The 237,541-nt window shown below is 40.7% G+C and overlaps 4 protein-coding genes across 10 annotated transcripts; 1 reads left to right on the top strand and 3 right to left on the bottom strand.

Moving 5' to 3' along the window:
• Window positions 1–12,798: 12,798 nt before the first annotated feature.
• CER1 (cerberus 1, DAN family BMP antagonist) lies at window positions 12,799–15,284 on the bottom strand. The gene is made up of 2 exons (XM_006208300.3): window positions 14,778–15,284; window positions 12,799–13,083 (listed from the first exon to the last, which is right to left on the bottom strand). The coding sequence occupies exons 1-2, from the start codon at window positions 15,282–15,284 to the stop codon at window positions 12,799–12,801; spliced, it is 792 nt and encodes a 263-aa protein (XP_006208362.1).
• Window positions 15,285–29,251: 13,967 nt separating this feature from the next.
• On the bottom strand, window positions 29,252–205,206 carry FREM1 (FRAS1 related extracellular matrix 1). Of its 7 annotated transcripts, none has more exons than XM_072959410.1 (37): window positions 205,108–205,206; window positions 157,908–158,414; window positions 152,893–152,987; window positions 150,313–150,614; window positions 148,772–148,968; window positions 144,521–144,844; window positions 141,233–141,341; window positions 132,522–132,653; window positions 130,067–130,411; window positions 126,594–126,736; window positions 121,914–122,110; window positions 121,093–121,183; window positions 119,474–119,641; window positions 115,631–115,839; window positions 113,336–113,429; window positions 110,070–110,322; window positions 105,528–105,722; window positions 104,255–104,440; window positions 98,256–98,452; window positions 93,940–94,162; window positions 89,674–89,818; window positions 85,911–86,052; window positions 83,056–83,251; window positions 78,710–78,974; window positions 70,862–71,276; window positions 65,966–66,167; window positions 65,423–65,567; window positions 55,518–55,647; window positions 52,379–52,451; window positions 46,520–46,669; window positions 44,596–44,831; window positions 43,861–43,908; window positions 43,426–43,590; window positions 43,113–43,241; window positions 42,306–42,421; window positions 34,299–34,384; window positions 29,252–32,232 (listed from the first exon to the last, which is right to left on the bottom strand). In XM_072959410.1, the coding sequence occupies exons 2-37, from the start codon at window positions 158,145–158,147 to the stop codon at window positions 32,033–32,035; spliced, it is 6,543 nt and encodes a 2,180-aa protein (XP_072815511.1). In that variant the 5' UTR covers window positions 158,148–158,414; window positions 205,108–205,206; the 3' UTR covers window positions 29,252–32,032. The 7 variants fall into 7 exon arrangements, with proteins under 7 accessions (XP_072815511.1, XP_072815510.1, XP_072815515.1 ...); XM_072959409.1 differs by lacking the exon at window positions 205,108–205,206 and adding an exon at window positions 177,033–177,275; XM_072959411.1 differs by lacking the exons at window positions 29,252–32,232; window positions 34,299–34,384; window positions 42,306–42,421; ... (8 more) ...; window positions 65,966–66,167; window positions 205,108–205,206 and adding an exon at window positions 177,033–177,275 and having other exon boundaries at window positions 71,194–71,329.
• On the bottom strand, window positions 170,297–173,907 carry LOC140696230 (uncharacterized). The gene is made up of 4 exons (XM_072960648.1): window positions 173,504–173,907; window positions 171,757–171,873; window positions 170,837–171,029; window positions 170,297–170,377 (listed from the first exon to the last, which is right to left on the bottom strand). The coding sequence occupies exons 1-4, from the start codon at window positions 173,905–173,907 to the stop codon at window positions 170,297–170,299; spliced, it is 795 nt and encodes a 264-aa protein (XP_072816749.1).
• On the top strand, window positions 183,120–183,395 carry LOC102524806 (large ribosomal subunit protein eL43-like). The gene has a single exon (XM_015242676.3). The coding sequence runs from the start codon at window positions 183,120–183,122 to the stop codon at window positions 183,393–183,395; it is 276 nt and encodes a 91-aa protein (XP_015098162.1).
• Window positions 205,207–237,541: the final 32,335 nt, after the last annotated feature.

Raw genomic sequence — 237,541 nt, 5'->3', positions numbered from 1 at the left:
AGTCCATATTCTCCAGCTCCACTCCAGACCTACTGATATAGAAATTCTGGGGATGGTGCTAGCAATCTGTGTTTTAAGAAGCCTTTTAGGTGATTCTAATGCATGCTCAAGTTTTTAAATTACTGACCTAGAATATTGTCTGTTAATTCCAAAGGAACTCAAGGATCGGGGTTGATTTGACTATATGCAAGTTTTATTGCTTGTCAGATTAAGAAATAAGCTCATATATTCACAAATGGCTAGGTTTGAAGATTGTCACACTTGCTTTTGGAAGAATTAATTTTCATAGTGCCTTTGATGTAATAGGATTTTTGTAACCGGGTTTGCTTGAAAAGAAAGAAATAATACTGATAACTAGTCACTTTGTGGGGAAGAAGAAACACGTGGAGTTTTGCCCCTAAACCCAGGTGCCTGAATGGCATGTTATTTTGCTCTCTCTTAGCATACCCTTGTGAGAGAGACTAATTCGTGGCAAATGATCTCAATAGGTTCTAAAATGAGAATTAGTTGGTGGGCAGGTGAAGACACATAACAATTGGAAGTGTAAATATTTTTCATGCCTTTTTAAAAATGAGTTAACCGGTCTCTTATTAGCCAAATCAGTTCCATAGAGAATTTTCTAAGGCATGGAAGGAGAGAAGTGGCAGGAAAAACATTCCCAAAATCATGAGCCTTTTTAGCATGAGCAGTTAAGGTGTAGAGTCAAGGGTCTGTCTATCCCTTGGGCTGAAGGTCAAGTCATAGTTCGTTTGTTCATGCTCCACGTTGACTATATTGTATTGCAACCCACAGACTTAGACATCTGTGCTATAGTGAGAGAATAGGAAGCTATGGCATCATGCAATCTTTTTGAGGAAACTTTCTATTTATTCTCACGATGGAGAAAAGATATGTGTCACACACTTTTTTTTTTCCCTCCAGAATTTTAGTCTTCATGGGGCCTGTGACTGACTGAAACATGATTATTAATCAAACTAATATTTATCTGGGAATAGAAAAAGTAGACAAGGACAAGTAGCATTGCTGCCACTGCCAATTTGGCTTCTCAACAAAGGCACAGTCAGGGCGTTTATGTGGATAAACTCAGCCAACTACTGTGCTTCTGTGCCGTGACTGGGGAGGGCAGGATTTTACTGCAATTTCCAAAAGTCAGTGCAAGTGCAGTCCAGAGTTTAATCAGTACTGGCTAATAGCCCTTGGCAGCTTTGGGTGGATAGCGTTCTCCACCTGCCCAGCTGGGTACCATGCCCTAAGCACCCACATTTGATGCACATTCATGATTTCTTAGTTGCTTATAGTCATCTCCCCCATCTGTTTGAGTGGCAGGGTGCCCATTCCACCACAGTCTGATAGTCTAATAGTTGTTCTTAACCTCTTTTGGGTTAGACATCTCTTTGAGCAGCTGATGAAAGTTGTGGACCCTCTTCCAACAAATTACGCATACACACATACACAATTATATAAATATGTACATATATGCTTATCCATGAAGTTTCACAAAATGCTTCACCTTCCCACACCCCCCAGAGAGCCGCAATGAAGTCATGAACTTCAGGTTAAGAACTTTCCCTAGGACATAGAGAGTAGGTAAAATAAACGTTTTTTCCCCCAAATATCAAGGATAGTTCTTTAAAAATGCTGCATTCTTAAGAGACAGGACAAAAGCCATACTAAACAGAGGTATAAGCAAATTGCCACGGGGGTGCTAGAGAAGCAGCTGGTAGTATCAACAGGATGATTTGGGACTGGCTTCATGGACAAAAGTTCTTGCATCAGACAAGAGAAAATAGGAATTTGACTGGGACAGAGGATCCCTCCAGGATGAAGGAAAGTGTAAGCAGAGGCATGGAGACATGAAAGTACAAGGTTCATGTGTGGATCTAATGTAAAATATATGGAAGACAGACAGGAGAACGGAAAGGCAGAACAGAGCCAAATCATAGTGAGTTTCTAACACAATGAGATTTCTGATGAGAAGCCATCAAGCTTTTGGAGGAGGGTAACAGACCTGCTCTAATCTGGAAAGACTTTTTGTGATAGCACTGGCATCATCAAAAAGCAGAGTGGTGGGGCATTTAGAAAAGTTCTAAATATCCTAAACTGGAACCTCTTAGTGAAGGCATATGGCTTTGCCTCAACTCTTTAGGGCTGCTTGATGTTTGCTCTAGAAGTTTCTATCAAGTTAAATCAAGATGAAGCCAAATTCCTACAATTGGTTAAGTGCCCGTGGGGAAATGTATCCTAGTGAATGATCGGGTGAGTGTAGAGTCCAGGATGCTGAAAGAATTAAAATCTATTTGGAACTGAAAGAATGAAAATCAACCTGGACTGAAAAGAGAAAAAGAGCCCCTGTCACAAATCAGGCTGGGAGGAGAGACACAGATAAAGGCAGCTGCAAAGTTAATAGAAAACACTGTTTCTGCCAAGTTCATGCAGCAGTTAGAAATTACCATAATGACCCTCTCTTTGGGTGATTACTGACCAGTGATGCCCTAGACCACTTGCTATTTTCATTTCTCACTAGGGATGCCCAATTGCTCAGCCACCCTGGCACCTTCACTTCCTGGCAACACCCAATTCCTAGTTCATTCCCTCTTTTTCTAATCCCACTCAAAACAACCAATCCAAACTGATCATTGCTTCTCTTAGACCATCTTCAAAGTCCTTCAGTAAAAGGCCAATTCACAAAAGATGCCTCATTCTGCCTCCTTGTCTAGCGGCACGCCCCTGAAGTGCCCTCCTCCCTCCTTCCTAAACCCGCTTTTATCGTGCTACAGACTTGTTCCTGGTAGCCTTTGGCTGATCAAGTTTTAACAACTTGATAAGAGGGAAGCTAAGAGTTAAAACTCAGTGACTTCCATTCTTGTATAGATACAAGAGCAGGAGGGGCTGGGTTCTCCAAAAGGGAAAGACAATCGGAACATGTTCCGCACCAGGAAAGGAGATGACGAGGCCGGAAGAGACAGCCCACAAGGCTCGGGTGGAGCTAATGCTGACTAGGGAAATAAAACAGTGAGTCCTTCAAGGAAAACCCAAGTGCCAGAGATAATGCAAATAGTACATCCTACTATCCTTTATGGCTCTAAAACACTTTGGAGAATTAACTCTTTTTTTTTTTTTTTTTTTTTTTTTGGTTTCCAGATATACTAACTGGATTCATGCAGGCTCAGAGCGTCACGATGGAGAAGAGCAGGGGGCAAACAAATGCATAACTGAGGAATCCAGTGCCAGCGATGGTGAAAGACTGGTGAACTGCTTAGCATGCACTACCACACTGTGGGTTTAGGAAACACCTGGGCTGCTTCGGATAGAAGTACCTGCCAAAATCATAGACATGTGCACACACCACACACGTCATTTCGGGTGGTATCTTTGTCCCTTGCCCTCTCAGTCAAGGAGTAACTTTCACTGTAACTGCATTACAAAAGCAAAAAGTCCATCTCAAGTTCATACGTATTCTAGCAAGCAGCCCGCTGGTTCACCCCACCTCTTCCTATTCCAGCTTTGCTGCTTGGGAAGAACCTGGAGATATGACCTTATGCAACCATGGAGGCAATAATGAAATAGGGTCAACCTTATGTTTAGAAAACCCTGCACCCAGGAATCCTCCTCGGGTCTAGGTTTGTAAAAACCTGCATTCTGGGAGACTCTTTCCTGAGGCCATCTGATCACGGTTGCAGGCTCATTCATTAATTGCTACAGGAATCACCAACTGTCATTACTGAAGTCTTTTATGGGCATGCTGTCAATATGAAAAGGTCATGTTAAAATTACACTGTGTGCAGCAGCAGCTGATGCTGTTTTATGGAGACGAGATTAGAGAGCATGCAGAAGTATCACACTACAGCTCCCAGCATCCCTGCTCCTCACAGCTCCGCTGAAGCAAGACGCTGGGCCACAACAGTAACTCTTTAATCACAGCAGAGAATCATTCAACTGGTCCTTTCCACTGAAGCAAATCCTATCCCTTTAACTAGGTGTGTAGTTAATGATTGTAGATGCCTTTTGTACACTCACCAGTCCACTTTCTATTGTAAACATGAGGGCAGAAGGATCTTGTTGAAGTTTCCTGGGGCAGGAAAGAACAGTTCACCTTTCTTACAGTTCAAGCCAGTGTGTGGGAGTGCATCCTAGGAGCTGTATGACCTGTCTGGCTTCTCTTACGCTTTGTGTCACGTAGCATGGACCTTCTGGGACCAATGAGACATTAGTCTCTCCTGATTTGTGAAATGCGCTCAGAGCTAACTCAAGACTTATTTATGTTGTCTCATAAGTCCTGCTTGCTCCCATAAGTTGGCCTCCATTAGCCCACCATAATGCCTGGAATCTCCACCTCTGTACTTGAAAGCGAGCAAGCTAGATCTAGGAAGTGTCTATTACAATGCATATAACTGGATGATATTTTGGAGATGTTGCTAATTTCCTTAGGGGTGATAATATTATCCTTATTATGTGGGAGAGTATCCTCATTCTTAGACGATGCGTGCTGGAGTAATAAGGATGAAATGTGATGATACCTGCAGCTTATCTTCAAATGGTTCGACAATATAAAAACATGTGGTAAATACACATACACACATTCATACAAACAGAGAGATAAAGAAAACATGGCAAAACGTTAACAACTGTGGAGTCAAGGTGCTGCTATGGGGGGATTCTTGAATCCGTATTTTTCAACTTTGTTGTATGTTTGAAAAATCTTCATAATGAAAAACGTGGGAAAATGCAAGTTCCTGAACATATCTCAAACCCAGTGAATCAGATTCCCTGGGTGTGGAACCCAAAAAGCCTTACTCATAAGCACCTGAAGTAAGTTTTAACTACACTAAAATGAGAGTCACTGAATTATAGTGGTAATGGAGGAATCAAAGCAATCAGTATATGATAAAAAGAGGAAATTATTTGGGAGAGAAAAATCAACTCAGTTAAGCACCTCTATTTCCTCTTGGCAAAGAAATGCACAATTTCATTAACTGGGTAAGAGTAATATTACTCATAAATTGCATGAAAATGAAATGTGAAGAACTTGGAAGAGAGTCGTGGTGGAGAACAACAGGAGGCTCAAGAATGGCTGAAAGCAGCATGATGTTCTTGTCCTAGAAGAAAACTGAGCGAGTGATCAGAATTCCTGAGGCCAGAATTCTGCAGTGATTCTCACCTCCTCATCATCTGGCCTGGTGGCAAAATCACCTGCAGAGATTTAAAAATACACCGTCTATTGCCTGCTGTCCCCAGCCCCTATTCCCAACTATTGGAACAGAATTTCTATATTTTAAAAGCTCGTGGATAATTCCAATATACAGCCAAGGTTAAGGAATAGTTGTCTGTGCAATAAAACCCAAACTCTCTAGCTGGTAAATGCTGTCGCCTCAAGGGCAGGAAGCCATATTGGTACCCCAGTGGGTCTGCTCAGTGCCTCACGCTTAATCCATTCTAAATAGATATTAATGGATGAACACACCAATGAGCTAGACATGAATTAGGAGCTCTGGGTAACTGTAGGTAATTTGAATATCCTGAAATCAAGGACAGAGGGAGGGGAGCTCAAAGGTGAGATCACAGGCAGAAAGGGGGAACACTAGACATCAAAGAAAATTTCACTTGCTTTGCAATTTTCCTTAGAACTATGCCAGAACTCATAATCTCCTTTGCAGACAAGCAGGTGAATGGCAGGCAGAAAGTCTCTTTTTTTAATAGCTGCACATGTGGGAACCACTTCAATTGTAGATTCATACTGTTTTCTGATGGTCCTGCAAAGCTACAGGACATTATTTTTTAATATTCAAAGACTACTAAATCCCACAGGTCCCAGGACCCTTGTGGGGTTCTCCTTTGAGTGTCTGGCTTGAGCTAGTGTGTAATCTGTGTATCCATTTATATTTGTACCTATTTCTCGCCTAAGGTTTGGGCAGGAGGCATGTTTCCTTTAGTAATGGAATTGTGACTTATAAAGAAGTGTGTACTGGAAACTCTTGTTCTTTGGATATTGAACACAAATAGGTATGTTTCCCTTCGCTGGTAAACAAGAGGAAGTTGTGCTCATTTCCTTGAGAAACTTTAAGCCAAGTCCCCACCCACAAATGGGTCACTGGTGATTGTTTCTTTTGGAAGGAAGGAGGAGAACAAAACGAAAAGGGAGGGAGGGAGGCAGTACAGTGAAAAGCTGAGCTCCCTCCCGGAGACGTGGGTGGGTCCGTGGGGCCTGGCTTTGGAAAACTCGTCTTGCAGGAAAGTCCATTCCTTTGCTCAAGGGTGTATTACTCACCCACTTCACCACCACCAGCTCCTGAATGTGCACATTTCATGAAACGAGGTGAAGTAGACCCCCCTGATGTGGATCTAAAATTCGTCCTCTGTTCCTGAAATGGAAACCTGACTTGCGTTTCAGTCAGAAGAGGTTGGGGCACACGGTTTCCAAGCTTTCTTCCAGCTCTTCTGGCCTCCATGCGTTCTCTCCACTCCAATTTACCAGCCCCGCTCTTCAGATTTTTGGCTTGTGGAAATCTTCGAGAAGCTCACGAAAATTCTGGACACTCTCCCCTGAAGTACGTCCATATCCACAACATTTGTGCACATTTCTGAGGGGTCTTGAGCCCTTCTGAAGCTACTGTTGTAAACTTGTACCATCCAATCTACTCAAATACTTCAAAAACTCCCTGTGACCTACAGAGAACATTCTTAAGACCTGTTGGCTGTCACTCACAGCTCCCCACACTACATACGCTACCCGTCCTTTCAAGAGCAGCTCCTAAAATTCATTCAGTCTTACAGGTCCTGAACATTAGTTCTTTACAAAACATTAAAATTATACATTTTAGACATATATGTATATTCATGTACATATGCAAATATATATATCTAAAAGTATATAAATACACAATATTATAAAATATAAAGAAATATATTTTATGTATGTAATAATATATTAACATAATGTAAATAAATATAAATATTATAATATGCTACAAAATATATATTATATTATATATTATTTCTACAATTATATAATTATTATTATATATTATATATTATGTATATAATATATAATTATTATTATGTATTATTTATAATTGTATAATAATACAAATATATAATTTATAGAATATATAAATAATGCATAATATATAAAACATATTAGAAACAGACAAATAACAAAGATGTGTAATATACAGGACCTGCCGGTAAGGAAATTCTAATCTAGAAAGAAAGACAAGATAGGTAAATAAACAATGATAACGTAAGTTAAACACTGGCAAGGGCCCTGGCAGACACTGGTGCTGTCCTGCTCAACAGCCATTTCTCTTTATTTCTTGCTGTCAGAGCAAAGATTTTGTCCCATCGTTTAATTACCCTCAGCTTAACTAATTTTATTCAGCTTTTTAAAAGGGACACAGTGGGAAGGAATCCCTTTTTTCTACTATGGACATTGGTGTGTGAATGGTGAAACATAATGTCTGGAACTGCAGCAGCCATGTTGTGATTGAGGGGAGTTTTCCCTTGTGGAGGACCCACCAAGAGTGACAGAGAAGATGGAAGAAACCCAAATCCATGATAAAATGGTAGAACTTCTGACTTGACCAACCAGGGAACTAGCTGCCTCCCAGACTTCTTGTTAGTAAAATAACAATTATTATAAGTTAATATATTCTGAGTTGTGTTTTCTGGTATTTGAATTGAAAGCATCCTTACTGACATAATGGTCTTAAGACAGGCATGGGTAATGAGTTCTGGGAATCAGAGAAGGGATAGACGAGTGAATGAATCATGTGTTCAACTCATATTATATATGTATATGTATGTATATGTGTCTACATATGCATTTATATGTATGTATATGTACATATATGCATATTTCTATGTGTATAAATATACATATTTATATATATTTCTAACTTTGCTCTCTTGAGACAATGTGACATAGTAAGAAAGATCTGGAACTTTGGACTCATTTAGCTTATGCTACTTTATAGCAGTGATATTCTGGGAAGACTGTTTAATTTATATGACCCTAAGCGTCCTCACCTATAAAATAATACAGCTCTTCCTACCTCATAGGGCTTCTTAAGAGTTAACTGAAATGATGCATGTAAAGTGCTTGGCACAGTGCCTAACTCATGATACACCTTCAACACATGGTCTCTAGTGATACTATTTCTTTTATGATGACAGAAGATGTACATTGAGTACCTAACTATGTTCTGGGCATTTTCTGAGGTATTAGTTACAATGGTGAAAGAAACCCAATATGACCCCTGTTGTCATGGAGCTTCTGATTTGACTGATGATGACACAAAGGTACAATGATACACTGAGATGAGTGCTATGAAGTGAAGGCATATAGCGCCATGAAATCATGTGACAAGTAAACCTGACCTTGCCTGGGAGTTAAAGAAGGGTTCACTGAAAAAGTTGTGTTTGACTTGGGGTGGGGGGTGTGGTGGGGGGGGAATAATCATTCTAGCTTTGGAAGCAAGTATATTTAGCTACTTGTTCTTATACTATAAATTAATTTAAACTGGGAATTATATCCAGATAATCATTTATTCATTTATTTACATTTTTTGTATCCAGCACAATGACCAGACCCATCACAGATACTCATAAATATCTGTGGACTGAATAAATGAACCCCTCTGACTCTTAACTCTGCTTATCAAAAATGGATGTAAGAAACAGACTCATAGACATAGAATACAAACTTGTAGTTGCCAAGGGGTGGGGGGGGAGGTGGTGGGAAGGGACAGACTGGGATTTTAAAATGTAGAATAGATAAACAAGATTATACTGTATAGCACAGGGAAATATATACAAGATCTTGTGGTAGCTCACAACGAAAAAAAATGTGACAGTGAATATATGTATGTTCAGTTATACATACATATCTGAAAATTGTGCTCTACACTGGAATTTGACACAACATTGTAAAATGATTATTACTCAATAAAAAAAGTTTTAAAAAAATGGATTTAAAATGTCTACTTCTAGGAGATAAGGAATGTAAAAATGCTTGAACACATAGTAACGGTTCAATAATTGGTAGCTTATTACATTTCTATGATTATTGTTTTATAATTTGCATATATTGTCTCTGCTATTGTAAGCTCCAAGGTGGGGGAAAATGTGTTTTATCTATCTTTAGTTATCCAAGGGTTCTCAGAATAGTATCTTGCATAGAATAAATTATCAGTAAAAATTCAAAGAATACATGACATTCTTAATTAGGAATTAAATTGACAGGTTAATGAGACAATGTATACTGAAGAAATAAATTATCAAAGGGAAGTTAACCATTCTCTGTAGGGCATACTTAATGCCAAGTTCCTAGAGAAGAGAAAAAAAAATATATATAAAAAGATCTGAAAACTATTGTAAAAACAAGCAGGAATCCTGTGTGGAGAAAAAAAGTAACCATAGGGCAATTCATACACAACATCATGCTTGTAATGAAAAAACTCAAAGCTTTATTGTCACCCTTTCAAGAGGCTACTCAATCTGAGTAACTAATCTCTAGCACATTCCTCTATTTTAATTCTTTGCTTGTCACTTACAGCCATCTGATATTTTTCCTTTTCGGTTGATTAATTGATGCATTGATTAATTTTCAAACTGCTTATCTCCCCCCACTAAGATGTAAGCTCTATGGGTCCAGGGACCTTGTCTGACGGGTTTCCTCACTAGAGACACAGCTGTATACCCAGAGCTGTATCTAGCACAAAGCTGGTGGACAAGTACCTCCTGAGTAGAGGAACACATACACGAAAACAATACTATGTATAATTTAGGCATGTGTATGTGCCTTTGCAAAAACATAAAATGGTATTGGAAGTATAGACAAGAATCTTTGGGGATGGGGTAAGTATTGAGGGGTCAGGGGCTTGGGGGATGGGACTCAGCATGGTAATTAGAGGCAACTTTACTTATGTGTGAAATGGTTTATTTCTTAAAAAAAAAAAACAGACAAGAAGCACAAGATGACACAGCATTACACATTCTGGTGCTGAGAATCCGCATGCTTGTTATACTGCCTTATGCACTTTCCTATCTTTTAAATTTCTCAAAACCAATTTTAAAAAAAAGGCTGAATGGAGAAGAGTGAATTTATCTTCTGTAACTTTACAGGATCTAAAGCTCTCTGATGTGCTGTTACATATGCTTGATCATCACAGTAATTGTGAAGTAATTACACCAGCCCTGTTTTATACAGGAGGAAGAATGAGACCAAGATGGATAAGGGGGCTTGCCATGACCACCTCACAAGTCTGGGCAATGCTTGGCTGAGAACCTGACCTAGGAATGATTTCTTTTCCAAGAGATAAAATAACATCAGTGTCCTTCAAACATGAGGGCTAGACCAGAGGTAAAAAGAAATTAGCTTTGAAGCCTATTGGCAAGAGACCTAGAAGAGTTAAATCTAAATTGACAACAACAACAACCAAAGGGCAATTATTTTAATACAAATGGAAAACATGCCTCACATGATCTTAGGCAAGTTGCTTAAAGTGTTAAGCCTTATATTCCTCACCCAGGAAATAGAGTATTACACACCTCATCTGATTCTTGTGAGGATGGTGTCAATTATCTATGTATGTCTGACATAAATTTCACAATTTATGTTAAAGTCCCAGCACAGCATCTGGCCCTTAATAGATTGTTCAATATTTGTGTGTTTCTACTCTGTTTCTTATTCTGCCATGTATTGTGTTGAATCTTTGGAAATCACCTTTTTTATAAGGGAAAGTCATTGAGTAGGGGCAATTTGGTGAGGTTCATGCTGTTCCTCTAGGACTATATAACCTCTGACACCACACCCTCATCTATCTCATCTTGAAGTTCCCTGTGAGGGAAGGGCGGAGCAGGGTTTAAAGAAGACTGATGATTGGGGCTTGGGCTTGAGAATCTATTCACAAGGATAGATAAAAGGGATTTGCAAGTGTGTGAGGAGAAGGATAGTCCAATTGGCGGAGATGGGTTTATAAAATCAGGGTTAGGCGATTGCAAACTGGACAGCTGCTCAATAGCTTTTGGCACCAAAATATATTGACCAGCTGGGATAGCATTAATGCTTAACAGTTTTATCCTTATGACCATATCTTGGCCAATTAAGTTGTCTTTGGCCACCAGAGGGTATAATATATTCTGATGTAAGTGCCACATGTGTATCTGTGTAGCACATACTCTACTGTGTTGATGTGTTGCAGAATATACACTAAATATAAACGCATTCACTTCTTCAGGACAGCAGGTTAGATGATGTGATAAAAGCAGACCAGAATTAAAATAGGCATTAATTTCTTTGTTTTTAAAATTATTATTCTGGGAAATCCTTTTGTGTGTGTGTGTACTGAGAGTAAAGGGATCCAAATAATTAAAATCATTTTTAAGATAAATTTTTAAAGAAAGATTTTAGAAAAAGAAATATGGCCAAAGAAAGCCAATACTGCATATTTTTCATACAAATAAATACAGACAGGAGAAATGTAATGACTAAAAGACAGTGATTGAAGGACCTTGACAGAAAGCTGCTTGCAATGTTAGAAGGAGCACTGGGACTAGTGTCATTAGCCTATGAAGCCATTGCAGAAAGGCTCTTAGCTAGGTAATCTCCCGACAGTGCCTTTAAATTGTGGAACAGACGAAACAAATAAGGACAACATATACGACAATTGAATGCCACAACACCTCCCAGAGTGCTTCATACACTAAAATTTAATACATTAAAATATTCGGAATATTTCTGAATTTGCAACTGTGGCATTTGCAGAATAAAATTTGTAGCACGAAGTTTTGATACAGTAGCAAAAAACACAGTCATGCAAACACAGAACCCTTACTAAACTACCTAATCCAAAATGCATGTGGATAAAGGATTTCATCTGTAAATTGTTTTTAAGTTTTTAAATCATTCGCAGTTTATTTAACTTGATCTACTGGAATTCCTTCATCAATTTCATTCACCTCTGGATTAACGTTTGAACCTGGTACTGGTCATAGAATTTTTCCTTCCCCATAATACAGGTACTAGTTTGGCTACCAATGATTATTCCTGACCCCTATGTAAAGTGTTAAAAGTAACATCAGTGACCCTTCTTCAACGCTAGAGACCCGACATTCAGAATTTTATGTGAGGAGTAACACAAATAAGGAGGCAACCAAACAGCTTACTCCTTCTATCTATGCCACTAGCTAATCATCTGATAGGAGTCAAAGAAAACATGGCCTCAGAAGCAAAAGCAGCTACAAGTATGAGGAATCCTTTCTAAAAATACCATAAATATATATGTATGTATGTATATGTGTAAATATGTATATATATAGGTGTGTATATATAAATATATACACACACACACACACACACACTTTTTTGTGAATGCTTTGACAAGCTATCAAAGAAACCCATTTTTATGGTTTAGTTTGTTTCTATTCCTTCCGCAGTTGGAGGACTTTTACCAAAACTTGGAGCCAATGGTCCATATAATATTAGTAGTGGAAAGGACCTTAGCAATCATCTAATTCAAGTCCCTCACTTACAGATGAAAAACTTAAGGTGAAATAAGCTTCTATAACTTGCTAACATTCTACAGCCAGTTAGTGGCAGAGCCAAGACTAGATCCCAAATGTGTACAGACAGCTAGATGAATAAATACTATGACCTCTAAATCGTTCTCACAGCGACATTGTAAACAACCTTTCCCTTAAAATATTATGTACCCACCCAACATTTCAGACTGAATAATCTGCAACTTTGCTGACAGTAGTGGAATGGCTTTTTTAAGTTGAAAGTCCTGGGATAAAGGGATCCTAGACATGGAAGTCTGCCTGAAAGCCAGCCTGTTCGGGGTGTCCATGCTGGTGCTCTGTCTGCACCTTGCACTGACACTCCTCCACCAGCATCACAACCTTGACCGCGGGGGCAAGGCCAGTGCAGTTCAGCTGCAAGTGCATCGTGGTGAACTTGGCAGGCAAGCAGTGGGAGCAGAAGGTGTGGGGCTGCTGCGCAGCTCCAGGATAACGAACAGTCCCGCATTTTCCGAAGCAAAGGTTGTTCTGTACGACCACTTTCTCACAGTCTTCGTGAGTGATAGTCTAAAAGGCAAACATATCCCCATTAAATTTTCTTGAGTCATTTCTTTAACACATGTGATGCAGAAGCTAACATGTAAGTCTGAAGATAACTTAGACTAAAATTTTTAAAATCTTTCCAATTTTGGATACATTTTTGCAATATCCAGGTATTTATATCTTAAGGGCATGGAGCTATCTCAACTAAATTTATTTTATTGGGTAAATTAATAAATTAGGATATCCCTAAGTTAATGTGAAAACGTTTAACTCTACTTTTAAATGCCAGACCTTAAGAAATCTTGTCTAATTGGACATTACCTGCCTGAAAAATTCTAATGGCTAGCTTCTTATAAGTAATGTGCCTCACCCTTCTACTTTTCACAGTGCATTTTGCAGAGTAAATTCTTAATACATGTTTGTTCAACTGTTCATAGAATAGATCAGAACATCAAGAATTTAATTCTTAGTTTGCAGGTGCATTCAAAACTATTAAGTCGTGTAGAACAAAGCTGCAACCCAGATGCCTCCAAATCACCAGGCACAACACCACCTGTGCCTCTCCCATAGCCCCAGACGTCTAGCTTTCTGTGCCCTTCAAAATATAAAAGAGCCAAACACCTTAATTTTAGTTTAATTAGCAACAGAATTCAAAATAAGAGTTCAAAAGAAATTTGATTGCCCAATTCTTAGGAGCAATTTTCTAATTATACATAGACCAACAAAGCAGTCATTATTACTTGATAATTGACTTGTTGCTACATATCCTTGCCTTTTCAGGCAGAACACTTAACTGCCTTGCATAGTCAATTACCTTATAATTCTGCCTGCTTAATTGGGTAGCATTACTGGACTGTAAAATTTTACTCAATCCTGCAACGCTTTTGGTTCAGTATCTTCATGTTTAAGGACCGCATGCAATTTCTCAGTTTTAACGTAACATTTGGAGTGTAGGCTTTGCCAGGATTGACTGCAGGAAGTAGATAGTAGAATGCTCCCTTGTCTTACTAGCGCAGAATCAACCCTAATAACCGCAAATCAGCCAACGCAACACGAATTGGAAGAAAGGCATTTCTAAGGGGAGGAAATGTGATTTCACATCAAGATTATTTTTTGAAAGCATATTAGAAAATAAGTTATATTAAAAAAAATTTTCTTTTTGCTGTAGCAATGCTAGAAACAATATGGCAACTTCTGCCTGACATCCTTAACATGTTTCACAGACCTACAGGAATCAAGACCATCATACATATGTATTTGGGGAGGAGTCCAATGTATCTCATCTTATCTACCGATGGACTTGACCTGCTCATCCATATCCCAATAGAGTGTAAAGATGTAGCTAGAGAGAAGTTCTGGTGATTGATCTAAATTCCCCGTTTCCTAACTGAGGGTACAGTCTTAATTACCCCTCCAGAGAGATCAGTTGACCAACAGAAAAATAAATAAATACAGTTCCATAAAACAAAGCTTTGTGCCAACAAGATGCATAATTACTAATCATACCATCATAATACCATCATACCATTCTTGCTGCATTTCCAGAATACCAAGAAACAATGGAAAATCTAGAAGGAAATTTAGAGAGTATGGAGGTACTTTGCCAAACCTTATGATGAAGGTCCAAGGACCATATCAGGCTCCTGGCACATTCTTCCCCTACTCTCCACCCACCCCTCCTGAGAAGCCTGAGCCCCTCCCCGACCCAGGACCAATACCTGGCTGAAGGGCACTGTCCTACAGGTCTCCCGATGCACTTCATGGCTTTTGATGGGCAAGATGATCCCCTGAGAAGCTGGACTCATTCTGAACATGAAGTGGTGCCAGAATTTCTTGGCTTCTTCCCGAAGAGGAGATTTCTCCACTGGCATCCCATCCTTTGGCTGAGCGAGGCCCTGGGACCCAGGCGGGAACTGCTCACTGACCGGGTCCTGGGTTGGGCGCTGCTCTCTCTCGGGTTTCTTCCAGAATCTGCCAAACCTGGATAGCATCTTCTCTCTCTGCCTCTGGCCTTCCCCCGCCGCGCTGGCCCCTATCAGGTGCGGCACCGCCACGAACAGATCTGGTTTCTCCTCACCTTCCTCGTGGTTGCCCGTGGAGAGCTCTCTGCGGTGCCTTTCCAGGAGCACAAGGGATACAGAACTCTGGCTCTGGCGGCCGACCCAGGGCCTAGCAGCCCTCCCCAGAGGCAGGAGCACCAGCAGCTGAAGGAAGAGGAGATGCATGCTGTCAGGGCCTAAAGAGAGGGTCAGGCTCTGCAGGACTGTGAACAAGGAGATGCTATATATAGATACTTGCTGTGGGATGGGGAGGCGGGCGGTCAGTAGCCAGGCAGAGTAAACACTTTTATTGTTTGCTTGAATTACGTAGTGCTAATGGTGTCCTGCCTTCACTTCGGTTTTGTGTATTTTAGAGGGGCCCAGTGAAAGCCGGGGACCCAGGGGGTCATTAGCTGACACTTTATCGTCTGAGATTTAAAGAGCAGTACTAATGAAAACAACACATTTTTCCCTGGGATTTCCCATCACTGTTATTAGAAGGGCCAGCGTCAGCTAACATTTGCGGTGCATCTGCTTTGTCCTGGGATAGAAGAGACAAGACGAGTTTTTAAGACGGAAGCATATCAGATAAAAATTAAAGGCAGACGTTTAGCAAAAGCTCAGGCTGTTAGGTTCTTCACACACACACACACACACACACACAAACACACACACATATGAGCAGCCAAACAAGTATACGAAAGTTGCAAGGAAGGGAAAGGAAGGAATAGAAGGATCTTAACTTGGTTGAGCAGCAGACTCTCCAGTTTCTTAGACCTGGCTGGGGCTCCTGACTTTTGCACGGTAACGGCTGAGGGGGTATGTTCTCCTTTTCCACCCACGGAAACTCACAATTCCCAAGCAATCCCCTCACCTTCAGGATCAAATATTTGGTGCTAAATTTCACAACTGCTCAATCATCAGATAAACTTTTGCAATTGTTCACAAATTTCTCAACAGGATCCTAAGTAATAGACTGGCAGCTCATTAGCCCTCAGTGAGGATGGGGAAATGGCTTTGCCATAAGCCACTCTACTTGACTTTTTTTCCTCTTCTTTCTCTAAACAAAGAGCCAGACTTGAGAACGTGGATTCTAAGCACCAGGTTTGATAGCTCTGGGCATGGAGCTGGTTGATCAGTTCCTTCCCTTACGGAATCCACATCATCTTCCTTCTTCCACAGTAATTAACGGCCAGGTTAAATACAGATGGAGGCAAACACGAGTTTCCAAGGATCAATGGGAAATTTGTTGGAAGACTATCGTACAACGTTATAAATCAGGCAAGGATATGAGAAAGAAACATATCCCAAAACTGAAACCCAGAATCGAGTCCAGTCAACCCTCTATACCATTTGAACAGCGTCTCCACCGGGAATTGATCCAATGCTGGCTTGTATCTCTCCCTTTCTCATTTAATCACCATATTCCTCACTTTCAGTGACACACATAATCCTGGAACATGTCCCCCTCTTCCCTTTTTTCATTGCTGATTAATCTTTCTTTCCAAGAAGTGACCCCTTGGAATCTTTTTTCCAGACACTTGTGTTCTTCTTAATAGTCCTGCTGGATTTCTGTGAGACGAGTTAAGTCCCTTGTAAGTCCCTTTACCTCAAGTTAGTCCCTTTACGTACAATAATGAACTATTTTTAAGTGAACCATCATTTTTCCAGAGATCTATCAGAAGAGTTGTATTTCACTTGTACCAAATACCCACAGAATCTGTGCTAGGATTAATTAAGGCACAGTTGCTCCGCACTAAATTAGCATTAGCATTTGCCATTTCTTTTAAAGTAATTTTTAAAAATTGCTTGCTGTTCATATTTCTTAATTTCCCTCAGCCACCCAATGCAATAGGCCTTGGGAACTGGCCACTCTAACTATAAATTACATAATCTATATTAGCTGGCCACTTAATTATTAAATAAAGACAAGTATGTTTCCGGAATCCTTTTAAGCTTTACTTTTCTGTGCCTGAAGTTCCTTTGCCGTCAGTCCCAGTATCTGACATGTCCCCAGACTGAAGACTATTCCAGAGACTCCCCTCGGCTCTCAGGTTGCTTGGCTCCAAACATGGAAAACAATTTAAATAATATCTTTTGAATTAAAATTTGCAGCAGACTTACTTTGTGGGCCAAGCATCATATTAGATATTAGAAGATGCTAGAGAGTGCTGACAGCTCGGTTCCTGCCCTCCAGCAGACTAGTGCTATCACACACTTCTATCTTCATTTTATGAGCTGTAGGGATGTCAGTTGTCCACACTGACCCTTTCTTTAGTCCTAAACTCCTCTTCTGCTGATGCTGATTTTGGTGTTTATAAATGGCGTTTGAAATTCACTCATGGAGAATTTCTCTTTGCTGTTCTGTCATTCCTGTTGAGAAAACGTGCAGATATTTTGAAGGGTCAGTCTAGCAAAGCGAAGCCTTCTGGGATGAGCACTGAGGTATGTAAGTCTGTCTTCAGCCCCCGTCTTTCCCGGCTAAGGCGGCATGTACCTTTCACCACCATGTCCTTCCATCACTTCTAAAGCTGTGTATGTGGTACGTTATAGTTTACTCTTAAAAATATAAACATTCTGTAGCTTTCAGCAAAAATATGCTGCCTCTGTGTGTTTTCAGTGATACAAGCATACAGTTACCTTCCAAGTTGGATGAAGCCAAATGGAGGTAGGTATGGAGGGGGCCTCCAGACACAGCAGGGAGCTGCCGTGCAGAGAGAGCCCCCCACACTGTTGGTGTACTTAGTACCAAATGTCACAGCGAAAGGCAGGCCTGAGCTTTCATGAGCCCAAGCCTGTCTAAGTCCACTTCCTGGGACCACCTCAGGCCTGTCTTGGAGCCAGAGAATTATTCATCCTTTCTAATTTACAGCGCCTGGTCAGCATGATCTGAACGCTCTGCGTTCAACTTGACCTGGTTTCCCAGACACTAGGATGTCTTCAGGACTGAGCTGAGCTCCCAGTGCGCCTGTGAGAGGACAGCAGCAGCTGTGGTTTCTGTCCCTCTTACAGACTCTCAGAGAGGAGCTGAGAAGTAGTCTAGGGCTCGCTGGGGAGAAACCGAGAGACTCAGTGCTTTCCTGAAAACCCCAGACCTAAATCAACAAAAGGTGAGAAGCAGCGATGGGGGAGGAAGTAGGCATTAGAGTTAAACTGAGAGACAAGAGGGGAAATTGGGGTTGATGGATTTGTGGAAGAAATCTGTTTAGGGTACATGCCACTGCCTCATAACTACCTCTCTTCAAAATATAGAAAAGCAACAGGGTCACAGAGTTTAGATTATTTAAAAGGAATTCAAAAGAAGGCAGAATCTTTCTCTTCTTTTCCAAAGGACAAGGAAGACAGCAAATTAGGGTAAGTGATTTCCCCTTAAACTCTTTACCATGATTTACTTATTAATTTTTCTAAAGCACAGAACTCTCCCCCTCTGTGCTCCCCTGTCTAACACTTTCTACGGAAAGAACACTTCAGGGTGGGCCTGCTTCCACAAAGCCCGACTCATGGATGCATTCACTCCTACAGCGGATATCTGAGTGCCGGCTCAGCGCTAGGTCCTGGGGATACAATGCTGAGGGTGTCCTTGCCCACGCCTGGTGGAATTTGCAGTCTAGAGGGAGAGGCTGGTTTATTCAAAGTGAGTTAGGCAAGGAAAGCCTCGGCAGACCCCACTCCTGCGCTAACTGGGGGCTTTCAGGTACACTGAGACCCTCAAGGCGCGGTGGACTGTCACGCTGTGTTTCTGCTAACTTCACTCAACACATATTTGTCGAGCACAGGGAAGTTCAATAGATGTCATACAAATTAAAAAAATTTTTTTGGAATGTAGTTGATTTACAATGTTAGTTTCAGGTGTATAGCAAAGTGATTCAGCTACATATAAACATACACATTATTTTTCCTTTCAGAAACAAGGACCTACTGTATAGCACAGGGAACTACATTCAAATTCTTAATTTCTTGCAATAACATGTTTTTCTTTTTGATTAGGTAATAAATAGATGTAGTAACAAAAGTGAGATTATACAAAAAGAAAAAAACGGTATGATAACAGGTAAACCCTCCTCTGACCGCCCCCCACCCCCACCCCAGTCTTCCTGTCCCGCCATGGGGGTAATCACTGTTATCAACTTACTTAGATTCAATCTTTTAACCTTGTTACCTGCTATGGGCTGAATTGTGCACCCATCTCTCCTCCACCAAATTCATATGTTGAAGTCATAACCCCCCAGGGCCTCAGAATATGACCATATTTATAGAGCCTCTAAAGAGGTAACCAAATTAAAATGAGGCTGTTATGGTGGGCGCTAATCCCATAAGACTGGTGTCCTCGAAAGAAAAAGAGATGAAGACAAAGACACACACAGAGGAGAGACCCGTGAAGACGTATGGGAAGACTTCAGTCCACAAGCCGAGGAGAGAGCCCTCAGAGGGAAACAATCTTGCCAACCCTTTGACCTTGGACTTGCAGCTTCTAAAACTGCAAAAACAAATGTTCTATTGTTTAAGCCACCCAGTCTGTGGTACTTTGTTATGGTAATATATCCCTCAAAGAGAACAAAATATGTAGCCAGAAGAAAAGGACAAATATCAAACAGGGCATCATATCATAAAAATTCCCCATTTCCACTTTTAGGCACTGATCCCTGCATTACCTTTTAAGATCCAATAATTCCTTTTGCAGTTTCAATGATCTTATTCCTCTCTGTCCAAAACACTCCCACTCTATAAATAATCATTTTCAATTTTAGTAACTGGGGATGCACCTATTACCATGCACAAATCATGAACGATATCTAAATGTGACTAATCAGCTACTTACCAAGATTGCAGAGAGGGCTCCCTGAGGGAGCTTCATCATCTGCTCCACCATCCGGCACCCATCCATTCCCCACCACCCACAGTCTAGGATGCCTTCACCTCTGTCATGCCCCTTCCTTCTTACCCTTAAAATTTGCCTTGATCATTTTCATTCTTCAGAAAGCTACTCTCAGAGAGAGTAAGTGTAACTAATTCTTGACCTGAAGCCAGAAAAACTTTATCGGATTCCTGGCTCTGCATTTCACTTTGTAAGCTACATGATCTCAGGTACTTAACTTCATGTCCCTAAGCCTTGCCAGAAACAGTACCACCTGCCCTGCCTTCCTCATCTGGCTCATTGCTTTTCTTTTCACCCCCAATCCTCCTAGTACCCTGAGTAAGTTCACTGTCCACATGGATAGGTCTGACCTATAGCATGACATCAGTATTCCGTGATGTCCTATTCAATACCCTGGCTGAAATCTGATCACTTCCTTGCCAACTGAGCTCGCCACCCCCTTTACATTCTGAGCCCTGTGATTACCAGGAATTGCTTCACCTCTAAACTGTGAATTTCACGTTCTGCTCTCTCATGACAACATTCTGTTGTTTCTGTTCTCTCAGTTGTTTCCGCAGCATCTGTTTTCTGCTTTATCCTCATGATAGTACTATGACAATTGCAGTTAAATAATCATTTGTGTGAACATTGGTTTAACATTTGTCTCTCCTTGAGATTTTACAGTCCATGAAAGTAGGGGCTCTACCTTTCTTAGTCACCATCTCAGGCCCTAGAACAGCTCCTGCCATGCAGTAGATGCTCAAAATATTGGTTTAAAATGAATGAATGGAGAGAGTGTAGAGAAAAAGGAACCCTCTACACTTCTGGTGAGAATGTAAGTTGCTGTAGCCACTATGGAGAACAGTATGGAGTTTCCTTAAAGAACTAAAAGTAGACTTACCATATGATCCAGCAATCCCACTCCTAAGTATATACCTGGAGAAAACTCACTCTAACTTGAAAAGATACAGGCACCCCAATGTTCATAGCAGCACTATTAACAACAGCCAAGACATGGAAACAACCTAAATGTCCATCAACAGAGGATTGTATAAAGAAGATGTTGTATATATGCAATGGAATATTACTCAGCCATAAAAAAGAATGAAATAATGCCATTTTGCAGCAACAGGGATGGACCTAGCAATATCATATTAAGCGAAGCAAGTCAGAGAAAGACAAATATCATATGATATCACTTACATATGGAATCTAAAAAAAAAGATACAAATTTTACTTACAAACCAGAAACAGACTCTCAGACATAGGAAAAAATTATGGTTACCAAAGGGAAAGTGGGAGGGATAAATTAGGAGTCTTGGATTAATGGATACACATCACTATACATAAAATAGATAAACAACAAAGACCTACTGTATAGCACAGGGAACTATATTCAGTTTCTTGTAATAAGCTATACTGGAAAAGAATCTGAAAATATATGCATATATATATGTATAACTGAATCACTTTGCTATACACCTGAAACTAACATGGTAAATCAACTGCACTTCAACAACAACAAAAAAATGTTTTAAAGAAAGGAAAATAAATAAAATGAATGAATGACTGAATATCTATAAATTCTCTGGTCTTCACTTCCTTCCCAGCTTCGATTCATTGCTCATCACTTCAGATTTTTGCAGTATTCCCAACTTCCTAGCCCTTTTTCCTCTCTCTTACACTGGTCTAGTAACATTCCAACCCTGTAACACCCAGCTGTCCGTCTCCCCTGGGCCACTCCCGGGCTATGGAATGTTGGCAGAGACAACGACAAAATGGCAGAAATCGATTCTATATAAATTAACTATCTCCCATTTTAACTGACCCTTCAATTCTGCCCAGCATTCTTTCATATTACTCCAGTCAACTCTCTCTTCATGTTTCATTTAGATTATTCAAAAATCTTCTCTAATTATCTTAAACTTTTAATCGCTCTCCTCTTTCAACTTTTTTGCAGTCCCTAACCTCTTCCCTTCTTCCACAGAGAAAGACGGAAGCCACCAGATGGGACACTTTCCTTCAGCTTGACCAACAAACCACAATTAATTTCTCCTTTTCACTCTGCTCTTGGAATTCCACCCTTTTCAACCTGCTTATTTAATAGTCTCTCCCCCATAATGTCAAACTCCCTTCACTCCACTGGCTGCCTCCTATCAGCATTTCTATAATTTTTGCTTGTTTTGAATCTTTTAAACATGTCTCTTGGATTTCACAAGTTTTCAGTGTTGTCTTCTCATTTCCTAGGCAAATTTTGTAGAGAATTGTCCAAATCTCCACTTTCTCACCTACATGGACCTATCAGCCCACTCACGTTTAGCTTTTTGCTTCAGCACTCCTTTAAATCTTTCTTCCTAGGGTCAACCATGCCTCTTGTAGCTACTGGAACCCTCTGAAATATTTAACTCATTTCTCATTAATTTGATCCTAAATAAATCAGAGAAAGAAAGGGAGGATACAGCAGGCAAAAGAGCTTTGAGAAACCTGAGATTTTAACCTCCAAGAGCAGACCTACCATCCAGCCGGCTTTCTGGGTAGCAGAGGATGTACAGGGAATCATCTCGCTCATAACACTGGGTTTATTTTGGACTCAGGAAGCTGGATCCTTTCTTTACTCCACCGTTTAGTGATTCCTCAGCCTTGGCTTAATTTGGGTGCATGTGCGTCTTCCTAGCCAAGGAGCAAAGAGAAGGCTCCTCGAAGGCAAGGTCTGTGTTTGCTGGAGCCTGCATTGTCAGCACTTCTGAGAACAGGGATTTTGTTTAATATATTTGTCTGTTTCTTTCCTGTTCCTGGCCCCTCACTCTACACTTAGACTAATGAATGTTTGCTTTAACATACCAAATCCAATAAAAATGTGGACACAAACTTCTGACATGGGTCCTTGTTGTGCTTTACTTTCTAAGAGGTATCTCTTTGTCCTGGTAGAACTTACCCTTAATTCTCTGTGTTTAGACCTTATTTTAAAATCGAATTTCCACTAAATCTGGGAAGACTCAGAAGAAAACTTATTTCCCAATCTGGCCACAGTCTCAGAGTAGGTCTTTGAACTTTGCCATACCAGCCACAGTTTCCAGGCAAATCTCTCCTGAAGGATAATTATACTCCTAGAAAAGGCAGCTCAGGCCAGTGGACTCCATGTTAGGTAACTTTATGCAGCTTTGTAAATTGTTTTCCTCCAGTTGGAAGATGGAGGTGGTGCATTACCGATAGAAATGAGCGTAGAGGGCATCTGTCCGAAAGCTGTTCCCCTACTGGCCGACTTGCCAGTTTCTGCTCGTACAATGCAGGCAGATTGGGGGAACCATATTGTCCCTATAAGCCCATAACACATGGACAAATGATTAAAAACACATGGAAAACAGTTCCACAGCTAAGCTAAAATTCAGATGGGAATGGAAAATCAACTCGCAAAGCTTTCAATTGTCTCGGGGCCAAATGTAGGACAGAATGTGAGGAGAAGTTGCCAAAGAGAGGGAAGTTGGGGAAAAAAGCAAGCCGTGGATAGGAGACCTCAAACAATGGCACCTTGTATTGACAACGCTTCTCTGAGACTCTCCAAGAGCACGCACCAAAATCAGCTCTGGAATTATTAAGACTTCATTTCATGAGCGATCTTAGACAGATTTATATTTTCTACCCGCTATAAATAAAGGTTGGCTTTGCTGTCTTGGCAACACCTATGCAGAAACATAATGTTAAGTATCTGTAACATAAATATTAAAATATTACACATTTTCCCCTCTAAGGTGTGGGAATTAAGCAACAAGGTGGCATAAGGCAAACTGAAAAATCACAATAAAATGTAAAAGCAAAGCAGAACTTTCCAGGAAGGCTTTTGCCTTCCGTTGTGTATCTGACCCTGGGCCCATGTTTGCCATAAATTTGGGCAGGCCTTAGTCACATTTGCAAAAGTTCAACTCTTGATTCAAATCTGAAGCTCTTAGAAGCCTGTTATTCGTGGCTAGTCGCGAAAATGACCCACGGGTTCTGCCGAGTTGGAAATCCGTAAGCAAGAAGGCCTGCATCCTTTCCTGACTCCCGTACACCCTAAACCACCTTTTTCTCCATTTAGCACCATTTATGTGTTCATTCAGGGACCTGATGGATCCTCAAGAGATGCCACAGGTTACTCACTGAAGGCAAAAGGAAATTTTGAAAAAAAATGCTCCACTGAGGAGCCATTCTTAGAAAATAACTATCACCCAAGTCCTCAGCAACAAACAATCCTTTAGGAAAACAATCCTTTCTGTCAAGGGAAAGCCATCCCTTAACTGGTCTCTCTTTACAACAAGATTTGGGTATCGTAGGTCATGTCTGAAAGCAAGGCATACTGGGGCTTTATAAAGAAAGAAATCGGTCTTCTGGATTTCTCCAAAAACTGTAAACATTTCCACATTCAACAGAATGCCTTGATACATGGGGAGTTCCCACTGCTAATCTGGAACTTTCAAACCTCAACTGGTCCACCCCCAAGTCCTCCTTCCCTGCTTACTGATAAGGACAACACTGTCTGAAGTGGTGACCCTTTTCCAAGCACTGTGCATCACACACACACACACGCACGCACACGTGTGCGCGGGCGCACACACACACACACTCTCTCTCTCTCTCTCCAGCTTGCCAGTTTTTAAAAAGGTATCTTTTATTGAGTGCCTACTATATCCCAGAAATATACTTCATAAGTTCACATTTAATTTTCACAACAATTTTTAGGAAGTTATCATTTTCTCCACTTTCCAGATGAGAAAACTAAGTTCAGGATACACAGCTAGTAAGTAGAAGGACTGAGATATGAACCGATCTCATGTTTTTCTCCCCCATCAGATTGCCTGTTGCAATACAGCTATTAACCTTGTGTAGACATTACTTTTAAAGTCTGCTATATTAAATTAACATTATGGGATAGAATTATCACCCTAATGGAGGTACTATAATATTTCATTAAGCATTCTTCTATCATTGGACATTTAAATCATATAATTTTGCTCCAATTTTTTATTGCCCTGGATTCAAGAAATCTTCACATGGCTTTTATTTTCTCTGGAAAATTTTCCGCTGTTGTAGAGGTTATTTCATTATTTCTCCTTTTTTAAAACAGCTTTACTGAAGTACAAGTGACATACAATAAACCAGATGTAGTTAAAGTGTACACTTGAATAGGCCTTGATGTAAATATGCATATACGTGCATATGTGTATATCTGTGAAACTTTCACCACAGTCAAGATAGAACATGTTCGTCGCTCCCAAAAGTTTCCTTGTGTCCCTTGGCAATCCTTCCTCTGCCCTGTCCTGTCCTCCTCTGCCATTCCCAGGTAATACCCGATTTGTTTTTTGTCAACATAGGTTAGTTTGCATATTCTAGAATTTTCTATAAATAGAGTTTATATACACTATGTGTTTTGTCAGGCTTCTTTCACTTAGGGTAAGTGATTTGAGATTCATCCATGTTGTTGTAGTGATGTCTCATTTGTTTTTATTCCTGAATAGTATTTCACTGCAGGGATATGCTATAATTTATTTATCCACTCATGTGATAATGGAGTTTGTTGTTTACAGTTTTGGCTGTTACAAATAAAGCTGCTGTGAACATTTATGTATGTCTTTGAATGGAGATACACCTTCTTTTCTCTTGGGTAAATACCTAGGAATGCAATGGCTGGATCATATGGTAGATATATGCTGAACTTTTTCAAGAGACCACCAAATTATTTTCCAAAGTGGCTGGGCTATATTTCCACCAGCAGTGTATAAGAGCTCCAGTTTCTTCACATTCTCACCAACACTTGGTACAATCAATCTTTTGAATTTTTGCAATTCTAATATGAGTACAATAGCATCTTACTGTGGCTTTAGTTTACAATTCCCTAATGACTGACTAATGGGATAATGTATTTTCCTGTACTTATTTCCCATCGATATTCCTCTTTAGCGAAGTATTTGTTCAAATCTTCTGTCCATTTAAAAAATGTATTATTGATATCTTAATCATACAATGTAATATATTATTATATTTACATATACCTATATATTGGGACTTTAAAAATATATATATGTAGTCAGGATACAAGCCCTTTGTTAGATATATGCATAGTAAATATTTTCTCCCAGGCTGCAGCTTGTCATTCTCTCAACAGTGTCTTGGTCAAGACATATGATCCTTTTACACACATTGTTGAATTTTAATTGGTAAAATTGTGTTTAGAATTTTTTCATCTATATTCATGAGGGATGTTGGCCCATAGTTTTCTTTCCTTATAATATTTTTGTATGGTTTGCTATCAGAATAATACTGGCCTCACAGAATGAGTTAGGAAGCACTCCTTTCTCTGTGGTTTTCTGAGTTTTGTAGAGTTGGTAACACTTCCTTCTTAAATGTTTGTAGAATTCAATAGTGAAGCTATCCGAGCCTGGAATGTGCTTTGTCAGAAAGTCTTAAACTACAAAATCAGTGTCTGTAATAGCTTTACAGAAGTTACTTTTTTTTTTCTTGATTGAGCTTTGACAATTTGTGTCTTTCAAGGAAAAACCATTTAAGTGGTATATTGATACAAGTTGTTTATATTCCCTTATTCTTCTCGCAGTAGCTATAGAATATATAGTGCTGTCACCTGATGTCACTTCTCACTCCTGATACTAGCAATCTGTTTCCTCTTCTCTTCTTTTCCTGACCAGTCTGGTTAAACATTTATCACTTTTATGGATACTCTCAAAGAACCAGCTTTTGGTTTCACTGACTTTTCCCTATTGATTTTCTTTCTATTTCATTGGCTTCTGTTCCGATATTTTTAATTTCTTACTTATGTTTTTTTCTTTCTCTAGTCTCTTAAGGTGGAAGCTGAGGTCGATGCCTTTCTTCCTGTCTAATATAAGCATTCAGTGCTATCAAATTCCCCATAAGTACTGCTTTAATGGTATCCTACAAGCTTTGATGTGTTTTCACTTCTATTCAGTTCACCATACCCTTTAATTTCCCCTTCAGCCTCTTCTTTAATCCATAAGTTAAATGAGTCTATAATTTAGTCTCCAAACACTTGAGGACTGTCCTGCAATGTTTCTGATCCTTATTTCTAACCTAATTCCATTGTGATCAGTGAACATATTTTGTATGACTTTAACTTTTTAAAATTTACTGAGATTTATTTCATGCCCCAGAATATGATCTACCCTGGTAAATGTTTCATATGCACTTGAAAAGAATGTATATTCTGCTTTATGGGGGGTTCTGTAAATGTCTATTAGGTTAATGCGGCTCACAGTGCCCAGACTTCAGTACCTTACTGGTGTTCTCCCTACTTGTCCTATCAATCACTGAGAAAAGTGTATTAACATTTCTGACTATAATTATAGATTTGTCCATTTCTCCTTGCAGCTCTATCAGTTTTTGCTTCATGTATTTTTAAATTTTGTTGTTAGATGCATAGTTAGGATTATTATGTCTTCTTGATGTATTGACGTCTTCAAGTGATAAACTAACCACCTTCATCCTTGGTAATATTCTTTGCTCTAAAATTTACTCTGATATCAGCATAGCTACTCCAGCTCTCTTTTGAGTAGTTTTAGGACAGTGTATCTTTTTCCATTTTTCTTCTGGGATTGATTGCCTTTGGGAAGCAAAAATACAGATGGGGATAGAAGCAAAAGGTGAACTCATACTTCATTGCTTGGAAGAAGTTTTGCAGGTTACCATAAGGCCTTTAATGGAAGTGTCAGTTGATTTTTGGTCCTTTCTGTCTTAAGATAAACTGAATTTTATTGGCTAGCAGACTACAAGACCTATAAAAACTGTTCAAAATGAAGAACAGTTATATGTGTAAGTTATGACGATAGTATATTCATTTCCTGCACGATCCTGTTCTAAAGACATAAAATTAACTTTAAGAAAATCATGGCATTCTGGATATTACAGACATCCAGACACATTTTGCCATCAGTAACAGTTCTCCCGTGATTAATGGGGGAAAGAGGAGGAAGATCAATAAAGCATGGCCATAAATTTAAATATGTGCCTCATCAGCATTTTCTTTCGCTTAACCAACTATTATTAACAAATAAACAAAAACCCAAAAGAGACTTGGGGCAAAGACTGGAAAAAGTATCTTGGATGAATCACATAAACACACAGCTAATACATCAACACATTTATAGCTTTCTAAAATACATTTTTATATGGTGCTTTTTAACAGCATTTTTATTGCGATATACTTCCTATAACATAAAATTCCCCATCTTAAAGTGTGCAATTCGGTGGTTTTTGGTATACTCACTGTGTTGTGCAACCTTCACCACCCTCTAATTCCAGAACATTTCCATTCCCTTGAAAAGGAACCCCATACCTCTAAACAGTTAGTTCCAATTTCCCCTTCTACTGTTCGATCCCCTGGCAACCACTAATCTACTTTCTGACTTAATAGATTTGCCCAATCTGGATATTTCATATAAACAGAGCCACTCATATGCCTCAATATGTGGCTTTTTATGTCCATCTTCTTTCATTTACAGTAACGTTTTCAAGTATACAGTGAACTTCATCATACTCACCATTGAAAGGTATTTTACTTGAAATGTAATGAAACCATTTGCTTGGAATGGTAAAAAATAATTTGGAATAACAGGAAGAGATCCAGCCTATAATTTGGAAGACCTTAGTTCTACTGCTGCTTCCTTTCCACTTTAACTTCTGAGGATTTCAGTCTCCTCTGCTGGACAATAGGGCTATGAGATGATATCAAAGGTCTCTCTTTCTTATTCCTGTCATTCCAGGAATCTCAAAGACACAGAGACGCCCACAGCTTGGAAAAAATAATTGTTGCAAAATTAATTAGCTAGACTTGAAAACTTCAGTTCCTAACTCAATCTGGAGACAGGAAATGGGAGACAGCTGCTATCAATAGCACTTTGATCTGATTATAAATTCAGGAAGTTAACACCAGTTTCTTCATCAGGAGAGAAACAAAACAGAAGACAGCCTGAGCTGTTTGTATCAGTGCAGGTTCCCCTCCAGTTCTGAAAGGGGATAATGGAATTAATGATTGCTACTGTGACTTCCTCCTTAATTAAAAAAAAAAAAAGCTCTATGCTTAAAAAAACTATTTCAAATTTGCTTATGATTTTATACTTTTATTTTCCTATCTCATTCACTACATATCTCCAGTACTCAGAACACTGTCAGGTGCAGAGTTGGCACTTCATATTCAATATCTGTTGAATGGATGGTAGACGGCTGGGTGGACAGTAAGACTGAAGGCTGATCTAGACAGTAAGGATGAAAAAGACATGTTGAGTTTTCTTCTTCCAGGTCTTCTTCCAGTGGGTACAATAAATAGAAATTGTTAAAAACTAAAGAAACAGTGATTCAGAACTAGAAATAAATTTATTAATTTTTATGCAACACTAGATACAGTACATTTACTACGCTGCTTTGTTGCAGAAATTAATCAGCACCAGTTTATGGTTTAAACTACACAGCACCATAGTGTCACTGAAAATACGTGCATATTCTCTTTGGCTGTCTTAAAAATAAACAAAAACAGAAGTGTAAATAAATGTCACCTAGTTCATTTTTAGCACTCCTTGGAAGGAGACGAAATAACTGTTTCATGTTTTTTAAGTTTATGTTTGGCAAATACATGCTCTATATACATTTATATACATGCATATATTTTGTTAAAGACCACTGGTCACAAGATTCTGAAAAGCTACACACTGTGAAGCCGGGTTGATGCTCCTGGGCTAAACGGGACTTTTCCTGAGTCGGTATTCAAGTTTGGGGAGAAGAGCTGGGCGCATTCACGTCCTTCTTTCTGACACTCTCTTTCTTAGCTTCCAATGAACCCATCTCTTTCTGCTCAACCCTTCTCTCCACTCTCCCTTTTCTCTCCTTTCCTATAACCTCCCATTCCCATCCTACTGGGACTCCCTTTCCTGACTTCCCACTCCTACCACAACCTAAAGGATGACAGTGACCACTCCAGGTGGAGAGAACTGTGACAATCATTTATTTCTGTTCCCCCCTCGGTCAAAGCCTAATCATGAGATGGAGATGAAGGTCATGAATACTGCTCAGCACCCAAACTTGCCTGAATTTTTATTTCTTCTTTCAATCACTTGAATTTTACAACTTGATTAATGTTTTCATGATCAGGAATACCTTAAATACTCTTCTCGTGCTTCCAGTTGCTATAAAAAATCAAAGCATTCCCTCTGTGCTCACATTTGCAATTACATTTAAATATCACTGTCCTTGCAGAAACGTATAATAAAATCTACCAGGCAGACCACGTTCTGTATTGTTGCTGTGGTTCTGGATTTCCAGTTTGAAATAGTAAAGTTTTAGGAATCCCTCATTTCTTAAACTTTTACTTTCCCCCCTAGGATATAACCCTTTAGGTCAACAATTCTTTATCCAGCATTGTACCTTTCCACACTGCAGAGTCCAGTGGATCAGAAGGGACTTGAGCTGATACAGAGAATGGGTTTTACATCTTTCGGTTAAACCCCGGGGGCTGCTGGTGTCATACAGAAGACCTGTGTATCGCAGCAGTCCAGACCTACTTGTGATATCTAAGCAAGGAGCCCCCTGACTCCACAGTGATGTCACAGTTTAATAAGGGGCGGCATGTCTGAATCTTATCCCAGCCTCTCTTCGTAAATATTTCTATTAACCAAAATCTTGATAAGTGAGTACCAATTCAAACAAGCTCGTCATGCTTTATGTTCAAAACGGGACCAAGTTTCTTTAGTCCTTTTTAGTTTCATTCAAGGCATTAATATAGTAAAACCTGCACCAAAACACTGGTCTGCTTGGGTAACTCTATTTTGATTCTGAAGTTACACTGGCGCTCGTATAGCAAGTTACATTTGGCACAACCATATTTTTCAGTGATTATGAAAAGAGGAAAATGTTGAGTAAATGTTTCAGAAATAAATTTCTAATTTCCTGTAATTAAACCCTAATTTCAGAAGGGAGTTCTCATAAGGCTGCAATGTGCTTCACTGCTACAAAAATGTCTCACTCAGCTTTCATTATAAATTAATAAGGTAACTTTACATTAGAGAATCAGGTTGACATGGCATTTCTGCAAATATTAAATATTTAAGGGCTCAAAAATGTATCAGAATCCTTTCTGAGAATATAAGATTTCAAAGGTTCTGTTTTCAGTATTACTTTTCTTTGTTCATCAGGACATAGTTCATTGGGACACTTTTGAGGAAGCCGTATTTTTCTTCCATATGTTAACCATCATTCATATACACTTTTTGTCCCAAATGCCCTTGAAAAATGCTAGTGAGCACCATAAATGCAAATGAAAAGAGTGGCTCATGTCACCTGAAACTTCTCATGCCTCTGGAAAGCTGGGGAAACCCACTCACTCGCTTTGGAAGGGTGTAGTGCCAACATCCTTATTGGAAAAGGAGCTCTGGCTCATGAGTAGTGATGGGTGGGGCTCTGAAGGCCAGGTGGCCCCTGCATTCTTACCTGAACCAGAGCTTTGCAGACGAGCTTCCATCTGCAAGCTTCTTCCATCTACAGCCTTCCTTTGTCACCACAGAGAACTCTCCTTTTTATCCACAGTCTTTTATCTCAGGATTCACATTTGAAAGGGCTTCAAAGGCACAAAGCAACCCTTTGCAGTTCAACCTTGCTTTAATGAACTGGCAGGGTTAGTTTCATTCAGACGGACGTGGCAGAAGCACCTGAAATAAGATTTCAGAATGGACTCATTTGAGGTATTAGGAGCAAAAAGAAATATAAGGACCATGAAATCGGCGCTGACTGCAACAGGGAGTGAGGTCTCTGGACTAATCAAATCTTGAACCGTATGATACTTCAGGGATTTATTTTGAAAGGTATTGAGATGTAAAACTTGTGTCTCTTCCTATAAGAAATACTCATTTGTCAATCTTTTGGGAACTATTTATCTATTTTTTTAAATAGACAGACTCACTCACACACTCTGATTAAAAAAATGGACCAAGTCAGTCATGACACCTTGTTTTCTCTTGAGTAAGATGCACAAATCCTGGAAATAAATAGGTGAGAAATTCCAAGTGGGCACCTGTAGGGCCAGTTTCATTTAGAGTTTCCTGGAACACACATAATTGTGAGACTTGCCCTTCCTACAGTCCTTGGTTTGCCATTTTCCTTTTCTCTGAACCAGAACACAGTTCTTGCCAGGCTTTAAACGTTGAGGGGGCCCTTTCCTCCAGTTGGTGAAGGTCACAGGTTCACCACCGATCCACTCCCAGTGGCCAGCACGCACTTGGTCATTCAAACCTAATGCAAACCAGAAAAAGTGTGCCAAACGATTTTATTACATTTATAATTGGATATCATATCAGCCTAACCTCCTAAGCTCAGTAATCACAGGCAAACGTGGGCTTACATTCTAGAACACAGAACAGGACCTGGGCATTCTGTAGGACACAACTGAGAACAGAAAGCTTGGGGGACAGGCCGATCGGAATCCGAATCCGAGCTCCACCATTTGCTAGTTGAACATCTTTGGGCTGGTTATTTAACCTCTCTGAGGTCTCTTAGTTTTTTCATCTAAGAAATATCTAAGTATATCTAGGCCTGTTTTGAGGATTAAATAAGATAATGCACACAAAGCTCCGGACATATGAGTGTTTAGTAAATGGCGATTACTATTCGTATTATCCTACAGGCAGAGTTCCTATCACGGGGAGAGATACACTCTTGTCTACTGTTCTTCCTCATGATGCTAAATGTCTTGGTTTTCATATTTGAAAGTAGCTTACTAAGCATGATTTTTAGTCTGGAGCTTAAGGTTTTTTTTTTCAATCTGCTACAATTACAATAAAAAGCAGCTTTTCTCGTGTGGTTCTCTCCTCCTGCTAGTAATTTTGGAAAATTACACTTCAGCGTTGTAAAGCTCTTGTAATGTTTCTCGGAGAAGCATTCCTCCTCCTCACTCTCTTCCATAACAGAAATAAAAATCACAGGATGAGAAAACAATCCCCTGCAACACAGTGACTTGGCACCTCTCAAGCCAAACGTGACCATGAAAACAGTCTTAGTTCCACAGCATGTAACCTTCCCCCCTTCAGTGTGCAGTTGACAATCTGGGGTAGAAGAAAATGAAGGACTTTGGTTGGGAATAACCTGTCTTCTCCTGGACTGTCTCCTTGAACTACTGACCAGGTGATGCTATGCGGAAGTGCTTTGTGAGGACAGAGCCTTGACATCAGTCATTGTGGGCACAGAAAAGACTCATCTTCCAGCCTTAATTTAATACTCATAAAAGTTTAGAATTAGAGACTCCTTCAGTATCACAGAGATTTTGAGAAACCAAGAGTGAATTTATTCCCTGAAAGACAATACCTTTAAGGAGAGACAGAGAGAATGCTGACTTTAATGCACCCTGAGAATCCTATTTCTAAAGTGGCTTGAAAAGGTTTGCAGGATTGTTAAAATTGTCAAAAACATTAAAAACTTCAGAAAACAAGGGGTAAAATTAAGATCACCTATAGTTCTCAACTGGAGATAAAAACCACACCGAACTCTTTGGCATACTTATTTTTATGCATATATTTACGTATATATGGAACACACGTATATACATTTCTTTTAAAAATTATTCAAAGATAATTATATTTAATTATAATTAAATAAATGAACCAAATTACCTCCTCCACAAAAAAATTTTTTTGCTTTAAAAATTTTTTGTAGGGGAGGTAATTTGGTTTGATTTATTTATTTTAATGGAGGTACTGGGGATTGAACCCAGGACTTCGTGCATGCCAGACAACACTCTACCCCTGAACTACAACCTCCCCCTTTACATTCCTTTTTTATTCTATTATTGCATGCTTCATATGGACATTTCTTTTTTATTCTAAATTACTTCATGGTTCATGTGGCTGCGGACTCCGCATTTTTACTTAGCACCTTGCCACAAATGCTACCACACTTACGTATTTTATATATAACATGTATCTAACATTAAATGGATTCATAAACATAAGGCATGCTGTCATGTCTTTAATATGTAACGCCTTATTCAATATTAAATATCCTTTCATATGGCTATACCGTAATTTATTTAACCATCTCCTATTTATGGCTGTTTCACTTTTTTTTTTACTTTCAGAAATAAGTTTTAAAATTCTCTTACTTATCAATTCAACCATATTCCACATTATTTCTCTGAGAAAATGTCTGAAGATGAAAGTATTGAGTAATGAATTGAATTTTAAGAGTTAGGCTGCCGAAGCATCTAACCATTGCTTATTCTTAGAAACCACCATGATTCGGCCCATGGGTGGGGGCATTCTCCTCGGCGTTCTCGCCCTCCTCCGCGGTGCGGCGCAGATACTTGCCTATCCAAAAGGGCTTTCTTCCGCTGATGTCCCAGAGCCACCGCATGTGCTGCCTGGAGAGCACAGCCACAAGGCTGCCCAGGTGACTAAGGGCAAACACATGGAAACGCGAGTGTCAGTAACAAGGAGGTCAGCATTTCTGCTGAGAGGGAATGCATAATGGAAATTAAAATCAATTCAAAACAGAAAAAAAGGTTTCTAATTAGAAAGAACTTTCCAAGACTTTAACAATCTATTGTTTTACACGAATGAGTATCTCCAGGGTGGGGTAGGTGACAACAAAGAAAGTGATCATTTTATTATAATATCTATTCTTTTAAGCACAAATTCAATGGGTTTTAATGAGTTTTAGAAAATCAGCAACTGCTTTCTTATATAAATTACTTAATGCCAAAAACTTACACCTCTCATAGGAGAGGCAACTTGGCAATTACTCAGTTAATTTGATCAGTAAGTTAACCCAAACTATTCAGACAAATTTACTTGGGGCCTACACTTCGAGCTTGGTGTGTTTAGTCAAAGACCGCAACACTTGTGACTCTTTCACCACACTAGAGAAATGAGCATTGCCTGACTGTCAAACCTTTGCATGTTGTGTAGAAGTTAAAGCACCCATTCTTACAAGTATATATAAACATTTTCCCCCAAATATTTGATTATCACAGTAAGTTTAGTTAACACCCATCCTACCATTAGCAAAAGAAAAAAAGAGAGAGAAAAAAATGTTTTTCTCTTTGTGATGAGAACCCTTAGGAGTTACTCTTGACAACTTTCAAATACACCACACAGGAGTGTTAACTACAGTCGTCACGTTGTACATTACCTCCCCAGAATTGATTTATCTTACAACTGGAAGTTTATGACTTTTGACTACCTTCATCGAACTTCCCCACCCCACATCCCTTGTCTCTGGTAAACACAAATCTGTTCTCTTTTTCTGTAAGTTTCCGGTTTGGTTTTAGATTCCACATATAAGTGAAATCATACAGTATCTGTCATTCTCTGACTGATTTCACTTAGCGTAATGCCCTCCAGGTTCACTCATGTTGTCCCAAATGGCAGGATTTCCTTCTTTTATGGCTGAACAATATTCCAGTGTGTGTGTGTGTGTGTGTGTGTGTATCACAACTTCTTTATTCATCTGTCAGTGGGCACTCAGGTTGTTTCCATGTCTTGACTGTTGTAAATAAAGCTGTTAGAAGCATGGGGGTGCAGATACCTCTTCGATATAATGTTTCTGTTTTCTTCAGATATATTTCCAGAAGTGGGATTGCTAGATCATGTGATGGTTCTATTTTTAATTTTTGAGGGGCCTCAATACTGTTTTCCATAATAGTTGTACCTTGTTAGAATCCCACCAACGGTGCGCAAGGGTTGCCTTTTCTCCACATACTCACCAGAATATGTTATCTTTGGTCCTTCTGATGATGGACACTCTCTAACAGAGCTAAGAATTCTTTAGGAATTATTCCTGCAGCTAGCTGAATTATTCCTATAAGCAATATTTGATTGTATCTAATTCCCCAGCAGTGTTGTTTAAAAGCTCTTTAAAATGCTTTAAAGAAAAAGCCAATAGATATATTTTTTTCACTTCCTCTTCTTTTTTTAATACAGAAAGCTTCAAAAAAGAAACAAAGGTACCATGATCTTCTTGTCTGGTTAATATCTACTGTTATTTTAAAAAGCAGGAACCATAATTAGCAATAGGCACTTGTTTAAGAGTTTAGATGATTGTTGATTTTTTAAAAAATTTTACCTATATCTTTCCAAGCTTTACATCCACAATCTAATAAACATAATCTAATCTGTCTCTTAATGAATTTTTTCCCACCGATGTAGTACTTTGGAGTTGTTTAAGGCAGTGGCGACGTGCAGGCCTTCTGAGCTATGCAGGCTCTCCACCACTTCTCTGAGTGCCCTCAGGCTGCAGGATTGGGGTTGCGTGACTTGGTCCTGACATTACTATTTACTATCAGCTCCTGTCTGACAGTTACAGCAAGTAGGAGGGTGAATCTTCTCCCCTGCCCCCTCATGTCTGATACGATAATTCTGATGTGCCGAGGGGAGAGAGCACAGAACAGCAAGTGTGTATTAAATACAGGCCGCGGGAAGGCTTGGGGGTGGCTGCAGTCACTGTGGAAGGTTGGAGAGAGTGTAGGAGACCTGGCTCTCCTTCCAGCTCTGCCCCCACCTTCCTTCGGGACATAACTTCAGTCTCTACTTCACCAGGAAGGAACAGATTTTATGCAATCTCCTGCTTTAAGATCCTTGAAACTGGCTTTGAAACAGAATTTGTGAATTCATTTTAGCTCATCAAGTAAAGTTTGATTTCCTTTTTGACTCTCTGAGCAGCAAAAAGTCCCAAAGAGCAAGAGGGGAAAACAGCTGTGTGGTAAGTGGAATGTTAGACCACAGCTATTTATAAAAAAGTATTTGTGAGTTGATTATTTCATAAAAATATCATTCCTTTTCTTTTATACCCACATACAAATGAAATACAGAGGGCTTTATCTATATAGATATGTGTATACTATAGAGAGCTAGAAATAAAATATAGAGCCACACACATACACATCTTTTGACAGCACTGAAATGCGAAGGCATTCAAAGTATAGTAATAAAAACAGAAACCTTAATTTTTCTAGTTACAAAAATAAACATCTACTTCTTCGAAACTTTTTGATTAAATATAGATGTATTTCAGAGTAACTCTTTCACGATAGGTCAGCAGGGGTTCCAGACACTCCTGTGGAAAAACAAAATGGTCCCAGAGATAATGATCTATAATAATAGAATTACCCGATGTACAGTGACTGCCTAAGGAAATGAGCAGATGAGATTACAATATGTAAATTCAAGAAATACCTAATCTAGGAGTCTGGCTCCTCTGGGCTAGAAAAATAACAAAACACCAATGGGGAGGCAAGGAGACTGGAGATAAAGATTGGGTTGAGTTAGCAATCTGATTAGGGACAAAGGATAAGTAAAATCTGCTGTTCTTCTTGAAATATGGGTACCGTAAATAACTGTCTGTGAAGGACCTTCAGGCAGCAAGGGACCCTGAGGAAATGTAGCCCAGAACTGAATAATGGTCCCTGAGGTGGAACAAAAACATGCTAGACGCATATTGACTCTAACTATAGAGTCTAAAACCATGTCCCCAAAAATATTCAAGAGAAGTTAAATAGCCAGGTTATAAAATGTTGAAACTACGAATTTTACATCACAGAAGGAATCGCTAATTCCCAGAGGAATATTCATTTTTCAAGGCAAAGGGGTGGGAGAAGAAAAGGACTAAACGAATCTGAAAAGTAACGGGTGAAGGGAAGCACGGAGGCGCACAGGATGAATGGAAACACGCTGAATGGGGTTCAGAGAAAAATTACACTGAGGAGACGGCGTTGCCATCCAAAAATGTTCCTTTTAGAATGACTGATCCAAAGGCATGAGGAGGTCTTTCTACTTCTATGTTAGTTTGCTTTTATTCTGCTGCTCGACACTTCCGGAAATGTCTGTAACTAGTATTAACTGTTCTTGGGACAATCACTCTTGTTGTCCTTTTGAAATAAACTCACATTGAAGTGTCACACAAAAGCCATCAGATCAAATATTCACACCCATTCTTCAATTAAAATTTTAACATTAAAAGCTTTTTATGACATTTTTATTTCTTTCCTTATTCCTTTATTTTGATTTTTTAAGGGGGAGGTAATTAGGTTTATTTTATTCACTTTTAGAGGAGGTACTGGGGACTGAACCCAGGACCTCATGCATGTTAAGCATGTGCTCTACCACTTGGGCTATACCCTCCCCCAGTTCATAATATTTTAAAATCTCACACCACATCCTCTTACACATCCTGGAATACCATCAGAAATGGTATTTGATAAATGCTTTAATTTCTGGACCAATATGGTGAATAGATAACATGCAATTTGAAATAGATGTATTTCTGATAGATACATAATTAGTCACTTTATAAAAATGATGGAAAAACTCCAGTTGCCCCCCTCAAAACTTTTTCTTGTTCAGAAAGCTTTCTCAGTTTTACATGTAAAAAATGGGCATAGTTCTACCACTTCAAACAATTCCCTGAAACCAGAGTTTATAAAGCTAACTTTGAAATAATTTGAACAAATTAGTTCTGAAACTGCTCATAACATGTTTGATCTGCTAGATATGCTCACTAATCCCCTTGAATTAATAGAGGAGATGGAAGTTTTCCATCACTATTATACTAGATTTTATAATAGTTTATTCCAGAACAAAATAATCTGTCTATACTATTTCTTAATATCATTTGTGTTCTTATATATGCTACCAACAAATATTGTAACTCGTATTGTTACATTTAGGTCCAGAGAGCTTCTTAATTGGACCTATAGTAAGAGATCAACTCAAAGAAGGCTCAATTCTGTAATTTACATTCAGTGACTCTCACATTCTTGATAGAGCTTTGTAGAAAGGAGATGTGGGAAGGAATGATCAGAATTATATTATAACCTTGCTGATGTTAAATGCGGGGTTTAAGGGTTTGAGCTGTTGTACAGGACAGCTGAATCTGCAGAGTTATGGTGTCTACTCTTCTGAAGCTCTCTGATAAATGAGGAATAATTTAGTTCCTGGGAAGAGTGGCCAATACTGGGGGATAATACTTAAAAGTGTGATCTGGTCTCATCTAGACATTCCTAGTACAATAAGTACCAAAAAAATTTTTAAATTGTTGAATGAATGAATCTACAAATTCAGAACCTGATTATATCTTAGGTTTGCCCTTCAAGGTTACTTTGATTCCAATTCAAAAAAAAAAAAACCACTTTGGATCCATAACTTAATAAAAACCTATTGTCTCTTTGCTGTCACAGATACACAATTATTAACACATAGTTTTAGAAACCTACTTTAGGTTAGCTAACACAAAGTTACAATAGGTGTGCTTGTCAAAACACCTGAGATGAGACAGCCCCTATGCTTCTGGAGGTTTTGGGGGGAGTATAATAGAAAATTAAATCCTGTCTTTTCCATTTATTTGCTTTATTCACCATGAGTAAGAGATTGTGCTTCACTGAATCTCTGTGCTCTCTGTAGATAACAATACTTGCTTCCCTCACAGAAGCGACAGGAGGAGCAAATAAGCTAACGAACGTTAAAGGATTCTGTAAACTATGAAGCGTCATATAAAGTAAGGCTTTATTGGCAAGGAGGCATGTAGAGCTGGGTCAGGCCAGTGTAGAAGGGTCATGGTGTGAACATACTTAAAACCAAGTCGCAGATAAAATTTTAGGCCAAGTGCATGACAAAGTAGCTAGGCTTTTAAATTAATTTGGGCCTTAAATTAACCCTGAGATGAGTGAAGGGTATAATATTAATGGATATATAAAGACTCCTTTATGACTAGTCTTACTACTCTTTGCATTCACCATTTAAACTCCAGCTGCAATTAAATGGATCAATAAAGTTAAAAAAAAAAGATATTGGGGCACTAATGTAGGGTTGTCAACAATGAAGACATCAACAACATTACCTTAAGTTGCCATGATTTCATAAGACATGATTTTTGACACCAAAAAGCTAGAAGATCATAGTCTCAGAATAACAAACAGCTCTTCTAAAAAATGACAATCTTCCATCGATGAATGGACGGAAAGACACCACTCCATATGCGTTGTCCCTACTTTTCTCATAACACTAAGAACCAGTTAACGCTTCATTGTGAGCCTGCCAAGTCACCTGCACTGCCACGGAGCACCTCTGGAAGATGAACAATAAGGCTGCTTCCCAGCCTGAGGTCTGGGGGTCCTGTTGCTCTGTTCAGCTACCTCTTAACAACAAGTCCCAGCAGGAGTAACCTTGGCTACAGTATAATGGCACTTCCACACCTGCCCTTATTTTTGTCGGTAGCAAAACCATCTTCCCACTTGTAGCACATTGCAATCTTCTCCCTTCTAGGTCAGAGAGCTTTGGATTCCACGTCAAAGCTCTTTCCTCAAGGAGGAAAAAAGACCTACGCTGCTATTCTTACCTGCGCTTTCAATGCCTGAAGATAAACTCTAAATAAAAGAAGATCTGGTTATTTTGGTGAGAGAATGTCTTAATTTTCCTCTAGTGTATGGCATTATGGGAGTATAAATATTTAGACAATGATTATAAGATTTTCAGAAATATTTTAACTTACTTCATAGAACAAACTCATCAACAAAAATGTGAAAACCACTGACTAACCTCTATGGTACCTTTTCTTATATTTAGTACATGATCTACAACAGTGGAGGAAAGGGTGTTTGCTTTGACCAGTTTTTAAATACACTTTTAAAATATTGTATTAGCTTTTTAAAAATCTAAGTATGATTTCCATACAATAAAATGTATAATTTTTAAAGTATTTAATTCAATGAACTTTGACAAGTCTATGTATCCATGAAAGACGCACCCAGCAAGATGGAATACAGTTCCATCACTCCAGAGCCTTACCTCGTGCTATTTTCCAGTCATAATCTCTGCCAGAGATAAGTGGGGTTTTTTTTTTTCTATCACCAACTAATAGATCAGTTTTTCCTGTTCATATAAACGAAGCCATAAAATCTGTATTCTTTTATGTTAGGCTCTTCTCTCTACATAACGTTTTTGAGATATATCCACATTATTGGAGGTCTCAGTAGTTCATTCCATTTTATTGTTTGCAAATTGATTTATCAAAAAGGAAAATTTGTCTATTCCCTTTTTGATAGAACACATATAAAGAGCTGCTATAAATCAATAACAAAAGACAAATGATCCCAACTCCTATTATCTAAAAGATTGCTAATGAAATTCTTACCAACGTCTTTTTTTTTTAACATATATTATTATTTCTCTTGAGTAAATATCTAGGAGTGACATCACCAAGTCACAGGGCAAATGCATGTGACTTTATAAGAAATGGCAAGATAGTTTTACAAAGCAGTTGTACCATTTTACCATTCCACCAACAGTAAGTGAGAATTCCACTTTCTCTACAACATTGTCAGTCTTTGTGATTTTTAACTACTTTCGTGGGTGTGGAGTGGTAGCTCACTGTGGTTTTAACTTGCATTTCATTGATGTCTAATGGGGGTGAGCCCCTTTTCATGTTCTTCTTGACTAACTGTATATCCTTACTGTGAAGGTTCTAAGTCATCTGCTTCTTTAAAATCTAGTTGTCTTTTTATGATTGATTGGTAAGAGCTGTTTGTATTTTACGGATTTGTACTTATCTTTATCAGATAAATGATCCGCGGATAGCTTTTCCCCAACGTGGTTTGCCCTTTCATTTTCTTAATAGTGTCTTTAGAATGAACTTAATTTTTTAAATTTTAACTTTTTAAAATGAAGTGTAAGATCTGACCAATATCCACCAGGGATATATCTGGTCTCAACTTCCAGCCGTGCAGCGTATTAGTCTAATCGCATTGTGTTGGATAATATCCAGGTAGGCAAAAAGCAAGGCTAGTTATACATGCATTTTTAAAGTCCGTCTGGACTAGATAAATCTTGTTGTCATTATTTGACCACAAGTCATTCTTCATCGAGTGTTCCATTATCCAATCACCCTTTGTGCAACTTGTCTGGTTTTCGTAATCATCAATGCATCTTACACTGTCAAAGGTCTGATGCTGTAAGACCTTTCACTGCTATATATTTTCAAACAGTGGGCAGGAATTCCTGTTTAATAAATAAATAACAGAATCTGCAATGCTGCTGACTCAGAGAATCTCCTTCTGACTTTCTCCAAAAGTTTAAGATAGGGAGGCTAAAAAACAGAACTGTGGCAATGCCACAGCTTTATCAGAAAAAAACTAAGTCAAAATATATTGTTAAGGTCAGCCCAAACCCATCCTCAACTACAGAACTCCCTCCAAGCTCTTAAAACAAAGCCAGGTAGATACTACATACTCAACACTCAGATCAATGAAGCAGCCCTACAGTTTCATGAGAAAATAGAAAAATTAGACAAGAAACACCAATCAAATGTGAAACAGGGTTTCTTACCGTTCCCTGCAAGCTCGGGCAGCTGTGTTCCAGGTGACTTTCTGTTCTGTGATCACAAAGTGACAGTAGCCTGAATGATGGTGCCACCCAGCTGGGCAGGATTTTTCTTCCACCTCCTGAAAAACAGGTGGCCGTGTTCACAACACAATGGTCTTACAATCTAGGGTCTGTTGTCAGCATATAGAGTCCTTCCTATGAGTCTTCTAACGTGAGTAATTTTGTCACCAGAAAGGAGGTCAGCCCTAATCCCAATTCTCCACTTTGAGAAATGCAATGGCTTCCTACAGAACAGACTGCTAAAGTCAGCAATGATTTAGTTTTATAAAAGTATGGGCATTATGATATTTGGTTTTTTTATTAGTAAAATTTTCTTTCTTCTTGGTGGTTCATAAAATAATGGTGAGTCTTACGACTGATAGGAGCTTAGATTTCATGAAATAATGTAGCAAGTGCTTAATGAATATTAGTAATCAAGATGCTCTTGATTGTAGAGTTTTCTTAATTCACCTAAATCAAAGCTTGTATCACAGAAGCTCAGTGCTAAAGAGAAGTTTCAAATTCTCCAAGAATAATAGTGGATTCATCTATTTGAATAAAATAAGTAAACACCTTCTTAAATTGTACTGTGTAACTAATGTGTGTTGTGATTTTCAGAACACTAACTGGCCATTTTCTCCTCTCCGCCTTCCAAGTGTAACAGGGCGGGCAGGACGTCGCAGGAGTGCACGGAGCACGCCCCTGTCTTAGCTAACCACAGGGCCTGCTGCGGGCAGTGCTTGGCACGTGGCTGCTCAGCCTGTGTCCCACCTTGGTGTGGGGGCTCCAAGACTTCCAGGCAATCCCATCACACGTATACAGCTTTCGGAGGCGTTCTTCGAAGTGGAAGAGTCCCTTTAATTCCAGCGTGCAGTTTTTTGGAAATGAGGGCAGCCGGTTCTGTGGGAGGGAAAGGAGACTGAGGTTTGACTTAACGTAACTTGATCACACTCTTACCTCTTTGAGCTCATCGTCTGTTGGGGAGCGTTTGTGTTGAGTAAACTCTCCCCGAGCTGGAAGGCTGTTTTCTGGCCCAGAAAACAGCTTGCTTAGAGGTGAATAGGAAGTGAAGAGATTTTCATACCTGTCTGGGGAAGTGTGAGCCGGCTGTGGATTCCTCCTTATCTGCCTGAGGCCGTTCCCACACTTTGATTGTCTTCTGTGGCTGACTAATAATGGATACTTTGGCCTTCCTTTTGTGAGTTGGGGAACTGTCATCCTCCAGTTTCAGGGAAACCATTCCATGATACTTGAGGAAATCAACAAACAACAATAAAGAAAAAAACGAACATCAAGAGAGCAAATAACAACATTTGTTGTAAAAATGAGCAATCCAAAAAATTGGATCAGAGCAAAAAAGATGAGTTTTATTTTTTCTGACCACCCAAGCCTCTAAAACAAATTTCAAAACAGGTTTTTAAGAGAAGTATATAAACATAAAATATACAAAAGATAGTTTCACTAGATATTTTGCATCCATAAATAAAGAAATTTAGCAATTCTCTCAGACTAAGCTTACATTATAGATGATGTCTGTTCCATTTCTATAAACATAGGATGGATGAACCTGAAATCAACAGAGAACAAAATATGAACAAAATTGGCTTGAATAATAATTAGAAGCAAGGTAAAATCCTTCCAGTAAGGTCATTTTAATGTCTGAAAAATTTTAATACTTTTCTTTTTTTAAGATTTTTCATGCCCAAATTGTTGGAATTTTAAAAAATCATTGGACTTAATTACAACTGATCAATGTTGACTCATCTATTCTGAGTCCTAGTTAGGGAAAAAAAAGACATTCTTATTTTTTTTGGCACATCTATAGTATAGAGAGGTCCAAGAAAACACACACACTTACACACATTCATGAGTATGCACCTGGTTAGAATGCTGTGCTAATAAGGTCAAAGCCATGGTTTCCACACCAAGTAGATCACTTAATCTCATTCTATTTTAGGGTCACTTGTCATTCTCTACCTTCCGTGATCACAAAAGGAACCAAAGCAGAAATCACATGGGATGAGTCAGAATATCGATCACCTCAGTTGGTACAATTAATAGAGTGGGGCAGCATTATGATAGTTGTGTACAAAAGGCACTTCATGATGGTCCAGAGAACCATGAGAATCACTGTGGCCCACACTCACTGTGAGAATCAGAACAGCTTCCTCAGTGTTTCAGAACACTTATAAGATCTTCTGATTCTTTTAATACGCACTCCACCCATCAAATCCGAGAAGGTCCCCGTCCTTACTGTTCTGCCATTCCCTCGGGTTCTAAGCTTCATTGGAGAAAGATGTGTAGAATCAGAGCCCCGCAGGGTGTCTCCCCTGGTGACTGCTGGCCTCTTGGAAGATGGAAGGGGTCTTCCTTCCAGATGAAAGGAACCAGAAGCAGGTGAGGAAGCCCCCGGGGTAAGCGGACGCCAAATGCCCTTCTCCCGAGCGTGGGGCATGTTTGGGTTGAAGGCATACGAAGGATGGCACTGTCCTGGGGGCATGCAAAATGGCAGGTCAGCTCATTTTACACAAACAGATAAGCGATCACATCCACACAGCCTCCGAAGCGGCTCGTCATTAAACCCAGATGGATGGTTTTCCCACCAGATGTTGCCTTTCTGCCATTTGCCAGAAACTCCTTTCCTCTTCATCAGTTTCCATCCAGGAAAGCTGTGCCCTTCTGTACAGCTACAGGGTGATTATAAGTCATGAAGTTGATTTCACCAACCGCAAATGAAAATCACTGTTGTGATTTTATAATCATCCCGTCTACTTGGGAACCAGCCCCACGTCATAGTATAGAACTCCTCCATGTGTAAGGTTTATTCACTGTTCAAGTATCATTCCACAAACACCTTAAAGTGTTCATCCTTTCCCCAATCTCCTAGAGGTAGAAACTGGAATTGTTTGAAGGTGTCAGTGAAATCAAACAGTAGTTATAAAAAAGAGCATTCAGCTGTTGAACAAAGACCCAGTAAATCTTAAGGGAGTTACTTTAATTAGAAATACTGCCAATTAGCATGAAAAAAAGTCTCAACCCAGAAGCCTTGTCTGGATATTTTATACTTCACGTGTAAAGCGTGTATTCCGTGTTATCTATGTACTTCAGGCAACCGGAAAATTCAACTGAAAAAGAAATGAGTTTGGTGAGGAAAGGAGGTGGGGAGAGATTGTGGAAATCTAACTATGGTAAAGGAAGGAGGAGACTGGCTATTTTTATTACAGGGTGAGAAAGAGAAGAAAAGATAATAACTTTCAGGTAAGAAAAACACACGGCCCACAGGGCAAGGCAGGTGTAAAGCGGGGCTGTAAGACCGGGCATGGTTACCAGAGACTCGCCAAATGCAAAAAGACAAATACATAGAAGGTATCTGGCAGGAAGAAAACTCAGAGTACCAAAGCCTTCAGCTGGTCCTTGGATTATTTTTTAAATGTTTTACTTATTTATTATTGTATTATTTAATTACTTTATTTTGTGTGGGGGGAGGTAATTGGGTTTGCTTATTTTTGGAGTAGGTACTGGGGATTGAACCCAGGACCATTGTGTAGGCTAAGCATGTGCTCTACTACTTGAGCTATACCCTCCCCCCACCGGGTGGTCCTTATTTTACTTGGTTCACAGGCTGCTCTCCAGCACGTACTACCCAGGACCTCCCTGGCTGTGCAACCCAAGCTTACTCATTAATATTCTCCAGCTGCTCCTGAAACCCCAGGCCAGCTGCATCTTTCACACCTATTTTTCTCTGATTCCTTCCTCTCTCCGAATTTTCCTGGTCACACTACAGTGGGGGCTCAAATTTTAGGCATTAAGAGCTCTCTTTAACAGAGGAAGATAATTACAGCCCTACAAACTCTGAGGTGGGGGGATAATTGTCGATAGATTCTCACCGACGTTGTTTCCCCCTTGGTGAGAACAACAAACGGGTAGGAGGAAAAAAAAAAAAACAGCAACAACCAGGCACTGACTTGTTGCTTTTCTCAAATGATCGCTCTTAGCGGGAGGAAAACCACATGAAGCAGAAACCAGAATAAAGGGCCCACATCACGACTGAGGTTGCTTTCTTGACAAGAAATTAAGCATTTTGATTTGAAGGCGTTATCAAGCACATTGGCTGTTGAAAGCAAGCAGCTACAGCGCCAGGACCGCTCCTGATTTCAAGATGAGGATCAAAAGAATACCTCCTTTTGAGTCCAAAATTTTCACTGCAGCTTTTGTCTTTGTGCCAAGAACGGCATTCACAGGGGAGTTCAGAATTACTTCAAAGACCTCATCATCTTCCTCTAATCCGTCACAGGTAATTGCTATATTCCACATCTTAGTTGACATTCCTACAAGAAGTAAACATTTTAATTACTCTTTAATTGCTATTTCAATCACCTAGGTGTCAGAGAAATATATTAATTAACATGTCTGCAGCTAGGCTGCAGTAGCCCGAGTGAGCTATTGTACTGCTCCCAACCAACTCACTGAAGGCGTGCTGTTCTCCCAAATAATATTAAAAGACCACATTGTTCCTGGACAATGATGATTCCGTTTAAATGCAAACACTGTAACAAAAAAGTAAGCTGCGTTAGGCAAGGGCTGAACAAAAACTGGTTTAGGAGTTGCGATCCAAGACTTCATTTTTTCCTGGCCTGCCCCTTCTCTTCTTAAGAATAAACAAGCACTGCCATCTTAAAATATTAATAGTTTCAAAACCCTTAAGATGTTGATGCAGGCAGTCAGAAGTGATTACTGGATGGTGCTTCAAGCCACGCACGGAACCCTTGAAATGACTGATTTCTAACGACAGCTGCTTCCATCGGCTGCCCTGCTTCCCGAGGGCCGTGCGGCCTGCAAATGCTCTTTCTGTGGATGTAATACTCAGCAGTTTGATACCCTCCTACAGAGAATTTATGGGCTGGGGGGTTCTAGAAATAGAATGAGCCAATTTTTTTTTTCTCTCTCTGTCTACTTCTGTTCATGGAGTTACAATCAAGCCTGGTTCACAGCAACTTTGTGAACTTAACACACAATGGCTCTGATGTTACAAACGTATCCCCAGCCATCCTGTCACCATGGAGATGGGACTCAAAGCAATCCCAGAAACACGAACTATTAAAGCTGGAAGGAACTTCTGAGACTGTCGAATCCTGACCAGTTTCCATGATGTGGGTAACGGGACACCCCCCGTGAGTTTATTTAGAAGAAAAAGAGTTGGCAGGAAGAAAAGAAAGTACTGTTTAGTGGAAAAGATGGCTCAATTTTAAGGGGGTAAAATAAGCCTATGGTTTAACTTTCTAGGACCAAGTTTTGAAAACTTGACTCTGTCATTTACTTGTTAGCTATCTGAGTGCTTTTACTCCCATAAACCCATCTGTATAAGCAGTTACACATTTTTCCCCCGGTCCTCTCTTCTGAAAATCTGAGTTCTTTTCTTCTCGCAGGTCATTTTCTACTGATTCACGCCTCTCAATTGAGCCATCTAAGTGATAACCTCCTTCTCGAAGCTGCATTGCGTACAGATTTCACGATGGAATCAAAGTCTCACCCATCTCCAACAGAATCTAATGGAAAGAGAAAACTGATCACTTATCCTACTTTTTGCTGCACTTAAAGGGAAAATTTAAGTGTATTTGAAATAATGTTATTTAAAAAAATAGGCTAACGTCATCTCTGCAAAGACAGGATTTAAAGCGTTTACTACAAACCATGTAATTCCCACTTCACGAATGGGTGAATCAGTCCATCAACATATATATTTTGTATTGACTAGGTACTTACTTCTGGTGGATTCTGCAGAGAATATCAGAGGTGTGATAACATAAGCAAGCCCTGACACAAAGGAATTTAAAAAACCTTCTTGAAGAGACAAGATGTAAATCCCAGAAGTGTCTATCACTCCAAGCTATGTAGAATTAGCTACCAAAAGATACAGAATCAATGGTAAATTCTACATGTATGTGGGCTCCAGGGTCAGAAGGATCTGGAGGGAGGAAACAGGAAAACAACGCAGGCAACTTCAGACAGTGCAAGCAGAGGCCTTTATCAGGAAGGCTGAGCGGACGAGCAGGCGGGAGGAGGGAAGGCCCGGCAGGGAACAGAGGGGATAAGGCTGCCTTCGCGGTTTGTAGCCAGACTGCAGGGAGCCCTGGACGCTAGGGGGTCAGATTCAGACCTGAAACCCCAGGTAACAGGGAAGGCTCTTGAAAATGGATGTCTTAGAAAAGTGAAACTGATAAGTGTTACGTCAGAAGACAGGGGCCCAAGGAAGACACGCGGAGAGGCTAGAAGTTGGGAGACCGTGGAGGTAGCTGTTGTAATAAAACTGGCAGGGAGAGACAAGAGGCTAGACAAAAAGAAAGGATACAAACACTAGGATTTTTAATATCCAGAGAACTGTTTTGACTCTCAAAGCCCATCAAGTTAAGTATTATTTAAATAAAAATCCAATACAAAAAAAGTATTTCCAAGCCCCAACCAAGTGCCTTCTTATTTTGAGAAATATTATGTTTTAATTGTAGTACCCCTTCCCCACTCCACAACCCCTCTAAAAAAAGAAAAAAAAACCTTAAAGTTTTTGTAAAAGCTTATGCAGTAGAACCAGATGGTTAGAGAAAATCTATTCCAAGTTCCACTGAAGTCCTTCTGATTTGTTTGCCTGCATTTCAACTTTGTTATGTCTACCAGGTGTGCACCTAGGACCAACTTTTTTTAGGCTAATGTGATTAGACGTAAGAACTTTCTAGTTTTTCTTTTTCCTTCCTCTCCCACCTTCAAGGTGCAAAGTATTTGTGAAATCACTGAGATTATAAACAATTTCGGAAGGCTTGAACTGACCCCCTGTTCCCATAAAACAAAAGGTGCTGAAGAGGAGAGAGAGGTGTCAGGTTATGCAGACATAGCCTTCTTTACAGAGTGAGTTAATTCCTGGATATTTTCCTGCAAAACAGATTTTGCTATTGAAAGACATTTTCTCAATGTTTTTTAGCAAATGCCACATCAGAGAGCTGTTCCTTTGGAAAACATTTTGACTCTCAGTCACGAGGAAGTCTCAATTAAGAATGCAGCAAAGCTTTCAAGAACACATATTTCAAAGGAAAACAATCATTTGCTTAAGAATATCTGCACTTCAACTCGAGGTTAGTCACAATGGCTGAATGCAAAGTAGGCAGGGTTCATTTTTGGTTTGGTACGAAGTTGTGAGGCAAGCTTACTTGAGAATAGGTCACAAGACTGAGAAGTCCCTCCGTGTCTCTTCAGTTTATAAGAGATCTCAAACACCTCCAAGAGATCTCAAACCTTATAGTGTCCCACTGCCTTTGCTTTCTCACTCCCTGTCTCTTCATCAGTCATGGAAGCTGCTGTTTTTAACAAAATGAACCGAAGGCTCTGGGTAAAAGGGGTGGGGGTGGGATGAAGACACCAGATCTGAAAGAGGCAAGGACTTTAGAGAGCAAAAAAGTATTCACAGGCCCTGTGGATGGGGGAACTTGAACATTCTCAGAAACATTCTAAGCTGAGGAGGTCAGCTTATAAAACGGTTTCTGGCTAATAAGCAACAGCAAAATCTGTTTTGCAGGAAAATAACCAGAAATTAACTCACACTGTAAAGTGGGCTATGTCTGCATAACCTGACACCTCTCTCTCCTCTTCAGCACCTTCTTTTTTTAACATTTTTTATTGATTTATAATCATTTTACAATATTGTGTCAAATTCCAGTGTAGAGCACAATTTTTCAATTATACATGAACATATATATATATATATATATATATATATATATATATATATATATATATATATATACATTGTCACATTCCTTTCTCTGTGAGCTACCATAAGATCTTGTGTATATTTCCCTGGAGCACCTTTTGTTTTATGGGAACAGGGGGTCAGTTCAAGCCTTCCGAAATTGTTTATAACCTCAGTGATTTCACAAATGCTTCGCACCTTGTTCACAAACCATGAACAACCAAGAGTTTCTTTCTAATTTATAAGCTCTATTTATTTATTTTCTTAACATGTCTAAGTAATCTCTAGAATCATGACTATTTAGAGCCCCCGGAAGTCTTCTCAAAACAGCATGTATCTGCTCAAAACAGCATGTAAACTGTTCTAGACAAATGGGTACTTCTCTCAACCTGCGGAACCTCCAAGAGGTAGCTTTCAGACTCCTCCAGTGTGATGGGTTCTAGGTCTTACCAATCCAAACAGAGCACCCAATGGACTGCTCAAAATCGACCGAAAGCCAGAATCACTCCCAATCTTGTGACAAACAGACTTCAAATAATCAAGATGACAAACAATAAAGACCCTTGCCTCTCAAAAGGTGGAAAGGTTGGAACTGCCTTAATCAGGAGTACATAAAAGGCACAGTGCAAATGCATTCAAATTTCATCTTGGGGTCGACCAGAACAAGAGCCTGCAGCCGCCCGAGGGTAAATTTCAACTACATCGTGAGAATGGCTCTCCTCACCAAGGGTGGTCAGGGTGAGGAACAAATGTATGCAAGTCAGAAACTTAAATATCACAGGAAGGAGGCCAATAACAATATCTGGGTTGTTGCACGTCAAATGCAAGGCTCTCTGCTGTACGTTGAGTTGCATCACTCAAAAATCCGTATGTTGAAGTCCTAACTCTGAGGACCTCAGAATGCGGCCTTATTGGAAAAAAGGTCATTGCAGACGTAACTAAGATGAAGTCATATTAGAGTGGAGTGGCTCCTGAATCTATTATGACTGGTGTCTTCATAGGAGGGGGAAATTTGGACACAGATATACACACACCCGAGGAGAACACTCTGCGGAGATGAAGCCAGAGATCAGGAGATGAGGCAGAAGCCAAGGAAGGCCAGAGATGCCAGCAGAGCGCCAGAGCATGGAAGGGAGGCCTGGAACTGATTCTCCCACACGGCTCTCAGAGGGACTCATCCCTGCTGACACCTTGACCTTGAACTTCTAGCCTCCACGACTGTGAGAAAATAAAGTTCTGCCTTTAAGCCGCCTGGTTTGCCATACTTTGTTAGGGCAGCCCCAGCAAACTAACCCAGTCATCAAACATCACACAAGTTGCGGTGAGCAGCAGAAAAGCCTCTCTTTTCTAGGTGTAACAGTAAGGTTGTCAGTTTTGGAGTGGTGATGGTATTCAGGCCATTTTGTTTCGCTCTTGCCCAAAACATCACGTGTTAGTGGCAGGCAGTGGGCAAAACTCTGACTTGGTGGTGTGTCCTCAGAGTGCAGAACACCTCCTCAGAAGGACAGTACAAAGTCACAAGCCCTGGCTGCTTCTCAAGGCCTCTTCCGTTTGCCCTTGGACAGGTGACACAGGCCCATCCCACACTCGAGGGAAAGAGAGCGAACCAGGCAGTGCAGTGAGGGAAAGCCACTGGCCCCATCTGCAGGAGCCAGGGAAAGAGGGCGTGGCTCCAGTTTGTCTGTCCTTCAGTCTGAAGTCCCCTTCTTCTGTCAGCTGCTCAGAATACCACCTCCTCTAGGAAGTCTTCCAGGATTTTTCTTAGCCAGACAATGGCGCATCTTTGGGGTCTCAACATACCATGAGTGAGTGGTTTTCATGTCTGTGCTTCCCACAGGAGAGACCGTCCTTGGGAGCAGGCCCCAGGCTTCTGTATTCCCTTTTGCACCCAGCAGACTTTTTTCCGGAGGCTTAAAACTAAATATGTGCTATTTAACTAAACAGTAATTTCCCCCAAAATCTGCTCATATCAACCAAGAGAGGTAATTTAGAAATGCCCTATGAGTATAACATTCTGAAATTTTCCATCAAAGTATGAAGCAATTACACAATTTCAGCTTTGTGTCAGACGTTTAATAACATTTTAAATTGCTTTTTTTTTAAATTACTTTTTTTTCACTTTAATATTTTATATCTTTTGTTTGTGATGATCTTACTTCTCACTTTAAATAAGCATTTGGCGCCAGTGATTCTGTTACCTGAGGAGTTTCTCCTTGGCTAACGTTCCATAAGATTCTCTTTTCCACAATCTCCAGACTTTCTTACAAAAACATGAAACACACTGCAGACAAAAAGAACGTACCTGGGTCAAACTGAATCAGCTTAGATGGAGTCGTGGTGAAATCTTTTCCAACTGCAGCTGACACTTGGTTGACCTGAAGAGGAAAACAAATGTCTTTTTTTAAATAAAAATAAATATTCTGTAATGGAGGCATATCTAGTCTAATCTCCTACTAGACTAAACTCAGGCTTTTAAATCTGTTTTTAACATAAAGTGTTTTTTATTCTAATAAATCACTTTCGATCCATCTTTCTTAACGTGAAGTTTTTCAATACTAATTTCTATGGCAGTAAAAGCAAAACATTTTATTTTTATTTTTCTGCTTCTCCTTTAGAAATGCTTCAGTTATTGGAGAAACATGAGTTTTAAACAGCATCTTTGTCTTTGTTATAAAAATGCTTTTATTTCATCGCCTTCTCTCTCTCCCAACCTGGTTCTAAAATAGTGCCTGGGCAGTGAGGGAGGGGGCCCTGAAGAGAAGCGGAAGCAGGGACTCCTGACAGCCTGAGTGCTGATCTGTCACCAGCCTGGAGGTGTCCTGCGAGCTCCAGGACACTGAAAGCCTTTACACCAGATGGCTTCCTGTCTGGATGAAGCCATTCCCCTTCACAGGCACGAAAGAGGGCTCCGTGGGGATGACGGCCCCGGTGAGCAGCCCCACAAAGGCCATCGGCACCCAGAACCGAGGGCTTGAGAAGCTTCGTCAGGGAAGTTGTTAAAAAAAAAAATCTCTCTAAGTAAGTTCATTTGGGTCATTTTTTTACATTCCACCTTTAAGTGATACCTTATGAGGTTTGTCTTTCTCTGTCTGGCTTAAAAACAGAAAGACTCACAAACATAGAAAACAAACTTATAGTTACCAAAGGCGAAAGGGCAGAGGGGGATAAATTAGGCATTTGGGATTAGCAGATTCACGCTACTACATATAAAATAGATGAACAGCAAGGTCCTCCTGTATAGCACAGGGAACTATATTCAAAAGCTTGTAATGACCTATAAGGAAAAAGAATATATATAAATATCTGTATCTGAATCACTTTGCTGTACACCTGAAACTAACACAATACTGTAAATCAACTGTACTTCAATTTTTTTAAAAAATTGCTCTAATTTGAAGAGACTGTTGACTGATCCCCTGCTCGCCACCCCCAGGGCTGAAAAACAGGTGATTTAAGGCTCTGAAGGCACGACCTCAATTCCCCACCAAGGGAGCCTAGTATGTGAGAAGAATAGTGTCCTTGGCTGGCTTGGAAACGAGGTGGTCGAATGAGATGTTCAGGAAAGGGGTTAATCGGCTTTTTCACTTTCTCACACAGGACTGAAGTGCACAATTAAAAACTTACAAACTCCGGGGGGAGGGTACAGCTCAGCGGTAGAGCGTGTGCTGAGCATGCACGAGGTCCTGGTAATCTGGATGTGGTAGAATTTACGTGCACAAGGTTCTGAGGGTGATTTGAATTTATTCTTGTAATTGAGACTTAATCGAGATGCCACTTTCCCCCCCTAGGGGCCAGTATCAGTGCTTTTTTCCTTAGATGGAAGAGTACGTCCCTAGTACCTCCATTAAATAAAAGTATAAATTAAGTATAAATTCCCATTGCTATGGCCTCAGACATCATCTCCACTTCTCACCACAGGCCCTAACTCCTGCCAGTGGTCTGCAGCGGGAACATTTTGCTCGAGAAGGGTATTAACTCCCAAGCTCCCATTTAACTCCTTCCTTCCAGCACCAAACTCCTCCTGAACAACCTTCCACTGCAAAGGCCGCCCGCTGCACACCTGTCCCCGCCACGCGCTGCGGCTTCCTTTCCCCGCACGGCTCCTGCACGTGCAGTTCCCCAGCATTTACCGCCGCGGAGTCTACAGGGGCCTCCGCGGGGAAAGGGTCGGTCTGGGGCAAGGTGCGCGGAGAAGTCGGTGCACTGAAGGTGCGTGATTCAAACCAGGGCGAAGAGCAGAGGGTAAAAGCGCTTTCCTCTCGCCTCTCGCCGAGCAGCCGACGAGCTGCGGTACAAAGCGGCAGGCGGCGCCGCGGCAGGCTGGTCCCCGACGGCCCCGGCGGCGCGAGGAGGGCCTGCACCCTCCTCGGCGCGCTCAGCTTAAGCAGACAAAGGGTTCCCTGCCACACCGCGCGTGTTCCTTCTACCGGGCACGCTGAAGGGGCACGCGGCCCCAAACTCCAGACTACAGCATATGGTGCTTTCTATGGAGGACCGGGAGGGGGTCAGAAGACCATCCAGGCAGATTCTTTCTTTTTCCATGAACAATGTGCTGGGAAATTACAGGGGACACCAAGTTATCTGATGCCTTAACGACAATAAAGCACCGTAGTTCTGGGGGAAAGAGCCCATGTCCAACGGAAAGAGAAATACTGAGCCTGGAGATGGTAGAATTTACGTGCACAGGGCTCTGAGGGTGATCTGAATTTATTCTTGTAATTGAGACTTAAGTGAGATGCCACTCCCCCCACTTCCCAGAGGCCAGTACCAGTGCTTTTTCCCTTAGATGGAAGAGGGGACTCTTTAAGGCTCATTCACCATCACTAGTATGTACAAGCATTTCATGCTCTCATCCTCGTGAAGTGCAATTTTTACAGTGACTCCTAAAAAGTCCTTCAATTCTAGAAGCCTCGGATGGTCCATGTCAGTGGAAAGAAATAGCAAGGTGTCTGGTCCAAAAGTGGCTCCTGAAGATTCCTTCCATATCAGGGTGCCTGTATTGAAATACGGTCTCTTAGTTTTGCACAGCTTGGGTAACCCTTAAGATGGGTTTGTTTCCTGATTTTTCTCATCTGCTGAGACCACAGGAAATAATTCTGCTGTGATAAAGCCACCTGGGGACTGAAACTTCCATACAATTTTCCTTTCTAAAGCAGAGTTTGGCCCAAGTTCACTAGGTTGGACATATCTCCAACTTCAAGAGTTAAAGGCCGCCGCATTTGGAAACTAAAAATGGGTTAAAAATATCCTATCTAGGAGGTAATGAACCCAGAGAAAGGGTGGAGGGACGTGGGATCTTGTACTTGGAGCCTCTGTGGCAGAGCCACACTCCTGCAGCTTGACATTTCCTTGGCTACTCTGAACTTTTCTAAGGAAATAATCAAAGGCATCAACCAGCAACCTAAGTTTTAGCTTGAAAGTGCACAGTTTAGAGTTGTTACCTTTACACTCACAAAGGCCGAGTCCATGGAATCTCCCCTTCTGGTAATTTCCAGGGACAACATGCCCACGTTCTCACAGACCTCATATTCGGTCCGCGACCACTCGATATGGGACCACTTCAGTTCCAAACTACGCAGGTAAGGAAAAGAAAAAAGAGAATCATGAGATGTTAAACACTATACATACATTAGATAAACAACAAGGTCCTACTGTGCAGCACAGGGAAATTTATTCAACACCTTTTAATGGCCTATAATGAAAAAGAATATGAAAAGGAATATAGATATAAATACATAGCTGAATCACTATGCTGTACACCAGAAACGAACAATATTGTAAACACACTGTACTTCAATAAAAAATAAAAAATCATGAGACATGCATAATAGATGGTGGTGGGGACCATCTGCTGGGCACCAGACTAAACCGTGGTCCATATCAGGTGGTAGAGGTGGTTCATCAACCTGCACTGATGCTACAAGTTCCTTCCACTTGTTCGGTACATATTAGTTCACAAAGAAATTTATTAACATTATCTCACTTGATGCTCTCAACAACGCTGCGAGGTAGACACAGCAAGTGTTAAAATTCCATTTCACAAATGTAGAAATAAGGTTAAAAGTCTATCAGAGGCCACAGGTATTAATGATTTAAAAAAAAAGGTGGGGGGGGGACTTGAATTTGAGTGTTCGGAAGGGAAAGGAGCAGGTGTTAAGCTCAAGGAGATGTTCGTTTGTGGAAAGGACATTGACATGAAGTCTTCTCCCCTATTTTTCACTTCCTTCATCAGAACAACAAGACCTCTTTCCAGGCACAGATCTTCTCCAAACTTGGGTTTAGTTTAATAGCAAGATATCTTTGAGGATGTGCCTAGGAATTAAGACGTGTGAGAGCCGTTCTCTGTCCCTTCCCCTGTGCAGATAAAAGGGCTACACTAATATAACTTGGAGGCAGCTATACAACTGAATAAACCCGATAAAGAGAGGGTGGTCTTTTTTCCCCGCACCACATTTAGTGATCCCAACATCTGATGATGAAAATTGACTTCTTTAATCCTCATAGTATGGAAGGTACTTTCCTTCTTTTTCTTTTCTTCAGAAAAGAAAACCAAGTTTAGAAAGGTTAAGTAACTAGCTCAAAGGCAAAAAGCTCTGACAAAGCTAACCGATAGCAGAGAGGGAATTCCCAGCACAGATCTGAAGGCAAATGTCCTATTCCTTCTCTGCATCCTTCTTCCCAGCTGTAGGGCCTCACGATCTTGCCGGAGCTCAAGCAGAGGGCTATAATTTTATCCTTACCCTGGCGTAGTTCCCCTTTTGAGGTGCGAAAACTTGAACTATTTCACCCAAACATTTCTCTCCAATTATGTTCTTACATTTTTTTTTTACCCCCTGCAACCTGCAGCCATAGAAAAGACAGGAGCAATCTTCACTAGGGCCATTTAACACACTTCCACTGCTTTTGTTTTATTTGTTCCCCTTTCATTCTCCATCTACAAAACCCTCAGGGTTTGCCTTCCTGCATTCACAGACTTCCACCTGGATGCAGGCTCTTTCCTCTAGACTTTTAAATTTACTTTTTACCGTTTTGTTTCCCTTGCAGAACTAGGAAGTCTGGGTGCTACTGTGTTCGTGTGGGGTTCACAGACTTCCCAGGAGATCATTCATATTAGAGAGTAAGTTTATCCTCTAATAATCACTTTATGTCCTTGCACTAATCATGTGTCACAGTCACACCCTGTACAAATAATTGGCCTTTACTAGGGCTTACAAGTTAATAACAGGACAAAAAAAAATATACATTGCACTGACACAAAAAGTCAGCTGTGTCAACTGTCATGCAACAAGTAACCAAACTTGCTGAAATTAAAAATACTCTCTAAAAACAGTTTTAACGGCATAAATATTTTATACACAGTTCACTTACCAACACAAAATGTATTTAAATGATACAAAGCAAAAATACGTTTCTACCAACTTTATACATAAGAAAGTGCAAAATAACGTATCTAGAGTGTTTTGCTATTATCCAGGCGGATGGCTGCTAGGGGCAGCTATTCTCCTCCTCAAAAGCATGACGTGACAGTTGCATACCAGACACGAGTGTCAGAACACATGAATGAATAAATGGACAGATGGATGGATGGAAGGACAAACGAACTGCAAAGATCAGGCAGAAGCCCTGTGAGGTACTCTCAGAGAAAGAACACGGACCACACAAAGGTGGAGGCACATGCTGAGAATATATGTTGGTGAACAAGTTTACATGGAACACAGAAAGACAGCCGGAGAAACAATCAGTTGACGCATGTGAGTGTACTTGTATGTGTGAGTGATTTGTGATTTCTGCATTAGAAGCAAAAAGAAAAGAAACCCCACTGAACAAAACAGTCGCCCACAGCACCAGCTGCCAGAGGAAATGCCAACACGAGGGTTTTGGTTTCCACCTTCTAGTTATGGAAGTTGTGTTGGAAAGTTTCAAAGTGTTCATCTCATATAACTTCATATTACACAGAGGAATAACCTTTAAGTAACTACATACAGACATTCATATATTCAAGTCTTTAAAGAACACCTCTGCCGTTGGGTTTGGGGTAGACATGGGTCATGGACACAAGGAGGACACGTCTTTTAAAAAGTGTAGAATAACACTGCTACCGCTCACCTACACGGCCGGACAGGGGCAGAGCCCGCAGCAACGCCAGGGCACGACTCCTGCAACTGCTGAACATCCAGCATCATTTACGAGAATTGAAGTAAGGAGGTGGGGGGCGGGGAGGGGTAAGACACAGAAAGGAAAACAGAACACAACTTCTCTTCAAGTTAAAGTATTAATGCCAATAATCCTTTTATTAACAAGTATATTTGAACTTTTAGAAATGGAAGTTTTGTAATCATAAATAGACTGTAGGCTCAAACCTAGGTATATAAAGGTTTCAATTTAGTAAGCGTAAGGCACTAAAGCAGCCTTTATATTTTCTCTTGGAGACCTAGTTATCAGGAAGAACAAATTTGTTCTTAAGCTGGTTTCAGCCCATTAGGTACAAGACTACTGTTGCACCAATGCCTATTTTGAATGCATGTGCATATATGTGCATTTTAGTGCATAAGTGTGCCTGTCACCAGGCCCTAAAGATGAAACGTCGGGAAAGCCAAAGCCGCTGTCCTTCGTATGGAACCCCATGAGGTGTGAAGGCCTGTGACTGTCCTTCCTTTCTTGGGCCATGACTGCGTCTACATTTTTCAGATCACAGGGCTTTTTAGAATTGTTCATAATATTATCACTAAATATCTGAAAATGTTAAAATCTAGATTAATTGTTTCATTTGTTTTTTGTATATATATATATACATAACACACATTTAAAAAAATCCCACCACCAAAGCCTTTTTCTGTAAACTAATCTCTTAGCCCCTACCAGCTTTAGTCTCCCTGGATTTGTGTGTTCTGCATCCAACTAGTAGAACAAATTAAATCCCCCTATAGATTAAGTTCACTAGCAAAACAAACTCAGTTTGGGCCATGGGCCAGTGGGACGAGAGTATTGGGGGAGCGTGGAATTATTACAGAGGTTCGCGAATCTGTATGAACATATATGTTTATTCAATCAATAGATATGAAATTCATTGTTATCGGCATGTTGGACCTCATAAAATTTTGACATGAAAACAGAATCCTTATATAATATTGTGACCCTCAAGGGTCTTTGATGCAACTAATTTCAAATCTCACATGAAACAGATCAGGAAATAAGTAAATAACTATGCTTAAAGAATCAAAGATAACAAGCAATAAGGATATTATAACTGCCAATAGAAATAACGTGTTGCAAAAAATCCCTGAAGGAGCCAGCTAAACGAGGGAGGAAAATAATCAGCAAGAAGGACCGGCAGAAAAGACAGAAAGACGGAGCAGGAAGGAAAGAGGGGCTGTGGGAGCGAGTCAAATAGATAAACATGGACGGATTTCAGCCAAGTCTCAGTAAGGCTCAAATGAGTCTCAACGTCCAATCTTCTAAGAATCCACTCGTTGCTAACGCTGACCATGACGGGGGAAAATCCTCAGTGTCACTATGCAGGTCCAGGTGACCCTGAGGCCCGGGGTGAAATGTGACTGGATTGCTGGTCTATGCCCTGAAGTGGGTCGTGCAGAGAGCGGTTCAGCTTCAAAGCATTAAGGGTCTTGGTGTTCGGGAAAGCTTACGCATACCCCTGATACATGCCATTAGAGGGCTGCAGAATGCTTAGAGGGCAAGGTTGTTGTGACACAAGGCTCTGTTTTATTTGCTTAAGACTACTTCCTATAAATAATAAAGATCGATTGAAAAGCCATGAAATTTAAGCCAGGCTACATATTTGCCAGAAAAATAACGTCAATCACGAAGCGCTTGCATTCCTACAGGGTATGTGTGACACACGGTTTGAACGTGCTTTTTGTTTTCTGCAGTATTATATCTGAGGGGATCTCTCGACCCTATGACTGTGGTTGCTTCAACCCTACACAAACACCTGGAAGAAAAGTAAGCAACGTAGTCAACCCCTTGGGACTTCTCCCTGCAAGAAGCCACACAGCTGCACCCCTGGCATCATGTAGGTAACCAGAGGCAGGAGCCCGGGAGAGACGTTTGGAGAGCTCTGGATGTGGAGGTGACATGGAGACAAGAGTTGGTTCAAATCACATTTTAATGATCCTCGCATGTTTTTTTTTTCCTAGCCCTGATTTACCCTGGATTCGTTACCCATTATTGGACATTTTTAGCTAGAGAGAAAGATGGCATTGATAAAAGAGCATTCTACCAGAAATCATGATTTCTTAACACACTTACATGCTATTTTCTGAGGCATATGTGTGCTTCTCAACACCGGGCAGTGTCTAGAGACAGCTCTGATTGTCACAACTGAGAGGAGGGGGGTGCTACTGGCATTTAGTGGGTAGAGCCCAGGGAAGCTGCTTCACATCCTGCAGCGTCCCGACCCCCAACTCATCCTCCACCCCTGGACCACATAAAGAATTGTCTGGCCCAAAATATCAATAGTGCTGAAGAATAAAAAATATACACTTTCTCTCATTTTGGTTCATTTATATGAAGGGACAATGAACCAAAAGAAACATCTGGGATTAAAACTCTGGTTTGGGATTTGGGACATTAATCTAGGTTAACAAGAGTATGTGAAAAAGGTGCCTAGCTGCTGGATGCCTCAGTTTCTTCACTTCCCAGAGTATAATAATAATGAGTCTGTACTTCAAAGGGGTTAAATGAACTTTAATGAACACTCATTAAGCACTTTGAGCTTCTCAGTGAAAGGTTTTATGAAGCTAAAATTGTGATTAAATTAGTCCTATAACTAGATCTTCACTTAAAATCAAGCAGCACATGACTTAAGAAAACTGAACTGTTAAAAAACATTTTTCCAAGTATTCAATCTAAGACTTAATCAATTCAAAGAGGATGCTATTAAGCTCCATAATTTGATGCTATGAACACCTGTGTTCTCATTTTTGTCTTTCTCTCATGATAATGGGGAAACAGCGCTTAGCCCAGGAAGCAGCAAAATGAGTACCCAAAACAAGTGCTTTGGAGTCCGACACGTCTCGCAACCACATATTAGTGTGTCATTATGGTCAGTTACTCAGTGTCCCTGGACCTCAGTTTTCATTATCTTTAAAATGAGGTGAATTACACTCACATCAAATGATGAAGATTAAAATCTGTTAATCTGTATAAAGCACCTGTACACAGTGGGTGCTTAATAAGTGCTATTTCTCTTCCCTTCCACTGTGGTTTCATAGATCTAGTCTGGAGACAAATATTTTAAGTTCTGGCTTGCAGCTAACGTGAAAGCTTTACCCAGCCAATGGTTTCAACCTTTTCCCCTCCAATGTGTTTCATAAAAGTTGCTAACACATTGCCAAGTTCGCCTGCTAAATATTCCTTTTCTTTTTGATTTTTTTTTTTTGTTCCTTCTCTTTTAAGGCCAAGGATGAAAAGTAGAATAGGTAGATGAGGGTAGCCAAAGGGAGAAGACGATTCCGAGTACCTGGGATCACGCAGCAGCCGGAGAGGCAGCCACTGAGTCATGAGGACCTGCAGCCTCGGTCAACTTTTATTTGAACGTCACCTTTTTCCCCAGTGGGCACAAGAAAGAGGTCAACATGGAGCATGTGTTAAGAAAGTGCCTTGGTCAGAAGCTGGCTCCATTCTGCAGTCTGCAGAAGTGATTTTGGTGAATGATGTGGCTCCTATAACTTAGTTTGCAGACCATCTTGAGATTCAAACTGCTGCTGGAGCACAGACGTGAGCGTGTGAACGAGTCACGCCAAGGCACGAGCCCACGGGACGAGCACTCACTGTGCGGTCAGGTGGTCAGGGTGTGCTGTGGGCTCTGCCACTCGTTCACTTAGTGACTTCTGGCCAATTACTTAAATGCTTTGAGCCTGATCCCTTATCACCCACAGAGGACCGTGTTTTGGAGATTAAATTAGGCAACATATGTGAAAGCACCTAGCACAGTGCCTGAAATTTAGGCACTGAGCCAAATCGGAACCTTTATGCAAATTTCCATGGATTTCAGTTATACAATAATTTCTATTTACATTAAAATGTCTCCCAAATGTATCCCATGAAAAACTTGTTGCATGAGCTATTGAACGGCAGGGCTCTACAGTTAAATCAGGTTGCAATACATTGCATATTATATCTCTCTCTGGAAGAGTCCCAGTGCATGCGAGCATCTTCATGATTCTGGGACGTGATGCAGTTAAACAGCATGCCAGCTAGCAGGCAATAACTTGATTACATCAAGATGTCCTAACAGCATTTCTCATGGGATATCTATTGACCCTTCGGGACTGATATTCTATAGGAATTCTACAAGTACAAAAACTCACTAGCAATCAAGATTCTGGGACAATCCCCACTGAGTACAGGTCCTTCTTGTTCTTTAAAGAGCCTCCTTTCTGCTCCAGATTGTACCTCGTCCCTTCAGCTTTATTATAGAAGGTTTTCATTTTTCAAAAACGTGGAACATTTATCTATTAATCTATTCTAAGCCAAACAAGCATACAAAGTCCCATAGCATTTAGTTTACTGACTAATAAGCATATTAAATGTTCACTTTGTGAGTCATCCCAGAGTCAACTTTTAGAGATAGCCCTGAACTGGCCACCAAATGTCTCTGCAATACTTTTTTTCAAATAGTCAATTGTTGTACCCGCATGAATGGACAATAGTAATCACCCCCACAGGCTAAGTTTGCTAAGGACTTTAAACATACAAGATGCTTTCACACATTTTATCTCATTTGTTCCTCTGAACAAACCATGGTACTGTCTCCACTTTACAGATGGGGTAACTAAGGCCCAACCTAGGTCAATGGCAGAGTCAAAGCTCAAACTCCGCTGTTTGGCTCTAAGTCCAGTGCTTTTTTGTGTGTATTAATTATTCCATAATCCCCAGCGTGTTAGACCTGGACCACACACTGATATTGATACCCATAATTTCTATTTAAGGTCCTTGAGGAGTAAGTATCCCCCCTTTCTTGCTCCTTGGTGGCCAATGACTGGAGAGAAAGAAGGGAGGTATGTCAGCTTAGCACGTTCACTGAGAGCAGGCAAGAAGTCCTTTAGAGCAGTGAGGAAAACCACGCACTCAAAAGCCATATACCCTGGGCCTAAATAGTCCTGGCTCCTTCACGAACCAGCTGTATGAGCTTGGAAAAGTTGCTCCTATCTGTGTGCCTCACTCCCCTCACCTGTAAGTTCTGGATTATGGCGGCACCTAGCTTATAGCTGGTTGTGATGATTAAATGAAGAACAATGAAATAGAGCAGAAAACTATGTCGTAAACGCCTGTGATTTATACTATATATGTAACTATAGTCTTGCTAACTGTCCTGGGAAGACAGATCACTATTTATAACATTGTTTCCTACTGGGAAAAAAAAAAAAGCATTTCTTGTTCCAAAAAACATGTACTTACAAATGAGGTTAGGGAAAATTATACCCTTCAAAATTTATAATATCAGTACTGAGTAATTTCGCTTTCTCTTGCCCTCCCTTAACATCTGTCAGAATCAAATCAAAGTTACTTTGGCATTGATGATCAGTAGGCATACTGTGCACTGTGTTCCCCTGGTTTCAATCACTGCACGCTGAGTTAGAAATATCCTCAGCAGAGGTACCTGGAAATACGTATCCACTATAAGCAGGAGCCAATTTTAAAAGCTTCAATTAAGATTATAGATTCTGTAACTCTCCAATAAACTAGGGGATTATTTAAAATCATAAATCATCTTCAAAAGCAATGTCCTTAATAGCAATGAGGAATAAAAAGGGAATGCAGGTGAAGCAGTATCAACTTAGCTCTTTCAGGGGAAAAACAAATCTCTGGCCGCTATACTGTATTCAAGTGTGGAAGACCAGTGGTCAGCATTCGGTCAGGAGCAAGTCTGATTAATACTCTTATGTGTTTAGTTGAACTATTAAAAAGCAAGTAAAATCAATTTATTAGTATTTTTGGAGTAGGATTAAAAAAATTTTCTTGAGAATTGAGAGATATTTGTCTGAAACAAAGTAGGTAATATATTTCCTATAAAGACTGTAATCTCAAGGGATCCCTTGTCTTAGGCAAGAGCATTTTAATGGGAGGTGGGCGTCTGTTTTAGTTTTATAGCATCATGATCGTATTTTAATGTCAGGGACCAGGTCTTCCTTGCTCATACCTACTTCCCAGCTTCTTGTACCAGGCATATAGTAGCCACTCGATGAAAAAGATCCATGGCAGTTATAAATCTAGGCCATGTACTAGAGGCAACAGAGGTGGGACCCTGGGAACGTGTTTTGTTAAGGATGCGGGTTTTTTTTTTCTAACAATGACTACAGAGACCTCTGCTGGCGAGTACTGGGACTACAACTCAGGATCAGATTAAAAAGCAAGAATGAAGAGGGCAGAGGCGAATTTCTCAATTTTCTTTTCTCCCTTTGCCCGTGTTCTGCGGTAAGAGCCCCATAAAGGAGCCGTCCTCACAACGTGTAGTTGGACTAGGATAGGGTGAATACTAAAATGAGGGTAAATAAACAACTTTTCTTCAAGGTGACTAGGAAGGATATCAAACTTAAAAAGAAAAAAAAAAAAACAAAACACAGCACATGAAGAAGCGGGCTATGACTAAACTTTCTGTGATCATCTGACAGCTGGTAAGTTATTCAAGGTATACCTTCCAGAAAAGTCCAGAACGGGGACCCAGTGAATGAAATCACTGTGGTCTGTTAATCTTGTTAATTTTGAGGATTTGTTACTCTTGTTATTCTGAGGGTCATACACTTTACACAACTTCTCCGTCACTTAATTCCTCCCCAGGTCCATTCTCCTCTTCACACTGTCCTCATCTTACCTATGAGAGGTTTATTAACTTACAAGGGCAGTGCTAGTGATCATTTGGGTATTTGGGGGTTTTTGGAAGAGAAGATGTTTTGCTAAACCTCCCTGACAATCTCATTCTTCCCAGCTCTAAATATTTTAGGAGACTGTGGTTACTAACGTGGTCCTAGAGTGACCTCTTGCTGCACAATTTGTACATGAGCCCACAAGCTCAGTCCTAGATGCCGGTGAATTGTCAAGACAGAAACCTCTGTGCGTATGAAAGTGTATATGCATTTACATGCATAGAATGAATGACTTAGCCCTACACAAGTGAGCTTTTTAATGTTTCCATGTTCTGTAAAGATACTGACCTTCCCATTATCAAGTAGTAATAGAAGTCTCCCTCTTCAAAATGAACTCTATGAGCTTGTGGAATGTTCTGTTTGTCCTCTCAGACTGTGCTTAAAAAAGAACATTTCACTTTCCTAATCAGATACATTCTGGACATTACATGCAGGACTATTGAATAAGCAAAAGCACTTACATTTGAGGAGTGGCAGAGTTTCCTGTGGGGTCCATGACTTGGAATTCCACGGTATCTGAATTCACTTCCAAAGATGGGTTTATGATGTAAAGAATGGTCTTACTGTTTAAGTCCTTTTGGCGAAATTTCTCATGGATAAATTCACCTACAAAAAAGAAGTACACGATTTTCATGGGTAATCATATGTTTTTAATGAGCTGGCATTGTTCAGAAGTCATGATAGGAAAAAATGAGTGACAAGTATGAATTTCGTCCTGACAATGTGTTTTCCTGTGAATATATCACAGCTTTTTTTTTTCAATAGCCAGTTGTAAACAATCAACAGCTGTGTATCAGTATTGGCTTCTCCCACTCCAAGATGAATTTAGGAAAACTCAGCTTCAAACCCTCTTTAGCACCAACATTGATTTATAAACTGCATCTATCAGTAAGCCCTGGGGAGTGTGCACCAAATGGGCCTGCATTTAATTAAATTACCCCCTAGCCCTGCCAGCCCCTGGGTGGCCTAACGTGAGTGATTACAGGGATTCAGGAAGGCAGTACCTGTTGTGGTGTTCTCCAGATGTCCGTGTTGGGGGCCACGTAAAATCTTAAAGATGATCTGATCGTCATTGGTGTCAGGGTCCGATGCCTTCAACACGCGGGACGTGATGTAAATCCCGTAACAGCCGTTTTTCAGGAGCCCCACTTGAGAAGGGGAATGCAAGTGTGTGATGGAGGGGGCTGCTGTGTCCAACTGGTCCACCTGAATTGTCAGTAATGACGCACAGCGTTACACAAAGGCTTCTCATCTGCGTAGGGCTTTAGTGGTTCAACAATGACAAACTCTCATCAATTTCAGATTCCTTATCCTCCTCCTATGTTAAAATTTCTGCTAAAGACTATCTTTTTTTGCAATATCCTCAACAAGTATCATAGTGCCTGGGACGGAGGCCAGCTTTCTATTGTAAATTTTGACCCAGCTTTATTTGCCCACCGTCTGACTCCACCATTAGGATATCAGCCCCTTGAGGGCAGATACCATGTCTTCTTCCCCCCAAGTACTCCCTGCACCTGGCCCAGTGCCCCAACATAAAGGAAGCTCAAGACACACCTGTTGAATGCATGCATTAAAACTGACCCAAGGATTGTATTGCAAACTTAATGTTAGTTCCACAGAAGGACAGCTCCGTTTTCCCAGGGTTTGGTGATTGACAGAAATAGTTACAATGGTTTACAAATGCACTGAACATTTTTTTTTCTTGTCATGTCTTTGTTCAAACGGGAAAATGTTGAATGAAAATAAACATACCTCAGTTTAAAAAAAAAAGTGAAAGTTGCTTACCTATAGGTATTTGCATTTTTGTTTCATTGACCATGAGAACCAGGTAACTAAACAGATCACTAAGGTGGGTTCAAGTTGTGAAGACTGTGGTGAGCGATTACTCATGAGGGGGAGAGGGACATAGGTTCAGACACCACAAAGGGCCTCATTCAAGGGCAGTATGGAGCTCAGTCCAGCGTACAAAAGACTCCTGCAGATTAGGGATGGGGCATTTTTGGATGCATTAGCACAATTCATCACTGATACCAGGAAACAGGGATAAGGACACTATCTTTGCTCCCCTCATGCCTACTCATTCAAATTTTAACTTTCTTTACCCCCAAAATAATACTATTGTAAATGTAGCAAAATAAAACCTGAGTGTCAACGATAAGACAACATATATACATATTTGGGGGGAGTATGATGACATAATAAACTACTATCCAGCTAGTAAAAAGAAAAAGAGGTCAGGTAAACTGATAATGAAAAATCTCCACAACTCAGTGTTAACCCCTAAAAAGCAAACAAACAAGTTGCAGAACAGGAGACTACATCACCATTTTTGTTCAAAGCAAACATATATATACATGTTCATACAGGCACAGACAAAATTCTGGGAGCACTTATGCAAACCTGTTCATCTGTCGTGGGATGGGGAAAAATTACCAATTCTCCTTTGAGTAACTCTAGATGGAATTTTGTCATCACCAAATTTCCTTTCAAGTTGGCAAGCAGCTTTTTATTTTAAAAACTAATCATACCTCGTGTTGGTAAATGTTTGGAGAAATAGGCATTTTTGTATTTTGCTGGTAAGAATGCAAAGAAATGAAAATTTTCAGGAGACAAATTTGAGATATATGTAGATTAAAAATGTGCATATGTAGTGATCCAAAATTTTCACTTTTTGAGTATATTCTACAGAAACGGATATATACAAAGTGTATATATGTGGAGGTTGACTCAAATATAATTTATAATAGCAATTAACAAAAAATTCCACAAAACATCAAAAATCATTTCTGCCTGTGACTGAGGGCCATGCAGCCTTTAAAAATTATGTTTTCAAGGAAGATTTAATGACATGAGGAAATTTTTATAACATGAGTGGCAACAGGTACTATGCATAATAGTACATATAATGTCATCCCATTTTTTTTATCGCACAGAATAAAAGACTGGAAGGAAGCCATGAATGACCATGGGATGATTGTGAAGGACTTTGTTTTTTACCTGTCCTTTTCTGTAGCTTATGAATTCTTTACCACAAACAATGATTTCATAAGCTGAAACAGCAACTAACATTTTTATAAGTTACAGTCATTCTTCTCTCCTAAAGAAGTGTGGCTGGCGAGCTCAGAGCTGAGAGGGTGGCTGGGAGGTGGGGAGTCAAACAGGTATCATAGCCTTTGGGGTAGGAGCTCTAGGGGAGCCAAGAGGAAGGATGGTCAATGACAAGGGAGGAAAACTGAAAACACTTCAAGCCTTATGAGTAATCCTTGAAGTTGGTAGATAGTTGAGGGTAGTTTTTTCAATATTATATTTTTCTTATCAATAAAAGTATTTAAACAGGAGTAAATACCTGTTGTGATCATTTGTTTTAAAAAGTGTTAATATCCACACTCTGGTTACAGGGTCCCTGGGTGTGTCTTCCTTGGTCATGCTTTGTGTTAAAATCTAGCCTAAATCTACTAACTTTCTAGTCTCTTCAAAAGCAGGTCTTTTGACTCAGAATGCAGGAAGTACTGGAGTACAAGACTTTTTTTTTTTTTTTAAAGGCTACATCCTGATGAACAGTTGTGTTGAATGCACTGAAAATCAGCTCACACTTGCCTAAACCGTGGGAAGCAATGACACTGGTCCTTTCCCCCTCACCTCCAGCCCTGTCCCCTGTCAAAGAAAGATTACAGGAGTCATTGTAGCAAGACTGAAGGATCTCGGTCAGAAAGACATGACTTCCGACCAAACAAATGTCAGGCTGGTGCCTGCTGCTGTCAGTAAAATACACCTGTGTCTTGTGCTTCAGTCCAGTAGCTTTGCCCTCAGTTACCCAGGTTAGGACCCTAAGAGTGGATGAGCTTGCTTTGTTTGTTTGTTTACATATAGGCAAGGAAAACCTTGCACTTTTATAAAGAAAAAAACTTTGCAACATGTATTCAACAATTTCCCATCAGTAAATGCTACAACTTCCAAGGGAGAACTCCCTTACGATAACCATGCTCTTTAAGATCACTTTGGTGTTGGGAGAAACCTGATTTAAGTTCTGGTACTTTCTTCAGTCACCACCCTCTCTGTTCTGGAGTGGAGGAAGGAACCCTTACGCCAGCACTCAGAATGAATAACTCCTACAAGTTTGCAAGCATACAGACCAGGAAACTATTCCTGTTGGACAGTACAGTGGCATTTCTCCGTAGAGCCTGGGGAGCCAGGAGCTGAGAAAAAGACATTAACAGACTGAAGCATGGGATGCAGCTAACAACAATGAAAACATGGAAGAAAAAAGAAACAGTGATTCTGCTATGTACAGAGTACTTCTCACATACTGTGCCAATAACATCAACACCTGCTCTCTTCTCCCAGTGCCTCCTAATTTCATTGCGTTTTCTGGACCTCCCTACTCACTCTGTGTTATCATAACTCCCCACATTTCGACTCAAATCCCACCTCAGGTGGAGACTGTGACAGGTAAATGTATGTCATCTTAGCTGGGTTGTGATGCCCAGGGTTTGGCCAAACACCAGCGGAGATGTTCCTGTGAAGGCCTTTTTTCAGATGTGATTAGTATTTCAACCAGCAGACTTGGAGTCCAGCAGATTACCCTCCACACTGTGGGTGAGCCTCATCCCATCACGTAAAGGCCTTCAGGGAGAAGACGCAAGTCTCTTGCAGAGGAAGGAGTTCTGCCTTCACACTGCCTTTGGACTCAAGACTGGAACATCAACTCCTGCTGGAATTTTCAGGCTGCTGGCCTGCCGTGCAGACTTTGGATGTGTCAGACCCCACAGTTGCATGAGCCAATTCCTGAACATAAATCAGTCTCTCTCCCGCACTCATACTGATACATGTATAAATTATGTACATCCTATTGATTCTGTTTCTCTGCAGAACCCTAAGACAAAGACTAACGAGCAAGGGAAAATTATTATTTTATATAATCAGAATATATCCTGTAATTAAGAGACAGACTTATATCTTTTTTTGCTGCTGGTGGAAGTGTGTAAAACAGGGTGAACCATATCCAAGGAGAGTGGATTCAGGGCTTTGGGAGCCAGAACGTACTTGATGTGTTTTGACTGAAAAACGGAAAACACATTACGCCCTCCAAGAATCATCAAATAGTCAACACAACGGTGGCAGGTGTGGTGCCACGGAAAGGACACAGCATTCGGGATCAGAAAGACGTGAGAGCTCTACATGTGTCTGACCAAATTACTTCTGCACGTCTATACAATAGAGATGGTGAAACCAAGTTCACAGGATTTTTATGAACATTAAATGAGATTTATGTAAAGTGGGTTCGACCTGCAGTTAACACTCCAAAAACTGGAGCTGCTCCAGTGACTTCCCTCATCATTAATGCGTGTGTAACACTGATGCTGTGTTGTAGGTTTTCATGTGTTTAATTGAAAAGTATTAAAATGCCAGTAGATGACATGGACCCATAAGCATCAACATAACAGCGCAGTCAGCTACTAAAACCGTAGTTACAGGAGACTGAATACCTAACGCACTTCAGGCAACGGGCTAGGGCCTTGCGTACCTCATCTTACTTAATTCTCACTGCAGGGCTGTAAAGCGCGTTTTTTAAAGAAGGAAAAGTAGAATCAGAAGAATTGAAGAATTCCTTTAAGCTCACACAGATATTAAAATGTTTAAAGCAGAAATTCCAGCCTAGGTGTGTCTAAGTCTAAAGCCCCTGTGTTTCGGTCCTTTCTGTCCTGCCACTGAGGCCGGGCGTCAGTGCGGGCACAGGGACCCCATCTGCTTTGTTCATACAATATGGTCCCTCGCTCAGTGCCTGGCGTGCTGTACACGCACACTACGTATGTGGATGAGAGGAGGAAGGAAATAAGGAACTACTTCTTGAAGTCATTTCCTCCACTTCTCTGGCCATGAGCTGGACTGGTCATACTTGCCTGGATGGCGAATGAAACAGCTTCTTGCTGAACTCTCCCATCTACAAGAAAGCCTCGGTTTGTCCCATCTGTGGCCACAAAAGTAAAGCAGTCGGTCTGAGCATCCCCTCCTGAGTGCCTGTAGGCCACCCGGCTGCTGTCCACGTCGCGCTGAGTGAAGCTGTGCTGAAGCAGCAGCGCCCCCTGCAGGTGGAGCTGGCCGTGCCGAGGGGGCTGGGCCACGACGAAGGCGAGGCTCTCCACGGGGGAGTCAGGGTCGCTCAGCTGAAGGAGGTCGGGGGAGAGCAGGCCGGTGGCCCCTTTGGCCAGCCTCAGCCCCTCGTTCCTGGTCAGCACGGGTAAGGCTCTGTCCACGGCCTCCAGGGTGATCTCAAAGGCCCCGGGCCTGGTCTGCAGTCCGTTGCTGACGATGAATCTGGCAAAGAGAGGCAAGGCAGCCTTCAACATGGGTTCTCGTGTCACCATCTACTGGAATGAAATGATAACAACACACACCTTTACTACAGGACACGTCGTGGTGGGGCGCGAGCGAAAACCCAAGGGCAGAGCTTTCAGAAGAACACCATTCTATGGGTTAAACTAGTCAGTACATAACACCAAAAAGACCATTCTAACCCCCAAACTACTTCTTCCCAGCACTGACTGTAGACTCACGTGACAGCAGACGAACTGTGTCAAGATTTCTCAGGCTCCCCTGCTGGGTGTGATTAGACCCACTGCGTGAGTCCGAAGAATACACTCATTTCTAGGTATTTAGACTTTCACGGTTGTATTTTCTTTGTGAGAATTTAACAAGCTAAACTCTCAAGACTGATCAATGGAAGCCCATCCAATAAAGTGCTGACTAGGCCAAATGTGGCTAACTCGCTCAATTCAGGTATTTTCCCTTGTGCCTCCACAATGGCCCCTGGCAAGAGATGGGGCAGTTACATTGCACAGAGATTACTCCCCAGCTTTAAGGAAAAGAACATTTGACAGAAAGGTTCAGAAACAATCAGGGAGATCATAAGGCAGGGAGGAGACAGAGCTGGGATGAGAACCCAGGGCTCCTGACCCCACACTTTCTGCTCTTGCAGAGTTTTTAATATAAATACTGGTTTAGCAGGCCATTAAGGAAGAATTACGGCGCCTGAGTACCACTGCAGACCTATAAAGAAAAAAATGGAAATGATACAAATCCAAGGTAAGCAAAATCTTTCTCGCAGTTGCAGGTCTGTGATACCATCATGTGCTCCTGGTTATACTGATCACTCAGTCACATTCCACCCACCACTGCTGATCTCAAAATTACACTAACTGAAATGATCTTTAGAATATTTCAATGTGTAATTTCTATTTGAAAGGACAATTGAGACTGTCGTGGAAGTAAGCCAACAAAATGGACGATTAAAACTCCCAGAAGTTAGGAAATCACTCCTCGTGAGTGAAACTGACAAACCAGAGGCCAAGAGAAACCTTGAAATCATCACAGACTTGCGTCTATTCATTTTTCTCCATGTACCAGTTGCTTACAGTATTCACGGAGGACAGAGATACTCATATTCCATGGACGTAAAACTCTAAAAATGTAGTGGCATACACCAGTAAATTATATAAGAATTTCCTTTGGAGGTTTTTTTTTTTTAAAGACTAGAGAAGACATGGGTTTGTGTTTATTTTCCTAATCTGACAAATCTGACTACCAAGTTTTTTATTCTTTACAAAATGTATCTTATCCTCCAAGGTATGAGGGTTGATGCTTTGCTTTTGAACATGAAGGAACGTGAAACCAGACTGTGTGAGCAGATGAGTCAGTCAGCCTGCCTGAGGCAAAGGGCTCCAGGAGAAGAGCAGCTGGACAAAAAGTGAAGGGAGATGAGCTTGGTTGATACAGATGGTGCTTTGAAGGCGAGGCTAAAATTTTTGAGCTTTCTAATTAGCGAGTTGGTAAGACTGCCTTCAAGGAGAATAGGATGTGATGCATGGGCAAAGGAATCTCCATTCAAAAAGTTAAAAGTGCTAAGTGACACACGACAAATAAAGCACAGTTTCAACATTTTGCACACCTTGACTCCTAAAGAAGACAACCCATTTTTTCCCCCACGGCATTATTTTTACAGTTGGAATAAGAATACTGAATTAATTCTAGAATTGTAGATTCAGCAAAATCACAGAGTTCCCCTAAAACAAAACCATCAGTTCTCTTTTTGTAAAGCTGATGTTTTGATAAATAAATTCCAATCAAATAGGGCAATTTCATTGCTGGATCATGAAGTGTTTGCAAAACTCAGTAATTTTTTTTTTTAAAAAAAGAAAAAAAAGCACACTCACAAAAATATTTGTGTGTGTTCTTCAACTTTTTACTTAGTCACCTTGGCAGTTTCAAAGGTCTAGTAATATACATTTTTAGGTATAAAAATCATGGTTGGTTTCTCAGGGAGAGCTCTTCATGGAATTATACCTTTATTCTATTGTTTTCCTGTTTCCTCCCCAGGGCCTATCATTTGAGCCGAGGTAAGGTAAGGAGACTAGCCATTCCCCCAGGGGCTCTAATTTCTCCCTTCTTCCACTTCACCCCCCCAGAAACACAGCTCACTCCTCCCACTTTGCCGTCTTTCACATTAAAGTGGTATCTAATCCCCACCAGATCCCTACGTCAAAATGTGCTCTCGTGGAGAGTTTTAAACTAGCCATTTACAGTTTAGCACAGATTTAAGCCAAAGGATATGTATTTTCAGTATCAGCATTAATTGTGGAATTAAAGACTTTGTGCCCCATTAAAATCATGTCAAATTCTGGCAAAGAAGGAAGGAGAAAGATGGAGAGAGACAGAGACAGAGAGCAAGGAGGTGAAGTGGGAGCTCCAGAGATGGCTGGAGCCTCGGTGGGGGCTGCCGTTTGAGTATCTGATTCTAACCTTCCTGTCTGAATTCCAGCAATGCCCCACCGGGTCCTCGGAGCTCAGTCTCAAGGCGGCCGCATTTCTCTATGTGTGCGTGACCCGTGTGATCTAGGCAGTACATCTCCAACTCCTCCCTGCCTAAGAGGGGCATCTGACCACGTCAGTAATCGGCAGCCTGCCATGAGACAGATGGAAATGAGGGCAAGCAGCCCAGGGACCATGTAAAGGTGAGAAATACGTCTCCTGAGGCCAGCGTTCCCAGCTGGGACAGCTGTCTGCACTGACCGAAAGCTCACAAGCCAGTGGCGAAAGGATGCAATGTCTAAACATGACTGGAACTAACACATCATTCCACTTTCACAAAGAACAATGCAAAGTACTCACAGGCAGAGAACATGTCAGAGAGACAGAGACAGAGTGAACGGTCATGGTTGGCGTCCCAGTCAAAATAAGCCTGGCAGCACCAGTGTGACAAGGTCGGCGCTTCACATCTACAAAGGTTGACCAGATGATCTTCCAAATGCTCCACTACCACACACCCCCAAAGGAACTTTGTTTTATATAATTTCAAATTGCATTTTCAGGTTTTAGAACAAGAGTGCCATTGCTGTAATGGCACCCATTCTGAGGTTAAGAAGCTGGTGGTATCGAGGCAGCAGCTCTTTCTGTGTGTCCATGCTGTTTAATTTCCTTTATCATGCCTCCTCTCCCCCCTTCCACCCCACCGAGAAGAGACAGCCAAGATGACCACTGTCTCATGAAATCTAGGGAATGACTCTTAGATTTGTATGGGGTGCCTGCCTGGTCTGATTTCACCATTACCATGGTGCTTTCAAGCTTTCTGCATTTCCTGGCAATAGAGTTGGCTGAAGAATCTGCCATCTGTCATGGCATTTAAAAGATAAAAATGGAATCATAAGTAGAGCCAGTTCTTCAGGAAAAAAAAAAGTCCAGCCGGCATGTCAAAACGGAGGACATTAGCATGTTCTTTTAGTCCCCGGCTGCCAGCAGCTGAAGTCAGCTTGCTAATCACTTGGTGTCATCTGTCCTAGAATGTGCTGCCAAATCTTTCTTCCAGGCCAGCAGCACCAAACAATACAGGGGAAATTTATGATTCACAAAATATTTTTGCAGAAGGTAAAATCTGACCATTAAATTCCTCCATTTAATTAATGTTACCATCTCTTACATTAAAACGGGAAGGGGGGAAATTCTCTGCCACAGAATTTATCTCTTCTACTCAGCCAAATTTCTTGCCAGATTTAACAGCAAGCAACATAAATTGAGGTGATTAGATTGGTTGCATATATTTAATTTTTAAAAAGCACCACGATCACACTTTCATTAAAACAGGCTTTCAGCCTTGGTTTAGCGCCACCTGACAAACAACTCAGCGGTCCGTGATTGGGTTAGTGAAATGAAGAGATTAAAAAGAGGGTCCTGGGCAGATGCTAGGCTCTTCTATTATAAACATGCAGAACTGCTGGTCAAACATTAGAAGGACACGGTAAGGCGGCTCCTTCCCACAAGTACATATTCTCCACAAATTTTGGGTACAGTCAGGTGTAATGGAAAGTACTCTCCAAAACGAAATCCCAGCCCAAATTCAGCTCTGATACTTAGTTACGTCAATTTAGGTGACGTAAACTGTCGGAACCTCAGTTTTCTCATCCACAAAAAGGGAACAAGCCATCCTCCTCAAGGCGGTGGTGGAAGGCTTAAGGGAAATGACACACACCGAAAAAGGGTCTGGTCCTCCGCCTGATGCTCTGCAGCTGTTCAAGCAATGCTAGCTTCCCGACACGTAAGGAAGGAACTGGAGCAAATCCATTTTCCAGCCTTTGCGGTTAGTATATTTTATCCCTACACACATGTTTCCTAATCTTGAGTCATTCAAACGCCGTCCTTGCAATTTCTGCCATTTTCTAGTGCGACCTGCACTCTGATTACTTACTACTTTGCTTTGTATCAACTCACTTTTATGCTTAAATAAATTCTACTTGAAACTTTTTCACTACTAAAAGCTGCAAGTTTTAACCCATAAAAACTTAATCACCATAAATAATACACAAATAAATACAAGAAAACAAACTGTTTTTCATTCTCGCTAGATATTGTTGGCCAGTGGCTTGGAGCCTGAGGCCTGTTCGCTCTTTGCTAAAAAGGGAAAACAGCTAATACTGAGGAACTGTCAAAGACCTCAGAGCACCAGCCTGAGACTTCCTTCTTGAAACAGAAGGACTGAGAGAACTAAAGGGAGTGGTTGTTCAGGCTTGAATCCCTATTATTTCTTGCCTCTTCCTAACCAGCACATATCACTTTGCATCTTTGTATCATTGGTGGTACTGATCGCCACAGGCTCTTCGCTAAAAGAAAACCTTGCCCAGAAGCCCAGTGTGCAGTACAAACTAAAAACCACCAGAAGACTAAACCAAAGGACGTTCTCTCGGCAGACCGAGCTGCAGAACCCCACCAATTGCGCCCCTTCGTTTTCTGTCTCTGGGAGGCCCCCAGAGAGCTTTTGGAAATCCTCAAACTCCTCAGAACATACTCAAAACGATGGACCGGACCAGACCTTAGATGGCTGGTCCCAACAGCAACAGAATCACCTGGAGAGCTTTTAAAAATACATATTCCTGGGCCCCAAACTGGACTTACCAAAGTTGCCTCTCCACGGTGAGGCACCAAGAATTTATATTTTCATAAATGTCTCAGGTAAACTCTCTTGAGGATCTAGAAATTTAGAAACTCCTGGGAGAAATGCTTTCTAAAATGACATCTAGTGTGGCTTTCTATGGATGTGAACCAGGAAACTGTTACGGTATCACCAATCCTCATATCAGGGATTGTGTTTTTCATTCTCAGCTCATCACTATCATCTGATTAATACCTCGTCTTTATTTCTGAACATCTTTACACCTTCATTCTTTGGCTTCATCAGCAGGATCTCTGGTTTCTCCAGTACAGTCATTAATGTCTTCAGCAGACAATCCGTGGGCATTGATGGGGAAAAGCAGGAATGGACAGGAGCAGGAAGTTCCAGAAATGTGTGTAGAAGTAAAAGCTCCAGCAGGGGGAGGGTACAGCTCAAGTGGTGGAGCCCATGCTTAGCACGCACGAGGTCCTGGGTTCAATGCCCAGTACCTCTTCTAAAAATAAATAAACCTACTTATCCCCTCAATAGACCAATTAAATAATACAATAATAAATAAATAAATATAATATTAAAAGAAGAAAAAGCTCTGAATCTGATATAGGTGGTTAAGCCAAGAAGCCTTCCACCCTCCAATAACAAACAGGAAGAAAAGAATCATCATTGCTTTTTGTAACTTGCAAGACTAGTCTCGGTGTTGTACAGATTGGAGAGAAAAAAGGGGGCCAAGGAAAGAATATAAAAAGGATGATAACAATAAGAATGACAACAACAACAGTTATAGTAATGACAGAAGCTAACACTTGTCTTGTCTTTCCTATGAGCCATGTAGTAAGAACTTTACATTCAGAAGCTCGTCTAAACTCAACAACTCTGTGAGGCAATTACTGTGAGCATTGCTCCTTTTCACGGAAGACTTCATGGGAGCACAGGAGAACATGTGGCTTGAGGAAGGCCAGAGATGTGAGTATTGGAGGCAGTAACTGACCCCAAGCCTGTGGCCCTGGACCACTTCCAGCACCACAGAATTGATGTGAAAAGTCATCCCCGCTTCTCATGTTCTAGCAACTACTAGCAACACTCAGCCCCTGAATTGGTTATGAAGAAAGTGACCAACCGGATGATTACCAGCTGATGATCTGCTTGTTCAGAACATTTGTCAAGAGAGAAAAAAGGAAGATATTAGTCCAAACTTCTCTGGATTTTTTTGTTTAACAACTGAAGTATCCAAATCATCTTTCCAAGCCGTCATTCCAAATGCCAAAAAGGCAAGCAAAATCATCTTTACTGACATTTTACAAGTGTTTATTGTAGCAGACATATTGAGTTTAGACAGATAAGATATACGATAGAGGAGAGTGGTATTTGAACATGAGTACAGCAGTGTACTTGCTGGTTTCTGGGAGACCCTCAAGTAACACAGGAGGATGCTACATTGATGCTGTTTTATAGCATTCTTCTAAAAGCTGTAGTCCGATATGGTAACAATTTTTCTGGAGGCCACAAGCCCTGTGTGTATCCAAGATGAAACAACACTCTCAGGGCTTCCTTCTTAATTGGTAAAACTCAGGGATAGATACGTACCATGGTCCCCCAGAGGCTAGTCTAAGATTTCCAGGTTCTCATCCCAGCCCTGCGGATCTATATTTCTATCTACGACCTCAAGTTCAGCCAGCTTTGAGAACTGCTAAGTGATAGACTCTCTAGAGTTTTTCTTGCTTTCTGTAACTGGAAACAGATTTCAATATTTAAAACGAATGCCGGCTTTCATTAATGTTGTATCTTTGTCTTTTCAACAGATTGTTATTCATTCCTGTGACTTATCTGATACAGAATCCTTGCACAGGTGCACAGCCCCCAATTATAACATTGTTTCTATGGCGAAATACGATCCACTTTATGACAACATGATTTATGATAACAGTTACCGGAACACAATGTGTCAAAAGGCACTGTCTGCTTCTGCCAAATGTTTACTAGCAAATTCCTTTTCCTCATATAGAAAAACATACTCAGAAAAGAGGTAAATTGCTTTTCTGCATCTCTCATTAGCTGGGATCCTTAGGTCTTTGCATTCCTCTTCATGGAACAGCTTGCATTTAGATCTGCTTATGTGTTTATTTTTAAACAACAAGCCCTAATTTCTTGCCTGGCTGCTGTCATTTTAATTGTGCATCCTTTCCTTTCATCCATCTAGGCAGTGGAAGAAGAGCGTATTTATACCAGAGCTGGGAAAGAACTCACTGTTTCCCCTCCTTTTGTTTTTCTAAGCTTTAATCCAGGGAAGGGGTTCTGAAGTTGCCTTGCGGCTCACCTGAATGTATCCCTGTGGACAGCGGCTGTGCTCTTATGTACGTAGCAGACTGTCTGTCCTGCGATGTCCATTTGGCTGAAGCTTGTGATGGGGACTCCAGGATAGCGAACATATTCGACCTGGCCGTGTCGCGGGGGTGAGGTGATGACATAGAGCAGTTCCTCAGGCTTGTGTGTTCCATCCGAAGCAAGGAGAGTGGAGGTTGTCAGGAAACCTCTGTCACCTTTAGACACCACAAGTGGTTTTGCAAGGATGACAATATCACCTGGGTGGCAGAAGAAGTTGTGGTCAAGAACCAAATTGTAAAAAAAGAAAATATCCAAGGTAAAGGCAAAAAACAAAGGCCAAACTGAGCAGAAATCCAAACTAATATGACACAGCAGGGTTTCTATATCTAGAATCAGTAAAAGAATTCAGCAAAAGACATGAGCAGATATTACAGAGAAGGGGAAACATACATGGCCAATAAAGACGCAGACATATGCTCAATCTCATTAATTATCTTGGAATACCAAATCAAGAACATAATAAGCTGCCATCTCGTAACCCTTCAACTGGCAAAGATGTAGAAGTCATATGACACCAAATATTGAAGAAGATGTAGACTCTTGCACCTGATTCTGGTAGGAGTGTGAATGGTACACAATTTGGTGTGATTTTGTAAAGCATTGAATCCTCATATATGCCTTGACCCAGTGGCTCCCCTCCAGCTGTGTGCTGGAGAGAAACACGCACACTTGTACCCAGAAGATCTGTGCTAGAAAGGTCACAGCAGCACTGTTTGTAACTGAAACACTGGAAACCACCCAAATGCCTTCTCAAAAGGCGGACGGATAAACAAACCCTGGTCCACTCATACAACTGATTTGTGTACAGTAGCAAAATGAATAAACTAGAGTCAGATGCAACAACACACATGTAGCTTATTAACATTTGTTAGGTGAGCAAGTCCCAGAAAACTATAAACAAAAGTAAGAAAATCAGTACAAAATTCAGGATGATGGTTGTCTCTGGAGGATGGAAAGAGCACACAGGGAGATGTCTGGTGCTGTTAATATTCTAGTCCTGGTAGGTACGATGGCTGCACAGGTGCTAATATGTGTTTTTAAAAGAATGTATGAATGAGTGTCTGAGTGAGCAAAGTACAGGTGGATCACACATAGACTAAGGACACAGTGTCACAAACAAGGATTAGCATCCAATTTCACGCATCTGAGGTTCATTTAAAAAATGATCATAACTGAAACACTACGTGTTTCTACTGTGTGCCAGGCACAGGGCTAAAGGCTCTTACCTCTTCATTCCAACCCTATGAGATAGGGTGTTGTCATATTTCTCAGGCTATAAATGAGGTGTAGGAATGTTAACTAACTTGTTAATGACTACACAATTATGAAAGGTGGAGCTAGAATTTGTATTCAAACCACCTGATCCAAGAGCACAAACTCAAACACTGTAATATTTTGCTTCCTCTCTTTAATATAGAAAGAATTCTTATAAATCAACACTCAAAGGGTGAATATCCAAAAGGAAATATGTGTGAAACAGATGTCCAGTCATTTCTAAGTTAAAAATACAAATAGTCAATTAAATTTTGAAAAGACGTTCAGTCCCGTGAGGAAACGAAAAATGAAGATAAAACATCAAGGAGGCATAATTTTAGCCCAGTGGTTCTCAACAAGGGACAATTTTGCCTCCCCCGGGGACATTTCACAGTGTCTGGAGATATTTTGGTTGTCCTATCTGGGGGAGGGGCGGTGCTACTGGCTTCTAGTGGGCAGAGACCACAGATGCTGCTAAAAACTCTACAATGCACAAGAAAGGCCATTACAACAAAGACTTACCCAGCCCCAAATGCCAGTATTGCCAAGATCAGGAAACCCTGTTTTAGATGATCAAATTGGTCTCTTTGGTAGACTATACTTTTAACTTAAAATGCTATGCAACTTAAGTCCAACATACAATCAATGACCAACCTAATTTTAAATCAAAACCTGAGCCCCAGATGCTTCAGAGGGAGTCAAGAGGAATATACCAAGAAAGTACAAAGAACGAACAAGGCTGGGGAATGAAAATCATCCACAAGAGGTTTCACCAGGAGCAGAAGATAGATCTGAAAGGAGGAAGAGCATGTAGGTTTTGCCTGAAGGTAATTTTTCAGCACTGTCATGGCAGTATATGGATCGGGGCCAACTACACACAATGTCATTCTAAACTTCTCTCAAAGGTGTCCACATCATGTTTGCCACTGTGCATATCAGAAGACACAGCACAATGGGAAGGTACAGTGTTATTTATAATAGCTCCCAGGTGGAAACAACCCAAGTGTTCAATGTGCTAATATAGAGTATGCTTTAGTCTAACAATTCAGTATAGCTTCATTTAGAGAAGAACAATTATGGTTATAAAGTTATACTGCAAGCTGAGAAAACTGATGCTAAGTAAAGAAAGAAGAAAGGAAGGAAGGAAGAAAAAAAGGAAGATGAAACAGCAGCAGTGAAGGAGGAGGGGGAGGACTGAGGAAGGACAGAACACCGTGCAGAAGATAAAACACCATTACATAAAAAATTTTTTTTTGAATTACTGAAAATGATAACAGGTTAATGTATCTACTTGACGTAAGTTTTCACAAATCATTTTAGAAAATAATCACATGTCAGTTGTAGGAGAGACTGGGCAGGCACTCACCAGCCTCAATTCCTTTTCTTCCGAGATGCACTACTACATACAGTTTCTACTGCCCAGACTCCCTTAATGCGGTGCGTGCCAGCAATTCAGCCACCGGGATGTGGAGAAGACAAGCACTCCACCTCCAAGCCTATTCCATGAAATCCTCTCATTTTCCTCCATATTCCATTCCCAAAGTGACTCCATGGCCTTCAGAGACAAAGGATCCTCTAGCTGGAAAGAGTCTCCAGGTGGCTGTGTGGAACAGAAATTTCCTCCACGGGAATGCATCGAGCTAAGGCAATGAGAAGACTGCCTGCCCTAATAGATGTGTTGTCTGCCCTGATATTTTACTCATATTATGTTTTGCCTGGACAGATAGTTACGATGAACATAGCCTTACTTTTGCAGAGAGAAATATATGTGTACACTAACACATAGCTTATCTGGGAGTCATTTATTAGACATCTTCAAGGAAACAAGCAAATGAAGTATATATATATACACATAAAAACAGGCCAAAATAAACATCTTAAAATCAATCATGCTGGCTTAACATTTGTTTAAAAATAATCATGATAACTGGGGCATTGTGCTGTACACCAGAGACTGACACATTGTAATTGACTGTACTTCAATTATAAATAAATAAATAAATAATAAAAAAACCTCAGGATAACTGTCATTTAACCATGTACATGAAGTAAGATTTTTACTGCATTTAAGCATCCAACTTAATTTAGCTCTGAGCTTCCTGGCAGCCAAGGCAAAAAAGGAAGCATATTTGTCAATCAAGCATATACTGAGGATCTAAGACGATGCTTGGTCCTGGGAATATACAGATCCTGAACTGTATAGATTAATGAAATATAATCTTTACCCTCCTCATACAAGCTCTAAGCACAAGTATGGGGGAGTGACAGTTGGAAATCAATGGCTTACACTCCCCTTTGCTGAGCTTTCTTTCCAGTATTTTTTTCACTCTCCTCTTACAACTATTTACATGCTGCTAGTCATATCATGCAAATAGTCTGCTTAATTAATTCAAGAGAAGCTTATTACCTTACTACAGGTCTCCCCTGTCCCTAAAGAGTATGTGTTAACACTTCCAAAGTGAAAAGAGCAACAACTTACAACCTTTTTGACAGCAAACTTCTTTTTTATTATTTTTTAAAATTTAAAATTTCCTTTATTATTATTATATTATAGTGTATAATTTCCTTTATTATAATTGTATTGGAAATATTTTTCCTTTCAAACTCCATTTTCAAGTGATAATTCAATTCCTGAAGATTAAAACTAGAGGTATCACGTGGATTTGGTAAAATTTTACTTAAAGCATAAAACTCTGATGGTTAAAGTAGCCTATGCAGCCATATTGTGCGCAAAGCTGGATTTCTAATAGGTTTTTTGAAACAATGAAAGTAACAAATGAGCTGGTTACTCCCATAACTCTCATGGATGCCAGGCAAAGCAAGTGAAGAGCTAAAGGATCAAATCATAAACGATGGAATTTCAAGTATAAAGAATGGAAGGAAGAAAGGAAAGGAGGGAAGGAGGAAAGGAAAGAGAAAGAGAAGAGAAAAGGGTGGGAGCGAGGGGAAAACTTCGAGTGCTTACATTTATTGTTGTAAAGTTGTAAACGTTGGTCCCAATAAAACTTGATAAAAATGCTTTACCTTTTCCCATATCCTTGATGGTGATGTGACAGTCAAACGCAGGTGACCTGTTGTCACCATCCCAGAGGTAGAAGGTGAAGCTGTCTTGGTTCTGGGAATCCCCTGCCTTGGTGTGTGTGTATCTCAGCAAGTTCAGATCCACATCCTCCTGAGTGCATTTCATGCCAGGGGCCAGAGGGACCCAGCTCCTCCCTGTCTGAAAGGGGCCAGAATTAGTCAGCTGCCCATGGTTTTTTTTTCCCTGCAAGCTGCGTTAGTGGACTTTTTCCATATCCTTGAAAACTTCTAATAGAAAGGATATTTCAGGAAAACTCCAGATGCAATGTTTTGCCATTCTACCTTATATTTTTCCATTGGAAGAAATATATTAAAACAATTTTGGACCTTGGAAAAAAATTAGCTTTAACCAAAGGAATTTTGACCAAGTCGTGTGGCAATTCAACAGCAGTGCTACTGCCAAGGTATCTATCATAAGCAATCATAGCTGATTAAATATTCCAATTAATGAGAGCAGGTGGGTAATCGAGCTGTTGGAATCGATTATTTAAAATTTAAACGTGCTTCATTTGGGATTTCCTTTTTTCCCTTAGTTCGTATTATTGTACAATTAATTAAACCGATTTTTTGACACTGGATTGTCACTAGGCTTAACTGAAATAAATAAAACACAAGCAGAATGGGTGTATTTACCCTCCATATATTTTCTAGGCTTACTAAAGTCCAAAGAGAATTATCAAAGTCCCTAACACTCTCTACACTTATATCTTGAGTCGGCACAAAAGCAACTGCAAATATACATTATGTATCATACTCTTCTAAAAACAAGCTAGCATCAGCTAAGCATATATTCTGTACAGAACTCAGTGCAGAAATTGTGGCACTTTCAATAAAAAGAAGTCCTTGCGCTGAGGGAGAGCTGACAATGGAGAGCATCAGAAAATACAATAATAATCAATCTGTATCTGATTAATAATTCTATTGTTATTCTCTTAAGATGCATAGCTTTTGCTAAAAGGGGCTTGTAAAAGTCATTTAACATAATTCAAGAAAAATGTCACCTTAAAAATTTACTATATGGTATTACCTTGTGCTTTTCCTGTCTGATTTAAGAAGCTAAACCAGAAATTTAAATCATCCATTTTTATTTCCCTTCACACATTATTATTTCACAGACTCCCAGTTCCTGAAAAAAAAAGCTTTGCCTTCCTCTCCCCTCACAGTGTTATCACTTCCCTTTACGTCACTCTATCTGATAAAGTTCCCTCCTCTTTAATGTTTGTGCCTCTCTAACGTTTGTACACAGGTATGTTCTGCCCCAGTGCTCACTGAGGAAAAAAGTTAATTATATTGTAATAATTAAGCTCATTGTTTTCATCGTAAGATCTCTTTGTAAATTTAATTTTTAAGACAGACTCTCTTCCTGGTTTTAAACTGGACAGCCTGCAATTCTGTTTAACCTTTCTCTTTATAATCTTGTTCCAGGAAGTAAATAAAGAAAAAAGATGTCTTTTGCTTTTCCTCATCTCCATCCAAGTTCCCACATGCACTTCCACATGTGAGCTGTGACTCGACGAAATCATTTGCAAGCCCCCAAGGAGGAAGAAATTAAGAGTCAGGCTGAAGGTAAGGAAAAGGAAGAAACGTCAACAAGGAAACAAAGGCACTTGAGAAAGTCCAGGAAACTCAGTCCCTGGTCTTGGAGAGACATGGAGAATCCCGTGAGAGCCGGGAGAGAACTCTGTGGCACCATACTGGGAACCTGGACCCATCTGGATTTTCACATAACCAAAGCCCTTCGGTTCCCATGCCACCCAAATGTGTGAGCTCCCACTGCATTTCTGCTTCATTACTCTTTGAAATGAAATAAGGACACAGCTGCACCTCAATTTAAATCAGTGATTGCTCTTCACTTTGATTCTCTGTGGTGCTCATAATTTAAGACTATCAAGCTGCTCCATGCTAAGTGAATCTTTCCTGCTTTTCTAGGGCTGCATGTACATGACATGAAGAGTTAAAGGTTCAGTAGAACAATCACACTGGGGATGGCTGGTGGTGGTTGTTGCTAGCCTTAATCCACCGTTCAAATGAACGTTCTGACGGATTACTCAAGTGATGGATTTCTGATTTGTATTGGGCTCGTGCTTGGGCATCATACACAAAGTCTAAACCAGGATAGTTAGCACCATTTGTTAAAAGACTATCTCTTCTCTATCGTATTATCTCTGCTCCTTTGTCAAAGATCTTTTGACCACACTTGGGTGGATCAATTCCTGGACCCCCTATTCTGTTTCATTAATCTACTTGTTTATTCTTTTACCAGACGCACACTGTCCGGATCACCACAGTTGAATGGTAAATGCTGAAGTCAGATAGTATCAGTCCTTCAATTTTGTTCTCCTTCAATATTGTATTGGCTGTTCTGGGTATTTTGCCTTTCCAGATAAAATTTAGAATCAGTTTGTTGATACTGACAATAACTGCTCTAAATAAATGGTTTTTTTTTTTTTAAGAAAAAGTCTGGTGGCATTAAAGCTCTCTCAAAAGATGCCTGATTCTCATCAGAAACTAGGCAACTTGCTTTACCCCAGTAACTTTGTCCTCCCAATTTAGGTACAATCCAAAGGGGGAAGGAGGAATGAAAATCCTTGCTTTTGGCTGAATTTACCTTGAGTTGAAAAAGTAAATTTAGAATAGTGAGAGTTAACCCCCAAATCGGAAAATTATTATTATTTTTTTTTACTTCTGGGCAAAATCTGGCTATTACAGAATAAATTCAGTTGCAGAAATCTGTGCATTGAGAAAATTTATACTTGTCCCATTCATTTACAGATAATAAAAGTAAAAAGGCCACTAACCTTAAGCTGAAGTTGCCCACTTTGGGGAAGCCTTTCAAATAAATAGTAAATCTTCTCCCTGGGTGTGTCTTCATCCATGGCTGAAAGAACAGCGCTAGAAATAATACGAGTTTCGCCCGTGTTCACTGTAATTTCAGCCTTCCTGTAAAAAAGGAAGATGTCTGGTTTGATACAATAAAGCCATTTCTTTAGCAGGGGACAGCCATAATAACTATTACGGTGCTCAACCTTCAAAAATTAGGGAATGATATTCAATATCGAAAGTACTGAAAATGATGAGTCAGGCTCGTGAAATAAGCTCTCATTTCACCCTCCGTTAAAGTCCTAAACAGAATTAGCAACAATGAGTGTGGAATGAAGTAATTACATACTTCTAATTGTTTACGGGGACAGGACATTACAATTTTATGTCCTCATTTATTTTATACACTGGCTTTGCGTCCAATATTTTATTTGACACAGCAACAGCACTGTGAAGGCAGCCAGCGAGGTGTCATTGTTCTAATATTACAGACAGAAACTGAAAGAGATGAAGTGACTTATTCCCAGGTGTGCTGGTACCTTCATGATAGACCATGAAGAGTTTGGTGCTACTCGGGTAATCCGGAGCCCTCCGCATCACTCTCCCTCTCCCTGGTAACATTCTGGGGAGCTAGTGTTCCCTTCACAGCAATTCTTCTTTTCCAAGGGCTCCAGCTGCCAAGCCCGCTCCCTCTTGAAGCAAAGGCTGGGACAGCAAGCAACCGCTCCTCCTACCACAGACACTCCTGCTGTGGTTTTCACATGTCGCATCAAGGGCTGCTGCTTTCACAGCCAGTGTGGCCATTTCCCCTGGTCTCACCGAAGTGAGGAAGGGATTTCTTTCCACCTGTGTTTCTAGCTCGCGGTTTTGATCATCACACGTAGCCTGATTCTGTCTAACTTAACACCTTGTTTCTGAGAAGAGCTGGCAAGTGTCCTGGGGATTCAGATCGAGGACATCTGAGTAGCATCAGCTGGCATTCTCAACAGCCTTGCACCCCCCTGCTGAGAAGCCCACGCCCGAACACCTCAGTCTCTAACCTCTCTTCCTAGGCAGGTGAATTGAAACAGGGAGTCAATATAATAAGGATGATACAGAGTCTGGTAGAAAGAAAGTATCAGAATTAAATACCAGAGAATCCAAGAGAGAACAAAATATTTCACAGTCTGAGTTACTTTGAAAGGGACCCCGGGGCAGGACTTTGGTGGAGTCCTGTCATCTGGGAAGTGACCTCAGGAACAGGCGAGAAGTGAAGAGCAAGAGAGGGAAGGAGGAAAGGGCAACAGGGTGCTTCTACTGCCATGGGGCCCAATCCCCTGGGGCTCCTTTGAAGAGCCATGTAGAACATGCCTCACATTGTGCTTTTGAAGGACGGGAGGCTGGGACACTCACCCAGCAGCTCTCACAGGTTGAGAGCTGCCCTCCGAGTGTTTTCACTGTGCCTGCACACGGGTTGAATGAGCCACTGCTGCTTCAGAGAAAGCCCGGAGGCAGAAAAGCAGAGCACGATGTGCACTTAGGTGCAGCACTGACAGCATGCAGGGTAGGTTCCAACGCAACCGCAATGAGAATCAGAGGTGAGATAAGGGGATGTAACCCCAGAAGCCAAAAAGCAGCTATTACAGCATCTAAAAGGAATATCAAAGAAATGGCGGCAAATGCTCTAACAAGGTCCAGCAAGATGAGAAGAGCCATTAGATTTGGTGAGAAAGCCAAGGGGAACTCTTAAGGGAGGTTGGAGACGGTGGGTAGGAATGGAGGAGGTAAGCACAACCGTCCCTCCAAATCGTCTGGCACTGAAATGAATGAGGGACGGGTCATGATGGTAGTTTTAGAACGAGGATACCTGCTTGCAATGGTGATAATCACTAAGACTTGGGAGAACTTACTATGGACCAGCCAGTCTTCCAAGTACTTTTACATAATTTAATTCATTTAATCCTTTCAACAACCATATGAAGGGGATACTGCTATGATCCCCATTTACAAACAGGTTGACAAAGAAGAAGAGAGAGGTTAAGTAGCAGGTTCAAGGTCACACCACCGGTAAGTAGCTGAACCAAGGCAGTCAGGCTCCAGAATTTGCTCTCTTAACCATTAACCCATGTCTTGTTAGCAGAAGGAATGAGAAGGGAGAAATTGAAGATGCAGCAGGGAAGAAATAATGGAGCATGCTCTGGGAGAAGGCAAGAGGTGAGAGACTCAAGGATACACATGGAAGGGAAGAGAAGAGAAAGAAAAAAGAAAAGAAAGAAGGAGGAGGGATTTTTGAAATAGGGTTGAAGGAGATTTGGTGATTCTGTAGGTGAAGATGTCCCAGGAAGCTTAACAGCAAGAACATAGCAAGAAATAATAAGTCACACAGAGTTGAATGGGTAGCTTGTTAAGTTATTTTACCTTTCTGATTTGAGTTTTCTCAGTGAGGATAATACCTACTTTACACAATTTTGGTGAGGATTTAAGAAATAAATACACGTGAAAGGCTCTGATACAGAGTCTGTCACATGGTAAGCGCTTCATAAACACCCAGTTTTCACCTCTCTCCCCTCCGTCTTAGATAAAGTGAGGTCATCAGGAAGGAGGTTCCACACCACAAGAGCCTTCATCTTTTCATTTTTATAATCGAGATAATACTAATCCAACATTCCAGCTGGAGAACAGGAAACAGACGTTTCTGTTGAATACCCTTAGTCAAACTGACGTCTCAGATGCAGCCCTCCAAAACACTCCCTCCAGTATTTCCCATAATGCTTTCCAAGGGCCTTACTCGTGGTCCACAGGGAACAGCAGAGGAATCAACAGAAAAAATGAAGGGACTTCTATGAGGTCTTCCTTTCCGCAACGTTGGGGAGACTTTGGAAGTTAACACACTTGCAGGAAATTGTTCACTTCCTGATAAGAACTTGGGCTGTCTACTCAGTGCCTCTCACTGCTGCACCACTGAGGTGGTCAAAGAGGTGCCAAGAAGCAGACATTTCTCTCGATACAAAACCTGAAGAGTTGGGCTTCCTAAAGTTCTAAGCTGGAACAGCTCTGTACAGTATCTAATAATAAGAGAAATGGTTGGAGCTATAGAAATACAAGGGATGAAGACTCTGTACCCTCTATCAAAGTCTGATCAGTTACAGAGGAGATACTGACAAAGTCTGCAACTAATAATATCAGTATTGAATTTTTAAAAAGTGATCATCTTGACCCCAGGCAGCAAGGGATCACCTATGATCCATATGGAACATAGTAGAGAACTGGTGGACGATGGAATACCGAGATGACGAAAGAAGCAACATTGCCATATTTCCCTCAGCCACACTTAATTAAAAGTTTGACCAAACCCACAGTGAGGGCTGCCTGCAGTTACTACTATCACACTTTAGTTCAATCTATATATTAATTACACTCTGGTGTGTGCACGTGCGCACACACATGTGTTTCAATATTTAGTACACTCTTCATTTCATATTGTATGTTCAGTCATTTTGAATTATTTACAAGTAATTATTTACAATTATTTACAATTTTTAGAAGAAAATCAAATAATAAAAAGGCTAATTTGAGAATTATTAAGGAGGGGTAACATTAACATTTGCACTGAAGGTTCCAGGTGCCTGAGTAGGTGGGGCAAGTTGTGACAGGCAGGAACTGTCAAAGACTTGTTTCACACACATCACATTTGCACCTAGTCTTCCAGACCTCGGAATTTTATAAAGAATCCAAAAGGGAAACTCTTTTCAGGTGGCCTACCTGTGCAGCATTGGTTTCTCATCATTAACTGGGGTGACCTCTACAGAAATGGTTTTAAGTATCCTATGTTTCCCATCTGACAGCTGGATTGTAAAGTCATCAGTGAGACTCTCTGAGTCGTCATGCACATACACCAACCTCATTCCTGGAAGAAGAGAAAAAAAGAGAGAAAGTCAATCTTATGACTGAACCATTTCAAAGTATGTCACATAAAATTTGTTTCAATTTCCAAGGCACTGGTATCATCAGGAGCTCATTAATCAGTGCAATAAGGTAAAATTGAACTGTTATATGAAGTAAGAGTGCCCTCTTAGTTCATTAAAAATTCCAATTAAGTATGTGAGTCATTTACAAGGGACTTATTTAAAATTAGTGAGAAAAGGAAATATTATTTTACAAACTACATGAAGACAATGGTGTCAGGGTGTTTAAAGGAATCAGGCAATTAGTTCCTTACTTAGGAAAAATTATAGTTTGATCTCTACCTCAAGTCAATAACCAAAATTAATTCCAGATGAATGAAAACTTAAATGTAAACTATTTTGAAAACCCACATAGCATTCATGTGGAAACGTAAGAGACCCAGAATAGCTAAAATAGTCTTGGAAAAGAAGAGCAAAGTTGGAGGACGCACATTTCCCATTTTCAGAACTTACTGCAAAGCTACAGGAATCAAGACAGTGTAGTACTGGCAGAGAACAGAGATAGATTAACCTAACAGAAGAGAGTCCAGAAATAAACTCACACATTTATGATCAACTGATTTTCATCAAGGGCACCGAGACCCATTCAGTGGGGAAAGACTAGTCTTTCAGTAAACAGTGCTGGGACAACTGGATACCCACAGGCAAAAAAAAAAAAAAAAAAAAAAAAAGTTGGATCCCTACCTCACACTACATACGAAAATTAACTCAAAATGGATCATAGACCTAAATACCAAGAGCTAAACTAGAAAAACTGTTAGAAGAAAATATTTGTGACTCTAGGTTGGGTAATGATTTCTCAGATAAAACACCAAAAGCACAAGTCACCAAAATAAAGTAAAACAACAACAACAACAACAGATAATTTGGACTCCAAATGACACCACTGAAGGAGAAAAAGATGACAACCCACAGAACTGGAGAAAATATTTAGAAATCACATATCTGATAATGAAGGGTCTAGCATCCAGAATGTATTAAGAACTCTAACAACTCAATAACAAAAGAAAATCCAGTTACAAAATGAGCAAAGGACCTAAATAGATACCTTTTATAAAGAATATATAAGAAGATACACAGATGGCCAATAAACCTATGAAAAAATGCTCACCACCATAAGCTATTAGGAAAATGGAAATCAAAACCACAATGAGACAGTGCTTCATACACACTAGGATGACTACAATAAAAAAGACAGACAATAACAAATGTTGGTGAGGATATGGAGAAATTGGAACTCTCACATGTTGCTGAGAAAAAATGTAAAATGATGCAGCTACTTTGGAAAACAAAGTTTGGAAGTTCCTCAAGATGTTAAACGTAGAATTACATATGACCCAGCAATTCCACTCCTAGATATATATCCAACATAAACGAAAATATATATCCATACAAAAACTCGTACTTGAATGTTCATAACAGCATTATTCATAATAGTCAAAAAGTGGAAGCAACCCAAATGTCCATTAACTGATGAATGGATACATAAATCGTGTTATGTTCACACCATGGAATATTATTTGGCAATAAAAAAGAATGGAGTATCAACTCATGTTACAATATGGATGCATCTTGAAAACATTATGCTAAACAAAAGAAATCAGTTTAAGAAGATGACCTATTCCATTTATATGATTTTATTTATATGAAATATTCAGAAAAAAATCTATAGAGACAAAAAGTAGGTTAGTGGTTGCCAGGGTTTTCGGGGAGAAAGGGTAAGAGTGACTGCTAATGGGTGTGGTATTACTTTTTTGGGGTAATGAAAATGTTCTAAAATTGATCGTAATGATGAATATACTAAAAACCACTGCACTGAATACTTTAAATTGGTGAATGTTATGGCACATGAATTGTATCTCAATCAAGCTGTTATAAAAGATTTGGAAGAAAACACAAGTAAGTATCTTATTCCTAGATGTAGAAGGTCTTCCTAACACAAAAACAAAAGAAAAGTGTGTAAAGAAAAATAAATAAATTTTACTACGTACAATTTTGATTTCTGTATTTAAAAACATGAATTAAAAGGCAGATAAAAATGGAAAAAGTTATTTGTAACATGTGACAAAAATATAAAACATCAATGAACCTCTATTAATCAATATGAATCGATGAATAATGGGCAAAGGACATAATAAAGCAATTGACAAAATATGGTCAAAAAACATGCAAATATGTTCAATCTCATTCATAATCTAAGAATTTCAAATCAAGGTAACGAGAGACTATTAACTGACTACCAAATTTGCAAAGGTTTTTAAAAATAATATCCACTATTGATTAGGAAAATAGGCATGTCCAAGCACATGGCGGCAATGACAATTTTTTCCCCAAAAGTATAATACTCACTTACTTTTTTATAACATGCATTTTCTTTATAAAAATTTATATGAAAGAAATATGAGATGGGCACCAAGATTTATGTTACACAAATATATGTAAAATATGTTTAGTGATATGCAATTTTTAATATCAAAATATGAAAAGATATCTGCATATTTAAAAATGGGAGATAGTTGTATAAAATTACAGTATGTCCATGTAATGAAACACTAATATACAAATCATGTTTTCAATTAATATTTTAAAAGTAAAAAGATGTTTATAATAAGTGATAAGAAAATACAGATTATATAATATAGTAGCACTTTTTAATTTCCATATGATGGGGCAGGAGTGAGAATATACTAAAGCTCAAAAAAAAAAAAAAAAGTAGCCATAAATGAACCAAAAACAAAATAGAGGAAAAATCTTTTCTTTGAGAATGTCACCAAAATATAATTTAGATGAAAGTTTAAATTTTTTTCTTCAAAATGATTGTGTAGTGCAAACTTCACACAGTATGCATATAATATTTATTTAACCTCAAAATAACCAATAAATGTTATTTTTTTAAAACTGACTTTTTTGAGAGTAAGATTTGAATTATTCTTTCATTTTCCTTTGTCTTGAATTTGAAAAAAAAATAGTGTAAGAATATAGTGTATTATTTGCTACACGTGGTTGTTTGGTGATATCATCATTTTAGCTCCAGGAATTTTTTCTTGGCAAGTGATAAAGTGAGAAATACATGAATTAGCTTTTCCAATTCAAACGTGAGATGATATTGTACAACTATTGCAAAATAAACTTTGGGGCAGAGAGCTTACATTCTAGTTGGGGAACAGAGAAATTAAAAGACAGTAGGGAAACTGTGGAAGAAGAGCTAGATGCAGCAAGCAGAGGGTGGGTTTGGAGTGTGTGGGTGAGATCCTCGGAGAGGTCCATAGAGACTGGATTCTGAGCTGGTACTGGCTGGACCAATGCAGGAGGGGGCAGGACCCCTCAGATGGGGGAAACAGACTACATGAAGGCAGGGCAGGAAGGAGAGTGAGAATAGGCAGTGATTCTAGAACCAACACATTTTTCTCAAATATCTAAAAGCATTTATATGTATATATGTACATGCACATATGTTAAATGGGTAAGATCAATTTTTCAAAAAGAGTAATTAAACAATTCAGGCTACTATTCCAATGTATCATTTCCTTAAAGAGCAAATTATCTCCTCAAGGAATCATGAGTTATTATATATAATTCTATACTTGTTTCAAATGTGGTAGTTTTGGCAGACAAATCTCTTCAAATTTAGCTACATGATCTCAATAGTTTCAAAAAGGAACTTTTTATTATGTCACTAAAAGCTTCAGGTAAAATACTCCAAATCACAAATATCATTTTTATTGATGCTCTAAAAGTGAAACAAAGCATATTTCCTTTACAACTACCCACTATTTCTAGCCGAGTTTTTTATGCCCTGCGTTAATCCAGAGCCCAGAGAAAACCCTTGAGAGATAAATAAAGTAGGTGGTCGCTCTTTCTTCACTTCTTATTTCTGTGATTTATTATTATCTTTTCTGGGTTAAATTATTTTTTTTAGTTATTACTTTTTTAATGAGGTGTTGGGGATTGAACCCAGGACCTTGTGCATGCTAAGCACATGCTCTACCACTGAGCTACACTCACTCACCCTGGGTTAAATTATTAAATCAACAATAACAAACTGAAAGGAAACAGGATATACCATTCTTCAGAAGTTCCATGGAAAAGTTGTAAACAAGTTGATGCTTCTGACCGGGGCTGGCTGGCTGCTTATACTGAGGGAAGTCTTTGCTGAAGCCCCCATTGATGAGGAGGCCATGGCGTGGTCTCTGAGTGATGCTGAACAGCAAGGGGTCCTTGGGAGTGTCCAGGTCAGTGGCACTGATGATGGAAGAATCCAGCTCTCTCATCTGACCTTCACGCACCTAAACAAAACAGGTCAGAAAAATTAGCTGTGTGCAAAGTTAAGACCTGTCTTGCTTTTGGCAAGTTTCTCAAAAAATAATTTTAAAATATCCTATAATAATTTTAATATATCCTTGCAGATTTTCCAGGAGATCTATGTGTAATGAGTCCTGAAAAGAAATTGCTGGTTTAACACGACCTTAGAAGACGAGAACAAATTTATTCATCTTTCTCACATTTTTCTCCTGAAGATTTCAAAGCACTTCATTCATTTCCATGAAGGACTAAGGAGATACACACACACACACACGCGCATACATATATACATACATACATATACATACATACAATCTCATAAATATATTTCATAATTCAAAAGTTGGGATCAAAAGCGTCCAAAAGGATGCTTGCTTTCTGGAAGGCACAGAGGTCAGTTGTAAAACTGGATGTATTGTGGAGGGTGGGAAGGGATAGACTGGGATTTCAAAACTGTAGAATAGATAAACAAAATTATACTGTATAGCACAGGGAAATATACACAAAATCTTATGGTAGCTCACAGAGAAAAAATGTGACAAATGAGTGTGTATATGTCCATGTATGACTGAAAAATTGTGCTGAACACTGGAATTTGACACAACATTGTAAAATGATTATAAATCAATAAAAAATGTTAAAAAAAAACTGGATGTAGACCCTGCCTTCAGATCCTACTCTGTGATTTTAACTATCTGAACCTTGTTGCTTTCACAGTTCCTACATTTCTATTGTAGAAATGACACAAATATCTGCTATACACACTGGGGCTATTAGGCATTTTTAATTTTTGTCATTGTAGTAAAAAAATCTGTATTTCAATTACAATCAACAATTGAGAGAATGCTTCTGGATGCACAATAGTGTATATTTTAACTTTGGTTCCCTCGTCTCTTCCCAATCCTCACACCCCTAATTTTCCTGAATGACCCTGTACCCCACTTCAGGTTTCAAAATCCTTTCAGCACAAAGAGAACTGAATGCTTTTCATTTCATGTAGGATCTAAAATTATTTAGAACTATCAGTACCAGTGACGTGGTACTTAGTCATCTTTATCTTCTTTTTCTCATAGCAAGGGAACAAAGAAATATTTCTGTTTCCTACTTTGAAATATAGCCAGATCTAAATGAGCGTATAAATTTGACATGTGCTTATTGGGTAACTGCAGCGTCACTGTACGCTGTGTGCTACAGTGGGAAGATCTAAAGAATCAAAGTCAGATGAGACTGTGACAGTCTGTCCATCGATAATCATGGTGCAAGGAAAAAGTATCTAGTTCTGCTAAACATGGATAAAAAAGAAGTGCAAAGGGAAGGGCAGCCCTGGAACATTTTTTGTGGCTGAGTGGACACTTCGGCTTTGAAGAAGACATATGGTTTAGATTTATGAAAACACCCTTTCTCTTTAGCCTCTCTTAAAGATTTTGAAGACAGCTACCTGCAACCACTCTTCACTGAACTTGCATAAAGAAAAATCATAAAATCTGATATTTGGGCTAACATTATGCTGGTTTTCTTTTATCTGGCCCCATTTTTTAGAAACTAAGATGGCATCATAATTTAACACACACTGATATAATTGCGAAATCATCTTTGATGGTAACCTGCCTTTTTCTCCAAAAACTTTAATTAAGCAACCTAAAAAGATGTTCTAATTATCTTTCTTTATAAAGCTGGGACTCCTGGACTCACTGTATGGCAATCTTTCTCATTTACAAAATGGTAAATTCGTTCACAAGATGATGAATTTAATTGGAAAAAAATGTGGGCTGCTTTTTTGCACATTTAATTGTTTATTGAGATTATAAATAAAAGGTTTAGATCGATACACGCAAGATGTAGGAACTCACTGGTAGACAGCTTTGAAATGGATCATAATAACTTAAACCAAAAGCTCAATTTTTTTTTCAAGTTGCAGCATAACTTGATGGAAGCCCAGTCATCTACAAAATAAATACACTTTTTCACAAGAAAGCAAAATAAATATGACTATTTTAAAAAATCACTGGAAGCTTAAAGCCAGCTCTGCCAATAACACATGGGGCTCCATATTTGTTAGTCTTCAACAGCTCCTCTAAGGAATGCACAGGAAAAAAAAAAAAAACACGATTACTTTCAGAGAAGAGCAAGAGACAAATTCCCAGTGGCCTAATTATTTCAGAAACCCCCACCCCAGGCAGACACAAGACAATAGAGGTAGGTATGGAAGGAATCATCTGTAACGTTTTCTCTCCCTCATAATTACTGACGTGCCCTCCAGAGAAACCCATGTGCCCACAGAGGAGGAAAGGCAGGAGCTGGCTCTTCAATCCCATCCTGAGGTGGCTCTTATATACCATTAAGACTCGGTGGAAAATCAAAGTCAAATAAAGACTTTTGCATTTAGGATTTGACGGTTTTTAATCAAAAACAAGGCAAGATAATGGTTTCAAAATAGACATTATTTGCTTTGGTCAATGTCTGAAAAAAGATAACATAACAATGACAGTCATATGAAGGGCACCTATTTGCTAGGAGTTTCTACGTGCCTGACCATCATGATCGTCATGGCGACCCCTGAAGGAAGATCTGATGCATATTTTTCAGATGAGGAAACAGAAACATAGAGAGAAACAGCTTACCCAGGACCCTACAACTAGTGAACAGCAACACCACATTCCTCTTACTCCAAAGCCTGAGCTTATTCAGCTAGTAAGGATTTGCTATACACACGCCTGGATTAAATAATTATATAAAAATTAGCATTGTTTATAAAGGATTATATAGTGATATGAAAAGATTCACAATACACATAATTAAGTTTTTTTTAAAGTAGACAGTAGAAAACAAACGTGTGGTTATCAGCGGGGGAAAGGGGGGGGTTGAGATAAACTGGGAGTTCAGGATTTGCAGATACTAACTACCACACATAAAACAGACGAACAGCAAGGTCCTACTGTATAGCACAGGGAACTGTATTCAACACCTTGTAATAGCCTATAATGTAAAAGAAAATGAAAAGGAATATATATATATATATTTGTTTGTATAACTAAATCACTATGCTGTACACCAGAAATTAACACATTATAAATCATACTTCAATAAAAAAATTTTTAAATTGTAACAAACCACCGAAAAATAAATAAATAGAGAGTACGGTATAATACGATTCCTGAGTTGTAGGTTAAAAACATACAGAAAGATCACATATACACATAAACATCACTGGCATGTGCACAAATTATTTCTGTGGGGATTAATTACTAGAAACTGATGGACAGTGACTACGGGTAGGGCTGGTGAAAAGGGAGAATTTCCTACTTCACTGTGTACGTTTCTCAACATTCTAATTTGTTTAACTTTATGTATTTATTATTATCCTTTAAAAGATAATATGTATTGTCCCAGAAGTGATATGCTGAGCCATTTTAACTATGTCTAATTTTAAAATAAAACTAACAAAAATTATTAAATAATAGCATTTTTAAGCTGCATAAAATATTGGTTCAGATTGTGTTCTTTTATTTCATATATCTTTATAAGTAGCTATATTAAAATGATGCCTATAATTTGTGAATTAAGAGTCCTTGCTATTAGAGCACCAGTTAAGAAGATATGCTCTGAAATCAGACTGCCTGGGTGCAAATCCTTCATGGACCGCTTAGTTCCAAGCTCTGTGGTCTTGGGCCACTAACTTAACCTCCTATGCCTCATTTTTGCAGTTATTAAATGGCAATAATAATGCCCTCACCTTAAAAGCCTATTGTGAGGATTCAATGTGAATATAAGCAAAGGGTTTGGAATAGTACCTACAACATAGTAAGTACTCCATGACAGACACACACACACACACACACACATATGTGCCATTATAATTGCAGCTATGCAATTGCTAGGTGTTAGCAGTTATTATCATTCCCACCATCATTATTACTAGAAAAATATTTTTCAAGTGATTGCACTGCATCACATAGGTCCTTACTCCTCATCAACGTAATGTGTGAAGTGCACCTAGAGTAGTGTCAATGGGCTAGGTAAAAAATAAAAATTAGAAAATGATAAAAGAGAAATGGAAAATTCTGATGTGCTTCTTACAGTAATATTCTGCACTACGAAGTCAGGAGCTTCGTCATTTGTGGGGTTGATCGTGATGTAGAACGGTATTTCAGAGGAGCGCTGCTTCCCATCCGTGACGTAAACCGTGAACTGGTCGGCTGTTGGTTCCATCCTCAGATGCCTGGACTGCACATAGTTAATGTGCAAAGTCTTCATGTCTTTCCACTGAAACGAAGCTGGAGCACAGCAAGAGTGGTCAGGTAAACAAGAAAAACACTTTCTTTCAAACCACTGGTCCTTAATGTTTAACCCAATAACCTATTTCTCAGCAAAGCAAATGAGACATCATAGCAGTTGACCTAAGAATCAGCTATCAGGGGCTGCTGTAATGACTGTCGGCCATCAACCGTCAGGTGTACGATGTGTTGATCTGATACATGCATATATCACAAAGTGTTTATCACAATAAGATTAGTTACCATATCATTCACTTCATATGATTACCATTTTGCTATTGTTATGATATCATCAAAGCTCTACTCTCAAAGCAACGTTCAAGTATATAATACAGTATTGTTAATTATAGTCATGATGCTGCACCTTAGATCCTCAGAAATTATTCATTTTATAACTAAAAGTTTGTAGCCTTCAACCAACATCTTCCCCACCACCCTCCCGCCGCCAGCACAGTGGTACACCTTAAACTTACACAATGTTATGTGAATTATATCTCAATAAAGTTGGGAGAAAGAAAGACTAATTGCATTAAAGTTTATGCCATTTCTCCTGTGACTTAATACACAACATAAAGCATTTTTCTCTTTTGATTTAAGGCAATATCATAACCTCAAAATAGCAGATCATTATTCTACTGTTTCTATGAGTTCAATATTTTTAGGTTCCACAGGTGAGATCATATAATATTGGTCTTTCTCTGTCTGATGAATTTCACTTAGAATAATGCTCTCAAGGTCCATTCATGTTATTGCAAATGACAGTATTTCTTTCTTCCTCATGGCTGAATAATATGCTGTTGTGTATTTATACCATATTTTCTTTGTCCATTCAGCCATCAATGCACACTTAGGTTGTTTCCATATGTTACCTACTGTGAATAATGCTGTAATAAACATGGGGAGTGCAGATCTCTCTTCCATATCCTGTTTTCCTTTCCTTTGGATATATACCCAGAAGTGGAATTGCTGGATCATATGGAAGTCCTAATTTTGGGGGAGCCTCCATAGTGACTAAACCAATTTACATTCCCAACCAGCAGCATACCAGGGTTCCCTTTTCCCCACATGCTCACCAGCATTTGTTATCTTTTGTCATTTTCATAATAGCCATTCTAACAGGTGGGAGGTGATATATCACTGTGGTTTTAATTGGTATTTTCCTGATGATTAGTGATGCTGAACACCTTTTCATGCACCTATTCTATCATTTGTATGTCTTCTCTGGAAAAATATCTATTCAAGTCCTATGCCCATTTTTTAATCAGATTGTTTGGGCTTTTTGTATTGAGTTGTACAAGTAACTTATATATTTTAGATGTTAATCTCTTATCAGATACACAATTTGCAAATATTTCTCCCATTCTATAGGTTGCCTTTTCATTTTGTTGACTGTTTCTTTTCCTGTGCAGAAGCATTTTAGTTTAATGTAGTCCCACTGGTTGAGTTTTGCTTTTATGTCTTTGCTTTTAGTGTTAAATCCAAAAACTCATCAACAAGACCCATGTCAAGGAGCTTACTGCCTATGTTATCTTTTAGGAATTTTATGGTTTCAGGTCTTGTGTTCAAGTCTTCAATGCATCTTGAGTTAATTTTCGTTGTATTATGTAAGATAATGGTCAGTTTCACTCTTTTGCACGTGGCTGTCCAGTTTTCCCAACACCACTTCTTCGAGAGACTGTGCTTTGTCCATTGTATATTCTTGGCTGCTTTGTTAAAAATTAATTGACCATATATGCATGGCTTTATTTCTGGGCTCTCTATTCTGTTCTATTGATCTATGTGCTTATTTTTATGCTGATACAATACTGCTTTGATGACTAAAGCTTTGTAATACAGCTTGAAATCAGGAGGTGTGATGCCTCGACTTCGTTCTTCTTTATCAAGATTGCTTTGGCTATCCAAGGTTGTCTCTGTTTCCATACAATTTTAGGATTGTTTGTTGTATTTCTGTAAAAAATACCATCAGAATTTTGATAGGGATTGCATTGAATCTATAGATAGCTTTGGATAGTATAGACATTTTAACAGTATTAACTCTTTCAATTTATGAACATGGATTTTTTCCATCTGTTGGTGTCTTCTTCAATTTCTTTAATCAAGACATCAATTTATTATGTCTTATGGTTCCTGGTTTATAAATCTTTTACTTCCTTGGTTAAATTTACTCCTAAGTATTTTATTGTTTTTCATGCTATTATAAACAAGACTGTTTTTCTCTATTTCTTTTTCAGATACTTTATTGTTCATACAACTGATTTTTCTATGTTGATTTTGTACCCTGAAGCTTTATTGAATTTGTCTATTAATTCTAACAGTTGAATTTGTCTATTAATTCTAACAGTTTTTGATGAAGTCTTTAGGAATTTATATATATATATATAATATCATGTCATTGGCAAATAGAAACATTTTACTTCTTCCCTTCTGATTTGGGTGCCTTTTATTATTTTTCCTTGCCTAACTACTCTGGCTATGATTTTCAGTATGATGTTGAACAGAAGTGATCAAAGTGCACACCCTTGTCTTGTTCCTGATCTTAGAGGGACAGCTTTCAACCTTTCACTGTCGAGTATGATGCCAGCTGTGGGTTCATTATAATACGGCTTTTATTATGTTGAGTTATGTTCCTTCCAGACCCAATCTGTTAAGAGTTTTTATCATAAAAGGATGTTGAATTTTGTCAGACGTGTTTTCTGTACTTACAGAGATTATCATAGGATTTTTGTCTTTCATTCTATCAATGAGCTGCATCGCATTTATTGATTTGCATATATTGAATTATCCTTGCATCACAGGTATAAACCCCACTTGATCACGGTGTATGAGCCTTTCAATGTGCTGTTGAACTCAGTTTGTTAATATTTTGTGGGGAATTTTTGCATTTATATTTATCAAATATACTGGTCCATAGTTTTCTTGTTTTTCTAGTTTCTTGAGGTATAAAGTTAGGTCACTTACTTTTTTAATGTAGCCTTAAAACTTTTTTCTTAGCACTGTTTTTGCTGCATCCTGTATGTTTTGGCGTGTCGTGTTTCCATAGTTAACTTGCTTTAAGATTTTAAAATTTCTTTTTTTAAATTTAATCTTTGATCCATTGGTTATTCAGGAGTGCGTTCTTTAATTTTCACATAATTGTGAATTATCTAGTTACCTCCTATTATTGGTCTGAATTTCATACCATACTTTTCTGACAGCAGCTTTTAAAAATGCTAAAAAAAAAAAATTGAGAATGAGACGAGTGAGCGCCACTGGATTTATTCTGTCACAGTATTCTGTGTTGCTATGTGGTCAGAAAAGATACTTGATACTATTTCACTCCTTTTCAACTTGCTAAGACTTGTTTTAGGACTCATTATATGATCTACCCTGGAGACTGTTTCCCGTGCACTTGAGAAAAATGTGTATTCTGCTCTTGTTGGATGAAAGGTATGTACATGTCTGTTAGGTTCATGTGGTCTAAGATACAGATCGAGTCTCATGGTTCCTGATTGATTTTCCAGCTGGATGATCTATCCGTTGTTGAAAATGGAGTACTGATGTCCCTGGAATTACTGTATCCTGTGTATTACCCTCTGCAGATCTGTTAGTATTTGCTTAGTACATTTAGATACTCCGATGTTGTGTGCATATATATTTACAACTATTATATTCTTTTGATGAACTAACCCCTTGATTATTATACAATGACCTTATTTGGCTCTTGTTACAGTTTTGACTTCAAGCCTATTTTATCTATTATGAGTAAATGTACCCTTGCTCTCTTTTGGTTCCCATTTGCATGGAATATCTTTTTCCACCTCTTCATTTTGAGTCTATGTGTGTCCCTGAAGCTGAAGAGAGTTTCTTTAAGGCAGCGTATAGTTGGGTTTTGTTTTTTCTCTCCATTCAGTCACTCTATTACTGCAACTAACCTTAAACCCAGCTTCCCTCATATTTAAGATGGATATGCCTCAAAGTGTATTTAGAGAATAATTTATCTCATTTACTTTTAAAGTGCTGGTTTTGGACAATTTTGGTTTTGGTGTCTGTTTTTGTTTTGGTTGGTTGGCTTTTGTCTGAAATACCAGAGCTATTTTAGAATCTGAGACACACTTTAATATCAATACTAATATCATTACCTTCAACACTTCCATGGTATAATTCCTAATATTTTCTACCAGTAGCTTTTAAAAGTGCTAAAAAGACAACAGTGAGAATGAGATCAGTGAGCACCACCAGATTTATTCTATCACTATGTTGTTTTGAGGGACTTTTAAAACATTATTTCTTCCATATTTATTCTATATTTTTCATAAGTGAAGCTTCCATTCATTTTGAAATAAACTCTCATAAATGGGGAGATATAAAATAAAATGATAAAACTCCTAGAAGAGAACACAGGCAAAACAGTTTCTGACATAAATCATAGGAAGGTTTCCTTAGCTCAGTCTCCCAAGGCAATAGAAATAAAAGCAAAAATGAACAAATGGGATCTAATTAAACTTATAAGCTTTGCACAGCAAAGGAAACCATAAGCAAAATGAAAGGACAACTTTTGGACTGGGAGAAAATAGTTGCAAATGATGTGACCAACAAGGGCTTAATTTCTAAAATATACAAACAGCTCACACAACTCAGTAACAACAACAAAAAATAAACAACCCAATCAAAAACTGAGCAGAAGACCTAAACAGACATATCTCCAAAGAAGACATGCAGATGTCCAATAGGCACATGAAGAGATGCTCAATATCACTAATTATTAGAAAAATGCAAATCAAAACTACAGTGAGGTAGCACCTCACACCAGTCATAATGCTCATCATCAAAAAGTCTACAAATAATAAATGCTGGAGTGGGTGTAGAGAAAAGGGAACCCTCCTGCACTACTGGCAGGAATTTAATTTGGTGCAGCCATTATGGGAAACAGTATGGAGATTCTTCAAAAAAAAAAAACTAAAAATAGAGTTACTGTATGATCCAGCAATCTCACTCCTGGGCATGAACCCAGAGAAAATTCTAATTCAAAAAGATACACACACCTCAATGTTCACAGCAGCACTATTTACAATAGCCAAGACATGGAAGCAACCTAAATGTCCCTTGATAGGCGATTGGATAAAGAAGATGTGAGGGGTGTGTGCGTGCATATGTGTACACATAGATACAGATATAGATATCTCAACAATGGAACACTACTCAGCCATAAAAAAGAATGAAATAATACCATCGGCACCAGAATGGATGGACCTAGGGATTATCATACTAAATGAAGTAAGTCAGACAGAGAAAGACAGAGATCATCTGATAGCACTTATATGTGGCAACTAAAATATGATACAAGTGAACTTATTTACAAAGTAGAAACAGAATCACATACATAGAAAACAAACTCATGGTTACCAAAGAGGAAAGGTTTAGGGGGAGGGATAAATTAGGAGTCTGGGATAAGTAGATACAAACTACTATAAACAAAATAGATAAACAACAAGGACCTATTGTATAGCACAGGGAACTATATTCAATATCTTATAATAACCTATAATGGAAAAGAAGGTGAAAAAGAATATACGTATAGATCTGAATCACTTTGCTGTAGACCAGAAACTAACACAACACTGTGAATCAGCTATACTTTAATTAAAAAAAAATTAAAATGAAAAACAGTAATATTCAAAAGCATCAGCAATAATAGTAATTCCTTGAATGTATATAGTGCTTTGAACATTTCTGAACTCCTAACCCAGTTACCAAACATGACCTGACCAATCAGATTCACACACACATAGGCAAATTACTGCCGGACACGAACTGATGACTTACCTATGCTGATGCCTGAATTGCTTTTTTCAAAACCTGCAGAAGGGAGTGTATTTTCAAGGTAGCCAAACTGGGGAGGAGAAACCAAAACAAACTCCAAGTCATCTGCTGCAGTGTCGGGGTCAGTGGCAGACAAATGGTTAATGGTAAGGGCTGCTGAGAGAGCCTCATCTACGGTGAACATGGTGCCTGCATCCAAAAAATGACACAATTATGACTTAGCATGAAATCCTCTAATCAGAAGAGTGAGGACAAAAGGGAGTGATTGAAATTCCAATTCAGGGAAGCCTCCTATATGCAAATATACTTCCACGGGAGATGTTCATTTTCTTTGGCGTAATTCCCCTTACAGTGAAAATATTCAGGGGTAACGGGTGGAATTTAATTTGACTTATGGGATGATATTTTTTTCTTGTATAAGCAAGCCAGACAATAATGGAAAGACAGCAGAAATACTAAATGCTGCAGTACAGCCCTTCAGTCATTCTCAAGGAACTCTGATTTCCCCTGTGTCTCTATAGAAGTGACAAATGAAAATAAGAATTGCCAAACTGTTTTAATGATAAGCCACTAAATGTGGTTTATGTTCTCTTCAAGATCAGTTGTTACCTCTGTTTGTCAGAGCGTTAATTGCCTGAGAACTATTATGAATTGCTCATAACGAACATTTTTTCATGGCTTGGTGCTTAATTATTCTGCAGGGAGAATGCTTCCTTTCCAGAACACTGCTTGGGAGATAGTTTGCAAATTATAATAACATTCATACATATGCTTGCATTTTTTTTCTGAGAGACAGAACATATACATAATGCCTATGAAGAGATGACTTTCTAAAAAGCAAATAAGGTTAAATATATATAAATGATCTCTCTGGTATACTCACTCTGTTCTAATAGAACTTATTATGGATGAAATAAATTACACTTTCTCCAGCAGGCAAATTATATTTTCCCATGTGAAATAAACCCAGAATATTTGAGGATTACAATGTTTTCCTCATTCTAACACATGCACAGACACACACACACTTGCATTTTCTCTCCATACAGGATTATCTAAGTTTTTAAACAAGTCAATTCTTTGCCCTATAATCTTTTCAAGATTGGGGCAGAGGGAGGGTGCGGTTTCCAGAAATTTATGTTGAGGCAATTATTGGAGGCAACTCTGTATGGTGGTTTTCTATTTTGACTATAAGGAAAGTGCATCATTATTTCCCTGGACCATAGGTATGACACTAGTTGAGATAATAGAACTTTAAGAGAAAAAACACTGTCACCTCTTGCAATTGAAGGTGACTGGTTGTCCACTGGAAGCACTGTGATGTTGAGATCATACACTGGAAAGGACTCATGAAGAGGGACAGGTGGGTGAGGTCCACCGTAGCAACAGCCATTCACAAAAGGGCCAGCTTCTCTGTCCGAAACCACCAATGTAATGGTGTCAAAACAAGGCACCAGGCCAATCTCTCCACCTGGAAGACACAACTCTAGCTGAAGCCTGACTTTTACAAAATGTGGAATACCAAGATGAAATCTACTCACACCTCTTCCACAAGCATAGAATATCGAGGAAAGGAATTTACGTGGGGAAAATGTCACACTCAGTTTCTTCACTATGAAATTAAATAGAGTCACGAAAATGACGCAAGAACGCTTGCCCGTCTGTTGCCTCTGGTGAAATCTGTGCCAGCCAGCCATCACCACATGGAGGGGCAAAACGGGGCTAACAAGGGTCTGGCAGTTCACAAATGAACAAGGGAGAGACACGAAGCTTGACTCGTGATGGTTTCACTCCTCCCTCATAGTTGTTGGTGTGAGGACCTGCCTCGGGGAAACAGAAAGCACCGTTGTTCCTCTGGTAACTGTCTTCCCATTTGCATTTACCACCTTCAATGAACAACCGTCAACTACAGAAGAAGCGGGATAGGTGAGATACAAAGATAATCCACGCTTCATCATTCGTTTCATGGCCACGATGTTAGCAAAACAGCAACAGCACCTGGAAAAGAAGTGGCATTCACTTTCACTTTCATTTTCTTTCCACTCTTTAGAGCTTTTATCTATGGATTCAGAATGGCCTGAAATTAGGCAGGGAGAGGAGGAAGGGAGAAAACATCAGGACTATATAGTTGGTCAGTAAACAGGAGCATCTGCTCTTGGGTTCTGACTAGCGGCACAGAGGTCGGCGTGCCTGCTAAGGGGACAGAAAGGTTCTGCAGGTGTGCTTTCAGGAATGCTCAGGCATCACTCTGAAAGTGCCAAGAGGGAAGCAATTATGTTTGAAATTTTGATGAGACTGGGGCGCAAAAGATCAGGGGCGTCAATCCTTTCCACAAGACGCACCGGTCAAGTCTGCAGAGCACTGTGCTTGGCGTTGTCCTACGTGCTTGAAAAAAATGACAAGGAAAAGCTAGAGATGATATTATTGAGAAAGCGAATGATTAAAGGATAAGAAAATGGGGCTTATAAAAAAAACAGAAGTGAAGTTGAGAGAGTCAGAATTAATCAACCTGCAACTTTGGGAAAAGTGAAAAAATAAGACGTCTCTTATCTATTCATATTTATAAAAAACAAATTGGCATAAAGCTTATTTATCCATCATTCACTTGATAAATATGTATTTAATGCCTATTATGAGACAACTAGTGCCCTGCATGCTCCCGGAGAGAAAAAGGCAGACATGATGAAAATGTCCAAAGACCTACTACGTGCCAGGAGCTGACAAAGTCTAATAGCAGAGAAAGAAATGCAGCTGGATTTGAATAGCACGGACGTGTGTATACATTAAGTAGAACCATATGCAATTGCTCCTATTAAGTCAATTTTTACCTATTAAATGGAAAATTCATATATCTCAGCCTGATTATGTACCAGGTGCTGAGGGTGGAGAAGGAAGAGAGTGCCGGCTGACAGTGCCATGGGGGCAGGGCACACTTGCCAGAGAAAGTCAGGGAAGTCTTTCCAGATGGCTTTGCCGGCTTTGCACTGACCGTTAAACGATGTGTACTGTGCAAGGCAGATAAGGCAAAGAATTGGGAGACGGGAGAGAGGACCTGTAGGGAGAGGGAGTTGGGAAGAGAAGTGGAAAAATCATTCTAGGAAAAGAAAACAGCTTTTTAAAAAAAGCAAACACAGTACTTTCAGTAACTGTAATTTCAATTTAATAGAAGCATAGGATATATTTACAGAAAGAGCTGGAAAATTTGGCTGAGGGTTAAGCCATGAAAAATGCTACAACACAGGTGGAAGAATTCTCTACCTTGAAATGAAATACCGTCTAAAGATACAATTTACACTTAAAACCGTTAACTGTAGTGTTATTTAACAGAAAATTTGAACTTCATATTTAATGTTTGGAGAATAGCAAATTAATCACGTATTTTTACAACATAAAAGATACTCAGTCATCAAAACATGTTTACAATAACCTGATAACATTTAATAAATATTTTGATAAACATTTTAGGTAATAATCTAAATGAAAAAAGTAATCTATAAAGCTGCACAGACACCATGATTACAACTATATTAAAAATCATGGTTAGAAAAAAGAAAAGAAAATACTGAAATGCTGAAATGTTAAGAGCAATTATGTCTAAGAGGTAAATATAGTGAGTTTTCAAACTTCGCTATACTTTTCCAAGTTTTCTGCAGTGAGCAAGTATTATTCTCGTAATCAGAGAAAGCAAACAAAATAACGATCACGTGATTATTCTCTGGTGATCTTCATAACCAGAGAATAGAGGCTCAAGAATAAGGCCACTGAAATTCTAGATCCTCCAGTACCATGGTCCTCTTTACTCAGCTAGCTGCTGAGAAGCAACTGGTTGATAATCGGGAAACTTTTACTATTAACAACATAATTGTCTTAGGGAGTCTACTTCAGCACTAAATAACTGCCAACTGAATAACAGAGTGAACATTACAAGGAAATGTAACATTCAAATAACAAAACACCTTGTGAATACAGTATTTCTGCTAATTTAGTAGCAAAACAGAAAACTGTCTAACTGAAGTAATTTGCCCTCATGTCCTACCAGGTCTTATGAAAAAAAAATGTGTTCACACTCCCTTACAAGGGCATCACTGCAGAATAGAGTTATAAATATGTATATGCACTGTTTAGCACCTGAACAAGCCACAGGAAGAGAAGACAGATTCACCTCTCCCCTAATTTATCCCTGCCACGCGAGCCTGCCAAAGATGCTAAAATTATGGAACAAACAACAACCATTGGTCTTTGGATCGCTTTTCTGCTAATTCCTTTGAAATCTTTTGGGGAAATCAAAAAGCAGCACCAAGCTGTGAACTCTTGAGAGACACTGAGAGACATCCGGCAAGTAGAATAAGCTCCTCAGGACAAGGAAAGAGCCAATGAAATCTTTCGTAGGACTTAACATAGAGAAGAAGATACGCAGATGCCATGCAAAGAAAAAAGATGTCTAGCGGAGTGATTAAAATGTGCCCCACTAGTTGGCCATGAGACAACTGGTACTAAAAAATCACTGTTTTCAGAAGTAAAGATGAAAATATTATTTCAAAATGTTTTCTCTTGTGTCCCAATTGATCCCTAGCTATCTCAGTCCCCCTCCTTGAGTTCCCTCCCCACCTCACTGCTTGTATCCCCTCTCTGCCTCTTCAAACAAGAAATGATTTGAATTCTGATTCTTCATTTCTGGTATCACTCACCTGGCCTCACAGCCCCAATCATGCTTCTCCCATGGAATTTACAGGTTAGAGAGGCATGTGGATGAGTAAGCATGAAATCGTAACGGAGAGCTATAAAAGTTAGTTAGAGGACGTATGTGGTGCTGTTGCTGACGAAGTGCCCACAACCCAGAGATCAGAGATGTGTGAGAGGTGAGGATGTGATGATGTACCCATGTGTCACCGTGTTATCTTAACATGCGAATGGGTTTGTCTACTTCTTTAATCAAAAATCCTTCATGTCAGGGTCTGGATTATATTCCTTTGCAGCCCACAGTGCCTAGCCCTGTGCCTTGCAGATATCAGATGCTGAATTAACATTTTCTTTATGTGCACATTCTACATAAGGCACACATGTCACCTGGGTAACAATACAAGGCAGCACTAGAAATGTAACTACAATGCAAATAAACAGGCATGTACTATATCTCCGATCTGTGTCCACCACTGTCACCTGCTGTGGGCAAGTTACACAAAGTCTAAGACATCATCTTGACTTTTCAAGACCTCAAAGTGGGGAGGGGATAGCTCAGTGGTAGAGTGCCTGCTTAGCATGCACGAGGTTCTGGGTTCAATCCCCAGTACTTCAAATAAGTAAGTAAGAAAGTAAATAAATAAATAAATAAACCTAAATATCCACCCCCCTGCAAAAAATAGGGGGCAGACCAGTTACTTCTTAGGAGCTGGTTGAAAATCAGGAAACTTTAAATATTAACAACATAATTATCTTAGGGAGTCTACTTCAGGCATTTCTGTTATGATTTATGGAGCCAGAAGCTGTGATGGTCAAATAGCCTTCTTCAAACTGACCAAAAGAGGGATAAGGACAACCCAGGCTGAACAGAAGGTCTGTGTAGAAGCATGGGGAACAGAACAGCAATGACACTTGCTCTTTCTCCACTCTCTAAAATTCATTGTATTACTGAGGTCAAGAAATATTTCTGACCATGGTGATCATATTTGAAAAGTGGGATACAGATGGCTGCTGCTGCTGTTTTAATGGAAGCAAGCGTTTAGACTGCTAGATTGTCAGACCCACAGCAAGCAGCGGGCTAAGACCGCCGTGTTGCTGCGTCCTTGCACTCGGATTAGCGCTAAGTGCTGTCGCTTACCTGTGTGTTTGTACGTCACGTCCCCTGCGACAACATCTCCCTGCAAGAACTGATGCACCGTGACTCCACCTTTCCTCACGGTCCCGTGCTGAGGCTCTCGAACAATCATGAACATCAGTTTCAAATCATCACTGTCCACGTCAGTAGCAAAAATGTACTCAGAGGTGATAACCACCTCTTCGCCCTCTGAACAACGCATCGTGGGGGTGAGGTCCGCCTTTAGGACCGGTGGCTCATCGTTTACAGGGAACACCTAGGCAGGAAATAATAATGCATGTTTTCAAGAAAAAAGGAAGCAATGACAAATTGCCCACCTGGTAACCCACAGCTCTTAGTAATAATGGCAGGCATTTTCGATCTTCCAGACACGTGAGACAATAGCCGTGGAATTTGGCCAAGCAGTCTGCATCTTTTAACTTTCCCCATATGAAGCATCCTGTAAGAAATGATCCACATGAGAGACATTTTGGGTAGGAATGGGAGAGGATGGTTATGGTTTGAGACTCAAAGCTGTCATTTGTTTCTAGACAGACAAAATATAAAAGTAATATAAAGCATCCTTCCCCAAAGCCCCTCTCCTCCTTCGTTAAATCCACACATGTTCCAGAGGAAATCTGGGCCTGGTGCTCTGACGCACATACATTTACAACATTGGAGTTATTTCTATTTCAAATTACTGGGTGATTACAAAGCTTTCCTCCACCCTCATCTTCCTGCCGCCCAAGAAGTTTCTCTGGACTTAAAATAAGCAGCAGTTGTATTTCAAACATTTTGAGTTAAATCTGAAACTCCATAACCATTAAATCAAGGCCTGCTTTTGACTTAATAAAACATTTTTCTCTCACTGTCATGAAAATAAAACTCCAAGTAGAAAGGAAAGGAAAGCCACATGGGATCACACTGGCTCTCTGAATTTAAAAAGATTTTGTAAAAAAAAATTGAGATGTCTTCTAAGACATCTGAGTTCACAGTCACAACTTGATGCACGTTTATCTATCAAGTCTGGCCTGTGAATACTCTCACACCTACGCTTCTTCCTTCCCCCATGCTTCAGCCACTGTGATCTTTTTAAAATGCAGCTTTCATCAAGTCACTGCCCTGAGGGAATCTTCGATGGTTTCCCAGTGTTTCTCCTGTGGTGTCTTGGCCTCATCTCACACAATAGGGTGCCTTTGCCACTCCTTTCCACTTGTACCCCAAGACACAGTGCTCCTCGCACGTCAGCTCTCTGCACCATCTCTGCATCCTCTCCCTGCCCCTTGCCGGGGATGCTCCCCACAGCTCTTGGCTTGGCTACCTCCTCCTCCCGGTTACATGTGGATGCCTCCAGGAAAACTTCCTTGAAACTCAGACTTGCTTAGAAACTTCTATTGTTTACTGCCTTTTGGTGTCCCATTTATTGGTAAGAACACATCCACATTTTAACTAATTAATTAATTAATTATTTCAATGACAACCTGCTTAAAGCCTGCCCTCATCCCATGCCTGTAAAGCCCTGAAAGAACAGGGACTTTAATTTGTCTTGCTCACCATCACACCCCAAGCATTTAGCTTAGGACCTGGCATATAGAAGACATTTATTATGAATTTATGGAATAAATGAATAAACAAGTGAACGTAACTACGCATATCTACCCTGGTTTCTTACCCCGCTATTTCAACAGGCGAACAACTCTACAACAAACATATATGAAATTATGTTGACACTTTCCTTTAACAGGTAGAGTGATGGGGTGATAGAAACCCAGGCTTATTTATTTAATTAAAGGTAGAAAAAGTATGCAATACTCTATTCTATTTTTTATTAACTTATTAGGAAACAGTATCTTTGTTCAAGTCCTCTGAGTAGGTTCATTAAAGATCCCCTTTATTATTGTGCTTGATTCCCCCCCTCCGGTTCGATCTCTCCAGTACATTCATGATAACCATCGTGCAGCAATTCACAAAACAGCCTCGGCTTTCAAATGCACGGAAGCAAGAGAGATAAAAGCATTCCTCCTGGATTTAAAAAAAAATCACACATAATTGTCCAAATTTTGACTGTACCTCCAACTGGCTTTCAAAGGCCTTGCACTTTTGTCTAAAAAGTTAACAATAATAACAGATTTTTCCTTAAATTCACTGCTTATCCTTAATAAAATGGTCATGGATAGGAGATAGGGTTAGATTTTTTACCTAAAATTTGCTTTTCGAGAAAAAACATAACTCATAAAAGCTTCTTCTATATGTACAAGTCTGCCAGTGAAGGAAAGTCTCCTTTTTGAAGCTGAAATAATATAACTGCTTTTCATGTAGATATAAGGCTGTCATAAGAATTAAGTGGAAAAACGGAAGGAAGGGTCTCCAAGTTGTGACTGGCGTGAATAAACATGCAGAAATGTTAGCAAGAGTGATAATTACAGTCACCTGGTAGTTTAGAACAGTGGCCATGGTGAGGAGGACGGAACGCTGGCCTAGGTACCAGAGCGGAGATGCCAGCCAGGTCCACACAGTCAAGCTAATGGTTTCAGACAAGTTATTGAGGCTTCTTGGACCTAAGTTTCCTTTGCTATAAAGTGGTGACCATTCCCTCTCTGTTTACTTCTTAAAACACTATATGGATGTGATCGTTTTTAATTATTATTATTAATTTAAAAATACTAATTATCAATAATTCTTATTAATTATAAAATATCTTACAAACACATTATTATTACTACTACTAATAATTTTACATCAGAAAGATCTGATACAATTCAAACAGAAATAGAATTTGTTACTGTTAAAATAATTAGTGGGTCTCAAGAAGCATGATAATTCTTCTGCGGACATTCCTACATTACCAACAAAAAAAAAATACCTGTAAATCCTATGAGTTACGCTTGTGGACTCGGTGGTCACTCAACAAAGAAACTCGAGGTTCCCACCTGGACTTTGAGCACGTACTCAGCCTTTATGTGCAGATTTTCCTTCATTTGTCAAAACGGGAAAAATGATCATCTCAGGGCAACGGCATACAGTACAGGAATTCACAGCCTTAAATTAAGGCTCTGGGCTTGAGGTCAGAGTAGGTCTACCTTTAAATGGACTGGAGTGAGAAACCAGTATGCCCATTTCACCAGTATAACTTTGCTCTCTCCTGCCTGTCCCGACACACTCAAAGACATAAGCAGGCATCTTCTTGCTTTGGAGTCTGTGTGTTTCAATTTCTATCAGAGAGACCCTAAGGGGCTTCCAAACCAGAAAGCCCATTTCTGTATGAACCAGGGAGGAACCTTTCTACGTACCTCTACGTACAGCACACATTCTGCTGGGTTTGTGCCATCTGTGACCTCCAAGAGCATGTCATCCTGCAGTACCTCAGATCCATCGTGCTGATACCTGTGGGGACGACGGTTGTCACTAGCCTCTCAAGGCCACTGTGAGGCTGCACTGAGATTCCCGTCACAAGAGCTTTTCCATGGTTTGGGCCATATGTTCAATAAGTAATAGTAACCAAAAAACCCCCAGCATAATCATGAAGTCACATATTTAACTGCTGAATTATCTCTGAATGTGAAACTGCTCCACCCTGGAAAAATGTGTCCTGTGCACTCATAATTTGTCCCCAGATCAAAAAGTAGCCCTTTGAGCTGTCATTGTAACAATGGGAACCAACTGGTGTAGCTTTACATACGTAGAGAAAACACTGCCTGGGGCCAAGGGGACACCGAGACTGAGCGATAGGCAGGTGAAAATGGGACGCTGCGTGGATTTCGGTGAGTCCCTCCCCCCCTTTGAAGGCTAATCCTCCTGCCTGTGCTCTGGACCTATTCAGCTCTTCCCTAAAACTTTATGTACAGATTGTTCATTGCCTCTCTCCCGCCATTTTCCCTTTTCCATTTACCAGCTCTTTTCCTCTCAATGTATAAAGATTCATGAATCTCCCCAGTCCTAAAAATATTTTTTCTTGATCTAGCCTAGGCCCTATTTTCTTTTCATTCTTGGTCAAGTTCCTTAAAGGAATTGTCTAATTCCAGACTTTCCATTTACTCTCCAGCCCACTGTAGTGATACGCAGTAAGTTCTAAACAGCTGTTGAGTTGAGCCAGAGTTTTAGCTTATCAATGATGTGTTCAAGGTACTCGGTTACGGAAGTAAGTTCTAGCAAATGAAATTAAAACTTGTATTAAAAATAGTGTAGCCCACCTCCTACTCCCTTTCCCTCCCAACACTGCCCCCTGTACTTTATTTTATCATGCTCCCTGATATTTTCATCAAAAATAGATGTCGTAATGTGATCACTCTATTTCACCGTGTTAATATCCCTAGAGGGGCCAAGTAGGTCTAGGAGCACACATCAAAAGGCATGGCTGTAGAGTTAGAAATTCTTCCAAAACCAGGCTCCTCCATATACCAGCTGAGTGACCTCAACCTCTTGGCACCTTAGTTAATTCAACTCTAATATGAGAATAGAGCCATCTACCTTGTCAGGCTGGTTGCTGTGAAGTTTAAATGAAAAAAAAAATTGCAAGCCTCTAGAAGAATGCTTGACCTATACGTGCTGTAAAATACTGACACTTTTTTTTTCTATCCATCATTCACTCCCTAGTAAGAATTACCTAAACAGAGCTTTCTTTCTAACATGAAGGTAAGAGCTGAGATCTTGAAAAAAAGGGAACTTTTAATGAGGATAAGAGTAGTGAAAAGAGGTTCAGATATTGGAGGCTGTAAGTAAAGCAGTGTAACTAGTCTGTTGGATGAAAATAACCTTCCTGTACACAAATTCCTCTTCCTAGTCAACTTCCCAATGTGGAGTAAAGCATTTAATGCCTAATACCTTCTACTATATTTTATCAAAAAGCCCAAAATTTCTATTTATAATTTGAACTTGTATAAGTGAGAAGTTAACCAGTATGTTTTTCTACCTGAGTACCTTACATTATTTCACAGAGAAGGTGTTTTACTAAATCTTATAGAAAGGTTTCTTACATAGCTCCGTTAAGGAGAAGAAATGAACGTCTTCACGGTGAGAGGAACTACTGTAGGACCATGAGGCAGGGGTTACTCCATCCCTGACTGTAAGAGACCCAAGGACAAGTCCATGTCCTAGCTTCCCAAATTAACCTACTTGTTTGCCCACAAATCCCCCTCCGAGTAGAATGGAATAAAAATTTATACTAAAGACATCGATCAACAGAATTCTATTCCAGAATTTCCAGGGTTATAAAATTGGCTTTTCTTAAAGACAAGTTCAATTATGCATATTAGCCTTATTGATTATTTCAGACTGTATTCGTCTAGGTTGACTGCTACCTCCTGTGATATGTGCAGATGCAGCAAATTTTATATTCGTGGTAATTAAATTTTTGTTGTTTAAATTTTCATAAAGTCATTCCCACTGGTACAGCAAGCCAGAGGGAAAGAAAATGTCTGGAGGGAAAATGAAAGGTTTGTCATTTCTAGTTTTCAACTGACCCTTGAAAATACTAAGTGGCATGTTGGTATCCCTGAAAGAATCAGACAAACTTCTTACAGTGCCTCACAATTAATTCAGATGGGAGCCAGAGCATGGAAGACAAAGAAGCCAGGAAATATTCTGACCTAACTTTTAAGGCATGGAGATCTCCCCAGGAAAATGTGGCCCCTATGTTTAGAGGAAATCCATTCAGTTCCACCCTTCCATGCCGAGGCTGTCTCTGCAGGGAGAGGCGAATGTTGTCCAGTTTGGTGTCCACGTCGGAAACCAGGACATGCTCTGTGCTGATGACACACTGACCTCCCTCAGCCACTCTTAGAGGGTTGGTAAATACCTAGAAAGAAGGAAGGAAACATTTAACATGTCGTGCTATGAAGCATACCTGAAGACAGAGCTCATTAAATCAATAGAAAACTTGTAGTATTGTCTTCACATGTCAATCAATTTTTCAAGAAAATGCTAAAGGGGACAAGTCCATTGCTGAACATCTTGGCTGGAAAATATTTTTAACTAAATGCTTCCAATTCTAAGCACCAATGTACACAAAGAACAAGGCAGATCTAGAAACCTGAAAGTATCTACACTTCACTGATCTCAGACCCAGTGCAGCAGAAGCAGCAATCAAATTTACCGTCAGTGGTGCTAAACCGAGAAAGTAGTAACATTCACCATCATGTCCACACCTACTATTGCCTGACATATTCTTACCTTAATCTACAAAATGAATGAAACCTGTATCAAATTCCCCTAAAGACTCCATCTCTTTTTTCACCCTAAAAATTCTTCAAGACTTGGGAGACTGATTGGAGCTTTCAAGTGTCAGGGTAGTGAGACAGAAGCAGAAGAGGGAAATTGAAGGTTGGAAATTGAAGACCCCATAGGAAACAGATTTATTCAAACATGAGACTGAAATATTAAAGCCATAAAGATAATTTTCTACAATAGGAAAACCCACTGCTCCAACGACTAAAGATTCGTTTGAAAGTAAAAAGTAAGCATGAAGGGTTTGGGATGTTTTACCACACGTTGGGAGTTGGCAAGAAGTGTCCCATGGTCAAACACATCTAGAAAATAGTCACATACATCACAGTAAAGAATCTTATGGTTACCGGTGGGAAAGGGGGTGGGGTGGGAATGGATAAACTGGGAGCTCGAGATTCGCAAATACTAATTACTATACATAAAACAGATAAACAGGTTTCTTCTGTACAGCACAGGGAACTATATTCAATATCCTGTAGTAACCTGTAATAAAAAAGAATATGGAAATGAATATATGTGTGTGTGTGTGTGCATATATATATATGACTGAAACATTATGCTGTATCTGGAAACTGACACAGTATACACTGACTATACCTCAATTAAAAAAAAGAAAAAAGAAAATAGTCACATACAATGTGGCACTTTGGAGATTTTATAAGACTCATGAGCGTATTTAGTGCTCTGAAACCCTACAGTAAGAAAATCTGCTCTCTTTGTTTAATATATCACTTTCCCCACTTTTTATTACTACACAGAAGCAAAAACAAGCAGAGACAGTTGAGGAACCAAATCATAAGCTGTGAAGGCCCGCACGGATGGTCTGCAGTGAGTGTCCTGCCAGTGTGAGGACACAGTGCTGTCCAAGGAAGCAGCAACTCCTTCCAGAGCAGCTGCTGCTCCCAGAAAGAAAAGCGTGTCCTGAGGAAAGAGCTGGTAAAGAGGGAGGGCCGAGAAACAGGCATAGAAAAGGAAGTGAACCAGAAATCACAGCCTCCACTCTGAGCCCAGCTCCATCTCCCCACCCAGCAGAGCACACCCAGCCCAGGGCAGCCCTTTGAATCATGAAAATGATGAAGCCAACCTCACTGGGACAGCTGCCTCGTATTCTTTAATAAACTACTTCCACCAGCAAAGGAAAACATAAAGAGCCTTTTCTCCCCACACCACTCACTCTCATCCTTCCCAGGTACCAAACTCTCATTTTACCAAACCTACCTTTTCACTGTTTGTAGGAGAAAGAAAGGGAGCTCTTACTTAGAGAGGAGCACTATCACTGAGACATGGTGCACGTCTGCTGGCCTCATGTTGTCCTGAGTGACATCAGTGGTAGCCCACGAGGCTAAGATCCAAGAAATACACTTTGCCCCTAGATGATTTTTTAAATACATGTGTATTTTAGGACAACTTTCAAAAACTAAAAGCATAAGGCTAATTTGCTCCCACCCATTAATCATTCACTTCCCAGTCCCGTTTCTGGAACTTGAGGTTAGCGTGGCGCCCGGATCGCCTAGTGGTTATCGCTCAGCCCAGCTCTCTGTGAAAATTTCACTCCAGGCAACCACTCTCCTGACTGGTTTCACTGAAGCAATTTATTTAATTTTATTTCGACTGTTCTCAGTTCTCTAAGGCACTGTTTCATTTGTCCCACACACTGCAGAAGAAAGACAGAAACCACTAGGCCACTTGAGCCTCAGGTCCTAACTATTCCATCTACCTTCAAGCGACGGAGGAAACAGTTCACTTCACCCTGTCTGGCTTTTTCCACAGATCATCTCTTTCTAGCAAGAGGCTGAGACAAGTCTGCACTAAAAACACCACCTCCACCACCAAAAACTCTTTCTCTGTGATTGTTCTAGAAGACACGTTAGCTTTTTCCGATGCTGGTCTATTTCAGGGCATGCAGCTCATATACAGAGAAGGAAGGTCTGAATAAAATCTAACCAAATTAACAGACATTCTGAACTATTTTTTCAACAGAGAATGCGATCTGGTCCCTGACAGGGAAGGAGGCCGAGAACAGAGCTTAGATTCTTTTGTGTGAGTTCTTGGGCCCCTCCTTTACCCAAAATTGTAAGCTCAGAGGCCTGAGGGGTCAGGCCAGTGAGGTAAATGAGTGTTATGAGTTGGGGGCGGGGGGACTTTGGTGACTGGAGAACGTGCCCTGTCCAACTGCTGCAGGGGGTTGGGGGGCAGGAGTATATCGGCTCGGTGTTGCCAGAGCTTCCCAATTTTCAAGGGAAGCCAGAAATCCAGACGGGATCCGAAACCTCCCGATGTTCTAGTGTTGGCCACTCATCATTTTAAAATACTGGTTAGATACATCAGAACAGCTCCGTGGGTTGGGTAAGCCCCTTCCTTGGCCCCTCGGGGTGAGACCCCTGCCCCACGACTCTCAGTAAGTGCAGAGATGGTGAGGAGGGAGCAGGAACAGGAACATCGCTGCTCTCCGGGCTGTGTTCCAGGCGGGGACCTGGGAAGGTGGCTCATTCCTTAGGGATGAGACGTGTGCTGGTTCTAGTCCCCTCCGGGTCCTAATGAATGGGTAATCACACTTTGTCTTTCCGCTGTGGAGGGGAAAAGGCAAGCTTAGGAACAGCCACGTTAGTTACCTGTAGCACTCTCATGGGGAGCCGGCGGGGGCGGGGGCGGAACAAATTCTTGCGATGAATCCCAGCCTCGCAGATAAGATACACAAGGTAGCACCGCCTTTGTAGTTTGGTTTTAATGAGAGACTCGAAGGCTTTCAAGCTTATACAAACATTGAGGAGGGGAACAGGATAGGATGCAAGGGCCTGGCTTAACTCATTTTGGAAAATTAAAGAGCTTATTTAGATTACAGAGCAGCATAGCTGGCCTGCGGGGAGAGCAAAGGAGCCCAGCTGGTTGCTAAGAGACTCCTAACTTAATCCCCTTCCCCTGATCAACACGTGAAACTCAGCAGAAAGGAAAGGAAATGAAAGAGATTTTGATAAAGCTTTGAAAATAATGCCAAATCTAGCAACTGGAAAATACCACCTTTTAGACAGAAAGTCCCATGGGAGGTGAAGGACGCCCCACCCCCCTTTTTTCCCTACACTGTAGCTGGAAAATAAAGTTCTTGGAAACAGTCTAAAGAAAAGGTAGCATTTCGAATAAGTCTTAAAAATCTTTCTTTCCTTAGGTCTTCCCTCCTTTCCATGTCTCATACCAACTTTCATACGTACCTCAGGGGCCTGATTGTCCACCGGGAGAATCGTGATGTTAAAGCAGATGCCGTACAAAGTGCCGCCGCGCTGGTTACTGACAGAAAAGGCAACCTGGGCGTGTCGGGGACGGGGGCCTATGTCTTGCGTGGGAGGCATGTAGGCCACCTTCATATAGTTCACAGCGTGCTGCAGAGCAAATCAAGAGGGCCGTGTGGGCACCGGTGTGCAAGGACCAGGGACTTCTAGAGACCGAGGTCTAACGGGACCCGCCGTGTTAATGCATATGGAACGCTGTCAATGCCACCATCATCCCTCTGAAGATTCTAAAAAGCTCTGTCTTACAAATGGCATTTTCTAAAGTCCGGCGGGAAAGGAACAAGAGAAATTAGGTAACTATGTCAAGGGCTTGACACCAGGCAACTCTGTAAAAGATAGGAGACCTGAATTTCAAACCAGCTCCACCATAAAGTAGTGGTATGATATTGGGCACTCTACTCAAACTTGAGGCTCCTCTGTGTCCTTACCTACGTAAAATGAAAAAAATAATAAAATAATAGTACTTAGCACATGGGTTGACATACTCATTTAAACCTCCAACTACAGTGAGATTCAGCACAATTCACCCTAAACCACAGGGGTAGCTATTGCGTAAGCACTCCGCACCATTACTGTGACCCCAGTGGGGTCTTCGGAGTGGAGGCCACAGGAGTAGGAAGAGGGCTAGTGAAGGATCTTGGAAGGCAGTAGATACTGTGGGTTGAATTGTGTCCCCCACAAAAAAGGATGTGTTGAAGTCCTAACCCCCAGCACCCCTGCACGTGACCTCACTTGGAAATAGAGCTATTGCAGATGTGATTAGTAACGTCAAGGTGAGGCCACACTGGAGTGGGGTGGGGGGCCTTAATCCAGTTCGACTTGTGTCCTTATAAGAAGAGAGAGACACAGGGTGAACACAGACATGGGGTGACAGAGGCAGAGAGCGGAGTGGTGGTCTACCAGGCAAGGAATGTCAGAGTGCTGGCAAACCACTACACGCTGGTAAGAGGTAAGACTCCCCAACAGGGTTTTGGAGGATGGTGTCCCTGCTAACACCTTGAGTTCAGACTTCAAGCCTCCAGAACTGTGATACAATACGTCTTGGTCCTTTTAAACTACCTAGTGTATGGTACTTTGCTATGGCAGCCCTAGGAAGGTAGCACAGTAGGATACTGGGTAAATCGAATTTGGTGGAATAAAAATATATGCACCAGGTCCCTAAATCAGAGCCCTAAACCAGATCATCTTTCTCTAGCAAGAGGCTTAGACAAGTTTGCTTTAAAAAAAAACATACAAAAAACTCTTTCTCTGTGATTGTTCTAGAAAACAGATTACCTTTTTCAGATGCTGGGCTACCTAAATCAATGCAAAAGACTGTGTTGACCTTTAACAACATTTTGCAATCATATCCAGTTTAAGCATTTTCAAATAGATGTCATGTGTTTAATGGAAATGTGGAAGCGGAAAGAATACAGACATCAAGTATTTGCTGCCTGTGACAGGTGTCAAAGGCCAATGTTCTTGACAGCAACGCTAGGGTGCCATACCTTCTCAGAGAACACTTCCATCGTGTTTCTCAACATTTGAGTATAGCATCCTACCTGACTGAATGACTTCAACCCAGGAGCTGCAGGATTTTTGATTAGCTTTGGTATGCTGTCCGCCATAAATAATTTTCCAGCATCCAGATGTCTAAAGAAAAACACAAGAGAACACATCAGCTTATTTTCCAGGTAAGAAAAATTAAATCAAACAGCCCACAACCAAATTTTCTAAAGCTAAAAGAGTTCAATGTAGGAAGAACTCAAATGTTCCATCTTTATATTCTCTTTTTATATCAGGGAGGAGGTGGTGGGGTGGTTCTAACTTTAAGTCTAGGATCGTCAGTGCTATTCTCATCGTGACCACAAAAAGTACATACAACATTTCTGCGCTGACATCATGGAAGGGAATCTAACTACAGTGAGATGTAGTTAGACACCCCCCCTAAAAATGTTTCCCCATTATCATATAGTACACGATACAAGCCTCAGGTATATTCATGCCATCTTCTGGATTGGAATCATAGAATATGACCATTTTGTGGCCTGCAATATCTAAAAATGTTATGAAGACTCAATAAGTTTCACTAAAATTAAAAAAAAAACACACACTCGGTTTAGAAAAGGGGATTAAAGACTGTTTAAAGCCTTCCTGAGCTGAAGACACTACAAGCTGCTTGTCACTTAGCAATTAATACAGCTTCTGAAGTGATGTATGAGATAAGTTTGAGATTAGAATAAATGCTGAGTTGACTATCAGTTCGTGTCTGACCAAGAAAGCAACCAAGCCACAGTACAGTATTATATATTGACACTTTTGATTCAATCCTGGATCCCAGCCCTCAACTAATAGCCCAGGTGATGACTTTTCATAGAGGTACCTGTGGCTGAAGGGGAAAAATGGAGGCGTTGTAATTGTGTAGAGCAGCTCCCTGTCATGTGATTCCACATCTACAAAATGTAGATGCTTCTTAGTTATGTAGGCCACCTCGGTTTCCTTGACAACCAAATGCCGAGAAACTCCAGGAGCCTCTTTTGGAAGCTGGTCATCCACCGGAGTGATATGGATTGTTACTACCTGGAAAGAAATTATCTGTGCCATTAATTTGAAATACCAAAAACAAAACAAAACAAAACCAAACCACCAAGAAAAAGCACCCCCACTGTCATCCAGTCACAGTTAAGATGATTTTCAAAAACTGCCATTTAAAACATACTTCTACTGAAATAATTCAGGAGCTATCAAGACCATAAGCCAAAAATGGAACATTCTCCACCCATTTTTCATTTTAGTTTAAGAACAAAATTGTCACAGTTGTAGTTCATGCAGTCAGAGTGCTACTGAAGGGGGATGTGATACACGAAGTATGTTCCTGGTTTTATTTCTGCATCTCCCCTTCTCCAACAACCTGTGCTTCCTCTACCGCCCTCTCCTCAGTCAAAGATCCTGGAAACCCTGACAGAACTTTCGGTTCCTCTATCTCTACCCACGTACAACACCTCGCCAAGTCCCAGAGTTTGTACTTAGAAAATTTTCTAAACAGTGACTGCACTCCACTCCCTCCCCAGCTGTCACTCCCCCTGCTCCTGGCCTCACTCCAGCTCTCGTAATTTCTTCCCTACATTGTCTCAACAGCTTTTCATCAGCCCTAACTCCACTAACTAATTTGACTTTTCATACCTCTAGTGTTATTTTTTTTTTAAATGGGGGTACTGGAATTGAACCCAGGGCCTGGTGCACGCTGAGCATGCCCTCTATCACTGAGCGACACCCTGCCCCTTCTGGTGTTATTTTCTAAGAAATGCAAGTCAAATCAAGTTACTTTCTCTTAAACCATCACCCAGGAGGGATAGAATTATTCAAATTTCTTAGCATGGTATTCAAGACCCTTCACTGTACAGACACACTCTACTTTTCAACTTTATCTCTTACTTCCTTTCAACACACGCCCAGCACCCTGGCTGCCCTCCACGGACCCAGTCCCAGACCCCAAACATGCCTCCGTGCTTTGGATCCCACTGCTCCTTCAGTCTGGAGTGCTTTCCTCCTGCTTTTTGCCACAACCTGAGTCTTTCTTACCCTTGAAGGCTGCTCTTGATATGTTCTTCAGTTTCTCAGTTGGAATTAATTGCTCCTGAATTTTGCTTATCCCTAGGCAAACAGCACTATTTCATGGTCTTGTGTTATTAGTTAGTAGTTTATATGTCAGTTTCTCCTCGATCGAAAGTTCCGTATGTCAGGAGGGTCAGAGTGTGGTGCAAACCACAGGGAATTTGGCAGTGGACAGACAGTTCAAGTCCTGAGTCTACCACCAAGTAGTTATTGATCTTCAACAAGTCACTCCACTTTTTTGAACTTTAATTTTCTTATTTGTAAATTAAGCATAATATCAACGACCTAACAGAATTTTCTAAGGATCGAAATATCACCATGTATATAAAATGTCTGGCACATAGTACATGCTCAATAAATATTTTGTTCATTTCTGTAGCTCCACCATACCTGGCATAGTATTTTGTAGGTAGGAGGCACTTTGTCGGCATTTGGTAACTGAATGAGTCAACATGCCCTATTTGTGATTCTAAGAATTTTCTCAAACATTCACAGGTTTGGATCTTGCAAGGGGACACAGACGCTTTACCAAACAGGTTTTACCATCACATTTATTTCTTTTTACAATAATCCACAAATGATTGTGAGAAAACAATTCCTCTCTCTTGAAACAGTACACTGGCTTGGCATCGTGAGTCTCTGCACACCTGATGCGTGAAAGTATTCTTACTCTGGCTTTGATTTATTTTCATATTGTCACTGAAGCACAGATCAGCAATGCCAGTTTTTCTAAGATAATGATGTTCCCAATACCCAATTTGAAAATGAAGAGAATTTCTTTTTAAATTAACACACGGCAGAAACTCAAACATGGTTAAGCTCTGGCTATGATACAGGAAAGACTGGAACATCAGCTCGGCCGCCTACAAGCTCTGCTGCCTGGGGCAAATCATTGACCCCTCTGGGGCTCCATTTTTCTCTCTGTACATTGGGAATGGTAATGACAGCTATTATAGTGAAGTGTTGTCAGGATCAAATGAGATAGCTAATAGCACAATGAGTACCCGGTAGTAGGTGCTCAATAAATTAATTCCCTGTCTTCATTCTTCATTACTTTTACAAAAGCATACAGCATATATACAACTCCATTATGAAGCATTTCAATAATTAAAAACTAAAGCCAGTTATCAAAATAAGGAACACAATGGCAGTCATTTCTCTAGTCTCCTGGAATCTGTGTCAGGATTTTTTTTTCCAATTACAGTTTTTTGCTAATCTACAAAGTTCAGAAATTCTCTCTGGGACCTACCAGGCATGGTGTGAATCAGCGAGGCTCCCCTTAATTGCAAAACTGGATTTAATAAGGAAACAATAGTTATTGTGCCTTCAAAGAGACCATTTTCTATGCTAATTTATTCTCCAATGTGTTCTTTGTATAAGAAGAATGTACAAGCAGGCTTTTTCATACCCCAGTAGTAATTCTTGGTGGGCACATTTTTCAACATGCGTTATGATCGCCTAAGTTGATGTGTCTTTACATATTTATGCATGTTCCAATAATTACTATGTGTGTGTTCTGTGGGTGAAAAAAAATCCTATTTTAACAAACTCCATCGAGAAATAAAGTATTCTCATTTTACTGAAATGTGGTTGTTAAAAAAAAACAACCTAATTAAATACCCATCCCAGGCAGAGGAAAAGTAGCGCCCGTCCCACTCCCTGGGCTCTTGCTCGCTGGCTTCCCCTGCATGCCTCCAGTCTACTTACGGCCACAAGCACTCACAGACGGATTTGTAGGGAGTCAGAACATAAAGTGACAAATCAGCCTGTGAAGTAACAATGACTATGAGCATCTGGCTCACCCTGTGATATTCCACTGGCTGGAGGAAGCCTTTCTTGTAGACCTGGGTTCTGGACCTCTTCTCTGCCCTGAGCTTTGATTCCTGCCTGATTCCTTCTTTTGCATCTTCCTTTGAGATTATCCAGTGCTGTTTCTCACCCCCAGGAATGATACCCGATGCTAGTTTTGCCCACTCCACCTTCTGTTCGGATATTCTGTAGAATATAGTCTGACTTCTGTGCCAAGATTTTAAAATAATTCTGTTTCAATAAAGTTTTCATTACTGTGGTCTTTATTATAGAGGGAACGGACATCTGTATTTCTGGGTATGAAAAATATGAACCATAAAGCATACAATAGCAGAAAAGTAAAAAGATGTCCTAAGTTTTCTGTTTTTAAAAAGACCCAGAGTTTGCTAAAAGTGATATGGTATTCTAGTCAGAAATACAGCTCAGTTTGAATGCATACAACAGAAGATTTAGAAATAAATCCTATTACTAGTATCCATTTTGGGTTATCAAGTCAACTAAGGTCTCAAGCAAAAATCTAATCTAGAAATGGCATAATTATATACACTGATGAAAAGAGGAGGCTGCTATTTGTAAAGGAATTGATTTTTTTTTTGTCAAACAGATGATTTGAGAATTTTCTCATTCATTTTCCATTCCTTCTCAACAGGGATCACCTAATTCCTCAGTTTCTGGGCTCTCAACATCATTCTTCCTGATCACCCCCTTTTGCTACCTTTGTCTTGGCAAACAGATGAATAGCTCACCATCTATGCATTGGCTAACGTCAGTGACCACGACAATATGAGATTATATTATATAGCCAACAGGGACACATGCTTTAGTCATTCTAAAACAGGTTCAAAATTTGCTTTGATCCCCAAACATGCTAACTTCCAAGATAATAGGTTTTAAATGCCTAGTAGAAAGAACGATATATGGTGGGTGACATTGATTTTCAGATGTCTTTTTTCCATCCCTACCACCAACCATCCTCTCCTTGCAAGGAATCTACCCCTTTACGGTTGCTCAGACTCTTCCTTTTCTGTCATTTTTACAGGATGGTGGTTCCTTGCCTATTTTTGTATTCTGTATGTTTAAATAATATCCTTGAGTGGTAGTAAAACTGTGTTCTTCAAAAGCAATAATAAATAGTAGTTATATTTATGAGGACTTACTATGCGCTAGAAAGTTCTCAGTACTTTTTATGTATTAAGTCACTCACCCTCACAATCACTCTTTAAGGAAGTTGTTTTACCTGTTTTACAGGAGAAGAAACTGAGGTACAAGTCAGTTAATGTCAAGGACAAGAGAAAAACATGGGCAGTCTAACTGCAGAGCCTGTAATTTTAATCACTAAATGTAAAAAAGTCAGTGTTTCTTCCTAAGTGTTATGATGTGAGCAAATTTTCAGAAATGCTCTGTATAAAAGGGTCCCCGGGTTAAACAATCTTGGAAACATGGCACACATGGAAATGTACATAACTCTTTGGAAAAGTAAATGATGGAGCAGTTACGTTGCAAAGAAACTGACTCAATTTTGCTTAATCCATTGCTCCTCAAACTTTGAAATCTGTTCTCATGTAGTTTCTAATAACATCTTCCAGAACTGATATCTGTGCACAAGACTTTGGGAAATTGTTCAGAGGTAGACTCTTACCTGTGGCACTGAGAGATTTGGAGGTTCATGGCTGTCCCCCAGGACAAATTCAAATGAATCTTCAAAGATCTCTCCACCAAAGTGACGATAGTAAATGATGCCATTGAACAGGTCCCTCTGAAGGAAGCCAGGGACAGGATAGCCTATGGGGTCCACAAAACACCACATACTTTTATTAACAGCCTGCCAGGTACTGCGGTATATTAATATTGGATTTATCTTCAAAAGTACTCCCTGCTTAGTACATTGTATATACCCAAGGAATCTTTTTTTTTTTTAATTTAAGTACAGCTGATTTACAATATTGTGTTACTTTCAGGCATACAGCAGAGTTACTCAGTTATACATATATTTCCAAATTATTTTCCATTATAGATTATTACAAGATATTGAATATAGTTCCCTGTGCTGTACAGTAAATCTTGTTGCTTATCTATTTTATCTATAGTAGTTTGTTCAAGGAATCTATATTAAATGCTTTATATCAAAGCTTTTAAGTAATTAAAAAATCTGTCTTGATATATAGAAAATTGGCATTAGAAAAATATTTTCAAGAAACATTGATCAGCCAAGATGTGGAACACAAAGACCCAGAGCTCACCTCCTCTCACAGACATGTCAAAAGTACAACTATTTGCAGAACAACCAACGAACAAGACCAGGACCTACGAGAAAAGATCTACAACTAAAGACATAAGAAGGAAATAAGACGGGGGTAGGAAGGTTTGGGTTGCGATGTATTCAGTCCCATACCCCCAGTGTGCGATGCACGAATGGGAGAATAATTGCAGCTGCAGAGGCTCTCCCACAGGAGCGACAGGTCCAAGTCCCATGCTGGGCTCCCCAGCTTGGGGGTCCTGCACCGGGAAGAAGAGCCCCCAGAGCATTTGGCTTTGAAGGCCAGTGAGGCCATTTTTGGGAGTCCCAGAGGCCTGGGGGAAACAGAGACTTCACTCTTAAAGGGCACACAAAAAAATCTCACGTATTCCAGGACCCAGGGAAGAAGCAGTTATTTGACAGAAGCCTAGATCAGACCTGCCTGCTAATCTTGGAGAGTCTCCTGGAGACACAGAAGACAACCGCAGCTCACCCTGAGGACACAGACACTGGTGGCATCCATTCTGGGGCGTTCATTCTACCATGTGGACACTGGCTGTGGCAAGCACCATAGCGAAATCTTCCTTCCACCTGACTAGGGCCAGGACCCAGCCCTGCCCCAGCCAGCAGGCCTGTAAGCACCAGCGCTGAGATGCCTGAGGCCAGCTAACGCACTGGGTGGGGGCACAGCCTCACAATCAGCACACAGGCTGCCTTAAGGCCTGCAGAGCCAGCAGCCCCTTCTGGGCATGGCCCTACCCACCAGAGATCCCAGGAACCACTGGGGGGCCCCAGCCCCCTCCAGGGAGCCTTCTATAGCCTCCAGACAAGCCTCACCCACCAGGGGGCAGATACGAACCACAAGAAAACCACCACGCTCCATAGCCTGTGGACCCCGCCTGCCCACCAGTAGGCCCGACCCTGTGTTGGGACCAGCTGGGCCACGCCCCTCCTCTCCCACTAGCAAGGCAACACGGGCTTCAGGACACCCTGGACCCTGCACCCACCTGTGTCAGGAACTGGTCTTACCCACCAGTGATCCAGCACCAGCTCTGCGACCCCTGGGTACTGCTACCAGACTCCAGGACCCAGCTTTGTGTGCCACTGGCTTCGCCTACCAGGGAGCAGGGAATTGGAGCCCCTGGACCTTGACTTTGCCCACCAGGGAGCAAGCACTAATCCCAAGGGTCCCTGGAGTTCCTCAGTCAGCTGCCTCGTAACCCGGTCACAACAGCCAGCAACGAGCAGCCTCTGCATCAGGCAGGGCCTGGCAACCAGCTGGATGAGGGGCCCACCAAGCCTACCAAGACTGCCCACATGGTCAGCCTGGAACAAAGGAAAGACTCACAGAGCCCTCAAAGGGAGAGCCGCGAGCATGTTGTTCTGGTGCCGAAAGGGGAGTGCACTTCTGGGACACATACGGCATCTACAAAAGGCCACTTCTGAGTGTACATGGAACATTTTCCAGGAAAGATCACATGCTAGGCCACAAAACAAGCATCAGTAAACTTTAGAAAACTGAAATCACATCAAGCATCTTTTTTGACCACAATGGTATGAGACCAGAACTTAATTACAAGAAAAAACTGCAAAAAAAAAAAAATGTGGAGGCTAAACAACATGCTACTAAACAACCAGTGGATCACTGAAGAAATCTAAGAGGAAATTTTTAAACTCCTGGAAACAAATGGAAACGAAAACACAATGATACAAAATCTAGGATACAGCAAAAGCAACTCTGAGAGGGAAGTTTATAGAGTTATAAGCTTACTTGAGCAAACAAGAAAAATCTCAAATAAACGATCTAACCTTACACTTAAAGGAACTAGAGAAAGAAGAAACAAAACCCGAAGTTAGCAGAAGGAAAGAAATCATAAAGATCAGAGCAGAAATAAATCAAATAGACTAAAAAAAATTAGAAAAAAATCAATGAAACAAAGAGCTGCTTCTTAGGAAAATAATAACAAAATTGATAAACTTCTAGACAAACTCATCAAGAAAAAAAGAGAGGGCTCAAATCAATAAAATTGAAATGAAAAAGACGTTACAGCCAACACCAAGAAATACGAAGGACCAGAAGAGACTACTATGAACTATATGCAAATAAAATGGGAAACCTAGAGGAAATGGGCAAATTCCTAGAAATGTACAATCTCACAAGAATGAAGCAGGAAGAAACAGAAAATGTGAATAGCTCAACTACTAGTAATGAAATTGAATCAGTAATTTTAAAAACTCCCCAAAAAACAAAAGTACAGGACGAGATGGCTTCACAGGTGAATTCTACCAAACATTTAGAGAAGAGTTAACACCTATCCTTCTCAAACTATTCCAAAAAAAATGCAAAGGAAGGAACAATTCCAAACTCATTTTATGAGACTATCCTCACCCTGATACTAAAACCAGGTAGAAATATCATAAAAACAAAATTATAGGCCAATATCACTGATGAACATGATGTAGAAATCCTCAATAAAATATTAGCAAACTGAATCCAACCATACATTAAAAGGATCCTACACCATGATCAAGTGAGATTTACCCTAGGGATGCAAGAATGGCTCAATATATGCAAATCAACCAATGTGAACATCACATTAACAAAAGGAAGGATAAAAATCACATGATCATCTCAAAGACGCAGAAAAGGTATCTGATAAACTTCCAACATCTAAACAGATAAAACTCTCCAGAAAGTGGACATAGAGGGAACATACCTCAACCTGATAAAGACCATACATGACAAACCCACAGCTAACATCTTACTCAATGTGAAAAACTAAAAGCATTTCCTCTAAGATCAGAAACAAGACAAAGATACCCACTCTCACCACTTCTATTCAACACAGGATGGATCTTGGCTGTCTGGGACTTACCTATCTGTCCTGGCCCTGGCTTCTTCATGATCTCTCCAGCCTGTGGGGGTTTTGTGACATTAAAGAAGATGTAGTCATCACTGGAGTCCATGTCTGAAGCTCTCAGCATGGAACCCTGGATCAGCAGGGTCTGCCCCTCCTCCAGTTCAATCACAACGTTGGTTACGAGGAACGGGGGACTGTCGTCTTTGGGCAAGATGTTGATGGGAAACTTATGTCGGATGCTGTGCTGGCCATCGAATATCCTGAAGACCACAAAGTCTTTGGTGGAATCGCTGTCGTCATGGTGATATCGAACAACTCCAGCCTGAAGATCAGCCACAGTGAAGAGAAACCCCTTGCCCCCTGATGGAAAGAGCAGAGGTGGAGCTGAATGAAAAAGGGGGTGTGGAGGCAGCAGGTTAATGAGAGCAGCACTGGAGGAGAGGGCATTAAGGAAAGTGGTTCAGCCAATACTTCCCTTCCCTGGAAAAATCGGAGATTGTTTCGTGGGCTCTGGGGCCCCACAGACATGGATTTGGATACTGACTGGAAAACTTATTAGCTGGTTGGACTTGGACAAGGTATTTAATTTACTGGAGACTCATCTATAAAAAAAGGAATAATAACACCTACTTCATACTCCCTTGTAAGGATGGGAGAACTCAAACAATACTATACCTATTATAAGTTTCAATTACTCTTCAACCCATTGCTATCACCCTACATGGCAGCACATCTTAGACGAGTGGTCCTGAAAGAGCAACATTACAAATGCAAGTTCTCAGGCCCTACCCCAGACCTAGTGAATCAGAAATTCTGGAGGCGGGGCCCGGCAACCTGTATTTTACCAAGCTCTCCAGGAGTCTAATGCATGCTAAGTTTGAGAATCACTGGCTTAACGACCAAGAGCTAGAGCTCTGGTATCAAATGGCCTGGGTTCAACTCCCAGCTTGGCCACGTTCTAGAATTCAGACAAGTCAACTTCTCTAAGTCTCAGGTTCCCATGTGCAAAGTGAGAATAATAATAGCACCCTGCTTCATAAATCGGACATGAGATGAAGTATGTAGAATGCTTTGCACAATATCTGGCATAAAGTAAATGCTTAATAAATGTATGCACTCTTTCCCACCTCCTCTGAGCCAGACCATGATGGCATTTTGGGCTATGACTCTCCACCTCATTTCTGCTGTATTGATAAGCACTGCTTCCCTCTTCACAAACTATTGCAGTTCCTGATGGCAGGTGCCCAAATGCTCTCCCCACACCACTTCAGTTTTATGGATTAAACATTAGTACAATGGACACTATAAGTTACTTGCCCAACAGCCACTCTCTGCTTCTTTCTCACTACTAGAAGTCTGGTTTTATTTGGAATGGCAATATGACCATTTAAAATACTCAGTTCCCAGACTCTGCTGCACTTAGGGAATATTATTTAACTTCCTAAGAAATATAATTGAACTTCATTATCAGGCTCCGGGGACAAGTTGTTAAATAGAGCACAATTAGATGGCATAACTTTTTTTTTATTGTTCTCTCTCTTTCTTCCTTCCGCTCTCTAGTGCTGATTAGAAGCCTGGAGGTGTAGGTACCATCCTGTGACCAACAGCAGAGCAGAAAAGAATCACTGGTATCATGGATACAGAATACCTACCTCTAGGCAACTTGTCATAAGCAGAAAATAACTCTTGAATTTTTAAGCTGCTGTAGTTGGGTTTTCCTTACACGCAGCTGAACACCCATCCTAACTGATCCATCCGGCTTAAGCTAAACTCCCACTGTCCTGGGATTAGGTAAGAGAATTTATCATTTTATTTTTGATTTCGGAATTCCCTAATCACAAATAATGATAAATAAGAGGTCTCTTACTACTTTATAGTTAGGCAAACTAAGAGGATAATTGAATTAAATCCTCTGAGCTCACTACAAGGAATGGACTATATTATCATTAAGTATGGATATGTTTATTAGGACCATTACCTTATTGACTATCATCCTTACAATTATAATTAAAACTATAAATTCATTTCTTTTAAACTATGGTAGCTGCTACTAATAACACAATAGCATAATTATTACTAAAGAGTTCTTTTTTAAAAAAATGTAAGTTTTGTATTTTTCAGTACATTTCTCTGAAGCAGAGAAATGAAAAGGCTATGATTTATCTTTGAACTGGGATCAGATAATCAGTTAAGGAGTATATTTAGAAGGAGCCCTATGTGGCTCCAGGAAGAAAAACTGAGATTTAAATGATGACTCAAGTACAAAATACCACTCGTAAATGGACATCCATTGATTTGAGCATCCAAATACAAAGGCCAATGGCTCCCAGATTTCCAGATTTTAAGAATATGATAATTCATTTAGAAATGGAGCACAAGAGATGCTATATATACATCCTGTTAAGTATGATTTGCTTTTGGAGAAAATACTTCTTGGGTTCTTCTCTAGGTTAGAAAGCTGATCCTCCACCTCTTAGGGTAAGCTGCCCGTGGTGCAGGCCACCCACAGTAACCAGCTGGACGTCATTAATGCCATCATTGTCGACAATCTGAAACTGCTCCCAGGTGATGGCCCGAGACTGTCCCTCCAGGAGATTCAGACCTGCAAGAGAAAGCAGAAAAGTGTCCTGGGAAGTTCTATGATATGCCAACATACCCACTTTAACACAAGATGAATGAATTTTCACTCACAAAACTAGCTAAAAATTGTATCTTCAAAAGTTTCTTAAGAAACTAGAATTTAGCTTTTGAGTAATATTTTTACTATTAGTACTACTAACCTCCGTCTGACAACTGGTTCCTTATGATATATCGTTTAGAGGTAAGATGATGCCAAAAATAAATAGTAGGAGGAAATAACAGATGTTACATTCACAGTGGCCTCCAGTTCAGAAATGTCCACAAGGAGTTTTTCAAAGGCAGCATTCATATATTTTAAGTGGGCAAAAGAGCCAGAAGTGCTTTTACTTATAAATTATAAGAGCGTAAGTATCCCACAGGACAGAAAATTAAAGTGGCTAAAGATACAAATACAGAGCTACTGAGCTAGGGGACTGTTTAATGGTGTTAGGCAGGAAGTGTCTGACACTCTGTAATAGGGGCTGTATTTCAATCTAGACCCTAATAAGAAGGGACCTTTGTAACTAGAGAAATTAAAGATAAAACTTCTCCTTGGACCCAGCATGCTGGAGAGACTCTGGGGAGAGAGAGCGAATGCTACCCAGAGCAGGAACACAGATTCCAGCCTGAACACTCCAGGCAGAGCCAGAGAGCTGTAGCATCACCAGCCATTCCCATTACCCAGCAGAGCTGGGAGTCAGCAGGTTGCAGAGACTCTCGAAAAGGAGCGAAGCCTTTTAAAGAAACAAACTGATAAAATTTAAAGACAGTGCAGTGGAGGACCCACTTTTAATGCTTCCTCTCTAGTGTGCTCAGTTTTCCCTGCCTCCTAACATTGACCATTTGCCTACTTTTCAGCTGAGGCAGTCCCAAGGGGGTACCCACAGTTCCCACACAGTTGTAAAGCTCGGGCTGCCACCATTGGCTCATTGTCTGATACTGCTGCCCTCAAGTGCCCGCACGGGTGAAGACCAGGTTGTGGTGTGACCTTCCTTGTGACCATGGCCAGGTCCCACACCATGGGACTCAAGGAGTTTGTGCAGTGGCTGCTGAGAAGAGTCAGGTAACACAACCTGGGCATGTGGGAAGTTAACATCCAATGAGGCAAACTGACCAACGTGAGACAAGAGATGGAAGGAGCTGACAGGCAGATTGTGCACCCTTTCCCAACTCCATCCCTGACTCTTCCCTCACAGAGTGGTTCCACCTCCTTCTGGAGACATCAGCCCTACTGAGCAATCAGCTTCATTTTCTGGTAAAGCTATGACCGGCTCAGTCACACCACCTTTTAATTTGTCACCCTTACTCTTGTTTGCAGTACAGAGTTAGTGCATGTAATCTGAGATGTACAGTATATTGATAGATGGAAGGAAGGAAGGAAGGAAGGGAGAGAGAGAAAGAGAGAAAGAGAAAGAAAGAGAGAGAGAAGGAAGGAAGGAAGGAGGGAAGGAAGGAAAGGAAGGAAAGGAAGGAAGGAAGGAAGGAAGGAAGGAAGGAAGGAAGGAAGGAAGGAAGAAAGAAAGAAAGAAAGAAAGAAAGAAAGAAAGAAAGAAAGAAAGAAAGAAAGAAAGAAAGAAAGAAAGAAAGAAAAGAAAAGAAAAGAAAAGAAAAGAAAAGGAAACGGACAGAGGGAGAGAAAAGGAGGGAGGAGAGGAAAGAAAAAGGAAAGAAAAGAGAAAGGGAGGGAGGAAGAAGGGGGAAGGGAGGGAGACAGAGAAGAATTGAGAATGGGTAGAAGGAAGGGAGGCAGGGAAGGAAGGAGGGAGGGAGGACAAGCACATATAAAGAGTCTCTGTGGCTGGTAGTATGGGTTCTGAAGCCAAGAGTGCAGAGCAGAGTACAGGACAAGGCATCGTGGGGTGCGGGAGAAGAGCAAGCAATAACCCCAGAAATTTACACGGTAAGATCTTAATGGTGGTTATGTTTTCACGGTGGAGTAATGAATGATTTTTATTCATCCATTTTTTATTTACTTATTTTACTATGCATTACTATTTATTCTATTTATTGTGCTTTCCAAGTTTCCAATGATGAACTTATATTAAGTTCATAATAAATAAAATTCTATTTTAAAAAGGATTCTGAGGTCCAGTGCCGCCAAAGGCAGATTTGGAGCTCTTCTAACAAGCCTAGGTTTCAAAGGTGACACATACACATGTTATTAAGTCTCTATGCTCAAGAAATAATCTAATTAACATGTGATTATGACTAAACTTTAGATTATCAATTCCTTCTTTTCTCTTGTTATCCCTCAAACAGGGGTAGAATAGGACAGAGAAGCAGATTATCAATCAAGGCTGCTCAACTGATTTTGTCCATCTCTACTGAAACCCACATATATACAAACACATACATGTGGTGTGTTACCCATCTGCAAGCACACACACATACAAACACACAAGCATAAGAGGTGATTTGTTTAAGCTGCCACCTGAGGATTTAAATCAGACACAGATATTTTCTGTGTTAACTGAACCTACCAACACTGCTTATGTTTTGAATGCTATTGATGGTATTAGTAGGAAAGGAAAAAGTCTTCATTAACATTCTACATTTACACCTGACCTAATATAGTGCATTATAAGTCTACTGAGAAATGAGAGGCAGTACAAAGCCTCCTTTTAAAAGAAATAAAGCAGGAGGAGCTCAAGATGGTAGAACAGGAGGATACAGAGCTCACTGCACCTGCACCTCCCTGTCCCATGAACACATCAAAAATACATTTACATGAGGAGCAATGCTCACTAGAAATGGACTGGAGACTGACAGAAAGACCCTTATGCAACCAAGGTTGTAAGAAAGATCCACATGGAGTTGGATAGGAAGGGAAGAGAAATAATCATGTTGGGACCTGCACTTCTAGGAGAAGACACAGCAGAGGAGTGGGATTAAGAAAGTGGAGATCATCCCTGGGGAGTGGGTGGTTTGAACCACATACTGGATGCCCCTGCCCTGGGATCCAACAGTGGGAGGACATGTCCCCTGAGCTGGTTTGAAAACCAGTGGGACTGGCAAGAGGGCTGAAAGACCTTTAGACTCTGCTCATGAAGAGCACATACATTTTTCCTTACTCTCAAAACAACACAGAGAAAGCAGACTGAAAGTGCCCAAGACTCTGGCCAGTTTCCCACAACTGCCTCAGCATGTGCCCCAGCCTGAGCCAAGCACTCTTTCTTAGCTCCTCTTTCTCTTCCGTGCAGCTCCACACTAGGGCGAACACTGCTGCAGCCAAGGAGGAAGCACAGTTTTAGATGCAGCTGGTTCAGACCCCGCACGGCACCTGTATGGGGCAAGGGCAGCCATTACCAGTGTGCACAGGGGCAGCAGGTTAGGAGCAGTCTGGAGCTCTGACTAGTGGCAGGATCACCCCCCAGAACTTGCCCCCACCCACACTAGATGCCCTTTCCAGCCACTCTGACTCTGAGATGCAAATCCCCACTGCAACGAGGACTGCCACAGCTGAGGAGACTGCATAGTTGTGGAGGATGGAGCTGGCTTGGGCCTGAACCCCACGGCTTCTGCTCCAATACCTTGGGACATGCCACTGCCCCTGACACAGTAGTATTGACCACTGGGCAGAGGGGAATCCCCTGCTCACAGCTGGCTCTGGCTCTAGCTCCTCCATCTCCAGCCCCAACCCCTAGAAGTTGACAGTTGCCACACATTCTGAGGAAAGACATGACCTGTGTTCATGTGAATCAGCTCTCCCACGAAAGCCATGCGGAACATGTAGACTGTATAGGGGATGCTCCCACACAAGGACACACATTTCAAGACCAAGACAGGGAACTTTCACCTAATTTCACAGAGACAAAATGAGAAGACAGAGGATTTTATTTCAAACAAAAGAAGAAAAAACCTGGAAAACCAACTAATGAAACAGGTAAACTATCCACCAGAAAAAGAGTTCAAAGCATTAATAATAATGCTACCTGAACTAGGGAAAAAAATAGATGAACTAGAAAAATGGGGTGGGAGAGAAGCAGTCAGAACTAAATACAAAACTGAAATGAAAAACACTAGAAATAATTAACACTAGGCTAAGTGATACAGATGAATACATAAGTGATCTGGAAGATAGAATAATGGAAAACATTCAATCAGGACAGCAAAAAGAAAAACAAATTTAAAAAATGAGTACAGTTTAAGCAACCTTTGGAAAAGCATCAAGCATACTAACAGTCACATTACAGGGGAAGGAGAACACAGAAAGAAAGGGGTCCAAAATGTATTTAATGAAATTATGGCTGAAAACTTCTTGAATCTGAAGTAGGAAACAGGCAGCACAGAAGGCCCCAGACAAGATGAACCCAAAGAAAACCACACCAAGACATATCATAATTAAAACGGTAAAAGTTAAAGATAAAGAATTCTAAAGGTAGCAAGAGAAGAACAGTCACATACAAGGTACCTCCCATTAGGTTATCAATGGATTTTTCTGCAGCAACTCTGCAGACCAAAAGGCAATGGAATGATTAAATATAAGTGCTGAAAGGGAAAACCTATGACTTAGGTTATTCTACCCAGCAAAATTATCATTCACAACTGAAGGAGAGAGAAAGAATATCTTAGACAAGCAAAAACTAAAAGAGTACTTTTAGTTTAGCAGTACTAAATCAATCATAAAAGCAATGTTATAGGGTCTTCTCTAAGTGGAAAAGAAAAGGCTACAACAAGAAGTAAGAATCTATACAAAAGGAAAAATCCCACTAGTAAAGGCAAATATATAGTAAAGACTGAGGATCAACCACTGAAATAAGCTGGTACAAAGATTAAGAGACGAAAAATGCAAAATCAACTATAACTACAATAATCACTTAAGGAATGTAAATGAAGAGATAAAACCATCTTCACATCAAAAACACAAAATGTGGGGGAGGAGAGAAAATGTAGGTCATTTAGAATGTGTTTGAACTTAAATGACTACCAGTTAAAAACAAGTAGAAATAGTTAGAGATCAACATACACTAACACCTAGGGAACCACAAATCAAAAACCTACAATAGATACATAAAAACTAGAGAGAAAGGAACACAGCCTACCGCTAAAGAAAACCATCAAACCACAAGAGAACAGACTAAAAGAACAGAAAGAAACAACAAAAACAATAAGAAAACAAGTAACTAAAATGATAATAAGTACATATCTATCAATAATCACTTTAAATGCCAATAGGCTAAGTGCTTCCATCAAAAGTCATAGTAAGGTGACAGATTGGATAAAAAAACAAGATCCAGCCATGTGTTGCTTACAAGATTAAGATGTTCACTTTAATGCTAAATACACCCACAGATTAAAAATGAAGGGATGGAAAAAGATATTTCATGCAAAAGAAAATGACAAGAAAGCGGGGGCAGGCATACCCATATCAGACAAAACAGACTTTAAAACAAAATCTATAAAAAAAGACAAAGAAGGGCATTATATAATGATAAAGGGATCAACAGAAGGGGACATAACATTTGGTAATACCTAACACTGGATCACCTAAATATATAAAGCAAATATTATCAAACAAAATTAAGAAAGAAATTGACAAATGATACAATAATAGTACGGGAATTCATACCCCACTTACATCAATGGACAGATCATCCAGATGGAAATCAATATGGAAACAAGTCTCAAATGGCACATTAGACTAATGGCACTTAATAAATATCTACAGGACATTTCATCAAAAAACAGCAGAATACACATTATTTTCAAGTGTACATGGAACATTTTCCAGGACAGATCACATGGTATGCTACAAAACAAGTTTCAGAAAATTTCAGAGGATAGATACTATATCACACATTTTTTTCCAACCAAGTATGACTAGAAGTTAATTGCAGGAAGAAAAAATGGGAAAAACACAAATACATGGAGACTAAACAGGACGCTACTTAAAAACCACTGGGCTAATGGAGAAATAAACACAAAATTAGAAAATACTTCAAGACAAATGAAAATAAAAACATAACTTCTCAAAATCTATGGAACGCAGTAGAAGCAGTTTTAAGAGGGAAAATATATGCTTACCTCAAGAAACAAGAAAAATCTCAAAAAAAAAAAAACAACCCACAGCCTAACCCACAACTGAACAGAATTAGAAAGAGAAGAACAAACAAAGCTCAAAGTCAGAAGAAAGAAGAAAATGATAAAGACTACAGAGGAAATGAATAAAATAGGGACAAAAAAAATCAAGATGAATGAAATCGAAAGCTGGTTTTTTGAAATGATAAACAGAATTGATAGGCTTTTATTCAGGTTTATGAAGAAAAATAGAGAGGACTTAAATAAGAAATTAAAGAGGAGAAATAACAACTGATATCACAGATATAAAAAATCATAAGAGAATACTATTAATAGTTACATGCCAACAAATTGGACAACCTAAAAGAAACGAATAAATTTCTAGAAACAGAAACTCTTCAAAGACTGCATCAGGAAGAAACAGACAATCTGAAGAGACCAATCACTAGTAGTGAAACTGAATTAGTAATTTTTTAAAAACTGCCAACAAACAAATGTCTAGGATTGACTGCTCACTGTAGAATTCTACCAAACGTATAAAAAAGCAAAGAACTATCCTTTTCAAACTGTGTCAAGAAAGTGAAAAGGAGAGAACACTCCCAAATTAATTCTGTGCGGTCACCATTACTCTGATATCAAAACCAGGCGAGGCTAACAATAATCAAAACAGTCTGGTACTGGCACAAAAACAGACACATAGATCAATGGAACAGAATCGAAAGCCCAGAAATAGACCCATGCACATATGGTCAATTAATACATGACAAAGGGGCAAAAACATACAATGGAGGAAAGACAATCTCTTCAACAAGCGGTGCTGGGAAAACTGGACAGCTCCATGTAAAACAATGAAATTAGAACATTTTCTAACACCATATTTAAAAAAAACCTCAAAATGGATTCAAGACCTAAATGTAGATCAGAAATCATAACATTCTTAGAAGGAAACATAGGTGGAACACTCCGACAGAAATTGTGGCAGTATTTTTTTGGATCTGTCTCCTAAGGCAAAAGAAACAAAAGCAAATATAAACAGATGGGACCTAATGAAACTTAAAAAAATTTTTGCACAACAAAGGAAATCACTGACAAAATGAAAAAACAACTTACTGAATATGCAAATATGTAAGTACCTCGCATGACTCAACAACAAAAAAAGAAACAATCCATTTAAAAATGGGCAGAAGACCTGAAGAGACACTTTCCAAAGAAGACATACAGATGGCCAACAGGCACGTGAAAAGAGGCTCAACATCACTAATCATCAGAGAAATGCAAGTTAAAGCCACAATGAGATACTACCTTGCACCTGTCTGAATGCTATCATCAGAAAGAACACGAATAATAAGTGTTGGCATGGATACGGAGAAAAGGGAAACCTCCGACACTATTGGTGGGAATGTAAAATTGGTGCAGCCATTGTGAACAACAGTATGGAAGTTTCTCAAAAAACTAAAAATAAAACTACTATATGACCCAGCAATTACACTCCTGGGTATATACCTAAAAAAACAAAAACACTATTTTGAAATGATATATGCGTCCCAATATTCATAGCAGTATTATTTATAACAGCCAAGATATGAAAGCAACCCAAGTGTCAATTAACAGACAAATGGATAAAGAAGATGTGATTTATATATACAGCGGAATATTACTCAGCCATAAAAAAGAATGAGATTCTACCACCTCCAATGACGTGGATGGACCTGGAGCGTATTGTGTTTAGTGAAATAAATCAGAAAGAGAGAGACAAATACTCTATGTTAGCACTTATATGTGGAGTCTAAAATATAAAACAAAGAATACTGAAAAACAGAAACAAACTCACAGATATAGAGAACAAACTAATGGTTACCAGTGGGGAGGGGGGAGAGGAAGATGGGGTAGGGGATTGAGAGGTATAAACTACTATGTATAAAATAAATAAGCAACAAAGATACATTGTACAGCACAGGGAATATAGACAATACTTTATAATAACTTTAAATGGAGTATAATATATAAAAATGTTTAATTACTATGTGGTACACCTGAAACTAATGTAAAATTATATGTCAACTATACTTCAATAAAAAATAAAAATATAAAAAACAAATGAAGCAGCTTAAACTCTTCATTTCTATGCAACCTAACTTAAAAATAAGACAGTGGATTACAGACTATGCCTTCCTTTAATTCTTCTGAACAATTTGAGTTGGAGACCTTTTCTCTCTCAATCCAGATGTGCTCAATATCACAAATAGTCACTTTTTTGCCTCAGTCAGTGGAAAAGGGTCTTTTGGCTTAACTCCTACAGAGGAAAGAACTTGGTTTCAGGATATAGAAATTCCGGATTTAAATTTCTCACCCTGATCATAGGAAAAACAAAACAAGAACCCACCCCACCCCCTGCCCCCGCAAATATCTGATGCCCTTAACCTGTCTGGGTTTCAGTTGCCTCATGTGTGAAATGGAAATAAAACTACCTTTTTTTCCTGACCCATACACTTTCCTGTCTTCCCTTCAGGGCTATATTGTTTGACTCCTGTTATCGCACTTCACCTGTGTTCCAGGACACCCGCGGGGCATTTGTATCTGCCCTTCTGATGGAGATGAGGGTGGAAAAAGGTGTGCTCTTTTCGAAGAAGAAGTCATATACCTCCAGCTCCACCTGTAAATGAACAGTTGCATAAGAACCACACAGTGACAATTTACAGCCTAAAATACCATTCTTTCTGGGGTATACACTACAGATGGAGGCAAAATGAATCCAGTTTTCTGCTGCTGTCTGATCTCATTTTTGACAATGAGATCTCACTTTTTCAGGCACTAGATCTTATTCCTTAGTTCATCGGTGTTTTTACATTTTCCTCTCCATAAAAGAATTTCTTAACTTGAAATAAGCAAATATGCTGGAGACATGTCCCTCCATCTGTTCAGGAGACTGCGTCAGTCCTGCATCAGACCACTCAAGCCTCTCTCAAAGGTATAGTGTCTACAGCAGGGATTCTCCACTGGGGGTGATTTCATGGGGGACATCTGGGAATGTCTGGAGACCTTTTGGTCTCAGAAATGGGTATGTGTATGGGGGTGCAACTGGCATCTAGTGGACAGGGGCCAGGGATGCTGTTAACATCCTACCATGACCAGGACAGCCCCTACAACAATGAATTATCAAGTACAAAATGCCAACGGTGCTGCTTTTAAGAGATCCTGATCTAAAGGCACCCATCCCACTAGACATATTATTAAATACCTAGATTTTATTTACTCTCATGAAATCCATAACTGGTAAGTAGGGCTGTACGTTTTGAGCCTTATTATGTGCTACATATGTACTACTCCAGGTGCTGACAGGGGAGGATGAGGTATAATTCAAAAACGGAAGGCACGCTGCCTACTTTTGAAGAATGTGTGGTCTGTTGGAGAGGACAGAGATAAAGCAGAGAGCACTATATCAGCAAATGGCACATAACAAAGGAAACAGATCCAAGGGTGCCAAGAAACAGATGAAGAATGAAACCACGCTGAGGTGGGGGACACCGTGCTGGAGGGGTAAGGGGAGTGCTTACGAGGCTGAGCGGTATGAAACAATGTATTATGTTCTCATGAAGGAACTTTCTTCTAAAATAAATGTAGTGCCTAATGAAGTGAATGTGAATTTTCATGCTTAAGAGAATGGACTGCCTTGGTCTCACAGAACCAGGAAAGGATCAGCTAGCTTCAGGAGCTCTGGCCACTGCTCTGTTCTCTGAAGGCCCACCCCAGGCAGCTCCCAGCCTCCGTAATCTGAACAGTGCATAATCTCCACTGGGAAAATTGGAAGTTATCTTCTAACAAAACAAACAAAAGTCACACATTTGGACAGGTTCCGCTTTATGATTGCATCGTACAATGCCAGGAAGTACACACACGAAGCAGCCAGAGCAGCCGTGCTTCATTTGTAAGCTTGAGGTAACACAGGAGAACTAATGAGAAATTACTTCATCATATGGAAGGAATGAGAGGTGAGGGCAGGAAGAAAACAACAGCTGCCCTTGTCTATTATGAAGTGAAGAAAATAGAAGCAAAGGGTGAAGCCTGGCACTTACATACTGAAGTCTCTTGTCTACCCTTGAGGCTAAATGCTGAAAATGCCTAAACTAGATGGAGAGCAATCTGGTAACCCCAGGGACACTCATTTTCCTCAATAAACCTGCACTCAAGTCTGTACCAATCTCCTCATTTAAATTTTCCACCCTGTTTGAAGCAACTTGCTGGTAGGTTTATAAGTTTGTGAAGGGTTGTCTGTAACCAGCTGTTCTCTATTCCCATTGGATACAAAACAAGAGGAGAGAGGCTGAAACAGCAGCAGGGGGAATTTAGATTAGACAGAGGACTTTCCTGACAGAAAGTGTTTGATAGTGAAATTAGATGACATTGTGGAATCTCCTATCCTGGGTTAGCACTATTAATTAAAAATTAAGAATCCAGGAAGGAGGTGCCACGATGGTAGAACAGAGACTCACAGCTAGCTCTCTCCCACAAATACACCAGGAATTACATCTACAGACCCACTTAATTGCACAGAACACCTACTGAACTCTGGCACAGTGCCTCTCACTTTGAAATACAGGAGGCTTCTCATAAAATCCAATAAACAACAAGCTTATATCATATAGCACAGGGAACTATATTAAATATCTCGTAGTAACTTACGGTGAAAAAGAATACGAAAACGAATGTATGTATGTTCATGTGTGACTGAACCATTATGCTGTACACCAGAAACTGACACATTGTAAACTGACTATACTTCAATAAAAATATATGTATCAAAAAAACTTTTCAATTAAGAATCCAAGTAAAAAATCTCTCACAAACAGAAAGGTAATATAAAATAATTTATTAATGAAAGAATTAAAAACAAAGTCATTTCTCACTTCAGTGGTCTATGTAATGCAGGAAGGCTGTCAGGGCACTGGAGTTCTCCAACTGATGAACCTGGGGCCAAATGTGGCCCTCAGAAATATTTCGTAGCTGGCACAATATGTTTTAAAATTTTAATATGTCTTCTATATTTTAAAATGGAAACTTTTAAAAATTGACGGAAGGCTGATTCACAACATTATATAAGTTTCAGATATAGAGCATAATGATTCAGTATTTTCGCAGTCTATACTCCATCATTAGTTATTTTTTTTAAAAAAATTCGGGGGGAGTAATTAGGTTTATTTATTTATTTGTTTGTTAATGGAGGTCTGGGCATTGGACCCAGAAGCTATACCTTCTCCCTCCAACATAAGTTATTACAAGAAAGTAACTATGATTATACAGTATATCCTTGTTGCTTATCTACTTCATACATAGTAGTTTGTATCTTTAATTGCATACCCCTAATTTGTCCACCTCCCCAACCTTCCATCCTTATCCGCTTTGGTAACCACAAGTTTGTTTTCTAGCTCTGTGTGTCTGTTTCTGTTTTTCATATACATTCATTTGAATTATAAAAATTGAAACATTTTTACCAAAAAAAATGATAGACTTCCAACTTTTCTTGACTAACAAAAGCTATAGCAATGCTGGATGCATCAGCATTCGCACATGCAGCCGTTGCTGGAGCTGAGTTGCAGCTGCGTCCTAAACTGCCAGCTCCTTCTTCAGTTCCTCACCATCTCCTTCCAGGAGGCTTTGCTGATTTGCATCACCTTCCTGGCTCCTCTGGGCACTTGGGTTTGCATCCTGATTTACAGTGATCGATTCTCTTCCGAGGTAATCAATGTGCAGGCTAAGGTGAAGGCTAAGGGAAGTGGCCTTGTCAATAACTCGGAATACCAACTAGACGAGCAGCTTTGTCTCTCTTCCTCTTACCTCATAATGTCTCCTCTCAGAATGGCTGCTGTTTGGTGGCTGATAGGCGATCTGCATGTCACTTAGATCTTTCCAGGTGAATGAGGACACTGGTCTGGTGTGATCCCACAGGTGAGTCACATAGCCCTGGAGCGGGGCTTTCGTAATGTTGAACACCAGCAAGGGTTTGGGGGTCTCGTCCTCCTCACAGTCCAGAACTGACGTAGTCAAAGAGGTCAGGATGAACTGATCCACTTCCAGAATAAACATGGCCATGAATGCCGCCCTCGGACTCTGATTAGGAATGCCAGCTCTGATATAGACGGGCAACCACGCGCTCTCTGACTTTTAAAGAAGAAAGAAAAGATGAAGGGGAAACAATAAAAATGAAACCATAACATACGGGTTAATGGTATGATATTTAACACAAAGTCACAGCCTAGAGTGGCATCCAGCAGTGGCCTGAAACCAGGCTGCACGTTAGAATCATTTGGAGAGTTTTTATCACCTACTGATGTCCAAGCTCCATTTCCAGAAGTTCTAATTTAATTTTCCTATGGAGGGGACCACAAAACTGGTATTTTTAAAGCTCCCTGGTGACTCTAATTTGTCTAAAGACAAATGGGTGATTTGCTGAGAAGGGGGACCCACTTTTGCATGAGAAGAAACTATACTTTGACTCTGTGTCCAACGCTTATGATTTATGTGACTTTAGACAAGTGATTTAACTTCTAAATCTTGATTTCCCCCATCTGTAAAATGAGAGTGCCAGACCCTTAAGTGTTGACTGCAGATTAAACGAGGTAGCCAAAGTAAAGCACTATCAGTGTCTGGCACACACCACCAATCTCCTCCGGCCACACCGCCATCCACTTCCTGTCATGTGGTTTCAAAGGTGATGATGGCAGGATGAAGGAAAATGTCACTATCATTCAGTACTTAGGCAACTACAGGATGGCTGCTCAGTCGTCTAGTTAGTTAAGACCCTGGGTCTCCAAGTGAGGAGTAGGTAACTGAAATTATAAATTTCTTGCAGCATGGGATCTGAGGTCTCAACAAGTGCTAGAGGCAGGAAGAATCCTCATAGGAGAGACTGGCTTTCACAGAATTTGATGGTTCCACTGTTGAAAGAACCAGGCTTAATGATCAGGGTCACATTAGTTCAGTACTGCTGAACACTGGAACTGAACTAGGAGTTGCAATCTGTATGTAACAGAATATCGAAAATGGAATTCTTCCTGGCTCAATCTCAACTAAAGTTCCAATAAAAGGGTTAACAGATTTCAAAGTAAACGTGAGACAGACACAATAGGCAGATTTACAAAGGAAGTTGTCTGGAACCAGTTCCAGACTCCAGAACCCTCTCCCCACTATAAGGATATAAGAGTTGCGAGAGGTTAAGAGAAAGAGATTTATTTGGAGAGAAAAGTGCTGTGTTGTGCTGAATAACCCCTGGACCGCAACACCACACACCTCTATGAGGAGGAAGGGTGGGGCAATGCTGCATCCCTTGTCCCAGGTGTCAGGAGAGAAGTCTCCCTCCCACCAGCCTTACAGTGTGTCCTTTACAGGTAGAGCACACAGAGGGCTGATGCTGGGCTCACACCTGAGGAAGCTAAGTGGGCAGAGGCAGGAGAATAATAATATCTGTGCTGGGATCAGTCCAGAGTCCTTGTTTGTGGCAGGAAGGAATATACGAGTGTTCTCAGATAGGGAGCACATGGGACAGAGGGTTGGTCTGGGGTCATCCTGGACCCTGACCTCTAGGGTGCATCTGTGAGAAGCCAAAGAATCCTAGCAGCAAGAAGCTGGAGGTAGACTTCATATCCTAGGAGCTCCAGGAAGAATTGCAACTGACCAATCAGGCTAGAAACGCATTCTTCCAAGATGAGAGGGCTCCCCAGTAGGGGGGTGGTCTCCAGAGGAACCATGAACTTGCCCCAGAAACTAACAAGCAGCTTGAAATCTGCCAGATTTGGAGAGCAGGAAGTTATATTCCATCAGTTCTTGGTCAGAAAAGACCTCTCTCCAGCTTTCCTCCAAGACCACTGCCCCCAGCCTGGAAGTTCAGAAGCCAGCCAGCTATGCTCAGAAGAAGAGTGCAAGAGAGAAACAGAAGACAACAACCCTCCCCTCCTCCTTGCATGGTTTATAAAGGCAAATGCGTGGTTTGCTGAGAGAGCCCAGAGTGTAGCGTAGCTATTCTTCACGTGCCACTGAAAAACGTTTGAAGATTTACAATTTAAAAACTTAAGGACGAGGAAATCACAGTATAAAAAGACTGATGCTTTATAATAAGACCAATCAAAACTAGAGTTAAGCCTAAATGAGTGCTATTTTCAATATATTAACAGCACGGATACAAATGTCAAAAGAGCTTTCCTGAAATAAAAGATGATGTAAGTAATAATAAGGTATAACAACCATATGCTAGAACTGAAGTGGCAGATTATATAAACCAAGCCTGGGGTGGGCAGGTGCCCTGAGAAAGGATAAATGGTATCAATTCTCACAGTAGTATATAGGAAGGAAGAGATCTTGCTTCATTTTTTTTACTTTTAATATTTAAAAATAGGTTAAAGAATTTTTTTAATTTAGAACAGAATTTTAAAGTGGGATAAAGAGTTTTCCAATAAGCAAAGAAAATATAACCTATATTGCAAGACAATTTTTTTAATTAGCAAGACAGCAGAAAACAAGATGATAGAAAAAACCCCACATAACCATTATCACAAAAATATAGCTTATATTCCCTTGATCAAGACAAATATTCTGAAATTAAATACCTAATTATACATGCCTTATATAAGAACAGGCACTTAAAATTATATACAAATATTAAAAGTAAAAGGATGATCCAAAGTTACCATGTAAGGCTTACAGATATAACCATATGAATTTTAAAGAGAGAATTCAAGGCAAGAAGCATTAAAAAGGACAGTGTGTGCAGTTAACAGTGATGAAATATACAAGACAATGATTCTTATAAGCATCACAATGTTTAATATTATCCTAGCCAAACCAATGGGAAATAGAGCAGGAAAAAAATGAGAAATAATTACTGAAAAAGAAAGGGAACATTATTATCATTAGTGAAAGATGTAGTTACAGTCTCAAAAAGCCCAAAGAATTGAAAACTTTTAGAATAATTAAATTCGAGAAAGAAGCCAGCAAAAGAAAATTAGGCCATAAAATAGCTTTCCTATTAATCATTAGTAACCAATGAGAAGATATAATGGAGGAAAAGAAGACTATATATAATAATTTCAAAAAACAACTGACCAATCAGTCCAGCCTAGGACTGGACTTAGTAAGCATGTGAAACTTACATGAAGAAAACTGCAAACTTTACAGAAATATAGCAAAGAAAATTTTTGCCTTCAAGAAGAGATAACTTTTGCCTGGATGAGAAGACTCAGTATGGTAAATATTCCAATACTCCAGTTCTTCCCAAAATAATTTATGATTCTAATCCAATCCTGATAAAAATACTTTAGGGCTTTTTTTAAACTAACATAAATGACTTATTTATCTGGACCTAAGAATAGGTGAGAATGGATAAGAAAATTTTAAAGAGAAGCGATGAAGAAGAACTCACCTGTAAAATATTCATCTATTTTAGACCATTTATATTTAGAATAATACGGTGCTGGCACAAGAATAGGTAGGCAAATCTTAGGAACAAAAGAGCTAGCCTCAAAATGAAGAGATCAAGAGGAAGAAAGGGCAGGAAAAGTTAAAAGAGATTGAAAGACGGAGGTGACCTTGACGACTCACTCCTCCATCTCAGAGTCTGGAAGGGTGAAAATGACATAGTCTGCTAAAATCATCAAAGCGGGACTGAGGTCTCCCTCTCTCCCAGTTTCCCGTGGCCTTGCAGAGTGGGTGTGTGGATCCCCTCTAACAGATGAAAAGAGGTTCTAATAAAAAAGGAGTAGGTGGAATATCAAGAGAAGGTTGACAAAAGAAGTGACAGGCTGAAGAATATTGAGGGGAAAGGGAGAAGGTTAGCATGTAACCCTGGTCCTTTCTAAGATGCTTTAGTGATGGTAGAGCTAGAATGGGAAGTTATATCCCGATATTATAGGTGAAGGCTACTGCTTGGAGTACTTACTGACAGAATAAGCCTGCATTTCCCATCAGTCACGGGCTGTTCCTCCCACAACTGCACAGGAACTCTCGTCGGTATGGAAGGCGCATGCACAGCCCATGAACTAGTTCTCTTGCTGTGGATCAGCTGGGGACACAGACACATAACCCCGCGAACTCTACCTTGTACACAGTTTTACTCCTGCTGTCTGTGAGGTCCAGTCGGATGGAGATATAATCAATGTCGGGAGAAGGGGGATTCAGATGTTGATATCGAAGCCCCATCCGTAGGAACTCCTCGCAGCTCACCGTGAGACTTCCTACTGTCTTCAGGCCCAGGGTACACCTGCCCCCTGGACACTTCAGTTCTGCTCCCAGCTCTAGAATGAACAGCAATGAATTAAAATCATCACTCATACACAGTGATTGTAAAATTTGAAAACCAATCCTCCCTCCCACGGACACCTATGCCTTCCCACCGCCCTGAGAATACTCATGTGTAACTTCCAGTCATTCACTGCATGGGTTGTCATCACTCTGAAAACCTGTCATTTTATTTACTAAAAAGAATAGTCAGCCATTTGTCCCATCAGTTCCTTGTCCACCAGAAGTTACTGAGAGAAAAAAAACAGATGAATTTTCTGGTGCTTGAGCATCTCTGATAGAGGCTCACTGTAGCCTTCCACAGTCTGGCCCTGGTCTTCCTTTATAGAGTCCGATTCCATGGCACCATCACACAGTCTCTGCTAAAATATTCTGCCCACTGAAATTCACTCTCCATTGTGCTTGTCACACACTGGAATCCTGAATACCTTCCCAGGTCCACTTAACCCTTTTACTAAACCCTTCTTGAAATATTCACTGACCATCTGAATCAACCTGCCCTCTTCCCCTGAAAACTAATCATCCCGCCAGTACAGTCTTCATGTCTCTGCCCGACTGCACTTTTCACTCTTGCACAGCATGTGAAGCTCACAGGCCACTCATCTTTCTAGTGGCCTTTCCCACATTTCCCTGAGGTACAAGGTGGGTATTCTATGTCTTACCCAGAAGGTTGCAAAGACTGAGATGAAGACAATGAGATGGCTGATGTGCAAGTGTGTCTTCAGCTATAAACTGCAGTCCAAATTCAAGGTGTTACTATGACTGTGATTTTTCCTTGTATTTCTTGGTATGCATAGAAGAAGTGCCCAAAATGTAGTGATTAAATGAATAACAGAAGGAGTATTATCCATCCACTCTTCCTGATCTGAACCACGGCTGCTACCCACAAGCTGTACCTCCAACCTGCTCATAAATAATATTTACTCAATTCACCAACTACCCTTGCTGCCACTGCCAGTGCTACCTACTATTAACAATAACAGCTGCCATATATCAAGCACCCGCTAAGGGCCAGGCACTGTGTTACGTGCGCACTTTGTGTGCATGTGGTCTCACGTACTCCCATCCTTACATAACCCTATGGAACCGCCACTATCCTTGTCCATTTTACAAAGGCTTAGACAGATTAAGTAACTCGCCTAAAACCACACGGGAGATAAATAGCAGAGGCCATTTTCAAGCCCAAGTTTTTCTGATTCCGAAGTCTCCACTCTTAAGCACTGACTTACACTTTTTCGACCAGCTATAAATGACAAGTAAAACTCTGTCATGGAAGAGAGGACCATTTACAGATCTGTCAGTTTTAGTAACATCCAGTTAAGTATTAAAAGATATCCTACGAGACTCGGGGAAAAAACTGTGTGGCTGATCTCCACGAGGTTCTTCCGGCTGAGGCTCCACCAGAACCACCTGGCCGTGGGCTGGCAGCCGAGTGCCCACAGGGTCCAGGCTGACTGTACACTCCAGGCTAGCCATCCTGTCATAATTGAATCTGAGCAGGTTCTTATCAATGGCTCGGGACAGGCCATAGAATTCAGACACCTCCAGGGCACTGTCACTCATATGGATGATGTTACAGTCTGGTTCCAGGAGATAAACCTGCAGGGTAAAGGTTTCCACGAAGGTGTCTGTCTCAGTAAATCTGTGGAGGGAACAGAGCAAAGGTGATAGTGTGGGTCCTCGGGTACTTGCGATACGTGTCCTTACGCGGCTTGAAATTTAAAGACGGGCTTTCACAAAGCCTGTCTATTATGTAGAGTTTGGATCCTATTTTATCCTCTACTCCCAACCTCTCTGTTCTTTTCCCTTCACCTTATCTGGGTGTCAACATCTTTCTCTCTCAGTTCCCTCTCCAATGACCCTTTTCCAACACCTCAGCTCAAATATATCATCAATTCTAGTATTTAATGACTGCTGCGAGCCCAGAGTCTCACCTTGAGCATGTGCGGAATTTAACAGTATCCAGCATGTGTAATTTATGGATTGATTTTTAATTCAGGAGTGAAGGGGTGAGGCATGCATCAATAATGCAGCTCCTAACTATGTGTCACTCATACGGATGTGCTTTCATTATGGCCCAGGCAGGTGGTAAACTCTTTACAAAGAGTATCTCATTTAATTATCACAGGGATCTATGATGGGCGAAGTTCATCCCATTTTACAGATGAGGAAACCGAGGCATAGAGATGTCAAGCAGCTTGCCAAAGGGGCTGGAGATGAAGGAAGACGGGAATAAGCATGCTCCCTGATTTTCTGCCTCCAGCTCCTCTGAATAATCTATTTGAAATCTTCGAGACCCAGAAGACTGACAGGTCCTCTAACTCTGCCCTGTGTGTTCCTCCCTTTATAAACTCCAGGAAGAAGTGGGAACAGCCAGAACTCACCAGCTTTTCAATCCTTCCAGGCAAGGTTTCTGAAACTAATTTATTTTTTAACTTTAAAGTAGTAGGATGATCAAATGCCCATATGTATGCTGACTGCATCACTTCCTAGGGAATCCTTTGGCACCATCCCATTTTGTAAGTGAGCATGTGGTTCATGCCTGTCTTTCCACATTTGTGGTTCTGCATCACAATTATCTACCCATCTTTTGAATCAGACTATGAGCACCAAGAGTCTATATATCCTTATCTTTGTGTTTCCTATGCCCAGCATGGGACTGATCTATAGTAGGTGATCGTAAGTGTTTATAGGATAGTTCACTGTCTGCTACACAATTCTACACTACTATTAGCCTAGTGCTTATGGGAAGTTCATGCTGAGGTATTTTAGCCAAATACCCATAAAAGCAACACAACCCAAGTGAAAAACCATATAAGGACTATTCTACTTACACTGAATTCTCAGTTGCGTCTATGAAGTAAGCAATATCATAACCATGAGCTTAATTTTAAATTAACTTTTTATTTCGATATAATTCACATACTCTAAAACTCATCTTTTTAAAGTTTACAATTCAGTGGTTCCTAGTATATTTACAAGGTTATGTAATCATCATGATTCTCTAATTCCAGATCATTTCTATCATCCCTGCCCCCCAAAATCCACACCCATTAGCAGTTACTCCCCATTCACCCCTCCTCTAACTGCTGGCAACCACTAATTTATTTTCTGTCTTTACCCATTTGCCTTTTCTGGACATCTCACATGAATGAAATCATACAATATTTGCCCTTTTGTGACTTGCTAATTTCACTTGGCCTAATGCTTTCAACGTTCATCCACGTTGTAGCATGTGTCACTGCTTTATTCCTTTTTACAGCTGAGTAATATTCTATTGCATAGATATACCACACTTGGTGGTGAATTCATCAGATTGTGTCCTCTTTTTGGCTATTATGAATATTGCTGCCATGAACATTTGTGTACAACTTTTTGTGTAAATATGTATTTTTATTTCTCTCATGTATATATCTAGGAATGAAACTGCTGGGTCATGTGGTTACTTTGTTTTCTCTGTAACACAATATTTAAAACTTTTTAAAACTTAATATGCTTAAAAATAGAAGATCTTGAACTTCTTATAACTAAGCAGTTGATAATCAAAAAGAAGAATTTCATTCACTTTTGGAACATACTTTCCTCCTGATTTTCATTAAGAATGTGTAGTTGTAATTTCCATTTTTTTATCATAAGTCAGAGGTTGGGTCAACAGAGATACGTATATAAGAACTCCAGGAGGAAACAGGATAGAGTTAATAATTTACCATAGAAAAGCCTCAAGGAAGATGATATAAATACAAGGAACTGAAAGGTTGCTACAAGTCTTGCCTCACCCACTCAGGTCTCTAGTTTCTACTGCTAATTACTTACTTATTTGAAATCTAGTAACTCTCGTCATGGTATTACCTATCCAAAGGAAAAGGACTACACAGAATGGTTATTTGGCAAAGAATGAGCAATGCTTCTGTGCTGCTTACCTGTAAAGTCTAAGCTTCACTGTGTCTTCATCAAGAATTGGGCAACCGTTGTGAGTATACTTTACTTCATTAGGAAGGAAATGGCAGTCAAAGACCTAGTTCACATGAAGAAATGGATACATATATGTGAGAAAACTGGTACACTTCAAAATTTTTCCAGCAGTAGTGTACTGGCTGGAGAAATTATGATCTGTTAGCAGTGTGTGTGTGTGTGTGTGTGTGTTTTAACCACCACCAACTCCACCCACCCCCATACCTGTCACCATCTTGTTTATATAGTTGTGTCTTGTTCTGTGAGGATCTAAATTATGAAAATCCAAGCAGATCAAACAGGTAAATTAAGCAGTGATTATCTTTAAATCATTACCTTTTTACAATGTATAGTGCATTTAAAATAAGGTTCCATCTTTCAAAATGTTATTTCCCCACACCTTCAGGGGTTCATAGCAATTGGATTAAAGAGGTCTACCTGCGTGTATGCAGGAAAAGACACGCATTTCCCCACACGCAAACATGCTGTATTAGCTCTATGTATTTTTTTCTTCTCCTTTTATTGTTTTCTTCTCCAAATGGTGTTTTTATATTCAAAGATGAGCCACTTACTATGGACACTCTTGTGGTGGATCAGAGCCAAACATATCCACAGTTGTTTCTTATTTATTTGCAAAAAAAAACCTGCTTTTTTTAGTTGTGTAATAGCAAAAATGACTGATGAGACAAATAGCAGTCTCAAGGCAATTTTCTCTATTCAGACAAAAGTATGATTACCTGTACCACCTCACTCAGAACTCTTAAGGAAATTGCTAACTGCTGTATTCTGGGAGCCACAATTTTTAGAAGAATTTTTCCTTCCAACCACACCATGACTCTCATTCTGCCCAATCTGACTTGGAAGAGTTCTAAGAAATACCCCTGAGGTATTCACATATCATCACTGTTGAGTTCACAGTATTTAGCCAGTACCTCGTTATAGCCTCAAACATTTACAGACATCATAAACGTCTCTGAGAAGACTTTCTGACTAGTATAAATTGATCTTCTTTTCCCACAGACATCTTTGGTTCCCCTTTCTAATTGACAACAAGAAAGGAGATAAAGACCTTCCCCATATCATTGACAGATAGTCACGGTAATAAAGAGACAATCTGCTTAGTTAAAAGAAACATCTGTTTTATGTTTCGTAACATGTTTTCCTTTTATAAAAGGCGACAACCATAATCGCCCATAAATTTACTAACTAAAACAAAGGAGAGCTAAATCCTTTTCTAATTACTGTCTAGCTTTGTTTTTTTCCACTTCAACTGCTTTTCAATTACAACTTATAATTAAATTGTCACACATTCCTAACTCATTACTCACTTTAATGGCAGTAAACTGGTTCAAACGAGAGAGATTTTTCTTACTGCTGTATTTCCTATTCAAAAGAGCAAGCTCAGTGCTAAACTGGGATGCTTTTCCACCCTGGAAATGTCTTGCTTTGGGACAAGTGTGAGAAGTGCTGTGTGTGAGGAAGTCTTGTCCTGAAACATGAGGAAAACAGACTGCCGTCGACCCTTATCTCCCTGACTGTATCCGGAGGGTTATGCAGACAGAGGTACTGGGGTGCGCCAAGTGCAATCCCTTTCCAAACATCCAATAAGAAAATGAACCTGTGGGTCCGAAGACAAACTTCAGTAATGAGATGGAGACACTAATTGAACAGATGTTAAACAAAACATTTTCTGGGCAAATCACATGAAACTGTTCATTACACTGCAGGGTGTTGTTAATACAGTCATCTTACTAGGAATGGGCCCACATGAGCCTGCTTTCAACTTCCTAGTAAGCTCTATTAAAGGGTAGTGTTTAGAGGGTGTGTGTGTGTCTGTGTGTGTGTGTGTGTGTGTGTGTTCAACTTCCTAGTAAGCTCTATTAAAGGGTAATGTTTAGGGTGTGTGTCTGTGTGTCTGTCTATCGTGTGTCTCCATGGCTATGCTTAATTTCAAAAACTCCATAAGAAGAAAATCCCTCAGGAGGACTGTATCAGCCTGGGTTAAAAAATAGGCCCACATTCTAAAAAAGCAGTTTTCACTTAGGAATCTTATTTTTGTTGAAATTAACTTCATAAAAAAAAATAGGAAGATCACCTGGCAGTTTAAGAAAGTTTTCTGGATATACAGACTTCTGTATGGTACAAGGTTCTGATATTTGACAAAAAGGTGATGAAATTCCACATTTCAATGGAATCCTTTCCACAGAATAAATTTTAGAAGACACAAATCACGCATTTACTTTAGATGATATAAATCTGTTTGCGATGTCAGATTTACCTCTGGACGTGCATACACTGAACGATACCTTTGAATAAGCCACAGCACGTTAGGGGGCCCTGTGGGGACATTTGGAGCCTTGCTCCTTCGCCTTGCGGGGCAGACTCTCCTATCAGACAGGCAGGTTGTTTCCTGCCTCCACACTCTTTTTGGCTCCTTGTGACCAAGTGCTTTACCTCGTTCTAGTCATGTGGACGCCTTTTCTGCTCTCGTGCCTCAGAGCTTGCCAAGTGGAGAGGACCATTAAAACATCACGAAAGATGACGACATTTAAATTACTCTCATAGACAGAGCTGTAAGTGTTTAGAAGTCAGAGCCTATTTGGGATGGGGAGAGGACACCCCTCAGAGGCTGGCTTAAGTAACAGTACATCCTTTCCAAATTGCTTTCTAAGGAAGGAGAAGGTGGTGAATGACAGGGCTTTGGTTTTGCAAGCGTAGGGCCAGAGCTTAATGCAGCCGGACCATCGGTTACCCCAGGGTGCTCCCAGGAGGAAGTTTTCCTCCCTTCTTTCCTCACAAAATATTCAGCCTCCCTCCTGTATAAATGTTGAACACTTTTTAAAAATAAGCTGATTGGAAGGGATACCAAATGATCACTTCATCAGTCTTTGTAAGGTGTCCACATACATCTTTACAGGCCTGGTCCCTGCGTCATCAGGGTCCCCAGTCATCTAGGATTAGGGTCCTATTCTGCTGCTCCCCACAAATCCAAGGTTTTGCTTTTGAGCCCAGTGCCGGTAGTGAGGTCCCCACCGCCTGCTGCTGAGCTTATTCAAGTCACCCACTCATCACGTTTAGTGCGTCTGGGCTCCAGACACGAGCTTTCTGGGGCCTGTCGTTTCTCCCGAACTTACAGGTGCCAATCAAACACACTTTGGAGGACAAGTTATGTGGGGAGAAAGTGGGGAGACGTTGTGATTACCACACACATGGGAATACAAGTGTGACCTGGGGGGTCATTGGCACATACTAATTTTAAAAAAATTTTTTTTGTTTTTCCCCTGAGATTGAACCCAGGACCTTATGTGCACTGAGCACATGCTCTTACCACTGACCTATAAGCCCCCAGTCACCCCACACTACAGTTTTTTAAGATGCCCATCTGAAGTTCATTGACTAACAATAGAAGATCTCATGGGACCCTGGAGGGAGACATTTAGTCACAGTCACATGAGGAATACTCCCAACAGAAGCGCCTTATAGAGCTCCGATGTGCTTCAGAACTGGACTATACCTGTAATGTGGTAAATGGAATGTCTAGAGATGTCACTGTGAGCTAGCATCCATCCAAGTCTCTAGTCCATCTTTGCAACATCTAGTACCACTTCTGAATAAGATGATGGAATACATCTCTTCAGCCAAAGGAGAGAGGAAGAACATCAATGCTCATAGTTCAGCAAACAGAAATGCATTTTGCAGAAGCAGCAGCCACATCCAGCACTGAATATCCTCAAAATTGTTCGCATGGAGAGGAAAGTTTAACCACAGTAGGAGCAAATAAAAGCTGAAGCAATTTTCTATTGTTCGTAGAGATAAACTCCTATTTTAAGCAAATATAAGAAAACAGACTTTTTAAAACCCAACAAATTAGAGGTTAACTCTTCACCCTATGAAAGGACTGGGCACAGAATACCCTTAAATGACAAAGTTCCAAGGTTTTGATTAAAGAAAAAAAATTATGCAGATATTTTTGAAGAACAGGGAATATTTCAAGTGAACCATCTTCATATCTCTTTTCTATATCTCTTCTCTTACTTCAGGGAATGTCCCAGTGATGTTTATAGATACAAATATCTCCATGCTTCACTTCTGCTATTCTGCAGGCACAAGCGTGTCCTGAAAATGTTCTGAAACCCTAATATATCTTATCCTAAGGCACCCTGACTGGCAATGGGCGAGATAATTTGGGACAAGAATAGACCCATAAAGACTGACCATAACACACCACACATGAGACGCCCACTCCAACCCTGGGAAGGCTGGCCTTGCTTTCCTTTTCTCTGCCTCTCTTTCTCCTTTTCTCCCTTCTCTCTCTCTCTCTCTCTGTTTCCTGCCCCCCCTCTGAGTTTCTCATAGAGTGGCAATGTACCTAAAATGAGAGGTGTGCCATTTCCTTATACTATGCCTTTTCCTGGAGGGTTAGTTGCTCTGTAAGGTCAAGCAGCCTGGTAAGATTTGCACGAGTTCTTTTCAACAAAAGAGGATAAATTGGAAAGACTTGTCAATGTGGTGCATTAGTAATAAAAGAAAAAAACCCACCCACCCGTCCGTATTAGTTTGAACCTGCCTTCCTCCACGGGTGTTAACATAAATTGGAGTAACTCCTGTTGGTTTCAAAGTTGTAATCCACGGTCCGCAAAAACATTCAAAAACAAGTTTTACCAATATCAAATCATTACCTTGTACACCTGAAACTAATGTTGTATGTCAATTATACCCCAATAAAAAATTTTTTTAAACAGGTTTCACCTTGCTTAGAAAAGCACTGCGATATTATGCCCGCTAATTGCAACTCCATCATTTCAAATTTGAACATCTTGCAACATTCACCTCTGGTAGTTTGAAGAGAGAACTTCTCTCTCTCTCTCCCTCTCTCCCTCTCCTCTTCTCCCCCTCTCCCCACCTCTCTCTCCCTTCCTTCCTAATATCCTCACACACTCACGTTCAGCACACCACTACACAGGAACTCTCAGGTCTGACCTACCTGTGGAGTGAGTTTCCCAACCCTCTGGGTTATTGGCTCATTCATCACCACCTCCACTTTGCAGGCATCTTTCTCTTTGGGGACGGTGAATTTCAGGTCATCTTGAGACAGGAAGGCGGAGCCGCCCTTCATCACCCGGAGCCCGCGGTTAACACCGACGAGGGTGGGGCCGGCCCAGGCCGGGAGCAGCAGCAGCAGCAGCAGCAGGGCGCTGGGCCCGCCCCGGCTGCGGGAGCCCATGCCGCCTGGGGCCAGCTCGGTTCCGTCCACCAGTGAAATCCCTTCAACGAAAGCGAGTTTCTGGGCTTCCTCGCGGGGTGTCAGCTCATAGTCCAAGGGGCAGGGCGAGGGGTCCCGACAACGTGCCCCCAGATCTTAACACGTCCCTTTCATTTCAAACTCAGACAAGAAGGCCTTTCAGGCAGTCCCGGAGCTTTTAATAAAACGCGCTGATCACTCCTGACAACGCCGGCAAGATTAATGGGCCTCCCAAGTGCTCTTTTAATCCTGCAAATGGGACAAGGGGTTGAAGGAAAGTGAGAGAGAGACCAAAAGATTTATGTGGCCATTCGAAAGACCCCCGCTGACAAAGGAATCTTTCAACCAGTCTATAATTTCAGCTAAATTAAAAACAAATAAACTAACTTGACCCCCAGGCCCATCTGAAAGGCAGCGCAGCCATTCCATCCCCCTGCTGGTGACTCCGACTTCCGGACTCCAAGGGCCCCGCCGGGATGTCAGGTGTGTGGTCCCACGGGAGCCAGCCCAGCTCCCTGCCCCGGGCAGCGCTGGCTCCTCTGCCTTCAGGAAAAGTCGTTGAACTCTTTGCTTTTGTTTCCTCACTTGGTAAATGAGGACTAGAACCTAATTTTTGGAAGAGAGCTGATAGAATTACTTGCATGCTGTTTGAAGACATGATTAATTCTAAATCAGTGCTACCCACATTAAAAAAAAAAAGGCTGAATAATCTGTCACACGGGCACAATTCTGACTTTGCTGAGCAATGAAGGCACCTAAGAAACACTTGAGTGGAAACTGGAGACAATACATTTTTTCTAAGTGAACCTCTGGGGTTTTGTTTAGGTGTAGCAAGGACTAGGAATGGACTAACGTAGCTTCGACATACACAGCTAATGACACAGCAGACATACGTGCGTTTGCGCATCTTCTACGATGCTAATTACACAAGAAGTACTGAATCTGCACAATCTTCTTTCTATTTTCACCACTTAGAATTTCATAATTATTCCTCTGTGTTCTGTAAGAACAGAAACGATTTTATCCAAAGTAAAAGGTGCTAAAATAGATGTTTAATGCCAAGGTATGATTAGATGAACCCACGGTGGTCTGTTATGCCCATAAGGAAGGTCCTGCATTTTAGTGGTTTTTAATGATTTCTGTACAAGGATAGTGAAACAAACGTCCAAAGGTGTAAGAAAAAAATGCCTCTGCTGTCCACCCCTAATACTTTAAGGGAAGGCTCTTTTTCTTATCACTGTTTGAAACCTCTGACTTTTGAGGTGGTGCATGACGTGTGTCACCTGACACCTGAGGGTGTGCACGCTCCACAGGGCAGCCTGCTTTTACAGTGTCAGCCCCCAATTGAAACAGTTGCACCCTCTCCCTGATCATGGTGCCCACACTCAGGCTGAACGAGGTCAGCCTGTTTGGGCAAGAGTGCAAATCTGGTTGTTACTCCATGACTTCCATTCACATCCGGCATCTAAGACCATTCAGAACAGCAGCACATTCCGAGGGCAGAGAGGCAGCGGGGTGGGTAGCTGTCTCCCAAAACTGAGAGAGAAGAGATAAATACTTTGCTTTCTGAGATTTAAACAAACCAAATCAACCCACAAAGGCTGCAAGGACTCTATGCTCTCGGGCATCCGTATCTCCCTTTTTCTCCTTGCTGCTTCTTCCTAGACTCCCTGACTTTTTCATGTTGGGCAGCCCGGGGTGCAGTCCTGGGACCTGTCTTTTTGTCTCCTTACTCTCTAGCAACCTCATTCCTTGGCTTTAAATACCACTTCTCTGCTAACGAGGCTCACGTTTGTATCTCTATCCTCCTCCCGGAACCTAGACTGTGTGTGCAACTGTCCATTTGACATATCCCTGTAGGGCTGTGGGACAGGCATCTCCCACTTCATGGGGCCAAAACTGGGCGCCCGGTCTCCCCTGCCTTGGTCTTCTTTATCTCAGCTAATGCAACTCCGGCTTGTCATTTGTTCTCTTGTCTCACACTCTACTTCTAAACAAATAAACCAAAAAGCTCTGTTTGTTCATTGTGGTGGACAGATCTCAGGGTGACCTCCAATAATTCCAGCCTCCTAGTACCCAGACGTTCCCCTGGGTGACAGGAGAACTTGTGATACATCCAACCAACAGAATGAAACACAGCTGACGGGATGTCATTCTTGTGATTATGTTTCATTACATCATAAGGTTCTTTTAGCCCACTGGCTCTGGAGGCTCTCCTGCAGAACTTGAAGAAGCCTCCCTGAGTTCTGGGGTCACAAGGAATCGCATTCTGCCGACAAACTGAACTGACAAACTGAACGAGCCTGGGGGAAGATTCTTCCTAACTTAACACACTTTATATGTTTGTTTACATTTATTTCTCACAACAAACCTACAAAGCAGTTTCTATTATTATTCTGATTTTATAGGTAAACAAACAGTTGCTTGAGAAATTGACATCACAACCTCAATAAACACTAACATTTATTAAATGCATACTATGGGTTGGGCATTGTTCCAAACACTTTACATGCATTATCTTGTGTAATTCCAATAATGGTTTTAGGAAGCAGACAGTGATTTTACAGATTTGCAAAATGAGGTGCAAAGAGGTTAAGTTACTTGCCGAAGGTCATCAGCTTGACTCGGGAGTCTGTGTCCTTGCTATTGCAACCTGTTTTTGCCGACCCCAGGACCAGTGCACTTTCTGCTGCCCCTTTGCGTTACAGTAAAATCTTTACAATCTTACTCTTTACAATTGCCTCACTATCCTTGGGGTCTCTTCCTACAACATGCAAACCTTTAACAGCTTCCTTTATGGTTCCAGACAGCAGCGTTGCTGTTGCAGGAGTTTGTTTTACTGGAGGCAATGTTCTCTCGAGGAAGTGGATGTGACTTTAAGGTCATATAACAAATGCAGATGCCCCATCCCCCAGCATCCTTCCTAGCGCTCCAACTGCTTACACTCCAAGCAGCTTAAAGGCCTCAAGGCAAACAGGCCACTTCAAAATCCCAGTCTATTAAATCAATAAATATCTGTTGATTTTCTTTCTAACATTCTGCTTCCTCCACTCTGCCGCTGTTTCTAAGATGTAATCTAAATCACAGAATGTGTGGTTTAGGAGAAAATTTAAAAATCAAGTAGTCCGTATCCTTCATTTTATTTATCTATGTATTTGCTTTTTTGAAAATAACTTCCTTTATGTGTATAAAAGAAATGCATGCTCCTTAACTAAAGGATGAAAATACAAAAACATAAGGAAAAGGAAAAAATACACTTTTCCAACACCCAAAGAAAATGCCTTTAGGTTTTCGTAAGTAATGAATATGTATATACGGCTTTTAAACTTAATTAGAACCACACTATAAAAGGAGTAGTGTACCGTTCTTTTCTAGTCACATTACACTCTCTTTCAGGCATTTTCCATATTATTAAACATTCTTTGTGATCTTACCTTTCATCTGTGTATTATATCCACATTACATGAATATATTATGATTTCTATAGTCATTGAATTTGTTACTATGTCCATAGACTGTGATGAAAAATCCTTAATTATAATTAGTTTATTTCTCTAGTTCTATCCTTTGGATAGTATTTTAGAAGTGAAATTATAAGATCAAAGGGTAGAAAACTTATTTTGAGGTTCTTGCTACACATGCTCTCTGGAAAGATGGTGCTAATTTAGCACTTAGCACACTTAGCAGCCTGGCTCCCTGCTGACATTCAATATCTTCCCCTTTAATCTTCACTCACTTCCCATGTGAAACGTATCCTGCCACCATTTGAACTTGCATTCCTCTGCTTACTTGAGATTTGGCTCTTTTATTATAGTTTTAATGTCCATTAACCATTTGTATTTTCTCTTCTAGAAACCCCTTGATTTTACAGAAGACGGGAAGTCCTATGGCAGTCAAATGACTCTCCCATTGCTGAAGTAACTGGTAAGGCTGGAGATGGAGCCACTGCCTCCCAGAACGCCACGTCAGCAAACCAGAACTTGCACGTCCCTGCAAATGCTCTGCTTGACCAGAAACACAGTGTATTTAGTCAAACAAGCCCCAATCCCCAAGTCAATTCTGGTCCTTCTCACCCCAAACAGAACTACGAAGAGAAAAGCCCTCCCTCGGGCTGCACTGTCAAACCCAAGATTGCAGGGATGGCTCTACTGTCACACAAACTCATCAGAAGGTTTCTTTTCTTAGATTTTGCAACACTCCAATGTCTATCCTGCTGATAAAGGGGCCACATTCTTCAAATTGTGTTTTTTTTAAATGCACATCTTGGAGATGTTAGAAGTTTTCCACAGAAGTCTTCTATAGCCAAATATATGTGAGCACACAATGCCAAAATCCCCTTTTAACGATTTACAATGTAATATGAGCCTACTAAAGGCTGTAAGTGGTCCTGCAGAAAGAAAGCCTTTCAGTCCAAACTTTGCAATCTTAGAAAAAAACTTTATTTAATTAAAAAAAAATAAATGGGTTCTTTGAGAAATCATTCAATAGACACTAGGTCATAGAATTAAAATGATTGAAGTGTAGGATGACCACATGGTTTCTACAAAATTTCTAATCATACCTGATAAATCCATACTTATTGAATCTACATCAGAAATCCAAATTCCAGATCACTCTTTGGAAACCAGACATCTGGCCTTTCTCTACAAAGACCTTCTACTAAAATTATCTTCAAAGTAGGAAAAAAAAGGATTGCAGAGGAAAAAATGTTTTATGCCTTGATTTACAGTCCTGTTTTGAATGACTATTAAAGTTTTTTAAGTTACCAAAGGTATTTCCTGGAAGATTAGGAAGTGGCCTAATAATGTATATTAATTTTGGTCTTAGCCAGAGAGTTGCATCCTATAAATTTTCACAACAGCTTGTTTTCATTGAATTCCTTAAACAGAATGGAAAACACTCACTCACATTCACTGTGGTTGACCATACCTGTCCCTCCTTTGGGACTTACCATGGGTGTGTACCCAAACTAACACCTAGGCTCTTCCCAGCCAGAGTCACCCTAAACTGAAATTGATTTTCCTCTTCTGGAGTTAAATCTGCATCCTTCAGTTCACACAGAAACACCACATAGCCCAAAAGTGAGATTATATTTAAATTCACATTAAGTCATGCTTAGGAGTTCATCTTCTAAGAATAATTCCATTTTTAGAATGCATCCTGGTTCTCTGCCTGGAAATGACAAGGTTCCCTGATGCATTCATTGTGCAGGCAACTGTTGAGCGCCCTCTTTGTGACAAGGGCTATACTGAGTGCTAGGATTACCAAGACAGAAGAAAAAAAGTCTTGCTCGTAGAGAGTTTACAGTGAAAAACAGACATATAAACTAACAATTTAAAAGCGGTGGTAGGTGCTGTAAAGGTGGAACGCGTTGTGTGCTGCAGGAATAAAGAGGAGAGCGGCATTTGACTCTGACTGGGTCTAGGGGAGGCTTCTTGAAGGGGAGAGAGTTGCATTTTAAAGAACGAATAGGATTTGGAACAGTGAGAAGTGGCATGTTTGAGGAGGAAGAGGAAGAGCGTGGCTCGGTCAAAGAATCTACAAGCTGGTGTTGTGCCTGAAGCAGAGTTTTTGTGTGAAACACTAGCGAGGCGCCAGGCACATAAAAGTTAACTCCGGTGTAACCCCTATCTCTGAGAGACTCAAGTCTTGTGGGAGAGACTTATAATCAAGTACTCTACAATACAAAATGGCATTTCTATGACAGTATATGAGCCAAATGTCCTAATGAGTTCAACAAACTCAGCAGTCCACAATTAAAGAACTTCTACTATCCACCTCATCATGAAAAGGACTGCTCAGACATTCAGAAAACTATCCAGCATCGCTCCTTGAGCTGTACCAGGGTAACCCTGACCATCTAACTTGCATGCCACAGCTAATGACAAAATTCAAACTCATCGATGTCTGATGCAGAAGAGACCACCCGTGACAAACGTTCTTGTGAAAAGACATGCTGTCATGGAAATGCTTTTGATGACTTAAGAAACTTGGGAATAAGTGACAAAGAGTGTCATTGTTTGAACCTGAGTCACACTATATGAAAAATCATAGACTCCTAGAGCTGGAAGGAGCTTCTCCTCCAAATTGTACTAATTTATCATCATCATCTTCATCATCAGGTGTTATCTATTCATTCTGCCTCTGGCACTGTTTTAATACATTTAATCTTCACAAAAACCTATACAGTAGATTCTATTCTAAGGATTCTGAGTCTGAGGAAACAGGTGAATAATGTGTTCGAGGCCAATGCTAATAAATGAGGGAGCTGGAATTCTAACCGCAGCAGACAGGCTTGAGAGCCCAGGTTCCGGAAACCCCGTGCCACATGCCCCAGCACACAGTGGTCGGGATGAGGAAATAGAGGCTAAGTGATTTGCCAAAGGTTAAAAACCTGCTTGGGCCTGCTGCTTTATTCATTAATGCAAGCAGAGTTTGGAAAGTAAACCACAGTATCTACTGAGATGTACTACAGCAAAACAATTGCAACTTTTAAAACCAACAAATAATTAAACTTAGCAGAACTCTAATAAGAATCCTGACTTTCTTTCGGGCTGAGGATCTTAGCTCAATTTTGATGTTCAGCTGTGACCTATGCATCATTTTTTGGGTTTTTTAAAAACTATATGTTTTTATAAATAACTTTTAAAATGATTTTCTAATTTAACAGTACTAAAGAAAACGGAAAAGGAGAGAGAGCTTAATACTCCGATGTAGGATTGGAGTTGAAATGAAAGGAAATATAATAGTGATTAGCACAGAGGCCAGACTCTACATTAGTTCCTCCAAACCGGTATACCTCTCCTGGTCCCATCATTTCCTTGAACAAGGTCCTCACTCTTCCATGGGCTCTATTTCCTTACCTATACAATAATTGATACCTTTCAGGGTTATTAAAATAGTTAAATGTGCCATTATATGTAAATGTATTATGGCTCAACCAAAATCCCCAGTGCGCCCACACTGCAAGGCTCAACCAAAGCCAGTCTCCTCTTTTACATGTTGAAAAAGTTACCACTGTCATGGTGGATACATGACACTAAACATTTGTCAAAACCCACAGAATGTACAACACCAATATTGAACCCTAATGTAAGCTACAGGCTTTGGATCATCATAAATGGCTCATCAGTTGCAATAAATATACCAGGCCAATACACGATGTTAATAACTGGGGAAACTGGAGGGAGGGAATGTATGTGAGTGAGAACTTCCCATGCTTCCTGCTCAATCTTTCTATAAACTTTATCTGCTTAAAAACTAAAGTGTGTTAATTTTTTAAAAGTCCTAGTTGAGCCATCCTTGGACATGCTCCACGATTTAAGTTGACTTGAGTCTCCAGGGACACCCAGAGTGAGGAAACTTTCTACAGGGCAGTGCAGAGCCATCAGCAACAAAAAATGAAACAAGGCAAACCACAGTGACTTTGTTCATCACACTTCCTAGAGTTCGACAACGAGTGTGGTATTAGCCAGGCTACACAGCTTGGTCCTTTCTGAGGATCTGCATATCCCCAAGCTACTCAAGGGCCACTCAAGTGCCATCAAGTCTCTCTGGTTCACAGGACACTGTCCCACACATGAACACACACCCAGCACCAATGTCTCTTCTGCATACGCATGCGTCACTGACACCTTTGTGGCCCACTGAAGTTAATTGCATTGGGATACTTAATTGCATTAAGAAAAGTGAAACATGATCTGCTTCTTTTAGAAGAATTTGGGGTGGGCTGTGGAGAGTGGGAGGGTGGGATGGTGCTCTCAGGCTGTGGGACTAAAAATGCTTCAAGTACTGGTTCAAAAACAAATCTCTAGAAACATCACAGGCTGCAAATAAAGTATCTGAATGTCTGATTAGATGACTGACTGTTGAATAAATCTGTGCAGGAGAATACAGCAATGCATAAGAATGGCACTGTTTAACAGTAGTGAACACCAGTAAGACAGGGGAGTGTTTTAAAAGAGAGACAATACGAAGTACAAAAGTGCTCTTGGCTAAAATACTTCCTAGAGTCTCCAAGACACAAATAGGCTATTTTTTTAAAGTTGATTTGCAAATCATTTGTCTAGAGGTGAGAATAGCTTTATCATAGACACAGTGTCCAGACTGGCTGACAAATGCCGCTCAAAAGGCGACGCCACGCTAAGCCGCACAAATTATCATGGTGGAAGATACTTCTGTGGGAAACCACACTACCATATCTGTCCTGCAGAGTGTTGGCCAGAGGTGTTGAGACTCCCTTCCTTGATTGCACTCAGTTCAGCACACTAGATTTCAAGACACCATTTGTCTTGTAACCATGCCCCAGGGGTGCTGTTCTCCAAGACCACAAAGTGAAAGGCGCCCTGGTGGCTGGCAATGCGGTGGCTGAGCCCATGTCTCTTGTGGCCTGAGGAAAAGAGCTGGCTGCAGGAGGGACTTCAGCCCTACTCCGCTGGCTCCGAAGGAAGCAACAGCCCTTGTGAGGACTAATGACGGTCTGTCTTACTGATGACTATGGGAAACACCAAGTGAAAGAGTTGCCTTTCACGTCACCCCTAAACTAGCGGGGCCCGTCCTTGGCTTCACATCACCATCATCAAGCACCTCTCCCAAAGTTCTGGACTTCATTGGGCTGGGTGGGGCCCAGGCATCTGAATTCAGAAGTTCCCTAGGTGATTCTAATGAGCAACCAGGATTGAGAATCACTGCTGGAAACAACTGCACTTTATTTTCTTCTCCTTTAAGTGTAAGAAGACGTCAAAGGAGCTTTCGTGCCCATGTTGCATTAGGGTCTTGGACATGTCTGGAAACCATCTTGGTGGAGTGAGGTGGTAGGACCAGGGCTAGGGATGCCACCTACAAGACCGGCACCAAGAAGACGCTGAAAGCAAGCCCCAGGCTGGAGGTGACTGGAGGCAGGATGGGGAAGAGGAGACAGAGAGAGGATGGCCCCAGACAGAGAGGAAAGGAAGGAAGCTTTCCTGACAGCCGAGCTGGGAGGGCCATTCCGAGGAAGCAAGTCCCATGTGTGAGATGTATAAACACAAGGTACTGGCTTCTTGAATGAGCAAAATTGTTAGAAAAGGGATAAAGTCTAAAGGAAAAGAAATTAACACAAAATTTGGAGAAATTTTGCACTGCCACTCGTTTCCATTGCATTCGAACGTTTCCCTTGCAGCGAATCTTTAAAGATAAACTTAAATACACATATGGTAGCATTACATTTTATTACTCACAAGGCTAATATTTTCCCATGCTTTTTTTCATAGTATGATATTTCAATATGTGATAGAAGTGGACATTTGGGTTTAAGCAGGAAGTAATAGATCTCCCAAAAATCGTTACTTGTAAAGCCATTACTGATCAGATTAGGAGGAGATTGGAGGCTATCTGCTTCAATCTTACATGCAAAGCAGAAATATTCACGCCTTCTGGTCTGTAATTAAAAACCTCTCATATCACTCCGAAGTCTAATTCCCTTCAGGTCCTAATGGGCCAGTTATTTCCCGTCAGTTCTTCAATGAAACAAGGGCCATTCTCTCAGTCCTCTTACAACGCTCCTCCACGTGGTCACGAACCTTCCTGATCTTGCCCATTGGGGTCCATCTCACTTTCTCCAGCCTTGTGCTTGGAATAAACGATTTCACTTTTTTTTTTTTTGACTCAATAACACCACCAAAAATCAAAAACAAAAATCAAAGATCAATATTTTGAGGGGCAGAAGGAGTCAATTCGTGTTTTTAAGTAAAACTGTTTTTTACTCTTCATGTAAAGAAAAAGCCAGACAACACTGCATGACATTTCTGTCACACTCTTTAGCTCCCACACTCCTTGTAGACTTTTCACTAAGGATAAACACTTTGACTAAACTGTTCACTTTCTAAATACTTTAGCGTTAAGGAAGAATCTCAGTCTGCCACACAGACGTGTCACTTAAATTTTCTCAGCCTTGCTTCCGTCATCTGAACAGTGGGGATTCATCAGACTAAGTTCACAAGACGGCTGCAAAGACAGCTTTTGTTGCTGTTTTCACTACGTAAGAAATGAAACTTCCCTCCCATCACAGGCACATGTGCTCCTCGCCATGTCATTATCTTAAAGCCTTGAGTCTTCCTCCTAAAAAGTCTTGGTCTTAAAAGGCTGAAGTCTTAAGTCTTAAAGTCCTAGTTTCAGGCCTCTCTGGCCATAGGGCTAGCAATTCAGACGAGATGCCGGTAAGCACTGGGCTGTCCGTGCAGCGCCCTGTGACCTCTGGCCATGTCTCCGTCAGCTCACGCAGCTGTCATCACTTGCCATTCTCAGCGGAGGCACACACTACAGTGGCGGAGGGATAGGTGCGAGCCCCAGGGTCCTTCCACCAATGCATCCCAGTGTGAGATTTCCACACACTATGAGGGCCTAGCATCAGAGCAGCGTACACAGCCCCAGCCCAGGACGTTTCTCTTTATGGGGAGTATATAAAGACCAGCAGCTCCCAGTAAAGCAATTCAGCAACAGTCGGGGGGAGGGTATGGCTCAATTGGTAGAACACATGCTTAGCATGCATGAGGTCCTGGGTTCAATCCCCAGTACCTCCTCTAAGAATAAATAAATAAACCTAATTACCTCCCCCCACCAAAAAAAAAGAAAAAAGAAAGCAACAGTCAAGGCGTGAGGCCACGTGGCATCTCTGATGGAAGACGGTGCACAGGGCACACTGCTCCCTCCCAATCCCAACAGTCAGAGCCGCGCTGCATGGGCTTTATGGCCAAGTGAGAAGGACGAAATGGGCTCCATGTGGGATTTTTGAAAATGCAGTTAGTCCCGCTTGAGGAGGTGTCCCTGTCACCCCATCCCAAAGCCAAGCTCTAAATCCAGACTGTATTATAATCTGATTTTTAAATGTGGGTTTATGTGGCTACAGGTCTTATTCCATTTTCTTTTGCTGTAGTAATGACTGAAGAATTTAGAAGATCAGCTATGAATGCCAGCCGGAGGCCTTGATGTGGTGTATGGTTTCACAGGCTGAAATTCGTACCCCCAAAATCCGTATGTTGAAGTCCTAACCCCCAGTATCCCACAACGTGACTATATTTGAGATAGGATCATTAAAGAGGTAATAAAATGAAAATGAGAGCCTTAGTGTGGGCCTCAATTTTATATGATTGGTGTCCTTACAAAAAGAGGGAATTCTGACACTGATGGGTGCAGAGGGACAACCATGTGAAGATAGAGGGAGAAGACAACCCATGAGCGAGGCCTGGGAGGGGATCAGCCCTACTGACACCTTGATCTTGGAGTTTGAGTCACTGGAGTCGGGAGAAAATTAATTTTTGTTGTTCACGCCACCCAGTCTGTGGTAGTGTGTAATGGCAGCCCTGGCAAATTAATACACGTGGCAAACAAGATGTGGAGAGGACATGGGAACCAGCGCTAGGCTCTGTAGGGAGCTGTCTAATATAGTCAAAGGACCGTTCAACTCTTGCTCCTCTCCTACTGATAAATCACCCTCCAGTGACCTTTTACTCACAAATCAGTACCTCCAACAGCAGCTATTTTTATTGTTCCAAGAACCCACGATTTGAGCAAAGTCACCTTCATAAAATGCTGCGGCATTTCATTCAGCTCCATCCTGCGGAAGTCGGTGGATCTCAGTAACAGAGGCCACAGTCTGTGAGATCAAAGGTGCTGAGCTGTGACATGTGGTTAGCAGTGGTCTGGTTGCCTTAAGACCAGGGAAATATTAGAAGAAGACAGTAAGCAGAATAAAAGGGGAGAAAAACAGGAGAAAAGGCCCTTGTGTCTGTCCTTTGAAACGAACTGCCGACGCTCTGACCACCGTGGAATGTTCCGGCCCTGACTGCCCTGCTGGGTCATCACGCCACGCCCACTTCCCGTACGGTCAATGGCAATGACCTCATCTTCAAAAGGGTTATTTTAGACGTTAGAAATGAGCTTGAACTACCTATCTCACCCTGTGTAGGAATCAGTTCCGCAGGTGCATTCACCTCTGGACCCCCATCTTGGTTCCGCTTGTTTTTGTCATCACTTTGATAAACAGGCTTTCGTCAGCAGGCCAGCTGCCCTCCCCGTGGGAGAAGCCAAGCCTGAAGCAGGCAACGCCGCCACGCGAGTGAGGATACAACAGGAAGCCCCGAGGACACGCGGACTTAGAGCTGAGCTCTGGCTTTGCCACTTACTGGTGATGTGGTCTCAGCCAAATTAAATTTTCCTAGTCTAAGTTTTCTCACCTGTGAAAACAGGTTGAAACACCAGCCCACAGTTGAGTTGTGAGATTCAAACAAATAAGTCTAAGTAAGCAGCTAGCACACAGTGGGCGTTCCATAAACGTTAGCGTTCTTACTACTACTCAAATAGTTACTATCAATACTGCTACTCATCAAAACTTTTCTTCTTCCCTTTCCCATTATATACCTGATGTCGACCACCTAACCTATCTCCTTGCAAAGTTGTCTCTACCCACTCCTTCACCACCCTTGCATTTTCTAAAAGGACCCTTGATTTTGATTGCCACCCCTGGAATAGCTGTCTCAGAGGCTGCCGGTGACCTAACTGCCAGAGCAAACTGACTTTTTCTCCAGCAACCCTCTCTGACCTCTATAGCGCCCAACAGTGCCCTCTACCCACCCTTTCTACATAATTGCTTCTCCCCTCGTTTATGTGACTCGACATATTCCAGGTTCTCTTACCTTCCCTTCAGTTACACATTCACAGTGAACTGCCAGACACTTCCCACCCGTATGCTCCTCCTCGTGTCTGCCTCCTGCCTGGAATGTCTTTGCTTCCAGCCTTATTAAAATTCTCCTCATGTGGTATTGCCTGTGAAAGTCCTCCTCCAAGATGCCCGAAGACCTAATCATTCCATTTGGAAAGATTTCCTTCCTGCTATTGCAAAAAAAAAAAAAATCACGTTTTACCTAAACCCATCCCAGGGCATTTATCACATCCTACACAACAGTGTGACTATTTATCTACGTGTTTGGAAGGTAGGAGGACAGGACAATCTGTTGCATGTGATAGGCGTTCAACACATGTACCAGTAAACGAAATAGCAATTATAGTTGAACTGTGCCTTTAGCATTCATGTCAAAACAAGACTATCAATTTGACCCAACATTGTAAAATGATTATAACTCAATAAAAAATGTTAAAAAAAAAAAAAAGACTATCAACACGCATTGACAACTCTGAGCTTTTCTCATTCCTACTTGGCTATTTCTGTGAGTCTGGGTTACAGAGATGTTGTGTCTACTTTCCTCTCTAAAAAGGAAAGAGGTTAGGGCCTCCATCTCTCTCTTTAAGAGAAACATCTCGAGTTGTGCTCATGGCCCATTTTGGCCCCCTCTGCTTCAAACAGTTTCCAAACTCCTAAACAAAGACGTTGAAAACAAGTTTATCCAAATCCAGGAAGGGTAACTATTATCACTGAAGACACAAGATCCACAGCCTCGCTGATCAGAGGCTGGAATGATGGGCTGAAGCCAGTGAGGTCGCTTTCAGCCAGCACACGTGTATAACTCTACGGCCCCAAAGCACCTGCATGGGCATGGGAAACAGCACGCCTACGCTGGCAATAATTCATGAAAAAAAATAGTCTGTCTTCAAATACCTGAAGGAGGAGTGACTTTCCTCTGTGGTTCCAGTGTGCACAGCCAGGGAGGATGGGTGAATCGCAGCTGCCTTGTAAAAAGGCCTTTCCTTCAGGGTGGCCCAATGCTGGCAAGGGCTGAGGTATAGATGCAGAAAGGGGTCCTTGCCTCAGAGAGGGAGGGTGGATCCTGATCTCTCAGGGGACCATTTTAACTGTGCGACTGGATGTCCCTGAGTGATTGTCCCCTGCTACCTCTCCAGCCTCTCCTCACATGACTCTCTTTCTTGCCATGAGCAAGCTTGTCCACGGGTCTTCTTTTCTTTAAACACGTGGCACCAGCCATGCCTGGACTTCACGTGTCTTGTTGATGCTGTTCCATCTGCCATGAATGTCTTTCCCCTCTCTAACCATCCACCCACTTGCCTGGCTAAACTGTACCCATCCTTCAGGTCTCTGCCTCCCAGACCAGTGTCATCTGCTTGCACAGAATCCTGCCATCCCCCTGACCACACGTGGCACACCCACAGGCATTTAATTGTTTGTTTGCTGTCATTAAAAAAAATGTCTGCCTTTTCCCCCAGTCTGTAAGCTTCTTGAAGATCACAGCCATGATCGTTCTGCTCACTCAGATACCTCCAGTCCTGGTCACTGGACTTGGCTGGCAGAGAGAAGCTCAATAAACATCAGTTGAGAGACTGACTTAACCCAATGCAAATATTGGACTTATGAGAAAGACTGATGAAAGGGTGAAAAAGAGAGAAAGGGATAGAGACAGAGAGAGAGTGCTCACTGCATGTTTGAATGTCCTTCCATTTGGTGACAGTTCATAGCTGACCATAGTGCGATTACAGAGTTTCAAAATCTCAGACAAACATTCAGACAAGGTTGGACCCTTAGCTACAGTGGCGCAAAATCCAAAGAAAAACAAAATGATCCGTCTCCTCACATATTTATCTGAAAGGGCTGTTAAAGTCTCCAGTTCTGAAGGGTCGGGAAGAAACGAGGATAGAAAGATTTTTCACATCACCTTTGCTGCCTCTAAACGAACCACTGCGGCAGTCTGCCTACAGATCTGCGTCCTGCTCTACTTAGTCTGGGAGAAGGAGCTGAACTGAGGGAGATCTAGGCTGCTGCTCAGAGTGAAAGGCCGGGGAAGTGGTGGGTTGAGATCTGTTGTGCTCGGTCCATGAGGTGTGAAGAAAGCCCTGCTTCCCATTTCCCTTTTCTTTTCACCTATAAATTGAGTGGTTTGCCACATGTTTGACTCTTGCCAACCTCCACATCTGCGTTAGACCTTTCCTAAAGAAGACATATTTATTGAGCACTTATAATTCATGCACCATTCTGGGTGCTTTCCAAATGTCTTTCAGCCCTTCCAAACACCTAGTGAAGCAAGCATCAACACCCTCATTTTACTCCCAAGGACACTGGCTAAGTAACTTGGCCGACATCACAGAACCGAAGACCAATGCAGCCCAGGTGAAGTTTACTCAAAGACTGTTTTTTTCCCTACTACAGCACTCTCTAATTTGGTACTTGGGCTACCTTTTGGTTTCAGAATGACCACTAATCCTTATTAGACAAAACAGAATTGCCCTACCGAGTTACAACAAAGAGGGAGATTTATATAAAGAGAATTAAAGTATTGCTCTTGTGTTGTTGCTGTGTTGTCTTTCCAAGGAGGAGAAGCACTTTTACAGACAAAACAAATCTGGAGGATGAAAAGGAAACACCCAACAACTTAAACATCTGCGGGAATCCTCACCCGAGGGTCTCGATCCTTTCTCGTAACTTCACAATGGTTTTGGCTGCTATTTTACGAAATGATGCATCTTTGTGCTCGCAGGAAATGTCGACCTTGGAATGAAAATACCACAGCATGGAGTGTGACCTCAAGAGACAAAGTCCTGGCTTATGTACTTTAGGGGGAGAATGTAGGGAGCATTTGTAAGCACTGAGCAGCTGATAACACTTGACAGAACGCAGAGACGGGATCCCAGGGAGGTGGAAGGCCGAGGGAAGGACTTGGAGCTTGGGGAGCCCCGGGGTGTTATCTGCCCCTGTCTCGAAGGACGCTAGATTGAAAAGTTTCAAGGATAAAGTTGAGCGTGAAGAACGACATACAATCTCAGCAGCCTTTGATGATGCATCAAAGGAGTATTTTGACATCATATCAGCAGCTCCATAAATAGGGAGGGGTGAAACTGAAACCAAAGACTACTTTCCCATCTCCATTGAACTTAACCAACGAGAGGCCAAGAACAGTATGTAGAACATAGCCTACCTTTGCAAGATCTGTGCACTCTGTCCTCTAGTGAGAAGGTTCCCACCCACCCAAACACGTCTTCAGATGGCTGGAGGCTACGTTTGTCAGAAAAGGACACAGATCACAGCTGTATTTTCTTATCTTGACAGCCAGCTTTTGGTGCCCTTTGAAATGTCGCCCCACTCACTGCAGTAAGAGAAACCACAGTACAGACAAAATGTGAGATTTCATTAGGGAGTTTTTTGCTGTTGTTCTCCAGCCCCTGAAAGGTTTGTTTGAGCCTCTCACCTAGCAGCACAAAAGCTCTTAAATCACTTGAATGAAAGGGTCAGACCGCAAGCTGTGCAAGCATGGGAAGCCGGCAAGCCCCGGTCAGACCACCCAGCTCTCCAAAGGGATAGCAACGCCGCCGGATTCAGACAAGACAAGAGGCTGCCGGCCTGTGTAACCCGGCCCAGGGAAGCAGTGTTTCCAGAGAGTTACAGGATCCCATTGTGAGGAACGACAGTGTGCTCTGAAAAGGTGGCATTTGTCTGACTCACTCGATCGAGGGCCTCAATTCTTTGTGTAGAGAAAGAAAATTTAAAAGACACTTTCAAAAAATTTTAAGAAAAGCAATAAGCCAAATCTGTGGGTCTGTTCTCAAAGCAAACACGAAAAATATCTCATTTCCCCGTATCTCATGTTTGGAAGACTGAGCCACATCCATCAGTGTCAGAATATTAGAGCTAGAAAGATGCCAAAATGCACTGAATCCAACTCTTTTGTTTTATTGATGGAGAAGGTGAAGCTCAGAGAGACTAACCTTGGATTAGTGGCTCATCTGAGACTGGTTAGCAAGAGCTTAGATGTGAAACAGCATGAGGACAAAGAATCTATCCATACTACACACATTGATCTCTCTGAGTCCTTGGACACCAGCACAGAGCTTGGCATGCACCAGGTACCTACAAACATTTGGACTGAGGGGAGGAAAACGAAGAAGGGGAGCTGATGACCTTTTTACTGTAAGCACACAATGCCATTAGATGTCATTGGGGATGAGAATGGAAGCTGAGTTCTTACTTTCCTACATGGTCAAGTGAAGACCCCCTCATGACGGAGGAATCATTTCCTATTTCTCCCAAGCCCTGTGGGTTGGTCCAATCAAAATATGGCTTCTAGGAATCAGACTGCTCCCAAACAGTCCCAAGAAATAATCCAGCTCAGTTCAGCCCAACTCAGCCTAGCCTGTCCCCAGGAGCGGAGCATCCCCAGCAGGTTGATAAAGGATTAAGAACAGCCTTGGGTTTAACGTTTCCAAGAAAAACATTGCTTGGCCACGCAGAGCAGGTCAGACCGCCATAGCCCAGCATGTGGAGCCAGAGGAACACAGCGTTCAGGTGCCTTTCCCTGACTCCCTTTGTCACTCATGTGAAGGGAAAGGTGAGCAAAGGGGGAAAAAAAGATGAGTTTGGCAGGAGAGCTGGTTGGAAGTCCTGGTCTGTCAGCCAGGCATGCAAAACCACGCTGCATGTAACTTAGGTTCCACATCAGCTCAAACTTAAGTTTATTGTTTACGTATGAGGTTTAACATTAACCAAGGACACGACAAGAATTTAACTGCCAAGGACGATGTAAAGCAGTGCTTATCCAAGTGTGACCAAGCCTGCAGGAGAACCACCTGGGCAAATTCCCAGCCCCAATTTAAGTCTAAAATCCTTGAAGGGCGTAGCTGAGGCACTGGCCTTATACCAAGCACCCAGGGGATTCTTATGAACCCTGAGTTTTGAGAATCCCTGACGGAGAGAAAGAGCAAAGGTAGCTAACATTTTCTTAGCACTATGCTGAAGGCACTTCTATCAAATGAAGGCAGGGGACTAAGAATCAATGCTTCAAGTTTTCACCAGAGCCGGGTACGGTGGTGTCAGTTTTCCAGAGCAGAGACCTGGAGAACAGTTGCATCTCTAGGTCTGGGCTGTGAAGCGGCCCTGAAGAGGTTAATCCCTCCAGCAAGATTCCCAGGCCATAAACTCCAACCAGCATCCGGAAACGCTCTTTTTAAGCTTTGTAATTCACCCCACACAACAAGACTGCACACAATAGCTTTAAAAAAAAAACAGAAATGAAAATTAAATGCCTTGACAATTATTTCTGAGATCCAGATGACAACTAAAAGAAACTATTCACTGCAGCACCAAAATCTCCGGACCAAATCCAGGTAATGAGAAGAAAGTGCTAAAAATCAGTCAAAAACTTCAGAACAATATGATTTCTTTGCCTCTCCAACAAATCTCGCTCATCCTCATAAAAATAGAAACCATGCTTTAAAAAATGTATCTCCAAATATAAAACTAAACTAAAGCAAAAGTATCTAAAACCACCTCATCCAAATTTGCAGATCTTCATACCATGAGGAGGATATTATCTATTTGGTTAATTATTGCATCTTTGCTCTTTGCCATTCCATTTAGCTGAAAAGAAACATCCTGATTTAGGGGGTAAAGTTACAGAATTTAAAATGTTTATTTCATTGATGGGTGCTACTGGAGATGGATTCAGAAGAGAGTTAGACATTCGTGTTATGTAATAAAGAGCCTTGCACTGGGGGCTTATGGCTTTTTAACACTGCAAGTTGCCACCTTCTGCGTTTACATGAGAAATAAACTTTTGCAAGCAGATTCCGTATACTTCTTGCATCCTCGTTACTTGGAGTTAGTGCTACCACACAAACAACCTCTGGGGCATTCGGCTAACAGCATTCACAGTCAAGACGAGAGGAAATACACAAAGCGGATACTTACAGGTAGTGGTTTTCCCTGCCAAGCCAAAATGCCAGAAACCCCTGGCCCGGGCAGACGGGGTAAGAGTCACTGACCCGGTAATCTCTGGTTTAAAGGGCTTTCAGAGGAAGGGGGAGGAAAAACAACCCAGGGAGGGAAAGAAAGCTGAAATTCCAGTCTTTCAGGTCAGCTGAGTTTTAGCTTTCTTTGTACTAAACATCCATGAACCCACCCGACAAGAAAATATAGAATTGAAGTTCACATACACACTCCACTGTCTTTGCTGGTCTCCTCCAAGGCTGCAGCTGCTGCGGCTTTGCAAACTTCCTGGTTGCCAAACCTCAGGACTCCCTGGGAGAAGGGCACGGAGAAAGGATGCCTGCAACTGTTTGCAGGGAGCCCGACCTCCCTGGCAGAGAGCCGCAGCTCTCCAGTCCCTGCTGCTGGCTGGGTCCGCAGGGACAAAACTGAGCTTTTGTTAATAAGGTCGGTGGCGTCTCTCCCCAGTCTCTCCCCAGCTTCCTCCCTCACTATTAGTTATGTACTAACTGCGCTGCCACTGGCTGAGCTGAAGCTGCCTCTCCCGCCCGCGGCGCACAGGCACAGGCGCTCAGAGACACAGGCACGCACAGGGGCACACGCACACACACCACATACACACAGTCGCCCACACATACCACGCATAGGCACCCACATGCGTGTGTGCACACTTACCCACACACAGACAAATGCATTCACAGGCATGCACACACATTCACACACCCTCACACCTACATGTATGCAAACGCAGACCACACACAGATACACACAGCACACACACGCGTTCACATACACACACACACACATACTCACACAAGTTTTCTCCTGAACCTTCAAACTCTGCAAACACACTTTTCCCCTGAACCCTTTTTGGAACAAATTCCCATCCTGAAAGATTTTTATTCAAATTCAGACAAGATGCCCCACCTTCCGAAGGGAGGAGGAAGGGGGCCTGGCTCCTCTGAACTTGGGTCACAGCCTTTGAAGGAAAAGAGGAGCTTCTAGAGTCTGGTTTCTAAGTATCGCCCTAGTTCTTCAGCTTATAAGGCTTTTCAAGTGTCTGGTTCGTTTTGAAAATCCACAAAAATTCCATTAATCTCATCACATGTGCATACAGTTTGTAACCCCACTGACTCAGACCTATCACAGGTCAAGAAAATGTCCTCTCAGAGGCTCGTTTAGTTACACTGATCAGGACTCGGGGGGTGGGTCAAAGCCTTGTTCCTTAACAGCTCCGTCATGAAGTGCGTTCCTCTATTTCATCTCCAGCAGAAAATAAATAAATAAAGGCGTACTATCTGGGCCAACGTTTAAATTGACCATAAATAGAGAAGTTGGAGCATCATCTCGCTTTGGAGGCACCGTTTGTATTGAGACATGTCTGGCTATTCTAGGCATTAGCCCCAGGTGCTAGGAACTGTGAGTCCAGTTCAACCTAGACTGTAATAAGGTCACCACACATTACCCTCTTTCTTAAAAGCAATGAGAGGGAGAGAGAGGAAAATGGAAAAGAAAGGGAAGAAAAGTATGCAAAGAAGGAAGAAAGGAAAGAAAGAAATGAAAAAAGAATTCAAAATGAGAGAAAAACAATTATTTTAAAACATACTTTATAGACTTGAGCAATGAAAGGAACACACACACGTATTCAAAGTCACCAGAAATTCAAAATCTTCAAGAATCTCTTGACTCATTCCATTTGCTCTGAGAATAAATGGGTGAATCTCCTTCAAGGACCTCTAAGCTCTTTATTAAACAAAGTGTTTTACAAACACTGTCTACCAAATACATTTATTAGTAAACAAATACAGTGACAGTGTATGATTCATGTATTAACCTTGAGAAAGCAAGAAATAAAGCCTCAAAGATGATAGTTAGGAAATACAGGGTGACAGACAATCTTGTTCTCAGATTTAATTTAAAAATTTCCCAGCTTGTGAATATCTCACCTGCAAAGAAATGTAGATGATTCTGGATGCTGTTAGCTGAGACACAGAAGTCACTTGAGAAAGGAATGATAGTAGGAAGCTGCATTAATGTGCTTCTCCTAACTTCTGGGCTAAATAAAGGTTATGGATTCATCTAGAAACAGAAATAAGTATTTTACATCACGTCTATGGGGAAAAAAGACATCTTCAGCATTCTAAGTAAAAAAAAAAATAACAAAAACTTAGATTGCAACATATTTCAAAATATCTGCAGGAAATGTAATTTTCATTAAGTTAATGATATTACATGATGCTTGGCCTAACTTTGTACTGAACAGATTCTAGAACAGAGTTAGAGGTAAGTTTGCCAAAATGTCTTGAAATCTGAAGCACCTGCTTGTACAAATACGTTGGTCTTTCTCTTACATCTTCCATAAACGGGCAGGGGCTATTGAAATAACACAACTATAACTTTAATAAAGGACTCTTTGAACAAGTTGAAATGCAAAGCCAGAATATTTTAAAAGAACTAGCCAAGGAAACAACAAAAGAATTCTTCCCCTCAAAAAGCCTGTGCTGTTGAAACAAAATGCATTTTAAAGAAATCATTCTATTTCTAACCTTAGAGTGGGAGTGATAAGAAAAATATAAAATGTCCTGTGGTTGGAGATTACCCACACCTTTTGGGATCGGAAACATGTATGATTTTTGCTGAATTGCTGTAGAATACAGCATTCTCTAAGAAGCATAGCCAACACCTTCACCAAAAACCCATAAAAAAAAAAATTAGGAAATGCCTGTTAAATGTTGCTGATGGCACCAAGCAGAGAGGTATTATCCATTGCTCTGTGAAAGCAGTTTTCCACTGAGTCTGTAAAACCCTAAGGTTATGGGAAGTAATGCTGTGACAAAAAGAGACTACTGGCCAGGAGTGAAAGTGTCACACTTTAAATACATCAGTTCAAAACAAATAAGTAAATAAAATTAAAGCAAGATCAGCACCCCTGTGTACCAGAAAAGAAGAGAAACAAAACGTAGCAAGAATGTTTAGAGGCGGAGACTTGCTGACCTCAGAGTTCAGGGTGGCTAGGGGATAACAGGGAATGAAACAGACACCAGCAAGGCAGGAAGGAGAGCGAAGTGCTCTGTGCGGAGTTCTAAAAGGACAGACCAGTAGCACTTTTTCAAACATAAGTACAAAATCCTCAATAATGTATTTGCAAAGTTGACCTAGCTATGTATTTTTAAAGATACTATACACAAATAGGATTTATTTCAGGACTGCAAGGATGGTTCAGAGTACGAACATCTAGCAGTTTAACATACTGAAGGAGGGGAAAAAAGCCACATGATCATCTTAATAAATGCAGAAAAGTAGTATTCAGTAAAATTCAATGCTCATTCACTAAGCAAACAAAAAACACTATTAGCCAGCTAAGAATAGAATGGAAATCTTTTTACCCAAAGACTTCTGTCAGAAATCTCACGCTTAATGGTAAAATGTTAGTAATCACTGAAGAAGAATGGAACAAAAATGCCGACTACAGTCCCCACAATTCAACAGTGTGTAGGCGACCCTAGCCAATGCAGTAAGTCAAGAAAAAAGAAAAGTGAGACATGAGGATTGGAAAGGAAGAAGATCAACCTTTTACTTCTAAAAGTTTTTCTTAAAAAAGATATTATCTTAAAAAAAAGAGTCTAAAAGATATTTCTAAAAGATTTCTAAAAGAGTTTGCCTACAAAATATCTTAAAGGAATCTTCTGAATGAGAGTGTTGCAAGAGGGTGTCCTGGTGGGAGAGGCGTTGAAGGGACAGCCTTTTCCAAGTACACACAGGTACACAGCACTTTGTTCTATGTCTGGAGCCAACAGTCCAGCTGGAGATATGAAAGAATGAAAGATTCAGGGCCTTTTATTTTATGAGGCTGATACTCAAATAATGTGCTTCACTCTACCTGAGAAAATGTTTCCCCTCCTCTGTGTTCAAGGCTATTGCTTGTGGAAATGGAAACTTTAGGCTAAAAATTCTACTCATCCCATTATCACTTCCACATTTGTTCATTAAATTCAGGCAGGAAATCAGAATAAACTGACTCATTCCATTCCATTCCACTGTGCTGCATTTTTCTCATTAATAGTTAACTTGAACACAACTTCAAATGCTAGCATCAAAGTAAACAGACACTAGGGTTTCTGCACATATGCTAAAAACATAAAAGAAACATCAAGAATCCTTTTTAATCTCCATCTTTCACAGGAAAGCGGGGAAGTGCACCAAAGGCAGCATAAAACAATTTAATTTAAAGATGTTTTACATTTCAACTCTCTCTGTGAGATTTGGGAGTGATCTGGTCTCTCAAAACTTAGCACCAGAAACGATTTTATCTTTCCAATCATAACATAAGGAGTTGGGAGTCTTTGCTTATTGATTCTGGAAAATCTACCTCAAACTCTCTCAAGAGACAGTGTATTTTGCATCATAAAGAAATCAAAATAAAAACAGTTGTTACATTAAAAAAAATAAAAATCATGGCAGCTTAGTCCAAGCAAAGTACACTGAAAGTGACAGAACACACCCACAGGCAAAAGGCACTTTTCTCATCTTAGGAAAAAAAATGGCACCAATCTACTAACAAAATCCCAGACTTGCTTAGAAAGATGAGGCTGAAGTCACACACTCAGTGTGTCTCGCAGAAACCAGAAAATGCTGATCTATTAAATTCTCTTCAACAAGAGTTATTAAACCTTAGTATGAGCGAGGCTCTGTGCTCATTGTGGGAGGGACACACATGAGCAGGACCTGGTGCCTGCTCTCAAAAACCTTACAATGCAGTTGGAGAAGCAAGACAAGAATACATACAGTGAGGGGTATAGTTCCATGGTAGAGTGTGTTCTTGGCGTGCACAAGGTCCTGGGTTCAGTCCCCAGTGCCTCGGTTAAGGGAAAAAAGAGAGAGAGATTATATATTGAGATATGATTAAGAACAGCTAACAATTATTTAACACATACCCCCTTATGTGCATTTTTTACTCACATGCATTTATTAACTCATTTAATCCTGACAACACTAATACCTTGAATGGATCTAGAGGCTCAAACCATAGCCTCCACTCTTCCCCCCTCTACTGACAAACTTTGCCTTTGCTTTACTTTGCATATTAGCTTTATTTTCTCCTGCTACATACAGGCTTTTTTTGTGATAAAGAAAACCCCAGCAGCCCAGGCCTACCTTCCTATGGTTTATAATCTGGAAGAAAAAGAGTCATCTTCCTCATTAGTTTAAGCAGAAAAACCCTAGAGCAACTGGGGAAGGAGTGGGAGTTGCAGATGTTGACACAACGAGACAACTAGAGCGGGGAAAGATTTTCCTAATGGGAACAGGGTGGCGGGGGAAGAGGCATAGGAAAGCCACTGGGCAGGACAGTCAGGCACGCTGAGAGATGTCTGTTTTAATCTCTGAGTCAATAGGGACCCTTTCTCACTGAAATATATTTGACATATAACAGTGTAAATTTAAGGTGTACATGTTAATTTGATACATTTATATATTGTATTATAACTGTCACTGTAGTGATAATTAGCACCTCCATCACATCACGTAATTATCCTTTCCTTTCAGTGGCTGGAATAATTAAGTTCTAGTCTTTCAGCAAATTTGATGGTTATCATACGATATTGTTGTCTATATTGACTACACTTAGATCTCTAGTGCTTAAAAAAAGAAGAGAGCTATCAAACCATGAAAAAAAGGGAGGAAATTCAACTGCATGGCAGAAACTTAAGTGCATATTTCTAAGTGAAAAAATCCATTCTGAAAGTCTATATACTGTATTATACCAACTATATGACTTCCGGAAATGGCCAAATTATAGAGACAACAAAAAAGAATCAGGGGACAGGAAAAGGGAGGGCTGAAAGGTAGAGCACAGAGAATTTTTAGGGCAAAGAAGCCACTCTGTGTGGCAGACAGATGTCTTTATAAATTGGTCCGGACTCATAGAACATACAACACCAAGAGTGAACCTTAACACAGACTACGGACTCGAGTGAGACTGAGTTGATACAGGTTTATCGGTTGTAACAAGATGTACCACACTGGTGGCGGATTTGATAATAGGGAGGCTCTGCATGCGTTGGGTAGAAGAATAAGGAAAATCTCTGTACTTTCACTCAATTTTGCTATGAACCTAAAACTTCTCTGAAATATAAAATCTAATAAACATACATATATATATATATATATATATATATATATATATATATATATATATTTTAAAATCAGAGGTATTTAAAAAAATGGTACCTCTGGTCACAATCCTCTCAAGGAGGAAAGACTGTCTTTAAGATTCCACCCAGGACTCTCTGGGCTCGGACTTAGTTCTCACCAACATGGCTAAATGCACCAAGAAGATCGGAATCATCAATAAATATGGGACCCATTATGGTGCTTCCCTCCAGAAAATGGTGAAGAAAACTGAAGTCAGCCAGCACGCCAAGGACACTTGCTCCTCCTGTGGCAAAACCAGAATGAAGAGACGAGCTGTGTGCATCTGGCACTGTGGGTCCTGCATGAAAACAGTAGCTGGTGATGCCTGGACTTACAACACCACTTCGGCTGTCACAGTAAAGTCTGCCATCAGAAGACTGAAGGCATTGAAGGACTAGTAGAAGTGCCACCATTTGAAACCTTGCTAGCCTGTAATAAATGGGTTAATTTAAGTAACAAAATTTTTTTTTAATTCCACATGGGGAAATTGGAACCCTTATGTACTGTTGATGGGGTTGTAAAATGGTGCAACCATTACAGAAAACCATGTGGAGTTTCCTCAAAAAAGTTAAACATAGAATTAACACATGACCCAGCAACATTACTTCTAGATACATAGTCCAAAAAATTGAAAACAGGATCTTGAAGAGATATTTGCATACATATATTTATGACAGCACTATTCACAGTTGCCAAGAAGTGGAAACAACCAGAATGTTCATCAATGGATGAATGGATAAACAAAGTATTTTGGAATATTATTCAGCCTTATAAAAGAAAAAAACCCTGTCACGTATTCTAACATGAATGAAACTTGAAGACATTATGCTAAGTGAAATAAACCAGTCACAAAAAGACAAAAACCGTATGATTCTACTGATAGGAAGCATCTAAAGTAGGCAAATGTATAGAAACAGAAAGTAGAATGGTGGTTGCCAGGGAAGGGGAGAAAGGAGAGCTGCCATTCGATGGGTAAAGAGATTCAGATTTCCAAGATGAAAACTTTCTGGAAATCTGTTTCACAACAATGTCAATATACTTAACACTACTGAACTGTATACTTTAAAATGGTTAAGATAGGTTGTGTTTTTTTTTTAAAGGAGCTCAATATTCACAGATTTTAAAAATTCCACTAGGAACTCTCACTCTACAAGTCTGAAATCACAAATGATCTGGCATTAATTTTAAGAATGACCAATTATACAATGACTATTCCTAATAATCGTTTTAAAAACTCATGTTTTTACTTACAAGTACAGTTACAGTTTCCCAACTTACTTATAATCAACTCACCTAACCAAATCTATTTGGGATAGAGGAGAGGATATGATGAAAAGCTGTTTTTCCTGAAGTTTCCTTTATTCAAAGTTTCAAATCACCTCTTACTACTTCTGGATCTCAGGACTAGTTGTACATATCTAAACTTTTTCTAAAATTAAATATTTTTAAAAATAGGAGACATTGTTCCATATCTAGGAAATTTTTGGGAATCTTATTTAGAATAAGATCACACATACTTCTCAAAATCTTTTGTCCATAAAGTGGCAACTTTAAAGCTTTAATATTCAAGAGCAAAAATATGACATATTCAAGTGTACAGCATGCACTTGGCTTCAAAAAAGAGATAAAAAATTACAAGGTAGCTTTTCTGGAGTCTGCAGACCCTCTCTTCAGTTCCTCAGCTATGAGCACTTGACCCTATCCACCTTCTTTCACCTTCTAAACTGTTGAGTAAATTTTCCACTACTATGTGGAAATCAGATAAGAATACACAATTTCAGAAAGCCATCCCAGCATTTCAGACATAAATTACGTATATCAAGCCACGTTCACGAGAGGCTACAAATACGTAGTCATCATCTTTCCTTAGCCAAATCCCTGCACTGTACTACCCTGTGGTTTGCAAATTCTGTTTAACACACAATGCTTTTAATACTGTCATTTTTAAGCTCAATAATTCAAAGAAATTATATAAATTATTTAGCTTCAAATATATGAAACTTATCACTGCATCTGGCCCTGGTGAGCATTTAAGAAATGGCATCAATGACAATGACAATTTAGGCTCATGCTCCAAAACAATGTCACAGAAGGATCTGAGCTCTCTCTCCTGGTATCAACAAAAATGTACTTAGGAAACCAACAGATCGTCGGAGCCATGTAGGAAATCTACTGCAGACATAGCAGAGAGAGCTAAGCAGAAAGTAGAAATGCAGCCACGTAGGTATGGTCTGTGTGAACTGATCACCTTCAACTATTCTTTTCTGCTTTTATTCTGTAGCAGAAAGTTAGTTATTCATTCACGTAACGTTCACTAAGTGTCTACCATATGCCAGATACTATCTCGGGGCTGGAAGTTAGAAGTATAACAATGAATATAACATATGTAGGGAACTCTGAGAAGTTTAGGATTTTATCCTATTTTCAAGCTAACAAGTTAGTCTGCCACAATTTCATTAATGCTGGTAGGAGACACAAAACTCATGGTTCTGAGACAAAACGTTTATTACTCATGAAAATAGCTGTAGCCAGTGTATGAACATTTGTACCACCTCTCTGAAACTCAGCTCCCACAAGACAATATAAAGACGGTCAGGTAATACCTCCATCTACAGTGGTTGCAATATAAAAGAGGAACCCTGAGTTTAGGGAACCTGAATATTTTATTATGGGCAGTAAGCCTGCCTGCCCTTGGTCCTGGAAGAAGACATTATTTCACTGGACAGTACACAAACCTGCCCTCTGCTCTGGAGGGAGGCACTGTGTCTATCTTCCAAGGCTATTTGCTCAAATATCCTTGAGAGGGTGGTACAGAACAAAAACAGCCAGTGCCTTTATTCATGAGATATGCAGAAACATATGACACTCATGGAGAACTGTCTCCCCAAAATGTAGTCCCTGCTCTCTAAAAGCTTTGAATCTAAAAGAGGGACTAGAATTGGCACAAAAACAGACACATGGATCAATGGAACAGAGCAGAAAGCCCAGAAAAAAGCCCACAAACCTATGATCAATTAATCTTCAAGAAAGGAGGCAAGAATATACAATGAAGAAAAGACAGTCTCTACAGCAAGTGGTGCTGGGAAAACTGGACAGCAGCATGTAAATCAATGAAGCTAGAGCACTCCCTCACTCCACACACAAAAATAAACTCAAAATGGCTTACAGATTTAAATATAAGATAAAACATAATAAATCTCCTAGAAGAAAACATGTGCAAAACATTCTCTGACATAAATCTCAACAATGTTCTCCTAGGGCAGTCTACCCAGGCAATAGAAAACCAGAGCAAAAATAAACAAATGGGACCTAATTACTTATAAGCTTTTGCACAGCAAAACCATAAGCAAAACAAAACAACAGCCTATGGAATGGGAGAAAATATTTGCAAGTGATGCAACTGACGAAAGCTTAATTTCCAGAATATATAAACTGCTCATACAGCTTAATAACAAGCCAAAAAAACATAAACAAACCAATCCAAAAATGGGCAGAAGACCTAAACAAGTAATTCTCCAATGAAGACATACAAATGGACAATAGGAACATGAAAAAATGCTCAGCATCACTAATTATCAGAGAAATGCAAATCAAAACTACAATGAGCTATCACCTCACACCAGTTAGAATGGCCATCATTCAAAAGTCCACAAATGACAAATGCTGGAGAGGCTGTGGAGAAAAGGGAACCCTCCTACTCTGCTGGTGGGAATGTAGTTTGGTGCAGCCATTATGGAAAGCAGTATGGAGATTTCTCAAAAAATTAAAAATAGACTTACCACATGATCCAGCAATCCCATTTCTGAGTATATATCCAGAAGGAATTCTAATTTGAAAAGATGCATGCACCCCAGTATTCATAGCAGACATGGGAGCAACCTAAATGTCCATCAACAGAGGACTGGATATAGAAGTTGTGGTACATTTATACAATGGAATACTGCTCAGCCATAAAAAGGATAAAATAATGCCATTTGTAGCAACATGGATGGACCTGGAAAATGTCATTCTAAGTGAAGTAAGCCAGAAAGAGAAAGAAAAATACCATATGATATCGCTCATATGTGGAATCTAAAAATAGGGTAGGGGGACAGAAAAGACACTATAAACCCATCTACAAAACAGAAACAGACTTGCAGACATAGTAAACAGTCTTATGGTTCCTGGGGAAAGGGGGTGGGAAGGGATAAATTTGGGAATTTAAGATTTACAAGTGTTAGCCACTATCCATAAAAACAGATTTTAAAGAAATTTCTTCTGTATAGCACAGGGAACTATACAGTTCAATATCTTTGAATAACCTTTAATGAAAAAGAATATGAAAACAAATATATGTATGTATATGAATGACTAGGACATTGTGCTGCACACCAGAAATTGACACATTGTAACTGACTGTACTTCAATAAAAAATAAATAAAAATAAAAGAGGGACTAGAAATGTTAAAAGGATAATAATTACTATAAGATGTCAGGTAAAACAGTAGCATACATACGAGATACTATAGGAGAATCAGTAATATGCTCTGAACCAAGATATGGAAGAAGAACATTCTGAGAAGCTTTCTCAGAGGACCTAAGTGTCAGGGCTGACTCCAAAAAGATGAACAAGAAGATACAGAAAGAAGGAGAGATCATTCTAGGGAGATGTCTCTGCAAGACCAAAGGCATGGAGATGAGAGCAGTTCGCTACAAGCAGAAAACTGTAAGAAGTAGGGTATCACGGAAGCTTAAAGTATGAGGCTAAATGACTATAACTCAATAAAAAAAAAAGTTTAAAAAAAAGTATGAGGCTGAGGGAAATGGGAGATGAAGTGAGACAGGCAAGCAAGGCCGAGAGGTTGGAGAGCCCTTCGTGTTTTGTCAAGGAGCTTGGCCTGTGCCCTGTAGGCTCTGGGGAGCCACTAGAGGGTTTAAGGAAATGAGTGGATTTGCATTCGATAGATCACTTTAAACAGAAAGGGGTCCATGTCTCTCTGGCTTACTGTTGTGATTTTGGTAGGACATAGCAGGTCCTCAGCAGGTCCTCCAACTCTGATGACACACTACAAACATTCAGTATGAACGGCGGCCATCAATCACCCTCGCAGGTGACATGCTCCTTTGATAATCCAGCAGGGCTGTTTGCTCTTCTCTCGGTCCTCACGTTCAGCCTAAGTCTCCAGCAATGCACCCTACTTATCAGCTCTGCGGTCTTCAGAGCAATTCCGTCTTGTTCCCTTGGGTTTTAACAGCAATGATAAAGGTATCCAGCTCATTGTTTTCCTACCATCTCTTTTCCTCCTCTGACAAATGCTATCACTGAAACGGGATGGAGAATTTCCTGATGTCTTCTGTTCGTCTTGTTGAGGCCCCTCCAGAGCATTTCAGCGTTAAGTGGTGTTGGTGGGGCTCCAAGAGATCAAAACTATTTTTATAATACTAAGCTCTTCCCTTCCTTATTCTCTTCTGAGTATAGGACAGAGCTTTCCAGAGGCTACATGATGTGTGATAATGCAAGAGACTGAATGCAGAAGCAGATACGAAAATCCAGCTGTTTTGCATTGTCAGATACTAAAGAGATTTGCAAAAATGTAAGCCAATCACCACTTTTTCAGGGTTCTTTTGCTTTCAAAATTGTAGTCATTTTCCATCAAAACGTTCATTTATGTTAACATGTAATAAATTTATTGTTATTCCCTTGAAATTAATATTTATATATTTCTCAGTTTTAGTTTTTAATATGATATATATATATATATATATATATATATGTATTTATATATATAGCTGAAATAAATGAAAGCTCTTTAGGGCCTTCAATAATTTTTTGAGAGTGTAAAGCAACCCTGAGACCAAAAAGTTTGAGAACCGCTGATCTAAGCCAATGTCCTGCAGACATTCCCAGCCTCTTACTGTAACAAGTCCTGGATCATCAGTCTGGCTTTAGCTGTGGTTATATTAGGCAAGATTGAATCAACAAAAATAGGGCTTACGGAAAGAAATAAATTAAAGAATATATGGCTTACACTTGCTTCTCAAAGAAGATTGGGCATATATTTTTCCTGTCTCTACAAACAGTATCATGGTTCATGATTCCATTTTACATTCATGATTTTATTTAATCCTCACAACTCTGAGGTAAATAGAAAGGCATTATCTTTCCAATTTTATCAGTGAGGAAACTGACCTAGGGAAATTCATGGTGGATCCATGGCCACCAGTCCAACTGGCCGGACCGGGGTGGAAACATTGAGTCTGTGACTCCCTAGGTAATGTGCTTTCCATGTAGCAGAAGGAAGTAATTGTATCTAAAATACTCCCTAAATAAACTTCAAATAAGAGTATTTTATAGCTCCACGGTTCTTTATCAATGTTATTTTCTGGGCATTTTTATCCTTCAAAAAAGTCAAGATCATCATCTCTCTAAAACCTTTTTCACCAAACCTGAAAGTATCTTAAGAGATGCTAATTATCTGGAAGTATCTTTATCCTTCAAGGGTTACAAAAAAAGTCTGATGTCCATTCTTTCTTTGCATTAACTAAAAGTAACTATGATCTAATTTGGGTTAGAAGCAAATATGTATCTTCTGAGACAGAACTAAATGGCAAGCTTATATATTAGATGAAAAGATTGTCTTAGACAAGCCTATATATGGTCTCTTTAACACAGCAAACTGATAGCAGTTATTTAACTTATAAGAACCAAGTAGGTTTTTAAATTAAAAAGACAGATTTTGCAATCATTTCCTAAGATCAAACATTAGTGGTTTTGTGATTAACTGATAATTTTATTTTTTTCTCTAATGCTCTACAGAGTTTGATGGATTGTTCCCCATAATTTGATTAATTTCTTAAATTGATGATTAAGTGATGCCCAACAGTTCTATTTCAGCCTGAGATTAACAGCATGCCAACTTCTAATTTAAGGAATCAATTAAAAATGGAATATATGCATGCATATGCATGACTGGGACATTGTGCTGTACACCAGAGATTGACACATTATAACTGACTGTACTTCAATTAAAATAAATATTTTTTAAATGGCATACAAGTGCAAACTTTCTTTTTGCTGACGCTGGTGGTTGGGTTTTAAGCAGACAAGGGGATCTTAGTTTAGTTTGAGGGTAGCTAAATGAGAGATTCAAATCATGAAAACAGATTCTATTATTTCTATATGAACAAGAATACCAACAAATTGAAGAAACTAAACCAGGTAATTAGGACCAGGAGAATCTTTAACATAGATAAATGGCATGGTTGTCATAAAGGCTTCAAATACTCCTAAACATAAAAGAATTTTAATATTTATTAATGAATAATCAATCACTTTTAAAATGTCAATGCCTTGGACTAACATGGGGCTTTTTTGACATCTCCAAATAAATGTCAAACATTTGAAGTGTGAATTTCCAACTTTTGTATTTGAAAAAATTCAGCTGGCATTAGTTGTTTTGTTATTCTAACTACAATTATGGAACTAGGCAGGAGCTGGATTTGAGGGCTGGAATGGAGAGTGAGATAGGAATTTTTCTTTTGAAACTACTTTCTCAAATTTGACTAGAGTAATCCCAAACCATCCTCATAATGATTAAAATGAAAGAATTTTCCAAATGTTGGCACTTTGGAGCTGTTTTTATAACAGAATGATGGAACACTGTGCCTGCCAAGAGCAAAACAAGAGTGGGAAGGGAGAAACCCCTCCATCTCTTAATGAGGTACCCTTAGATCACAAGGGAATGGCAGGTCAACGGCAACCTGCACTCTCTCCCAACCAAGTCAGTTTAGCAGTAATTTAGTTTCAGCAAGAACAATCATAAATTCCCCTCTTCAAAAGGCCAACCACCAGAGTCCCAGGTTGAGCCATCTGATCACTCTTTCCATAGGCTCCCATAAAGGAAGACCCTTCACCTTGGTATTTTCAGGCATTACTGAAGTTATTAAACTTAAACATTTTTTAAAAGTTATCATCCATGTAAAAGTAAATTAATGGCACCCTAGTCCACAGACTGAAAAGCGAATTTAGAAAAGACGCACTATCCAAAAAGGGTTGGAAATTCTTCTTCAAACCAAGCTTCATTTTTACACCTATGCATCAGTGCATATTTTTGGCACACTGTCTTATCACTCCATACTAGAAATGTGTAGGGTATGCTTTTAAGTTATTCACTAGTATGCATAAATACTAATCAAATGGATTATTTCTTTTAAGATTAGACAATTTCAATGTGTCACATAAATCTTGGCCAAGTAAATATCTTCAGACATTTGCAGCAGATTCTGCCCCAGAGGTTAAGGCTTTGGGGGCTCTATTTTCTGGGGGTGTAGCAGCATCTGCTAACTATCAAGAAGCAAGGGAATGCATTTCATGATGGCTGCTTCCTGGAAAGATAAATAGAAACTTAATTTTTCAACATCCATTCCCTTTAAACCTTAAATTACTAGTGCTTTCACAACTGATAATCTAGTTTTACAATGATAACCCAGAGGTGGGGGAAATATATTTTTCTTTCAGCCACTTAAAAGTAGACAATCGCCCTGTTACTAGGTCTTTCAGTGGTGGAATACATTACATATTTTTTCAGTGTACTCCCAAGGCAAAACTGATTTAAGGAAACTTGAAATGGCCACATCTTTTCAAACATGTCTGATTCCTAAGTAATCTAAGTACTGTTTTACAGCATTTTTAGATACAACCAAAACTGTTGGTTTTGTTACTTTCAGAATCAAACCAAATAAAGTTTCTCCCATCTAAAAGTCTTAGCTCAGTATCAAACTAGTAAGAAGTTGTTTTTGGTGGCCTCTCTCCTGGGGCAACTGCAGGAACGTAATCAAGCATTTAGCATGTGGTCATCCAGCCTGCAGACTTTTGGTTCAGTGCATTATTAAATATTAGTATACTGAAATTATTAGTAGTGATTATTAGTAGTGATTAGTATCAATGTATCAATGCCATTATTAATATAGTAAATGTGAGATGTTGATCAAATTTTAATATAATATTGATAAAGTATTTTATGCATATGTTGATGTTAATATATTGATAGTGATTATCAATTGCTATATTAATCAAATATTAATATGATAATATATTTATTTTAGTTTAATAATATCTAACAATTAATTGAGTTTTACTATCTATGCCAGTGCTTGTGTTAAAATCTTTTTATGGATTATCCAATTTAGTTCTTATAATAGTACTATAAGTACTCTTATTGTATCTTCATTTTAATTCTAATAACTATTTTGAAATGACTTCTCACTTAATGAAAACTTACAAAAATGCTACAAAAAACATTTCTATACCCTTCACTTGGATTTGCCAATTAACATTTTGCCACATTTGCTTTACCTTTCTCTCTCTCTTTCTATAGCTTTGTCTCTGTCCCTTTTCACACACATATGCATACATATTCTGAACAACTTGGGTAAGCTGCATACGTCGTGCCCATCATCACCCTGAAACCAAAATCAGACAAAGACACTACAAAAAAGAAAATTACAGGCCAGTATCTTTGATGAATATAGATGCAAAAATTCTCAACAAAATCCAACAATACATAGAAAAGAAAACAGACTATGACCAAGTCAAATTCATCCCAGGGACACAAGGGTGGTTCAACATATGCAAATCAATCAATGTCATACATCACATCAACAAAAAAAGAATGAAAACCACATGATCATCTCAGTAGATACAGAAAAGTCCTTTGATAAAATTCAACATCCATTCATTATTTAAAAAAAAAAAAACCTCTCACCAAAGTGGGTACAGAGGGAACACATTTTAACATAATAAAAGCTATTTATGACAAACCCACAGCCAACATAATACTCAATGGTGAAAAGTTGAAAGTCTTCCCACTAAAACTTGGAACAAGACAAGGATGCCCACTCTCACCACTTCAATTCAGCATAATATTGGAAGTCTTAGCCATACCAATCAGAAAAGAAAAATAAATAAACAAGATCCAAATTGGAAGTGTAGAGGTAAAATTGTCACTATATGCAGATGACATAGTACTATGTATAGAAAACCCTAAAGTCATCACACAAAAACTACTAGAGCTGATAGACAAATTCAGCAAGGTAGCAGGACACAAGATTAACGCAGAAATCTCTTACATTTCTTTATAGTAACAATGAAATATCAGAAAAGGAAAGTTTAAAAATACTTTTTTAAATCACATAGGAAAAAATAAAATACCCAGGAATAAATCTGACCAAAGAGGTGAAAGACTTATACCCTGAGAACTATAAAACACTGATGAAGGAAATTAAAGAGAATTTAAAGAAATGGAAAAATATTGAATGCTCTTGTATTGGAAGATTTAATATTGCTAAAATGGCCATACTACCCAGAACAATCTGTAGATTTAATGTGTTCCCTGTCAAATTACCCTTGACAGTTTTCACAGAACTAGAACAAATAATCCAAAAATTAATATGAAATCACAAAAGACCCAGAATTGCCAAAGCAATACTGAAGGGAAAAAAACAAAGCTGGAGGAACAACTCTCCCAGATTTCAGACAATACTACAAAGCTACAGTAGTCAAAACAGCATGATATTGGCACAAAAACAGACATATAGATAAATGAAACAGAATAGAGTGCCCAGAAGTAAACCCACAACCTATGGTCAATTAATCTTTGACAAAGGGGACAAGAATATACAATGGAGAAAAGACAGTCTCTTCAATAAGTGGTGCTGGGAAAGCTGGACGGCTGTACATAAAACAATAAAGTTAGAACATTCCCTCACATCCTACACAAAAATAAACCCCAAATGGCTTAAAGACTTAAATATAAGACAGGACACAAAAATCTCCTAGAAGAGAACATAGGCAAAATATTCTCTGACATAAATTGTAGCAATGTTTTCCTAGGGCCGTCAACCAAGGCAACAAAAGTAAAAGCAAAAATAAACAAATGGGACCTGATTAAACTTATAAGCTTTTGCACAACAAAGAAAACCATAAACAAAATGAAAAGACAACCTACAGAATGGGAGAAAATATTTGCAAAAGATGCAACTGACTTCTTAACTTCTAGAATATACAAACAACTCACACAAGTCAATAGCAAAAAATAAACAACCCAATCAAAAAAATGCGCAGAAGACCTAAACAACCAATTCTCCAATGAAGACATACAGATGGCCAGTAAGCACATGTAAAAGATGCTCAATATCGCTAATTATCAGAGAAATGCAAATCAAAACTACAATGAGCTATCTCCTCACACTACTCAGAATGGCTATTATTAAAAAGTCCATAAATGATAAATGTTGGAGAGGGTGTGGAGAAAAAGGAATCCTCCCACACTGTTGGTGGGAATGTATTTTGGTACAGTCACTATACAAAATAGTATGGAAAGTCCTTAAAAAACTAAAAACAGAGTTACCATATGATCCAGCAATCCCACTCCTGGGCATATATCCAGAGAAAACTCTAATTCAAAAAGGCACATGCACGCCATTGTTCACAGCAGCACTATTTACAATAGTCAAGACATAGAAGCAACCTAAATGTCCATCAACTGATGACTGGATAAAGAAGTTGTGGTATATATATATATATATATATATATATACATACATACACACACACACACACAGACACACACACACACACAATGGAATACTACTCTGCCATAAAAAAGAATGAAATAATGCCATTTGCCGCAACATGGACAGACCTAGAGATTATTATATTAAGTGAAGTAAGTCAGACAAAGACAAATATCATATGATATCATTTACATGTGGAATCTGAAAAAATGATATAAATGAACTTAATTACAAAACGGAAAGAGACTCACAGATATAGAAAACAAATTTATGGTTATCAAAGAGGAACGCAAAGGGGAAGGATAAATTAGGAGTCTGGGATTAGCAGCTACAAACTATTCTATATATAAAATAGATGAACAACAAGGTCCTGCTGTATAGCACAGGAAATACATTCCAACAGCTTGTAATAACCTATAATGAAAAGGAATATATATACATACATATATACATATATATATATATGACTGAATCACTATGGTGTACACCAGAAACTAGCACAACATTGTAAATCAACTATACTTCAATAAACATTTTTTAAAAAACACAAAGTTACTTCAGTTAATTCTTCTTTACCATCTGAGTGGTTATATTAATTCATTGAAAGTTCCGTTCATCTACTTTGGTTTGTATTCCATTTTAAAGTTTTCCTCCTACTACATTCTTGTTGATTTAAGTTATTTCACAGTGAAAAAACATTAGCATTACGTCAAAAGTCAAAACTACCCAAGAGAATATACTCAGAGAAATTGTCATTCACTTTCCTATACTTTCAACCCTGTTTCCATCCACTCCCTGTAGGCAATCTATCTTGTTAGTTTCTGATTTATCCTTTTTGCAATGTACATCTTCTTAGTACCTCTGTTTCTGACACCAAGATGGTGTCCTTTGCCCTTTGCTTTTTTCACAGGAAATTGCTTCATTGGTTTATGAAATTATTTAGCCTTCTTTCTTAAAGTTGCATGGTTCTTCTTGATATAAATGTTTCATAGTTTATTCAATAAAAATTTCCTATAGTTGACGATTTAGGTTATTTCCAATATTTTCCCATTGTGAATAATGTTGCAATGAGTAATCTTGTGCATATACATTTAATGTTATTAAGATACACCTTCAGAGTAAATTCTTTGCAGTGGGATTACTGGATCAAAATGTAAACATATAGGTAGTCTATTTAGGAAATGCCAAAGTCCCCCTAAAGGTGTGTGCCATTTTGCACCTTCACCTGCAACACCTGAGAGTGTCTGTTTGTCCCCTGCCTCACTGACAAGGTGTATTGTCAAGCCTTAAGCTTTTTGCCATTAATTTGCATTTATCTTATGAGTGAAGTAGAATGGTTTTCACTTAATGGCCATTTTTATGTTGTTTCTGCTGACTTAGCCTTCATATTTTCCCCTATTTTTCTATCATCCCTCTTTAACATTTGAGGCTATAGACTCAAGAAAGAGAAGTAACCCAGGGCCATAAATGTAGGAATCGCCGAAGCTGAAGTTGGATATTGACTATAGAAGGAGAACACTGCACAAATTATTTTTGTTGTTGTTTCTGGAGCTTTAGATTAACTTTCTGCCACAGTAAACATACATTACTTTGATAATGAAAAGTAAAAAGAAACTAAAGCTAGCACAACCACTCTAAACCTATGGGACACAGCAAAGGCAGTGCTAAGAGGGAAGTTTATAGCGATACAGGCCTTCCTCAAAAAAGAAGAACAATCTCAAATAAACAAGTTAACCCACCACATGAATGAATTAGAAAAAGAAGAACAAAAAGCCCCAAAAAGCAGCAGAAGGAAGGAAATAATAAAGATCAGAGAGGAATTAAATAGAATAGAGATTAACAAGACCATAGAAAAAATCAACCAAACCAAAAGCTGGTTTTTTGAAAAAGTAAATAAAATCGACAAACCTCTGGCCAAACTCACAAAGAAGAAAAAAGAGAGCACAAATTAGCAAAATAAGAAAGGAAAATGGAGAAATTACAACAAACAAAATAGAAATACAGACTATCATACGAGAATATTATGAAAAACTATATGGAACCAAACTGGATAACCTAGAGGAGATGGGCAAGTTTCTGGAAACATACTGTCCACCAAAACTGAATCAAGAAGAAACTGAACACTTGAACAATCCGATCACTAGAAAGGAAATAGAAATAGCAATTAAAAACCTCCCTACAAATAAAAGTCCAGGGCCGGACAGCTTCACTGGGGAATTCTACCAAACATACAAAGAAGAACTCATACCAGTCCTTCTCAAACTCTTCCAGATGATTGAAAAGGAGGGAATACTCCCAAACTCATTCTATGAAGCCACCATCACCCTGATACCAAAACCAGGCCAAGAGACTATCAAAAAAGAGAATTATAGGCCAATATCACCGATGAACATAGACGCCAAAATCCTCACCAAAATTTTAGCAAATAGAATCCAACAACACATAAAAAAGATTATACATCATGACCAAGTGGGGTTCATCCCAGGGACACAAGGCTGGTTCAACATACGCAAATCAATCAATGTAATACATCACATCAACAAGAGAAAGGACAAAAACCACATGATCATCTCAATCGATGCAGAAAAAGCATTTGATAAAATTCAACACCCATTTATGATAAAAACTCTCGCCAAAGTGGGTATAGAGGGAACATATCTCAACATAATAAAAGCTATATATGACAAACCTACAGCCAGCATAGTTCTCAACAGTGAAAAACTCAAAAGCTTCCCACTAAAATCTGGGACAAGACAAGGATGCCCACTATCACCACTCCTATTCAACATAGTCTTGGAAGTCCTAGCCACAGCAATCAGGCAAGAGAAAGAAATAAAAGGGATCCAAATTGGAAAAGAAGAGGTAAAAGTGTCATTATATGCTGATGACATGTTACTATATATAGAAAACCCTAAAAGGTCCACACAAAAGCTACTAGAGCTGATTGAAGAATTCAGCAAGGTAGCAGGTTACAAAATTAATGTTCAAAAATCAGTTGCCTTTCTTTACACTAATGATAAATCAACAGAAAAAGAAAGTAAAGAAACAATCCCCTTTAAAATAGCACCCAAAGTAATAAAATATCTGGGAATAAATCTAACCAAGGAGGTGAAAGAATTATACACAGAAAACTATAAACCATTGATGAAGGAAATTAAAGAAGACTTTAAAAAATGGAAAGATATTCCATGCTCTTGGATTGGAAGAATCGATATTGTTAAAATGGTCACACTGCCCAAGGCAATCTACAGATTTAATGCAATCCCTATCAAATTACCCAGGACATATTTCACAGAACTAGAACAAATCATAATAAGATTTATATGGAACCATCAAAAACCTAGAATTGCCAAAGCATTACTGAAGAGAAAGAAAGAGGCTGGAGGAATAACTCTCCCAGACTTCAGACAATACTATAGAGCTACAGTCATCAAGACACCGTGGTATTGGTACCAAAACAGACATACAGACCAATGGAACAGAATAGAGAGCCCAGAAATGAACCCACAAACTTTTGGTCAACTCATCTTCAACAAAGGAGGCAAGAATATGCAATGGAATAAACACAGTCTCTTCAGCAAATGGTGTTGGGAAAACTGGACAGCAGCATGTAAAACAATGAATCTAGAACACTCCCTTACACCATATACAAAAATCAACTCAAAATCAATTAAAGACTTAAACATAAGACAAGATACAATAAACCTCCTAGAGGAAAACATAGGCAAAACATTATCTGACATACATTTCAAAAATTTTCTCCTAGAAGAAATAAAGGCAAGAATAAACAAATGGGACCTAATGAAACTTACAAGCTTCTGCACAGCAAAGGAAACCAGAGATAAAACAAGAAGAAAACCTACGGAATGGGAGAAAATTTTTGCAAGTGAAACCGACAAAGGCTTGATCTCCAAAATATATAAGCAGCTCATACGACTCAATAAGGAAAAAATAAACAACCCAATCCAAAAATGGGCAGAAGACCTAAACAAGCAACTCTCCAAGGAAGACATACAAATGATCAAAAAGCACATGAAAAAATGTTCAATATCGCTAATTATCAGAGAAATGCAAATCAAAACTACAATGAGGTATCACCTCACACCAGTCAGAATGGCCATCATTCAAAAATCCAAAAATGACAAATGCTGGAGAGGCTGTGGAGAAAGGGGAACCCTCCTACACTGCTGGTGGGAATGCAGTTTGGTGCAGCCACTATGGAAAACAGTGTGGAGATTCCTCAAAAGACTAGGAATAGACTTACATATGACCCAGGAATCCCACTCCTGGGCTTGTACCCAGAAGGAAATCTACTTCAGGATGACACCTGCACCCCAATGTTCATAGCAGCACTATTTACAATAGCCAAAACATGGGAACAGCCTAAATGTCCATCAATAGGTGACTGGATAAAGAAGAAGTGGTATATTTATACAATGGAATACTACTCAGCCATGAAAACCAACAACATAATGCCATTTGCAGCAACATGGATGCTCCTGGAGAATGTCATTCTAAGTGAAGTAAGCCAGAAAGAGAAAGAAAAATACCATATGAGATCGCTCATATGTGGAATCTAAAAAACAAAAACAAACAAAAACAAAGCATAAATACAGGACAGAAATAGACTCATGGACAGAGAATACAGACTTGTGGTTACCGAGGGGGGGGTAGAGGGTGGGAAGGGATAGACTGGGATTTCAAAATTGTAGAATAGATAAACAAGATTACACTGTATAGCACAGGGAAATATACACAAAATGTTATGATAACTCACAGAGCAAAAAAATGTGACAATGAGTGTGTATATGTCCATGAATGACTGAAAAATTGTGCTGAACACTGGAATTTGACACAACATTGTAAAATGATTATAAATCAATAAAAAATGTTAAAAAAAAAAAAGAAACTAAAGCTTTTATTTTTAAAAAAGAGAAGGAAAGAAAAACCAGCTGTTCCTTAAGGCACAACAACCTTCAACAGTCTGCCAGCAGAGTCTGTACCTCCAAGGTGGGAGCAGCCCGCTCGCAGGCTGCCAACTACCAGAGGCCGCAGGAGTTTCCCATATTTGTGTTTATTTTAAATGAAAAAGTACAAACAATGGAAGGAATAGGCAGAAAATATTGAGAAGGTGACATTTGAGAAGACTGAGTCTGCATACTGAAGCCAAGCAGCAAATGTGGATCAAACCCTCTGAATCAATGGCCTATGATTCAGAAGAGAAACAAGAGGAAAGAAGGGAAGGATGCCCACCAACAAGACATGAATCTCAGCAGTGGTTTCCAGGACTCAGACATGGCCAGGGTGAAGTTTTCAGCAGAGAGGAAAATGTAACAGTCTTACAGCCAATCTGCTACTTCGGGGAACTGAAGAATGGCAACGTCTGACAAGGTGAGCTATGAATTAATTCTGCTAAGCAGGGGTTCTCAGCCCTGACAGCAGATTAATATCACCAGAGGAATGTTTAAAGCAAACAGAAGCCTGGGCCCCATCTCCATAAAATTAAATAAGAATCTCAGGGGTGGGATGCTGGAATCCTGTTAAGAACCACATATCTAGACAATGTACAAGAGATTTTTAAAGTTTTCAGATTCTTTTTCAAGAATAAAAGAAAGAGGTCAGCTCTATATTTTAACTCATCAAGTCTACCCATCAGTACATATAAATAGGTTATAGTACCACCATTGTCTTCATCACCATCACCACCACCATCATCGTCTTCATCACCATCACCACCACCACCATCATCATCATCACCACCACCATCATCATCTTCATCTTCACCACCACCACCACCACCATCACAGCTCCCGTGCAGTGAATACTCTGCTATGCCCCAGATTCTATGCCAGGTACATCACACTCTTTACATATATTCTCATCTTCACAGCAACTCTTCAGGGAAGGTATTATCATTATTATTTAAACAACTGTATTGTGGCATGATTTCCGTCCAGTAAACTACACATATTTCAGATGTATAACTTGATGAATTTTGATATTATTTTTATTTTAAAACTGATGAAACTAAAGTTCAGAGAGATTAAAAGATTTACTCCAGTCAGGTGTTGGCATATCTTCCAAACTACCAGTCTTGTGATTGCAGCATGTTGTCCATGTTAATCAACTTCGTCAATTATACTTATTTTATAATACAACCATTTCACTCCTAGGTAGACTTGCAAGAGAAGTGAGTGGCAACTGACCTACAGAGCAGAGTAAATGAAAACCTCCGTGTGGGATACTGGAGGTTTCTTCTCTAGGGAAAATTAAGAGCTGAGTCAAAAATAACGACCTATAAAGTCTTAGCACATTCTTGCCTGTCAGCAGGCCATAGACAGGAATGACCTTTAGATGCCCCGCTCTTAAATATGAATGAAATTGACAGCCAAGGTCCACAAGACATTTGAGGAAATATTACACCCATGAAACAAGAACACAAGGCCATAGTTTAAAGAATATTAAGAAAGCAGGAAGTAACGTTTGAAAATTAAATATATGACAGGAGAAATTAAAATTTCAAAAGATGGTTTAGAAAATATAATTGAGAAGAAGAAACACAGAGGCAGAACATGAAGAGAGATGAGGAAAATAGGGGAGAGAAGATAAGTAGTTAACATCATAGTCGGTAACAAGATAAGTAGTCAACACTAACTAGTTAATAGTCAAGAAAGAATACAGAAACAGATGAATGGGGCGGACAAAATAATGGCCCACAAAAATATCCAGGTCCTCATTCCTGTTGGTTTATTTTGTTTGCGTGTTTCCTTTCTTTTTCCTTTTAGTACCATCAGCAGAATTCCTAAAAAAAAATAACGCAATTTCCCTGGGTTCATCGGAGCCCTGTTGACCTGAGTTTTTACCCACCCTTGACGTCATTCTCTCACATAATGTTGCACAAACTCTTTTCTACACCACACATCTATTACAACACTCATGATTTGCTAGATAGCTTCTGGGGTTAGAGAGAGTAGTGGCACAGCCTCCAAAATTGCTCAGCACACTTAGAGACCCCTAGCTGAATGATAATCATAATTATTTCCTACTTACTAAGTAAGTACTTACTGGCAAGCATCGTCTACATAGTTTAACAATTTTTACTGGAAAACACTTTATACTAAAACTAGAAACCAGTCAATATTTTTCATGCAGTACAAATGAAGTTACTCTTCTTGTAGTTAAGTTAGTAACAACTGCCTATGTCACCAAACAGAAAGAAATAGAAGCAAAAAGAGCCTGTTCAGTCAGAGCCAGTTCTGCACACAAAGTGCGAGAATCATGAGTGGCACTTACGAAATATGTAGTTCGTGAGTCACGGACTTTAACATTTTCTTTCTTATGAATGTCAACAATGAGGGCAGCGACCTAAACTGGTACCTAGAGTGAATCTATAGCTTAAAATATAGTACCAGAAATATCAAAAACAAGTGAAACAATAGTAAAGTAAAGCATGATCCATCAAAGAAATGTTAAGAAGTTAGACTTAACTTTTTAAACTTGGGGTCTGCAAAAGACACTGTAAAGAGGGTGAAAATCAAGCCACATTCTGCAATACAATTGCTCCTGCTATCCTTATAAAAATAATTTCTTTCTGATGGAGACAACAACAAAAACTCTATTAAGCATGTAGCCAAGGACTGTCATTCGATCTCTATACATCATAAACTTGAGTCGTGTATGTAATTACACAGAAGGAATGGCACAGACAGTATCAAAGACCTTTCACCCACGATGATGGATGTGATCTTGGCTCACAGTCCTTTTCATGACGTACGGGGTTCTATGGCTCCCAGGAGCCTGTACTCTCCCAATGGTTTTGTCATTCAGTGAGAAAATCTGAAACCAAAACGAGCACTTAACTAAGGTACGCTAACTGACCACCTGAATGAGGAACATCTAGAGTCCTTCCCGTCCCGTACAATTTCGTGTAATAACTGGAGTTTGGGGGCACTCAGAACTGCTGGCATTTGATAGAATCTGGGTGGATACTTTTCATTACAAAACAGAGTCTGCAAACTAACTGAGTTAGGAAACGTGGAAAAGAAAATACGTATTTTTCTTTTCACTCCCCCACTTCACTCAGTATGTATTTCCACATGTGTATATGCATGTCCACCTTCTTCCAGAAAAAAAGAAAAACCGAATACATCCTTGACATTTCTCCATCTGTCCCAAGCAATTTGTGCTTAGTTCTTTCCATAACCTGCAAATATTTACTTTTATCCCCAACCCAGAGAAATGAACACTATCTAAATCTTCCGGAAGCTTAATATTTTGGAATAAAGAGTTTTGTCATTCTAAATAAAGAAATACAGAGAATGGAAAAGTCTGGAGAGGTGAGGAGTCCTGGAGATGGTGGCTGTTACAGTGAGAAGAAAAGCCTTCAAAGAAATCAGGAAATTAGTAACAGCCGTTAAGATGGATACAAGAACCTTACAAACTTAATGAGTGAAATATATTTCCAAATAAAATACACTGTAGATTCTACACATGATTAGATCATAACTGTATTATGTTTCCCAAAAAAGGGGATTAAAAAAATAGTCCCTGGGAATTAATAAAAATTCCTGAGAGAACTTTGGACCTCCAAAGGTTGTGGAAATGGTGGTGTCCAAGTCTGTATCTCTAAGGAGCAAAGGGGAACCAGCTTGTATATGGGTTACAAGTTGAGTAGAGAGAAAATTATACTAATGTGTGATGAAACAAAATTAATTTAAGGGCAGGCAAGACCATTTTTAAACACGAAATTCTCTCTCTGCCCATTGGAGCCACTACCCCTCCCTGTGGTGTGCCCTGTGCACCTGCATTTACACATGAACTAGAGCCCCTTAGAAGATGCAGAAATGCCTACTCATCAGAAGCAAAAGCATTTCCTCCTGGCGCCAGCAAGGTAACTCCTTAGGAGATAACATTCCTTTTTAAAGACCTTTCAGGGGTCACAATAACCCCCTACTCGCCTTGTTGGACTATGTCAACTGCCAGTATGTTACTCTGATGTATAACCCTTTGTCTCAAAAACTTGTATCATTGTGACCTTAATATTTTGGAAGAAAGTCATCTCTAACAGGTAGAACAGTCCTCCAAGCTTTCTGAAAGACTGTCTCCCAGATTATAACCCTCAGGTTGGCGCAAATAAAATTTTCCATCTCTTCCTTAGATTGTCGGTGATGAATTTGTTTGCTGCTGACAGGTATGTATGTATATACAATACGCTGAGGAAAATAGGAAAGTCCAGGGGAGGGTGGAGAGGTCTAGCTGCCATGAGCATGCCATGCTCACCAGAGCCCCAGACTCAGGCTCTGGGACGTGTTTCCTCTGGTGAGCCAGAAAATTCTCCTCCATCCCCTACTGCTAGGAAAACTTTCTTCAAAGAAATGCAATTAAAGAAAATGAACTAATTCTCACATTACCACATCCTCTGAAGAGGAGGGTCTTTGTTTCTTCCAACCAGAAGCATTTATTCCCAAACTTGTTTCTTCTATGTGGAAGGTGGTGTCCCCTGTGATGTGTTTTGGGGAAACTTTAGGGAATTCCAGGAATGGGCACAGGGAAAAACAAAGGCTCTACTTCAGCCCTACGAGTTGACTTTGGCTTCTCAAAGGTGACCAGGCTCAGGGAGGGAGTCTGACCATGGCATTGCACACCCACCACCATCCTGAGTTCATTCATTTGTACCTGTGAAGATGTCCCATTTGCAAAATGTGTCATTGTAATACCATTATAAAAATACATACATATGCACAAACAGCCAAACTGACAAACATTCAGAGGTTTGAGCAAGGAGAAAATTCAATGAAGACCAAGCTCCAGGACCTGAATCAATCAGTTCGCCCTCTATTCTCTTACTGTCGTGAACATTACACAGCTTTGGGGTGGGGAGGTTTTACAGGCATCAAAGGACCAAGAATTACCCGCACAGCTTGCAGGAAACCTCACAGACCCTAAAACTGAACTGGAAGCTTGGGAGTTGTGAGGCTCTGAGTTCAGAAGGGTAAGGCGAAACCCCAGTGATCCTGAGTCTTTTGGTGGAGAATGGCTTCCACCTGCCCCCCAAAACCCCTTCCATTCCTGGTGGAGGCTGGGGAAGCGAGCACTGCTCCCCAGTTCTTACTTTAGCCTTAATGAAAGGGGAGAGCTGATCACGACCTCACCTGCCCTCCAGCTTCTGGGGATTTCAGCTCAAAGGAAACATACTCAAAGTGAATTGTGAAGGAGAAAGACACAAAAGTTGAAAATCCAGAGAGATGTCCAACCACAGTAATTAGAAAAAGAGAAGGAAAAAATACTAAAAGAATAGGGTTTTTTTTTCAAATTCCCATGCAAAACAATAACACATCTTCTAAAAAGGGGCAGAGAAGTTGATGCCAAGTGTTGTAGAGGACAGAAGGGAGGAAAAAAAGTGGAACTATCCAGAGTGGAGCAGCATTAGGCGAGATGCCTTCTGACCATCAATTGCGAAGGTAACAAGCCAATTGCTAACGTAATAGCAAAAACAGTTCCTATGAAAGACTGACTAATAAAGAAAGGGAATGGAAAAATTAAATAAAATACAATTACCTGGGCTCCTCCCCTTGTTATACAGTTTCTCCTAGTTCAGGGAGTCAAATAAGATCTGATATTTTAATAAAGTTTGCCTGAGCTTCCTGCCTGTTCGAGCCTTATGACCGTCACCAGACTCAAAACATCCTCCAAAACATTTGGCCTTTATAAGGGATTCAGATGGATTATAAAACAAACCACGTGTCCCATTTCACATCCAATCACAACTCACATGGGCCTTTTAACAGGCGCTAAATCAGAGTCTCCTGGGAACCTCCAATTGGAAATAGTCACTTTTAACATCTTGCCTGGGACTGGGGCCGGGTGCCCACACCCTGCACAGTCTGGGTATTTGCTCCGTTTAATTGTCTCAGGGGATGTGACTTTTTTTTATTCTCCGCTTTGAGATACAGCATTACCTCTGTTAGGGCCCACTGCCAGGAGATTCCCTGTAATGCTTGTCTTCCGATCTTAATATGCTAATATCAGTGAGTATCCATCTCTACCACTCTCAGAGAAAGAGTTCCCCTACCAGGGAAGAGGGAAGCTGTGAATAATGCGGCTGGAGATTTTGGAGAGAACAGAGAAACTGGAGGCTAAGATATGCTTGCAAATAGTGGGTTGGGTTTCCCTCTTGTTTTCTAAACACCCAGCATTCACCCCCCTCCACCCCAGGACCTCTCATCTCCCTCTGTACTGTACTGCTCTGTTTACTCCTGTTTCTCCCATCCAAGTGCAAGCACTCCGTGTCCACAGTAAATACATGTCACACACGTCCTGATGTCCTTGATGAAGAGAAACTTAAATTCCTTTATTACGGCCAGGAAACGACCTAGCAAATGGGTTTTGCTGGGTGGTTTTGGTTTCTAGCAATGGAAAGGATATCTCATGTTGGAGTAGAAATCCTTTGATTGGGGCCAGGCCCCGGAACGATCCATTGGTTACCCAAGCAAAAAGCCATGCAGTGCTGTGGCTGGAAAGATGTTAAGCAGCGTTTTGGACTGAACCAGATCTCCAGCTCTGAGTCTTCTGACACAGGGGCCAGGATGATCTACTCAGATTCCTGATGCCCCAGCCTCGCCTCCTGCTTTAGTGGGAAAACAGAAACCAACAGACAAGCCTTCCAACTTGCTTTCACCATCAAATCTCCAGTCGGCCTGTGGCTGTGGCTTGCCTTTATTAATTCCTTCCTGTTAGGGGAGAGTATCTAAGGTCGCTTGGCACTGTGGGCCAGGATCGCATCCCCTCTCCCCCTCTCAGGAACTCTGCTTTTTCACTTTGCTGCTTCCCCATCCAGCAGAATCCTCCTCTTCACTTTCCAGGGATCATGCCCACCAGTATCCTCCACTGTCTCACATCACCCAGTTCAAAACACGCAAACATAACCGCCCCGGACCTCAGTCAACAGCTGTGTATCGGCTGTTCTCCTTCTCAGCTGAGACCCTCAGAAATGCTGCCCACAACACTCTTCTGCACTTCCTCACCCCTCCGCCTTACCCTTCAGCCCTCTCCAAAACACTCAAGAGTCACCGAACACCAAAGCCCTCCATTCTGTCCAGTCCAGTCAACTACTATCTTCTTAAAAAAACACACTCTCCTTCGCTTCCTCACAGTCTCCTCTGTCTTCCTCCCCTCTCTCTGGTTCTTACTCTCCAGCATGGGTCCCACCACCTCTACCCAACTGCCAATTGTTGGAGAGGCTCAGAGCTCAGCCCTGTGTCCCCTTCTCTTCTTCTATCAACCCCTGTGCATAGGTGATTCCATCCGGCCTCTTGACTTTAAATAGTATGCTGATGGCCCCTAAATTTCTACCTGGTCCTGAGTCTCTGGGCTCCAGAGTCATCTACAGCTGCCCATTTAACATTTCCACCGGCACGTCTAAGAGCTGTCTTCAACTTGAGATCTACAAAACTCTCCTGATTCTTCAGTTCTCCCCCTAACACTCACCCAAGCAAGTCACTCCCCAGCCTCTTCTGTCACAGCAAATTCTCCCCAATCTTCCCAGTTTCTCAAGCCTGAAACCTGAGTCATCTTTTCTTTCCCAGCTTTCCATATCTAACTCAACACCCTATCACATTGATTCAATATCCAACCCATATTTAACATCTGTCCAATTCTTTCCACCTTATAGCCTGTAAATAATCTTCCTGCATCCATTTCTGTCTCCTCCAATCCACTTGCCACACATCAGCCAAGTTAATTCTCTTTTAAAGTTATCTGACTTTGCTAGTCCCCTGCTTCCCTTGTACTCCATACAGAATATAAACACCTTAACACGACCAAAAGGCTTTGGTGATGTGGTCCGATCTACCTCTCTACCCTCCCCGTCACTCCCCGCCCTCCAGCCCCGCACTGGGTGAGGACAGGCTGCCCACTCCCTGCCATGCATGTCAGGAAGACTAAGAACTACATTTCTTGGATGCCCCTGGCAGCTGGAGACCAGCATGTGATTTCATTCTGCCAGTTACAAGCACTTTTGCGAGACTTGACTCTGGGGCTCAGGTAAGCAAGTAAGAGGCAGAGGATGAGGCATCCCTTTTGCTGGTGCAACCTGGGCCAGCGTCAGCACAGCTCTGCAGCCCCTGGCTTCCAGATTTGGTGGTTTCCTGAAGCAGCAGCAGTTTTCCTAATCACAGAAGCAACAATGTGGTTCCAGGTGTAAGAGGCTGTCCCTGGAAGCTCTGCCTGAACTCTAAGCCCAAGAGATTCCCTTCCAGCTCCTCCAGCTATTTTGTACATCATTGAGTACTTGATAAATCTCTTCTTCCTCCAACTAGCTACGGTGGTTTCTACTGTCTGCAACTGAACCCTAACAGATGGACTGACCGTCTTTAAGTTTAGCTGAACTAAGATCATGGCTTAGAATGAGTTTTTAATCATCCTGGCTGAATCTGAAAACCTGTTCCAAGACTCACACACTATATGACCTTGGATAAGTTACTTCATCTCTCTAGCCTCAGTATTCTCGTTTGTAGAATGGGAATAAAAATAGCATCTACCTCAGAAAGCGTGAGGATAAAGTGAGATGACACTGGTAATGTACTTGGTAGAGTAGTTGGCACATAACAAGAATTCACTAAATGTTAACTTTTATAATTACTAGAATTAAGTATCATTATCGTTTCCTTACACCGGGCCTTAAAATTTGCTTTCTTATGCCTGGCGCGTTCTGCCTGCTCTGCATTCAGTTAACTCCCACTCATCCTTCAAGTTTCAATTTACAAATAACTTCCTCGCCCATTTTAATTATGTCTTTCCTCTAGGTTCTCTCTCCTAATGTCATGGTTCCCTCTTGGAGCACTGATCAGATTTTTCAGACAGATACAGATACAGATATTTGCACGTTTATGGATTGTATCTCAATGTCCCCCATGGAGCTACGAGATCCAGGAAGGCAGGAGTGGTGACTGCATGTGCCTCAGCACAGAGCCAGCACCCAGCATTTTGCCTGATACGTGAAAGAGCACAGAGCACAATAAATAGTTCTCAAATGAGTGGCCCAGTCATCTGGTAGCAAACGTCACAGAAGTTGCTGAACACATGCAGAGCTGGGTCACCAACCAATTCTAGGAGAGGGAGCCCAGGCCTGCTTTGGCATAAAACAGCCCAGTATCAGTTTGGAAGATTATCTGTAAGTTTTTGTATAATATGAAGTTGCATATTGATAGCACTCTACAGCTTTCCAAGCCCTTTTAGATATATTAATCCTTTTAATCGTCACAACCACCCAACCATGGTTTTAGCCCATCGTACAGAAAAGGCAACACAGGCTCCAAGGCGTCTAAACACGCCCAGCTCACACAGACGGGAAGAACACATTTCACAGATCACTGCCTGGGGGACCTGAGTCCCAGCTCTGGCATGGCCGTTTTCTTGCTGTGTGGACTTGAGTCAGTGTTTCAATCTCCCTGAGATGATTTCCTCATCTGTGAAAAGGAAACACGTGTGTTGCTGCGAAGATCGTATGTATAGTAGCTGAGATGCATCCTGGGTAAATAACAGGTAACCCAGATGTCATTACCATCATCGTCATCATCATCATCATCATCACCACATCACTCAGTTTTACTGAGAAGGATGGTCACTCAGGCTTCTCCATCAGACCCTTGGATTCCTGACCACGGAAACCTTAGAATTACATACGAATCAAAGCTGCGGCACGAATTCTATCCTCCATTTTATTAACTGAGAGATTTAATATCCTGCGTATCAGACGCAGACACACAAATCTACCATTCATGTGAGTTTGCTCCATCTTTGTAATCAGACTGTAACTCCTTGATCGCAGAGACCAGAGCTTCCTTTCTCTAGAGTGCTTTGGACATAGGTTTTGATTATTTATCAGTGGAAGAGTAAAAAGCAAAAAAAAAAAAAAAAGGGAAAAAGAATAAAGCTCTGGACAGGAAATCCAAAGCACTTCAGATATTTCAGGAAAAAAATTCTGCAGAGGAGATGATCCAAATCAGAGCCAAAGGCTCCTGGCCCCACACTCAGAACTTTTTTAAACCTTAGGCCAGAAAAACCAAACAGCCCTGCATCCTGTTTCTGGGAGGAAACCGACCCTCTGACGAGCAGACTGCTAGGCAGCGCGCCATGAGCGAGTCACGGTTTTTGCTGCTGTTCCAGCTGACCTGGCGAGGCCACTGTGGAGCAGGTAAGACTCCTTCACAGGGAACTCAGTGAAGCGAGGACAGATGGTAACAATTAGGAGCCTGGGTGACAGGGGCGAGGGCTGCCATTTCTGTTTTCAGCATCCCTTAGATGCTGTCTGCTACATGCACAGCGAAATGGCACACAACTGGTGCTTCTCAAAGGGGTTGTGAGGGTTCCCAGCTCTTCCTCAGGGCTGTGACCTCAGCATCTTGAATATCCAGATTAATAAGGATCCCTGGTTTCAATCCTCTGAGACTGACCACATCGCTTCCTGTTTGAAACTCAGCTGAACACAATGAGTGGGATTCAGAGCTTTGGCTCCCCCAGGACAGCAGACCTCGTGTCTTGAACGACCCTCTCATTGCGGTCCCTGGCCATCGCGTTTCCCCGCTGACCAGTGAAAAGCCCCTTGCTCGCAGCAGGAAGCCTGCTCGGATCCAGCGTGGTGCTAAACAACAGTGATCGTGTGGCCAAACCACAAATGACGAGAAACCCAGATTATTAGTAAATCAATCGCACAGTATTGCTTTAGAACTTCACATCTTAATCATAAAAATAACAGCTGCTATGCCAGGAAAACAGCTAATATGTCTTCAAACAATATAGCCAATGTTTATTTAACACTTAATTTTTGCCAAGCACTGTGCTAGGTTTTAGAGAAATTAACTCCTTATTCTATGTCACAGCCAGGTGAAGGAGGTACCGTAATTATCCCTATTTCCCAGGTGGAAAAGAGAGGCTCAGAGAAGTTAAGTAACTTCTATGAGGTCACACAGCTAGTGAGCAACAAAAAGAATCCTCGAACTCGGGTTGACCTGACCTGAAAGCCCTCCTGAGTGTAGCTCTGTACAAGATCCTTTCACTCCTCCCGAGCCAGCTGTCCCTAAATTCAGCTCTAAGGGGATCACATGTCTCTTGTCCTTTGATAAAAGGTATCAACTTACAAGTCCCCTCCCCCAGAACTCCCCTTGATTCCCTGTGTGCTTTAGGTTTCCTGTTGTTCCCCTGTAGTGTAACCCAGCAAGACCCCACAGGGCCTTCCCGGGACAGCCCCCCCCCCCACGCCCTCTGCTGCAGCTCCTCTCTGAAGTCCCTGGGTAACAGTGTCTGATGCACATTTCCTGAGTTGTTTTACAGATGCTAAAATGGAAGAAATTAACTACTTGATGACCATGAGCACGTAGCCCCCAGACCTACTAGAGCCTAAGTACTGATGAGGTTAACCCCTGTGACACCGTCCTGTGTCCTCACCACCAACCAGTCAGAGAATTGTGCACGAGCTGATCATGTACCCTGGGACGCCCCTCCCTCACCTGGCCTTCTCAGCTCTGCTAAAACCCACTGGGGAGTTCGGGCGTCTTGAGCACTTGGGGCCCTGGACTCCTTGCTTGGCCCCTGCAGTAAACGCCGCACTTGCCTTCCCCACAACCCGGGGTCAGTAGATTGGCCTTACTGCACATGGGTGAGCGAACCCAAGTTTGGTTCCATGACAACAGAGCTCGTCCTCACAGCACTCCTCGTAGCGTCTGACCTCTCCCACTGGACGGGGGGCTCGGGGAGGCCAGGGGCCAGGTCTGTCATGTTCACAGAACCCCAGTGGGTAAGAGAGCATCTTGCACCTCAGAGACACCCAAGAGATGTCTGTGGGATGTATGGATTCATGAATGAAGTCAACACTCCGCAGGGGTTCTTTTCACAGTGTGAGAGCACAGGTTCTCACTGCTTCTCTGCAGAACTTCCTTCATCCTGGGAAGCAGAAAAGCAGGTGAAACTGGGGGCATGCTTTTTCAAAATGCTATAAATCCCCTACTAATGCTGATCTTTCCATGTTAAAGGGGCTCAAATTTCTCTGTGGTATGTGACGGCCAGCTATGTCTTAAACACACCACAAGGCAATTACTTTTTAGCTCTTTCGTAGGGGCAACAGAGGGAAGGGAAGTTTGTGTACTAACAAACACTCACAAAGGTAAATGTGATTAAGTCATGGTATTGTCAGCCACAGTAACTGCATTAAAGGACAGCACTTGGGAAAAGCTCGGTCTTGCCTCTCCACCATGAAACAGGATGTACGGGACGCAGTTACAGAGTGAAAACGTAGGTCCCCTTGTTCAAAAATTATTAAGCATTTCAAGACAGTGATGAGAGGGCTTTATGCCAAGTGTGGGGCCCCCCTAAGTCCAGGTTTCTAGACAAATTCACAGGCCATCTACCCACGAAGTCAGTTCTGTGACCGACACCTCCAGAACTCTTCTGAAGTTCTTCACTTGTTATTTATTTTATTTCACTGTGTTCTCATGATAGCTGCACAAGGTAGATACGTATACAGACTAGCCATTTTGGCATCAAACAAAGAAAGGTTTTGCTCCAAAGTGAGTGGTGGGAAGGGACTGACAGAAGGACCAGAGGAGGAAGAGAGAGAGAAGGTGGAGACAAGGACCCGGAGGTCCCCGTGCTCTTCAGACCGATCCCCCCAAGGGGGGAGTGGCAAACGGGGGTAGGGGAGTCAGAGGTACAAACTACTATGCATAAAATACACTATAAGGATCTATTATACAACTCAGGGAAGGTAGCCAACATTTTATAATAACCGTAAATGGAATCTAACACTTGAAAACTGCGAATCACTATGTTGTATACCTGTAATTTATATACTATTGTACATCAACTATAGTTCAATAAAAATATACATAAATACATAAAGAAAACTCAGCTGGGCCTTTCCTTTTTGACCTTGTTAGAGAAAGAGGGACTGAGGTAGAGCTAACAGTTTCAGATAGTTTAAGCCAAGGGAGTAATTATCAGCCCAGCACTGAGGATTATAAATATTACTAATCCACTCCCTCTGTTTCTCGTGAACGAAGGCAACTGAAAGGCACAGATCCTCTCCCCGCCAGCTGGCCCAGCCTCCTTTTATCAGCCTGTGACCCGAGTAAACCTCACAAGCTGAGAGCACTCGGCCGCCAGCGTGGCACGAGGCCTGGGTGCTTGAGGAGGAGACGAGCAGATACGAAGGAAACCAAAGCTCTTCCTCTCTGACCACCACGTCACCCTTCTCACAGGGGCAGGGCCTCTCTCTCCTCCAGGCAGACAGGAGGTCCGAGCAAGCCAGGGAGAGCCCGCCTCCCTTCCAGGGCTCTGCACTTCACATCAAAAGTTGTAGATTTGGCAGAAAAAGCCTTTGAGTATGTGAGGGAAAAAACAGGAATATTTCTAAGCAAGTCTCAGTCTCATTTGTGATAAGATTTACACAGACTCGTAAGGTTGAACTAAAGAGCGGTCATTAATGACACTCACACGGTGTCGCCCACGGTCTCTAACTGTGGGCATTGGCCCAGAATCCTATGTTAATAAGCCCGAGCAGAACCAACCATCCGCTGAAGTCTTGCTTCCTCCCCTGCAGAAAAATGTCAGTAAAAGGACGTGAGAGTACTTTTTAATTGCAAAGAGCTATTGTTAGCTTTTAGGTTAGAAAGTTACGGGGAATGGAAAAATACCACCAAGACTAAAATCCTGTCTCCGCTTCTTCTTTGCTTTATGACTTTGGGCAAGTTACCTCACCTCTCTGAGGCTCAGTTTCCTCAGCAGCAAAAATGAAATAATAATTAAAATAGGAGAGCAATAACAGCCAAGAGTGTCATGAGGGCTCAATAGGACAGTTAGGTAAAACACTTACTGTGGTGGCTGGCACACCGGAAGCACGGAGCAGCGGCTGTCTGTTACCAACGTTACTAGGACACTAAGGTTTCATGTTACCATTTCAAGGTTGGTTAATGGTCCCAAAGATAATACGTCTCTCATGGTCACCACAATCTTGTTGCCTAGAACTCAGAAAAGTACCTGTCAATAGTAGGCACGTCATAAATATTTGTTGAATAAACGGTTCAATGAAAAATCAGTGTCTGTTTACAACACTAGATTTCAAGTTTCATCGAATTTGGGACCAAGAATTAATCATCCATCAGTTTTTCTGAAAACATATTTATTGGGCTTCTATTGTGTTCCAAGTATTATGCCCTCCTAGGGTCTATTTCAGACAAAGCAGATGCTCGGTTTAATTTTACTTGAAAGACAAGCTCTTGATCTTAAAACTCAGTTGCAACACAATGGTTATTTCAGTGGACCTTTAAAAAGCCCTGTTGGGCTCTCTTACATGTGGCTTGTACAGATGTTCCTGAGGGCATGGATGTTTTGTTTTGGTTTCTAATTTTGCCTCCTTTTTAAAAATGAACGAATGAACGAAAATACACAGACCCCCTGCACAGACCCCCAAAGGCTATGTGTAATCAGGATCCTTTCAGTTTACAACCACAATTCCCAAACCTCTCTGAACTATAAAGATCTAAGAAAAGGGCTCCTACTCTACAGAGGAAAGTGGTTTTAACAGTCATTGTTATCATCTTCACGCACAGAGAGAACTGCCCATTACACAGGATGGGATGAGAGGGGGCCGCTCACTCCCACTTCTGCTCTACCCACCACTCTGCCTCCAGTGACCTTCCATGAGATGCCATCGCATCAAGTATCAGAATCAGAAACTTGGCTCAGAGGAAGCTCCCAATCACCCAAAATGCTCTCTGAAAAGAGGAGATAGAAAGAAATTAATTTTTCAATGGCCACACGGCTTGAGAATAAACAGGCTGCCACAGAATCCAGTTATCCCTCAGTACCCATGGGGGATTGGCCCCGGGACTCCCAGGGACACCAAAGTCCACAGATGCTCAAGTTCCCTCTATAAAATGGCATTAGTATTTGCACATAACCTAGGCACATCCTCTCGTATACTTTAAATCATCTGGATTATTTATAATACCTAATGTAAATAGTTGTAAATACTATGTAAGTTGAAAATACAATCTAAATACCATGTAAATAGTCACCAACATGCAGTAAATTCAAGTTTTGCTTTTTGCAACATTCTGCAATTTTTTTCCCCCAAAACTTTTCTATCCATGGTTGGATGAATCTGTAGATGCAGGACCTGGGAATATGGAGGGCCAGTTGTAAATACTTGATACATATTTATTGATTGAATGAATGATTGGTCATAAAGGAGACTTTTCTGGTCTTCTGGGCAGTCCTTAGAAGCTGTTGAATTATAATATAGCCCGCCATCTCTTTCTTCGGTTCTATTTTGCTCTTTAAAAAAAAAAAAAACTACAGTATTTTGCAGGAATCACTTATACATTCTGGCAATTTGAACTAGAAGGCTTAGAATTAGAATGTCAAAATGCATGCCTGGCTTACCCAAGCTTAGCTCTGGGACGGACACAGCGGAGTTACCAAGGCAGCTGCCGTCTGTGAGGCACTGGGGGGCTTGGCTGGTCAGGCTCTTGGAGTCCTTTAATGAAAAATCTCACAAATAAGCTAAGTCCTTCTACCTAACGTCAAGTGAGGGCAAGGCCATGGTAACGGTCTTCCAGACCCTAAGAATAAACTATTTTTTTAAACAAACGCACTAGCGACTTTTTTACACTGGATTTGCAAAGCTCATTATTTTGAAGAATTCCAGGAAATAACACGTCACTGGAACAACACAATAGGCTATAAAATGTGGGTGTGTCACATTCTCCAATTTGCTTTAAGGTGTTAGCAAAAAATCATCAAAACGAATCCAGGGCTGCGACAGGGCCCTCTTCACTTTGGTGCCTTGGTTTTGTTCATTTTCGAAGCCAAGTGAGTGCAAAATACAAGAAAAAAAAATGAGGTAGATATTTTTCTCTTTGGTTTCAACCAGCAACTTGTGCCTCCCTTTGGAAAAGAAAAATAAAGTGATATTTTTAAACATCTGAATAGAGAGACCAGGTTTTCTGCATGCAGAGCGCGTGCTGTCAGAGCCCTGCAAGGAGGCAAGTCCTGGGGGCCGTGCTGTGCGTGTCTGGTGGGATTATTTTAATCTCCTCCAGGACGGATTTAACAAATGGTTTCATGGCCTCTGAATAGCTAAGTGTGTTTGGGAGACAGATACGCGCACACGCGTGCACACGCACGCACACACACACACCGGAGAGAGAGAGAGAGAGAGAAGACGGTTCCACAAAAAGCAGAGCTCTGTGATACAACATGCAGTTCAGAATCAAAACTCTGGATCCAAATCCACACCCTGGCAGTTCCCAGCCATGTGGCCTTGGGCACATCTCACACACCCTCAAAACGCCCATTTCTGCCATTAAAAAACAAAACGTAGACACCAGTACCTAGAACGTAAGGGAGAGCTTATCAAAATGCATTTTGCTACATACTAGCAGGCCATAACACCAATCTGGGTTACAGTCAACATTTTAACCAAATGAAATGGCATGGAATAGAAAATTTCAAGGGTACACTGTATGTCATAAGAGTAAGTACTGTTTCCAGAAATTTTGCTCTAACTTCATATGTAAATATGTAATTATATTATACGTACACACATAATTAAAATGTATGTCTTGCTAAGGGTCACAGGGGAAAGTGTAAAAAGAACTTACATATATTTCAATGGATTAGAAAGGGGAGGTGTGTGTGCAAATAACTAGCATGTAGTGGATTGGTGGTTTCCTTTCCAAGAAGAAACTACCATATTTGGACAAATTTGTTACAAAATCACATGTTACGAACTGAATGTGCCCCCACTCCCCCCAATTCTTATGTTGAAACCCTAAATCCCAGTTGTGATGGTATGAGAAGAGGGGCCTTTGGGAGGTAATGAGATCAGGAGAGCAACACCCTCATGAATGGGAAAGGAACCCCAGAAAGCTCACGGTCTCTTTCCATCAATGAAAGTACGAGAAAATGACAGTCTACAACCTGAAAGAGGGCTCTCGCCAAACCACAGCCATGCTGGCATCCTGATCCCAACCTTCTGGCCTCCAAAAGTGTGAGAAATCAGTTTCTGTTGTTTACAAGCCACCTACTTCATGGTACTTTGTCATACCAGCCTGAACTAAGGCACCATTTTTACGTACGTGCCCAGTGATTCTCATCTTCTTCACTTTTAGGACAATGTGACACTTTTGGCGTCTGCTAAAACTACCTTCCATGAGACATGACACACCAAATGTTTGGAGAGGCCACTTCGAGATGATTTAGCAGGGGAGTTCATAGAATGAAGCTCCCTGCATTGAGGAAATAGTCACCTGCGATTTACTGCGTATGATCACTAAGAGAAAGTCAGCTCTTGTGAATGTGTCTTTACTAATTTTCTGGATGTTAGCTTTCCTTCTTTGCAAAGAAAAGTAACACGCACAGCAGAAAGGGCATTTTAGGGACCAGGCTCTGTAACTATGCCCTTTTTACAACTCCCTGAGGTATGCATGACTTTGGTGTTTGTACTCACGCAGAAACTGAAACTCAGCGTAGGTGAGTAACTTGCCCAAAGCCGTTCAGCTAGTGTGCAATGGAGGCGGGACTGGAACTCAGGTCTGAACCCAGAGACCGTGCCTTTCTCATCCACCAAGTAAAGGCTGTGACCCCCACATTTCTCAAAGCAATTTATTACTCCCTTTCACTCCCACAGAAATGTGGCTTTTACCCACTGGAGTGAAGCAGGAGTTCCAATAGGGGCTGGATTTCTATCTATATTGTTATTTGCACCAATAGTGGAATCTCTTATTCTCTATCAGGAAAAATAACCCAGCACTAATTTTATGAACAGCAAACTGGGACTTCCCTTGTTCCTAAATGTATACAGACGCTGCTTTCCCAGGCTTCTCATCCTTCTGTGGGTGAGCCAGGACATTCCCGTGTTTACTCCCCAACGAGAGCATTAAACTGAGATTTAAAGAATGGAGAAACCAAAGGCCACGCCTACACACACCACGCCTCCCCCGCTGTGTTCTTCTCAAACTGCTACCCTCAGGGGCACAAAGAAAGTCGTCCATCCTTATCTCTCACTTAGCAAGGGCTAGAGAGGACTGTCTTTTCTAGACAAAAGCCAGACCAGGCAACACACAGAATGGAAATGTCTGTTAAAAAAAAACCAGTGTCTGGAAAATGAAGTGTTCTTATCGCAAAAATGTTAGGGGCTGAAAAATCCTGACTTAGCTCAAAATACCAGAAAATAAACAACTGGATTCTGAAACAGCTCAGGATGGAGCACTGTCATAAATAAATAAATGAATTAGGCTGGGCTCCTACTGTGTCTGGATCTAAGGAGGAAAATAAGAATTTGACCAGTGGGGTCAGGCGCATTTTGTATCCTTAACAGGAAGTGGGTGAAGTTTATCTCCCTAACTTCTTGTGTGCACTTTTCTTGCTCACGGATACTTTTAACTTTAAGATTTCTTTTCCCCTCCTGTATCAAAATCCACTCTCAAGGAAAGGATTTTTGTTCATTTGTTCCCAGTAAGGTAAAAATTATTGATATGACTCAATATGCTACCTATTCTAGGGGCTTCTGTCTTATAATCAGAGATAAATATAGCACATATTTTTAATTGCTTCTAATTTTGTTTCCTTATGGAGAAGCTGGTTTTTCTTGTTAGTGTCCTTTTATTGTAAAGGCTAAATAAGCCACGAGGTCGGGAAGGAGGAGGAAATGAGAGAGGCAAAGGTCCAGCCTGTCAGGGAGGAGAGCCACAAAAATGCCCATCCTTCCTAGATCAAGGAACGGAGGGAATATAAAGGCACAATGAGGGTTAAGCTCCAGATGGCATTTCCCCTTCCACGGGCTACCTCAAAGATGAGGTGACTTCAGAAACATGCAGAACACTGGGGCTGGTGACCCGTCTTATTCCAGCACTGTGTTGGTGAGACCACAGTCCAGAGATGAACCTTAGTTTTCAGCTCTGCATAACATACCACGGAGTGAAGGGAAAAGTTGGGGGTGGGGGGGTTGGCTGGGGTGTCAGCAGTTTACAGATCCAGCCATAAAAAGTCTGTTTAAATTATTACACCAGGCCGAATGACCACTGGGTTGGCCACGAGAAAGCACTAATATTCAACACTTTTTGACCTATAAAATAGCAATTTCGTATGATTTTTGCCTGAAAGAGGGGAGTGGGGTCACTTAAATAAATTTTCTTTTCTTTTCTTTTCTTTTTTTTGTATATGAGTACAGTGAGATTAAATGACTAACCATGCACCATAAAGGAGAGGGACGGAGGATGTCTCTGGTCTATTCCTCCCAGCCCGCTTTCCTTTCTTCTCCCCCTGCTTCCTCGGCTGGAAAACTGACCTGCCTGGGCTTCATGCACAGGCTCCCGGCCCTCGAGCTTCTCGTTGGGAACACGGACAGGGGATGGGAGGAGAATGAGGCGACAGCACTTATTCCCACTCTCCTTTCTGCAAGGTCACGAAGCCATGTCCCTCCTCTCCAGGTCACTGGTCTTCTCAAGGTCACACTCTGGACAATCCACTCTCCTATGTAACCTCTCCCTCCGCTTGTCCCTTCAGATTTGGTGTCAGGTCTTCCTTCCGTTATTAAGCCCAGGTTACTGCACTCCCCGTGTAGTTCTCTTATAGTCTGCCTTACTTTGTAAATTATCCTATTTTCAGGATGTCATCTATTTCTTTTTTTTTAACATTTTTTATTGATTTATAATCATTTTACAATGTTGTGTCAAATTCCAGTGTTCAGCACAATTTTTCAGTTATACATAAACATATATATATTGTCACATTTTTTTCTCTGTGAGCTACCATAAGATCTTGTGTATATTTCCCTGTGCTATACAGTATAATCTTGTTTATTTATTCTACAATTTTGAAATCCCGTCTATCCCTTCCTACCCTCTGCCCTCTTGGCAAACACAAGTTTGTATTCTATGTCTATGAGTCTATTTCTGTTTTGTATTTATGCTTTGTTTTTTTGTTTTTGTTTTTGTTTTTTAGATTCCACATATGAGCGATCTCATATGGTATTTTTCTTTCTCTTTCTGGCTTACTTCACTTAAAATGACATTCTCCAGGAGCATCCATGTTGCTGCAAATAGCGGTATGTTGTTGGTTTTTATGGCTGAGTAGTATTCCATTGTATAAATATACCACAGCTTCTTTATCCAGTCATCCATTGGTGGACATTTAGGCTGTTTCCATGTCTTGGGTATTGTAAATAGTGCTGCTATGAACGTTGGGGTGCAGGTGTCATCCTGAAGTAGGGCTCCTTCTGGATATAAGCCCAGGAGCGGGATTCCTGGGTCATATGGTAAATCTATTCCTAGTCTTTTGAGGAATCTCCACACTGTTTTCCACAGTGGCTGCACCAAACTGCATTCCCACCAGCAGTGTAGGAGGGTTCCCCTTTCTCCACAGCCTCTCCAGCATTTGTCATTTGTGGATTTTTGAATGACAGACATTCTGACTGGTGTGAGGTGATACCTCATTGTAGTTTTGCTTTGCCTTTCTCTGATAATTAGTGATATTGAGCATTTTTTCATGTGCTTATTGATCATTTGTATGTCTTCCTTGTGCCCAAGGCAATCTACAGATTTAATGCAATCCCTATCAAATTACCCAGGACATAGTTCACAGAACTAGAACAAATCATAATAAAATTTATATGGAACCATCAAAGACCTAGAATTGCCAAAACATTATTGAAGAGAAAGAAAGAGGCTGGAGGAATAACTCTCCCAGACTTCAGACAATACTATAGAGCTACAGTCATCAAGACAGCATGGGATTGGTACAAAAACAGACATATAGACCAATGGAACAGAATAGAGAGCCCAGAAATGAACCCACAAACTTTTGGTCAACTCATCTTCAACAAAGGAGGCAAGAATATACAGTGAAATAAACACAGTCTCTTCAGCAAATGGTGTTGGGAAAACTGGACAGCAGCATGTAAAGCAATGAAGCTAGAACACTCCCTTACACCATACACAAAAATAAACTCAAAATGGATCAAAGACTTAAACATAAGACAAGATACAATAAACTTCCTAGAGGAAAATATAGGCAAAATAGTATCTGACATACATTTCAAAAATTTTCTCCTAGAAGAAACAAAAGCAAGAATAAACAAATGGGACCTAATGAAACTTACAAGCTTCTGCACAGCAAAGGAAACCAGAAGTAAAACAAAAAGACAACCTATGGAATGGGAGAAAATTTTTGCAGATGAAACCGACAAAGGCTTGATCTCCAGAATATATAAGCAGCTCATATGACTTGATAAGAAACAACCAAACGACCCAATCCAAAAATGGGCAAAAGACCTAAACAACCAATTCTCCATGGATGTCATCTATTTCTAAATCAGTACAAAAGGGAACCAAAATACTGTAAGTAGTGCCTCTGTACCAAGCACTGGGTTAGGGATTTTACACGTACCATCCCATTCCACCTTCACAGCCCAGTGAGGCAGGTATCATTATCTCCATTTTACATATGAGGAAACTGAGGCTCAAAGAGTTTAAGTAACTCACCCAAGGACACAGAACTAATGAATGAATCAGGCTGGTTCTAAAGCCCATGCTCTTGCCTCTATTACAGAATAAACTTGCGGGGCAGAGGTCGGAGATAACAGTGATGTTTGAACTAAATCTTAAAGATGGAATTTTGCTGGTAGGCAGTAACAGAAAGGGAAGAGCATTCTATTCTGAAGGAGCAGTGTGCACAAAGGCAGGAGAAAGTATCCTGAGTTGTGTCCCAGGAAAACACTTGTGTCTTGGAGTGTTTTGCGTCTTTATCAAATAGTCAAATCTGAAAACTATCAGCATATGCCCAGGGTCTGCTGCAGTTCGGTATGCCTGGGCTTTGGGGTGTGTCCGGCCGTGTAGTGAGACGAATGTGGGCTGGGTCAGATCAGGAAGGTAAAGAGGGCAGACATGATCAGTGGATCAACCAGGGTTGTGGTGCAGGCAAGAGAAACCAGCTCAGCTAACATGAGCAGAACAGGACTCCATTAGAAGGGTATGAGGTAGCTCCACAAACAGCTCCAAGAGGAAGAGCTGAGGAACCACCACACAACGTCAGCCCCAACTGCCAGACAAGGGGCTCACCTGTCCGGTTCAACACAAGATCCCCGGGACCTCAAACAATACATTTACTGAATGAATGAATGAATCAGGGGGAGTCAGGAACAAATGTCATTCAGGATCTGGGTCAGAAACTAAGGAACAGCATCTTCAGGGTGGGACCCACACTTGAATGAGCATCAAAGTTTTTAGGTTGTGAATCCCTCTTTGCAAGATTCAATTCCGTGAGAGATTGGCCTTACTCACAGCACATGCCCCCGTCTTGGCCAAGAGAGTTGCTGCTTTAACTGACAGTCCAGCAAGGGGTATCTGACAGGAAAGAGCTAATTCTCCAAAGCAGAGTCAGCCACCTCTCACCAGAAAGAGGGAGACAGGATTACAACTGAAAAGACAGTCCTTCTACCCACCCCAATCGCCTAGTTAGTATAAAGAGAAGAGACGCACTCCTTTTAATGGATGCCCTTGGATTGTGTTGTGGTGCCTTTTCCACTGAGTAGCAGGTCCCTTGGTGACACCTGGGACAGATTCTATCCCATCCCAGTCACTCTCAGTTATCAGAACAATTTCTTTTCAGCATTCAAGGCTCAGTCCAATTCTCAAATTTACTCCAGTTTGGATTGAATTCAAAAAATGTTCTATGTGGCTCCCTCTGTGATGAATGCAGAGGGCTCAGAGATGGCTAAGTCATGACGGTGATCCTCATGGTGACTCAGGGTAACGCTGAAGGAGATGGACAAGGAAACAGTGAAAAACTCAGCCCCAAGATGCAGAGCTTGGGTGGGGAGGTGGAATGGTCAGCTCCTCAGAAGGGAGACAGGGAATAAGAGGGGGCTTTTTTGAAGTCGTACCATCTGAGCTGAATGAATGGAGGTTTAGCCAGACTTTCACAGAAAGAAAAACATTCCAGGCGCCCAGGAGAACAAAATCTCACTGAGCATTAAGTTCCAATAACTCTTTACATGGATCCTCGGAGCAGCTCAGGAAAACAGAAGGAGCAATGTCTCAAAAGCCATTTTGAGAGGAGGCAGAAATAGTCCTCAAGTGATTATTTCTTTCATCAACTTCCTCACAAGTGGGGAGACCTGAAGCTCAAAGAGGGAACTTCAGCGGCAGGAAAAAGGTAAAGGGAATTCAAGTGCATCGTTTTCAGGCAACCTCACTGGATTCAACGGAAGACGTGGGAGATTCTCTCTCTCTCTTTCTCTCTCTCTCTCTCTCTTCCACATTCGTCACTCATCTTAATCATGCTTTCAGGAGGAGCAGAACCACAATTCAGGCAAAATAACTAAATTAAAGTGCTCTCTGGTGAGTGCCAGAAGGCATTTGTTCAAGCTTGTTTCAAAATATAATGAGCACCAGCCCCGCGAGGCTCCATGACTAAGTCCAGAGTGGAGACGGTTATTCTGTTCTTTTTCAGATCCACTTCCACTACCGGGAGGCTGATATGCTCAAGGTCAGAGGTGAAGAATGATCCCCTGATGTGTCGCTTGCTTAAATGCTTAAACAGCTTGAAAATTCTTTCCAATCTGACCAGTTGATCGTAGCTAAGGTTACTGATGAAATAAAAGTGGATTTCCAGATTATATATTTCCCTGGTTACTATTCTCATTAATTAATATTAATGGGCAATTCTTACATCATCTGCTAGATATAATACCTAAGGATTTTATTAGCCCTAAAGACTAATGATGTCATTTAGTTCTATGTGACAATAAATATTACAAGAATGACATTTTTTTCTGAATTAGAATCTTCACTTATTGTGTATTCTTTAATGTGGATGTTTATGTGCATTTGAGCTGTTTATTGTCTGTCTTTTCCCATTAGGACGTGGTCTGGAGGAGCCGGGGTCTCCTGCTCTCGCCCTGTCTCCAGCACTTAGAATGGTGCCTGGCCTGTGGTAAAAACTCAAGGAACACCTGTAATTCAGTCAAAGAGCAGCTATACAATTGGGACTATGAAGGCAGGAACCTGATCCTAATCTTACTCCTACCATTAGCTAGTTGTATAAACTTGGGTGAGCAAGTCACTGAACATCTGAGAGCCGTGGTTTCCTCATCTTTATTGCTAGATAAAATACTGGATAATTTATTGTTACATGAAATAATGTGAAAAAGCCTGACACAGGGTCGGGGATCAAAAAATACTAGCAGAATTGAAACCTTAAGCAGCACCAAAATTATTATTACCTAGATACAGCCCGAGGATGTCATAGGCTACCAATTCAACAAGGCTAAATCTGTAGTTAATACTAAGTGATTGGAACAGCAGATCTCAAACTCCGGTGCACTTGGGAATCTGATTAAAAGGCACACCCCTGAAGCCTACCCATCAAAGTGTGGATCCATGAGGACTAGCCTGGGACCTGGGGCTCTGCATTTCTAACACGCTCTTTGCATCATCCAATGCAGGTGGTTTGCAGATCACACTTACACAAAAAATGATACTCAGGGCAGCAGGATAATTTAATCTGAAAAATTAAATTAAGATATTTATAGCTCTATAGTCAACTTCCACCCTAAACTAAGGAGGACCAGGGTTTGGGAGCTAGACGGAAAGCAAGCAGGAAAGCTCTCAACCAGCCCCGCAACTGACAAGAGCTGTAGGGTTCTGGCTGAATGGCAGGATAGTCCAAAGACTGAGGACATCTGTGCTGCTGGGGTCATGCCTGACCCCAAGACATCTCAAGGGTTTTGATGTTGGAGAAGGCCAAGAGGTATCTGTCTGTCTCTCCCTGTGCTGCCACTCCCACAGATAAGCCTGGGAGTCATGTTCGCTTCAAAACAAATCTAAGCCATATGTTTGTCATGTCTAGACTTGATTCCAGAATGTTTTTGGCGTTACTTTATAAGCAAGAGAAACCCTTTAAGAACAGCAAAGGAGAAAGAATCTACCCTTGGTGTAAGTATATTTTAACAATAAATATTCAGAATTGAAGGCAGGAGACCTAAAATGGGGAACACAGGAAAAAGCCTGCAATTCAAAAGCAGTTTGGAAGAATTTTTCTATTGCTGCTTTATGTCTGATTCAGTTCAAAGCAAACTTTCCCAAGTGCTTTGAACTCTTAATTTACTGCTTTGGAACATCCGTCCTTTCACTGGGGGCACGTAGAAGGGGCACGTTTTTAACCAGGAGTAAGTCAGTTTTGATACCTCATCATGAGAGCTGGATCGCTTGAAGCTATTTTTCAAAAGATCAACTTTTTCATGCAAGAGACTTGCCTTTAATCACAAACAAGCTATGGTGCTATTTATGTTTATTTCTTGAGGATGAGCCAAATGCATTAGGAAGTGGGACAGATGTCCTGTCCTGTAGGTCTGGATTTAGTCACTGCTTTTATATAGCTCTTTTCACAAAGCTGACAACCTAAGAGCTTTACAGACCAAAGACACCCGAACTATTTTTGCCACCAGCGACAGAAGGGGTACTTGCCCATTGCCCAAAGTGGTCCTCTACCCTCCACGAGGATAGAAGCTGCAGAGACAGCAGCAGTGATCTTCCAAATTCTGGACTGGAAAAGACCTGCACACTGATGCACTGCCCGGGCTGCCTTGAGGGTGCAGGCGATGTAGTGGGGCAGCAGGGGTTTGCACGCCTGCAGCGCTGGGCTGAAATCTTGACTCTACCCTTGTCTAGCCTGAAGTTCTTCATCTCCTCAAGGCTCATCTATCATATGGGGTGACAGCTCCCTCTCTGGTTATTCTAAGTGGTGAAACAGGTAATATATGTAGAGCTTAGAGCAGTGGCATGCCAAGGGGGAACTGAGAGAAGACAGGCACCCAGGTGCAGGTCAAAGGGGGTACCTTATCTGTAAAGAACTTAAAAACAATAATAAAGCCAACTGAAAGTTGACTTGCTTTGTATTATTACAACTGCAGACAGTCCCAAACAAACTCAGTGCCTGGAAACTTCTCCCACCCAGGGAGGTAACTGCCCCGACGCTGCGCCCACACCTTGGTACGCAACTGGCTTAGTGCCTGGTGCATAGTAGGTCCTCGGGAAATGCTAGTCAGCTCTCGGTGGGAATGGGCCAAATCTGTGTGAAAATAGATTTAACGTAGGAAAAGAGCCTCGGAACATGAATCCTCCTACAGCTCAACTTAGCCCCACTTGAGGACAGTGAAGAACGACATTTACAGGATTTTACAAAAACGATTTCTGCCATCCAAGCGTCGGCTGCCTTTGCGTGTTGCCTCTATTTTCACCCTACCCTTCATCTCCTTTAAAATAAGGAGACTTCCACCCACAGGCGATAGATAGTACACAATATGGACTTCATGATTTCTCAGAGGAGATGGAGATTGTTTATATCACACATAAAGTACTTCTCTCCAAAATCCCCACGACACATGTCCAGTTCTCCTCAGCCACCATGCAGAGGGTCACCTGTTTCTCGACCTTTCCCTACATAGACTTCAAACATCTTCAAGCTACAGCACTCGGCTGTAGATCTCCCCTCCGGGCCTCTCTGTGTCTCTCTCCCGTTTTAACCAGAACAGTTTAGGTCCATACCAGATCCCTCACACTGTCCTCATGTATGAAGAGATCAGCAAACATCAGATCCTTCCATCACTATGTGTTAGACTGAGTTAATAGTACGTAACAATAACAACAGTGGCCACAAAACCTTCCTCCTGCTCACATGTGCCAGTGTTTACATTCTGCCTCTGTGGTCATTAACACCAGAACTAACCTACCCAACGGAAAGGGACAGAAAGTCACAACATCAACTTTAAAATAAGTCACCCAGTTGCATGTTAATTAATAAAATTATTTCAAAACATGCAATAAAAAAGCCTCATGAGCGTTAAGTATTGTACTGGTACTTACTCAATTCTCTGTTCTTTACACACATCTTCTCAAAAGACACCACCAAGAAAAACTAAAAACTTAAGCCTAATGAAATAGTGCTCTTATTTCTTAAAGAAAAAACAAAAAAAACTTCACAAAAGCACACCCACTGATAGTGGAAGCAACATAATAATAGAGTGAAGGGAGAGAGGAGGTCAACATGGTAGAGGTCACTTAGTCTAACACTCTTGTTTTACAGAATCACAGTTCATGGTTGTACAGTAGAAACTTCTGAAGCAGAAAAGTTTCTTATCGGAAAATTATTGGTTAGCTCACAGAATCAAGGTGAAGATTGAACAACAAAGCTGAAAAAAATGGCCCGGAACCAAGGTAGGTAGGGGACACTGCCAAAATCATTTTACAGGAACTGTTCTAGACTCTACCACTGGGGGCACCAACACCGGACATCATCATTAAACCAGTGGACTCTTTCCTCCACCACCATGTAAGTAATCACTGGTTGTCCCTGCATCTCTGTACCAGGCCTTCAAGAGTCAAAATCCTAGGGAGGATCACCCAACTGGATTAATCCAGCGTCACATTTCTATGGAGCAATAACTCTATGAATGCTAAGGGGTGGCTGCAGGTGTCCCAGGCAGAAGTGCCAGGATCTGTGGGGTGGGGAGTGAGAGGCATGTGCCAAGGCGCAGGGTGGGGTACTGTCAGGCTGCACCGGCACGAAGCTGCTCACGGCTCACACACACCTGCTGATCTTATTGTACAGCTGCCAACGAGACCAAGGGATTTAAGGTACAAACAAGAAGGCCCTGTTTTTTAGGGCTTTGTTTCCTACCTTTGACACACAGCTGTCTCACTACCAACACGTAAGTGTCTTACCAAAGCAGCTCACGTGCTCACGAGTCCCTGCCCCTCAGGTCTTACTGGCATGACGTCATCAGGGTAGTGGACCAATAAAATGTCTTGTTGAAAGTGGGAATGGCCAAGGCCGCAACGCCACTGTGAGGTGGCATAAAGTCCCAAAGTTGGTATCACCTGAAGCAATTCAGCAAAATTTTATTGTTGTTCCAAGTGAATTCAAAGGTTTCCCAATATTTCCTACTAATGGAGCATTGGTGAGAAATGCCAGTTCAATTGTTAAATGCAGGAGCCAAGACAGAACCAATCTGTTCCAGGTAAGGAAACTGTATTCAGGAGGCAGTTGAAGTCACCTCTAATCAAGATGAAGAAAATCTACTGTTAGTCTCTAAAATCCTTCTGTCTTTAGCACTGACCAAGTAGGCAACTTCAAATGAGGATGCGGTAAGACCGCCTCACCACTCTCACATCTCTCGTAGTGTTTCTAATACCTGTGGTTCCTCCAAGGGATGCAGTATTGCTTTTGATTGATTACTTCTTATGAAACACCACACACTTCCTTTGGTTCTTTAGACCATAAAAGCCTTTACCGTTAGAGTCTGGAAACTGAAGTGAGGATTCTGCTATCAGCTGAGGGGAGCTTTTTAAACTTCCACACAGAAACTGGAAAATTAACCACAAGTTATAATTAGGGTTCCACTGAGTCCGCAGAGAGGCATCCTGCTGAGAAACCCACCTGTCTCCCAGACGCAGGCTCCGTGAACTCCCGCTCCAATGGCACTGTGTCCCCAGGCAGCAGTGTTCAATGAGCCTGCGAAGCCTGAGGTATTTCCCTGTCCTCAGTGTGCAGTGACTAGGCAAACTGTCTGCAGGTCCCCTTGGGGAAGGTTAAGAGAAGCAGCCCCCATATGTATTTGTTATTGAAGTTTCTTCCTCAAGTGTACCTGCCTCCTTTTTAAAGGACTCTGGGTCTATAAAGAGACTCTGTCTAAGGACTGAAGGGACAGCCACAATTCTCTATACAAATGACTCAATCCAGGCAAAGTCCTAAAGTAAATGAGGCCCCAATTTTTCAACTATAATGAGCACATCTTCATGATCAAATAGTATCTTTAAAAGACCCCTGTGAACACAGAACAAAGCAAGACAAAAAGATCATGTTTCATCCCCAAATACTTCCTCAAGCCATCCTAAAAACAAATGACACCACAAATCTAACACCACCATGGTACCGTTACCACGTCTACCAAAGCCAATCAGAATTCCTGACTACCATCTCATACCTATTATAGTTTCCTCTACTTATGCTCAGAATCTTTCTACAGTTAATCAGCCATTTATTATGTTATGTTGTACTATATTACACTGAAATATATAACATACCATATTTCAATATATAGACTTCCAGTTTCACATTAAAGATGTAGAGAGCTGGAAAAAGTGACACTCACACACTTACAACAACAAAAAAAGCTCAGCTGCAAATGAACAACTCTTCTTGAACCCATCCCACAGCTGAGATCACAGGGCAAAAGAGTAATATGAAACCTGAGAAAGACAGGCGCCAGGAGGGAGAAACAAAACTCCAGCATTTACTCACACGGGGGAGATGCCACTGGAAGGTCTATGTCAGTAAGAAGCTAGGAACCCAAAAAATAAAAGTAAGTACCTATGAGCCCATGCTGATACAAAGAAATGACTGAACAAATAAACGCACAGGGGAGAAGGGACAGCTCCTCCTTACAGGAGAATTCCAAGTAATAAACATAGCAATGAAGGTTATAGTAAATCACCTCAGAACCAACACTACAGTCAGAATTACTGCAGTCAAGATTCACTGATCAAGGCTAAGATTACAAGGAAAACATTATGCAGAAGTGAGATATTTACATAGCCTCGAAGTATCACGCCCAAAATATTTATTACCAAGTTTTAACATACGTCTACCAATTCTGTGAGAGTCTGCCCTTCAGGAGGTGGAGTTTAATTCCCCTGTCCCTGAGAGAAGCCTGCCCTTAGTGACTGACTTCTAAAGCACAGAGCATGGAAAGAGTGATAGAGTGACTTTACAGTGGACACACCTAGAAGACACCGCCTGACCCACATGGTCAAGGTTAACACCAACAGTAAACAGTCATGTTGATACTACGTACCTATGATGTGTAATGAGAAGAGTGGTGTCTGACCCCCAAATTCAAAACTCCAGTCTAACCATGAGGAAACGCCCGGCAAACCCAAACTGAGGGACAGTCTGCAAACCACCTGACCAACAGAGGAAGACAAACACCATATGATATCACTTCTGTGTGGAAGCTAAAGTATGATACAAATGAACCTATTTACAAAACAGAAAGAGACTCACAGACATAGAAAACATATGGTTACCAAAGGGGAAAGGGAGTGGGAGAGACATAAACTAGGAGCTTGGGATCAGCAGATACAGACATACAGGTATAGATATAGCAGATAGACAGCAAGGTCCTACTGTATAGCACAGGGAATGTTCAATAGCTTATAATGAACCATAATGAAAAATAACACTAGTTCTGTGAAATATGCCCTGGGTAATTGGATAGGGATTGCATTGAATCTGTAGATTGCCTTGGGCAGTGTGACCATTTTGACAATATTGATTCTTCCAATCCAAGAGCATGTAATATCTTTCCACTTTTTAAAGTCTTCTTTAATTTCCTTCATCAATGGTTTATAGTTTTCTGTGTATAATTCTTTCGCCTCCTTGGTTAGATTTATTCCCAGATATTTTATTACTTTGGGTGCTATTTTAAAGGGGATTGTTTCTTTACTTTCTTTTTCTGTTGATTTATCGTTAGTGTAAAGAAAGGCAACTGATTTTTGAACATTAATTTTGTAACCTGCTACCTTGCTGAATTCTTCAATCAGCTCTAGTAGCTTTTGTGTGGACCTTTTAGGGTTTTCTATATATGGTAACATGTCGTCAGCATACAAAATTGTGCTGAACACTGGAATTTGACACAACATTGTAAAATGATTATAAATCAATAAAAAATGTTACAAAAAAGTAAAAACAAAAAGAAAAATAACACATATGCATAACTGAACACTTTGCTGCACACCATCTAACTAACACATCATTGTAAATCAAATACACTTCCATTTAAAAACTTTTTTTTTAACCTGACTAATACTCTTCAAAAGTGTCAAGGTCACAAGAAAACAAGGAAAAAGCAAGAAACTCTCATAGACTGAAGAGAAGACTAAGAAGACGCGGAAGGTAAATGCAGTGCGGGTTCCAGAAGGGGACAAGGGCATTAGCTGTGACTGATGACATCCAGATGAAGTCTCTAACTGAGCTACTCGTAGCGCCGCACTGAAGTTAATTTCCTAGTTTTCATGACTGTACCATGATTATGTAAGAGGCTCCCGTTGGGGGAATATCCTGAGATTTTGATGGCCAAATAGTCTCCATTGGCCTTTGAGTGCCCCAGGACCCCAGAAGAGCCATGCCAATGAGCAGAAGTACCGGGAGCAGCTTCAGAGGCCACACGAAAACGCTGAAGATGAGTCTCCAAAGCATAAGTACGTCCACACGATAAAACAGAAAGGAGCGGACATTTATTACTTATTGCTCCTCAGACCCTTCCCGCAGCCTCGCTCACCACATCTTTGAGGTCGGCAGCCTGAGAAGAACCCCTCAAAGGGTTTTAACCTCAGAGGATTTTTTTATACCATTTCAAAGTCTGAGAAGTAAGTACAGTCATGTCACAGGCTCTCTTCTATGGCCGCCCCGGAGGAAAGGTGGCTGCCCTCCCTTCTCTCACCGTCCTTGAAGACCAGCTGCCCACCGATCTCACCTGCTTCCCTTTTGGTGTCTAACTTCCATCTCTCCTTGCTGCTCTTCCTCACAGCACTAGAAACATCTTGCTGTACCACGTACAGACCCTCCAAAAGATCCATTTTCTCAGACTGTCACTCATCAAGGTACTGTTTCTACAGGCATTCCTGAGAAAGAGGGATTTGAGAATGCAAAACAATGAATTGTCAGAGCACTTATGGTTCCATCTCGGAATCAATAGTCACGCAACACACCCCATCTCCTGCCAGGTTTATATTACTGCTCACAACACCGTGACCAGTGATGTTCACCCCTTGGGTCAAGGAAGATCCCCACCTGCCAGCCGTAATGCCAACCTCTGTTTTCTTCACCCAGGAAGGCCAAATTAAAGCAAGCGAAAGTGATGTTATTACAGAGAAAACCTTGCATTCATTCCCATCTATTTGGTTAGAAAGCACATCACTTGCGAGCTTGAGCACTGTAACCGCGAACGGCCTTCCTGTGAAGCTGCCGGCAGCCCAGGCCACAGGTGCCGGCAGGCAGCTCCGCGGCGAGCACTGCAATTAAGAAGCACTGAAACCTTAGGAGTGTATCCTACACAGATTTTCATAAAAACATTTCCCGATTGGAACAGTTTTGGTCTCAGCATTTTTAGGTTAATTTGGAGAAAGTGAGACAGGAGGGAAGGGGGCAGGGCACAACCCTCAAAAGAATGACACAGCAATTAGCATCAAGACGGCAGAAGACTCAACCCCCAGCAGACCCTGAGCCTTATTATAGGCTCACTGCCAAGTGGGAAGTGACACCCCCAGGCGACCGGACAGGCCCAAGGCGGACCATATCTAAAAGCAGGCTGTGGCCCCATTCCTGGGAATCTCCGCCCCTTCCCCAAAGTACTTGGAATAATCCTCTCACTTCTTAGCATATGCAGTAACTGAGCCCACAAAAGCTAACAACTCCGCAGCCTGCGGCCTCTCTGGCTCTCTCTGGCCTTCTGAGACGGCCTGCCTGCCCTCTGTCTATGGAGTGTGCCTCTCTCTGAATAAATCTACCTTCACTCTGCTACGGCTCCCTCTTGAATTCTTTCCCGCATGAAGCCAAGGACCCTCACTTGATGGAGCGCATCCCAGGATCTTGCCTGGGACCTGGGACAAGGCCATCCTTTGTGCCCCATTTTCCTGTATCAAAGGTACCAAGAAACTGTAGCTCAGATTGTTTAAGTTTTAGGGGCATTTCAAATATTGCTAAGAAAAAGGTTTAGTTCTATTCGCTTATCACACACACACACTCCGCAGACACTGTCTTGTGTAACCCTTACACTAGAAAGAGAGCCAGTTTGTCACACTTGCTTGGCTTCTCCACCACCAGATACTCGCGCAAGGCCTGTGGGGAGGCGGAGGAGGGACAACCCCAGCGCAGGCCCTCCTACACAAGAATTTGCAAAGAAGTCAGTTCAGCAAATGTTAGGCCCACCCACCATTTCTCCTGGCTCTGTACCGGGAAGCTCCCAGGCTTAGTCACTCAGCCGCCAAAGAGGTGGTCTCTGTGCCCAGAGGCACGAGGTACGCAGGCCGACAGGCTGCCTCTGCTCCTCCCTCTCTCTCCACGCCTAATGATCTCTGATCTCTGGTTTTAGTATTCCCAGGTCACACTCATAATTCACGGACTATAGAGAGGTAGGAGGGACGATCGGCAGCACTTCCATGAGGAGACTTTCCACAGTGGGGAATTCAGGGCATGTGAGCCACTTCTCACCATCTCCCCACGCATGGGCACTAAGGCTTCTATCAGCTTGGGTTTCTTTCCTTATCACAACAATCCTCTGAATGCTTCCTGATAGATGAGAAATCGGATGCTGAGAGGGTGTAAATCCTTTACCCGTGACTCAAGCATCTGAGCCCACGCTCTGTCCATGGACTATGCCACAAAAGGTCCAAAGGTAGCATTAAGAGCCATTTTCTAGAACCACAAGGAGGCATTAATTTGCACTTTCCACTAAGGCTCCAACAAGAGAAAACAAGCTTAAATTCCATGGAGAGAAAGTTTGAGTAGACAAGTTAATAATGACCCACTGAAACAGGGAGCTGGGAGAAGGGTGAGCACTCCTCCATGCTTAAGAGCACCTGTAAGGGCAACAGCAACCAGTCATCCTGAATTGTTTAGGGAAAACAGAGGAGCCCTTTTTTCTTTCAAGGTCGATTGATCCAGAGGGAAAAACTGAATCAAGGGAATACGAATCGCTAAGATTTAATGGAGCGCCTGTTCTGTGCCAGACTTTATTCAAGTGCTTTATATTAGGTAATAAAAGTAAGATCAGAAAAAGTGGAGCACAATTTTTTTCCCTGGAAAAATAAACACTGTCCTCAGACTATTTTTAAAATTACAAACTGAAATTCCATTTCACGATTACCATCCAAATAATACTTCAGCTCCATGAAGTTAAAAAGTTGGCCGTTAAAAAACTGGTGGAGAAGAGAGGAGAAGTTCTAAGAGACAGAGGCAAAGGGGGGCTGCGGGAGAGAAGGGGGGAAGAAAGAGAATATAGGAAAAGAGGAAAAACACGTTTAAAGGTGGGGGAAGGGGGAAAAGAAGAGAAAGAATCAAAAGGAGAGAACAGGTGAAAAAACTGAGGAACAAATGCAAAGAGAAGATAAGGGAAACCCTAGGAGGGTTATTTCTACCTCACACTTTGCTACTGAGTCAGGTTGTGCATGGACTTTAGGCCAAAATATCAGTGGATTATTTCCTTTTACGATGCCTGGTTAACTGTTGAACCACGGGTCACAGATCTCCAGTGTCTCTCACTATGTTTTCAGAGTCTTGGCTCCAACTGATGTAACTACCGTAGGTATCTGGAAAACTTACAGTTGAGGTGACTCTGCAGGTAGCCAGGGACCTCCACTTCCGCACTGAACAACGCCAGAATGAACGAGAAACTGACCCTCAAGTTCGAAGCAACTCCAATACTTTCCTAGGAAGCAGACTAAGCTTCATAGTCGACACTGCAGCTCAAGGCCGAAAAATACAATTAAATGAAATCTATCTAGAAGTGTAATATAATGGTGACACCGTCCCAACGGAAAAAAACGTAGATCCCTGGCTGGACTCTAGATTTCCTCCCTTTCTGGAGCAATCCTTTGCTACAGCTGCTCCTCAAGCTAGTCATTGTCTATCTCTCTTCCTTCGAGTCAACACGCTCGGTCGGCGGTCTCAACACCGCCTTCCAGAGCGTCCCCGAGGCGCTCACCACCTCGGAGCGACACGTGAAGCTGTTCTCCTGACCTCGTTCCTCGCGCCTCTCCATCCGTCACGATTTCCACCCTGGGTCAAGGGGCTGAGGGAGAGGAGCATATTTTTCAAGTTAGGTTGAAAATCGTCCAAGTTTCCTAAATCTCCGCAGGCAACTTCACAGGCTTGTGCAACACAACACGGAATTCTGAAGGCAGAGTGGCGCTGCTCAGGAGTAGTCAGAAAGTCGCCAGATGTTGCCATTACACAGACTCCAAAATGCTTTCTTCTAAATGTGCATGTGATTAGATCTTGGGCAACTACTCTATCATTATCGTAATGGGGATTTTTTTTTTTCTGTCGCAGCGTTGCATTTTTCCTACTCAAAGTCTCTTTTTGACTAAATGAATTTCACATGTGTAATCAAAGCATTATGCATGTCACTGGACTTGGAGTCAATGTGAGCAATTTTTGTTAAAATTTACCCACATGGTAAAATACTCTTTGAAAACAATTTCATGAAAAAGACTTCTTAAAGTTATTATTTTAAACATAACCATGCATCTTTAGTTTAACTGCAGTGTTTTTTCTCTTAGTTCAAATGGGTATCCTAGGACTCAACATATTTTTACATCAGTGTAAGAATTACATTTTGGTTCATAAGCAATGATTAGTAAGTCATATATTACTGCACAAAGAAACGTTAAAACTTCAGAACCTCCTGGAAATAAAGGAATTCTTTAAAATATGATTAATATGGAAAGACTGAAAATAACATCAATTATTTCATTTATTCGATCATTCAACAAGCATTTATTGAGGGCCTACCTTGTTCTAAGCACAGGAAAACCACAGGACTTGGAACAGTCCCCATCTCGTGAAGTTTATATCCTAGAGAAACAGGAAATTGGTTACATAAATTATGGTGTATTCAAAGGGTGGAATACTGTATAGTCCTATAAATGATGTTGTACAAGCATATTTATTAACTAAAATGATGTTCACAGTATAGTAAGTAAAAAGACAGGTTACAAAGAAGATTACAGTATGAGGGTTTTATTTAATATACATAGTAACAGCAGAGCTAACAATTCAGGTTTTACTGTAGGTAGGCACTGTTCTAAATAGTTCACATAAAGTGTTTCATTTTCTCCTCATTACAACTCTGTGCAGAGTTTGGGGTTAATATCGTTATTAACCCCATTTTAAAGATGAAGGAAGGGCGACTGAGGCACAGAGAGATTAAACATATTGCCTAAAGTCATACCACTTGTTAGTGAAGGAATTAGGATTTAAACTCAGGTAATTTGGCTCCAGAGATATGTACTTTTTTTTTTAATTGAAGTCTAGTCAGTTACAATGCATCAGTTTCTGGTGTACGGCATAATGTCCCAGTCATGCATATACATACATACTTTCGTTTTCATGTTCTTTTCCACTAAACGTTATTACAAGATACTGAATATGGTTCCCTGTGCTATACAGAAGAAATTTGTTTTTTTATCTATTTTTATGTATAGTGGCTAACATTTGGAAATATTGAACTACCAAATTTATCCCTTCCCACCCTCTTTCCCCCAGTAACCATAAGATTGTTTACTATGTCTGCAAGTTTGTTCCTTTTGTAGATGAGTTCATAGTGTCCTCTTTTTTCCTTTTTCCTTTCCTTTTTTTTTTTTTAATTCCACATATGGGTGATATCGTATGGTATTTTTCTTTCTCTTTCCGGCTTACTTCACTTAGGATGACAATCATTATTAGGTCCATCCATGTTGCTGCAATGACATTATTTTATTCTTTTTTATAGCTGAGTAGTATTCCATTGTATAAATATACTACAACTTCTGTATCCAGTCATCTATCCATGGACATTTAGGTTGCTTCTGGAGATATGTGCTTTGATCAATGTGCTCTTCTACTCCTGTGTGCTTGGGTTCACACTGCAGCTTCAAATCCAGGCTAGGCTACTTGTCAGTCATATGATCAGGGGCAAGTTATTTAATCTTCCTAAGCCTCAGCATCTTCCATTCTGAAAATGGAGAAAATGACTGGCCTCTCACATGATGTTCACATGTGGATTGAGTGAGAAAATTCACATAAGAGTGTTTAGCACAATGCCTGACACACTGTGAGGACTTAATAAATATTCACCATCAATATCATCTTCTTCTTCTTCAAATTCTGGAAGAATACATGCCCAAATCCTAACCGTGGTAATTTCTGGGAAGTATAATTACAGAACACTTTGCTCTTCTTCTCCGTGTTTAACAGTATTTTCCACTTTTTCCAAATATATATGTATTGTGTGATTAACAAGCTCTTGGGTAAAGTAAAATTCATATTTCTCAATTATAATTTCTATAAAGGGTGGACTAACAGTTCTCAGCTTTTTATCGAGCACATTCTATATATCAGGCACCAACGGGGGCGAAGAAAACATAAAAATGAGTGAGACACAGCGGAAGCTCTGACAGAGTTTCAGTAGAGTAGGCAAAAAAAAAAAAAAACAATGTAGCAAGAGAACTGTCAGGACAGCAGGCGACTGTTTCGAGAGAGACGTGTGCACCAGGCTACATAAGGCCAGGAGAGACTGGGGACCCGCCCAAGAGTGCAAGAAGGCTTCACAATGAAGGGGGTGGTGGTAAGAGTCCCCAGGGCTCAGGAAACGTGTCCACCACCTTTTCAGAGGAAAAAAATGAAGTGTGTAACTATAGTATGATAGAAATGTCAGAAGTAATGAAATCAGCTGCATAAATCGTCAACTGTAATCTTTCTCTGTTCATCTGGGACTTAAAACTTCCCATATCTAAGGACTCCGAGTGCTCCCCTGGCAATCAATTCACCTCTCATCATGGTGACACATGAGCCTTTCGCTGAAGTCCTAAGGATAAGTAGGAACTTTCCAAGCGGATAAGTGGGGCTGGGAGCAGAGGGGATTGTTCTGGACAAGCTAGCTGAAGGTGGGAGCAATGACACAGAGCTGTTAGAGGGAAAATTCAGGGACAAGGAGAAGCCTGACCCAAGGAAGGTGAGCCTGCATGAGCAGGACTGGTGGGAAGTGAAATGACAGCCCTTACTTGAATTCTCAGAAAATCTCAAGTGTGAGAAAGGAGGGCTTGGAAAGAGAGAAGAGTCCTGCGTTGAATTGTGCACTAGTGAGGACACGAGCTGGTATTCACATCCTTACCATCCC

Source organism: Vicugna pacos, chromosome 4, assembly GCF_048564905.1.
Source record: "Vicugna pacos chromosome 4, VicPac4, whole genome shotgun sequence".
NCBI lineage: Eukaryota > Metazoa > Chordata > Mammalia > Artiodactyla > Camelidae > Vicugna > Vicugna pacos.
This window is presented reverse-complemented; position numbering and strand designations above follow the sequence as displayed.

Bases quoted from the DNA above. Each gene is read 5' to 3' on its own strand.
- CER1 (XM_006208300.3), bottom strand. From the start codon at position 15,284: ATGCATCTCCTCTTCCTTCAGCTGCTGGTGCTCCTGCCTCTGGGGAGG. The intron at 13,084-14,777 runs GTATTGGTCCTG...TTTGCCTTTTAG, and splicing joins GGACAGTGCCCTTCAGCCAG to ACTATCACTCACGAAGACTG.
- FREM1 (XM_072959410.1), bottom strand. From the start codon at position 158,147: ATGGGCTCCCGCAGCCGGGGCGGGCCCAGCGCCCTGCTGCTGCTGCTG. The intron at 132,654-141,232 runs GTGAAGTGCGAT...TTTCTCTTGCAG, and splicing joins GCGGGTGTCCTGGAACACAG to GTCTGAATCTCCTGGAGGGA. The intron at 46,670-52,378 runs GTACGTTCTTTT...TACTTCTTGTAG, and splicing joins GCTGATTCAGTTTGACCCAG to GAATGTCAACTAAGATGTGG.
- LOC140696230 (XM_072960648.1), bottom strand. From the start codon at position 173,907: ATGTCAAAATACTCCTTTGATGCATCATCAAAGGCTGCTGAGATTGTA. The intron at 171,874-173,503 runs GTGAGGATTCCC...TCTATACCTCAG, and splicing joins GAAAGGATCGAGACCCTCGG to CCCTTGCCAGCATTGGGCCA. The intron at 171,030-171,756 runs GTATTTGAAGAC...TTGCAATAGCAG, and splicing joins GAAAGTCACTCCTCCTTCAG to GAAGGAAATCTTTCCAAATG.
- LOC102524806 (XM_015242676.3), top strand. From the start codon at position 183,120: ATGGCTAAATGCACCAAGAAGATCGGAATCATCAATAAATATGGGACC.